Source organism: Myxocyprinus asiaticus, chromosome 10 (genome assembly GCF_019703515.2).
Source record: "Myxocyprinus asiaticus isolate MX2 ecotype Aquarium Trade chromosome 10, UBuf_Myxa_2, whole genome shotgun sequence".
Classification (NCBI taxonomy): domain Eukaryota; kingdom Metazoa; phylum Chordata; class Actinopteri; order Cypriniformes; family Catostomidae; genus Myxocyprinus; species Myxocyprinus asiaticus.
This window is the reverse complement of record NC_059353.1, coordinates 13,771,731-14,060,088: the sequence shown is the minus strand read 5'-3', so window position 1 is coordinate 14,060,088 and position 288,358 is coordinate 13,771,731. Positions and strand designations below refer to the sequence as shown.

At 38.2% G+C, this 288,358-nt stretch overlaps 3 protein-coding genes across 5 annotated transcripts in view; 1 reads left to right on the top strand and 2 right to left on the bottom strand.

Moving 5' to 3' along the window:
- Positions 1-47,452, bottom strand: part of LOC127446786 (UDP-glucuronic acid decarboxylase 1-like) — a 104,271-nt gene extending 56,819 nt beyond the window's left edge. Inside the window, exons 1-7 of the mRNA XM_051707995.1 lie at positions 46,716-47,452; positions 31,347-31,374; positions 24,796-24,844; positions 18,525-18,568; positions 15,848-15,908; positions 13,298-13,478; positions 3,642-3,746 (exon numbers count right to left, since the gene is read on the bottom strand). Coding sequence (XP_051563955.1) covers positions 3,642-3,746; positions 13,298-13,478; positions 15,848-15,908; positions 18,525-18,568; positions 24,796-24,844; positions 31,347-31,374; positions 46,716-46,803 — 556 coding nt within the window. The 5' untranslated portion in view covers positions 46,804-47,452. The remainder of the gene's footprint in view (positions 1-3,641; positions 3,747-13,297; positions 13,479-15,847; positions 15,909-18,524; positions 18,569-24,795; positions 24,845-31,346; positions 31,375-46,715) is intronic.
- Positions 47,453-105,425: 57,973 nt separating this feature from the next.
- Positions 105,426-173,574, top strand: LOC127446793 (parapinopsin-like). The gene is made up of 4 exons (XM_051708007.1): positions 105,426-105,771; positions 141,319-141,644; positions 159,024-159,257; positions 169,407-173,574. The coding sequence occupies exons 1-4, from the start codon at positions 105,441-105,443 to the stop codon at positions 169,620-169,622; spliced, it is 1,107 nt and encodes a 368-aa protein (XP_051563967.1). The 5' UTR covers positions 105,426-105,440; the 3' UTR covers positions 169,623-173,574.
- Positions 164,601-253,324, bottom strand: LOC127446781 (beta-galactoside alpha-2,6-sialyltransferase 2-like). Of its 3 annotated transcripts, none has more exons than XM_051707986.1 (7): positions 244,095-244,121; positions 243,902-244,002; positions 194,353-195,334; positions 186,706-186,803; positions 184,508-184,609; positions 178,958-179,132; positions 164,601-168,115 (listed from the first exon to the last, which is right to left on the bottom strand). In XM_051707986.1, exons 3-7 carry the CDS (start codon positions 195,272-195,274, stop codon positions 167,868-167,870), a joined length of 1,545 nt encoding a protein of 514 aa, XP_051563946.1. In that variant the 5' UTR covers positions 195,275-195,334; positions 243,902-244,002; positions 244,095-244,121; the 3' UTR covers positions 164,601-167,867. The 3 variants fall into 3 exon arrangements, with proteins under 3 accessions (XP_051563946.1, XP_051563945.1, XP_051563947.1); XM_051707987.1 differs by lacking the exons at positions 243,902-244,002; positions 244,095-244,121 and adding exons at positions 183,887-183,986; positions 252,933-253,324 and having other exon boundaries at positions 167,967-168,115; XM_051707985.1 differs by lacking the exons at positions 243,902-244,002; positions 244,095-244,121 and adding an exon at positions 252,933-253,315.
- Between the last annotated feature and the right edge of the window lie 35,034 nt (positions 253,325-288,358).

Sequence of the window (288,358 nt, the reverse complement as noted above, 5' to 3'; positions counted from 1 at the left end):
CAGAACCATCACGGTACTGACGTCATGGTTCGATGTATGCAGTCAGACGAAGAATACATCTGAGTCAGTCACAGGCGATCCACTCCAATCCATAAGGGGGCGCGTGCGGTAATGCAATGCTGTTTGCTAACCGCCACAACAGGAAAAAGAGCAGAAGAAGAGACCATCTATGCACCAACCCAAAACAAGAATGGCTTCTCCTAATGCACAAGATTTATTTTTCATTATTCTATTTATTTTGTACTTTTATAACCCAAGAGATACTTTTCAGTTTTGTAGCTGATTGTGACAAAATACCTTTTGTTTTTTATTAATCCTACAAAAAGATATGGCCTATGCAAGAGTGCATTCTGTTTACTGCTTAGTGCTTAATACACTAAAGGAGGCTGTACTGTACCAACTGCCTCAGGGGGGTCTAAATGCCGCCAGGTGGAACAAACTGTAATTTGCACTACTCTCTGTTCAAAATAAATGAAAAGAAACCTAGCATTTGTTATTTGTTGCTTTTTCCTGTTGTACCGAACTCATATCGAACCGTGACCCCAAAACAGAGGTACGTGCCGAACCATGACTTCTGTGTACCGTTACACCCCTAGTAGACACCAAGGAAAAATGTGTCAATATGTTGAGGGATGTCTCCCTGATGGATGTACAAAAAGTAGAAATTAGTGTGACAGATGTAAGGAATACTTTCCATCGTTTGCATACAAAGAAGGCTACATGTCCAGACTACCTTCCGCATCTACTTTAAAAACTTTTACCTCAGAATTGACTCCTGTGTGGCAGAAGATTTTTCAGTGGTCACTGGATGAAAAAGTAATTGCAGCCATTTGGAAAATGTCATATATCATGACCATACCAAAACATTATCCCCTAAGGAGAAGGATTATAGACCAATAGCCCTTAGCCACATTTTAATGAAAGTGCTAGAGAATAAAATTTAGTAAAACACCTAGTTACATCCAAGATCCATATCAGTTCACATATAAAGCAGGCTACAGTACTGAAGATGCTATCATTACTTTGACACATTTAGTGAGTAAACACCTAGACTGGTCGCAAACTACTTATACAAGAGTTATTTTTCTGCTTTCAATACCATAAAACCTGATATTCTGTTGTCAAAAATTATGAATCTCAGGGTTAATACTCATTTAATACTCTGGTATTTTAGCTTTCAGATGAACAGAACACAGCAAGTGAAGATTAACAACAGTTTTTCTTCTTGTATAATAACAAACTGTGTGGTTGCATCATATAAATATTTGGGTGTCTACATGGACTCTAATTTACTGTGGAATTATCACACCAGCTATATATGCAATAAAGTGCAGCGTATTTACTTTTTAAGGAGACTGAGGTCTTTTGGTGTCAGCAAACAAATGCTGTTGTTGTTTTATTGTGCAGTCATTCATAGTATTTTGCTCTATGCGGTGGCAGCACGGTACAATAATATTACAGTAAAGCTTAGGGCAAAATCAAACAGACTCCTCAATGTATGCTCAAAGCTTGTAGGGGTCCCTGTTTTAGAAATATTTCAGTATGATCACGAGCAGAGGGTACTTAGAATAGCACGTAACATCACTGGTAATAGCCAACATGTGCTTCACGACGAGTATAAACTTCTGCCATCAGGAAGGAGGTTTAGGATGCCCAGACACAGACTTAAGAAATTCAAGTGCTCTTTCATTCCGATGTCCATTGGACTACTCAGTGAATAAGGTTTTGTTCTGTGAAACTGAGATGTCGCACTGGAAATAACGTTATGTGACCTGTATATTAGACAACAATAATATGTTGTACTGATGTCCTGTACTCTGTTTATCTAGTTAATGTATGTTTGATGATATGTCGTATTAATGTACTGTGTATATGTTTTAGTTATTGTATGTATGTAAATATTATTATTTACAAGAAAGGCAGAAATAGGAAAAATGCTACCAGAACTACTCAGCTGCAGGGTGAAGATAAATGCTTAAACACCTGTTACATCTCTCATCTCTATCTCTTTATCTGACATATACAGATATTTTCTGATATTTTAATAAGCATAGCATAACAACTTGCAATAGCAGTTAATTAAATTTGAATGTATAAGAAAAAAGAATTCTTCATGACTTTCAGGGAAAAATTACAAAAATTACAAATCTCCTGTGAGGCATGTACAAACACTGTTCGAAATTTTTAGCAGACAAATAAAAAAAAAATGATTGTGTAAAAAAATATGTTTAAACTTTATTTTCTAGAAATGCAGCTAAAAGTGCCTGAAGTTGAAGAAACACCATCCTATTTCATTGCATGGCAAAGCTACTCCAGCCACTTTATTTTCACTGTCCATCTAAAATAAAATTATTTTATTTACAAATATCATGTGTGAATTGATTGATAGGAATTTTATTTATTAAGTAACTTCTGATGTTAAATCAAAGCCATAAAGATGCTAAAATATGCTGTCAAACTAGGAGTAACCATGCGTTCAGACCAGAGGAGGCGAGAGCGTCAAAATTCGCTCTGGCTGCCCTGCCAACAATGCTATCGAAGATTCGTGGACGCTCTGACGTAGTTGAAATAGGCGGCAATATTCATTCAGAATGCTTGGTTTTGTGAACTATATTTAAAGGGGCCGCAAAACATTCAGACATGTCGACCAGTATCTTTCTGCTGACCTATCACAAGTAGCGTATATCCTAATGAAATCTTTTAAATGTGAAAGTAAGAAATCAATAGATGGCAGAAAGTAATTAAATATAAAAAGACAAACGCTGATGGTATAAATGTGTTACCGATTGATCAGACAGCACGGTTTTGCATGCTATGGTGCCAAAATTAGCATGCAATATATTATATATAATATTATATAAACCATAATATCCACTTCATCAAACACCTTTGTCCACGCAACTTTTTTAAATTTATATCCCTGTAAGCAAACAAGGACAGATCGTATATTACGGAAAAAAACCTGCCACGGCAATAATTAGTTTCTCCTCCATTTTGTCTTCTGAACTATTGTTTGGTGGGAATCAAAGTTTACACTGTTGTGTTCTCTAGACTTTGCTAGAGCGGAGCACTTCTATATTCCAATAGGTTGCCACCGAACCGCGTCAAAGCTCATTACCATAATGTTGCCCGCACTTGAACTTTCCTCTGACGCCCACAACGCCCAAGACACGCCGGCCACCGAGAGACGCTGGCTGCCATAGAAAATGAATGACTTCCGGTCGATTTGACACTCTCGACGCCTCTGGTCTGAACGCACCATAAGACTGGTTTGTTGGTGGGCAGGTTATGTTAATAATATTCTGTAGATAGCTACATTGTTCAGCTCTCAAGTCAGCAAAAACGCAGTCAGTTAAAATAGCAGTGAAATCGCAGATCCCCATGGCCTAGCACCAGCACAATTTTAGTGGAAAAGGGGCAAGGAGTGTTCCTGTTCTGAAACTGCTGACTCTGCCTGTAATGGGACAATGAATCTGGCATGCAATATATGCTTTGCTTTGTCCTGCTATGAAAAAGCCTACACACTGTCCTGCTATGTAAAAGGCTACACTTTTTCTTTAACTACTGTACCATGTTTTTACAGTGTTTTGAAAATACAGTCAGAGTCTTTTTGTTGCAACCCTCAAATTTGAATTACTCACCCAGCATGTTGAGAGTCCCAATGGTATTTGTTTTCAGTGTCTTGATAGGGTTGTACATGTAGTTGGGTGGCGATGCAGGGGAGGCCAAATGATATATCTGGTCAACTGAGGAAAGAATGGAGGGATATAGAGTTGGAATGTGAGAAATTGAAAAGTGTCAAGGAAAACACTGTTTATTGAGGAGTTCATTTTTAATTATTTTATCTAGCATCAAAAATTCAACCAGATTGGACAGAGAAAAACATTTCCATTTATACTAATATAAACATCAACCAACTGTGTAATATTTGCAGATACTGAATTGGGCCTAAATAGACAGTTACCATCTGCCAGCATATGAACCCAACCAAATTTGTCATCTTGCTAAATCAATGATTACTGCCTGAGGGGGGACTATTGTGGCTGAAGATTATCATCCAACATTTTAATTAGTCCCAGAATCTTCAACTTGTCAACAAAGTTAGCAAACATTGTACTCTTCCAAGAGAAACGTCAGAGCACTAAAAATGCTACTGGCATTCAGCCAATGAGCTAATGTTTGCAACACAGCCAGGAGTGAAATCCACAGATATGGAGAGGCTTATTTCAACTCATACAGCATAAAAATGCATCGTCCAATGGTGGGCACACACACATTTGGCAGAAAGGTCATGTTCTACAATATCTAACATCCTTATCTCCATTCTTTTATACTCATGCTTCATCTTTTATATGAAGTATGACACTCAGAATATTAGGAGAGGATGTGAATCAGACTGACAAAGCATTAGTAAGTCAATATTTTGTTCGAACTAAAATGCATACACCTCATTCAGTCCTCATTCACCCTGCACAACCGAGACATGGTGATAGACATTGATCAATAAAAGAAAGCTTAGGAAGGAGATTAGTTGAAAGAGTAGCTGACTGAAAATGAATGAAACCATAAGAGTGGCATACAGCAGCTGGCAAAACTCAGGCCTGGGCTATGCATTTGTTGGTATGGAGGCAAAGAGCAAGAATCCTTTAAGGTCTACCCAAATGGTTTCAGCTAAGGATCCATAAGAGTGGAGACCAGCACACCATGCCTACAGCACACCTTGTTGAGTCAGAATCATAGTAGTCCTGCAGCTATTCTGTTGACTTTCATCATAGAGTCTGGTGCACATTGTAGCTTATTCTGACAAACTCACTTAGATAGGAAGTGAATGTAAGATGAATTAGTAAAATGATGAACCACAGTTCATTGTTCAAGACATTTTAGTACAGTTAAATCTGAAATCGATGATACCACAATATTAGATAGGTAAAATGGTACAGTCGCTTTTGATTACTGGAGAAGGATTCTTAAAACTCATTGACTAGAGGTTGTACTCACAAAGAGAAATCTTTAGCCAATTAAATATTTTAGAGCAGAGAACAACATAAAAGAAATATAAATTCACTACAGAAATGTCTCTGATTGTGGGAACCCTGTAGCTCATTCACATAATATCACAGCAGTCTCTGCAAAAAGTTGTACAAAGTAATTGGTGAAAAATGTGTGTAGACTTTCTGGCCAGAATTTACATCCATCCTAAAGTAGGAGTGGTGGTGGCGTAGTGGACTAAAGCACTGAAATGGTAAGCAAAAGGTTGTTGGTTCAATCCCCACAGCCACCACCATTGTGTCCTTGAGCAAGGCACTTAACTCCAGGTTGCTCCAGGGGGACTGTCCCTGTGATAAGGGCACTGTAAGTCGCTTTGGATAAAAGCATCTGCCAAATGCATAAATGTAAATGTAAAGTAAAAATAATTGACAGAAATATTGTAACACTGCTAACAAAGCAGAACACACAGAAAGGTTCACTTGCTGCTGGTTTAAGTTCCTCTACAAAACACTTAAATAACTTTCAAAGATTCCTTGCCATGAAATTCACAATTTCAGTAAATCCTGCAACTATTTGCTCCAGTTGGTTCACTGTAACTTTTGTTGGATTGAGAGAAAAAAACCTGTGTGATTCCTCTCCCAGAGATGGCCAGGCAATCAAATTGGATCAAGTGGTTTTCTCCAGTTCTTGCCATTACAGTTCCCAACATGTTTCGAACTGTTTGTGGGTGTGCTGTTGGTGGCTGGGACTAGATCCAAACTGACTGTTAATAGATAATTTATTAATTAAACATTAAATCACAGCAATTTGACTGGGGTTTTTATACAACCACCATGTGGGGTTCCTTTCATTCCATGTGGCCAACAAATACCTTGACAACATATTAAGACTTAATAAAATGTCATGTCTAAAAGGAATAGTTCACCCAAAAATGAAAATGCTCTCATTATTCACATACCCTGATGCCATCCCATGTGTGTCTTCAGCAGAACACAAATGTAGATTTTTTAGAAGATAGAGCTCTGTCTGGTCCTTATAATGGAAGTACACGGGTGCCAGCAATTAGACGGTCCAAAAGTCACACTTAGGCAGCAATAAAGTAATCCATGAGACTCCAGTCGATCAATGAATGTCTTCTGAAGCAAACTGATATGTTTGTGTAAAAAAATAAATCAATAATAAAAACATTAACTTTTAAAAAGTGCTTTCTGCCAGCAGCTGACGCAAAGTCAGAGAGTTCGGCCATTTCAAAATGCATCAGAGCCCTGGATGGAAGCACCAATTTTAAGTTAAAAACGTTTTAATTATCGACTTGTTTCTTACATAAACCTATCGATTAGCTTCAGAAGACATTCACTGATCGACTGGAGTAGCATGAACTACTTTTATGCTGCCTAAATAAGACTTTTGGAACATCAAAGTGCTGGCACCCATTTACTTACATTATAAGGAACTGACAGAGCTCTATCCTTTCTAAAAATCTTAATTTGTGTTCTGCTGAAGAAAGACAATCATACACATCTGGGATGGCATCAGGGTAAGTGAATAATGAGATAATTCTCATTTTTGGGTGATTTATTCCTTTAAGCTTAAAAACCACTTGACAAGGAAATTAAATACACCACAATATTTTTTTGATTTGTTTCTTAACATCTCAGATATCAATATATGTAAAATTAGGGCTAGGTATCGCCAGCCACCTCACGATACTATAATTAAAGTGTCATGATACATGTCACGATTTCATATATTACAATATATTGATACATATTTGATTCGATTCCGATTCACAAGCTCTTAATTCGATTCAATTTCAATTGGGTATATTTCAGTTATAATGTCCATTTTGCTTACATACGAAAGTAATTCTCTTTCAGTTAATGCTGTTAATCATACAGGGGACCTTCTAACTTGGTACATTACGAAAATATAAATTTTACTAATCGCAATTTATAGTAAGTTGTTTCATTTCATTTTGGTCAAATAGTTATATATAGTTATATGTTTATTGTTTACATGCATACTGTACTTTGTACTATTTACAAGTATTTACATTATGTAGAACACATGCTAAAACGGTACTGTCTCTTCAATAGTGGCAGTTCAGCAAGAGTCTCACAGAACTGTGTTGATTGAGTGCATATTAACAAAAGAGTAGTCGAATGGCTTCTTTACTGCATCTGTGCTAAGTGAGATTAAAATTAAATGATACTTTTTTTTTTATTTATCAACAATGGATTGTCAATGACAAATGGATTGCATGGATCTTGTCTTTGGACACATATTACACGGAATGAGTCTAACCAAACATTGACTCTCAACATGCAGTGAAAGGATATCAGAGCTGAACTTCTTAGCCAATATACTACTCAATCACTGGCGAGTGAAATCAGAAAAATCTTAAGCCCAGCATGTCCGCAAGAGAAACAGTGAATCATGCGGGCTCAGTTTCAGTCTCGTGCTTCAAAAAGCGTCTCTGACTGCAGTGAGAAATGCCAGTTTCAGAGTTTGCACTTATTTAGACATCCTGCTTCTTCTTTATTCAACTGTTGGAAATTATATTATTACACAAATAGTTGAATAAAAATATCAATACAGGGATCTAAAGTATCAATACAATGCTGTGAGTGAAAGTATGGCAATATATTGATATATGACCATATCTGCACAGCTCTATGTAAAATGCAACAATAGCAAAAATTCCACTACATTTTTATTGTGCAATTATTTTATTTTTACCATACAGTTCTATATAAGTTGCCCATACAATAGGTGTTAGACAATTATAATTTCTTGAGCCATAATAAGTATGAGCATTAGCGATGCTTGCCTTAGTAGCAAGCACTACTTAAACTAATTCATTATCATTAACCCACATACAAAAAAAACACAAGCTGAGAAACATGGTGACGCACATGACATGTCCACTGGACACTCATAATTGAGCATGTCAGCAGATGGCTATACTCATCAAGGGCTGGAGTCAGCAGGGGAGATTTTCCATTACAGAGATAGAGGACACAATTTTTAACCAGCCTTCCTCTCACTTCTCCTGGTTTGATTAGGAGGAGCAGTGAGATGTGTGATGTTGCCTGAAAATGAGAGGCAGAAAAGACCTGTCCCTCTCACACTTGGGCCATAAGAATAACCTGAAGCTCTTCATAGACTCATTGCTGCATTCAAGTGCCCATCGCTTAGTCTAATAACTGTTATTTCGGTATACCTCCAACTTTCAATATTTACCGTGTCAGCTGAATATCAATCACTTTTCCTCTTTTTGTGAAAGGCTTTTCAGTTAAAAAACAATGCCTTTTTAGAAACTCTCCCTTTTTAGAAAGCCCTTGCACTCTGGAAGTGGATTTTACAGACAACCAGATATGTAGTGACAACTGCACTGAGGTGAAAAGATTTCCTATAGCTCAAATTAATGATTTGTTTTAAACTCACTTAAATCTCGCCAACCTGTAATAGAATTGTTGTGGATAGCAGCTTTGGAGTAATAGTAAGGTTTTCCTTTGAGAACATTCAGCACATCTATATTAGTTGTGCTGAAGAAAAAAAATCATTGCTATCCTTTAAAGGGGCTGGAGTTGAGAGCTTCAAAAACAAATCATGTGAAACTAGTTTAAAATGAGATTGGCATTATGTCAGAACATGTGCAATTTGCTGTCCTCTTCAAGCTGTTCTTTTCTTTTCAAGCTGTGTCACTTTGGACAGGAGTTTTATAATAAATGCATGCTGACTGCAAGACAGAAAAGTTTGCCTTTTATTTTCCTTTCTCAAGATTAGTGTTGACCACTTTGTTTACTTTTAATCAAGCTTTTAAAAATTGTCATTAATGGTGAAGTAATTTCTGCATCAAATAGAATTGCCAAAAGAAAAATATAATCCTTTGCAAAAATTGTTTATTTGTGAAAAGTGGCACTTAATAAATAGTACATTTGCAGCATATTATTGACAGAAGTTTCCAGCTCTCCAATGGACAGTTTTCCACAGCTGGCAAACACTTCTCTGGAAAACTTTGACAAAAATAAAGAGCTTGGCACAAAGTTCATTTGCAAGTGAAAATAATGAGTGGCAAATTTGCAGCATGTTTGCCAGGACTCTAGTTTTTGTAAGGGATGTTTTTGAAAAAAGCACAAACATTTCTGCCATCTTTGAAAAACAGATAGTCCCCCTGCAAACTCACACCATTGGCCAGTGTTATTTCCTCAGGCCATACAAACAGAGATCGCAATTCCGTTTGGTGCATCTAGTGGTGCAGAAATTACACACTATTTAAACCAACTTACGGTATTGGACTAACATTAAAGGGGTCATGACATGAGGAATCAAATTGTCCTTACTATAAGAACATACTATAAGTTTCAGAACTGAAAACTTCCTCCATAATAGAAAAAGAGCATTTATTTAAACCAAGCTGCAAAAACGGCTTGTTTGGAATTCGTGGAACTTGTGACGTCACAAGGACCAAATACGCATATGCAACGCCTATTTTTCCATCATTGCACCCTTAGCCCCACCCACTGGTGCTCAGTCAGTCACACATACACAAAGGTAAAGAGCAGAGAGATGGGCCTGTCATGGGAAATTCATCCAAAGTGGATTTAAATGTTTTTCCTACATACTAAACGTGCACGGCTTTGACCTTTATCATACATCTCGCACTGCTTTTAAAAGATGCAATTATATGTTATGTCCTGAAATTTAGTTTTATAAATGTTGTGGTATTGTGGAGTTTATTCATTTTCTTCAGATTGTGTTTCAAATATGGCTCTTGGAAGGGCTGCACGATGTTAGCCAATCACAGCAGTATGCGTTTACATTGAAGTCTTAAAGAGCCAGGCACCTTAGAGTTTCAGAGAGAGGGCCAGAGACAGGGTGGAAAATTATTATATTTGACTAAATTATGACTGTTATTGTGCAAAAAAAACCCCCAAAAAACCACTATACTAACATTATAAGTGGACCCCAGGGAAGATAATACAATCATATATATATATATATATATACAGTGGTGTGAAAAAGTGTTTGCCCCCTTCCTGATTTCTTATTGTTTTGCATGTTTGTCACACTTAAATGTTTCAGATCATCAAACAAGTTTAAATATTAGTCAAAGATAACACAAGTAAACACAAAATGCAGTTTTTAAATGAAGGTTGTTATTATTAAGGGAAAACAAAATCCAAACCTACATGGCCCTGTGTGAAAAAGTGATTGCCCCCTAAACCTAATAACTGGTTAGGCCACCCTTAGCAGCAACAACTGCAATCAAGCGTTTGCGATAACTTGCAATGAGTCTTTTACAGCGCTGTGGAGGAATTTTGGCCCACTCATCTTTGCAGAATTGTTGTAATTCAGCCACATTGGAGGGTTTTCGAGCATGAACTGCCTTTTTAAGGTCATGCCACAGCATCTCAATAGGATTCAGGTCAGGAATTTGACTAGGCCACTCCAAAGTCTTCATTTTGTTTTTCTTCAGCCATTCAGAGGTGGACTTGCTGGTGTGTTTTGGATCATTGTCCTGCTGCAGAACACAAGTTCGCTTCAGCTTGAGGTCACAAACAGATGGCCGGACATTCTCCTTCAGGATTTTTTGGTAGACAGCAGAATTCATGGTTCCATTTATCACAGCAAGTCTTCCAGGTCCTGAAGCAGCAAAACAGCCCCAGACCATCACACTACCACCACCATATTTTACTGTTGGTATGATGTTTTTTTTCTGAAATGCGGTGTTACTTTTACGCCAGATGTAATGGGACACACACCTTCCAAAAAGTTCAGCTTTTGTCTCGTCAGTCCACAGAGTATTTTCCCAAAAGTCTTGGGGATCATCAAGATGTTTTCTGGCAAAAATGAGATGAGCATTAATGTTCTTTTTGCTCAGCAGTGGTTTTCATCTTGGAACTCTGCCATGCAGGCCATTTTTGCCCAGTCTCTTTCTTATGGTGGAGTCATGAACACTGACCTTAACTGAAGCAAGTGAGGCCTGCAATTCTTTGGATGTTGTTGTGGGGTCTTTTGTGACCTCTTGGATGAGTCGTCGCTGCGCTCTTGGGGTAATTTTGGTCGGCCGGCCACTCCTGGGAAGGTTCACCACTGTTCCATGTTTTCGCCATTTGTGAATAATGGCTCTCACTGTGGTTCTCTGGAGTCCCAAAGCTTTAGAAATGGCTTTATAACCTTTTCCAGACTGATAGATCTCAATTACTTTCTTTCTCATTTGTTCCTGAATTTCTTTGGATCTCGGCATGATGTCTAGCTTTTGAAGATCTTTTGGTCTACTTCACTTTGTCAGGCAGGTCCTATTTAAGTGATTTCTTGATTGAGAACAGGTGTGGCAGTAATCAGGCCTGGGTGTGGCTAGAGAAATTGAACTCAGGTGTGATAAACCACAGTTAAGTTATGTTTTAACAGGTGGGGCAAACACTTTTTCACACAGGGCCATGTAGGTTTGGATTTTGTTTTCCCTTAATAATAACAACCTTCATTTAAAAACTGCATTTTGTGTTTACTTGTGTTATCTTTGACTAATATTTAAACTTGTTTGATGATCTGAAACATTTAAGTGTGACAAACATGCAAAACAATAAGAAATCAGGAAGGGGGCAAACACTTTTTCACACCACTGTATATATATATATATATATATAAAAAAGAGCATGTCATGACCCCTTTAAAAATGTGTTGGTGAACATAAAATGTGAGTATTCCTCCAAATAATTTCTCAGAAAGACATTCTTAATTAACTAAAATTATTTATCACATTGTTAACAATTACAATTACAGTGAAACTTAAAGGGGTCGTGTCATGAGGAATCAAATTTTCCTTGATATTTTGACATATATGAGGTTATTCTACTATAAAAACATTCTGTAAATTCCAGAACTCAAAACTTAATCCCCATGCAATAAAAGCATTTATTAAAACCAAGCTGCCAAAACGCCCTCTCTACTTCCGCGACTTCCCTACGTCACTTGGGGTACTCATTAATTCAAAACGGCCTATACAGCAACATTATCAATGCCTATTTTAAAATCTTCGCACCCATGGCCCCACCCACTGGTGCTCACTTGGCTCGTAAACGGAGACAGAGAGAAGGACAAAAGGCCTACTGTCTGTGGCCTAACTACTCCTGAACACGAAACTATTTTGAATTATTTTTGTATACCATCATGTACTACACAGACATCTTTGACTGTTGTCATCTCTCTGGCATGCACTCTGAAGAGAATATGCATTTCATCATCTGCTGTGGCTGCTGTTGTTTTGTTGCTTAAACTGCTCACCAAACTGTTCGTTTGCCTATCAGTGCTATTTTAAATTGTTGGTGTTTGTAAACACGCACTAGATGGACGTCTTTGACCGTTTTGATTTGTTTCTGGCGATGTGCACCTCAGTGCAGGATGATAAACTGAATGTGTGCATCTTGTGAAGCAGACATAAAATGAAGGAATAGTCACTGAAGGAAATGGGGCAGTTAAAAACACTATTGGATCCGATCAAAAACATAAGCAAACAGTTCCATTCATTAATATTTCAAATGTCATGACTGTGTATGATGCTGACACACTGTCTACATCAGATGCGTCGACACAAACTTTCTGAAACGTTTCTTTGTGTTGTTGGCTGTAGTAGCTCCAGCGCAAAATGGAACGGGCACTTGTTTTTTTACTGTTGGAGTAAACAACAGACGCTTCCATGGTCAACAGCATCACTGATTATAGCGTCCGGCGTAGACAGGGTATGTGCTAATAGTTGTGCTTGAGATGAATAGTTTAATATATTCAGATGCAATGTGTTGGATGTGCATTACGTGTAAACCATGAAATGTAAATTTCTAATGTTTTGGTGCTTGTTTATTCTCTTCTGATTGGGTTTCAAAAATAGCTGAATTTGAGGGACTGCATGGTGTTAGCCAATCACAACAGAGGGCGTTTACACTGAAGTTTAAAGGAGGAGCTGAGGCAAAAATCGAGCTTTTCAGAAAGATGGTCAGAGACAGGGTGGAAAATTATCAAATATTACAAAATTATGACTGTTTGGTGAAAAAAAAAAAAAAAAACTTTACTAACACTATCAGTGGAACTCAGGGAAGATAATGAGGATTTCATGACCCCTTTAAAGTCCAAAAACGAACATTTTTCTAACTTTAAAAAAACATATGACAATGTTAAACTCTAACATTAGCTATAATGCTTCCAAGTGTTCCTCCAAACACATAGCTATTAACATTTGTTTCAATTTATTTTACTAAGCTAGAAATTGTGATGTTTCACATGCAGTTTTGCATTTCATATGCCTCACCTTCGATATAGAGAGGCTCCACCACATCATGGTTGATCAGCTCAAAGTTCTCGTGGCCAATCCAGTGCTCTACATTGCGCTTGCGGCCAGTGAAGAAATTATCCACCACGGTCACCTCATGACCATCCATCATCAGCTTATCAGTGAGGTGAGAGCCCACAAAACCTGCTCCACCGGTGATCTACCAGAGAAAAGCAGTCATAAAACTTTACACTTCACAAAAATGACTCTTTATTCACTTAAGTTTGCAAAACATTCAAATAAAGCAGTGGTCTCCAAGGGAGTTCAGTTTTTCAAAGGGCTCGGATATGGTGTTGAATCTCAACATGGGGTTAAAATCAAAGCAGGGAGCAATCAGAGGAAATGAGCAGCCTTCCAGCACCCTGCTGTTTTCCACTTCACTGCTATAGTACGTAATTTCACTCTAAATTATCTATATGTGATGCAAACTATCGGTAGACTTCCTCTCTAACTGTATAGTTATTTCAGTGAAACACACTGCTTCCAAATCCTTATTGATCATGCTTGAATCTGACACTGTATCGTTATAAATGTAGGGGATTTCATCATAATGTTTTTAACCCTGTAAAGCCTGACATATGAAAGAATTGTCAGAAAATGCTACAGTGCCAAATCTTGGGGTATTATCAGAGAACTCCCTGGACTTTTCAGAGATACCAAATGTTTGAGAGTTTGGCCATGACAATTTCCTTTCCTTGGTCTATAAGTATGGATTGAAGTGTATCACAGTTCAATTCAGCACATCAAATATAATATGAATAAAATATTATTTTTTCAGTGAACAATTATCAAATAACACTATATTGAAATTTAAAAAAGGGAAATTGTAAAACCTTTTTTCGCTGGGTCTCAGGAACTTATGGTAAGTTGACATCATAATAGCTTGTAATGTAAAATAACGAGATCTTTATAATGACAGAGCAGGCTGCATACACCGATCAGCCACAACATTAAAACCACCTGCCTAATATTGTGTAGGTCTCCCTCATGCCACCAAAACAGCGCCATCCCGCATCTCAGAATAGCATTCTGAGATGATATTCTTCTCACCACAGTTGTACAGAGCGGTTATCTGAGTTACCGTAGACTTTGTCAGTTCAAACCAGTCTGGCCATTCTCTGTTGACCTCATTCATCAACAAGGCATTTCCATCCACAGAACTGCCGCTCACTGGATGTTTTTTGTTTTTGGCACTATTCGGAGTAAATTCTAGAGACTGTTGTGCGTGAAAATCCCAGGAGATCAGCAGTTACAGAAATATTCAAACCAGCCTATCTGGCACCAACAATCATGCCGTGGTCCAAATCACTGAGATAAAAATGTTTTCTCCATTCTGATGGTTGATGTGAATATTAACTGAAGCTCCTGACCCGTATCTGCATGGTTTTATGCATTGCACTGCTGCCACATGATTGGCTGATTAGATAATCGCATGGATGAGTGTTGGTGCCAGATGGGCTGGTTTGAATATTTCTGTAACTGCTGATCTTCTGGGATTTTCACACACAACAGTCTCTATAATTTACTCCGATTTGTGCCAAAAACAAAAACAACCAGTGAGCAGCAGTTCTGCGGACAGAAACACCTTGTTGATGAGAGAGATCAACTGAGAATCGCCAGACTAATTTGAACCGACAGAGTCTACAGTAACTCAGATAACCACTCTGTACAATTGTGGTGAGAAGAATAGCATCTCAGAATGCTATTCCGAGATGCAGGTTGGCGCTGTTTTGCCGGCACGTGGGGGACCTACACAATATTAGGTAGGTAGTTTTAATGTTGTGGTTGATCAGTGTATATGAAAATACACAGAAATTTTAGTTCACACTATAAATATATCTAATAAAAGTATATGTCAGAATTTTCAAAGCTCTGTGATTTTTTTTTTTTTTTTTTTTTGTGGTGGGCATGAATGTAATGGTAATTGAGAGATATATGTCAAAAGCCTGTTGTATCATATTTGATGCATGGATTTCAACCAGCTTTTTCAAAAAAATAATATACAAAATTGTATCCAAGCACAAGTTGCTTATATTCAGCAAATGCTCATTTTAGTCAGTAACAATATAATCAATACTGCCACTTTTACTACATCAGCAAATATTTCACATAAAACAAAAAAAAACCATGCAATACAAAAGCAGACATTTTTGGAAAATTTTTACAAATATTTTTCCATCACGAAATGCCCAGAAACGTCCACCAGGTGGTAGCAGACATCTACTACATTGCAGACAACAGGATTTTCGTTAAAAAAATTTATTATGTTAATGATGCTTAGGCTTTAGAAAATAGCATATCAAATTTTATACAGGCAACAATATAGGGTTAATATAATTTCAATTGGTCCAAAAAAATTTCACTGGACCATTGAAGATTACAAAATACAAACAAATTTAGTATGTGCAAGGGATGTCATGCATCTTTGATGGGGAGACGAGTCACATTCATTGTACATGTATTAATAAAAGAGCAGTTCTATTAGAATTTAAGACTGGATGCTGCTGAGAAAAGAAGTTGAATTCTCACCAATATCCTCTTTCGATCCTTCTCTGACAAGAATTTCACAGGTGGGTACTTCTGGGTAAAACTGTAAAAATGAATGAAAACTTTGAATACCGTAAAGTGAAGCAACATGTCTTCTGTACATTATCCAGACACAAAAAATAAATTTAAGATGCTGTAAGTAATTTTTGCTGTTTTGTTAAACTCCCTCATTTTGCTAACTTCAAAAACACGCCCTTTCTCCAAAACTCCACCCCCCAAAGACATCAATTTCGCACAAAAAAAAAAAAAAAAAAAAAATACAAGAAACACAAATACAGAACGATCTCTAGTTGCGTCATCTGTTCAATCTAGTGTTTAGATTCAAAATCCAACATGTTCTCTGGGTAAATTATCTTGAGGAGAGTTCGGTCACTTTAGGAAAGCAAAAAAAATTGACATTAATATAATAATAATAATAAGTTTTTATTCTTTTTCTATGGAAAGAAAATCTTTGCGCCACCATAATGATTCTAATTGCTGCCAGACTTTATGCTTCCAGTCTCCATAAGATGCAATGTAAAAACTACCAAAATGAGCAATCTAGTTGGAGAGCAAGAACCATTTTCAGTGTTAAGTGGAGTAAAAATGAATATCCCTTTAAGCACTGATTATGCTGGTGGTCTCCAGTTTCAAGGTGAAAAATGTCCATCGAATAGCTGTTTTCATTATAATCACAAAACTGTATTTCCTCAGTTTGGCCAAAGAGATTTACTTCCAGTAGCAACAAGATTCATTTTCATATTGCTGTCATGAAACTAGAGCCTGTTTGATAAGTCTTCTAACACAGGTAATTTACAAGTACAGTACATTAGTTCTGGGCTTAGTCTGGCCTCAGGGCCAATCAAAAAGCTTCAAATAATCTCTTCTAGCCCTGGCTGGGATGTGGCAAGGAGAAGAGAGAGTGAGACAGCCACATCAGCTGGAGATTTCACACCTCATCAAAAAGTAATTGGGGACGGAGGAAAGACTGTGCTGTGATTCTGCCCCCCCCTGCCCCCCCCCATCCATCCTCTGTCCAGCCCTGCTCACACATCTCCAGATTGCAGCTGAACCCTGTCTGTCTGTTTGAAGACATGGTGCTCCAAGAGGCAAACTTACTGTGTAATTTCTGTCATAGCACTTTCAGGCTGTGAAATTCCTTATGCCTATGACAAATCTATCCTATTTAACTGATTACTATCTTATCAGGCCATTCTTTCACACTACCACAATACATTGTTTGTCAACTGGATTCTGGGTAGTAAATATAACAATGGGTCGTTTGACACCTAGTTTCAACATTAAGATTTTAGATCAAATATATATATAATTGTAAATTAAATGATATACCGTACACAGGAAAATGTATAGCTATAGATGCTTTAACTGGTCAAGTTTATTGCCCCTTCATGTTAACAGGTCATGGAAACTGCATGTATAATTATAAAACAATTTGAAAAATGCTATTTCAATTAGTTTTAGGTTGTATTTAGAATGCACACAGCTGGACACTGCTGTCACTGCAGGACATTTCAACTATTTTGACATATTGTACGCTTATTAATGTTGAAATTGTATCTTATGTTGAGGCCTCACACCGCAGGACTGAAAAGGAAAAAAAAAAGCTTTGAACATTACAAATTTAATGATTAGTGGGAGGTAAAACTATCACTCTTCCTAACATGCAAGGCTGAAAATGTCTTTCTACTTTCAATTTCTCATTTCTGATTAGCAACATTTTCAAGGAAATTAAAATGGATTTTAGAAATTGATATTTGTGAGACGCTCCACAAGAATAATTTGGTGACAAAATAGTACAGACTTCTTTAAATTTCATGAAATTCATGATCAGACATGATTTGAAAATAGATATTAATTAGATGACACCAATATACTGTATTTAAATATTATTGTTTTAAATCCATATTTTTCATTTTGATGCATTTCTTCATTTCACTGTTGATGAAGTCACACTGTGACCATCACAAATTTTACTAAATAACAAAAGAAACAATCTGAATAGATAATTGTACGTATAAGGACAAAATCTGTGTTTTTTGCTGTCCAGCCAAATTATGAAAAATAAAACAAGTAAAGCCAGTCAGCCATTTTTGAAAAATAATCCTTCACGAGGTGCACATAAACCCAGCACAAAATGAAGGTGTCTTTTATCATGGTGATGGGTGGTTATTTTGGGATAATGATCAGCTGACTGTACATTACCCTGCTTATTACACCAAGTTAATGCATAAAATGGACATGAAATATTGATTTGAGTTGAAATTATTTTATTAAGGGTGTGAATCTTTGGGGTGAGTGCACGCTAACACTAACGATTCTCGATTCAAAACTCGCATTTTAAGATCGATGTATATGAATCGGCAGGATTGGTAATCGATGTATCGAGAAAACAAGTGAATTGTTACGCTGCTATATTTTATCATGTGGGAAGAAAGATGCTCCTGAGACATGAAACTACTGTAGCACAGTGCAGGAGATTGGTTGCCCGGGGCAGCAGTCAAACAAAGTTTAATGGATATTATACAAAAGTATTTGACCACAAAATGCTGCAAGTGACCAATCTGAATTGAGTATTCCAGCAAACAATGCAATAAGCAAATGTATGTTCAAGACGACTTAAAAAAAAGCAAAGCATTGTGGGTGTAATACAAAAACATACCTTAGCTCAAGCTCCCGTATTTTCTCCCTGAGAGGTGCCACTGCCTGTGAGAAAGAGAATATAGAAATAGAACGTTATGAAAAACAAGTGTACAGGATTGGCAATGAAACATATACGAGACACTCAGTTAGGGTTGCCAACCGTCCCATATAATACATAATCGTTCCGTATTTGAGGGAACAAAATTGTGTTCCGTATAAAATCCTTGCAGGATGCAATTTGTCCTGTATTTTAGCACCTCACACCCAAACTGCTGAGAACATTAAAAAAGAAAACGCAAGTTGTGTGAAATATCAGGTGTTAAACGTTAGATGGATGATACACTTGACAGAAGCGGTCGGGGGAGAGATCAGTGAAAATCAGTGCACATTTTCTGTCGTGTTTTCAGTCAGAAGCAGGAGAATTTTGTCAAACAAAGCACTCGAGTGCATGATTTGGTTTCTCACCACTGTGATTTTAAAAACACCAGTAATTAATGACATAACATTACATTGCATATCTCAGTGCTCGTTCTGGAAGAGAGACTCAGCTAAATGATGGTGAGAAAACCAGCAGCACTTAAAGTACAAAAGTACAAAACAGTACAGGTTTAGTTAAAACGCTTAATGTGATTTTCATACATTTCCCCTGGAATAAACACTATCTACTGCCAAAACAACAACATGGTAATCCAAAAAGAAATACACTATTTTATATTCTCTCCCATTAAAATCCACTTTAATGCATGGTTGAAACAGTCCTAAGACTTGTACTGATACAGTGGGCCTGGAAGGCAGAGTTTTTTTTTTATATACAGTTGTGCTCAAAAGTTTGCATACCCTGGCAGAAATTGTGAAATTTTGGCATTGATTTTGAAAATATGACTGATCATGCAAAAAAAAAAACTGTCTTTTATTTAAGGATAGTGATCATATGAAGCCATTTATTATCACATAGTTGTTTGGCTCCTTTTTAAATCATAATGATAACAGAAATCACTCAAATGGCCCTGATCAAAAGTTTACATACCCTTGAATGTTTGGCCTTGTTACAGACACACAAGGTGACACACACAGGTTTAAATGGCAATTAAAGGTTAATTTCCCACACCTGTGGCTTTTTAAATTGCAATTAGTGTCTGTGTATAAATAGTCAATGAGTTTCTTAGCTCTCACATGGATGCACTGAGCAGGCTAGATACTGAGCCATGGGGAGCAGAAAAGAACTGTCAAAAGACCTGCGTAATAAGGTAATGGAACTATATAAAGATGGAAAAGGAAATAAAAAAGATATCTAAATCCTTGAAAATGCCAGTCAGTACTGTTCAATCATTAAATAAGAAGTGGAAAATTTGGGGATCTCTTGATACCAAGCCAAGGTCAGGTAGACCAAGAAAGATTTCAGCCACAACTGCCAGAAGAATTGTTCGGGATACAAAGAAAAACCCACAGGTAACCTCAGGAGAAACACAGGCTGCTCTGGAAAAAGACGGTGTGGTTGTTTCAAGGAGCACAATACTTGTTGACCCCTCTCCAAACATAGCGCTTATGGTTGTGACCATAAAGCTCTATTTTGGTCTCGTCACTCCAAATTACAGTGTGCCAGAAGCTGTGAAGCGTGTCAAGGTGTTGTCGGGCATATTGTAAATGGGCTTTTTTGTGGCATTGGCTTCTTTCTGGCAACTCGACCATGCAGCTCATTTTTGTTCAAGTATTGTCATATAGTGCTCCTTGAAACAACCACACCGTTTGACTTCAGTCAGACTAAACCATAATTTACCTTTTTAAAAAGGCATGTAACTGCTTAAATCTGACTGAAATCGGACTAAATAACATCACAATTTTTTTTCTTGCGAAGTGGTACTAACATTTACTGGATAATGAATTTGTGGCTTGGCTTTGTCCAGCAAGAATACACATTAAATGGACGACAACAGGCCTTGCTGTTGTTCTGCATATATGGGCATGCATTGCTCACATGCTACAAAAGACGTGTTTTTTACAGTTCTTCAGCTGACGTCCTTTCTTTAGATATTCTATTATGCATTGTCATGTATAATTGGACAGACAGATGAAGACTGTAGCTTAACTACACAAAAAACCTGCTGTAGCTCCATTGTAACTGTGCATGTAAACGAAGTGGCAAAGTAAGAGTGAGACAAGGGGGACAGGAAAATGTGTGATTAGAGGGAGATTTATGGGAGGTGAAGTAAATACATTAATTAACCGGGTGAGACAGTGAGGGTCACAGCCTACTAAAGGAAAACAGTATAGACAGAACAGCCAATTGGACATTCTCTCTCTCTAAGACACAGTCATGAAGCACTATCAGCCCTCAAATTGATTTATAGATTCAAAGCCAAATCAAACAACAAACAAGATCAGTCAAAGGAAAGATATGTGAAAGGAAGATTAAAAAAATGGAAAAGGACATTGGTGGGGGAATAGAAATAGTTACTAAATTAGATTATTAATATTTTGGTAATTATTCACTTTTTAAATTCAGGAACTAATCAGAAATCACAGAGCAGAACGGGGGAAATGTCTGGTTCGGATAAAGCCTTTCCAGTGTACAGTATACCTGTACTTAATTTATACAAGTGTTAGCTCCGGACCTCTTATTTGACTGGGCAAGCGGCATTCTAAAATCGCATATATTTCATTTAGCAGCACTGAAATGTTAGACTGCCTTGAAGACACAGGGCATATTTAAGTACATCCATGAAAAAAAAAAAAAAAAAAAACACCACCACATCCTTCCACTGTTTAAAATGAGCCCATATCACACATATTACTTCCCCTCCCCTCATAATTTGAAATACATTTTTTTCTTTACATCCAAACATTATATACGACTGACATAATGGAAATTATAAGTTTGATTTGCACTAGGCCTTAGGCATGCACATTAGACAACATACAATTATAAATGATACTATGATAATGTAATACAAATGATTAATAATACTGATCAGCAAGAAAATTTAGCCTTTAGTCTGTTTGTAACTCTTTGCTTGTCTATTTACATAGCATTACAGACAGTCTGTTTTTTGCTCAATAACACGCAGTAGTTCATCCTGCTTGGGCTTATTTTGAAACTATTTTCGTTGGCTGAGAAAGAAAATACACGAACAAACTGGCCAAAATGTATCTGCAACATTTCTCAATATTACAGGAATGTTCCAGGTTCAATAAAAGTTAAGCTATCATTGTATATGCCTTTTTTTTTTTTTTTTTTATTTACGAGACGAGTCAATTGTTTTTTTTTTTAAGTAATAAACATTTTGCTACACATGCTGCAGATTGAGCTAAACTTATATTGATCCCGGAACACTTTTAACTTCTTGTTAGATCTGTTGTGTAAGAGCACTATCACTCTCACAATTGTGCTATATGCAGATATTCAGTACTACGGCACTCTTGTTTGCATAATAATTTTTAATTACCCAAAGTTTTTGTGTTTAAAGCAATTATCCTCCTTATTTCTCATCATGTTAAATTATAATTCCTGACTTTATTAACATTCTGAATGATGACATTTGACTCATAACAGCGAGAGCACAGATCTGTGTCTGCACATGTTTCCAAACTATACTACCTCTTTAAATGAAACATCAAACTTCAGGCAGGAGAATAAATGTCACCCTTTCTAAAAGCTATCGCAGATGCTGCCAAATCAGCCTCGGTATGTGTATGAACTTATAGCCACTTTTAACTATAAGGTCAGGCAGATAAGGGAAAGGCGTTTTCTAATGAGCTTTTGCTAGTGATAAGCAGACATTTAGGTTCTGTAATGAGACAAAAGAGATCACAGTTATAGCACTGACTTTTAATGCAAATGTGTGTGTGTATACAAACCAACTTGAGCAGAGTTAAATAAGTTTCATCCAGTTTTATCTGAACAAGACATTAATGTGATCTTGTTCCGTAAAGTACACTTTGTGAAACATGTTGGGAATAATAAATAACACAAACTACACATACAGCAAACTATACATTACAGCTTTGATACTGCATAAGGACAGTATACAGCAATACCAAATTTTTTTGAGGCAAAAACGAGTGGTGAATGCCTGTACAAAAGTCGTAGCCACGATGATGGAATGTTGTGAGCCGAAACCAGGGAGTTGCAATGTGGTTACTAAGGTTTTCTAAATACGTTTTAAACCATGATCACATTAATATATACAGGTGCATCTCAATAAATTAGAATGTCGTGGAAAAGTTCATTTATTTCAGTAAATCAACTCAAATTGTGAAACTCGTGTATTAAATAAATTCAATGCACACAGACTGAAGTAGTTTAAGTCTTTGGTTCTTTTAATTGTGATGATTTTGGCTCACATTTAACAAAAACCCACCAATTCACTATCTCAAAAAATTAGAATACATCATAAGACCAATAAAAAAAACATTTTTAGTGAATTGTTGGCCTTCTGGAAACTATGTTAATTTACTGTATATGTACTCAATACTTGGTAGGGGCTCCTTTTGCTTTAATTACTGCCTCAATTCGGCGTGGCATGGAGGTGATCAGTTTGTGGCACTGCCGAGGTGGTATGGAAGCCCAGGTTTCTTTGACAGTGGCCTTCAGCTCATCTGCATTTTTTGGTCTCTTGTTTCTCATTTTTCTCTTGACAATACCCCATAGATTCTCTATGGGGTTCAGGTCTGGTGAGTTTGCTGGCCAGTCAAGCACACCAACACTGGACTTCAAGCAACTTGGGCTATGAGCTTCTCCACCCTTCCTCCAGACTCTAGGACCTTGGTTTCCAAATGAAATACAAAACTTGCTCTCATCTGAAAAGAGGACTTTGGACCACTGGGCAACAGTCCAGTTTTTCTTCTCCTTAGCCCAGGTAAGACGCCTCTGACGTTGTCTGTGGTTCAGGAGTGGCTTAACAAGAGGAATACGACAACTGTAGCCAAATTCCTTGACATGTCTGTGTGTGGTTGATGCCTTGACCCCAGCCTCAGTCCATTCCTTGTGAAGTTCACCCAAATTCTTGAATAGATTTTGCTTGACAATCCTCATAAGGCTGCGGTTCTCTCGGTTGGTTGTGCATCTTTTTCTTCCACACTTTTTCCTTCCACTCAACTTTCTGTTTACATGCTTGGATACAGCACTCTGTGCACAGCCAGCTTCTTTGGCAATGAATGTTTGTGGCTTACCCTCCTTGTGAAGGGTGTCAATGATTGTCTTCTGGACAACTGTCAGATCAGCAGTCTTCCCCATGATTGTGTAGCCTAGTGAACCAAACTGAGAGACCATTTTGAAGGCTCAGGAAACCTTTGCAGGTGTTTTGAGTTGATTAGCTGATTGGCATGTCACCATATTCTAATTTTTTGAGATAGTGAATTGGTGGGTTTTTGTTAAATGTGAGCCAAAATCATCACAATTAAAAGAACCAAAGACTTAAACTACTTCAGTCTGTGTGCATTGAATTTATTTAATACACGAGTTTCACAATTTGAGTTGAATTACTGAAATAAATGAACTTTTCCACGACATTCTAATTTATTGAGATGCACCTGTATATATTATTTATTAATTTTTTTCAATGCATTGATATTGCTGTTTAAACCTCAATTAAACTGCATTTTGCTGCACCGAAAATGAAAATTTTAGAAAACGCTCTCTAGTATTGCATATTTTCGAAAATGTTACCGTTAGGAAGCGGAAAACAGGGTTTTAGACCAAAAACTTATTAGTGTAGATCTGGCCTTAGAGCATTGCTATATGGTTGCCAGTGCTTTTAGGGTGTTCTCATCAGTTGCTAGAACGTCACTAGGTGGTTAAAGGGTGTTTTAGGTCATTTCTTACTGGCCCAAGTCAAAAGAGAGACAAGAAATTGGATATTCAATAAGAAAAGAAAAAGCATGGTTGGACTTAATTTCATCTATCAGTCACTGATTGGCCTAGAGAGAGAGAATATGGCAGGCAACAACAGTCATTTTGTAGTGTTTCTTTAACTATTCCTTTGTTTCAGTAAATGAACCATAAACTATCCAGGCAGAATAGTAACATAAGCACTGCTGGTTCTGTGCCTACTGACGAGGAAACTTAACTGCTATTAAAAGGCATGCACAGTTAAAATCTTAATTATATTGCACTCTTGAGTAGCACAAAGTTTTTCCACGGGCTTCAAGCATGGATACTGGCTGTCAGGGACACATGGTTTCCAGTGAAAATTAGACAGGTGTTGACAATAATAAACAGAATAGAAAACACAAAATCATAAAAACTTAAAACACAGTGTGAAAATCCACATGACCATCTTGTGTTGACAAACCTCATCTATCTTCTGCTTAACCTTCATTTCTCCATGTTCTTGTATTGACCTGTGGGGAAAAAAAAACAACAGGCGGGCTTTATCACACCCACAGAGATGTACACAATTACACAAACATTCACAGTTGCATAGCAGAGCTTATTTAAGAACACACTACTATCCCTTTTGCAGCTCTGCTTGGGACATGTAGTCTTACAGAGTCAACAATACCACATGATGGGTGTTGAATTAAAATAAAACTTGCTCTCTATCGAACTCCCTCTTTGGTTCCAAACCACAGCCCAGTGAGTGGGGCTAATCTCTGTTTCTGATTAACGCACAACAGTCTATTACTTCATAATAAGACCAATATTTTATCAGTGCCCACAGATCGCCAACATAAGCTAAAAAATAAAACTGTTTACAATATTCCACACATCCCACTTGCCTGTTTGTTCAAGTCTATTTGTAATGAAGTTCTGAATTAGTGTTTGTTACTTAAATGCAAACTTTGGGTTCATTTCAGCTAGCAATAAGACTGTAGCACTCAACTACAGTCAACTAAAATCAACATGACAACAGCATTTCTATCTGACAAAAATATTTGAAATCTCAAGGTATCCCATGATATTTTTCCCCCAAACTGATCATTATTTGCTATTATTGGGATAATATTTATCACAGCAATGTTAAGCAGCATTGCATTTATGTTAACTTATGTCAGAATCTTAGGAAGTCTGCATTAACTACAACAGTGGCCTAAAACAATGGCTAAATTGCTATGTGGCAATTGGTTGACATTAAACAATAGTCTTTGTGGCCTAGGTGATAGCAAAGAAAAGTTGTTTCATATGAAGACAAAAAGTTGTTTACATTTTGATGAAAGATTATGAAATTATATATATATATATATATATATATATATATATTAGCCAAATACATTTAAACTCAGTTTTTCACAATTCCTGACATTTAATCGTAGAAAACATTCCCTGTCTCAGGTCAGTTAGGAACTTTTTGGATATATTTTTGGCTAAGGCTTTTTCAGTTCTGCCCACATATTTTCTATCGGACTGAGGTCAGGGCTTTGTGATGGTCATTCCAGTACCTTGACTTTGTTGTCCTTAAGCCATTTTGCCACAACTTTGGAGGTATGCTTGGGGTTATCATTCATTTGGAAGACCCATTTGCAACCAAGCTTTAACTTCCTGGCTGATGTCACAACGATGGTCATTATGGCCAAACAGTAAAAATATTGTTTCATCAGACCATAGGACATCTCTCCATAAAGTAACATCTTTGTCCCCATGTGCACTAGCAAACTGTAGTCTGGCTTTTTTAGGCCGGTTTTGGAGCAGTGGCTTCTTCCTTGCAGAGCAGCCTTTCAGGTTTTGTCGATATAGGACTTGTTTTACTGTGGATATAGATACTTGTCTACCTGTTTCCTCCAGCATCTTCACAAGGCCCTTTGAAGTTGTTCTGGGATTGATTTGCACTTTTCGCGCCAAACTACGTTCATCACTAAGAGACAGAATGTGTCTCCTTCCTAAGCGGTATGATAGCTGCATGGTCCCATGGTGTTTATACTTGCATACTATTGTTTGTACAGATGAACGTGGTACCTTCAGGCATATGGAAATTGCTCCCAAAGGACGAACCAGGCTTGTGGAGGTCCACAATTTTTCAGAGGTCTTGACTGATTTCTTTGGATTTTCCCATGATTTCAAGCAAAGAGGCACTGAGTTTGAAGGTAGGCCTTAAAGTACATCCACAGGTACACCTCCAATTCAGTACACCTCCTATCAGAAGCTAATTGACTAACTGTCTAAAGGCTTGACATAATTTTCTGGAATTTTCCAAGCTGCTTAAAGGCATAGTTAACTTAGTGTATGTAAACTTCTGAGCCACTGGAATTGTGATATAGTCAATTAAAAGTGAAACAATCTGTCTGTAAACAACTGTTGGAAAAATTACTTGGGTCATGCACAAAGTAGATGTCCTAAAAGAGTTTTAATGACTTCAACCTAAGTGTATGTAAACTTCTAACTTCAACTGTATAAGCAATATCACACTCACAACCGTGTTATATGGCCCTACATCAGTGCTACTTCAGACCCCCATTTTGTTATGTTGCAGCTTTGTTAAAATGCTTTAAATTATTTTTTTGCTTCACATCAATCTACACTCCATACCCCATAATGACAAAGCAAAAACCAGATTTTTGATAATTTTGCAAATTTATTAAAAATAAAAAACTGAAATATTACATTGACATAAGTATTCAGACCCTTTGCTATGACATTTAAATTGAAAAAATGAAATTTAGCTCAGGTGCATCCCATTTCTCTGGATCATCTTTGAGATGTGTCTACACTTTGATTGGAGTCCACCTGTAGAAAATTAAATTGATTGGACAAGATTTGGAAAGGCACACACCTGTCTATATAAGGTCTCACTGCTGAAAATGCATATTAGAGCAAAAATCAAGCCATGAGGTCAAAGAAACTGCCTGCAGAGCTCAAAGACAGGATTGTGTCGAGGCACAGATCTGGGGAAGGCAAAAAAAAAAAAAAAAAAAAAAATTCAGCTGAATTAAAGGTTCCAAAGAGCCTCCATAATTCTTAAATGGAAGAAGTTTGGAACAACCAGGACTCTTCCTAGAGCTGGTCGCCCGGCCAAACTGAGCAATTGGCGGGGAGAAGGGTCTTGGTAAGAGAGGTGACCAAGAACCCAATGGCCACTCTGGCTGAGCTCCAGAGATCATGTGTGGAGATGGGAGAAACTTGCAGAAGGACAACCATCAATGCAACACTCCACCGATCTTGGCTTTATGGCAGAGTGGCCAGACGAAAGCCTCTCCTCAGTACAAGACATAAAAAAGCACCTGAAGGACTCTCAGTCTGTGAAAAACAAGATTCTCTGGTCTGATGTAACGAAGATTGAACTGTTTGACGTGAATTCCAAGCGTCATGTCTGGAAGAAACCAGGCACTGCTCATCACCTGCACAACTCCATCCCAATGGTGAAGCATGGTGGTGGTGTTAGCATCATGCTGTGGGGGTGTTTTTCAGTGGCAAGGACTGGGGGACTGGTCAGGGCTGAAGGAAAGCTGAACAAAGCAAAATACAAAGATATCCATAATGAAAACCTGGTAAAGAGTGCTCAGGACCTCAGACTGGGCAGAAGTTTCACCTTCCAACAGAACAATGACCCTAAGCAAACAGGCAAGACAATGCAAGAGTGGCTTGGGGACAACTCTGTGAATGTCCTTGAGTGGCCCAGCCAGAGCCCGGACTTCAACCAAAATGAACTTCTCAGGACAGACCTGAAAATAGCTGTCCACCGATGGTCCCCATCCAACCTGAGAGAGCTTGAGAGGATCTGCAGAGAAGAATGGCAGAAAATCCCCAAATCCAGGTGTGCAAAGCTTGTCGCATCATACCAAACGTGCTTCAACAAAGTACTGATTTAAGGGTCTGAACACTTTAGTCAGTGTGATATTTCAGTTTTTTCTTTTTAATACATTTGCAAAGTTATAAAAAATGTGGTTTTTGCTTTGTCATTATGGGGTATGGAGTGTAGATTGATGTGAAAAAAATAAATAAAGTATTTTAGCATAAGGCTGCAACATAAAATGGGGCTATTGGTTGACATTAAAATACTTTCTGAATGCACTGTGTGTGTATATATATATATATATATATATATATATATATATATATATATATATATATATATATATATATATATATACATATACAGGTGCATCTCAATAAATTAGAATGTCGTGGAAAAGTTCATTTATTTCAGTAATTCAACTCAAATTGTGAAACTCGTGTATTAAATAAATTCAATGCACACAGACTGAAGTAGTTTAAGTCTTTGGTTCTTTTAATTGTGATGATTTTGGCTCACATTTAACAAAAACCCACCAATTCACTATCTCAAAAAATTAGAATACATCATAAGACCAATAAAAAAAACATTTTTAGTGAATTGTTGGCCTTCTGGAAAGTATGTTCATTTACTGTATATGTACTCAATACTTGGTAGGGGCTCCTTTTGCTTTAATTACTGCCTCAATTTGGCGTGGCATGGAGGTGATCAGTTTGTGGCACTTCAGTCTGTGTGCATTGAATTTATTTAATACACAAGTTTCACAATTTGAGTTGAATTACTGAAATAAATGAACTTTTCCATGACATTCTAATTTATTGAGATGCACCTGATATATATATATATATATATATATATATATATATATATATATATATATATTATACATACGCACAGTTGAAGTCAGAAGTTTACATTAATATTAGCAAAATATAGTTTTGGCAAGTCATTTCAGACATCTACTTTGTGCATGACATGAGTAATTTTTCCAACAATTGTTTACAGACAGATTGTTTAACTTTTAATTGACTATATCACAATTCCAATGGCTCAGACGTTTACATACACTAAGTTAACTGTGCCTTTAAGCAGCTTGGAAAATTCCAGAAAATTATGTCAAGCCTTTAGACAATTAGCTTCTGACAGGAGGTGTACTGAATTGGAGGTGTACCAGTGGATGTATTTTAAGGCCTAGCTTCAAACTCAGCACCTCTGGGAAAGATCTCAGAAAAAAAAACTGTGGACCTCCACAAGTCTGGTTCATCCTTGGGAGCAATTTCCAAATGCCTGAAGGTACCACGTTCATCTGTACAAACAATAGTATGTAAGTATAAACACCATGGGACCACGTAGCCATCATAACGCTCAGAAAGGAGATGCATTCTGTCTCCTAAAGATGAACGTAGTTTGGTGCCAAAACTGCAAATCAATCCGAGAACAACAGCAAAGGACCTTGTGAAGATGCTGGAATAAACAGGTAGACAAGTATCTATATCCACAGTCAAACAAGTCCTATATCGACATAACCTAAAATTCTGCTCAGCAAGGAAAAGCCACTGCTCCAAAACCGGCATAAAAATGTAACTGTTTGGCCATAATAACCATTGTTATGTTTGGAGGAAAAAGGTTGAGGCTTGCAAGCCGAAGAACACCATCCCAACCGTGAAGCATGGGGGTGGCAGCATCATGTTGTGGGGGGTGCTTTGCTGCAGGAGGGACTGGTGCACCTCACAAAATAGATGGCATTGTGAGGAAGGAAAATTATGTGGATATATTGAAGCAACATCTCAAGACATCAGCCAGGAAGTTAAAGCTTGGTCACAAATGGGTCTTACAAATGGACAATGGTGTGCGAGTAAGGAGACCTACAAACTTGACTCAGTTACACCAGTTCTGTCTGGAGAAATGGGCAAAATTCAAGCAACTTATTGTGAGAAGCTTGTGGAAGGCCACACACAATGCTTGACCCAAGTTAAACAATTTAAAGGCAATGCTACCAAATACTAACAAATTGTATGTAAACGTCTGATCCACTGAGAATGTGATGAAAGAAATAAAAGCTGAAATAAATAATTCTCTCTACTATTATTCTGACATTTCACATTCTTAAAACATAGTGATCTAACTGACCTAAGACAGGGAATGTTTTCTACGATTAAATGTCAGGAATTGTGAAAAACTGAGTTTAAATGTATTTGGCTAAGGTGTATGTAAACTTTTGACTTCAACTGTATGTATATATACAGTACTGTGCAAAGGTCTTAGGCACATAAAACGTTTAAGAAAAGCATTTGTCTTCATATGGTTATTCATATCTTCAGCTTTAGTGTCAATAGGAAATATAAATGTTAGACTCCTAATGTTACTTTTGCAAATAGAAAAGATTAGAGTAGAAGAACAGGGAGCCCTGCAGCAGATGTTATGGCCCCCACAAAGCCCCCCACTGAACATTGTGTCAGTCTGAGATTACATAGAGACAGAAGCAATTGAGACAGCCTAAATAGATAGAAAAACTGTGGCGAATTCTCCAAGAAGCTTGTAACATCCTATCTGCCAACAACCAAGAAAATCTGTGTCCAGGTGTACCTAGGAGAATTGGTGCTGTTTTAAAGGCAAAGGTGGTCACACCAAATGTTGATTTAACTTGTTTATGTTTACTGGACTTTGTTTGACATTAAGTGATAAATGAAAACTATTTATGTCATTATTTTTGAAGATATCCTCACTAGGCAATATTTTTCACAAGTGCCTAAAACTTTTGCACAGTATTGTGTGTGTGTGTGTGTGTGTGTGTGTGTGTGTGTGTATATATATATATATATATATATATGTCTTAAGAATAATATACATTGATAAATTAAGAATGTTACAATTTAATTAACAAGGGTTTTACTAACGATTTACACACATTTTTTCTGCTTGTGTTTCATGAATAAGGCGCTTTACAGTATGCTTACGTTGCCCACAGTGAGTGCAAAATGAAACAAAAAATAGAGTGCAGATTCCATGTGGGTCTATTAACAACCACAGCTTTGAGTAGCCCATTGACAGGAAAAACAGGTCCTCTGACATCAAACACAACAAAAAGAGAAAGAACTGGGATTTTTTTTTTAGCAATACATTGAGCTAGAGAAAAACCTGAATCTTCTGCAAGCACAAAAATAAATCGTAATTACCTCATATTTGCGTAGGTTCCCCAGACAGCTGAAAGGTGAACAGAAGAAATGAGACATCACTAACAAATCAACATCATCATCACACCATTCAAATGCAAATTAGGTCAGAGTTAGAGTTTTCAGTCATTACCATTAAGAGATTATAAATAAATATAAGAACAAGCTGTTAGGTTCCTTAAGCAGGTGGTAATAAATCTATTCAGTTAAAAGGGGAGATAAGTATTGTAAAGATACACGACTACACGATATATCCAATATTTATTGTGGAGAGGAAAGCAGTGAGAAAATGTGTGTTTAAATAGACTGAAATTTCCAAATTTCTCAGATCACAAGGTGTGCGATAGCAGTTTTTTAACCGTCACTAGTGGGACTGTGATGGGATTTCCTTTGCAAGACAGTAAGTAATTAACAAATTTATTAAGTTCTAGTCCAGGCTGCTCCAAGTGGGCTCATCTCCCTGGCAATTCCTCAGCATGGTGGAACATAAATAAAAGAATAAGCATCCAACGTCTATAAACAGTATTTACAAGCTAAAATAATAAATCACAGACACATACTGCCTCCATCATGTTTCTCATCTATGAGTGTTCTGAGAAAAGCACACATACAGTTGTGCTCAAAAGTTTGCATACCCTGGCAGAAATTGTGAAATTTTGGCATTGATTTTGAAAATAGGACTGATCATGCAAAAAAAAAAACTTTTATTTAAGGATAGTGATCATATGAAGCCATTTATCATCACATAGTTGTTTGGCTCCTTTTTAAATCATAATGGTAACAGAAATCACCCAAATGGCCCTGATCAAAAGTTTACATACCCTTGAATGTTTGGCCTCGTTACCGACACACAAGGTGACACACACAGGTTTAAATGGCAATTAAAGGTTAATTTCCCACACCTGTGGCTTTTTAAATTACAATTAGTGTTTGTGTATAAATAGTCAATGAGTTTGTTAGCTCTCATGTGGATGCACTGAGCAGGCTAGATACTGAGCCATGGGGAGCATGAAAGAACTGTCAAAAGACCTGCATAACAAGGTAATGGAACTTTATGAAGATGGAAAAGGATATCAAAAGATATCCAAACCTTGAAAATGTCAGTCAGTACTGTTCAATCACTTTTTAAGAAGTGGAAAATTTGGGGATCTCTTGATACCAAGCCAAGGTCAGCTAGACCAAGAAATATTTCAGCCAAAACTGGCAGAAGAATTGTTTAGCATACAAAGAAAATCCCACAGGTAACCTCAGGAGAAATACAGGCTGCTCTGGAAAAAGACAGCGTGGTTGTTTCAAGGAGCACAATATGACGATACTTGAACAAAAATGAGCTGCATGGTCAAGTTGCCAGAAAGAAGCCAATGCCACAAAAATGCCCATTTACAATATGCCCGACAACACCTTGACACGCTTCACAGCTTCTGGCACACTGTAATTTGGAGTGACGAGACCAAAATAGAGCTTTATGGTCACAACCATAAGCGCTATGTTTGGAGAGGGGTCAACAAGTACTGTGCTCCTTGAAACAACTACACCGTCTTTTTCCAGAGCAGCCTGTATTTCTCCTGAGGTTACCTGTGGGATTTTCTTTGTATGCTGAACAATTCTTCTGCCAGTTTTGGCTGAAATATTTCTTGGTCTAGCTGACCTTGGCTTGGTATCAAGAGATCCCCAAATTTTCCACTTCTTAAAAAGTGATTGAACAGTACTGACTGACATTTTCAAGGTTTGGATATCTTTTTATATCCTTTTCCATCTTCATAAAGTTCCATTACCTTGTTATGCAGGTCTTTTGACAGTTCTTTTCTGCTCCCCATGGCTCAGTATCTAACCTGCTCAGTGCATCCACATGAGAGCTAACAAACTCATTGACTATTTATACACAGACACTAATTGTAATTTAAAAAGCCACAGGTGTGGGAAATTAACCTTTAATTGCCATTTAAACCTGTGTGTGTCACCTTGTGTATCGGTAACAAGGCCAAACATTCAAGGGTATGTAAACTTTTGATCAGGGCCATTTGGGTGATTTGTGTTATCATTATGATTTAAAAAGGAGCCAAACAACTATGTGATAATAAATGGCTTCATATGATCACTATTCTTAAATAAAAGACAGTTTTTTTTGCATGATCAGTCATATTTTCAAAATCAATGCCAAAATTTCTGCTAGGGTATGCAAACTTTTGAGCACAACTGTATGTAATGAATAGGAATCTGCCTTGGGTATGTGAGGCCTAACCTTCATAAATAAATCAGTATCATGAACATTAATAATACAGAGAAAACACAGGCCCTTTCTCTGATAAATTCATTATTTCCCTCTATAACACCAACAAGGCTGCATATCTCAAAAGACAAATACCAGGGATTGATCAGGTGAAAATCACCATAAATAATATAAAAGATGCACGTGTCCCACTCTCCACTGCCTCACATCCATCTCTCACATCTACACTCGCTCAAGGCAAAAACCGCCAACATAACTTATGTAGCTCTTTGTTTTAAGTGGCTTGGTAAACCTTGGCACAGTTGATACAAAAAGACACAGGTAAAAGAAGAATTCAATGCAAGATGTGAGTGTAAACAGCTAACTTGGTCTCCAGAAGAGAGAGTCTGAAGTAATTATGCAAATCCCTCTGTTCCCAATCTGGGAAGTTCTTTCCCCATGGCCTTGCAGCTGTCAACACAAATGCTTGGGTGCTGCATGATTTACGACAGGCTGTCCTGTCGTAAATGGCCAGATTGGCGCATGCTACCCAATGCTTTGCCAATGCAAACAGGAGAGGAGCAGCAATATATGTCACACAATCTATTTGAGAGGGGTAGAACTAGATGCCTGATGGAATAAACATTTTGCCACCATGACGATCAATGAGGAAGTGGATTGTGTTAGGCTGTGACCAGTGTTCTTTTCATTAACTAGAGTTATCAATTGATAAAATATTTTAATCAAATTAATTACATGATGTGCCAATTAATTAATCAACTTTATTGTTATTAATCACATAGCAATATTTGCTGAGAAAGGCCCCCATATAAAAATAATTGAATATATAATTATTTCAATAATTATAAAATGTACCAACATATAATCAAATTTTCAAATAATCAAAATACTTCACATTATTGTGGAAGACAAGAAAAGCATGATTATACAATACAAAAACTGGCTTTAGCAGACAATACACTCACTGAGCAGTTTATTAGGAAAACCTGTAAACCTACTTATTCATGCAATTATCTAAACAGCCAATCATTTGGCAGCAGTGCAATGCATAAAATCATACAGATACAAGTCAGGAGTTTCAGTTAATGCTTCACATCAACCATCAGAATGGGGAATCTCAATGATTTCAACCGTGGCATGATTGTTGGTACCAGACGGGCTGGTTTGAGTATTTCTGTAACTGCTGATTTCCTGGGATTTCCATGCACAACAGTCTCTAGAGTTTACTCACAATGTTGCCAAATCAAAAAATATCCGGTGAGCGGCAGTTCTGCGGACGGAAAGACCTTGTTGATGAAAGAGGTCAACAGAGAATGTCCAGACTGGTTTGAGCTGACAGAAAGGCTATGGTAACTCATATAACCACTCTGTACAATTTTAGGGAGCAGAATAGCCTATCAGAATGCACAACACATCGAACCTTGATGCGGATGGGCTACAACAGCATAAGACCATGTCGGGTTCCACTTCTGTCAGCCAAGAACAGAAATATGAGGCTGCAGTGGACACAGGCTCACCAAAACTGGACAGTTGAAGACTGGAAAAACGTAGCCTGGTCTGATGAATCTCGATTTCTGCTGAGACACACAGATGGTAGGGTCAGAATTTGGTGCCAACAGCATGAATCCATGGACCCAACCTGCATTGTGTCAACAGTCCAGGCTGGTGGCGGTGGTGCAATGATGTGAATGTTTTCTTGGCACACATTGGGCCCATTAATACCAATCAATCATCACTTGAATGCCATAACCTACTGTATTTGAGTATTGTTGCTGGCCATGTGCATCCCTTCAAGGCCACAATTTACCCATCTTCTAATGACTACTTCCCACATGATAATGCACCATGTCACAAAGAATAAGTCTGCTAAAACTGGTTTCATGAACATGAAAATGAGTTCACTGTTCTTCAGTGGCCTTCCCAGACAATAGATCTGAATCCAATTGAACACCTTTGGGATGTGGTAGAATGGGAGATTCGCAACAAGAACGCGCAGCTGACAAATCTGCAGAAATTGCGTGATGCAATCATGTCAACGTGGACCAGAATCTCAAAGGAATGTTTCCAACATCTTTGATGTTTCCAACATCCATTCCACAAATAACTGAGGCTTTTTTGAGAGCAAAGGGTGGCCCTACCCAGTATTAGTAGTGTTTCTAATAAAGTTCTCAGTGGGTGTATATTGCTTGTTGTATTTTTATTTCATTGAACATTAGCCTATTATTAGCCTAGTCGCAAACATCAATCCATTCTCAACTGAGTTCATAAGTCTCACAGGACACATTCCATCTGCGCTATTTTTAATTCCTGGTCTATGTACATATATGTGTCAGAGGGACACTGAGTGTCTCACTTAGCTTGTGTCATGTCTAACTGGTTTTCAGAACCTTAAACGTTTTTTTAGGACAACGTGTCAAGTTAAAAGTAGTTTTTAACTTTGAAAAATGTTTTACGAGAAAATTTCAGTTATCTAAATACATTTATTAAACCAAAAGCACAGAGAAATAAATCAAATCAGAGAAGAGAGGAATGGCCACTTTTACAAAATTAAATAACACAAAACAAATTGGCCAACAGACAGACTCGAATGAACAGGAAATAAATTTGTTGGACCATGTCCAAATACATCTGGCCAAGTTCTCACAGTGGCAATATTATTTTTAGCACAGCCCATCAGTAGGCGTGTGAAAAGGGAGGGTAGTTGTGTTCTGGCTGGGGCAGGTGGGCAACAGTAGTCTGGTTTGCCAAGGTCACTCTGTTGTTGAGCATCTGTGGTGAGTCCTGGGCCTTTTTCAGGATCCACAAGAACTGCCGCAGTCATTCATCAAAGTAGCAATTTCCATGACCCAAATTTATTCTCCTGAATTTCTACATCTTGATTTCAGGATGAAATCTCTTACTAGTACATCTCCAGTTTACTTAAGCCTGAAACATACTTCAGTGTTTCCCCATATGCATTTTGCAGCAGCTTTTGGGATTTCACATGGTTCATTTAATATTCTTGACGCAACATAATTCTTTGGCAGCCCCAGTCAGCTGTGAGCTTTGTACACTGCGAAAGAGACCCCACTACATACACACACCAATACACGCACTTATTCACAGTGACATCACCACATACCAGCACGTGTCAAACCCGCTTCATTTCAAGTGGCCTGCAAGCTCATTTCTGTAATGAAGGCTGGCAGGGGATCGCAACATTTCACTGAACAATCAGTTAACTCTTTCCTCATGAAAATAAATGAGCCTTTCCCTGTCATCTGTATGTTTTGGAGCACATTTTGCTCACTTCAAATGCAGAAAGAAACAGCACAACAAGGGTCAATTATCAACACGGCTTAATCATAGCAGCACGAGGGCAGAGCAGGTGCGGTAATTCGTGGACAGGTCTCAACCGCACGGATTATTTTAAATGCACTTGTGATGTAAACCAGTGAGATGTGCCACGGGGATTGCAAAACCCGTTTGAATGCAGTATAGAATTGTCTGTTGCAAAACTCTTATGTCTCAGTGATGAAATTATTTTAAAACAAACAGCCCCCACATTCTAAATGGCACTGACAAAGAAAAAATAAATTAGCAGGCTTTTCAATTCATAGATCGCAATACTACCAAAAATGTACCATGGATTTATTGTAGTAACACTAACTGTACTATATTACCTATGGTAGATGTGGCTGAAAAATGTTCTAAATGTATTTAGACTGCTGTTTTTTCATTACAAAAATGCCATAGTTCTTTATATAGAAACCATAGTTACTAACCATGGTAGTGAGGATCCATGCATGGTTTTACATGGTTACCATGAACTATTACAAATATCATTGCTAAAACTATGGAAGAACTATGGTGCATTTTGATAATTAAGAACCAAGCTATCAGTTTTCCATCCGTGTAAAATCTGTACTCTTGTAATGCTCTCTGAAAATGTAAGTTGTTTTGTTTGACTTCAGAAACTCCAAGACAAGGCTGTAGTTTAATTAGTAGGAGCCTGATGAAAGGAATCTGTAAAGACCCAACTTAGTCACATTGCCAGTATATTTCAATTTAGCCATATAAAAATTCATTTTCATGTTAATTTTTTCCACAGATGTTACTGTTGTTAATATCATAATTTCTATCTGCATCCCAGCCTCAAAATCAATGCTGTGCTCTCAAATGTGCATTTCAGTGCACGTAACAATCAAATTTGCATGGGTGCTACCAAAGAAGGTGCTGGTGCCACATTTTCAACGGGCCCTTTGAGGGCACAAATAAACCCTGATGTGGCCAGGCTGAAATTGAGTTTGAATAATCTATTCTTCGACCAACACACATTAATACGGGTCTGAGGTTGTGGGCTTGTGGACACATGCACAACAGCACCGCTGCTGAAAAAAATCCTAGGGGAAACACTGTACTCTATACAAGATGTGAACATAGATGCCTCTAGCCATAGGCAAGCTCAATTTCACATAACGTTGCATTCCAAAATGTGTCAAGAATGCAATTCATGTTTTATGTAATATCACAATAAACATCGAAAATCGATGAAAATTAGACCGATAATGCCCAAACTGATCTTGCTCTAATGAGAAATATACTAATCAAACAATTCTTGCAGCCTATGCAGACAGACAAACAAAAAAGACACATGAGAACACCAGAGGAAATCACACACATTATTAGCATTATTCCTGCCAAACAGGAAATTTAATGAATATTCATAAAGTGGGATGATCAAGGAGAGGACCAGAGGGAACCATATGCAGCCCTAAAGGGCAAATCTGATGCTTTAAATAACAGACAAAGATAAAAATATCCTTATGTTTCATTCAGACTAAACAATGTGCTAGCACAAATTCAGTATTCTGCCTCAAGCACACCCCTTCATATGTAGTAATTTGACGACCTGTGACTCTTGTATATGTAGTCTAACACAGGTTTTTCAGGGCATTTGTGAGTGTAAATGTGAAAAATGATTTGGCCAAACAGGTGCGAGTGACAGTTGATCTAACACCCGAACTCATGAACGTATACTGTAGCATCTATCCTCATTTGCAAAGTACTTTTAAAAGTGGCATGTTAGGGGGATTTTTGCATTAAGAGCGCAGTTTTCTCACACTCACATGTCTGCAAGTGCTCTGCAATCTCTCTCAAACATGCACGCAGAGACCTATAGAGAATGTTGCTGCGTATGCAGATATACCAAGTAGTGGTCGACCGACATGGGTTTTTTAATGGCCGATGCCGATATCCATAGAGTAGGGTGGCCAATAGGCCAAATCTATGGCGATATATAACACAATTTAATATAGTAAATAAACTCTGCCAAAAAATTTTTTATAATAAACTCTTATTTAACACATTATTAACTCAATTTCACCCTACACTTTAACTTTGTAAAAACAATACAATAATAATAATTGTATTTTAAATGGTAGATAGCAGTTTCTTCTGATTTCTGTTTAGTCATCAAATTTTAGTAATTTATTTGCACATGAAGAAAGTGTTAATATATCAGGAAGAAAGAAATAACAGTACACACAGTAGTCCAGCAACCATGGATGGCATGTCCACGTTAATCTCATTTACTCAAAAAATACAAAATCAAATCGTAATCAATTGTACATACAGTGCATAGTGAATAAGACATTTACTTATCGCACACGTGAAGTGCTTTTACCTTGAAGTTGCACCAGAGAATATTTAGCAGAAACGGGCCACTTCTATTAAAATGAATGGGAAAAATTAGAATGCCCAATTGCAGCCAACGGTCAACGGATGTAGATAGGAAGTCCCGCCTTACAGGTAAAAGAGCCAATCACCTTTTAGATACAGACATCACCTGTCAATCAACATGAACGCGCATGCACATTAGCAATAAAAGCTGGGAAAATTTTGTTTTTTAGCATAATCTGAGGTAAAGAAACACCATTTATGATACCAGTGTTGTCAGATTTTACTGTTGAAATATGTTCTTTGATCAGAATCTTTATCAACCGTTTAGGAGATTTTGGTTTTTCTCCAAGTAGATAGGAGCTGCACTCAAAATAGCCTCCCGAGAGTGTTCCAAAGATGGCTGACAGTGGACTGACTTGCTAGAAAGACTTTGGTTGCACTCACGCACTCGTGCGTATCCAGCGCGAGCAGCAATCTCCTGACAGTTTAAATGGCCTGGATCGCCTACTTGGACTGTCATCATGATTTGTGAATCAGAGGAACTTTTGATCCTGAAGTTTTGATTCTGGCTGATAGAATACATGCTTCAGAGGAAGATTAATATGAGTTTGATTGATATTTACCTTTTTAATCATTAGACAAGACAGTTAAAAGTTAAAGGGAACTGCTGAGGAGAGAGAGGGAGAATGAAACAGACGAGCACTATGAGCTCAAACACGTCTGCCGCGGCTCTGATATATGGACCGTTTAAATGACACTGTGTTGCACACCGGTCTATTATTGCCGATAATTAAAAAAGTCAGAATATCGGCCGGTTTATTGGCCTCGGCGATATATTGGTCGACCACTAATACCAAGTAAAGATGTTTTAAGCTGAGTTTCTTGCTTTTTTTATGTCAAAATGATGGACAGCGTTTTGAATTATGACAGATTGACAAATCACTTAAACATGGCACTCGCGCAAGATTCTGAGAATTGAATTACATACTGTAACTGTATGTTATGATTCAAGATACTGCAAATTGCATAATGATTTCATAATTGGATTGCAACTGAAACTGCTACAAATGTGTGAGAGAGTTCCAGTATGTCTGTAAGAGAGAACGATTGAGTCTGCAGGTTCAGTTTCAATCTCTCTTGCTCCTCATAGACAACATCATCACACATGAAGTCGACACGTTGCTTCCGAATGTTCCAGTACCCTGACGTCAACCCCATTCTGCCAATTACTGACAAGCGGCATCTCCCATAAGACATTTGTGCATCACTTCAAGCATGTTTACCTTTTTCTGTGGGGCTTCTGATAGCAGCCTTAGAGACATGAGTTCTGTTACCGTAGAAACCAGGAAGTAATTGCATTCACATAATCAATGAGTGTTATTCGGATGTTGCATTTTCCCTCTAAAATAAATGTTTTACTCCACTGAGTGTCAAGTTTGGGGATGGGGCATATGGTTAACAAAACATGCATTCCTGTTACATTATTTACAACTACAAGCAACTCACTTTAGGCGCCACTCTGTGGACATTTCACCCAGAAACTGGAGTTTACACATGCCCATAGGTTCAACAACTAGGGAAGGGAATTTTGTAGTCGAGTATTCTTACACACAGACAAACAAGTAATTGATTAAAATGTAAGTTAAAAATAACAAGTATGACCAAAAACAGTTAGCTGACTTCAATAAACTGTTTTTTTTTTTTTTGGGGAGAAAAAAACAACAACAATATGGGTATTTTTTTCAGCAAAAACATTTGAACTTATACCGAACTTACATAGAAACCAATTCTGACTGCATTGGGGTAATGCACATTTAAAAACTTAGAGTCTACATAAAGGCTACAACTTCTTTATCACTCCACATGTTATTATTCAGAAAAACAAGTGGTGAAAGTTGGCTTTTTATAAAATGCGCTCTGTCAGTGTTCAGCGATGTAACGCAAATCCACACACAATGGTCTGATAAGCTTCAGAGTTTCTCGTACTGCTTCACATTTTTTTTCCACCAGGAAAAATGCATGGCTTCAGCAAGAACTGATTACCAATACAGTATAATTCAATAAGATTCAAACTATTACAAGTATTGCCACACTTAACTTCACACTTGGCCAAATACATCATCATAATTCCTTCTCTCATCCAACAACTCAAATGACACATATTAACACTGCCCCCAGTGGACTCATTTGTAACTGCAAGATATGGTGATGGATGGAGAAGGGAAGTACAGTATAATTCAGCGTTGCCCATGGCAGGCTGAATTATACAGAAATTCGGTAAGCACAGACTGATTTCAGCTGAAGAATTTTCAACCTACTGATGCCAAAAATACAGTGGGGGGTCTCTGATCCCCGTGACCACAGTGAAAAATCCAGGTATCCGAGTTTGTGCTTATTTTGATGACCTGCTTAATTTTGTAACTGCAGGACATCATATGAATATACAAATAAATAAATAAAATATTGATAAAAGGATCCAAAGCATCACTGAAAATATCGTGAGAAAAAGTATCACAATATAGACATTTGATTGTATCATATAAAGCTACACATCATATATACACAATATTGCCCTACACTTCATATTAGGCTATTTAACAGTTAAACACTACATTTGCACACTCGGTTCAATTGAGCTCTGCAACTTCCCTACAAAACAGAAAAGGTGACTTTGGAATTTAAACTCTACGGCAACTTCCCCAAATTGACTTTTTATAGTGGCCAGTATAAGCGGATAATTACTGTAGATTGAAATTGGAATAGTGTCTGACTTTTTCTAAGATGATTATCCCAGAAAGGCAGCGAATCTCCCAGAGACGTCGAGCGTGGCCAGGGGAAGGACAGGGCTGGCATTAGCAAGTAAGAGGCAGGAAGACAGTGTAAGACTAACAAAGATAGATAACTGACAAAGAACAAAAAGCCACCCAAACAAACCGAACTTAGACAAAAAGAAAAATCCCTACAAATCCTCAAAATGGCAGACCAATCCCTACCAAAGGGAACACTTTTTTTATCATAAAATCTTAACACGAACTGTCTCCGAAGTGAATTGCCTCTCGTGTTTTATATCTAGGTTAAAGTATCTCACCTGTGTCCTTTAATAGGCAGAAAACTAGGTTATAGGTTCACTGTGTATCAATTTGAATATGACCACTGGCAGCTCAGATGGGCCATGAAAACTCTGGGCTGTCGATTTGAAATAACATGACAGGGCTTAATATAGAGAATATGCAAATAAAGACTAGCCATGTTTAATTAGCATGGAGGAGATGAATGGATTGCATTAGTGGAGAATGCAAAATGGAAATTAGCCAAAAAAGAAAAATGTGCAAGTTTTACCAAAAATAGCTATGTATTATCATTAATGTCTCACTAGAGTTAGGCACATGCTATAAGTAAAGGGGGGACAAAAAACTATTACTATGTCAAGTGGACAAACTTAAGCCTTTCTAGTATTAGAGACATACAATTTTGTGGCTTTTGGGTGACTTTATGCCCTGTGGTACACAAAGCAATGTTTGAACCATGCTGTCTGCCCTGCTGTGTTTGACTGAGACAGTCAGATCACTGACCATTAGTGGACTGATTTTCACTGATCCTCAGTAATCTCTCTCTTTAATTTCCAACTCTGGGGCTTTAGGCACATAAACCAACACTTCACAGGGCTGCTGAGTACCGACCCCATAAAGCCAAATGCTGGTAACTCCTTTCTGTCCTACAGTGATCTGATACCAGAAGTGTAGATTTATATGCAAATTATATAAAAATAAAACATAAAACTGTTCAGACTTTTCAGACCGATACAGGGGTTGGCATCCTTAGGCGAGCAATAATAGCGAAAGAATAATATCAATGGAATTTATTTTATTTAGTTGTCCCTTGCATTAGCATGCCAAACTATCTCTTGGAGTAATCCATCTAAACCTACTTTTTTGTTGCTTTTTCCACTAATAATAATATTTTGTATAAATAAAGAGATGTTACTGCAAGCATGTTTAAAAAAGAGGATCTTTGCAGAATAAGATGATGTTCCGAGACATGCATATGGCCTATATTAATGAATCAAGAAGTTCAACCCAGCATAAATGATTCTTAACATTGTCAACATTGTGTATTGTCCAACTGTATTTGTATTATTTCAGCATGGGCAGTTTTTCGTTTGTTTTCAAAGAACTGCTTAATTTAAAAATCAAGAAAAGTCTCACCAACAGAGAGGAAAACTGAGTGGATAATCTCTAAATAATCTGCTCCATCTATTAGCCATCAGTGTGACCAACAGCCCGCTATGCAACTCTCAATGTGAACAGCATAATTGGAAAATTGTTCTATTTTCACTGGTCTTTTCAGCAGAAGGGTATAATGGGCAAAGCAAAACTGAATAATAATGATAGTCTCTAATGCAACTGATATGACTGCAGACTGATGGACAAGCAACTACTAAGCGAACAAATGCTGGTGGTGCCCAAGATTAATCATGACATTTTATGTATTTAACGTGTTAAATCAACAGCCCTAATTTAAATATATTATTCCTGTTTGATAATTAAATATTCCTTTTGCAAGTCTTCAAATACACAAACGATCATTGAACAACATAATCGTACACCATTTATTCAGGAAAAATATCTCTACACATTGCTTTTTTCTAATTTGACCTAATTTAGCTTGTGAAGAAACATCTGTGAAAACTGAAATGTAAGGTGTGTATTTTTTGTGTATTATGTTGCTGCTCTAAAGCTAATGATTGTCACGTTAGTCTGTTCCTCATTGTCTAATTGTTGCTGCTGCTAGCCAAAGGTAACAGAATTAAATGGAAAAAAAAAAATTTATTATTGGATTATTATTGGAAATATGAAAGAGAAGGAAGCTCATCTACACTTGCCCTAAAGCTGTCACATAATATAAAGTTGACTATAAAGCCATTTCACATCACAGTTCCAAAAATCAGGTTAACGACAACGACACTCTCTTACTCTCAGAGTCCCACAAAGAGGCAAACAAACAAACACAAAAGTACACATACATACACATCCATAAATGAAACACTTTTGTTTTATATAGGACATCTGACGGATTAGTTAAAACATATAGGCTAATTAAAGGGATGAACTAAATTAGTTTCAAGTCCTCAATGATTAGAGAATCATCTCTAAATGGATCACATTTTAAGTACATCAAATCAGCTGCAGGCATACTGTATCTGTACACTGATCTGATCTGCAAAGCCTGTTAAACAGTCCTGCAGCCAGTAATTCCAGTAACATGTAATTTTGTTGCTGCCAAAAGTGCAACAGCTGCTAAAATGATAAAGTCACCCTGGCCAGCACATTTACCAACAGCCACAATGTGTCAAATTGAGAAAAGAGAAAGACTAACTAAAAAGTGCAGTGTTTCCCATTAATTACCCAGACTGTGAGGACCGCCACAGTTTCATAATGAAACGAAAATATTTTTACACTTCTCATAATAACATAAAAGATCTCTAACGTTGTGTTTTGCGCTGCTACTTCGGTTGCTTCTGCACCTGACATTAACGCTTATCTGCGACAAGTGGATTTTTGAAGGGGCAAGTGAAAGAGATTTTTACTTGCCCGACCGGACAAGCAGACTGATTAATATGTCGATAACAAAAAAAATTACCAGCTATATTTGTGATAGTCTAGGCCTGTGTCTCTTATTAGAAAGTTCATATACTTATTCTGCTGTTGAAAGTAATCCAGAGCATGTAATTTTATAATTCGCAAGTGATCTAGTAGTGATGTCTAAAGTGAACGTAAACAGTGGAGAAAAAAGCGGATTTGTATTAAAATGACGGACTTGTAAGTATAAATGTAAGCTAATAGACCAGCTGCTGTCTAGTGTGTCATTATAATAAACAACCAGAACAAGAAAATGAGAAAACACACTGCTCTTGACTGGGTAACTTTAGTAGCTTTAAAAAGTATTAATGCATTATAATCATACAGTAAAGACCAGTAGTAGTTTTATGTTGCATTTCATTCTGAATATTTACTTGAATACTTGATACTGCTTTTAAAATCTTTTAAAGCTGTTAAAAAAAGCACAGAATTTTCTTAATTTGTATTTTTTGTTCTATTATTTTTAATCTATTTATTTTCATTGCTGTTTTTTATTGTTATTTCATTACTGACTATTTACTAGTCTTGAATAATTAAGAACTTGAAACCATTCTTCCATAATTAACATATTAGTTAGTGTTATTATTTGTTGAGGTTTTGAAGCTGGTATTGAGAATCGTCAAATTTCTCTACAGACCCCTGAGACTTTGGTATTGTGATAATGTATAGCCTTTATTGTACATGGTAGATCTTGCTGCAATAACATGATGAAAAAGTAGATCTCATTCCATAGAAGTGTGAGCACCCCTGCTGTTAATGATGGCGATGGAGGCTTTTCTTTATTTGACCACCATATGTAACATAAAATAATTATCATATGACAATAGCCTCCCATGTTTACATTTCTGTCGCAGAGAATTGAGTTGATTGTATAGGTACACTAATAGGATGGGCATCGGTCAAAATCTTAGAAAAATATACAACATAAACTTTGACAAGTTACTTGAGCATGTAACTTAAATGTCCTTTTTTCTCTCCAGACAAGTTACTTTTTTACTCGAACAAGTGAATGACCAATTTACTTGTCTGGAGGACAAGCACATGACAATGCATAACGTCAAGCCCTGGCTCTAGTCGATTTTGTGTTTTGACCATTTGTGAACTGTGTTAAACTCTGTCTTGTTTATACCATGTGTTTGTGCCATGTCATCACTATTCATACTTATTAATATGAATGGTGTTTATGATTAAATTGCTGCTAGAACACAAAATAGTTTACAAGAGCACAAAGTTCTGCATATATATAGCCTCTTAATTTTTGCTCTCAAAGTGCACCAGATTGATGCATTTAACTTTCAAATGTAAATGTAGAGGGTCCGAGGTCCACCCACCACAGTCTCAAAAAATCCTGTGGGAAACACTTAAGTGCCATGGTTCCAACAACTTTTGACAAATGAAATTCCATGACATTTCCATGACATTTTCACTAGTTTTCTAAGCGTTTGTGATTACTGGATAAGAATTAATTTGTTATTTTTTATAATTTTAAAAGATTGCACTCACAAGTCACAAAATGCTATTTCAAGCTGACGAAATATCTAGAAAAACATATTCACAATAGAAATTATGTGACCTAACCAGGCCTGGAAATCACAAATGTCCTTATGACTGTGTGAACACTGCATGATAAAACAATGTTCATTTAGACATTTCACCCTGGTAAAATAATAGTTTTTGGGCACATACATGATAATACCATGATACATGAACATGGTAACCATTCAATAGTATGGCATCATCATCACGTGCCATGATACCACCATAGTAAGAGAGAAGGTGTGACAGACAGATAGCTTTCATCTTCTCAAAGTGTGTCAGTGGCATACAGGCTGATATACTCACAGGCGATGTAAGCAATGAGAGCGAGGGCGATCAGTATCTTCATTATTCTTCTGTTAATGACAGTGATCATCCAACTCATCCGCATCATCCTCCAGCACACACGGCATTGATCTCTTCCTCACCACTGCATTTCACTCGCATTTATCTCACATTCATACATGAGATTCACGCCTGAAAGTTACAAATTAAAGACCGGGCTGGGCAAAGACCTGTCAGTCCGCTTCAGTTTTAAAGTACTCAAGCATATACGTTCACAAATGAGTTAAAATCCACTATTATACTGAAATATGACAGTTTCTATAGAAAACGCAGTTGTATGTGTGGAGCAACACAAGCGCCCGCACAAAGCTAACCAGGCTAATATCCACGCCAAAACAATGTGTGACAGTTTAAGTAGTCAGACACATTTATCTTTCAGCAGACATACAAGTGAACTCAGTTTATCAGTTCAAGAAAGTAAAACGGCATGTTGGTTGGCAGTTATTTCCCAGTTAGCAATGTAGCGTCATGACTACAGACCTGTAGATAGAGATGCTAACTACTATAATATCACTCAATATCACGGGTTTTGTTTACAGCCTCAGTTTAGTTCAGGGAAAAGGGTTTACCGATAAACTAATTTCATTAATAAAAAGTCCAGCTGTGTTATTTGAAGCGGTAACGCGATAAAGCGACTGCGTTTCAGCTTCTCAGAATAGAATAACATAAGCGATGCTTTCCGCTATCAATTAATCACCCTGCCGCGATAGCAAGAGCATAAAAGCATAGTTGTTTGCGGCTCTAATAGCTAAAAGACTGAACGCCATCTGAAGAGCTCATCTAAAAAATATGTATATATATTTTTTTATTATTATTCCTGGTAGGCGTGAATACAAAATGCGCAATCTTTATAAGTGAGTTTTGTGCGTTGTCAGAGGAGAGTAATCAAGCAAAGGTTTATTCACCTCGCGAACAGTAGCCCATTCATGAATAACTTGAGAGTGGAGCAATAAAAAAAGTCAGTGATTTTCCACGTTGGCTATTTCTTGGTCTCTGGACAACCCGTAGCGAAATACAGCATCCTGCTTCTTCTCCAAAAGGGCTGAATGAAGCGTTCTACTTTTGCCACATAATTACTTTATCAGGCAATGTGCTATGGATCATTCAATGCACAGATATTGCACTAAAGTGAAAGCATGGGTACTGTCATTTTTACTCAATTAAAGGTCAAAGTATCTTGCAAAAACATACATGAGAGTATGTTGAAATGAAAGTTTGCACATTTAATTGTTCTTCAGTAGGTTATTTAAGAATGTATCAAAAGTGATTTTATCACCCTACTGTACAATTTATGGTTTGTGTATGCAGAGTGCAGAAAAGATTATATCCTCTCCAGACTATACACGGTAAATGGAGAACTTCACTTGAAACAGCATGAACCCAGTAGACCCTATGGGCAGGGCCTCCCCACACACACACACACACACCTCACACTGAACAGCTCTGAAAGAAAAATGCAAAACCAACGTTCTCTAACAACAAAAACATAACAATGACAATAAACCCTTTTTGAACACACTATACTACCGGGCATGGAGGTCATAGGCCTTTTTTGTCGCACCCCTGCACTTCACAGTTGACTTCTGACATATTTATGCACTGACTCTAAGCGGTCTCGGAGCTTTCTTGCATACTCAGGTTCTGCCGGGCAGGTGGAGCATCTGGTGGCTGTCCAAAGGCCAGCTCTGCGGGGGTCCTGATCTCTCTGCCCAACATGAGCAGGGCAGGTGTGCAGGAGGTTGAGTCCTGGACTGCAGAGTGGCATGCCATCAGGACCAGTAGTAAGTAAGTGTCCCATTCGTGCTGGTGCATGGATGTTAAGATGGACAACTGCTCCGCTAAGGTCCAATTGATTCTCTCCACAAGTCCGTCACTTTGAGGGTGGAGGGAAGTGATTCGGGTCTTTGCAATTCCCAGCCACTCGCACGTGGTGGAAAATACCCATGACTCAAAGTTTTTCCCTTGATCGCTATGGACACTCTGGGGAACCCCAAGCCGGCTAAACATCCCCTCGACCAGGGCATCAACAAAAGTTTCAGCTTCCTGGTCAGGCAATGCGGATGCCTCTTGCCATTTTGTAAAGTAATCCGTAGTGGTCAAGATGTGCTGTGCAGGGAAATGAACCCAAAATATCCACTCCCACCCTATGCATCGACTCCCCCACCGGAAACTGCTGCAGCTGGGCCTGGGACTGGCCCTGCGGTCCTTTTGAATGCTGTGCAAAGGTTGCAGCGATTACAAAAAATCCTCCACGTCCCACCGCAGCCATCCCCAGTAGATGGCCTGACGCAGATGGCGAAGCTTCTTTGTCACCCCAAAGTGACTGAACCCTGCAGATCCATGCATGGCCTTTAATACTGCCTCCTGCATGACCCCATGTACCACGACCTGCCACCTCCTCTCCCCTGTTGCAGGTACCACCCAAGCTCATTGGAGAACCCCCTCTAGGAGCCGCAGACTGTTGAACTTGGCCCACAGTCCCTTAGTGAATGGAGAGAGGGCCGCCACTTCTGCTGCGCACCCACCCACAGTATCACAGGCTGCAGGTCTGGGACTCGCCCCTACTTTTCTGCCCACTCAGCAGCATTCACCTCCTGCAGCTCTCGGCACACATGCATGGCCGCCCTGTGGCATAGCTCACAGTCTTTGATCTATCTGCGCTCGCAGTACCTACATTCCTGTTTGCTGCATGGCTGTCGGGACAGCCCGTCCGTGTTTCTGTGGTACTCTCCTGCACGGTGGGTCACCGTGAACCCATAACTTGCAGTTCCTCCAACCAATGGGCCACTTGGCCTTCGGGCTCCTTGAAAAACATTAGCCACTGCAAGGAGGCATGATCTGAGGGAATGGTGAAGTGTCAGTCACACAGGTAATATTTGAAATGTCTGATGGCAGAGATGGCACCCAACAGCTCCTGGCGTGTCATGCAATACCTCTGTTCAGATTTGTTTAGCACCTAGCTAAAATAGGCAACTACTTTCTCCCCTCAGCCCCACCTGTCACAAGACTGTGCCTACTCCTTCTCCATTTGCATCAGTGTCCAGCACGAATGGTAGGCTGGGGTCAGGGGGTGCCAGCACAGGTGTTCTTGTTAGGGACTGCTGCAGTGTTTAAAGGCTTCCTGACAGTCCTCTGACCAGACAATGTGTTTATCTTTCTGCAAGAGCCTGTACAAGGGGCTGCAATGCAGGAAAACCCCCGCACAACCTTCCTGTAATATAAGGCCAGTCCCAAATAGCTTTTGAGTTCTCTCTGGTCAGTTGGAATGGGCCATTCACGTGTGACATGCACCTTGACCTCTGCAGTGCCGATCCCTTCACTGCCATCTGATGTCCTAGAAAGGTCAGTTCCTTGCTCAGAAGCCTGCATATATCAGGGTGCAACTTCAGTCCAGCAGCCCTGATTTTCCCCAGCACCTCACACAGGGCAGTGACAGCTGAGTCAAATGAGCTCCCATGGACCAGAATATTGTCCAGAAAGACAAGGCACTGATGACGTGGAACCCCCTCCAGCACCCTTTCCATAAGATGTTTGAATGTGGCGGGTGCGTTGCAAAGGCTGAAGCAAAGGACCTTAAACTGCCACAGCCCTTTCCCTGTGCAGAACGTCATCTTGGGCCTTGCCTTTGGGGCAAGAGGTACCTGCCAGTAATCACTTCTTAAATCCAATGACGAGAACCAGCCACAAGGTCCAGCCATTCATCCACATGCGGGAGGGGGTATGAGTCTTTTTGAGCCGCCTCTAATCCACACAAAAGTGCCAATCACCACCCTTTTTAGGAACCATGATCACCGGGGATGCCCAGGGGATCTCAGAAGGCTCAGTGATACCAGCACACTGCATTTTTACCAGAGCCTGCTCTGTGCCTTCCTGTGACCCCAGAGGGAGGCATCGTGGGTGCTGTCATATAGGCACAGCAACCCCTGTGTCAGTGTTGTGCTGTGCCTGGGAGGTTTGCCCCAACTCCCCCTCGTCACATGCAAAGCAGTCCTGAAATTCTATCAGCAGCCGCCATAGCTCTTCCTGTTGCTGTGTGTCCAAGCACTACTTTGCCAGACCTCCCACAAAGCAGTCTCCCAGAGGCTATTCAGGACCCTTCCCTTTTTAGGCTCTCTAGGTTGTGGAGACTGTGCGGGTTGTACCTGGAGTTTGGGCTGGGGCATACTGTGTGGTGCTGCAGCAGATTATTGTTTACCTTCCCCCACTCTGCATGTCTGGACCCCGGCTGTCAGTTCCTCTTCCTTTTGGACATGTGGTGGCCTCATCTTCACTACATGACCACCACCAAAACTCAACGTGGCCCTCACCAAGTCCAGCTGACAGTCGTGGTCACTCAAAAAGTCCAAACCCAGAATGCATGTGTCCTGTACCTCTGCTATCCACAAAAGGTGCTGCATGTTCTTCCCCCAGCCATCAATGTCAGCAGTCCCCTTCCTCTCACTGATGCTAGCTCACCAGTAACTGTGCAAAGCTGAACTGCTGTGTCCTCCAGGTGTGTTCCCTTTGGCATCACCTCAGGCCGAACCACTGTAACTGTAGACCCTGTGTCTACCAGAGGCGGGACATGGGTGTGGGGGCCTGCAGCGTCCCTCCTACTGTGACCTCATTTTGTTTCCTGTCACCTTTTCTAATGCAAGGCAGCTTCTAACCAAGTGTCTCAGCTGACCACACCCCCAACAGAGACGGGCTATTAGTCTGTTGGCATGTGGGTGGGGGCACAGCCAACCCCCGGATCATATCTGTAATTTCCTCCACCCACTCTGGTTTTTGTGCTGCCATTTCACTCCCTCCTGCTGCTCTTACTCTGGGGGTTGTGTCATTTCCTGCCCCCATTGTGGAAACGACACATTAAACTTGTTTAAACCCGTTTAATCCCACATTTTCCCCAGCTGAGTGGGCACATGTATTTTAATTCTTGGATAGCCCAATGAAAGAAACTGACCACCTTTTATATTTTTTATTAAATTGTTTTATTATGATTATTATTATTATTATTATTGAAAGTATTAGATTTATTCATGGTCACAGTTGTAACCAGTGGGAAAATACAGAGTAAGTGTGATACAGTCATTTTGCCCAGTTGCTCAACAGGGCCCAACAGAAAATTGCAAACAATAAAGTAACATAATTACATTTTTTATTATTATTATTATTATTATTATTATTATTATTTTGTTTTTGTTTTTGATTTTTTTTTTACTATCAATCAATTGTGGGGAAAGGGGAATGACAAACCAAGAATAACTGCATATTTATTTTTACTTTGTTTTATTTGTTGTAATAATACTTTGAAATCTGCAGTTTTATAATGGGAATCAATCAGTCAAATGGGTCTCTGTATTTTCCCACAGTTGTGACCACTTACATGTTAACTTGTCCTTTGAGCATAATTTATATGAGGCTGAGCAACTTATTAATAAATCAATAATAGACTCTTTAAACATTATATGTACAAAATATGGTAGTTGTAAGTTTATCATGACAGGTTTTATTTGCTTCCTTTTATGAAGTTTTGACACCTATATAATCTTTAAAGCTGCACAGTGTAATTAAATTGCTCTGGTCATGTGAGTACTTGCACCACTCATGTAAAAACGTTCACATGAAATCAAGACAATCTGCAATTTCATTTACAATTCACAACTCTTTATAAAATCAATCAACAACTCTTTTTAAACCCTTCAAATTTCAAACAAAATTTCAGTCACAATTGTAAATGCGGATTATTAAATGCAGAGGCCAATTTCTTCCTGGTGTTGCAATCTACTAACAGGCCCTGCTTGAGGAAAATTATCTAAAAATGAACAGACTGGACTGCTGACTAGGATCAAGAAATATGATCGTATTAGCCCCATTTTATCATCGTTACATTGGCTACCTGTTAAATTTTGTATTAATTTAAAAATGTTGTTAACTACATACAAAGCTTTGAATGGTAGAGCACCACAGTACTTAAGTGACCTTCTACCACGCTATATTCCATCACATTCATTACGATCGCAAAACTCAGGCCTGTTAATAGTTCCTAGAATATCAAAATCCACAAAAGGAGGTAGATCCTTTTCCTATTTGGCTCCTAAACTATGGAATAGTCTCCCTAACACTGTTTGGGACACAGACACACTCACTGAGTTTAAGTCCAGACTAAAGACTCATCAATTTAGCCAGGCATACACCTAATTTATTCTTCATCACACAATTAGGCTGCTTTAGTTAGGTCTGCCAGAACCTGAAACATCGATCATGATCTATAAATTTGCAAAAAATGTAATGGCATCTACGCTAATATTATTCTATTTGTCTCAACCTCGGGACTCCTATCCCAAGGTCACCAGATCCGGCCAGATCCAGCTTCATTCCTGCTTGGTATCGGACTCCACTGCTACGTGTCTCTTAAATGCAGCCAGTGCCAGCCAGATATCACTTCAGTCTATTACGATGGACCTCAGCGGATGAACTGATGCCAACTCCAACCATAAGACATGGGATACTTCATATGCCATTGCCTGAACCTTGGACTTAGGATAGACCTCACCAAAATGACCGGCCGGTTGAACTGCGAAGCACCTCACTGATCTTGGCCAGCATCACCTTGGTTTAATGATGGACTACACTCTTAAAATGTAATACATATTCTATCAATAGATTCCCAACAAAAGCCTTCATCAGCCAACTAACAAAGGACAATGCATCTATGTGAACTTCTGCAGTTAATCCAGGATGAACTTCAAAGACTTTAGTCATTAATCTTACAGTTCTTACAAAATCTTTGTTTAAACACTGGCCTTAACACTTACTTAGTTTACTAATTTTAAACCATGACTTGCACTGCACATAAATAACTAATATTGGCATCATATTCATGCTGTTAGAGAGCAACTGGCCCCCACAGTGAGCCTGATTTCTCCCAAGGTTATTTTTCTCCATTAACCAACATCTTATGGAGTTTTGTGTTCCTTGTCATAGTCACCATCGGCTTGCTCACTGGGTTTCTAAATACAATTATTATTTAATTACTTATTTTTATACACACTTCATAATTGTATTTAATCAAACTACACAAGTATGAATCTTAAGACATTATAGATATTACTGTTTCATTTTCTGTTAATGCATGATTTTCTGTAAAGCTGCTTTGAACTTATGTGTTGTGAAAGGCGCTATACAAATAAAAATGACTTGACTTGACTTGACTTAAAAATCCCAAACAAGTTCTTTACAATTTGTGTGACAGGTTGAGATATCATGGTTGTGTCACAGAAAATATTAGTACAATTACTGACTATGATTTTACCTTATTTTTAAATGTTTAAAATTGTCTGTTGGTATGAAACCTTATAAAAGTGATAATAGTAATGTTTCTTTATATTTCTGGTTTTAGTTTACGCGTACAGGACTAGTTGTCATAGTCTCCTGTATATAATGCATGTTGGTTTAAAACACCTAGTCCAAACCCCTCTTAAATTGTGACTTAGTTCTCTTTGGTTTACTTTATTTTGTTGTGTTGTACACACCAGAAGGCCACCTTTAAAACAGGTTATTACACAGGCTGTGTGGAATACTTTCTTCTGATTGATCAATCATGGTATTCAGCTGTGAAATATTTCGGAATAATGACCACTGTCCATAGCAACACCTGACCGCTCATCCAGGAAACCTATGTTTCATACATACAGTGCTTGTGTCCTGCCTCTCTGCAGTCTCAACAAGTATGTTTATAAAATAATTTAAGCTGGGCTCTACAAGTACGCTAATAAAATAATTAAATCTCAAATCAATATTTTGTGCTCAAGTATTTTTATTTTTATTTTTTTGTTAAGTAGCAAAGTAAAAAAGTGGAATAGTTTACAGTCAGTCGAATGTTTATCTCTAAATAAACACTGACAGGTTGAAAAGGACTCCACATAAAGCAGAGGTTGAGTTCAATGTTCCTAAAAATTCTGCGGTCTCTTTCTTCTCACATAAGAAAACAATTTAAACTCAAATAAATATTTCTTGTCTATTTATTGACGTATTTGGTGAATAGCTATGAAATAAGTGGGATAAATTACAGTCAGCTGGTCATTATCGCTAAATAAACCCCTTCAGAATGATACAAGACCTCTCCTGATCACCCTGTCAGGTTTTATTTTGCAATAATAACTAGATGATTGTACATTATCCCTTGTTTGTAATAAGCATGTTAATGATGCATTTCATGGTATGTACTCCATGGACACACAGTATGACTAATTAAGTTCATGAGCTTATCGAGGATAAAATTAATTTGTGCTTTAGTTAATCTGTTTAAGTAAACATTTTAAATTGTATTAAATTACTTAAACGCAGCTCATCTATCAGCTGGAAACCCTTTGAACATAAATGCCCTAGTGATATGTAACTTTCAGTAATGCACTCAAATGAAAGTGTTGATTAATTTTACACTATCATAGAGACCCTCCCATGTCTATAGCTACTCTCCACTGCCAGGGTGTGTTTATGACTTCCATTCTGTCTGTGATGGGTTGAGAGTGTCATTTATTGAATTATGCATTTGCTTGCCCTCCTTTTGGAAGAGTTTGTCTCAGAGGGATATGCCCTGAATTATTCCTACTGATTCAAAATCAAACCATAAATCTTAACATTGCGTTATGTACATTGTTGAGCAAGTTACTCAAAAAACCTGCATCTGGTCTGAACCGACAGAAGGTCTACTGTGGCACAAGTCACAGAAAATTTTAATGTCTCACAACACACAGTACATCGCACCTTGCTGCGTATGGGCCTGCGTAGCCGCAGACCGGTCAGAGTGCCCATGATGACCCCTGTCCACTGTCGAAAGCGCCTACAGTGGGCACGCAAACTTCAGAACTGGACCTTGGAGCAGTGGAACAAGGTCACCTGGTCCGATGAGTCCCGTTTTCTTTGACATCACATGTACATGTGCGTCGTTTACCTGGGGAAGTGATGGCACCAGGATGCACTGTGGGAAGACGACAAGCCGGTGGAGGGAGTGTGATGCTCTGGGCAATGTTCTGCTTGAAAACCCTTGATCCTGCCATTCATGTGGACGTCAATTTGATGCGTGCCACCTACCATCGTTACAAACCAGGTACACCCTTTCATGGCAATGTTATTCCCTGATGGCAGTGGCCTCTTTCAGCAGGCTAATGTGCCCTGCCACACTGCACACATTATTCGGGAATGGTTTGAGGAACATGATGAAGAGTTTAAGGTGTTGCCCTGGCCTCCAAATTCCCTAGATCTCAATCTTATTGAGCATTTGTGGGATGTGCTGGACTAACAAGTCCAATCCATGGCAGCTCCACCTCACAACTTAAAGGACTTGAAGGATCTGCTGCTTATGTCTTGGTGCCAGATACCACAGGACACCTTCAGGACACCTTCAGTCCATGCCTCAGCAGATCGGCACTGTTTTGGCTATTATATTGTTATGCATTTTTATTATTGGAACATATTGTAAGAAAGGAAAATAAAGGGTAAAACCAAAACTATTTGGTCCGATGTCGGATTCCAATAGAATGGCCCCTGAAGGTTTCTGCGTTGTTCTGTCTTTTCTGAGTGCTGAAACAAAAACACTTATTAATTTGCACTTTATAAATTGACTCCATTATTAATTTGATTTGACTCCAATTTTATATTAATCTGACTCCAATTTAAATTGACCTCTAATTTAGATTACAGCTCTAATTGATTTCTGATCATTCTTTTAATTTGATCTTTTTAAGTTATTGATTACTCTGAATCATCTTCATTTTCATTTGTCCTTTCGATCAGTACTTGAATGTCGCAGTCTCACGCCAGCCGTTATTTCAATTACGAGGATCTCACGTCACAAGATAGCCAGCTCAGTTCATAGTCAGAGGTTGTAGGGTAATCTAAATATCATCTGATTTGGCTTCTCTCATAATCAGATGATACCATCGCTTAGACACGTACACACAACATGCTATGACGGACGATAAGTAGTGACTGAAGTCTTACATGGATTCTCCTATCGATAAAAATTCAATAGTGGTCTTATCCTGGTCTCATGCTTGCGGTAACAAACAGTATCTTAACACAATCTACTGGTCACAAATCATTTCTGAAGAATTTAGAATAAATCAAATAATAACAATTTATTTGCCAGGTAGGATTTAAAACATAAGTTACAAAATCAATCAAAGCCAATTTCACACATGATAAGAATAAACAAACATTTCTAAAAATAAAAGACAAGTCAAAGTAACATACCTGGCAATAGAAAGTGACACGCAGGGATAAGCGTGGGATATCTGACTACAGATTCCTGGTAGAGAAAACTACACACAGAAATTGTGTGGGATATCTGAATACAGACTCCTCGAGCTCTTGGCCAACCTTCCTTAAATACCCAGACAGAATAAACATTGTGTACCAAATGGTATTATCCTTTGAACAATGAGGATTTGGGGGTGAATGGGTTCTTGACTTCCTGGGGTTTAACCTTGTTAACATACAGGAGATAATTTAAATTGTAGGTCAAGGAGGGGGATAGACCTCCAGAATTATGCAGTATTTGGCAAAGACCTTATAACTTTGTCAGCATTAGTTTTACCAACATGGGAAAGAGATCATTATACCAGTCGCACAGAGACCTCTTAAAAGATATCAAACACATACAGTTGCATTCTTTGTTTTCATGGTATTTGTTATATTTTTACATATAAATCTTGTGATTTTGTATTGGTCCTGAGCTGTTGAAGGGGAGAAGGGGGAGTGAGAGAAGAGGGGGCAGCAAGGTGATTTGCAATTTATCACACTGTGGTGATATTCAGGTGAAGATTTCAGCTTTGTAAAACAATGCAAAGACGATTTGCAATTTATCACACGTGGTGATATTCAGGTGTAGATTTCAGCTTTTGTGAGAGAGTTCTATGACGTTGATTCGCAGAGTTCTTTGACTTTTACCGGAAATGGTGCCGTTTGGGTATAGACATCCTGGTGCCAGCCTTACAATATATAAGTACAATATCAGCAGAAAGATCAGATATACATATGTATACATTCCAGTCCCCCCCCCCCCCCCCCACACACACACAAACTCTAAGGATAGACACAAACATGAACAGTCCCATAACTCAGTTAACCCCCACCCACCCACCCAACCCACCAACATCCAACAGAGGAGAATAAAATGAAAGAAAACATATCAAAAACAAATAAATGCCTACATAAATTCATAAGCTAATAAATAAAGGTTATGATGAGTTAAAAGCAAATTACGAATGCTCAATAAAGTGAAGTAATGGATCCCAGTGACTATAAAATCTGTCAGTAGAGCCTTTCAGTGTAAACTTAATTTTGTCTAAATATAGAAAAGACATCAAATCTTCTAACCTAGAGAAAGTGGAAGGAGGCTTAGAAGATTTCCAATGCAATACAATTTTTATTGCAAGCTATAAGTGAAGCAAAGGCAATAACATAAGCAAACTTCCTAGTATGCTCATCCAGAGCAGCAGGAACACCTAAGATAGCAATCAGGGGGAATGGCCCAGAGGAAATATCAAAAATGCTTTAAAGAGTGTCAAAGAAAGATGACCAAAATTACCCAAACTGGACAAGAAAAAATTATGTGAGTGTGGTCAACAGGAGCAAGAGTACACCTATTACAAGTATCGTCTGTGCCTGGAAAGAGCTTTCTTAACTTGACCTTTGTAAAATGAATTTGATGGAAAACCTTAAATTTAAACAGAACTAGTCTGGCACAGGATGTTGTAGAATTAACCCTGCCAGCAGCATTCTCCCACCGATCCTGCAGGCTTCATCCTAGTTCCATCCCTCACTGATGTTTCTCAAGTCAAATCCTTTTTATTTTATTTATTTATTTATTTTTTTTGTATAATGCTTTTCACAACACACATAGTTTCAAAGCAGTTTTACAGAAAATCCTGCTTTAACAGAAAATGAAGCTTTAATATCTGTAATGTCAGAGTCATTATTGTGAAGACTGATAAGAATTGATACGTGATTGTGTCTTAAGAAAAAAAGGGGCGAGTGGACAGAAAGGCAGAAAGAGAAGATGAAGAGAAAAACTGCGCCTGTACCCTACACCAGTCTGTATTGGGACAGTTATACCAACTATGAATCTTGCTAATATTGCCTGCCCAGTAATAGACCATTAAAGGTGCTGGAAGCGATTTTAGCCGTTCTACTTCCAAGAGACTGAGCCGTTGAACTAGCCATGCCCCCTCTTTCCAAAACCCTGCACTCCAAAGATACCAAATGAGCTTTATTGAGGCTGACATCATGCAGAAATGGTTAATAAAAATAAAAGCAGCAAAATAGTGCCCTCAACTGACAACTGTTATGAACAACATGGCATACAATGGCAGTAAGCCACAATAATTTGCTGAAAAAACAATCAAATGAAAACTGCCAAAATTATGACAGGTCAAAAGCATCAGAGACCGCGGAGGTGTTTGCTGTTTACAGAGTCCAGAGCTGTCACAGAAACTGGTGAGATATCTCACGACAGTTATTTCAGTAATATCTTACAGGGAGTAGGACAATTTTTTGCATAACTTTCCATGAAAAAATGCTTACAGCACCTTTAAATTAGGCAGAGCTAGACCCCCATCTTTTTTATTCCTCTGTAGATTCACCTTACTTACTCTGGGAGATTTGCCCTGCCATATACACTCACTGAGCACTTTATTAGGGACACCTGTACACCTACTTGTTCATGAAATTATCTAATCAGCCAATTGTGTGGCAGCAGTGCAATATGGGTCAGGAGCTTCAGGTAATGTTCACATCAAACATCAGAATGGGGAAGAAATGTGGTATCAGTGATTTCAACCGTGGCATTATTGTTGGTGCCAGATGGGCTGGTTTGAGTATTTCTGTAACTGCTTATTCCTAATAAAGTGTTAAGTGAGTGTATATGTAGAAATAACCAATCCAAAAAAATAAAAATAAAAATTTGGGTAGAAACCCCAGAAGAGTCCGAAAAACCACACCAGTTGCACCATCCTAAGGACAGCCCTAGTAAGAGGTAACTTGTCCCAGCACTTTTAACTTAAGTAAGTAAATACCTAAAATTAAACTGATGAAGTAAATCAAGGAAATGTGAAATGTTAACACCCAAATAATGAAACTGGGTAGAAGATAAACAAAATGGCAGCATCCCTGCTTGAATTTGCTTAGCTGAGTTATTTACCAGGAAACTCACTTTTACTTTTATTTAAGCTTGTATCCTGAAAAAGAAAGGTGTATAAAAAATATATGAAACTGTATTGATGGTGTCAGAAACATAGAGCAAGAAGTCAGCATCATAGAGCGACAAGCAATGTTCTATACCTCCCCTAAGAATACCTAAGAAGAACTGTGAGCTTTTTAAAGCTATGGAGAGAGGTTCTATTGCTAAAGCAAATAATAAAATTGACAGAGGACACCCTTTATGGGTAAAGTATAGTATCTCTGGTAAGAGGAAAATACTGAGAACATTGAAAATTTTTTTAAAAAATTCTCCAATTTGCAAAAGAATCAGTGTCAAGAAGGAGTATCCATGAAGTAAGATATGGGCCAAAACCAAATCTTTCCAATATACTGTAGTAAATAAATAACTGCACTCTGAAGAAGCAACTGGCTGAAGAAGTAGATGGAGAGAGACAAATATTTAAGAGTCATCAAATATTGGATGATAATTACCATGCCCTGATAAAAACAGCCTGATCTTCAGAAAGTATTTTATGTAAACAAGGATCCAGATGGCACACCAGAACCTTACACAGCAATTTAACATCAGAATCATCATTATATACACTACTGGTCAAAAGTTTTAAAACACTTGCTCATTCTTTATTATAATTTTTTTTCACATTTAGAATAATAGTAAAGTCATAAAAACTATGGAATAACATAAATGGAACTATGGGAATTATGTTGTGACTAAACAAAATCCAAAATAAATCAAAACTGTGTTATATTTCAGCATCTTCAAAGTAGTCACCCTTTGCCTAGAATTTGCAGACATGTACTCTTGACATTTTCTCAACCAACTTCTTGAGGTATCACCCTGGGATGCTTTTTAAACAGTATTGAAGGAGTTCCCATCTATGTTGGGCACTTATTGGCTGCTTTTCTTTATTATTTGGTCCAAGTCATCAATTTCAAAAACGTTTTTTTCTTTTTTTTTAATTTTTATTAAATTTGAGTTTTATAATTAAATAAATGAATATGGTGGCACAATTATATTTTTGTCTACAAAACTAATTTCAAACATTTAAGCATATGCCTTCAGATCAAAAGATTTTTAAGATCATGAGAAACATTTCAGTCAAGTGTTTCAAAACTTTTGACCGGTAGTGTATATCTAACAATAAAGGTGCCAATTGTTCAGCAAACCTTCTGTAGAATTCAATTGGAATGCCGTCTAGACCTGCTGCCTTACCACTTTGCATCTGCTGAAGACCCTTTTATATCTTATCTAGACTCAGAGTTTAATCAAGGTTATCTGCTACATCTGTATCAATATGTGGTATGTCTAAACTATTTGAAAATGTTCCATAGTCCACCTAAACCTAGCATATTCCAACTAACCAATCTAACAGACTTCCCCACTGTACCACTAAGGCCTACCTTAGAGCCAGCCATCCCCTATGAAACCAAGTATAAACACTGAGAAAAAAAGTCAGATCCAGCATCTTGTGATATACTTCAGAATTCGGCCAACAGGCAACATAAACTCACTGAGCACTTTATTAGGAACACTATGGTCCTAATAAAGTGCCGCACGTCCTGATTTTGCCAAGTGGTTGTTGTCCTGAGACCAACATTTTGTATGATAGCCCTGGGACAACAACTGCCTCAGCCAATCAACGTTTGTGATGTCATCACCCAGAGCCCTGCTCCCCTGCCGATTCCTGCCAAAAAATTAAAAATAAATAAAATAAACAAATGGCTCTGCAAAAACGTGCAAGTTACAAGGTGAGACCAACATCGAAGTTTCCATCTTTTCTTATTAATTTACACAACTCTGCTACTACTGCTTTATTATTATGATGATTAATAAAATGTATATTTGCTTTTTAGAATAATATTTTTCCACCATGGAAGTAAGGTAACATTAGTTTGCATAAGTGAGTTAAGAGTAAACCAGGTTGCTACCAGCCAAAACTGATAAGCATTGCTAAATTTCTGGCTCAAACTGAAACAATCTGAAAGTAATATTTAGATAATATTTAGTAATATGTAGAAGCTAAAACTTAGCTAGCCAGTAAACATGAGTAAGCTAGCAAGCCACCAAACCAATACTAACCAAACCTTCAATTATGCACTAGCAAAATATCTAGCCTTAGCTAACAAATCATAAACTTTCCTCCATTATTGATGTTGGTGGAGCTCAGGGTAGTGCTACATTCTGCAAGTTTATGGGTACAGTATATTCTCTGTTACATGATGTTGTCTTCAGACCATCATATCAATGTTGACCTCAAGTCATCACTGTTTATTCTCTGTTACATGATGTTGTCTTCAGACCATCATATCAGTGTTGACCTCAAGTCATCACTGTTTATTCTCTGTTACATGATGTTGTCTTCAGACCATCATATCAATGTTGACCCCAAGTCATCACTGTTTATTCTCTGGTACATGATGCTGTCATCAGACCATCATATCAGTGTTGACCTCAAGTCATCTCTGCTTTATTCTCTGTTACATGATGTTGTCCTCAGACCATCATATCAGTGTTGACCTCAAGAAAACTTTGCTGCTACACATTTAAACTGATAATGTCTTCAGGTATATCGATATTTTCTCTGTTTTGTTTGTTTTTTCATGTTATTATTTTTTCAGTCTTGTTTGACTTAGATCATCATGGGTTACTTTAAATGTAGATGTTTAGCTCAGAATATCTTCATATTGTACTTGAGATCATCATTACTTGCAACTGCATTGAAGGCTTCAGCCAGATGTTGAGTTCAGAACATCATGGTGTTGTTTGTTTGAGACCATCACGACCATCAAAACTGTGGCTATATTCACATGGTCTTGAAGACACTGGCGTGTAGATGCAAAATTAACATTAGAACTTTCTTAGCTTATCTTAACTCAAAATTCAAAACACCTCTGTTTTACTCCAATGTTTAGAAAAAAACAAAAAACAAAAGTACAACTTAAACATACCGGCACATATAAAATTGGCATTATACTGTTAGAATCTGTTAGTCCATATATCAAGACATTCGTATCAGTAATTTTGCCAGAATTGAAAAATTAAATGTTGGATTTCTGGGGTGGGGGCTACCCTTATGTTGCTGTTTGAATCAAATAGCCTATGTTTGATTGTACATTTAACATCAGAACATTATATTTTTGTCTTTAGAATCATAATGGATTCTGCTCTATGACTAGATGTTGAGGCCACAACATGTAGTGGTGTTTGGTTGAGATCTTCATGGATTTCTCATTGTACTGTAAGCCTATATTAAGCTGTGGATGTCATATAATTATTTGAGATTCTCATGAATTTCTTTACATAGCGTAGACTTAGATTTTGAGCTTCCAATATTGTATTGCTGTTTGTTTACATTTACATTTAGTCATAGCTGATGCTTTCATCCAAAGCGACTTACAATTGGGTACCACAAGACCTAGTAGGGTAAAGACTTCCAGTAGTCAGCAGTAAGTGATACTGTTCGTCTAACAGTGCCAGATACAGTGCCCTGCTTGGAGTGCATAGGAATCATAGACAGTAATAAGAATTAGACAACATCACATATTTTTATTTACATAAGGTGCAGTTAGTTGAAAGGTCTATTATTAGGTTATTAAGGCCTCTTTATTAAGGCCATCCATCTTTCCTATTATTCAATACAGGTTGAGCTCACAACGTGAATTGCTTTCTTGAGATTATCATGCATTTTTATGTCTTTACGTCATTTATGTTTTTAGCCTAATTGTTTGTTTCCCTTTGCTTTCTAGGTTTTGTACACCACAACCTGCAAGATGGAGGAATTTATAAAGACACCTGTATACAATGAGGAGAGATTTAAAGGAAACAACAAAAAGACAGATATAACAGTCCATGTTCTGGAAAATGATTCTGATGCTTAAGAATTCATTCAAGATAGGCTCACCACAATAAACACCTCCAAAGATGCTCATTTTAGGAGTGTGAATTCTGCAAGTCTGCAAAATCAGAAAGATGGATATTTCTTCTTTACATATAAACACTCTGGAGCATGCATGCCCCAAAGTCGTAAGGCCAAAGCATGTAAGGCCTATGTTTCCTTCAAAGAGAGGACAGACTGGCTCAACAAATTGGTTTCTGCAAAGCCTCAGAATAATTAGAGGTTGAAAGCTTATTTGGCAGAGTAGTATCAAAACCATGAACTGGGACAAATGTATGTGACTGCTGTACTTTCTCATATCATAAAAAATGTGCTTGTCTACTACTTGCAAAGGTACTTTTAAAGGAGATAAATGAGACAAAATCTGAAAATGCTATTAACAATTTAGTGGAGCCTATACAAAATGACATTTAAGACATAAATAGGCCTAATTCAACTATCAGGAAACTGGAAAACATATTGAAGACTCTACAGACATGGGACCATTTAATTCCCTTATATGGAATACAAAATACCTTTTTTTGGGGTCTGCAAAAGAAAGTCACATGGATTTGGAAGGACATGAGGTTGAGTAAATGATGACAGAATTTAGATTTTTGGGTCAACTTTTCTATTAACATTAAAAGTTATAACTATCTGAAACAGTAATTTTATAAGACTATTGTTGTACTGCATGTTGCAAAAGTATCTTCATTGCAAATAAAAACAGATAGAATAATCTTTTTTACTCAGTTATTGTTGTCTGTTCTCTTAACTGTTAAAACAGCTCTTCAGTGAAGCCAGGCTGACAGCTGTCTCCTCATACAGCTTTTCCTCCTGTTGCAAACCATTTCCGGTTTTATCTAACATTCAGCTGGATGATTAATGAAATCCAAACTGCAAACTTACCTTGTTTAACTTCTACAATATCCATGTGCTCCTCGTCAATTCCAATTGACCACTTTAGAAATTATGCCCGTGAGCTGGGCCGTATTCAGGCCAGCACTGCAAAAAGTACAAATCACACACGGAGAATTAATGCAAGCCCACGTTATATTCATCAGTTGTGTCACTGGTGTTGATCTGCCAATAGATATTCAACTTGACCAAAAAATTTAACTTGGTGAGTTATACTGTTATTCATTGTGGTTATTTTCCTAAGCTAACGTTAGCTGCATAGCTAATATTAATTTAGCCTAAGAAAATAACCACAATGAATGTTCAACGTAAACAAAATGTACAAAGCATAATTATGTATTCAGAATAAACACTTTAAAGCCTGCCAAACATATGTTTGAAAATGTCTCCTGATATCTTACCTCAGTTTCTTAAACTTGTTTCTACTGAGGTAACCCGTGTGCCGCTGAAGGTAATGCTGCTGCAATAAAGAGTAACATAACACGCTCACACTTGGAATAAGCAGGGGGAAAAAATGAGAGTCCAAATAAATAACAAATTACATGTATAGGAAGATTGCATTGTGATGCTGTATATGCAGAATTAATTATTTTTTTTTTTTTTAAGTGACTGGATGGGTAAAAATTACTCACCAAAACAGATGATTTCCCATTGAGACCCATAGGAATAAAGAATGATAGGGAATACAAAGATAGCGGTGCAGTAGCTTCACTGTTGTTACATCAAGAGCAATTCAGTTATATATATAGATCAGTGATTCCACTACAGATTACAGAATACATGCTGTAAAATGTAATTTGTAACATATTCCGTTAGATTACTCAAGGTCAGTAATGTATTCTAAATACATAGGATTACTTCTTCAGCACTGGTAGATTTTTTCACTTGTTTTGACGATAAAAACTCTAAAAACCTAAATATCTTATGCAGTGTTGTTTCTAAAACAAGTTAAATCAAATTGATCTTGTTTTAAGGATTTTTAGATATTTTTACAGGAAAACAATACAAACATTATTAGCAAGAACACGATTTTTGCCCTAATATCAAAGGTCTTACTAGAAAAAACCAAATTATGATCCAACGTGAATTTTCTTGATAAAAAATATGATCGTGCCTGGTAACGTGCATGTAAAACGGCTAGAAATAGCATTTTATCTTAGCGTAAAGCTGACAATTTACACAAGGTTTATTTCTATTTCTTCTGCTCCAAACTTACTTCAAACTTACTTCTCTGTCTGCTCGTTTGAATGTAACACATCATAAGAATGTTCAAATGCACTTTGGATCGCATTATTTATATGTATAAATATTTTCCATCTGAAAGGACTAAATATTAAATGAAACAAATGATAATAAAATGCAAAGTAATCTCTTCAGTAATCAAAATACTTTTTGAATGTAACTGTATTCTAATTACCAATGTTAACAGTTACTTATATTTTGTATTTTAAATACATAATCCAGTTACATGTATTCCATTAAATTACATTAAATAAAGCAAAATCTTACCATCCATTATGTGCTCTTACAGCCACTTGCTGTCCTTTAAATACACAGGCAATAATTAAGACAGTTATTCTTTCACTGAAAAGTCTACTCTGAGGCCATCATATAACCAGCAGGGAAGCAATTTTGTTGAGTACAACATTTGTTATATTTTATTCATCTGGATTCTAATATGTTAAATCAAAAACTGGGCAGGGGTGGGAAAACACTAAAGTGTTCCAGAGGGCTGCCTTGACATCCATATTATGACTACTGAGAAATTCATTAAAAAAACATAAATTTAAGTATCATAAAATCATAAAAATGACAGCTGGAAATAATGCCTAACCCTAACCCAACTACAAGCACATGATTTATATGACTGAATAATGTTTGGATGCAGTATTTTTCTTCATTAGTTACGGAACTATTTCGATGATATGAACATATCATAGAGCAGATCCCTTATTCATGTATTTCAAAGCACAAAAACTACGGTGCTTAAAAATCTGAATCTGAATCAGGTACAGAATGACTTGTTATTATGATGCTATTATGATACTGTGTTTGGCCTAATAATTTGATTTCTTTGGTTCTTTAAGAATTAAAAGTATGAAGTATTTTCATTATAGCAGTTGCAAAGAATATGTGCTGCCACATCCTTCCATCTCATTACATGACAATTGCTGCAGATTGGGGACAACATGTTCTAAAATAGTTTGAGGTCATTATCACAGCAGAGTCATCATAGCAGTTTGGGGTAATACATTATAATGGTCTAAAGTCATCTTTGTAACACTGTAGAGGCACTCCATCAGGGAATAAAGTAATGTTGACTTAAGGTCAGCATTGATATGATGGTCTGAAGACAACATCATGTAACAGAGAATAAACAGTGATGACTTGAGGTCAACACTGATATGATGGTCTGAGGACAACATCATGTAACAGAGAATAAAGTAGTGATGACTTGAGGTCAACATTGATATGATGGTCTGAAGACAACATCATGTAACAGAGAATAAACAGTGATGACTTGAGGTCAACATTGATATGATGGTCTGAAGACAACATCATGTAACAGAGAATAAACAGTGATGACTTGAGGTCAACATTGATATGATGGTCTGAAGACAACATCATGTAACAGAGAATAAAGCAGTGATGACTTGAGGTCAACATTGATATGATGATCTGAGGACAACATCATGTAACAGAGAATAAAGCAGTGATGACTTGAGGTCAGCATTGATATGATGGTCTGAGGACAACATCATGTAACAGAGAATGAAGCAGTTGATGGTCTGATTACAACATCATGTAACAGAATAAATCAATGACGACTTGAGGTCTCAGCATATTGGATGGATTTTTGACCCTAGCTCTCACACACTGTTGCTTGTTGTCTGCAGCATTACTAGAGTGACCATATGTCCTCTTTTTCCTGGACATGATCTCTTTTTCGGACCTTAAAAAAGCGTCTGACCAGGATTTCTAAATTTGCGAAAATGTCCAGGATTCGGCTTTAGTTGCATTATGATGTGCATCTGATCTAATACTTCATTGTGTGTGCGTGCATATTTGCATTGCTTTAACCCCTCTTTGTAAGTCCCGCCTTCTTGCACACCAATTGGTCAATTATAAGAGGCTTGCAGCAACTATTGGCCAAATTCTTGCCTGTTAACCTCTCCGTGAACGCATGAAGCGCTGTTGTGTTCGGCATCAAACAGTTGCTTGACAGTAGCAGCAAACGACAGCTGAGTGGAAACAATGCCCAAACGAAAGTGCAAATTTACAGAAGATTTGCACAAAAAATTCCCAGTCCAGGTCGAGATCTGTGGGAAGCAGAATGTTTGACAAAGCTGGCACTTATGTGTCATAAATGCTTCATTTTCCATGGCCATTCAAATAATAGTAATAGTAAATGAAGGTACACTCATGGCATCAAATATTTATATTTTAGTACATGGACATTCAAAAGAATGTTGGAAATTTTTATTTATTTATATATATTTATGTTATGCTAATAGAGTGTCTTTTTCACTGTATTAAAGTTTGTATTCATAGTAACACTGTTTTGAACCCTATTACCCCATCTCTCTGCTGCCGGCTGCCAACCTCTGTGATTCTCTGCTGTACCTCCCCGTATAGTTGGTGAGTGAGTCTCCACTCTCTCATTTAACTGTTGTGGACAGTATTTGGGTGGTAGGCTACCTCCTGCTTCTTAAATAACTGGTAAGGTCTCTGTGTCTCACTGGTGTTGTACAAATGGCAACAGAGCATGTCAGCCCTGGGGTACAGTAGCAATTAATTAGTGATGTTGTGTTTCCACTGCTGTTCGTCATTGATCTAACAATGCTAAACTTTGGACTAAAAACATTCGCCCCCGGCCTGCTTAGAGCAGCTGCTCTAGGCTTGTTGATCGGCTGCGTCCTTGCCATGGCGCTTAGTTATACGCCGCTGCAACTGTGCAGCTTGAACTTTCGCCTCCGGCTCAATATTGCTACATACTGCCTCTGTAAAACGCTTGAGATTACCCGACGGCCCTGCTACAACCTTCGCTCTCCTCATCATTACTTCTCATCACACTGCTCGTTGCCTTCTGCTATCCCCTCTATCTGGTCAAATCATATGGATACTCGTTACTCTATACTGCCTGCTGTTCATCGTGGAAGAAATTATAGCTCCCTAACAGCTATTCCATGCAAACTGCTTCACCAATACCAATCTACATGTCATGACTGTTTACATCCTGCCATTGCCCTGTTTAACTGTCGGTCCCTTACAGAAAAGGCCACACTGCTTTGCACCTCAATAACTGATAAAAACCTAGATATACTGCTGCTTACTGATACATGGCAAATTCCCAATGACTATTTCCACATGAACCTGCCAACTTCCCCTGGATACAACTGCCTGGCTAAACCTTGTCTGATTTCCAGGGGTGGGGGTCTGGCTGCTGTCTATCGCAGCAACTTGCATACTAAAGTCATTGACTTCCATGATATTAGCACCTTTGAATACATGTGTAGAGCCGAGGAGGGCGGGGCCGGGCTGGAATGAGACACACCCAGTCCCCAATCAGCCTGATGGGGCGCGCGAGGGATAAAGGTGGCCGGGGATGACAGTTTGAGAGAGAGAGAATTGCAGGCAGCTGTACTGTGTGTTTTTGGTTGTGTGTTTTGTTTAAATTGTTCATTAAATTATTATTTAAATTGTCAAGCCAGTTCTCGCCTCCTCCTTTCCACTAAAAATCCTTACAACATGGTTTTTAAAATTATTGGTCAATCACCACTGCTTGTGGTTCTTGTGTATCACCCTCCAAAATCTTTGTCTAATTTCTTCAGTGATCTGAATGAGCTGTTAACTATAACTTGTGCCATGTGTTCATCTGTATTGTTACTTGGTGATTTCAACATACATGTAGATACTGACTGCACTGCTGCCAATGAGCTCATGTCTGTGTTTGAGTGTTTCAATTTAGTACAACATGTTGATTAGGCCTGCAACTAACGATTATTTTGATAATCGATTAATCTAACGATTATTAGAACGATTATTCGACTATTCGACGATTATTGCAATGATTAATCATTAGCTCTTACCCAATTATTCAGCATGTGCCCCGACTTAAAAGGTTGTATTAAACGTACTTACTAACAATAAAGAGGACAAAATTATCTTGTTAAAATACCTCTAAATGACATTCACTGAATTAAAAATACTTTTTTATTAAGTTTAATTCAGTAAAGAAATTCACTGCAAAAAATCCTATTGTTACCAAGTGTTTTTTGTCTTGTTTTCCATTTAAAATGGTCTAAAAATCCTTAAAACAAGATACATTTACTTGAGAAGCAACATATACGACTTGCTTTAAGAGAATGTATCTTAAATATAAGTGTATATTGTATATAAGTGTATTTTTTCACTTGGTTACTCTTCTGCGAGTGCAGTAAAGACAAAATATACTATATTCAAGATCTATTCTCTAAAAGCAAGTCTAAGCATCTCATTTGCTGCTTTTCAGGTGAATGCATCTTTTTTTAAAGGATTTTTAGATATTTTAAAATATTTGTATGTTTAATATTATATTCAACATTCTCAGATAACAATTTTTTCTTCTGCAGTATAGCTGCTAAAGTAAATGTACATTGTTTTAAAGGAGTTTTAGATATTTATATTGAAAAACAAGCCAACATATTTTGTTGCAGTGAATAATGGGGCGAAGACTCTCTCATCTTTTGGTTCACTTCAATCTATCTTTAACTCACACAAAAACAAACTCTCTCTTATTAATAAAGCTGGGTATTGCCAATTTTCTTCATGATAAGAAATGCACAGTGACATATGTTATGATTCAACAAGTCGCAAGCCATCACATTATAATCTAGCTGCATTAAGCGTGCGTGCTCGGGGGATGAGCATCCCCGCAACAGAGTGTGCCTCAGCCGGGTGCAGTTACAATCTCTCCCCCTTAGATCGGGACATTTGCACAACTCATAGAAGAGGCGCTGACCATACTAAGAAATGCCAGTTTTGGATTTTGTAGTTATTTACATGATCTGTTTCGATATTATTTGAACTTTAATAAAGCGACTATTCAACAACAACAAGACATTTTTTTCCTGTCGACGTTGTCGATAACGTCAACTAATCGTTTCAGCCCTAATGTTGACTTCCCTACACACTCTTGTAGCCAAACTCTAGACCTAGTCTGTACTGCTGGTTTAAGTAATGTCTCTGTGCTTGGCTCTCAGATTGGACTATCTCATTCATTGAACTAAGTTGTGAAACCCCTCTCCCCAGGTCATGCCAGAAACCCATAATAACCTACCGCAAGTTTAAATCTATTGATCCAGTATCCTTTTCTGCATCAGTACAAACCTCAAACCTTACAGATATTACTGAACTTACCTGTCCCACTGACATACTCACTAGACACAATACATCAGTTTCTAATGCCCTTGATTTATATGCCCCTCTTAAGAGTAGACTTGTCCCCTCCACTCACTCATCTCCCTGGTTTACACCTGAACTCTGCTCTCTGAAAGCTGCAGGACGCCACCTTGAGCATCTCTTTAAGAAAACTGGCTTAACTGTTCACTCATCTGCCTACAATGACCATATGTAGATGCATGCTCAGCATATTTTTCTTCCCTTACCAAAAATGCCTCTGCCAGATCCAAAACACTCTTTTCCACTGTTAACAAACTCAACCAATCCACCTGTGTCTGTTATTTCCGATTCTGCGGAGCTCTGTCAGTAATTTCTTCACTTCTTTCAATAATAAAATGAATTGACTATACAAACTTTTCCCTCCTATCGTATCTCCAGATGCACCACAGGATTTCCTCACTGACCTCATGATTGGCACATTTTCTGATTTTGCCCCTACTAGCCCACCTGCAATTACTGAGTTAATCAAGAAATCATATTCTACTTCCTCTCAGTTAGACCTGGCCCCCACCGCACTGCTTAAACTTTGCCTGTCTGCCATTATGGTGCCTATTTCCCTCCTCATCAACAGACTTCTTAGTACTAGTATTGTCCCTCTAGAACTAAAAACTGCAGCTGTCTCACCCCAGTTTAAAAAAACCCCCAGCCTAGACCCCTCTGACCTTAAAAATTACCATCCTATTTCAAATCTCCCTTTTCTGTCCAAATTTATGAAAAAAGTGGTTGCCTCTCAGCTACAATCCTATCTGACCTCACACAATCTCTTTGAATATTTTCAATCTGGTTTCTGTCACCCCATAGCACAGAGACTGCACTCATTATAGTCGTTAATGATCTTCTAATGGCCACAGACTCTGGTGCCCTCACTATTCTTGTTCTCTTAGATCTCAGTTCTGCATTTGACACAATCTCACACAGCATAATCATTTCTCGCCTCTCTGATATTGGCATTTCTGGCACTGTACTATCCTGGTTCAATTCTTATCTCTCTGAACGACAACACTACATCTCTATTCGTCAGTCAAAATCTACTACAGCTCCTGTTCCTCAAGGCGTCCCTCAGGATTCTGTTTTTGGTCCACTGCTCTTCATCACTTATATGCTTCCCCTGGGTCACATCATCCACCGGCACAGACTCAACTTTCACTGTTATGCTGATGACACACAGCTTTATATCATTTCAAAACTCACTGCCAGCTTACCCGCAAGCTCCTTATCTGCATGTATCAATGACATCAATACCTGGATGACCAATAATTTTCTCAAACTTAACACTGACAAAACTGATGTACTTTTAGTTGGTTCCACAAATCTTACATCTTGCCACTCTGATCAGCCTGTTGATATTGATGGTGTCCTTGTCAGGCCCTCCTCTACAGTCAGAAACCTCTGCATTATTTTTGAGTCTTCGCTCTCCTTCCTCCCTCACATCTCTTCTCTCACAAAAGCTGCTTTCTTTCACCTCAGTAGTATTGCCAGACTATGCCCCATTCTCAATACAAAAGATGCAGAGACTCTTGTTCACACTTTCATCACTTCATGACTCGGCTACTGTAACACCCTCTTTTCTAGTCTCCCCATCAAAACAATCAATAAACTGCAGTAAATTCAGAATTCTGCAGCCTGGGTTCTCACTTATTCCAAGAAATCATCTCTCATCACCCCCATTTCACATAGACTGCACTGGCTACCTGTCTCTTACTGCATTCAGTATAAATGACTCCTCACTACATTTAAAACTCTGCATGGTCTTTCCCCTCCTTACACCAAAGATCTTATTCATCCCTACACACCATCTTGCTCACTCAGGTCTTCTTTTAATAACATATCTTTATTGAGTTTTTACAATTTACACATTGAAAACATACTTAACTGAACTTTTCTTCTCCCCTTCCCACTCCAAAGCAGCTTTGACATTAAATATTATACATTCCTTATGTTGATTTAAATACATACTCCATAACTTCACACATCTATAGCTTCTTCAATATCTCAATTTTTAACAAAATCCAGAAAAACCTCCCATATATTCTGAAATTCAGAGGACTTCTTCCTTAAGTTTTTCGAGAGCCAAGCTTGATATTAAGTTTTTTAACCATAAACCTAGAGTAGTATTTTTCCAGCATAGGGCAATAGCACGTCTGGCTTGTAATAGGCATAAATCCGCCATTTTAATTTCTTTCTTAGAAAGAGAACAGTTGTCTGGGTATATACTGAGTATACACAATACAGGGTTTGATGGAACTAAAGAAGAGGTAAATTGAGAGATATATCGAATCACCCCATTCCAATATTTTTGCAACTCCTCACATTCCCATATACAATAAAATATAGTACCTTGAAGTTTATTGCATTTAAAGCATAGATCCGGGATATCAGAATTAAATTTATTTAGTTTTACCAGAGTTTTATACATTCTCGTTATCCAATTGTATTTTATAAGTCTCATCCGTGTGTTAATGGTTTGCGTTTGTGCCTTTAAGCATATTGTCCCCCAATCCTCCTGTGAAATATCTATTTTTAAATCTTGTATCCACATTAGTCTTTAATTGTCAGAATTTTCTTTTTGATTTTCCACTAGTATATAATATAATTGGGTAACCCACCCCTTACTGAAACAATTCTGTATAGAAAATGTTTCCAATATAGACAATGGAGGAAGCTGTACTGAGTTCTTTAGTTGTGAAAAAATAAAACTTCTTAATTGTAAATATTTGAAGAAATGTTTAGGAGGCATATCAAACTTTGCTGATAACTCGTCAAATGGCATTTAAATATTATCTTCATATAAGTCGATCAGTCTACCAATGCCCTTATTTAACCACATTTTAAACCCCATATAATTTTTAGCCGGGCTGAAATGTTCATTGCCCCAGATTGGTGAAAAACAAGACAGCACTGGGGAATCATCAAGATATTTATGTACTTCGTGCCAAACCTCAATAGTGTTTCTAACAAGTGGATTATCTATCTTTTTCTTTAGTTCCTTACTGGGTGCTGAATGTAAAAGACTGTCCAGTGTTAAACCTCTTGCAACCATCAATTCGGCCTGTACCCAGGGCAAATTTCTACAAAACCAGAACATCGCAGCCCTCAATTGCACGGCCCAATAGTACCATAGCAAGTTTGGAAGTTGTAGTCCTCCCCTATCAAATGGCAAATATAAAAGTGAGAGTCTAAGTCTCGGCTTCCTATTATTCCATATAAAATTAGAAAGCAGCTTTCTTACTCTCTGAAAAAACGCCGGAGGAGTTTTCAACTGTTAAAACGAATGATTTGGCCTCTAATATATGCCTTAAAGGCCTCCCATCTAATTAAGAGGTCTGATCTGTATTAATTGCAAAATATACATCTATCTGAATTTTGCAGCCATTTAGGATGCAAATGCCATCTAGAGGGTCCTTTGGTTAATTGTGAATCTAAACAGAATAAAGAGGTGGGGGAGTGATCTGATAATAGTACTATCATATATACAGCTGTCTATATTTGGAAGTAGAGAATAAGAAATTAAAAAATAATCTATACATGAAGAGGTTTTTGAAGATGAGAAACATGAATATTCCTTTTTTACTGGAATTAGTGTCCTCCAGGGGTCGCACAAGTTCAGTTCTTTCATAAATTGTCTAATTTTCTTTCTACTTTGAGAGTGAGAGCTATCCAACCCTAATGAGTGGTCCAGCAACGGATCGAGAGTTCAGTTAAAGTCACCAGCTATTATTACTGTACCCGAGAGAGAGGCAATTAACAAGAAAAGATTTTCAAGGATTATCTTCATTCGGGCCATAGACATTAACCAAATTAATATTTTTATTCATAAACGTACCTTGCACTATCAAATATCTACCAGCTTTATCCAAGATATTTTTATTTACGTGAAAGGGTACTGATTTATGGATCAACACCAAAACCCCCCTAGAATGGGATGAGAGTCCTGTATAAATACTATGGATGACTGAAGTTGTATAATCCTAGTAATAACTTATTTAAGCTTAACCATTTTTATCATCCCCCTTACATTCCAAGAGGCAATTTTTAACTTCTTGAACGATGTGATTTTACTTTACCTTAAAACAATTAACTAATAGACTGATAGAGCAAATATTTCGATGTAGAAGTTAGCCAGGAGATCTGCCACCATAAGTAATTATCGTACTTAAGACAAAAACAAAATAATAACACCTCAAAAACCTGCCACAACCCAGTCTCATTGGCTGTCACCCTGAACAAGACAGCCAATCCCACCCCCTCCCCTCTCTATCTCCTTGGGATTTAGTTAAGTCCCAACACTGATCCAATGTCACCAAGGGAACACTTATACCAAACCAAACTGGTAATTAGCTAAATCCAGACAAAAATGAAAAAAAAAAAAAAAAAAATACAAAGACTTGAGTTTCCCGGCAATATTTCAAGGTTATACAAACACACATTTAAAGGCTAACTCCAAATATTTAGGTTAGATTATTAATCGATACATGAGCTCAACCATTAAATAAAATATCCTACTTACAAACAGCCAGAGGAGTAGTCAAGACCAGACCCTCCAAGACCCAGACCCAGACCAAGACTAGACCCCTTGAGACCAAGACAAGACCAAGACTAGACCCTCCAAGACCCAGACCAAGACCAAGACTAGACCCCTTGAGACCAAGACAAGGCCAAGGCTAGACTCTTCAAGACCCAGATCCATACCAAGACCTGTCGGTCCAAGAAACAGGCAGTAAATTGTAATGAACTGACATGTTGAATTTATTGTATTCACTTATAATATTGCTTTAACACCTTATTTGAACAAGGAATAACAAGTCAACAATCATACTTGTTTTTGTTTCAGGTTTCCCAAAATGAATAAATGATAAGTGTAAATAACTTAAATAAACTTAAATACTTAATTAGTAAGTATAAAAAAAAGTTAAAAAAATAATAATAATAATAAAAAAATAATAAAAAAATTGGTAGTAAAAGTAAATTAAGTTGTTGTGAATGCAAATCAAATTCATCATGGTAAACAAAATAAAAAGTAAACAACAGTCACACTCAGGTTTTATTTATTACATCTGAGGTAGACTAAAGAGGACAGGAGCTGTGGAGACATCTTTGCTCTGTGTGGGGTCATGAAAATACCTCCTTGGCTGAAAACTCTCTCAACCTCAGCAAAGGTAGCTGGAACACAGAATATTTTTTCATACAATATGTGAAGATTTCTGAAGACTTCTTTGATAATGGCATAGATTATTTTGTTTTTTAAGGACAATTTCACATTCTCAGACCCAGGGTGATCTTCCTCTAACCACACAAATGCATAGTTTGGATCAAGCATTGAGAACATTGGGTAGATCATGTTGCCAAATGACTTTTGCTTTTCTGATTCAGTACATGTTTCACTTTGAGGGCACATTTCCAAGAGCAGAAACAAGCCATTGAATCTGTGGCATAAAGAATCAAATAGCATATTAACAACTGCTACATTATGTCTTGTACAGGCTGATGTTCCAGGAGACTTTGTTTTAGTCAAGTGCTTGTACAGTGCCACCACTGACGGTACAATCACACTGATTGTGGCATATTTATTGCCCTGACATACCTCCGTTGCTTCAGCAAATGGCTCTAGAATATCCACCAGTTCTGTTATCTCAGCATGTTCTTTTGCTGTAAAGGTCAAGTGAGACAAGTCTCGATCACGAAACATGAATGAAAGCTTTGTTGGATCAAGTTTACTCACGGCAGAGAGCTGTCTGTGAACACTGCTCCATCTTGTGACATTAGTGTTTGGTATCGACCTGTTCTGTCCAAACGCATTTTCAAAAACCTCCTTAAACTGGCAACTTTGATGCAGCAAGCTTGAGAGTTTTGAACATTTTGCTACTGTTGTCCTGAAGCCACCCAATTTCTCCAGTTCATCTTTAACAACAAGTTGTAAAGAATGAGCGAAGCATGCCAGCTGGCCGAGACTGTTTTGTGTGACCAGATCTTTTACCTCAGATGCTGCGGAGCCTTCCAAGTCACTCCACAACTCCTCATCATTAACTTCAGCACTAAGTTCCTCCATGTCTGGCTGCTGCTCAGTGATTTTAAACTCATTGAAGACAGTAAATGCTTTTCACATGTCTGATGCATTATCTGTCACGAAGTATGTGACCTTGGAATGCAAATCATTCTGCTGAAGAACCCCATCGATTTACCTTTCACTTGCTCAAAAGAGAGGAGACTAGATTTAGCAGTGAAATTTACAAATGTGTGAGCTGTTACTGCCATGAAAGAATGGCACACACAGTCTTTCCAAATGTCCAGAGTGCATGCGACATGATGAGCCTTAGCTAACAAAGACTTTATTTCCTGGGTCTTCTTGTCATGAAGATCTGGAATGACTGTTGAAACAATGTGGGTCCGAGAGGGAAGAGACACTTTAGGATTGAGGTCTGACACAAATTCTCTGTAATGGTAAAGATGCAGCGCCAACTAGTTTCTGAAATAATAATCGCATTTAGTGCACTGGTAAATACACAGCGATCTTGAGCGTCAAGACCATAGGCAGAGACCGAGATCCAGACCAAGACTTTAAATGTTGAGACCCAGACCAAGACACTGAGTAACGAGACCCAGACCAAGACCACATTTATATGGTCTCGAGACGTCTTGAGACCAAGACCACAAGATCAAGACCCCACCTCTGCCAACAGCCATCAGGATTAACAGCAAGAAATGAAAATTGAAAAATTATAAACATTAACCTCGTAGCTCTAAAATAACAATATTAGTTATGTCCATTAGCAAAAGGGGTTTTCCACCTTTTCCGGTAAATTAACCAGCCTAAGGTTTGATCTCCGTGAATGATTTTCCAGCTCGTCAAGTTTGTGTGAGAGGAAAACCACACATTTAGTCATCTCTTCCATCTTCCCCTTCTCTGAATTAACTGTATCTTCCACATTGCTAATGCGCTCTTCGGCCAAATCCATACACCCAGAGAAATCTCTCATATCTTTTTTGATGTCACAAATTGCATTCAGCACTCCGTCGAACTTTGTGGAAAAGTCACTCCTCATCATGTCTTATTTTTGAAGCACATCCGAATTTTGGCTGTTATTGGCCAGAGTTTCCTCGGGCTGTGAGGAATTGCAAGCCATACCTACACTGCTAGCATCCCCCTCATCCTGTTCCACGTTTGGGGAAGAGTCCGATTTGTGCTTATTTTTAGCTTTTTTAGACAACATATTAGCACCACGGAGAACTGATAAGGTCGAATCAGCTTTGTGTCCGTAATTTATCGGATAGTATACAGGATTTTACAAGAATAATGCCAGGAGCTCACAAAAAGATGTGTGCTTAGTCCGGAGTCATAACCACGCCCCTCACTCAGGTCTTCTGACTCCAGTTTACTACTCATCCCACCTTCACTGGGTGGCACGGCTTTTAGCAGTACTGCTCCAACATTATGGAATTCTATCCCACAATCCCTCCATGACCTCAACACCATACATAATTTCAAAACCCACCTGAAAACATATTTCTTTGCCCTATTTTATTCTGACTCTTAATTGATCTGCTCTTCTGTTTTTTATTTATTTATTTTTTATTTATTTATTTTTTTTATTTTTTTTGCTGTTTTTAAAGCGACTTTGAGTTTGTAGAAAGGTGCTGTATAAAATAAACTTATTATTATCATTATTATTAACAGTCAAAGACATCTATCTAGTCGATGTTTATATGCATTGGTGTTCAGGAATAGTTAGGCCACACAACGTAATACGAGCTGTAAACAGGGTCTAAAATGACTGCAGCCTGAGCTAACGAATGCTATGAAACGATTTCCAGTGGAAGTCGCACCCACATCCGTTTCCTCAGTAAGACCCCGAGGTCACTGAAAAAGGGTCAAAGGTAATCACATGTGATCTGGATGAAACAATGCCCTGAATGGTTAAAATGGCTTTTAAAGATCTGTCAGAAGTAGAGGATATGCATTAGAGTGTTAATTTCCCTTTTTATTGATCTTGAAACATAGGAAGAGGTAATGAAATTTTTATCCTCAATTTACAGCGATGTGCATAAATAATGATATTGCAAATTATGGTTATGATACTAAATACACTTATCCTCAAATGAAATCAGTTCTTTTGTTAGTTCTCTCAGTTGTATCATATGTCAGGGCAGAAACAATTTTAGGGGCTCACATTGAATTAATTTGTGAGATTTTTTTAAAGTACATAAATGTTCTGTTTATGCTAAACACAGTATATTTAATGTATAAGTAAGTGATATAAGAGTATATAGATATACTGTAAATGTAAACAGTGGAATAACATCTGTCTCTTTGAGAATTTTGTGTGGTTTTTATGTTGTATCATGGGATCTGTGTTCCTATCCACTGAAGAAGGTTTAATGTCCAGTTGTTCTCTTGCTTTCAGCAGTAAATGAAACAAGGGGTCATTCTTGATTATGTTTATAGATTATTGTAATGTGTTTTATTGTAATAACACATTATCTGCATACAAGCTTGTGGCTAATGTTGTGTGATTTAAAACACCCAATTCTTCCAAGATGTTGCAAGTTTAATTTGTCAAATCAGATTCTTTAATGGAAAAATGTAATGCAAACTGACTTTGCTTAATTTTGATATTTGTGTTGACTTACTAAATGCAAAGGCAGTAAATATTTCTAGGTTAATCCAATCAGGGTCTGTTCTAGACATTAAGAGGCCCTAGGCAAATTTTATTTTGGAGACTCCCCTTCCCTCACAAAACATATTTCTGATTTGGAAACTAAAATAATGTATTATGTTAGAGCAGTACTTCATAGTTTTACTTCATAGTTCACACAATTAACTGATGTTACAATATCTGTGTTCGACTTCAGGCCTGTGTAGACTAATCTGTGCTTTAAAAAACATTTGGTGGAATTCTTTTTAATGCTCAATTTTATTTTATTTATTTATTTATTTTTTACCGGTACTTATTTTTATTCATTACTGTGGTATGACATGCAACAAAGTGGTAGCTTATTCAAATAATCACTTAATCACATAATCTGCTTCAAACATTATAAACTTTGCAAGCTTTGGCAAATCTAATAAAAATCGAATTGTTTTAACTTGTTCTTTCTCAAAGGTGCTCATTGTAGCAGCCTGGTCACTTCTAAACAAAACTATGTTAACTGATGAACTGATAAAAACCTGTGCACCCCTGTCTCATAAGAGTTGCATTGCAGCCAGACAATCAGAATGGATTTTTTGCCAGCTCTTGACATTTTTGCTGCAATATGCATCATGCTTGTGAATGGTCTATGAATATTCCATAGGCAAGTTTGTTTTGTAAGTACACCAACTAAAATATAAGGGACTGCAAAATAATCAATCCCATATCCATAACACATTTTGATATAATGACATATTTGTATTACTATTAATATTCATGTTATGATACAATGTAACCATTGCTAAAATGCCAACACATCATAGAATATGCATTTTCTTATTTCCTGCTTTTTAATAAACACTAATATAACAAATATATTTAAGCTTGTTTTTTGTAAGTCAAGCATCTAGTTACTCACAGAATTGCAGGCAAAAAGAGTAACAGCTCGCTTTAAATTTGATCGCCTCTCAGTTTCTGCTGCTCTTGTTTTTTTAGTGTGCAGTGGATAAAATTTTGGTTCACGCAGCGCAGAGGGAAAATTACCTCGACCATGCAAACGCGTCCATGACCATGCGCTAAAGTTTGTGCGCTGGAAATTTCCTGATAGCAAAGTAGACACCAGACTCAATTTACATCTTATTTGTTGCAATGCTGACAATAGGCATCGTTTGTGTATTTTCCAAGCACTAAAATGTAAACTTATAACTCACAGCCCTGGCTAATTACCAAGTTCACATGTCTTTTGGAGGCCCCCCAACAATAAGGAGGCTCTAGGCAATTGCTTAGACTGCCTATAGCTAGCGCCGGCCCTGAATCTAATCTTTAAAAAAAAAAAAAAAAAAAAAAATTTTTTTTCCTTTCAGGTGACTTATTCCTCACACAGTTTTTACATCTGTGTTGGCTAGAGATGAAAGGGATGTGCTGAATTTACAGCTGATATACTATTTGTCAGATATTTTAATGACTTGTCAAGCTAAAGATTACATTTCTGTAAGAAATTACTACTAATACTACAAGAACCTGATTGCACTCCGCATGCAAAGGATTTCCAAGAAAACATAAAAAAATGAAAGCCATGTGAAACCTTCAATATATTTGGAAAAGGTTGACATATGCTTCCCCTGAAACATAATCAACCTCTGATCTCCTCTGACCAAGGGGTGAACATATTCCCTTGAGCCAAATGGGGAGAGAAGTAAGAAGCAGCATCATTATCTCAATTTTTAAAGTGCTCATCTAAATTAAACATGGACATGTCATCTAAATCCCTGACCTTTGATGTGGAAGAACATCAAAGTAACATCTGAACTCATGACATACACACATACCTGTACATACATACGCACTGGAAAAAACATGCTTTAAATTGACATGATTTAATGAATCAATTAAGTTACATCAACATATTTTTTCCTCTTGGTTTAGCTCATTGATTCTTTGTCACAAAACATAATTTGTTCACATTATTTCAACATAATGGAATAAAGTTATTTTTACATGACCCATTTATGTAGCTGTGGCAGCGGGGGCATGGTCAAGCGTCTGTCCGGAGAGAGAGAAAGCGTTAAGGGCGCTTGCACCTGAGCTAGATTATGTGTAACACCTGTCTCTAATTCCAGTGAGAATGGGGAGAGCGGCATATAAGCAGCCACGCCACCAGCAGAGGGAGAGAGAGAGTCTGACACAAGGAAGGCCACGGTGCTCCTGAAGCTGCTACGTTTAATCTGTTATGTTTGTGAAGTTAATGAGTTTAAGTCTACATGCCTGTGAAGCTAACGAGTTTGTGAAGTTGTAAAGCATTGAATTGGCCGATTAAAAGTCCTACCTGAGCCTGGAAAAACCTGCTTCCCTGTGTTCTCCTTCCCTTCTGTTTGTGAGCTGATACAGTAGCTTTAAAGTGATTTTATATGTGTCCCTAACATGATTAATTTCCTTAGTTTTACATAACATTGTAATGTTGTTGCTGGCAATGACAATGACGATGACGTGTGCAGTTTTATTAACAATAGTGAAATCCAAAACCCGTAACCAAACGTGAACAAAATACAAAAACATGAACTTGACATAACTTGACTTGAATAAACTTGACTTGACATGACATGACATGACATGACATGAACAATCCTACAATGTTACATTCACAATACTTGACAATGGACAATGGCAAACATGAGGCTTAAATACAATCGGACAACCTGCATTTTCAAATTTTTTAAGTGCATACCCGTTCATCCGTCTGTCTGTCTGTCTATCTATCTATCTAAAGTGGCAAAGTATGTGAAAAAGTATGTGAAACCTTGGAATTAGCTGGTTTTCTGCATTAATTGGTCATAAATTGTGATCTCATCTTCATCAAAGTTACAAGTATAGACAAAGCACAATGTGCTTAAGCTAACAACACACAGACAATTATAATATTTCATGTCTTTATTGAACACACCCCATTAAACATTCACAGTGCTGTGGAAAATGTAAGTGAACTTTTGGATTTAATAAGTGGTCGATCCTCATTTGGCAGCAATAATCTCAACCAAGCGTTTCCGGTAGCTGCGGATTAGACCTTATGGAAGCGGGGGCGTGGTTGAGCGGAGAGAGAGAAATTGGTAAGGGCGCTTACACCTAAGCTAGTTTATGTCTAAAATTTGTCTCTAATTCCAGTGAGCATGGGGAGAGCGGCATATAAACGGCCACACCACCAGCAGAGAGCAGAAAGAGTCTGGCACAAGGGAGCCTACAGTGCTCGTGGAAGCTGTGTTTACATTTGTGAAGCTAATGTGTTTTATGTTCGTGAAGCTAATGAGTTTGAGTGCCTACGTGCCTCTGAGACTGTTGCGTTTTGTGAAGCTGTAAAGCATTGAAGTGGCCGATTAAAAGCATTACCTGAGTCTGGAAAACCCGCTTCCCTGTGTCCTCCTTCCCTTCTGTCTGTGAAAACCCTCACAGACATGCACAATGTTCAGAAGAACTTTTAGACAATTCTTTCTTACAGAACTGCTTCAGCTCAGCCATGTTCTTAGGATGTCTGGTGTGAACAGCTCTCTTGAGGTCCTTCCACAGCATCTCTATTGGGTTAAGATCTGGGCTCTGACTGGGCCACTCCAAAAGGTGGATTTTCTTTTTTTAAGCCATTCTGTGGATTTAATTTGATGTTTAGGGTCATTGTCCTGCTGCATCAACCAACTTCTACTGCATTTCAGCCGATGCACAGCCACCCTGTCTTTATCCTGTATGATCTTGACAAACTTGGGAATTCATTTTTCCCTCAATGATGGCAAGCGGTCTAGGCCCCAAGCAGCAAAGCAACCCCAAATCATTATGCTCCCTCCACCGTACTTCAACTCTGGGATGATGTTTTCATGTTGATATGCGGATTGGAATGCCCTTTTTTACACCATATGTAGTGCTGTGTGTTCTTCCCAAACAATTCAACCTTAGTTTTATCAGTCCACAAAACATTTCCCAGTAGCGTTGTGGAGTGTCAAGGTGGCCTTTGGCAAACTTCAGGTGTGCAGCAATGTTTTTGTTGGAAAGCAACGGCTTCCTTCGTGGTGTCCTGCCTTGGATAGCATGTTTGTTTAATGTTTTCCATAAAGTAGACTCATGAACAGAGATGTTAACCAGTTCCAATTATTCCTTCAAGCCTTTAGCTGTCACTCTAGGGTTCTTTTTTACCTCATTGAGCATTCTACAGTGTGCCCTTTGAGTCATCTTGGCTGGACGGCCACTTTTGTGGAGAGTAGCCACAGTACTTAATCATCTCCGTTTATAGACAGTTTGTCTAACTGTGGACAGATGAATATCTAAGCTCTTCGAGATAACTTTGGAACACTTTCCAGTTTAATGCAAAGCAACAATTCTTGATTGTAGGTCTTCTGAGATCTCTTTATTGCAAGGCTTGGTCAGCAGATGCTTCTTCCAAATAGCAATATTTGAGTGCTTTTTGTAAGTCAAAGTAGCTCTAACCCGCATCTCCAATCTCATTTCATTAACTGGATGCTAGATTTGCCAACTCCTGACTCTAATTAGCTTTGTTGATGTCATTAGCCTAGGGGGTTCACATACTTTTTTCAACCTAAACTGTGGATGTTTGAATCATTTTTCAATATATGTCCAAGAACAATACAATATTTTGTGTGTTATCTGATAAAAACAGATCATTATTGTAACTTAGATGAAGATCAAATCAGATTTTAGGACAAATGTATACATACTGTAAATGCAAGTAATTCCAGTAGTGTTCACATACTATTTCTTGCCACTATATACATGTGGTGAGATTAAGAACATCCTATTTGTTAATGAATTCCACAAATCTCATTGGGCAGAACCTTAACTATACCTTTGAGCTTCTCTGTATTCAGCTGACATTCACTTGAGTGACTGAACATCTGTTAAAGTGCCACAGGGCACCTCCCCATAATATTCACTCACCACACCTATTCCAACCTACTCAACTTCCAAACCATAATCTAGACACAGACATTCAGAGATTATTTTCAATAGCACCTATTTTTACTTATAATCAGAATGAAACTGACAAAATACAACATGCTCATAGAGCAAAAGTTACACAAGCCATCTGAGGCATTGGTGTTTGTGTAAATGTAAACAAGAGGTTTGAGCAGTAATTGTTATTATTTAACCTTGTAAATGGAAAATAACATCTTGGGAGCTTTTATGTCCATCTAATGTTGACAGATCTTTAAAGCACATATCTGTCTGATAAATAGAAATGACAATTGTTCAATCATTGGATATATACAGATGGTTCACTACAATCTGCAAAAATTTGGTGAAATGTAGAACTGTATATTTTGTAGTTTTAGAACCCAGAAGAGAATTAGCATCTTAAATCCAAGGGTTCATCTATAATTTTCAATTCATTTTTATCATTCCGGCTTTTGATTTATGAGTGTATGAGTGAAAAAAGGTCTATGGTACTTGAAGAGACTTTACATTATGTTGCTAAAAAGTTGCATCATAATATTTTGTCAAGCACTTAAACTCATATGGTATAGTTGTAGTCATGACTAAAGAGCTCTATTCAAACGGTCAATATGCAGAGGAATTGGTAACTGGAGTAGAAGTCAGCACACTTTCTCCACCCATGAATTCACAAAATTGCCTTTACACACACACACACAAAGTATTTACATTAAAACAGTGTAAGGGGGTTTGAGCGAAAGGAGAACACAGGGAAGCGGGTTTTCCAGGCTCAGGTAAGACTTTTAATCAACCACTTCAGTGCTTTACAACTTCACAAACTCATCAGCTTCACAGGCATATAGTAACTTAAACCCATCAACTCCACAGGCACGTAGTAACTTAAACACATCAGCTTCACAGGCATGTAGTAACTCATTAGCTTCACAAACATAACAGAATAAATGTAACAGCTTCAGAAGCACCGTGGCCTTCCTTGTGCTAGACTCTCTCTCTCCTCTGCTGGTGGCGTGGCTGCTTATATGCCACTTTCCCCATGCTCACTGGAATTAGAGACAGGTGTTACACATAATCTAGCTCAGGTGCAAGCGCCCTTACCGCTTTCTCTCTCTCCGGACGGACGCTTGACCACGCCCCCGCTAACACAAACATTAAAGACAATTACTGTAAAGAGATGATGTAAAGAGGAAAAAAAACATTCACATATAAATGTACAGTACTACAGTTGTGCCATTTGATCTCATTAGCTTTCTTCTCTATATTTTTACATTTCTGATACTTTTAAACATTAGAATGCAGACTAGAATGTCTGGAAATAAACATTCCTTACAACACAGTATAATGCTCTGGAATGAAGGTGAACTCTCTAATCTTGTGACACAGGACTTTTTCTCTTGTCTTGGGGATCCATTAGTGCTCACTTGAGGACATTTATCATGGTTTATTCCTATACACCCATCTGCCTGAAGTTTTGGAGGACACCAACTTGTTAATGAACCATGCAACAACTGCTAATGATAGGTGGAGTACACCGCTGAACCAAAACATTATGACCACTCCTCTCCTAACAAGGCCACATGTCAAGGTCTGGGTAGATTAGATGGTAAGCGAACAATCAGTTCTCGTAGTCAACTTGTTGAATGCAGGAGAAATGGGCAGGAATAAAGACCTGAGCGACTTTGACAAGGGCCAAATTGTTATGGCCAGATGACTGGTTCAGAGCATCTCTGAAACTGCAAGGCTTGTGGGGTGCTCCCGGTCAGCAGTAGTGAATACCTACTGACAGCGGTCTGAGGAGGGACAAACCACAAACCCGTGATAGGGTGTTGGGTGCCTAAGGCTCATTGATGCATGAGGGCAACAAAGGCAGACCGGTCAGAGTGCCCATGATGACCCCTGTCCGCCTACGAGTGTCGGAACTGGACCTTGGAGCAGTGGGAAAAGGTTGCCTGGTCTGATGAGTGCCGTTTTCTTTTATGTCATGTGGACTGCCGTGTACATGTGTGCCGTTTACCTGGGGAAGTGATGGCACCAGAATGCACTATGGGAAGATGATAAGCCGGTGGAGGTAGTGTGATGCTCTGGGCAATGTTCCGCTGGGTCCAGCCATTCATGTGGATGTCAATTTGACACGTGCAATCTACTTAAACATTGTTGCAGACCAGGTACACCCCTTCATGGCAATGGTATTCCCTGATGGCAGTGGCCTCTTTCAGCAGGAAAATCACCCTGCTACACTGCACACATTGTTCGGGAATGGTTTGAGGAACATGATGAAGAGTTCAAGTGTTGCCCTGGCCTCCAAATTCCCCAGATCTCAGTCAGATTAAGCATCTGTGGGATGTGCTGGATCAACAAGTCCAATCAACGGTGGCTCCACCTCGCAACTTACAGGACTTTAAGGATCTGCTGCTAATGTTTTAGTGCCAGATACCACAGGACACCTTCAGGGGTCTTGCAGAGTCCATGCCTCGGCGGGTCTGCGCTGTTTTGGCGGCACAAGGAGGACCAACAGCATATTAGGTAGGTGGTCATAATGTTTTGGCTCATCAGTGTAGACAAGTGTTTCTTAAGGAGAGGCCCAAGTTTTTCAGTCAGAATAGAAACATAACTGCATAGGCCAAGATATATAGCATCTTTGTTAGGTCTGATTATCGTAACAATCTTTCCTAACTTACTCTAAGCAGTTATAAAAACACAATGTTTATTTTTTGAGAAAAAAGGCAGAAAAAGAAAATTCTGCATCTGTTTTGAAATGGATCCTATATTACACTTTCCACTTGCTGTGCCAAATCACACCACACCCCAGCAGGCATTGACTGAGCCATACTGAGTGAGACGTCAAGAGCAAAAAAATTTAAATCTGTCTAGATCATCCCAGATAATGAAAGTAGGGTAAGTTAAGTTACATTTTATTATTTACAAGCTTTTATATATATATTAGCTCAAAAATAAAGATGGATTATGATTTACAAAAAACATGGCTCTAGGATCTTTTCAGCTATAGTATTTATGTCTCTCTCTCTCTCTCTCTCTCTCTCACTCTCTCCTGGAGGATGACAGTGTGCCCTTCCTCCTTTCCTGGGTTTCGGCACCAATGTAAAGGATCTCTGTTCGGTCGGGAAAGGAGGAAGTGGGAGCCGGATCCACATTCAACAAGACTTTAATTAGACAGATCATCAAACTGAAAACACAGCAACATAAACACACATATAGAGTGGCCAAATGTGTCTCCCCCCCTCTCCCTCCCGGAGTCCCTGGCTCTTCCCTTATCTCTCTCCCACTGATTAGGCAACTCAGCACCGGCCATGCATCCTCGCGGCCTGGCTACGCCCTCCTCCTCATCACACAGCCATATTGAATAAATGAAGACTGCTATTAATTCGAGTAATTGACTCTTTGGCTGTAACAGCAGACACTGAATGACTAAAGATATGTCCACTGTAGTGGACACCATGTGCTTGAGGGCTAATAAATACTGCAAAATACTGTCATTTCACTTTCACTGTGAAGGATTTATCGCACATAACTTAGACTCTATATAAGTGTGTGTGAGAAAACACAGCCATGTGCATGTTTGCTGAGGTCATGTTTGCTTTTCCTGTTTATTAAAGGATAAGAGGTCTCCTCAGATCACTTGGGCATTTTGTTCACCATATACATGGCTTAAAGGCTTTATTTAAAAAGCCAGTGTAAGGCAGTGCTTCATGCTCTCTAGCATCAGGGTGACTTTGCTTTCACAGAGTCACAAAATAATAGTAAGTTTATTTTATATGGCGCCTTTCAAACTCAGGGTCGCTTTAGAAATCCCAAACATGTATACAAATAACACAGAGAGAGAAAGACAGACAAAAAAATGTACAGTCACAGAGGAAAAACAATTAAGAATCAGCACAACAGTTCAAAGAGACATGTTTTCAGGTGGGTTTTGAATTTGTGTACGGTGGTGAGGTCACGAAGGGATTGGGAGTCAGAGTTTGATAATGTTGGAGTAGTAATGCTGAAAGCCCTGCCACCCAGTGATGTCAGCTTGTAATGTGGTATGATCCAGACTGATGTCACAGTGAAATCACAAACAGTAGGCTGTCTTTTCTGTAGGTAAAATCGGTCTGTGCTTACCTAAACACTGCCCCCATTGGCAAAAGTGTTCTTGGGCATATGGGCACGTGTGAGCTCCATTTTCCAGGTGAAATGTCCACAGAGGGGCGCCAAAAGCGAGTTGTGAATCGAATTGTTTTCAGCTGTACAGGATGTAATACAGTGAAGAGGAAGGCATATTTTATAAAACTGAACCCCCCTACCCAAACCCCAAGCCAAAACCTAACCATCAGTGGAGAACAAATATAATGTTATAGGGGAAACAAACCAACCTCTGAATTGCACTCGACACTGATTATGCTAACGCAAGTACTTCTTGGTTTCAATGCGGGATCTGAATCTGGGTCTTCCACGCTTTTGAAACAACTCATTTCTGGTCACGCCACAAGGGAAGGTAAACACACTTGAGTCGATGCAAAATTGTCTAATGGGAGATGGAGCTTGTCAGTGAGCTGGCATAATGTGAGCGATCCTAGGGTACTGGAACTCTCGGAAACAATTTTTTTTATTTCATTTTTTTTTACAGGTTTTTGATGACATACTAGTGATTTATACTGTGTTTTCAAACAACTGGACATGAATTACAAAAAACACTTGGAATAAAACTGGATGGAAAAAAAAAACAGAACTCCAAAGTAAAGCCAACACATCTTTCAACTGTTCCAAAAAAGGGGCAGCATACATTTAATTGCTGAAAATCTTCTTCTCTGTGAAAGCAGTTACATCTCATTCAAAAATATACATCCAATATTGGAATGTCCTAATAGGTCACAAGACAAAAGAGAGCCAATGGCACTTGACATCACTGACATCAAAGCTGTCATAATGGAATGTTTAAATGAGACTGGAATTTGACTGTTACGGCAGATGGGATGTTATGAGAGTGTGTTGCGCCCAGAGTTGCTGCCTATGTGAAGCATTCCAAATCAGCCATTTATGAGGCTGTGTTCAAATTATGCTAAGGATGTGAGCTACCTATGTAGGGAGTAGGGAGGACAGCAAGGCAGCTCACTATGGAACAGCAGCAACATATGTCCTACGACTAACAAACATACTCTCACAACAATGCGTCCCTATATCTCAAGTTTTGATGTAAAATAGCTGTATGATAGCATAATGTAACTAACTTATATAGCCTGCTTATAAGTCCAAAGAATTGCTGAGTCTCTGGCGGAATTGTCCAAACTGAGGTGAGAACAGCTTGACAAGGATGTTTTCATAATGCATTCAAAAAGTCGCTATGGTGACGTCTTCGTCATGAGACTGCTCTGCATTAACTCAGATGAGCTGTAACACTAGTTAAATTATTAAGATGTTTAAAGAAAGGTGGGTGTGCAAATGAAATAACTCATTGGCCTCACACAATTATATAAAGCACACATGTATGTAATATTGTTGATCACTATGATGAATGAAGTCAGAAAAAATATTACAGCTATTCTAAATTAAAGCCTGCTAGTGACACATCTTCAGTGATTTGTGCACTTATAAGGCAGTCAGTCATGGATTTCCAAAGAAACTAAAAGACTAAAACCATTTCCTATATTTTATCTCTGTTATGGCATGCCTGGCTTTGTGCATCATGCACACAGCTCTGTTCTGAGTGTATCTTTAGTTCACATGTTCTCTCCACAGAGCTCTGTAGCATGTATCATCTGAAGTAGCTTGACAAGTGTGGATACCGTCTACAAGCAAACATGTAATTCAGATCTCAGTCTGTGCCCACGCTATCTTTAAGATAATTATACGCACTGGCTTTCATTGCCATGCATGGCTATTGTGACAACATTAACTTAAACATGCATTTCTAATGAGAACATGTTTCAAACAGGGACCGCTATGCAGAGAGGCAAACATACGTCTTTCTACTTACAATACAGTGCAATACTGCTATCAATGATTAATAAAGAAGAGACAAAATCTCTTGTCATTAAAGGGTTAGTTCACCCAAAAAATAAAAATTCTGTGTTAATGTTAATAGCCTATTTATGAATAAAAATAAATGGACAGTTTCAAATTATTTCTTGATGCTTTATACTAAAAGACATCATTAGTGAGGTAAAACATTTGAATTACTACAGTGTTAAGCTGGAACTGTCATTGCAAAGACAGAGTGTGCATATATGCAAATTGCCCAGGAATCATTGGCTGACTCTTTGAAAGGTCAGTGGCAACAGGGTCAAAGTTAAAATTGTTAACTGCTGACGCTTCACTCCAATAGAGTTTAATGTGTTCGGCAACGCTGATATAAGTCATATGGAAGCTGTCCTTAATGCTGTTAGTCAGTTAAATTCATATCTTCTGAAGCAATATGATAGGTGTGGGTAAGAAACAGATTCATATTTAAGTACTTTCTTACTATAAATCTCCACTTTCACATTCTTCGTGCATATTGCCACCTGAGGAGAATTGTTTGTAATAAAGGACTTAAATATTGATCTGTTCTTGCCCACACCTATCATATCACTTCTCAAATTATGGGTTTAACCACTGGAGTTATAGTCTTATGGATTACATTTTTGCTGTTCTTATCTTTTTTTTTTTTTTTTTTTTTTTTTTTGATATTCACATTTCTGGCTACCATTCAGTTGCATTATATGGACCTACAGAGCTGAAATATTCTTCTTAAAATCTTTCAAAACTATACACATCTGGGATGGCATGAGGGTGAGTAAATAATGAGAACATTTTCATTTTTGGGTGAACTCCCTTTAAGGTTCTTCTTCAGCCAACATTCCTTTTTTACATCTATGTTTAATACTGATTGGATTAGTATTTGAAAGCTTATCCATCTGGTAAAAATTTTTTAGAAGGCTTTAGTTGCTAGTCAGCCATAACCATTTAGTCCTGTCATTCTTCTGATCCCTGAAAATGTGAGCTCTCTGGGGGATGAAATATGTGAACATCAGTTCCCTTCTGTTTGTGTTTCTTTTCCAGAGGTGGAAAGTAATGAATTACAACTACTCTTGTTACAGGACTTGAGTACATTTTCCACATTTTTCTACTTTTTTAAAAGTGAAGTATTCTACTTCGCTACAGTTATTTTTCACCACAATTACAAAGTACCAAAAAATACATAATATTTCTGCATTTTTGGGAAGATTTTTGGGAAGAAGAAATTGGCATGTTATAAGCGCTATCTGTTTATAAACTAAAACGCGCTGTGCGTGGCATGACGGAAGCCCGCAGGGCACAGCATCATGAGCACAGCAGCTTGCATAAACTTTTTACATTCCTTAGAAAGATACAATGCTAATAGTGTCAGAAATTAACGGGGACTTGGGGCAAAAATGCCACCAAAATTGACAAAAATATCCCCAGTATTCAAAATATATGGGTTAAAAGTTCCCACGCAATGAGTTCCCGTATTTTATTAATAATATCTGATATTGTAACGAATGAGGCTGGTATCCCTTCAGCCAACCACCAGAGGGAGCCCTCTCCTGAATACTGATGCTGTACCGTTTCTTCTATGGTGACTTCCTGTTTGCATCATATAAATAGCCATGCTTTTCCATTGTTACTTTGTGAAGTTTTGCCAGTTTCACTGCCTTACCAAGTATTATTCTCATTGCCTGTTTATTGCCTACTTGTTATGACCATTGTGCCTGCTTTACTGGATTACAGATTTTGGATTACTGTTTTGCTCTATTTGCCTGGTTGGACTGATTACCTGTGTAACGATTACTTTGCCTGCTTCAACGATTACGTCTCTGCATTGTGTATTGGATTTGTCTGCTGATTGTAATAAACTTCTTGCATATGGATTCTACCTTTGCCTCCATGTCGAGTCCATTACAGATATAGTTACAATTGCATACATTGCAATCTTCTTTTGTCTTTTAACTGAACATATTTTTTTTCCCGCCGTCGGGTTCCTCGCACCATCACGTGCACAGACGGGCTCTCCACTTCTATCAATCCGCATCAGTTCAGTATTTTACTCCTGTGGTAAATTCCGTAACCACTTGCCTCCGTTTTTCAAAATAAACTGTCCTAGCAGGTAACACTCTCGCTCATGGTGCTGTTACGTACTTCCCTACCCTGTGCTGCTGTTTATCTGTCTGAAAAGCCTCACCCGCTAGAGGCCAAAAGTGCACAAGGGATGGATATATAAAGAAAGTATGAGAAATCACAAATCATAATGTAATCAAATGCTACAGTTTACTTTATAATAATATTTCAATATGTTAAATAACCAAAATGTTAAATAAGAATTTATTATTACAACTGTAATACAATAATACATACAGTATACAGAACAACCACTTTTAGTGTTTAAATATCTCTCACTAAACACTGTGTGAAATTTTTATTTTTGCCTTATTTTATTCAGTTGGCATGTAGGAATTGATAACAGTTTGCTTAATTTAATTCCATATCTGGATAATTGCTGCAATATCATAGAAGATAAATTTCCTCCTCTATGATATTGCATAATATTAGTTTTTTATGGTATGTTAACTAAATAGCCAAAATACTTGGACATACACTACCGGTCAAAAGTTTTGAAACACTCATTCTTTATTATAATTTTTCAAATTTAGAATAATAGTAAAGTCATCAAAACTGAATAACATAAATGGAACTATGGGAATTATGTTGTGACTAAACAAAATCCAAAATAAATCAAAACTGTGTTATATTTTAGCATCTTCAAAATAGTCACCCTTTGCCTAGAAATTGCAGACATGTACTCTTGACATTTTCTCAACCAAATTCTTGAGGTTTCACCCTGGGATGCTTTTTAAACAGTATTGAAGGAGTTCCCATCTATGTTGGGCACTTATTGGCTGCTTTTCTTTATTATTTGGTCCAAGTCATCAATTTCAAAAACGTTTTTTTTTTAAATTAAATTTTAGTTTTTGTGGCAGCGGGGGCATGGTCAAGCATCCTTCCGGAGAGAGAGAAAGTGGTAAGGGCGCTTGCACCTGAACTAAATTATGTCTAACACCTGTCTCTAATTATAGTGAGCATGGGGAGAGCGGCATAAAAGAGCCACACCGCCAGCAGACCAGAGAGAGAGAGTCTGGGTCTAGAAACCTCTTCATGAAGCTAAAGAGTTTTGTTAAAATTTATGAAGCTGGCCTTGTGGCAGCCCTGTAAGATCCACATTACTCCATTAAAAACTCTTACCTGAGTGGAAGAAACATGATTCCCCGTGTCCTCCCTTCACATTGGTGCCGAAACCCGGGATCTTTGAAGATGGAAGGAAGTCGCCCCATAGAGTCCTCCCAGTTGACGGAGATCCTCCAGTCCCTCGCTGGCATACACCAGGCCCACCAACAAACCCTCCTTGAGCTCCAGCAAGACCAAGATCAATGTTTTTTTGAGATCCTACGGGCTCAAGCAGAGGACCGGCATGCGATCCGGAGCCTCCTCAGCCAGGGGACTGCCCCAGCCGTGACCCCGGACACCACTTCCCCCTTGCCCCCACCCTTGCTGCAGAAGATGGGGGCGGCAGACGATCCAGAAGCGTTCCTGGATTTTTGTCGAGCACATAGCTGAGATCTGGGCCTGGCCACACGGCCAATGGGCGGCCCAACTCATCCCAATGCTGTCCGGGGAAGCCCAGCTAGAGGCTCAACAACTGCCAGCAGCGAGTCTCCTGGCCTATGAGGACCTGAAAAAGGCCATCCTGCAGCGGGTCGGCAGGAGCCCGGAAGAGAATCACCAGCTCTTCCGGGGCATGAAACTGAAGAAGACCGACCGCCCATTCGCCTTCACCCAATGGCTCCGAGACGCATGCCGGAGATGGCTGCTGGCGGGGGACCGCGACATTGAGGGAATCATCGATCAGGTGGTACTGGAACAGCTGATACACTGACTTCCGAAAGGGACGGTGGAGTGGGTCCAGTGCCACCACCCGGCGTTGCTGGAGGAAGCTGTCCGGCTTGTGGAGGATCACTTGGTGGCGTTCCAGAGGGCGGAAGAGCCCTCCTACTCTCTCTCCCCTCCCCCTGTCTTTTCCCCTATCTCTTCCCCCTCCCCTCCTTCCTCTCACTCTGCTTTTTCCCCAGGGCCAGTTCCTGCCCTGCGCAGGCGAGGAGGACTACCAGCACCGAGGCCAATTCCCGAGGAGGGGCTCCCCCAATTTCTACGATGCCCTGCCGCTCTCCCCCTCAGGTGGGGGCGCCTGCCGACGCAGGTGCGGGCGTAGCGCCTGGGCCAGCCTGCTGGAGTTGTGGAGACCCGGGACACTTCCGGGATCAGTGCCATCTGATGGAGCTGGGGATGGTGGTCCGGGTCTCTGACATTCCGCAGGCTGCCCCCGATCGGGACGGAGCGTACCGGATACCGGTAAGTGTCAAGGGGGCTACTCACCAAGCATTGGTGGACACAGGTTGTAATCAAACTACTATCCACCAACGCTTGGTTCAGCATGAGGCTTTGGGCATGGATAGAATGGTGAGGGTGAAGTGTGTGCACAGGGATATTCACAATTATCCTGTGGTGACCCTTGCGATTAAATTCCGGGGAAAAAAAGCATAGAGTGGTGGCCACGGTTAGTTCCCACCTCACCCATCCACCAATTTTGGGGGCTGATTGGTCTGATTTTAGAAATTTATTGAAGGGAATTTGAGCGGATGGGTCCTGCACTAAATTAAAGATATGGGAAATGTGCGATGCTCTGGCAGGGGAGGCGGAGCCAGGGCCGTCCTCGTCAGCTCCATATCAGAATGATGAGAGGGGGGAGAGGCCGCAGCCCCTCCCATCCTCAGGGTATTCCCCGAGGGGGATTTCCCTTTGGAGCAGTCGCGGGACGAATCCCTCAAGCACGCCTTTGACCAAGTGAGAGTAATCGATGGTCAACAACTCCAGCCAAGCGTCACCCTTTCATATCCCTATTTTGCAATTATAAATGAATGGTTGTATAGAGTGATGCAGGATGCTCAAACAAAGGAAGGAACAACCCAACTCTTGATACCGCGGAGCCGTCGGGAAATGGTGTTCCAGACGGCTCATTATAATCCCATGGTGGGTCACTTAGGAGAAAGAAAAACACTGAACCTGTTTTTATTGGCCGGGCATTGGCGGCAATGTCCACAGGTGGTGTGCGGCATGTGAATGTCAGCTGGTTAACCCACACGCCACCCCAAAAGCGCCATTGCGCCCCCTTCCATTCATCGAGGTCCCCTTCGAGAGAATTGGAATGGACCTCATCGGGCCATTAGAGCGGTCAGCACGCGGACATCACTTTGTATTGGTCCTAGTGGACAATGCAATGCGATATCTGGAAGCAGTGCCTCTTCACAACATCTCAGCACACAGTGTTGTGGAGGCACTCTACAAAATAATCTCCCGGGTGGGGATTCCAAAAGAAATCCTCACCGATCAAGGCACAACATTTATGTCACGGACACTACACAAGCTGTACAAATTATTGGGCATTAAATCAGTTCGCACCAGCGAGTACCATCCACAAACAAATGGCCTGGTGGAACGATTTAATAAACCCCTTAAAAACATGATTCATAAGTTCGTGCACGAGGATGCTAGAAATTGGGATAAATGGCTTGACCCCCTGTTATTCGCAGTACGAGAGGTCCCGCAAACCTCCACTAGCTTTTCCCCATTTGAGCTGCTGTATGGGCGGCGCCCGTGCGGTGTGCTTGATGTCTTACGCAAAGCCTGGGAGGAGGGACCTTCAAATAGTAAGAATAAAATTCAATACGTTCTTGATCTTAGAGCAAACTCAACACTTTGGGGCAACTAACACAGGAGAATTTGCTCCAAGCTCAAGAATGACAATGTCGACTGTATGACAGGGGAACTCAACTAAGGGAATTTGCACCGGGAGATAAAGTGCTTGTATTGCTTCCCACATCGAGCTCTAAATTACTTGCCAAGTGGCAAGGACACTTTGAGGTCAAATGACGAGTGGGGGATCTCGATTATGCGGTTAAACAAACCGATAGAGGGGGCGCACGTCAAATATACCACCTCAACCTCCTGAAATTGTGGAGGGAGGCGGTCCCTGTGACGCTGGCTACGGTAGTTCCGGAGAGGGCGGAGCTCAGGCCAGAGGTGAATTCAAAACATAATAATTTCACCCCAGTCACTTACGGAGACCACCTCTCACCGGGTCAACTCGCAGAGGTTGCCAGGTTGCAACAGGAGTTTGCGGATGTGTTCTCCCCTCTACCGGGCCGTACAAAACTCATTCATCACCACATCGAGACCGAGCCGGGGGTGGTAGTACATAGCCGCCCCTACCGATTAACCGAGCACAAAAAGAAAATTGTTCAGGAAGAATTGGATGCAATGCTCAGTATGGGAGTAATAGAAGAATCCCACAGCGATTGGTTCAGCCCGGTTGTTCTAGTGTATATACTATGTATAATATAATTTTCATAAAGTAACATGTAATGTAATTACTTGAGTAGTTTTTCGGCAAACTACTTATTTACTCTTACTTGAGTCATAATATTTCTCAGTACTTCTAATTGTACTCAAGTTAATTATATCTTCAATAGCAGTACTTTTACTTAAGTACTCTTTCCACCACTGACCTTTTCCCAGCACATGGAGCAAACAACAGGCTTTATGATCCTGCCATTGTTGATGATATCCTAGAAATACTGGCAGGTGCTGTGAACCTTATGTATAGATGCAGCATGAGCATGCAGTGGAGGGCTCATGTATTACACGATATATTACAGAAACAGTAACAATTTCATTGGAATGCTAATGGCAGCTTTGTTGCCCTAAGCTGCCTGTGGCAGACCTCTGCCTTTCTATGGAAAGAGGAAGCAGGTGAATACTCCAATATAAAACTTTAATGATACCACTTTTCAGTGTACATCAAACATAAATGTTCTTTTCAGTACACCAACTAAAAGCATTCGACACACAACAGCTTTGCTTTTCAGCAGACACATTAACACAAACACACACACAGCTCCATGCATCTCTCTCTCCCCATCTGCCACTATCTCCTCTCCTTAAATACTCCCCCTGCTCCTTTCTGGAATGCAAGACTGGTGTGGCAACAAGTGAATCTCGTTCACCACTCCTCTCCCCATCTTCACTCTGCCCAGACGCCGCTCGGCCACACCCTGCTCGCCTCATACCCCCATCGCCCAACTCAGGCCAGGGAGCCATCCGGCCTGTGACTTACTCCCCCCCCCACCTCCCATTTCTAGAGAGGAATTCAAGTCATTTTTATTTGTATAGTGCTTTTCAAAACACACCTCGTTTCAAAGCAGCTTTACAGGACATCATGCATTAACAAAATAAATAAATAAATAAATAAATGAAACTATAATATCTATAATGTCTTACAATGATCATTGTGTAGTTTGATTAAATATGATTGTAAAATGTGTATAGAAATTAAATAATTAAATAATAATTGTATTCAGAACCCATGTGAGCAAGCTGAAGGCAACTGTGGCAAGAAACACAAAACTCCATAAGATGTTGGTTAATGGAGAAAAATAACCTTGGGAGAAACCAGGCTCACTGTTGGTGCCAGTTCCCCTCTGGCTAAACAACATGAATATAATGTCAATATTAGTTATTTGTGTGCAGTGCAAGTCATGGTTTTAAATTTGTAAATTAAGTAAGCGTTAAGGTCCAGTGTTTTAAAAATAAAAATAAAACATTTTTTGATGAACTTTAAGATTATTGACTAATGTCTTTGAAGTCCATCCTGGATTAACTGCAGAACTTTACATAGATGCATTGTCCTTTGCTAGTTGGCTGATGAAGTCTTTTGTTGGCAATTAAATGATAGTCCATGTATTCCATTTCAAGAGTGTTGTCCATCAATAGACAAAGGTGATGCAGGCAGAGATAAATGATGAGGTGCATCGCAGTTCAACCTGCAGGTCATTTCGGTGAGGTTCAGTGGGGTCCATCCTAAGTCCAAGGTTCAGGCAGTGGCATTTGAAGTATCTGATGTCTTACAGTTGTAGTTAGCATCAGTTCATCCTCTGATGTCAAAAAACTGAGCACCGGCTGTAGTTTGTCGTCATCTCTCAGCGACACATAGCAGTGGAGTCTGACACCAAGCAGGAATGGAGCTGGATCTGGCAGGCTCTGGTAACTTCGGGATATGAATTTTCGTTGGGTTTAGAAGAAATATAAAGTTGTGTATCGTCGGCATAACAGTGGAAACTTATTCCATGATTCCTGATAATATCTCCCAGGGGAAGCATGTATAAGGAGAAAAGCAGAGGTCCTAAAACTGATCCCTATGGCACTCCATACTTAACTTTTCTTTGATTTGACAATTCTTCGTTTACACATACAAAGTGTGTCAGATAAATAGGACCTAAACCATGCTAATACAAGTCCACAAATGCCAACATAATTCTACAGCCTATTCATGAGAATGTCATGATCTATCGTGTCGAAGGCAGCACTAAGATTTAAAATTACTAGAAGAGAAATGCAGCCGTGATCAGATGATAAGAGCAAGTCATTTGTAACTCTGATAAGTGCAGTCTCTGTACTGTGATGGGGCCTAAATCCTGACTGAAATTCTTCATATTCCATTTCTCTGTAGAAATGAACATAGTTGGGAGGACACTACCTTTTCTAGTATTTTCGACATAAATGATAGATTTGAAATCGGTCTGTAATTAGCCAATTCTCCAGGATCAAGCTGTGGTTTCTTAATAAGCAGTTTGAGGAGTTAATAATATTTAGAAGAGGTTCTGCGATTACTGGGAATACCTCTTTAAAGAGCTTAGTTGGTATTGGATCTAACATTCATGTTGTGGCTTTTGATTTTTTGATGAGTTTTGTTAGCTCTTCATGACCTATGACAGTGAAGGATTGAAGTTGCTCATGAGCAAAATTATGAGACACTGTTTTCTGAGGTGCTGTGACATTTGATTGCATAGTTCCAATTTTATTTCTGAATATTTTAATTTTATCGCATTAAACAAGAGACCAGGTAATGATCTGAGATGCCATCGCTCTGCGGTAGAATTTCTATAGTATCAACATCAACTCCATATGACAGAATTAAATCTAGCATATGATTATGGCGATGAGTTGGTCCTGTCACATTTTGTCTGACTCCAAGAGAGTTGAGAATATCAATAAATGCTAATCCCAATGTGTCATTTTCATTATCTATGTGAATGTTGAATTCACCAACAATTAAATCTCTATCTACATTAACTACTAGATCAGATAGAAAATGTGCAAATTCACCAAGGAAACCAGAGTAAGGCCTGAGTGATCTATATACTGTAGCAAGGGTAAAAGATGACAGAGATTTTTTATTTATATCTGACAGTGTTATATTAAGCATTATAAGTTTAAAAGACTTAAACGTAAATCCTGTCCTCTGAGTAACACCAAAAACTCCACTGTAAATTGTAGCAACACCTCCTCCTTGACCCTTCAGACGAAGCTCATGTTTATAACAATAACCTGAGGGAGTAGATTCATTTAAACTAATATATTCATCCAGTTTAAGCCAGGTTTCAGTCAAACAGAGTGCATCCAAACTATGATCTGTAATAATTTCATTCACAATTAGTGCTTTGGTAGAAAGAGATCTAATGTTTAGTAGCCCTATCTTTATATGACGTTTATTTATTTTTTATTATTTTTTTTAAAAGAAAATTTCAAGTTTGACTTTAATCATTTTTTTTCTAAATGATTTAGTGAGAGTTTTGTGTTTGGTAGTTCAGGGAACAGAAACTGTCTCTGTATGATACCTAGATGATCCAGTCTCTATATGTTGTAGTTTATGTGAACAGTGTGATGTCTCAAGTCAGCTAGCAGACGTTCGGATTAACCAGTTTGTCTGCTTCCTGACCTGAGCCCCAATTAGTCAAATACTACCATTATTAAGACTATGAACCAAATTACTAGGGAGAAGAGTGGCACCTTCCCTGGAGGGATGGAGTCCATCTCTCTTTAGCAGGTCAGGTCTACCCCAAAAACTCTTCCAATTGTCTGTAAATCCTATGCAATTCTCCAGACACCACTCAGACATCCAGCTGTTCAGTGACACTAATCTACTATAAACCACATCACCACGATGAGTAGGGAGGGGGCCCGAGCATATTACAGTGTCTGACATCGTTTTTGCAAGTTCACTCACCTCTTTAACATTATCTCTAGTGATCTCTGACTGGTGAAGCCAGACATCATTAGTGCCTACATGAATAACAATTTTAGAAAATCTACATTTAGCATTAGCCAGCACTTGTAAATTTGATCTGATGTCAGACGCCTGAGCCCCCGAAATACATTTAACAATGTTGGCTGGAGTCTCTATTTTCACGTTCCTTACAATAGAATCACCAATTATTAGGGCTCTTTCAACATGATTCTCAGTGGGTGCATCACTGAGTGGGGAGAATTTATTGGAAACCCTAACAGGAATGGGAGAGTGCTGTCGCTTTTCTGAGCGAGTATGTTGCAGAGATGTCACCCAAAAAGTATCTACCGGCTTCTCTTTCTCACTGAGCTCCACAAGTGTTCGGATACGTGCCTCTAGCTCATTAACCTTCTCTGTCAGCCTGACAAATTCCTTACATTTATCACATGTGAATCCCTCACTGCTGACGGAAGAAGCTATAGTAAACATTTGGCATGTAATGCAGGAAGCAATAATATGAGCAGATGCCATGAATTACCGCAATTGTTTGTTGTTGTTGTTGTTATGGTTGTTCTTGAGTGGTGAGGGTTTGAGATCGATGTGGTTCCTAATCAGCAGATTTTTGAGATTGATGCAATCCTCCTCCAGTTCCCAGGTTTCGGCACCAATGTGGCAGACCTCTGCCTTTCTACAGAAAGACGATGTGGGACCGGGTGAACACTCCAACATAAAACTTTAATGATACCACTTTTCAGTGTACATCAGACATAAATGTGCTTTTCAGAACATCAACTAAAAGCATTCAACACACAACAGCCTTGCTTTTCAGCAGACACATTAACACAAACACACACACAGCTCTGTGAGTCTCTCTCTCTCTCCCCTTCTGCCACTGTCTCCTCTCCTTAAATACTCCCGCTGCTCCTCCCTGGAATGCGAGACCGGTGTGGCACATAGGTGGAACTTGTTCACCACTCATCTCCCCGGCCTCACTCTGCCAAGACGCCCTGCTCGCCACACTGCCATTCACATTCCAAAGAAAGTAGTATGTGGTGATGGAGGGGCAAACAGGGAATAGAACGAAAATAATCAATAAAGAGATCTTTATATGTAGCAAGACTATAAACACCAAAAAGGCTAACTAAAATATAATTAAGACTCAATTCCCTAAAACCACCTTCTTATACAAAACAGACTTAAGCATAATTGTCATGTTTATGTGATTTGTTCTTGTTTTCATGTCTTTTTTTAAAGTTTAGTTCCTGTTCAGGTCATGTGGTTCCATGTCATGTTATTTCCTGTTTCCCTGCATGTCATGCGATTCCCTGTTTCCATGTCAATTCATGTGATCATCCTGTTTCCCTCCATGTTCATGTGTCTTGTTTTCATTGGTTTATTGTCTTGTTAACTCGTTATCAGTTCTAGTTTGTCACCGGTTTAAGTTTATTAGTGTTGTTATCTTGTTTGTAGTTCTGTCTGTTCATTGGTTGTCTTGTTACCCTTGTCCATGTATTTATACCCTCATGTTTGCCATGGTCCTTTGACAGGTATTGCGTTTGTGTAATGTTGGTTCTATGGTCAAGTCAAGTCAAGTGTAGTTGTTTATGTCTGTTTTGTTTCACGTTTGATTTATGGTTTTTGGATTCCACGTTTGTAATAAACTGCACTTGGGTTCTTCACATCATCTCGTCTTCATCTGCCTGTCATTGCCTTGCCAGCCATCATTACAGAATACCTGACCTAACCATGAACCCAGCAGTTCAACTCCTATGCCTACGTCAGGGGAATCATCCCCTGGAGGAATATGTAGAGGACTTCTGTGCTCTGGCCTGTAGGGTCGACTTTAATGAGATTGCCCTCAAGGACTGTTTCCGTTTTGAGCTGAATGAGCTGGTCTCCTCCCTGATGCCTGACAGTTGGAGTACCTACAGCCTAACTCAGTATATTGACCTTGCCCTAGTGATAAGTGGTTCACCGTTCACTGTGGTTTTGGCGGATAACGAGCCAGAGTCCCACGTCATGGCTGCCGAACCAGAATCCCACATCATGGCTGCCGAACCAGAGTTCCACATCATGGCCGCCGAACCAGAGTCCCACGTCATGGCCGCCGAGCCAGCGTCCCACGTCATGGCCGCCAAGCCAGTGTCCCATGTCATTACCGCCGAGCCAGCCTCCCACGTCATGGTCGACGAGCCAGCATCCCACGTCATGGTCGACGAGCCAGCATCCCACGTCATGGTCGCCGAGCCAGCGTCCCACGTCATGGTCGCCGAGCCAGGGTCCCACGTCATGGTCGCCAAGCCAGCGTCCCACGTCATGGTCACCGAGCCAGGGTCCCATGTCATGGTCGATGAGCTTGCGCCACCTTCTGCCCCGGATCCTGAGTCAGCTCCATGCCATGTCACAGCCATGCCAGAGTTAGCTCCATGCCATGTCACAGCCAGTTATCAGTTCTAGTTTGTCATTGGTTTAAGTTTATTAGTCTTGTTATCTTGTTTGTAGTTCTGTCTGTTTATTGGTTGTCTTGTTACCCTTGTCCATGTATTTATACCCTCATGTTTGCCATGGTCCTTTGTCAGGTATTGTGTTTGTGTAATGTTGGTTCTATGGTCAAGTCAAGTCAAGTCTAGTTGTTTATGTCTGTTTTGTTTCACATTTGATTTACAGTTTTTGGATTCCACGTTTGTAATAAACTGCACTTGGGTTCTTCACATCATCTCGTCTTCGTCTGCCTGTCATTGCCTTGCCAGCCATCGTTACAATAATGATGTATTTTGTGTGTGTGTTTGTGAAGTTGTAACATAATGTGCTTAATGATACACAGCAACACATTGTATAAAAACATATAGGCGTTCTTCAGGTACAATATCACACATGCACAACAAAAATAGTAGAATATAACAGTGCTGCTTTATTTAAATTAGGCTATATACTAGATAAATAGATAGACTAGATATACATCAATCAATCAATCAATACACAGACAGACACATATAAAGGCTATAGGCCAGGGGTCGGCAACCTTTTTGACATGGAGGGCCATTTTTTATTTTCCTGGTCAATGGCTGTGCCGACATAGAAAGGATACCTTTTATCGCGTGTCGTTTGCCGTCAGGTTAGGACACGGTGTTACTGTGGCTGCCTGTAGCCTCCTCTATGTTTCTGTTAGATTTTCGAGTACTCTGTTTAAAAAAAATAAGGCTGGGCACAGAAATGCATCAATTCTTTGACTACAAACTCTTCAGACATGTTCAGTAAGTTCTGTTCTCTGTTTTTTGTGCATCTTTGTTGTGTTCTGTTGTCACTATCGCTGTGGCGGTCCTGTTTTTAGATAAAGAAAACAAGTTTTCGCTTGAACACCCCATGTCGTGAGGGGGCTGTTGCTCTCGTGCCCTATCATGAACGCGCACAGAAGATCAACGGCAGGTCAACTGCCTCAACTGGTTTCACTAAATAATACATTAGATTTCTGTTTGTTTCTCACCAAACCTTATCGTATTCTTTCATAACAATCATGAATCATCTTTTTGCATTCTTTTGATGCTTGAAGAGGTAGTCACCGTAAACTTCCATTCTATGACATCACTGGGAACAATTTCTCCCTTTGTGTTAAGAAAATAAAGTCATTTATGGCTATAACAGTACAGGGGTGAGTAAACAATGACTGAATTTTTATTTGTGGGTGAACTATCCCTTTAACATTTTATTGTTTTATCCGTGCTCTAAGTACATATTCTCAGCAATCTGGTTAACTAATATGAAACTGACTACTTGTGATTTTCTTTCAGTCAATGGGGAAATCATGCGTATCTGATATGTGAAATGATGTCGTAAAAGGAGTAAATTCTTATTGACTGAATACATGAATGCGAAGTTCGTATGTCGTCCTCAGAGGCAGGCTGTCGATGAGCTCCTATCGCTCTCACGTGACGTCATATTTGCTTTAAGTTGCGCCTGTTGCGCGTGACGCTTTCACCGAGCATTGCAAAGCTCGCGCTCTCGGCGGGAATACTGAGGTAACGACGAGATGACACGTTCATAAAATGAAACAAACAAGTAGCTCATGAACGGACTTTATTCGGTTAACAATAATTCTGACAATGTTTGTGACATTTGGTCACTATATTGTTGCGTCGCGCGCTCTCGGACCTCGTTTAAAGCTGATAGAATTTTAACAAGTCCGATAAATGTCATGGATGTCGCTGACTTTTAATCTTCTTATAAGAAGAACTCATAGCATATATAGCCAGTTTCAGTGGCTCTTTTGAACTTCATGCGAGGCGAAGTTCAGTACCAACCGCTTTATATTGCAGAAGTGCTCTCAAATGTTACTTTTTTTTTTCTTTTTCCATCTGTCAGTGATTGTCAGTATACAGTTAAAATGGTGATGCACATGGCTGCGCGGAGGTGTTCACTTACGCGCCTCAAGAAATCCAGCACTGACAGACAAGTTACTTTATAACTATCTTTAAGGGTGTTTTCCGAAAAGGCTGATTTCAACTGTAGCTTTAACATGAGCGAGGAAGACCAGTTAACTCTACTGGACGAGGATTATAGCGACCCGCCGGTGGAGACGCTCTCTCGGGCGGGCTTCATTGCACTGTCCGTGGTCCTGGGATTCATCATGACTTTCGGCTTTCTCAATAACTTTATCGTCTTAGTCCTCTTCTGTAGGTTTAAGACGCTTCGGACTCCGGTTAACATGTTTCTTTTGAACATCAGCGTCAGTGACATGCTCGTGTGTATGTTCGGGACGACCCTGAGCTTCGCGTCCAGTGTGCGGGGACGATGGCTGCTCGGGCGGCACGGATGTATGTGGTACGGCTTCATCAATTCCTGCTTCGGTACGTGCTGTTATTTCAGAAGCCAGAAGACATTCTTTACAATGTCTATTTCTATTAAATGTGTGTTTGAAATTCCATATATGACCCAATTCAGTTTAATGATAGACTTAAAGTAGAAATATAAAATATAAGACGACCAACAAGTCTTTGTATTTAGAAGATATCCGAGAAATTGTCGCCACGAGCAGATTTGTACTCGGATTACGAGCATGGTACAGTATTATATATATTTGATGCTTCTAAATGCAGATTACTTTTATAAATACAGTACGTTTCGTGTCCTAAAGATTCTTTAACTGCTCAATAATGAACAAATAACTAAACAACTGGCAAAATATGCTACACATAACTTCTAAAATGGGTTTAAAATCAGTTGAAATGTTTATTATCCATGCACATGGTAGGGAGTTAATTTCAAATAGCCTCATGAAAAGAGATTACACTGCACACACACTCCAGCAGGTAAACCATGGACGTATTTATAATGTAGCTGTCTCACTGGGAAACGTTTATATACTGACAACCTGACTGTGCTGCAGCTGATCTATTTGCATTTTACACGCTTTATTTAAAGTGAACTGGGGCTTATCAGTCAGGAAGGATGAAAGCAAAATCATGACAAGGAAGGCTTGAGGGGAAAACTGGACTGCATTTAAAATGTTGATTTTAGGAAAAAGTAAATATTATTTTCCCGCTAAACTTTTAATTTGCATTATTAGGTTTATTTTTGGTAGCAAGGTTCAAGACCCTGTTAGAGCAAAATGTAGGCTGTGCATGTGAGGCTTTCGTTGGTGTAACCCAGTGTATTCAGGTTGATTCTGTCACATTAAATAATATAGAAGACTCTAGGGCTGCCCCTTGATAGTCGACCAAATGTTAGTCTATGAGAAGAGTCTTGGTCGACCAAGTTTTGATTGGTCGGTTGGTTGCAGAAAAAACTCCACAGAAAAATGACGAACACCAGTATTACCGCTGGTTGGATGCTAGGTGTTACTATGGGGTAATTTTTGTTAAGCAGGGTTAGGGTTAAGCTTACACAATAAAGCAAGACACATTGATTTCAAACTTTGACTTTATTTTTTATTTATTTTAACTAAAAATTCAAATGAAACTGGAAAAAAATTAAGTGCAATTAAAATGTGTGTTCAGCTTTTTGAAAGATGGTTTTACAACAGTTGTGAAGGGCAACATCTCTTTGGCAAAGAACCTACTTCATCTGTGCATTCTATACCGGTCGGGTATTTCGTTGTTCAGGAAAATACATCATGTGTGTGAATACATTTGTTTTGTTCCCTCCTTCACGATATATATATATATATATATATTAGCAATATCCAACTAGATTAAAACGTTTGTGGACAAACTTTAGGTTGGCTCGAGAAAGCTTAGCCTGAAAGTTTGAAGCAGTTGTAAAAGCTTGAAGTTTGAAAGTTTTAAGTTTGAAGTAGTTACAAGTTTAAGAGTTTAAAGATTATAAGACCATTCATTCTATCAGATAGATAGATAGATAGATAGATAGATATGTTCTGGTTCAGAGATATGTGATTTGTTACTTGGTTGCTAGGGTAACCCCATCTGGTTGCTAGGCAGTTACCAAGGTGATACTGAAAAGGCTCCTTGCTACCCTGAGTCAAATTAATGAAACCAGAAGTCTCTATGATTTTCTGGTGCAGAGATATGTGATTTGTTACTTGGTTGCTAGGGTAATCCCATCTGGTTGCTAGGCAGTTACCAAGGTGATACTCAAAAGGCTCCTTGCTACCCTGAGTTAAATGAAAGAAACCCAAAGTCTCTACGTTGTTCTGGTTCAGAGATATGTGTTACTTGGTTGCTAGGGTAACCCCAACTGGTTGCTATGCAGTTATCAGGGTGATACTTATCAAGCCTCCTTGCCATCCTGAGTGAAATAAGTCAACCCGGAAGTCTCTACGATGTTCTGGTGCAGAGAAATGTGATTTTTTACTTAGTTGTTAGGGTAACCCCATCTGGTTGCTAGGCAGTTACCAAGTTGGTACTTAACATGGCTCCTTGCCATCCTGAGTGAAATAAGTCAACCCGGAAGTCTCTACGATGTTCTGGTGCAGAGAAATGTGATTTTTTACTTAGTTGTTAGGGTAACCCCATCTGGTTGCTAGGCAGTTACCAAGTTGGTACTTAACATGGCTCCTTGCCATCCTGAGTGAAATAAGTCAAGCCGGAAGTCTCTACGATGTTCTGGTGCAGAGATATATGATTTGTTACTTGGTTGCTAGGGTAACCCCATCTGGTTGCTAAACAGTTACCAGGGGGATACTTATCAAGGCTCCTTGCTATCCTGAGTGAAATAAGTCAACCCGGAAGTCTCTACGATGTTCTGATGCAGAGATATGTAATTTGTTACTTGGTTGCTAGGGTAAGCCCATGTGGTTGCTAGGCAGTTGCCAGTGTGACACCAAGAGGGCTGCTTGCTGTTCTGAGTCATACAAGCCAACAATGAAGTCTCTACGACATTCTGATCCTGAGATTCCCATATAAGCGATTTTAAATGGAAGTTAGTGGGGTTTGGTTGCTAGGGTGCTCTAAATGGTTGCTAGGGCATGGCTAAGTAGTTTCCATGATGATACTTGAAGACTGATTGCTCACCCAATTAAAACAACCCAACTCTCATGTCTGTAGGACATTCTGATCTGAAGATATCCATCTAAGCCTTTTTGAATGGCAGTCAATGGGTTTTGGTTGTTAGGGTGCTAAAGTGATGGAGTGAAAGAAAGAATAAAAAGAGTTAACACAAATAAAGACATAAAAACAATTATAAATGTAAAAATAATAATTATAATGATGATAATAATCACTGAAATATAAATCATGGTTTGAGGTGAACGTGTTTTTGTATTATTTTATGTTTTAATCACAGATGTATAGGCTGCAGAGTTGTGGTCACAATGAACTGCTCTGTAGAAATAAAGCGAACTGAACTCAAATCACCTCCTGAACTGAGATGTCCGAGGTCATTTGCAGCACTCATAGACCATACTGTTCTTGCAAAAGAAAAAAAAAAAAAACAGAAACTAAGAAAGAGTGAGAACCTTTTACATACGTGTGTTCCACGAGACTGCACGCCTCCGTACAAACAGTGTGTCATACATGCGCATAGACGGCTTTTCTGTCATCTGTTCTTAATAATATAACAAAGTGTGTTGCTTCAAGCGTGTGTCTGTGTGTCTACAGGCAAATTATTTGTCATATTAATTTGATAATAATAATAGCCTAATAATAATAATAATAATAATAATAATAATTTAATACATTGGAAAATGAGCCAAATATTGTCTTGACATCGTCAAAGGCATCAGCTATTGGCGATCACTCTGACCATCGTCTGTCGGCACAACTCTAATATGCATTTCTCTCTATAAATTAACAAAATGTTCAGACAGTCTCTTTCTGGTTTTTCCAACACATTCAGAATCATTACCACCTTTGCCAGTGTCACTGCGGCTCGCTTGGTACGTTCGCTTGTAAAATGTATATTTTAAAGGCTCATTATTACGGTTTAGTATTTCACTGTAATGTAGAACAGTGTTAGAAATGTTACTTATAACATTCTTTCTCAGCCCTGGAAATCAAACCATTTTCTGATGCCCCCAAAATATATATAAGTAATTAAATTAATATCATAAATGTGCGACTAGTCGACTAATGGCTTAAATTAACGCCTACTAGTCGACTAGGAAAATCTTTGGCCAGGGGCAGCCCTAGAAGACTCAAATAAAACCAGTTATTTTCATTGTTACCATATTAAGTAAGTTTTAGGTTAGTTGACAAAATATTTTATATAGTGATACAGATGTTTCACTGCCATATTTCCTAAATTAACCCACAAAGTTAAGTAGTGGTCGATATATACACTGCTGGTCAAAAGATTTGAAACACTCATTCTTTATTATCATTTTTTTTTTTCTTCACATTTTAGAATAATAGTAAAGTCATTAAAATTATGGAATAACATAAATGGAACTATGGGAATTATGTTGTGACTAAATAAAATCCAAAATAAATCAAAACTGTGTTATATTTTAGCATCTTCAAAGTAGTCACCCTTTGCCTAGAATTTGCAGACATGTACTCTTGACATTTTCTCAACCAACTTCTTGAGGTATCACCCTGGGATGCTTTTTAAACAGTATTGAAGGATGTTATGTTGGGCACCTATTGGCTGCTTTTCTTTATTATTTGGTCCAAGTCATCAATTTCAAAAACGTTTTTTTTATTATTAAATTTTAGTTTTATAATGAAATAAATGAATATGGTGGCACAATTATATTTTTGTCTACAAAACTAATTTCAAACATTTAAGCATACACCTACAGATCAAAATATTTTTAAGATCATGAGAAACATTTCAGTCAAGTGTTTCAAAACTTTTGACCGGTAGTGTAAATCTAGAGATCAAGGTGGCTGATAAAATGCAATTACTGTAAAAAAAGTTAACATAAAATGTGCTTCATGTGGTAACATCTAAATGAACTGGTTTGATTCAAATAAAATAAAAAAATCTTTAACATGTCTGAATCCACCTGACTACATTAAGTTACAAAAACTAAACTAATTGTAATGGTGAAATCAGGTTAAGGTAACTATTGTATGTTACCAATTTTTATATGTGCCGATAAATACCTGATGCAATTTAATGAAAGTAAACAGGTTTACGCAACATTGCTAAAATTAAAAGATTTCTAATATACACAGTGTTCAATTACAATTAGCAAAAATCCATAAACAAGGTTCTTGGAAGACCTTGGACCTGGCGCATTTTGTTTAGTAGCCAAGCGGTCACAATTATTGTCCAATATGATAATCTTAAAATAGCCAGAAACCAGCTGATTAATCGGCCTGACCAATATATCTTTCTATCACTAAAGTTAGTAACTCAGTAATTAATTTCATTTATATTCTGTTTATTAAGTAATTTTAGAAACCTTGCAGTAATCCACTTTTAACTCTTTCATAAGCAATAATTTTAAGTTCAGTACAAGTACAGTAGAGAGCTATATAGCCCAACAGAGTGACTGGGCAATTATTTAAAATATATTCTAGGGCTGCACAATTTGGACAAAAAGTCATATTGCGATTATTTAGAAAAATATTGCGATTTGAACTGTAATAGGAAAACAAAAAATAGTAAAAAAAATGGTTCCTTTTGACCAAAATTTGGCAATGTTTTGCCCATGTTCTACTGCCAATAAAAAAGCTACTTTTTGAGGGTTCATACTTCAGTCAAGAGAACTCAACTTGGACCTTTTTACTTTAGCCACAAAAAACAAACAAATCAGTAAATAAATAAAACTGATACAAAGAGAGAAAGGAAAAAAAAAACACTTTGTCTTCTTCATATTCACATTCAGGGTTGGGGAGTAACAGAATACATGTATTACGTATTTAAATTACAAAATATATGTAACTGTATTCCACTACAGTTACAATTTATATAATTGGTAATTAGAATACAGTTACATTCAAAAAGTATTTTGATTACTGAAGAGATTACTTTGCATTTTATTGTCATTTGTTTAATTTAATATTTAGTCCTTTCAGATGGAAAACATTTATACATATAAATGATGCGATCCAAAGTGCATTTGAACAGCGGTGAAACACTTTCTTAGGATGTGTTGCATTCATACGTGCAGAAAGAGAAGTAAGTATAATCATATTGTAATATAAAATTTTAACAAGGTTTGGGAAAGAAGGAAGCGGAAACCGGATTAATAAATAACAATTAAGACTTTAATCAACACAAACGCAGAACTGAAACATAACAGACGTCGACACACACACACACACAGACAGCTCCGTGTGTGTCTCTCTCTCTCTCTCTCTTTCTCTGGCGTCCCAGGCTCCTCCTTTATCTCTCTCCCGCTGATGGGGCAACTCAGCGCCGGGCGTGCATCCTCACATAACCCCACCGCCCGATTCAGGCCAGGGAAACCTCTGGTCTGACTTAACCCAACCCCCCCCCAGCCATTTCGGTTCCCGTGAGCATGCCGCCCACCCGGTGCTCAGCCGCTCCTCCGCCCCCGGCGGACGACAGCGGGCTCCTCTGCCTCCTGGTGGCCGGCATTGACTCATCCATCCCCTGGTGGATGGCATTGGTTCCTCCACATCCCAGTGGACGGCAGCAGTTTCTCCGTCCCCTGGCGGACGGCAATGGCTCCTCCGCTTCCTGATGGATGGCAGTGACTCCTCCATCCCCTGGCGGACGGCAGTGACTCCTCCGTCCCCTGGTGGACAGTAACGGCTCCTCCGCCTCCCTGGCAGATGGCAGCGGTGAGTTCTCCTGGACAGCGTGCTCTTCCTCCCTTCCCGGGTTTCGGCACCAGTGTAACAATGTTCAGGAAAGGAGGAAGCGGGAACCAGATAAACAATTAACAAGACTTTAATCAACACAAATGCTGTACTGAAATATAACAACAGACATCGACACACACACACACACACACACACACACACACACACACACACACACACACACAGCTCCGTGTCTCTCTCGCTCTCTCTCTCTCTCTCTCTCTCTCTCTGGCATCCCCGGCTCCTCCTTTATCTCTCTCCTGCTGATGGGGCAACTCAACCCTGGGCGTGCATCCTCGCGGCCGTCCACGCCCTCCTCCTCATTACAATAATATTATATATTGATAATGATGATGATTATTAATTTACAATAATTAAATCTTTCTTTAATATTATGTAGTAATACTGTTATGACCCCCAATATGCCTAGGGGTATAAAGGGTGTACTGTAACATTAAGAATAAATTATTGTTGTGGATACTGGGTACATAAAAGACCGAGACAACAGAGCTATATTCCCAAACAAAGTGGTTTATTTATATACAAATGATAGATGCAGTGAACAGTGAGTAATGCGCAACAGGTGAAAATTTGAAGTATATACAATATTTACAGTATCGGTAAACAAAAGGGGAAATGGGATGTGAGCGGCGCCAAATCAAAGAACATAACAAAAACCGCCCGCTAACTTTACTCCAATCCCTCTTGACTGACTAACAAAAGAAAATGTGAAACTCAGAACCAATCTTCAGCATCAAGATGCCCTTACTAATATACTCTGCCTAACACAAACACAAAACTGACAAGGGGTGGCACTCACTCCTTAACCAGTTTTTTTTCTTCTGACTAACAATTTTTATTGATTCACATAAATGTATCTCATAGAACAAAACATATATACATAGAATCAAACTTAACCCCAACTATTACTCCTCCCCCTCCCAATCCCACCCTAACCACAGCAACATAAAAGTGGTCTTAAATGACATAGACACATATGCACACACATAAAAAAATAAATAAAAAAAAACATAAAAATAAATAAATAAAATAAAAAATAAAAAACACAACAACAGTAATCACACATCCACAAATGAAAATACATGCCCCATTTCTCCACAAACACTTTATACCTCCCCATTCCTCTAAAAGTAACTTCCTCAAAGGCCGCCACCCTTCCCATCTCCGAGCACCACTCCTGAAAGGAGGGTGCTCCAGCCAACCTCCAGCCCCTCAAAATGATCTGCCTGGCAATCATGACACTGGTTAAGACCCAATTCTTTATGTGTCTACTTACAATGTCAATGACCACCCCATCACCCAAGATACAGAGTCTGGGGCAGAATAATACCTGAATACCTAACACCTCACATACCAGACTCTGCACCTTTAATCCATTTTTGAAAAAGGCTGTGACATAACAAAATGTGGAAAAATTGAAGCGCTGTGAATACTTTCCGGATGCACTGTAAATCTCCATACTCTGATTGGTATCTCCAGCAGGTGGGTGTGTCTTTAAGACCAAGCCTATACAATTTAGAGGGGGTCCAATAGAACGGATGTAAAATCTTGAATTGTATAAGGAGCACCCTTGCATCTCTAGATGCAGTTTCTATGTTTTTTTAAAATCCTAGCCCATTCTCCCTCCTCCAATTCCAGGTCTAAATCTTTCTCCCATAATCTCTTACATAATGCACTTATTCAAATGTAACCTGGCACTCTTACCATTCCAAATGAAGGACTTCGCTATGCTATCAAATTGCCTGAAATAAGAGAGGGGGACATCTATAGGGAGAGATTGTAACAGGTAGTTGAATTTTGGAATACAATTCATTTTAATTACATTAACCTTCCCAATCATCGATAAGTGTAATGAAGCCCACCTGTCCACATCATTCGAAAAACTTTTTATTAAGGGATCAGAATTAACTCTGACTAAATCAGACAGATTTGCTGGGAATAAAATTCCCAAATTCTTAATGCCCTGTTTGGGCTACTGGAAGGCGCCCGGCTGGAAGGCCGTTACTGGACAGTACGCTGTCAAAGCCAAAGCTTCGGATTTAGACCAGTTGACTTTATATCCTGAGAACTTGGAAAAGGAATTAATAATTCTATGGAGGCAAGGCATAGATCTAGTGGGGTCGGACACGAATAATAAAATATCATCTGCGTAAAGCAGAAGCTTATGCGCCACACCTCCCGCAATCACCCCTGGAAAATCATCCTCTTTTCTTATCGCGGCTGCTAATGGTTCCAAGGCAAGACAGAACAATAATGGGGAAAGAGGGCAACCTTGCCGAGTGCCCCCTATCCAGAGTAAAATAATCTGAAATTAATCCATTTGTTTGTACCGCTGCTACAGGGTGTCTATAAAGTAACTTAATCCAAACAATAAATGTACTCCCGAACCCATACATTTCCAAAATCTTAAAAAGATAATCCCATTCTACCATATCAAATGCCTTTTCGGCGTCAAGTGAGATGGCAGCGACCGGAGACTGATCATTCGCTACTGACCACATGATATTGATGAAACGCCTAATGTTATCAGAAGAGCTACAGCCCCGAATAAAACCCACCTGATCTATATGTATAAAAGATGTCATAACCTTACTTAAGCTGTTAGCCAGAATTTTTGACAACATCTAGCTGGATCAGGGAAATCGGATGGTAACTTTTACACTTGCTTGGATCTTTGTCCTTTTTAAGAATCAGACTGATCCGGGCTTGTGTCATGGTTGGCGGAAGCTTTCCATTCTTTAATGATTCAGTATAAACTTCTAACAAAAGTGGAGCCAGTTCTGTAGCAGATGATTTGAAAAACTCAAACAGAGTCGACAAAGCCGTCAGGCCCTGGAGACTTGCCTGTAGGTAGGGACTTGATTACCTCATCAAGCTCCTCCAAGGTTATCTCAGAATCAAGAGAGTTTTTTTGCTCAATCGTCAATTTAGGGAGTTCTAATTGTTCCACAAAGTTTCTAATATCTTCATCAATAGAAGAAGATGTAGAACTATAGAGATCAAGGTAGAATTCTTTAAAAGCATTATTAATATCAGTATACCTAGGTAAATATTTCACCACCAGCAGATTTCACTGAGGGAATGGTGGAAAAAGACTCTCTCTGTTTTATATATCTAGCCAAAAGCTTTCCTGCTTTGTCCCCCGATTCAAAGTATGACTGTCTTGCCCTGAATAACCAAAACTCCACTTTCCGTGACAAAATAGTATTATATCTATATTTCAATCGGCTCAGTTCTCTGAGGCCATCAGATGACATAAGGCGCTTCAGCTCTGCCTCGGCACTTTTAATATTTCCTTCCAACTCCACAAGTTCTTGTGCTTTGAATTTTTTGATGAATGAGGCATACTGTATGATCTGACCCCTAAGAACCACCTTAAGTGCCTCCCAAGCCACACCCACAGAGGATACTGAGGACCAATTGGTCTTCATATAAACATTGATTTCAGTCTTAAACATTTGTTGGAAATCAGGATTTTGCAAAAGGGACACATTAAGGCGCCAACTATATGATTTCTTTTTCTCTGTATATGGCAACACCTCTAAACTCACCAGGGCATGATCTGAGGCTAAGATATTTCCAATTGAGCAATCCACAACAGATGAAATGAGGGATTTGGATATAAAAAAAAAATTCTATTCTAGAGTAAATCTTATGGACTGATGAAAAAAATGTATAGTCCCTACCAGATGGGTTCAAAAGTCTCCAAAAATCTGTAAGACCAAGATTTTTACACATCCTGTGAAGCGTCAGTGATGCTCTAGGGGATTTACACAATTTTGCTTCACTGTGATAAAGGACTGAGTCCATCAAAAGATTAAACTCTCCTCCCAATATTATATCATGAGGGGTGCCCGCGGCTTGCACCATCCCTTCAAGATGTATAAAAAGGCCCTGATCATCAGTGTTAGGTGCCTAAATATTAGCCAAAATCAACTTTTGCCCTTGAATTTCAGCTAAAACAATAATGAGTCTCCCTAATTTGTCTTTAGTCTGTTTGAGACATTTGAATTGTAAATGTTTATTTACCAATATAATGACTCCCTTGCTCTTACTTGAGCCAGCACTAAAAAAAACATGTCTTCCTGCGGGGAGAGATGTGTTTCTTGAAGAAACACTATATCATATTTCTTACATTTAAGAAAAGTAAAAAGTACACTTATATTAACATTTGACATTTTGATATAGTAGAAAAAATAAATTGTGTGTCAAAAACAAAATGATACAGACCACAATCAAACCCCGAACCTCCCCCTGAACAAAACAAACAGAAAAAAGAAAAACGTGCGCATTAACCGAAAGCAGAGCAAAGCACGAAAGCGCCAACCGGCGACAATCCCTCTAAACTCAAAAGGTCCATGAACGCCCACGAGCCCTCATGACAACTTTGCCATCGGATTGCTCAATTTTGCCTCACAAATTTGTGAGGCAAAATTACATAACAGAAAATACTTTGTAAAATAAACCCCAGCAAATAGGAAAAATGAACACAAAGAATGTGTAGATTCATTCACAGAACTGTCTCAAAGGTGTGATCTTCCACAAAACAAATTTATATTTATATTATATTTATATTCCAGCTGATATAAAACCGTTCAGATATGTTCAGTGAGCTGGCTGTTATGAGTTCAACGGATGACGTAATTATTCCAATATCCCGTAAAAATACTCAACAAAACAAACTACAGCCAGAAGGAGGAATAAGCACGAAGAACGAACAGATTAATCCACAGCTGTTCCAAAGGAGTTTTATTCAATAGAACAAGCTCCAGCCGCTAGGCGGAACCAATACAAAAAGAAGCAAAACCAGCATCTCGGTTACACAATCTGTCAACTTTATAAAAGACATCCTTTGTGTGAGCATGTAGATATTTTGCAGTGCCCACTCTCAAACTGGCTGGGAACTTCAATGCAAAAGTAATCTTCCGTCAATGCAAAAGTTTCTTTAAGGAAAGTGTTATTCACAAAACAAGCTCCAGCTGCTCGGCGGAGCCAACGCAGTTTACTCGCTCATTGATTCAATAAAAGACATTGCCTTATTGGGACATGTAAATACTTTGTGACCAACCTTCATTTCTATTCTCAGTTTGGCCAGAAACATCAGAGCAAACGAGATCTTTCGCCGATACAAGAGTTTCTTACATTCCTTGAACCGATCGCGTTTCTCTCTTGTCGAACTCGCAAAGTCCGGGAACAAGAAAATATTATGGTTCTTCCAAGAAAGCTTTCCTTTGATCCTCGCCTGGCGCAACACCAGTTCTTTATCGGATGATCTCAGAAATCTGGCCAGAATCGGTCGGGGCCTATCTCCCTCAGCAAATCTGTGAGCTGGAACTCTGTGAGCTCGCTCAATTTCCAGCTTGTGGCCTGTTATGTCGAGCAGACTCAGGAAAAGCTCGTCTAGGAATTTCACCATATCTCTGCCCTCCTCATGCTCAGGAATTCCAACAATTTGAACATTATTCCTGCGGCTTCTATTCTCAAGATCTTCAAGCTTTTCAAGGAGATGTTCCAAATCAATTTTGGTCGCGGGCGGATTAGCGGTTAATTCCCTCTCCGAAAATTCCAGAAAATCGATTCGTCTCTCAACATCAGTCACTCTTGTAACTATCTCAGAGAATTTTATTTCCATCGCCGTAATCGATTGCCGTATTACAGCGAAATCCTCCAAGTCAGCAAGAACCTTCGTCAACATCATCGATATGTTGGACAACTGACACTGGATCACCTCTCCCGCTGCGCCATCCAAATCAAGTCCCCGGTCTGTAGGCCTGTCTGGGCTTTCATCTTGAACCCGTAAGTGTCTTTTAATGTCTCCAGAGCCGAGGATTTTGACTTCTTTGCCATGTTTTGCCTCAAAGAGCAAATGTGTAACTGGGTGTATCAAATTTCACCAGATTATAACATGAAAATAATAAAAAAATTTAGCAAAGTGCGCAGAGCTTGTGGCTCACACGTCTGCCTCTTGCATGGCTTCACGTGACCCCCTTAACCAGTTTTTCTAATACAAACGACGTAACTATGTGTGCACCATGTAAGTCATGTGACATACTTACCTGTCCTCTTTTCCCCATTTTAAGACATACAAATGTCACAATTATGAAACGAGTAATGAACAACAAGTGACAGAATGCGGAATCAACAGGACAGCACAGTGACACACAGAGAATGTTTTACAATTTTATTCAGAGCAGATAATACACAATGGCGTGGTAGAAAGCGGAGCCAACAACAGACTGCCAACATTTCGTTTTGGACGTGTTTTTAAACAGACGGAGTGACGGTGGATTGGCGGAGATAGGTAATGACGTCAGACCGGTAACAATGATTAACACTTTGATGATCCAATGGCGATTGTCTGTGAGCATGATAGGAGGAGACGAGACAGAGGGACAACACAACAACAAATCAAAACACAGACACATGTACAGGATGTAACAATTACTGTCAATAAAATCTAAACTTGCATGGGGTATTGCTATGTTAAGCAATGGTTCAGTTTAACCAAAGAGTTTCTTAACCATCAAGCTTTTATTTTGGTGACATCTACATGAAGAGTTTATGTAGCTGAGTTACATTTACAACAGCTGTGTAATGTGCTCCTTATGGAGTGTGTTATTTGAATTTGTATATTAATTTGTAGCGGCCAAACATATTTGGAATTACGTAAAAGTGAAATTAAAGTGAATCTGGGGCACTTTAAAAATATCGCTCTCAGTGCACGTAAGCAAACGGAACTGAACTCGGAGCAGATCTGTTACTCTGAGCATGAGCACAAGTTAAGCATTTAGACTAGGGATGTCAATTTTCAGACATTTTCATAATTGATTGTCATGGAAATTAGCGATTAATTAATTGATTAATCGTTAATGTTAAAATTTTCATTTTCCTCTTAAAATATTCTTAGTTCAGTGTATTTTAATACATTTAGGAAGAATTTGTGAATTGCTTAATTACTGTTAATGAATTACTGTTAATTATAACTTGTATACAAGATACATTTTGTTGTATTGAGTTCATTAAAACTTCACGTTGTGGATCGTGGGATATTTTGGAGCATCTCACTTTGGTTGTGTATCTCTATTCTTCCTTAACTTAAACTCTGGTGCATTTTTGGGCTGCCGACCGCAATTTTTCACACTCAAATTTAAAAGCTCACCATTCACACATACTGTGGACTAACTGCAAAAATTGGTCACATTTTTCAGAGAAAAACCTAAATAAAAAAAAGACTCCAATTATTAATAAATAATATTGTATGTGTTTATTATCTTATGATAAACAGCATGTTTAAAAAAAAAAAAAAACTTCATAAACGTGTAATTCTGGTTCTGTTCACTCTACCTCACTTTGTAAAGTCTTATTTTATTCCACTAGGTGGCAGGATACACTAACAAAAATAAAACATTTCTCTATCACATTCCATCACAATATACAGATCTGAAATATAGGTGGCACTCTAATGCATTTTAGCCATTACAGATGTGCTCGTCCATAGAAATTCAGTCTAATTTTGTTGTTTCATTGAATATCGTAGCCTCTTAGTGGACTAGATGCTCAATGTGTCATTAGAAAGCTGAGATACTCCCCTTTGCGATGATATGGAACATTTGATCATTAGTAGTCGAGAACATATTTTCTGATGATTTGTTTTGGATGCTTTTCCTTTTGGATGGCATATTTTTTTCTGGACATCTAAGATACAACATTGGATTATTTAGCCAAGCAAGCTCACAGACAAGTAAACAATGGCTAATTTTAAAAAAAGGTTAGAGCCTAAGGTAAAAGCAGATATAACATTTTTAGCTATTTGGGGCTTACAGCAGCAGTTATTGGAACATAAAAGAGACATTTGTATTTGATGACTTACAGAAATCATATTTCACTTTGTGATTATTTAGAACTCTGGTATTAGGGCAACAAAATGTATCTGTACAGTCACATTCCTGAGATTGAGGGCTTTCATTTGATATATGATTGGTCCATTTAGATGCTATGTGAAGGACTTTATTTTTATTTAAATATATCTACCCCATTACCTCTGGGGGGCGGGGGGGGGGGGGGCGCTAATTTTCAACGCGAATGTTTTGAGGCCTTATTTTGTTATTTTAAGTAACATAAATGCAAAATGCAATTTTAAGCTTTCAAATGATGCCTCACATGCCTGACTTATGTATACCTAGACTTTAACGTTTTAAGTAGAGCCTGACCGATATGGGATTTTTGAGACCGATACGGATTTTAGAGGGGGAAAATTCACAGATTACCGATATGGTGGCCGATATAGTTAATTTTTGAGCTGGAATGAAATCATGTGGATTGTGCATTGATTTTGCACCGATATGACTATGCAAAGATACTCAGAAGGCTGCTTAAATATTTATATCAAAGAATATTTGACATTATTATTATACATTGTCAACAAATTCTAGAAATGAACACTGAGAAAATAAAGAATACATAAAAATACAATAAATAGCTAAATAAACATCAGTACTGTATGTTTAATATGTCAATTGCTGACCATTTAAATAAAGAATAAATAAAATAAAATAAAATAAAAAATCAGTAATGTATGTTTAGTATCAGTCAATTGCTGACCATTAAAATAAAGAATAAATTCAAATAAAATAAATAGCTAAATAAACATCAGTAATGTATGTTTAGTATCAGTCAAATGCTGACCATTTATATAGAGAATAAATACAAATACAATAAATAGCTAAATAAACATCAGTACTGTATGTTTAGTATTAGTTAATGGCTGACCATTAAAATAAAGAATAAATTCAAATAAAATAAATAGCTAAATAAACATAAGTAGTACTGTTTAGTATCAGTAAAATGCTGACCATTTAAATAAAAAATCAATACAAATAAAATAAATAGCTAAATAAACATCAGGGGCCTGTTGCACCAGCTATACGTACGTTACAACTTAGCCTAGTTGTGGCATAAATGGGCACTAAGTCAAAATGTATGCACTACTAAATATTTGAGCGTTGCACCATTACATTTATGTAGGACGTAACCCTATGTATAAACTAAATATTTACAGAAGCCTCTGACCAGGAGTAATGGATGGAATAAAAAAGCAGACTCATTTAATGCCATCAATGAGCTCATGTTTTGGTTGACAGGCTTCAGTCCTTTCAACATATATGATGATGTTGGCATTTACACTCTTTTACATTTACAAGAGAGAGAAAAAAAACATACTTTTAAGTGGCTCTTCAGTATGAAACCGATCTAACGGTGCAGTTTGTAGTGTGCGTTGCCCAGTGTCAAGTTTCAACACATTCAAAATATATATAGTATATTAAAGTGAATAAATGTCTATTTTTCCAGTCTGTTGTATTAGTATTTATTTATCACCCCTTATTTATTTTAGATACAGTTCCTATATACTATTATTTACACAGGGCAAATATACTATTTATTAAATCTACTTTTATTACGTATCCTATTTTAATGTCTGGAAAACCAGACTTTTAAATATTACATTTTATAAATGCAATGACTGGAATTGTTTGGTTGATGAGGGTACCAAACTGTGAATCCTGAACAAAACAGTTTGGTGAATACATGTTTACACGCTGACAAGGTATGAAAGAAGCTATGTGGTTAGCTAGTTAGCTATAAGCTCGTTGCCATGGAGAGTAAAAGATGGACTTTATTTACTTTCCAGCACTGTGTCTCACCAACTAGGTAACAACATAGCATGAAACCAACACTCAACAGACATAATCCACCACCGCACCATTGTCTGCTGAGCTGCAAAAAGATGCTCTGATGTTTACCTTTCAATCTGCTACATTACTGACTGCACTGACAAACTATAGCTGGCTAACATAACAAACAGATGTGATCGACATGAGTGACATGGTTGTCAGGGACAGGGTTAACATTATATTAGTTATATAAAATGATGGGGTCATTGCTTATTAACTTTCCAGTATGTATTTCACAAACTAGTTAGCAATTTACCGAGAAGACACTGCTGAACTCCGCCCTGTCTGCAGAACCACCGTCAGCTCAGCTCTGTAAACAATGGAGTCGGAGCACGCTCTGCTGGACAAACTACATTATGACACCAATTTTAAAGCATTGTTTTCTGCATTATATCTTCTGAAAAAATTATTCATATCTGCGCATATCGGTAAACATATACGCCGATACCGATATATTGGTGAAAGGCTAATATCGGCCGATAATATGTTCTAGTATTTAATTTCAAAACAAGCTTAACTTGCATTACTGCTACCAACTGAATGGTCGTGACATTGCGAGAAAGAGCTTTAGGCATTCAGCTCTCACCTATTAAAAATGATCTGGTTATAGTGCCCCTTAACGATTTAGAGCTGCTAATGATTAATCCCTGTGGAGACTGCGGTGGTACTAGGCCTGATCTTGTTGACTACCATCTGTACATCAACCTCGATAAGGTAAGTATTCCTGTGAAGATGATGTTCTTTGACTTCTCTATTCCCTTCATTTCACAGTTTCGACTTGAGATATCCTTGATCAATGATTTATATCTGTATGAACCCTTCTCAAGCTCCTCTCTTTTCCATATTGTACCCACCACATTGTAAGTCTATGCATGCATGTGCTTGAAAGCTTTGCAGTACATTTGATGGCTTCTAGAGAATTTTGTCAAGCATCAGATGTTCTATTGCATCTCCAAGCCTTTTATTCTGTGGGTCAATGCCTTCTAAATTCACTTTTCTTTCTCCTGACAGTCCATATCAGAGTAAGTTCTTGCTGTGCTTTTCTCTAATTCTCCTGAGCCTTGCCTCCCTGCTTGCTCAGTCTACTAAACTCCACCCAAACAGCAAACTGAACTGGACAGACAACAGTGTTCTTTTAATGGTTTTTCAATGTGCGGTGCAGATTGTTGGAGATGTTTTACCATGTTTTTGAAGATGTTTGATGCTTATAGGGGCCAGGATGCCCCTGACCCCTATAGTGTGGACTCTCGGGGCGGGGGTGGGGGGGACTCTAAAATGTCGAAAACTAATCATGAGGTCCATCCTTGTTTCTGTTATCTGGTCCCCAGGCTAAGTGGAGACAGTAAGATCTATATCTTATTAGTGTAACATTCACACATTTGCTGGCTATGTGTTGCAGGGTCATTTTATATTTATTTAAGGTGTCTCTGGTAGATTAGAAGCTTGATATATTCATTGGTGAAGCTGACACAGGGTTTGTGTGAACTGATATTTGTGCATGTGTATTTGAATCTTTGGATCCTTCTATAACCTTGTGGCTTTGTAATGGAAAACATATTTGCTTAGGACTAGGGTTGTCATGATACCAACACTTCAGTAGTCGGTTCCAATACCTGTAAAATTTTACGATTCTCAATACCGATTTTGATACCACAAAAAAAGAAGGTAATATGCTATTGAACACACTCCTTTAGCCTATTTAACAAAGATAAACATATCAATGTTAAAAAATAAATCAAAACAATTGCATGTTTCCTTGAAGAGTTTCTCAATTAAGTAAAAATTGCTTAAAGTTTTTTTTAGGACCCTATGAAATCAGTTTTATTTGTTCTTCTAAATTCCGCCTCCCTCCCCCCACAGATAATTTTTTTTCTGTTCCATGTTTTAAAGTTAAATTAATTTCATCATCAAAATGGTGTCTAATCAAGTGAATTAATAAAACTTTAATCAATGAAAATAGAAAAATTACTTTTCAATACACCATTGCATTTATTTAAAATCAAATTAAGTGCTAAGTTTATGCATTTTTATGCAATTTTTTTTTTTTTTTGGCATCAAAAATAATAAGTACAATGAAACAGCATCAAGCTTATTTTGTGTATCTTTTATTACTGCTTGCTGTTGTTCATCTATTAATTAATAGTCATCTTTTCAGATTAGTCAACAGATCCTCACAGTTAAACAAAGTGCAGGTGTTTTGATGGTGTCAGGCACAAAGGTGCACCTTTAAACTTAAAATTTTTTGATTCATGTTCATATCTGTAATGATGAGTCATCAGAGTTGAGATCCATGTGCAGCTTTAGTAATGATAAACATCGTAATACAGACAGGCATGATCAATCACCAGCAACAGTAATAACGCCTGGGTCCAAAGAAACCAGGGCAGATCAGGTAGATGACCAGGGAACCAAGGAAACCAGAGCAGATCAGGCAGACGGCCAGGAGACCAAGGGAGCCAGAACAGACCAGGTGGACGGCCATGAGACCAGGGACACCAGAGCAGGTCAGGTGGATGGCCAGGAGACCAAGGGAGCCAGAGCAGACCAGGCGGATGGCCATGAGACCAGGGATACCAGAGCAGGTCAGGCGGACGGCCAGGAGTCCCAGGAGACCAGAGCAGATCAGGCAGACGGCCAGGAGGCCCAGAAGACCAGAGCAGATCAGGTGGATGACCAGGAGACCCAGAAGATCAGAGCGGATCAGACGGCAGGCCAGGAGACCCAGGAGGCCATCTCAGGGTAGGGACTGGATCAGAAGACCTGGTTGATGACCACAGAGCTGAAATAGGGTCAGGAGGACTGGGTGGTGACCCCAGATTGGAGACTGGAGCCATGAAGGTCTCTGAGGGTGGAGCCTTGGTAGGCGGAGCTGTAGGAGGCTCGAGAGGTGAAGCCATGGAAGGCTGAGCCATGGCAGGCTCGAGGGGCAAAGTTGTAGAAGGTGGAGCTGTAGGAGGCTCGAGAGGTGAAGCCATGGAAGGCTGAGCCATGGCAGGCTCGAGGGGCAAAGTTGTAGAAGGCGGAGCTGTGGCAGACTCGAAGGGTGAAGCCGTGGAAGGTGGATCCGTGGGAGGCTCGAGGAGCAGAGCCGTAGAAGGCAGAGCCATGGCAAGCTCGAGGGGCAAAGTTGTAGAAGGCAGAGCCGTGGCAGGCTCGAGGCTAAGAGTCCAGGATGACTGGGAAATGACCTCAGTGGTCGTGAACATGAACAGAGTCTCGGGAGCGACCTCTGTGGTCGTGGGCATGGACTGAGACTCGGGAACGACCTCTGTGGTCGTGGGCGTAGACAGAGACTAGGGAACTACCTCTATGGTCGTGAACATGGGCATAGTCTCGGGAACGACCTCTGGGGTCGTGGGTATGGACAGAGTCTTGGGAGTGACCTCTGTGGTCGAGAACACTGGCAGAGACTTGGAAACAACATCTGTGGTCGTGAACACTGGCAGAGACTTGAAAACGACCTCTGTGGTCGTGTACAAGGGCAGAGACTTGGAGACAACCTCTGTGGTCGTGTACATGGGCAGAGACTTGGAAACGACTTCTGTGGTCGTGAACATAGGCTGAGACTTGGAGACAATCTCTGTGGTCGTGAACACTGGCAGAGACTTGGAAACGACCTCTTTGGTCGAGAACACTGGCAGAGACTTGGAAATGACCTCTGTGGTTGAGAACACTGTCAGAGACTTGGAAACGACCTCTGTGGTCATGAACACTGGCAGAGACTTGGAAACGACCTCTGTGGTCGTGTACATGGGCAGCTCTGTGGTCGTGTACATGGGCAGAGACTCGGAGACGACCTCTGCGGTCGTGTACATGGGCAGAGACTTGGAAACGACTTCTGTGGTAGTGAACATAGGCTGAAACTCGGAGACAATCTCTGTGGTCATGAACATGGCATGGAGCAGGTTGAGGTTTGACTGTGACATAGTATGGAGCAGGCTGAGGCGTGGCTGTGACATGGTGTGGAGCAGACTCAGACGTGGCTGACTCGGAAGTTGGAACCGGGAGTGTGTCGAGTACTAGCCTCACATATACCTCCCTCCGTGTAGTCTCCGGAGTCTGGCAATTCCCTCCACTGCCGTGCTGTGAGTCTGATGTGGTATATGGATTTCAGAGCAGCATCATCAAAACCGGTGTTGGCGGCAAAGGTGGAAAAGAAATGGGAGTACTCCCTTATTGATAAGTTCGCCTGGCTTAGTTGAACAAAGAATGCTGCTAGATCCATGATGCGGTGAATTGTTCTAGATGAGGCCGGGTGTGCTGGGTTTGACGAAGGAGTTGAGACCTCGGTGGTTAGTTGAAAAAAGCCACTGGATTGGTTTGTGGCGAAGTCTTCTGTAATGATGAGTCATCAGAGTTGAGCAATGTGCAGCTTTAATAATGATAAACGTCGTAATACAGACAGGCAGGGTCAGTCACCAGCAACAGTAATAACAAAGGCAATCCAGAGTGGTAGAAAATAAATAGGCAAGAGGTCAGGGCAGGTGGCAGACAATCACAGGTTATTTCCAGGTAAACAAGGCAGTAGTAGTAGGCAGGCAGCAATGGGTCAAAACAGGGTAAACAGTCCAGGATCATAAACAGATAATGCAAAACCTCAGAGAACGCTTAGAAATGTCAGCCAGGGTCTAGTCTTCGCTATGACAGACAGTGAGATTTAAATAACTGAGTAAATGAGAAACAGCTGAGCAGGTAATCAGTGACAGGTACGGGGATTATGGGAAATGGAGTCCAGAGAGTTAAAGTCAATCCCCAGGTGATGGAGCCCTCTGGTGGTGAGCGGGAGGAACAACAAAGGCGGGATACATGACAATATCTATTCAGATGTGAATGGAAATGGTGGTGTTTGAGTGGGTGAATTGTTAACTCTGTATTTAGTCCATCCATTTCCAACAGTTTAACCTATTCAGGCTTATTATGGACATGATAGCCAATCATAGTGCTAAGGAGGTCCTCTCTCCTCTCACGTGACATTTTGCCTGTATTCAACGGGTCCTGATTAGTTCCTATTCAATTCACAGTCTGTTAATTTCTGCTGCTGAGGGGCTCTGCTATTCATTTTGAATCTATTGTGTCTTACATTTGTGAAGAATGTGTGTGCTTTGTGTTAGGGCTGGGCGATATGGAAGAAATATGTTCACGATATTTTATAAAAAAAAAAAAAATCTCAATATAGGATTACATCGTCAACCACCCGGCCAGGGATCTGTGAATATTATTGACTTTGATTTTAAAATTAAATTAATATATTGAAACATTTATTCTAAATTCATTAATTTATTTCTAAATTCAAATTGCACTTCAAACAAATGAAAAAGCAATTAAAATAACAAAGTGTTCAAAAATATCGTACATAGCCACCCTTCCATTTGCTGTCACGCAAGTATCCGTCTACAACAGGTGGAAAATTACAAATACAAATTACACTACTAATTGAACTAAAGACAATTATAAATGTAAACATATTGATAATAATGATAATAATAATACAAATTGAAATATAAATCTGTTTTATTTTCAAGGTGAACTTGTTTAGGTTGTAAAAACATGTATAAGCTATAAAAAAGTGAACCTGCAGAGTTGCGTTCAAAATGCAAACGCAAACTGCTCCATGGAAATAAAGCGAACTAAACTTTGAGCACATCCTGAGATGCTCTGAGGTCATTTGCAGCATTCTCATAGAAGACACTATTCTTACAATCAGATTTCAGTTGACTGAAACAGAAAAGAATAAGAGTGAGAACTCTTTACATGTGTGTGTTCCACGAGACACGCTCCCTCTGCATGGCTCTGAAAAAACTGCAAATCAGAGACGTGCAATGATGGTTTTTCTTTCATCTGTTCTTCAAAATATAATACATTTTGTTCCTTCAAGTGCATGTCTTTGTGTCTAACCACATTTATTGTCATGTGTCATGAGACGTCTTACAGTTAGCCCACCACAGTAGTGAATAGATGAGCAAAAATACCTGCCATGTACATGATATAGGCTACCAGCATTTGGTGGGTGCTAATTTCATACCCTGGGCTACTATTTAATATATTTGCAGATATCCCAGCTCCATGGTTTTGTAATTTGCCGATATTGTTGATCATCGTCTGTCAATGCAAAGGTGGCTCTGTGCTGCCTCCAAAATCTGTTAATTCTTTACAATACTACATAAAACCACTCTTTAAATATGCCAGCTCTGACCCATCTTTCCCCTATTTTATCCGAGGCAGCTCAGAAGTGACTTTTGTTCTGTGAAAATTAAAATGACGCATCAGATACACACCTTAACACGCCTTTTGTGGTGTATATGCAGCTTCAGATTCAGCTTCTGTGCTGCCTTTGCAGTGTAAAGATGGCTTTGGAGATATTTCTTATTCAATAATGCTTGTTAGCCACTTACTTTATAATATTTCTCTAACCCTTCTGCTTTATACATGGGCTGCAGGCCTCTTGGATGTAAGTGTGTTCCAGGCAATTGCATTTAATTGAAATAATGGTAGAAAAGAATCCATTCAGTAACAACAGCTTTGAGTGTGTATGCCCACACAGTGAGTTTGCCCTCCTGCTAATAATGAAACAACAGAACAGCAGCAACTCCATCATCATCATCTACAAATGCCGTATTTACAAAGAAAACAGAAATCTGAACAGAAATGGCAATTATGGGAATCATATCAATCAAGCGGTATAGAGCAGAGCCCCTTCACCCACTAAGGGTCAGATTATTCACGTGCTCCCTTATGAAATTCTGTAAGTACCCCAAATCAAATCAGTCACAGCTTGATTTCTTTACATCTGTCAGAACAAACTTGATGTAACTTAGAAATTTTAACTGGGAAACACAATAAAGGAGAAGTATAAATGAGGCGGAAATGCCTCTCTTCCCCTTAAGTTCCCTTTCAATTTCAGAGAAGTGAACTGCATTGTGTTACAGTCTGATGTTGTTATTTCTAATCTACACTTTGACACACACAACTATATTTATATTGTCTTGAGTCTGATTGACAGTTTTTAATCTGCCTCTGATTTAACAGGCACATAGAATTGGACAGTAAAAACAAAGAGTAGTAATGTGAACAGATTAAGACATATTAAAATTGTTGACATACTGTCCATAACAAATCCATGACAAAAGCTAAGCTTTTGTAGGTCTGTTACTAATATCTCTTATTTGTACATTGGGAAATCTATTGAAATTGAGACAGCCTAAATAGATAGAACTGTGGCAAATTCTCCAAGAAGCTTGGAACATCCTATCTGCCAACAATCAAGAAAAACGTGTAAAAGGTGTACCTAGGAGAATTGGCGTTGTTTTGAAGGCAAAGGTGGTCATATCAAATATTGATTTAGCTTTTTTATGTTTACTGGACTTTGATTGATATTCATTGATAAATGAAAACTATTTATGGCATTATTTTGGAAGACATCCTTAATATGCAACATTTTTCACCAGTGCCTAAAACTTTTGCACAGTACTGTGTGTGTGTGTATGTGTATATATATATAATGATTGTTTTCTAAAATGTAAGGGCACAGCAAACATTTTAAGTGAGGAACAGAATGGTTGTTAAGGTAAACAACCTTGGGTAAGGGTTTGGCCTATGATTATTTGATTGGAATGTTGTTCCAGGACCAACAAAAGATGTTGATCCAGGCACATGTCCTGCTTGGCTAATTCACATCACCCCCAATGTTAATTATTTTGGTCATAAAGTTCAATGTTTCATTTTCTCCCCTCTTTTATAGAAGAATATCACTAAGAATTTAGAACATTTTTAAGATGATTAAAAAGGTATTTGCAGAGGAAATCTCTCTCTCTTACACACACACATACACACAGCCAACAGGTGTGAAAGTATGTCATTGAAAGGTGTTGCTAGGGATGGATTAGCCACTGGGCCGATTGGGCCGTTGTCCAGGGGCCTCTTAGGGCCCTGAGCCCTAAATTCATTTATTTTGAGATTCCTATTATAAATCCATGTAAATGTCAGCCTTACGTGAAATACCATTCGTTCGTCCCAATGAAAATTGGACGACAGCAGCGTGAGCACAGACGCTCGAGTGCACGCTCAAGGAATCTGTGTCTCACAGGTGCTGCATGTTTAATTAAAGGTGTACAGAGGACACCATCTGATTTACAAAATGCTTCCAAACACAAAGATAAAGTGCAGTTTACCCTGGCTGTGTACAAAGCTGATGGTTAAAATTCATATAAGCGACAGAATTTGTGCAACAGTATAGAGGACTTTAAAATGTTTAAGTCCTGCTTGCATTTAATGTTTAATGATAAAGAGAAAGGTGCCATAATAGCCTAAATATGTACACGGTAACCTTTTGTAATATTTGGTTACCCGCGAGAGTTCACGAACGGTTATTCTGTTATTTGTCGGGACTCAGGAATTAAGAATGGTTATTGCCATGGATGTGTCAAACACAAACTCAGATTAGCAGGGAATAAAGTGCACAGTGAACTATGAGCCTAAATAGCACAAAAGACCTATAAATCTTCAAATGATAAAATCACATTAAAGTCGAACAAAAATAATCTCTGTCACTGCCTGCAACATAGTAAACCTTTTCTTAATAAATGGAAAATGCGTAATTCTGCCCGGGCATGTTCACTTTCCATGATGCAGCGAATGCTACGGATTATAGGACTTCTTCGGGATACTTCGATTTTTAAATGATTCAGCATTTAACTTGTGTAATTATTGTTTGCATACCAGAGCAAAAGGGGGAAAACTCTCACCGTTTATCAAACGCTGAAACTTTTGCCAATTTGGAAACTTTTGACAATCTGAAATCATGTGTAACAGTGACATTAAGTCTTCTTTGTAACCTGAACTCCATCAGAATGTCGATTTGTGAAACCAGCGCTGAAAAAGCTTGATGCAGTGCAACAAATGGTGAAACAGAACACAGGTGTCTCAAGATGCATTTGTAAATATTTAAATTCTTTTTAAGTTAACAGTGTCTAAAAAAATGTGATGGTCCTGCACAACGAATTGTAAAACAGAATGCAGGTGTCTTGAGATGCATTTATAAATATCAAAGTTCTTTTAAACTTAACAGTGATTTGTGGCTCAACGATCAAAGACATCCATCCAATGTGTGTTTACATGGCCTCGACACACATGTTAACAGCCCGTAACTCGCCCTATAGCCTACTTGAAAATTGACCCGAACCTGTAGGTTTATCGGGTACCATCGGACTCAGATCGGGTTGAAGACCTCTAAACACATGCAGACTAACTGAATAGTGATTTTGGTATTTGAATGCCACGCACATCCCTATTAATAACACATGATTTTGGATCGGTTCATAATTAAAAAGTACATATAATTGGCCATGTAAGACATTGCTCCAAACTTTTCTTCGTCAGTTTGAAAAATCCAACCAAATCTGGCAAGTGTTCTGTAGCGCACATAAAGGTGAATGTAGTCATGTGACACGTCCCATGGGCCTCTCAGTTTTTAATCTGACCTTGAGTGTTTCAAGCATTTTTTTGGGAATACAACCCATAAATGTCTCTACTACCTGACTGACTTGTTCTTAATGAAATGGATGTCCTGAAAAATCACACCTGTCACAGCTGTGACCATTGTAGGCTCTGTATACTCTGTATACTGCAAAATAGTGTCAGGAGAGCAGCCCGCCATTGTTTTAGCTGAAACATTTTCTGCCTGTCAGTCATTGTGCAAGTTCAGGTTTGCTGACACTGAGTTGGCTGACGTGTTTTGAGGGTGGGGTTTTGGAGAGATTGCATGTGGTTGAAGTGATTTGGGTGGTCTAATTTAGTATTAAAGTTGCAGAAATTAGCAAAATGACTGCAATTACAGTACCTTTAAGAGGGGCATTACAGGCAGCTGATTAATCTACTGCTACTGTGTTAAATGTGTACCATTACATCACAAGATTGTGACAATTTTATTTGTCCTCTTCATGGTTTATAGATGAACAACACTTTACATTAAGAAAAGGAAAGGGAGAAAATAAGACAAAAACAAAGAAAGTTTTAGATCATTTTACCCATTTTACCCTTAGCTAGCAAGAATTACCTGGTTGTGTCCTTGTGGAAAGGTCCTTATATGGTCTTTATTTAATGTAAAGCAGACTTCACAGGGTTACCCCCTCACACTGATAAATAAATTCCATCTCCTGTCAGCATGGCATAATGGAACAGAACGTGGAATGTCTCCATACATAATCCCTACTATCCTATAATGGTAAAACGCCACCATGGTTAAACATAGCATCAGTGGTATACAGAATAAACAAATTTTTTTACACCGTTGACCTGAATTATGCCAAGTCACAATGCCAAAGATTGGAATGTCTCTCATATTAAGGTCTTACGTTATAAGTACACCTATTATATTTTCAGTATTAGTATCACACAAAATAAGATCAGGCAATGTCTCTTCAAATGCACCACTGTATAAGTTTATAGGTTTCATAATTTAAAAAAAAAATCAGAATTACATATTAGAATTGTAGAATGGGCTACTATAAAAGCTTTTAAATGATTGTGTTAGCTTTTGAAAAAAGCACTCTTTATGTACATATCACATTCAGCCAGTATCTGTGCTTTTATAGTGTTTATTTCAGTCATTAACTCTTATCACATTGAACAGTGTGTAGAAACATTTCAATAAATGAAAGGAGAAAAACAAACTACTAGGGCAGATAATACTGCTGTAATGCTATGCATATATTATTAAAGGAATATTCTAGGTTAAGTACAACTTAAAGGAATAGGTCACCCAAAAATGAAAATTCTCTCCTCATTTGCTCACCCTCATACTGTCTGAAAATACAAAAAACAACAGAAAATATTTTAGACTCACCTCTTGATATATATATATATATATATATATATATATATATATATATATATATATATATATATATATATATATATAATAAATATAAAAAAAAAGATTTACAGTAATGCACTTCAAATTTCCTCTATGGGGTTTATTAAACAACACTGCAAGAATAATGAAACATACAATTATCAGATTGTTTTGAAGTATTACAATAAAATATACACAGTGTTTCCCACAGGATTTAGTGAGACTATGGTGGGTGGACCTCAGACCCTCTGGGGGGGGGGGGTCCGGGGGCATGCTTCCCATAAGAAAATGAAAGTTAAATGCAAAATTAAAGTTAAATGCATTTTGAGAGCAAAATTAAGAGGCTAGATCTATGAAGAACTTTGTGCTGTTGTAAACTATTTTGTGCTCTAGTAGTAATTTAATCATAAACACATTGGTTGTATAGATATGAATGGTGATGACATGGCACAAAAGTCACACCCACAAAGCATAAACGAAACGTGTTAAGTTTAACACAGTTCACAAATGGTCAAAACACAAAATCAACTAGAACATATGTTTGAGCCAGGGCTCGACGTTAAGCATTGTCATGTGCTTGTCCTCCAGACAAGTAAATTGGTCATTCACTTGTTCGAGTAAAAAAGTAACTTGTCTGGAGATAAAAAGGATTTACATGCTCAAGTAACATGTCAAAGTTTATGTTGTATATTTTTTCTAAAATGATGGCCGATGCCCAACCTAATAGTGTACCTATACAATCAACTCAATTCTCTGCAACATAAATGTAAACTTGGGAGACTGTTGTCATATGATAATTATTTTATGTTACGTATGGTGGTCAAATAAAGAAAAGCCTCCATTGCCATCATTAACAGCAGGGGTGCTCACACTTCTATGGAATGAGATAAAATTTGTTCATCATGTTATTGCAGCAAGATCTACCATGTACAATAAAGTCTATACATTACACTGTGTAACAAATGTTTTTTAATCTATTTTTAATTTTTTTATTTACCTATTTCCAATGAGAAAACGGGTGAATTTGTGTCTTTTCGTTCACATAAAGTCAGAAAAAACAACATATGAATCCAAATTAACATGTATTTATACTAAAGTAATATTCAAAGCCGTGCTGCTCCATAATGGTAACAAGTACCCGTCTCTTCCCCTGGCTCACTCGGTGCACCTCAAAGAGGATTACAACAGCATCAAGACCTTGCTGGACGTCTTGAAGTATGATGAGTACGGCTGGGAGGTCTTAGGAGATTTCAAAATGGTGGCATTCCTGATGGGTCTCCAAGACGATTTTACCAAGTTTCCCTGCTATCTTTGCCTTTGGGACAGCAGGGACACCAAGGCGCACTACCACAGGCGGGACTGGCCACAGCGGACCATGTTCTCTGTAGGGAGGAACAACGTCAAGTGGGAGCCACTGGTGGACCCCCGGAAGGTGCTGATGCCATCACTGCACATCAAATGGGGCCTTATGTAACAATTTGTCAGAGCTCTAGATAAGGAGTCGGCAGCCTTCAAGTACCTTCAAGACTTCTTCCCTAAGCTGTCTGAGGCAAAGGTCAAAGCCGGTGTCTTTGTTGGACCACAGATAAAGAAGGATTTTGGATTCATATGTTGTTTTTTTTCTGACTTTATGTGAAAAGACACAAATTTGCCCGTTTTCTCATTGGAAATAGGTACATTTCAAAATATCACTGTCCTGGTCACAAAAGCAAAGTTTGTGGGGAATAATAACACATTTTCTATACTTTTGAGGTATAAGCAATTATTAAATAACACTTACTACCCAGGAACTCACAATACCAAAGTCTCAGGAGTCTGAAGAGAAATTTTACAATTCTGAATACCAGCTTTAATACCACAACAAATAATAACACTAACTGATATGTTAATTATAGAGGAATGGTTTCAAGTTTTGCCCCAATTTGGAATGCCCAATTCCCACTACTTAGTAGGTCCTCATGGTGGTGCAGTTAATCACCTCAATCCAGGTGGCGGAGGACAAGTCTCAGTTGCTTGTTGTGCACGACACCGTGGAGACTCACAGCATGTGGAGACAAATGCTACTATCCGCGATCCACCCACGACTTACCACGCGCCCCATTTAGAGCGAGAACCACTAATCGTGACCATGAGGAGGTTACCCCATGTGACTCTACCCTCCCTAGGAACTAGGCCAATTTGGTTGCATAGGAGACCTGGCTGGAGTCACTCAGCACACCATGGATTCGAACTCACGACTCCAGGGGTGGTAGTCAGCGTCAGTACTCGCTGAGCTACCCAGGCCCCTTTGTTTTAAGTTCTTAAGTAATTATTCAAGACTAGTAAATAGTCAGTAAAAAAAAAAGAAAAAGAAAAACAGCAATGAAAATAAATAGATTAAAAATAATAGAACAAAAAATACAAATTAAGAAAATTCTGTGCTTTTTTTAACAGCTTTAAAAGATTTTAAAAGCAGTATCAAGTATTCAAGTAAACATTCAGAATGAAATGCAACATAAAACTACTACTGGTCTTTACTGTATGATTATAATGCATTAATACTTTTTAAAGCTACTAAAGTTACCCAGTCAAGAGCAGTATGTTTTCTCATTTTCTTGTTCTGGTTGTTTATTATAATGACACACTAGACAGCAGCTGGTCTATTAGCTTACATTTATATTTACAAGTCTGTCATTTTAATACAAATCCGCTTTTTTCTCCACTGTTTACGTTCACTTTAGACATCACTCTTTGTGTTTACATGAATACCTCACCAAGACAGGCATTTTGGCAGAATTTTGAAATGCATTTGACTATTCAGGTGCACATTAGCGTGAGCATTTTCGTAACACGCACATGTTCAACACACACACATAAGCCGCCTGTCAATCAAACAGGGCACAGCTGTTACTAGATCGCTTGTGAATTATAAAATTACGTGCTCTTGATTACTTTCAACAGCAGAATAAAAATATGAACTTTCTAAAAAGTGACACAGGCCTAGACTATCACAAATATATATATATGGTTATTTTTTTAGTTATTGACATTTAATCAGTCTGCTTGTCTGGTGGGGCAAGTAAAATTCAGTGAGGGGTGGGGCTGAGAAAGACTGACTGGGAGTGAGATATGCTTTGCCGAAGGAACGGCGCAAAACACAACATTAGAGATCATTTATGTTATTATGAGAAGTGTAAAAATATTTTCGGTTCATTATGAAACTGTGGCGGGCCACCACAATCTAGGTAATTAATGGGAAACACTGATATACGTATACATTACAATATGTCAGCATAAGACTGATGTGATAAAATCACAAATCTTCTTTGTGCAAAGTTATATCCAAACTTTGCACAAAGTTCAGCTCATGTCATACGTTGCTTAATATGTTCCTGAATGTTTTGTGTATGTGTGTGTGGGGAGGCCCCGCTCAGGGTGTGCAAGGGGGAGATTGTGGGCAGAAGGGGTTCACCACTGTTTCAAGTGTGGTTCTCCAAACAGTAACAGAGTGTACGGCATGCCTGTGACCATCAACAGCCTTAAATAAACACACTGTTCTTGAGATTGGCCTCATGTGTCTTCATTACGACGCTACAATACATTTTACAACACCTCATATAAAATTTTATTTTTAGCGGTCTCTGGGGCGGCGCCCTGCAAAGTGGCTATGACCACATTCACTTAACCGGAAATCAAACATGGCCTTCATTTGCAACTAGCCAATTGGTCCAATGGTAGGAACATTTCTTATTGGATTCCATTTCATGTTAATAAATAATAAAAAATAAAAAAATTCTCCCAAACCCTTAATTGTCCCATTTATTTGTACAGACTTCTAGAAGTATATTTAAAAGAGCAGACAAGTCAACATTGGACACAGTATGATCCTATTAAAGCCATACTGTAAAATAAGTGTGTTTGATAGACAGCTTTATGAGTCACCCAGCAGATTGCCATAGCAGACTATAAAGCTTTGTCATATTTTTCCACATGCTTTGTCACAGGGAATTAAGGTGAACGTGCTCTTTGTGTTTGAGATCAGCAGCAAAGACAGAGGTGAATTTCCATCCAGAATGTATGCAGCCTCGGCTTACAGCAGAGCTCTGTACCAGCCTCACACAGTACTGTTTTTCTGTGAAAAAGACCAATTTGATTGAGTCTCTTTACCACTCTTATGTTCTCCACTTACCTCTATTTTTCACGCTCATGCTCACTCTCACTCTCACTCAATACCCCCTCTTTTCTCTCTCCTATCGATTTCTGCTTCTCTCCTGGTCTCCTCTTATCTTCCTTTTGTGCATTCTTGCCCCAGTCATCTCTCTCCTACCATTCATCCATATATAAATCTTATAAATCATCCAGTCACTTTAAACAGCTTGTCTCAATATTTTAGCAGACAGCCCTTGCTGATAAGTATAAATGCATCGGATATGCAGAAATGTTGTGAGCACACTAAACAAATGAACCTGCATTATGAGAGGCTTAATCAGCTCCAGATGGGACAGGTTGCAGAACCACTCCATTAAGTCATCTCACGTTCTGCTGATAATGTGGGACCTCAATAAGTCTGTTCCTCTAAGATTTCATGACTTCTATAACATCATTATGGAAATGAGAGGGCAGTCATACAAGTTTATTTTCTTATCTTTTTTTTTTTTTCAGAGGACGTATTCCTGACTCAATCAGTCAATGCTTATTAATGGTTTTCCAGTGTGAACTGGAGTGGTTCATACTGTGCTGCCTTGCTCATTACTCATTACTGTTTCATTACAAATGAGATTAAATTAATTCTGTTATTAAGGGGGGATATGACCAATATCTCTGCTGTAACATGGTGTGAAAGTGTATAAAAATTTACAAATTCTCATTTTGCAATTTTCTGCCAATGCTGATGGAACACCAGACTACAGTGACTGCAGAGAATTCCTGCAGTGTTATCCAGTGGCAGATCTCCCCCGTTACTGAATCTAGAGTATTAAAAACATAGTACGACCAGTGTAGTCTGAATCCTGAATGAATGATTCTAATGAGCCATTTTTTTTAATTATTTTTTTTTATTTAAAATGTGAAACACCAGTGGCGTATCCATGACATTTTTACTGGGGTGGCCAAGATGTGGCACAGACCTAGTGTGGGGTGGCGATACCGGGAGAACCTTTATGAATGGCACATGATCAAAATGTGTAAATATCGCATTGCTTTGCTTCAACATCTACACATGTAGAATAAATGAATTCTTAAACTCATGTTAGCATTCATTGAATTGTTTGTATTCAATATCAGACTGTTGTTTTGACATTTGACAGTTTTCTATTCCTGTTCTATTTCAACCTATTACAGTTTCTGGGAATCTCTGGTTATTTTAACATAACATCCATTTTTAAATCAGTAATTGTTTAAGAAAAGTCAGTTACACATTTTTAAGAGCTATTCTCATTGTAGAGAATTAATCTGCATATAACATCAGGTATAGTGTATAATCATATAAAGATACAAGTACAGGTGATAACTGATTGAGGCACAATTCAATCAATCATTCAATAAATTATTCATTCATTTATTAGCTATAACTGCACTGTCCAGCAGAAATATTGTTAAATTGGGTACAAATCAGTGTGTGAAATTGGCTACGAGGGCTTATAGGTGTCTGTCTGGAAACCCCAAAATTGCAGATTGAGCTCTGTATACAGTAAAAAACAAAACTCTATTTACAGTGTCTACTCAGGTTTATTTTCCACATGTTCTGATAGCTTCAATTACTTTGAATATTACCAAATAAAATAGTCAAATCATTTGCGGCATTTAAGTGCAATTTGCCCTGCCTCTGCATATTTAAAATGTCAAATAATGTATAAAAACTTTGAAGATTTTATTGGTCTGACTGACCAATAATACACATAAAGAGCTCATAAATAACTCATGTAAAGATTTAAAGTACAGTCACAGCACAAACCCTTCCATTTCACACACAGGTTAGCCATATATATAACTTTAGCTATTGAACATATACATCTGTAAAACGCTTTACACACCTCCGTCATTAAATCAGAAAACATGGCATTTCATATTTCATGTCAATGTAAATATAACATGCTGAATGTGGTGTAGGGTCTAGCTTACTCTTTAACCTAGCTACTGTAACAATGAAAAAATGTTTTCACATTCACATGGAAATTCGGGATAAATTAAATGTTAGATTAGATGAACATACCTCTCAAATAACAGCTTTCTTTTTGACCACAAATCGACGTCGTCAACTCATTGGAAGTTGGAGGTAGATGCTAGCTCGTGTCAGCTTCGTGCTTCTGACCGACCATTATACTCCAGACCTGGCGCCCGCTGCCCGCGACCTGCGGTACCTGCCTGGCCACCCGCGGCCTGCCCCTCCCCCCACTGATCAAAGATCAGCTCACACAGCTTCAGTCCCACCACTACTATAATGATCAGAAATATAAAACTGACCCTGGGTCAGTGTGGCTCTAAATCAACAAATGACCTGAGATGTCATCTTTGATTGACAGGTGTTTCTATTGTTTCTTCATTCTTGTGTTGATGAACATGATGAACTACCAATCAGTTCTGGTGTGGCCACAGGGTGGCCAATGAGATTTCAGGGGTGGCCCAGGCCACCACAGGCCACCCCCTAAAATCGCCACTGTGAAACACACAGCGCATTCAGTTTATAGTGTAATTCCCAAACATATGACTCTTATGAGCTGGCTTTTTTTAATGAACCAATGAACACTTTTTTTTGTGGTTTAGAATTTTTATTTAATATGAAGTTAGGATCAATTATTGGGCTGCATTCATGCATCTAATAAGTTTGTGTAAACATGCCTTTTATGAGAACTGTTGCTTATTACATTTAATTCTGATTTGTAATATTTGTTCTGTCCAAATCTAAAATCTCATCATTTGGACACAATCACTTGTAGTGTTTTTATAAGGGCTGGGTATCCCCAGCCACCTCACGATACATATAGCAATGTGTTTCGATTCTATATATTGCGATACATCGTGATACATATCTCACGATTTGATATATCATGATACATATTCGATTCCAATTCACAAGCTTTCAATTCCAATTAATTTGGGCATATTTCAGTTATAATGTCTATTTAGCTTACATACAATATTAAATAAATTATCTTTCAGCTAATGCTGTTATTAATACAGGGGACCTTCTAACTTTTAATATTTAATAATAAATGTTAATTTATTTTATTAGTTTTTCTTCATTTTGGTCACATTTTAGCTTTTTAAAAATATATAAATCCATGTATTCCATCAATAAATATGATGTCTTGAAATTGCATATATTATATTGAATATATATATATATATATATATATATATGTATGTATTTTATGTTTGTTGTTTATATGCCTAATTTGTACTTTTTATAAGTATTTACAAAGATATGTTGAACAAATGCTCTTTAAGATCAGCGGCAGGGACTTTGACAAAAGTGTTTTGGTTGAATGGCTTCTTGACTGCATCTGTGCTATTTGTGCTTAGATTTTTTTTTTACTGACTGTAAAGTACAGAAAGGATTTTAAAAAAGAGACATTATTCAATGACAAATGGATTGTGTGGATTTCGTCTTTGGACTCATATCACAGGGAAAGAATAAAACCAAACTTTTACTCTTAATACGGAGTGAAAAGATCTCTGTGCTGAACTACGCCACTACTCAACTCAAACACTGGTGAGGTAAATCTGAAAAATGACCAGCAAGTGGCTAATCATCACTAACAATTTTAACCATATACGTGCATTGTAGAGGGTTGCATATAGAATAAAAGAGTGACCTTTTTAAGAATCGATATCCGGATCGGTCAAATGAAGATAGTATATCTTCGCGATTAAGTAGAAAATCTATATTTTTGCACGGCTGTAATGCCAAACGTGTGAGATTCCCAGCGTGTCCACAAGAGAACAGTGAATCCTGCGGGCTCAGTTTCTGTCTCTCTAGCCCCTCATAGAAGCATTTTTGACTGCACTGAAGAACAGCGCTTAAGTTTGCACTTATTTAGACGATCTGCTTCTTTTTTATTGAAATGCTGGACATGATATGAATACACAAACAGTTAAATATAAATATCATGATACATGGATTTTAAGTATCGATGCAATATAGTGAGAAAAAGTATCACGATAAATCGATATTTGATTGTATCGACACAGCCCTAGTTTTTATTGGGTAGCCGATGAGCAAGGCATTATAGTAGTCTAAATTTGAGGCTGTGAAAGCATGGATCAAAATTACAGCATCTGTCATGTTGAACATTAAGGTGTGTGATGTTACGTAAATGGAAATAGGCAGACTTAACAACAGAGGTGTTTTTTGTATTAAAAAGATGGAAGAGTTGAATTAAATGACAGTTCACCTCAATATGTGCTCTTTTTATTGAAAGACATACTTGCAAAGCTCTCCTTCTTTTCACTCTTCCACTCATTTGAACCTGGCTTTCACTGTTGCAGTGGAGACAATATCAAAGCTACCAAGCATTTTGAGAATCACTTCAGAGTCTACATTACCTCTTCAAACAGAAACTGAACTCTGCTTCCATCAATTTAACTTCAGAGCTCAAGGGCTGCACTTATTTGCTTTCTCTTTATCTTTCTCTTTCTCAGGAATTGTGTCTCTGATATCCTTGGTGGTTCTTTCCTACGACCGCTACAGCACAATGACAGTGTACCATAAACATGGTCCAGATTATCGCAAACCTCTGCTGGCAGTAGGGGGTTCCTGGCTGTACTCTTTGATCTGGACAGTGCCACCCCTTCTGGGTTGGAGTAGTTATGGACTGGAGGGGGCGGGGACAAGCTGCTCTGTGTCATGGACCCAGCACACGACCCAGTCCCATGCTTACATCATTTGCTTGTTTATATTCTGCTTGGGCCTACCAGTGCTCATCATGGTCTACTGCTATGGGAGACTGCTGTACGCTGTCAAGCAGGTAAGAATTCAATCACATCTACTGAGTACCCTAAACTTTTCTCTGTGATTCTGTGTTGTGTCTCTTTAGTCAGAAAACAGCATGAGATAAGAGGCAAAAACTCTTTACACATTTCAGAGAATTCTAGGTCTGTCAATCGATTAAAGGGATAGTTCACCCAAAAATGAAAATTCTCTCATCATTTACTCACCCTCATGCCATCCCAGATGTGTATGACTTTCTGTCTTCTGCTGAACACATTTGAAGAAAAATATAAAAAATATCTTAGCTCAGTAAGTACTTAAAATGCAAGTGAATGGTGGTACGACCTTTGAAGCTCCAAAAAGAACAGACAGTCAGCATAAACGTCATCCATACAACTCAGCTGGTTAAATTAATGTCTTCTAAAGCAAAAACGATCGCTTTTGGTGCAAAAAAGATAAATATTTATGTACTATATCAGGTATAATTATATTTAAGCAAATTTCAAAAGAAAGTGTGCTGTTGTACTGAATGTACTGTAAGTTTTTATTATTTAAATTTTTTTTTATCCCCTTTTTCTCCCAATTTGGAATACCCAATTCCCACTACTTAGTAGGTTCCCATGGTGGCGCAGTTACTCACCTCAATCCGGGTGGCGGAGGACAAGTCTCAGTTGCCTCCGCTTCTGTGACAGTCAATCCATGCATTTTATCACATTGCTCGCTGTGCACGACACCGCGGAGACTCCGCATGTGGAGGCTCATGCTACTCTCCGCGATCCATGCGCAACTTACCACGTGCCCCATTGAGAGCAAGCACCACTAATCACGACCACAAGGAGGTTACCCCATGTGACACTACCCTCTCTAGCAACCGGGCCAATTTGGTTGCTTAGGAAATCTGGCTGGAGTCACAGCACAAAGTTAACTATATATATATAGTTAATCTTTTAAACATGGAATTTAGAAAAAACTTTCCTAATGAAATCGGATTAAATTCAATAAAATATTTATAGTAGGTCCATATGGAAGCCCAGGTGTGCCATTTACAAAAGAATGAAGGAATAAATGATCAATCTATTAATTTGAAAATAAAAACTTGAATAAATAAGTCAATTTATAATTGGACAAATAAAAAGACACATTTAAATGTGTTTATTTAATTCATGTTTAAAAATGTCATTATATTTAACAGTAAAATTGTGCATTAATAAATCATATTTATTTCATGTTTAAAATGTCATTAAATATAGCAATAAATTAGTACATGAATGAGTCACATGCACTTTTTATTGCGCTTTAAAAGCACCTTTTAAATTACATTTTAAAAAGATATTTGGCAATTGCTTTTCTTAATTCATTTGCCAGTTGCTTTTCCTCATCCATTTGCCAATGGCTTTTCTTTCTCATTTTGCTTTTCCTTTTCTTTTTTCCTTTTCTTTCTCCAATTGAGAATCGAGTTAAAACAAAATGCCATTGGACTGTTGACTCCTGAGAGCAACCAATGAACTTTCGATTCAGTTATAAGACACCCCCCCCCCCCCCCCACGTGCCACTCAAAGAGGATGTAAGGCGGCCTGTCATTGGACAACTGTACAAGCGATTTATGTGATATTATTGGATCTGTGAATCCCGCACATATGAAACGGATGCGAAACATATCAGAAGTTAATGGTGGCTCGTTCACTGTTGCTGTGAAATGCTGAACACGGACCTACCTGAGCGTGCACAGTGATGTGTGTCCAGGATGGGAGCTGGTAATCGTGATGCTGTTAACAGAACCAGCCTCCCAACCCGCGCCCAAACTTAAATACGCGCAGCAACCGTCATTTGCCTCACACTTCACCGCTTGAGGTACCAAACATATAAGAATACCGCCAGATCCTGTACTAAAGCACCTCCGTGAAGTTGGCACCCCATATAATTAAATCTTTACCAAATCTATACCATTCAAAAATGAAAGTTTGTGCTGGTTCGATGTTTGAGATATTAGACATTATTTTTTATTTTTTTGGCTGTGTGACGTCACTTTCCACCCCATAAGGTCCAAATCGCTCCAAACCGATGCCGTTCGTTTGTGCTCGGTTTGTGCTGATTTGTGCCTTTAAAAAGAAACACTGTAATTATTTCCCTTCCTTAGAAATAGCAAGAAACTTTTCGGGAGCAGTGACGTCACTCCAAATCGCTCCGAATTTGTGCTATCAAAAGAAACATTATAACATATTCCTTTCTTTGTATTAAACAAGATAGATTTTGGGAGCCGTGAAATCACGCAGGCTAAACCCCATGTCTATCACTCTCATCTGTCTCCATGGTTTGTGCTCACTTCTGGTTTGTGCTGTGTTTGGTATCATTGAAGCATTCATTTGGTAAAATCTTTGGCAAAGATTTAATCTTTCACCCCATCAAACTCAAATACATCTCTCTTTCTCTGTCAGGAAATATCAGATTTCACAGGGATGAAAATTACTCACCTTTCAGCTAAAGTCATCTTTTCTGAAGCTAATTTGCCCAAATTGTTTGGTAAAATTTCTAAATTAAAATCACTTTAAATGGTTACTTTAAGCTTAAAAACTTAAAATACTTGAAACTCAGTTATTCTAGATTTATCTACTGTAATAGCAAAACATAGCAAGATACAATACAAATCAAATAATACATATTTTTTAAAGTTAGTAGAAATAAATATTTGAACATATAAATATAAAATAAATTTTGAGAAAATGAACAGTGTGCAGAGCTGGAAAAGACAAAAGGCTACACTGAAGAAGTTCATATAGAAATATAGAAAATGGTTCTGATTTATTTTGTTTTGGTTACTGCATAATTTCCATACTTTTGTGTTACTTCTTAGTTTTGATGATGTTATACTCTAAATTCTAAAATGTGCAGTAACAAATAATAAAGAATAGGCAAGTGTGACCAAACTTTTCTAAAGAGTTCTAGTCTTACACTGAAGGGCCGTTCACATTGAGCGTGTTTTTGCGTCCATCCGCGCTGTTTTATAATTGATTTCAATGTAAACGTGCGCTAGATAGATGTCTTTGATTGCTTGTTTGTGTTTTTAGATGCCATGTCAAGTAAAAAACAACCTAAACTGTTAAACGTCTCGAGTCGAGACACATACGTTTTGCTCTTTTGTGGCGCTACGTGTAATTTTAGTGCAACAACAACGCATTCCAGCATGTGAATGGCACCTAACATGTTTTCAAAAATTGCGCTGAAATTTCAAACAAATATTTTGAATATTAGCTACCATATTGGCCTATGCAATTACACAAACACTGTCAACTCAAGTCGTGCCAGCTTCTAGCTAAAATAAATAAAAGCAAATTCAGAGCTGAAAAATTTATTTATTAAATAAATAAATAACCTATATAAACATGATGTACAGCTTTGTTCAGCTGTCTCACATATAGCCTATAAACAAATCATAATTTACAACACAAACACGGACAATTTTTGCTGTTGCATTTGGAGTTTAATGGGCTGAAAGATTAATCTTTGCTAAAAAACGTATTCTTCAATGATACCAAACACAGCACAAACCAGAAGCGAGCACAAACGATGGAGACAGATGAGTGATTGACATGGGGTTTAGCCTGCGTGATTTCACGGCTCCCAAAAGCTATCTTGTTTAATACAAAGAAAGGAATATGTTATAATGTTTCTTTTGACAGCACAAATCGAGCACAAACGAACAACACCGGTTCGGAGCGATTTGGACTGCATGGGGTGGAGTGTGACGTCACTGTTCCGAATACAAGCTGTTATTTCAAAGGAAGGGAAATAGATACAAGATACATTTTAATGACCCAAATCAGCACAAATCGAGCACAAACGAACGGCTCCGGTTCGGAGCGATTTAGACCACATGGGGTGGAAAGTGACGTCACTGCTCCCGAAAAGTTTCTTGCTATATCTAAGGAAGGGAAATAGTTACAGTATTTCTTTTAACGGCACAAATCGAGCACAAACGAACGGCACCGGTTCGGAGCGATTTAGACTATATGGGGTGGAGAGTGACGTCACTGTTCCCGAAAAGTTTTTGCTATAGTATATCTAAGGAAGGGAAATAGTTACAGTGTTTCTTTTAATGCCACAAACTGAGCACAAATGAACTGCACTGGTTTGGAGTGATTTGGACCACAAGAGGTGGAAAGTGACATCACACAGTCCAAAAATAATGTCTAATATCTCAAACACCGAACCAGCACAAACTTTCATTTTTAAGGCACAAATCAGCACAGACGAACAGTATAGATTTGGTAATGATTTAATTATATGGGGTGCCAACTTCACAGAGGTTACTAAAGCAATTGCTTCTCTGCACTGCCTGACCTTACAGTTATTTTTTCATTTTCAAGCTAGTTTCATTACTGTATGACCACTCTCTCTACAATATTTTTGAACAAAGCCCATATACTGTATCTTCTGTGCACTGTGAGATCATCGATCATAAGCACTGGGACACAATGAAATTTTGATAATCTGTTTCTGTTTATAAAGCTTAATAAAGTGTTATCTTTCGTTTACACAACCAAAAGGTCTTTTTTTTCTTCCAGTAAAAGTTATGTTAAGTGACTGTTTCATTTCACACAATTCTAGCAGTGAAGGGGTAAAACACTTGTTGGTTATTGCTTTTTCTTTTTTTTTTTTTTTTTCTCTTGGAAAATGTCTGGCCTAAATCTTGGATATTTTACCTCAAACATCTTTGACATGTTAATTGCCATTTTCTGTGTCAATTAAATTTGCCTATAACAATCGATTCAGGTACAATTAAAATGTAATTTCATCAAAAATTCAAATTCAAAATGTTAAATCCATAAGACCCAGACTACAATTGTAAAAGAGGAATTTGCAATTGCCAAATGCTTTTTAAAACGCAATTTAAAAGGTGCATTTAAAAATGACTTATTACTGTGCTGTTTTATTGCTAAATATAAGGACATTTTAAAACATGATTTAAATAAGCACATTTAAATGTGTCTATTTATTTGTCCATTTATAAATTGGTTTATTCACATTTTTATTTTCAAATTAATAGACTGATAATTTATTCCGTCATTCTTTTGTAAATGGCACTCCTGGGCTTCCAAACTGAATTAAACAGTAATTTTAATTGGCAATAATGAGAACAAGTCTGCTCATAAAGCTTGATATGATGGAACATGCTAAAGTGGTGTTTGAGCAATTAGAGGATCTCTTTTAAAAAAAATGTTTTCCTCTCTCACTAGTATTCCTGTACTTTTGTGTTGTGTCTGTTTTTTGTTTGTTTTTTTAAGCTTTTGTGTCTGCTTTGAGCTTTTGTGACTGATATGCTGTGGATATGGTTATTTCAGGGCCAAGTTTTCAGAGTAGCTTATGGATCATTAATACATTTTTAATTAAGCATATACAGTTCTCACTTAAGATTAGGTCATGCAAAATGCTTAGTTAGCAATTAGTCAATGCTTTATTACGACCTATATATTAAGTAAAAAATATTACTAAAACAGTAACAAATACAGTAATTATGTTTAAATGTAAATCCAATTAATTACATATATAATGTATTTATTTACTATGAATTCATGCCTTGTTCATGTAAAAAAAATGAAACGCCTATAAATGAACTTATTAAACCAAAATAATTCATTTGCTACAGTGAATATAAACAAATAACAAACTATTTGTATGTAGCTTATAAATGTAGGAACAATCATTTATTAATGATCAACTGACTATAAACTAATGCTTTACAAATACTTTTTACCATGTAGTTATTATAAAGTGTTACCAAATCTCTTTTTACACATAATGCACATCCAACACATTTCATCTGAATATATTACACTGTTCTTCTCAAGCACAACTGTTAACACTCAGCACCATAAACTATCAAACAGTCATGACATTTGAAATATTCATGAATAAAACTGTTTACTTATGTTTTTAAGTGTTTTTAACTGCCCCATTCTTCAATAACAGTTCCTTTGCAAAGCTTGAATCGTATTTTGACTGTTTACAAGCAGTCCATGCTGACATGAGCAAAAAAAAAAGAAACGCGCAAACAAAGTCCAAAGAACGGTGAAATTACGCACTTACATACTGAAGGCGCATTGAGGCAGAAACACACCGAAACGGTTAAAGACGTCCATCACCAAAGACGTCCATCGTCAAAGACGTCCTATGTTTACATACACCAACAATTAAAAATAGTGCAGATGGGTGAAAGAACACGTCCAAGGTGCGTTTGAGCTCAAAACAACAAGAGGCAGCAGCTGAATGAAAGAGAATTGCTTCTCTCTTTCAGAGTTGTAACTTGACACCTCATCTTTTAAAAGTGGCACGAGATATGTATCAAGCTGTCAAAGATGTCTGTCTAGTACATTAATATATTCAAAAATAATCCAAAATAGTCCAGATGGGTCCCCTTTGGGACCCTTTGAGCCTGCTCTCTTGACTTGAACTGCACGCCAGTGGGCGGGGCCAAGGGTGCGATGACTCATGTTGTGGGATCTGTAAATACAAATGAGCAATGTGTTGTGACTTCATGAACAGACAGATGTTTCAGCATGGTGGCAACTATAAATGCTCATTTTAGACTGAGGAGGAAGTTTTGAGTTCTGAAATTTACAGTATGTTTTTATAGTACAGTTACCTCTTATATGTCTAAATATCAAGGAAAATTTTATTCTCTGTTTCATGACCCCTTTAAATGCATTATTGTTGTATTTTTATGTCTTGAGATCCCTGTATTCCATTTAGTTTCTCTGTGTCCATTGAGTTGTTTTTGAACTCAACAATACGTCATGTGTGAACAGCTCCTTCCTTATTTTGTGCTTTCTGTTCATTGTATATAACTTGGTGTATCTGACAAAGCACGTTGCCTCGCATTCCATGTATTCCATGTATGCAAGCTTGGATTGCTCTGATGGTAGGACAGTCCCTTATTAAGCAATTAACACATGGGTGAGCTTAAATGCATACATTTTTAACTCATTATTTTTATATAACTAAATTAACATGTTAGATTGACAGCCCTAGAAAAGGTATATCTGTTACTGAATTCCATTCTATTCTGTTTTGCGCCATTGCAACGATCACAGGATGTTTTCAGACATGGCCAATTTTGTGGATACACACTGAATAACCCACGTCAGAACAAATAGACTGTTTGATTGGTCGCTGCAACAGAATATCAGTTTTCAGACCGTCTTAATTTAATTTAAAACCCATTAAATATTGTACAAAAAATCTATAGAGAGAGTTGGCCAAGAGTGTTATTGTATGTTATATAATCTCAAGCACTGAGATACAGCCATTAGAAATTAATTGATAGCTGACTTTTAGCAAATGTGTTAGCTGCTCAGGATAATAATAATAATAAAATAATAATAATAATAATAATAATAATAATAAAAATACTTAGACAAGCACAATGACAATTTAAGTCAGTGTGTTTTGGACTTTACATTGCTCATACTTCACAGTGAAAAGATATTTACTTTGAATAACTAGCTTACTAAAAATGAGCTGACTTTACATGATTTAATTTAGAATCCACATCACACAAATAACAAAACTTTTGAATATTGGCATAAGTATCATCAGTATCATCAGAGGGTCAGTGAACAGTCTGTGGGCAGTAAATGGGCATGCCATCTGAGGCAGAGACTAATGCATTTGATTGATCCAACTGAGAAACACCGATCTTTTCAGATACCATATGAAGATGTTCTTCATAATGAAAGCAATAAATGTGAAATGAAAGAGCTTTGAAAGGCTAACCTTTAACGAAACTGAAAGGACAGATAATCTATATGTTGCTATGGTGACAGAAAATAAGCAAAAATTGTATTTTCTATCCTGTATCTATCTATCAGTCACATTTTTTTTATGCTCTATTTGCAAGCACTTCGTGGTGCATATTGGGAAAAAAAAGAATTCTTAAAGCAAGCTCTGTCACAGATCTTTCACCATGCTGATATAGTGATCCAGCACAGGACGGCTTTTTCCTTTAGAAATCTCTTTGAGAATGCATTAGCATCTCATCTATTTATGAGGAACATGACTGGATTTGGATGCTGTTTTCCTAGGTGTCATAGCTACCGTGAGGAGGATAATGTATACATTTCGTTCTGGCTTGAGAGAACTGATTTTTTTTATTTTATTTTTACCTCCATACAAATCCCAATATACACATTTTTATCATAGTCATGTCTACCCTCTTATGTAATGTTAATCAAGACATTATCTCACCTTGGACTTGTTGGATTAAAATAAGAAGGATGCTTCATGTATAATGTGAAAAGTAAGCCTAAATTAAGCACCATGAGATGTTCAAACATCAAGCATATCTTATTTCCTGCTAGACATCGAAAGACTGCCAATGGTTCCTCCAGTAACATCATAAGGGAAAGGCTTTGATGCTCTTTAAGGCATTGCCCCCCTAGATTTTCCTGGTGCCCTGGCACCTCAGATTTTTGAGAAAAGGCCAGTGAGAATTGGCGAGTGGAATTTGCATGCCACTTCCCCGGACTTCCTAAGGTTTGCTTTCGATGGCCGGGCGTATGAGTACAAGGTCCTCCCTTTCGGCCTGTCCATGTCCCCTCGCATCTTCACGAAAGTCGTAGAGGCAGCTCTTGCCCTGTTAAGGGAAGTGGGTGTCCGCATACTCAACTACCTCGATGACTGGCTGATTCTAGCTCACTCTCGAGAGTTGCTATGCGCACACAGGGACCTCATGCTCAGGCACCTCAGCCGGCTAGGGCTTTGGGTCAACTGGGAAAAGAGCAAGCTCTCCCCGGTTCAGAGCATCTCTTTTCTCACCATGGAGTTAGACTCAGTCTCGATGATAGTGCGCCTCACGAGCAAGCACGCACAGTCCGTGCTGAACTGCCTGAAGTCATTCAAGCAGAGAATAGCGGTTCCACTGAAACACTTTCAGAGGCTCCTGGGGCATATGGCATCCTCGGCGCCGGTCACACCACTAGGGTTGATGCATATGAGACCGCTTCAGCACTGGCTTCAGACGTGAGTCACAAGATGGGCATGGCGCCGCGGCACACATCGTGTGGCCATCACGCCGATCTGCCACCACTTGTTCAGCCCTTGGACAGACCTTGCATTTCTACGGGCAGGAGTTCCCCTAAAGCAAGTGTCCAGGTGCATCATCATTATGACAGATGCCTCCAAGCGAGGCTGGGGTGCCGTGTGCAATGGGCATGCAGCCACTGGCTCCTGGACAGGACCGCGACTGTGTTGGCACAACTGCCTCGAGTTGCTGGCAGTATTGCTCACCCTGCGGAGGCTTTTGCCATTGATCCGGGGCAAGCATGTGTTGGTCCAGACGGACAACACAATGACAGTAGCATATATAAATCGCCAAGGCAGCTTACGCTCACGTCGCATGTCGCAACTCGCCCACCATCTGCTCCTATGGAGTCAGCGGCGACTGAGGTTGTTACGGGCCACTCACATCCCGGGAAACCTCAACACCACAGCGGATGCGCTGTCACAGCAGGTGACGCTCATGGGAGATTGGAGACTCCACACCCAGGTGGTCCAGCTGATTTGGAGTCGGTTCAGGAAAGCACAAGTAGACCTATTTGCCTCCCGAGAAACCTCCTAATGCCCGCTCTGGTATTCTCCGACGGGGGCCCCCCTCAGCCCAGACACGCTGGCACACAGCTGGCCCTGGGGGCTGTGCAAGTATGTGTTCCCCCAGTTAGCCTACTTGCACAGACCCTGTGCAAGGTCAGGGAGGACGAGGAGCAGTCACTCTCGTGGACCCGTATTGGCCCACCCAGACTTGGTTCTCAGACCTCACGCTCCTCACAACAGCCCCTCCCTGGCGAATTCCCCTGAGGAAGGACCTTCTTTCTCAGGGACAGGGCACCATCTGGCACCCGCGCCCAGACCTCTCCACGTCTGGCCCTTGGACGGGACGCGGAAGACCTAAGTGGCCTACCACCAACAGTAGTAGACATGATCACTCAGGCCAGAGCTCCCTCCACAAGGCAGCTTTGTACCATGAAATGGCATCAGTTCACGAATTGGTGTTCTTCCCGAGCTGAAGACACTCAGAGATGTGCAGTCAGGTGAATTCTTTCCTTCCTGCAGGAGAGGCTGGAGGAATGGCTGTCCCCCTCCACCTTGAAGGTGTATGTGGCCGCCATAGTGGCACACCACAATACAGTGGACGGTAAGTCCTTAGGGAAGCACGACCTGATCATCAGGTTCCTGAGAGGCACCCGGAGGCTGAATCCTCCTAGGCCATGCCTGTTCCCCTCATGGGGTCTCCCATGGTCCTCCTGGGCCTTCACGGAGCCCCCTTTGAGCCGCTAGAGTCAGTCGATTTGAAAGCCCTCTCCTTGAAGACGGCCCTCCTGATTGCGCTCACCTCCATCAAGAGGGTCGGGGATCTGCAAGCGCTCTCTGTCAGCGATACCTGCCTGGAGTTCGGTCTGGGTGACTCTCACGTAATCCTGAGAATCCGGGCTATGTGCCCAAGGTTCCCACAACCCCCTTCAGGGATCAGGAGGTGAACCTGCAAGTGCTGCCCCAGGAGGAGGCAGACCCAGCCCTGTCATTGCTGTGTCCGGTGCGTACTTTGCACATCTACTTGGATTGCACGCAGAGCTTTAGACGCTCTGAGCAGCTCTTTGTCTGCTTTGGCGGACAGCGGAAAGGAAACGCTCTCTCCAAACAGAGGCTTGCCCACTGGATTGTGGATGCCATCGCTATGGCATACCAGGCCCAGGCTGTGCCTGCCCCTTCGGGAATATGAGCACACTCCACAAGGAGTCTGCTCGTGGGCACTGGCCCATGGCACCTCTCTAGCAGACATCTGCAGGGCAGCGGGCTGGGCGATACCCAATACTTTCGCAAGATTTTACAATATCCGGGTTGAGCTGGTTTCATCCCGTGTTTTGTCAGGTACGAACAGGTAAGTTCGGGAATACGGACAGCTGGCCGGGTGTATCGCTTGCGTATAGTGCCTTTCCCCTCCAAAAAGGCGAAGATGTGCGCTTCTTTTCCCATTCGAGTTCACGAACTCGTGGATGTCCTTCCTCCCTAGCCCTGTGGCTCGCGAATTCAGCAGAGGAATTCACAGCTGGAACCAGTACGTGTGCTAATATGCCCTTACTGAGGTAGGTGCTCCACAGGTGCTGGTTAATCCGGTAACCCCCTGTGATGTATTTTCCTCAGTACGGTCTCCCTGATGGCAGACCTGCGTCTCCCTTCAACAGAGCCCTCTCTGTTCCAGTCACTATGTTTGTAGAGCTCCTCCCCTTTCAGGCAGGACCTACCACCGCGCCTCTTCCATGTGCAGCTCTGAGCCCACATGACGTGCTTGCCACATGTTACCTCCCCTCCTGACAGGATGTGGTCTCCGTGGGGTCTTTTCCCCCTGAAAGAATAGGATAGGAAAAGAACACCTTCCCCGGCACATATATTGAGCATTAAAATGGCCCCAGCTGAATAACTGAATACTCTGTGGAGAGAAAACATAGAGAGAAAATGCCGCGGCTGGCCTTCCCCCCCAGGGATGTGGGGAACTATACGACATTTTTTGGGGCGTTGGGAGAGGCTACGTGCAGACCGGTGCACCTGCTACTATGCATGCAGCAGCTTGCTTGCACCTACACCGGCAGTCCACATAACACAGTTCAGTTAGTTGTGGCGTTTCGTATAGGGACCCCTAGTGTCACTACATCGACACAACGTCGAGTGAGTGACAGAAGGGAAACATCTCGGTTACTGTCGTAACCTCCGTTCCCCACAACGCTATACTAACCTCTGAAATGGCCAGGACCCTGTCTCTTTGTTAGTGGTGGGGATTTTGATTCATCCTAGTGACTCGCATCTTTTGAATCCATTCACCAAAAAGATTTGTTCAATGTTTCGTTCATTGTCAATTTCTGCAAAAAATGACACCTTTGCTCTTTGAACGAGTACTTGCATTGAACCAAAAATAGCACAAAGTCATTCATGACCAGAACAAGAATAATTATCCTTTATTAAAATGTGCGTGTCTACAATTCTTCTAGAGACTTCAGCACTGCCGAGTGTTCATAAGCATTTCCCCACAAATGATAACAGAGCATATCTTTCATCAGGGTTGGGATGGTTACTTTTGAAATGTGTTCCACTACAGATTACAGAATACATGCTGTAAAATATAATTTGTAACATATTCCGTTAGATTACTCAAGGTCAGTAACGTATTCTAAATACTTTGGATTACTTTTTCAGCACTGGTAGATTTTTTCACTTGGTTTGACTATTAAAATCTCAGTAAAGTACAGTACAGTACAGTAAGACAAAATACACATATTAAAAATACATTCTCTGAAAAACCTAAGTATTTCATGCAGTGTTGTTTCTAAAACAAGATAAATCAAACTGATCTTGTTTTAAGGATTTTCAGATATTTTTACAGGAAAACAATAAAAAAATTATTATCAAGAATAATATTTCTGCCCTAATATCAAAGGTCTTACTAGAAAAAAAAGAAATTATGATCCAACGTGAATTTTCTTGATAAAAAAATATGATCATATGAAATATATGACAATTTACACAAGGTTTATTTCTATTTCTTCTGCTCCAAACTTACTTCAAACATACTTCTCTGTCTGCTCGTATGAATGTAACACATCATAAGAAAGTGTTTCACCGCTGTATGCACTTTGGATTGCATCATTTATATGTATAAATGTTTTCCATCTGAAAGGACTAAATATTAAATGAAACAAATGACAATAAAATGCAAAATAATCTCTTCAGTAATCAAAATACTTTTTGAATGTAACTGTATTCTAATTACCAATTATTTAAATTGTAACTGTAGTGGAATAGAGTTACTTATATTTTGTATTTTAAATATGTAATCCCGTTACATGTATTCTGTTACTCCCCAACCCTGTCTATCATATTGTGAACTGCTGAGCACAACTTTTTTTATCAAGCTATACAAAAAAAGACAACAATAATAGTCAAAAAAATTATAATGAATTTCAATAATATCCTTTTGTCACTGTAATGTATGATCATCACTCACTTTTATTCATAATTCATAAATGAGTGTACCAGTACATTCAGTTCACAAACTAGATGTCTAATTTCGTTCAGACTCAAATGACCAACTATTAGTTCAGTAAAGTGGTCAAACCAATTATATGCTTCTTCACAGCCAGCACTCAAATGCGTTTGTTTTGCACTAAAGTCAGTCTTTAAAAGCAGAACAAAGCAACACAAATGGAATTTGCATGTCTAGACGAAGACGGTTACCATAACTGTTTTCACCACAAATGACAAGAAATCAGGTCTTATTTTTAACTTACACTTTGCACCAGTGCACAACATTTTGCATTAGTAATTCAAGTATTGCTAACTGTATTGTCTTAATTTTTACACATTAAAAAATTGGGATTTATGTGCATACTATAAACTTAAGTGTTTTTCACCCCTTTCTCTCCTTGTTGACATGCCTCCTCTCGTTCAGTCAGTAAGCAGATCCTCATTCATGAACGAGATGACAGAGTCATTTATTTAGTTTGCGAACGAGTTTACCAGTACATTCAGTTTGTTCATGAACAAGAAGTCTTATCTCGTTCAGACTTAAATGACCGGCATGAAAAGCCACCAAAGCAGTCTAGAGCTAAGCTCATCGAGAAATATTAGTCAGTGTATGGAGGTGAATGAGAACGATTTGTTCACTTTAAAGATTCATTCAAAAACACTGAATCATTCTCGACTGAAACATCAACAGACTTTGTCAGTTCTTATCCTTTGTAGGCTGTAGTGTATGGTTTCCAGTATTTCTCGAATTCTTGTGTTTTGTTTCCATTCTTTAATAATCCTACAATCCCTGTGTCAACTACCAGCTTTACAAGCAGTCATTGTAAGTTAGTTGGTGTCTTCTAGTACAGTAATTGGAAGGACAGTGACCTTGAAGCATGGGGTAAGGTGCCTAGCTTATTGTACAAGGCTAATATACCTGGATATAATGTTAACAGTAACGTTTTTCTATTCAGTTTCAATTGCTTGAGAATATACCTGCAGCATTTGCATTAGAAGCTAAGATTCTGAATACCGAGTATACCCCATTTCAATGTTGTCTCTTTAGTGTACTACAAACATCACTCTCTTTGGAATGTAAATGATCAATTCTGTCTCATTTTGTTTCTACACCTTTCTTTTCTTCAGTCTCAGACAGCAAAAATCGATAGCTCAGGTGAAGAGTTTTGTATCCCTTGGTAGAGGAGACAATCACATGGAATAAAATGGACTGGTTTTGTTTCAGCTGCACAATTACACAAAGCAAGTTTGACTACAGTAGTCAATACTGGGAGATTTGAAAGTGTGTGTGAACAATAGAGGAAGGTTACAGATGGAGCCTTGAATTTCATGTAGGAGTTTTGCAACATGAACTGATAATGCCTTTTAAATACCAATTCAGTTCCTGAATTTAAATTGAGGTAGCAAACAGGTGCAGAATTGTAATTCAAATTTGAATAAGATAGTAGAAATTGTAACGAAGCTCAGCAGGCAATGACAGACAGACAAAGAAAATGATGAAGTGAGAAACTCAAGTGCAGTTTATTTCCAATCGTGATAACCAGAAACCCTAACTATAGATGTGAACTTGACTTGATTTTTCTTGACATAGAAACAACATTATATTAACAATACCTGACAAATGACAATGGCAAACATGAGGGCTTAAATACAAGGACATGGGTAGCAGGTAAAGAAGACAACCAATCACAAGACTAAACTATAAACAAGATAACAAGACTAAATGAACTTTAACCAATGAAAAGACAAGACTAATAACAAAGTAATCAAACAATGAACCAATGAAAACAAGACACATGAACAGGGGAAACACATGACAAGATCACATGAGGGAACAGGAATTCATATGACATGAAACCACATGAAAATAAAAGACATGAAAACAAGAACAAAACACATAAACGTGACACTTATCTGTTTTGCAAAAAAAAAAATTGTTGTGTTGGGCAAATGAAATTAATCTGTTGTGTGACTGTTGAATTTCTTTGAATTGCAATTCAGTAAATTTCTCTTCTTGTTATTCCAATTCAACATCCTGTGGGGTGTGGCCAATTTAAGTCAATTCCTTTATTCAGAATTTGTCCAAACCCTTCTGAGATGTCTTTTGATACTACACACTTGGAAATTATTTCAAGGTGGATGGAAGGATTCTCATCACTACTTTATGTGACCTGAAAATAAAACATAAGTGATAACAGTAATATTTGAATAATTGTGCAACGATTATAAAAATAGTTTCATAATTTCTGAATTTGGTAACCAATTGTTTACAAGTTGATATTCTCAATTTATTATAAAATGTAATGTAAGGTTGTGGCTTATACAACACTTTCAAACCTTGAGTACTCTGTCAGCATGGTATCTCTTCATGAACGTGCACACCTCATTTTATGAAGTTTTCTTTTAAAGGAAAAAAGACACACAAGAACTTACTTTTATCCACAAGGGTGAGAGTTGATGATGCAATGCTGCTTCTGTCGGGCCAAGGTCGGTTGTGATGCATTCCCAGCAGTCAGACATGATGAATTTTACTTTTACTGTACAACCCCAATTCTAAAAAGTTGGGACAGTATGAAAAATGCTGATAAAAACAAAAAGGAGTGATTTGTAAATTAGATTCACCCTTTTCTATATTGAAAGCAGTACAATTAAATATTATATGATGTTTTTACCTTGTGAATTTCATTTTTTTTTTTTTTTTTTAATGTACAGTAATTTCACACTCCAAAAAAGTTGGGTCAGTCGAGTGTTTACCACTGTGAAACATCACCATGTCTTCTAATAACACTTATTAAGCATTTAGGCACTGAAGACACAAGTTTGTTAAGTTTAAAAATTCGAATTTTCCCCCATTCATCCATTATGCAGGTCTTCAGCTGCACAATTGTGCAGGGTCTTTGTTGCCGTATTGTGCGCTTCATAATGCACCACACATTCTCAACTGGAGATGGTCAGGTCTGCAGGCAGGCCAATCAAGCACCCCCACACTCTGCTTATTCGGCCAGTATGTGGTTTGAAGTTGTCCTTCTGAAAATTCCGGCACGTCCCTGGAAAAGACGGTGATGGATGGCAGTATATGCTGCTCCAAAATTTGTACATATCTGTCTGCATTAATGGTGCCCTCACAGATGTGCGAGTTACCCATGCCATGGGCACTGACACACACCTGGCCCATACAGACACTGGCTTTTGGACCTGACGCTGATAACACCTTGGATGGTCCTTTTCCTCTTTGGCCCGGAGAACACGACGGCTGTGTTTTTCAACTATTTGAAATGTGGACTCATTAGACCAAAAAACACGGTTCCACTGTTCTACTTTCCATCTAAAATGAGACCGAGCCCAGAGAAGTCGGCAGCGTTTCTGGACAGTGTTGAGGTAGGGCTTCTTCTTTGCAGTCTTAACTTGCATCTGTGGATGCAGCGGCGAGTGGTGATGACTAACAAAATCCCAAGCCCAAGTTCATGTTCATGAAATCCAATACAGATGAATGATGATTTTAAGACAGTGATGTCTGAGGGATCAGAGATCACACACATTCAGAAGTGATTTCGTCTTGCCCTTTACGCACCGAGATTTGACCAGATTCCTTGAATCTTTTAACTATATTGTGCATTGTAGAGGGTGAAATGCTCAAAATCCTTCCAATTTGCCTTTGGAGAACATTGTTCTCAAAGTGCTGGATTATTTGTTGAAGCATCTGTTGGCAAATTGACAAGTCTCAAATGATCCTTGTTCTTGAAGGACTAGGCTGTTTTTGGAGGCTCCTTATGTACTATGACACGATTGCCTCACCTGTTTAACATCTCCTGTTTCTTATTGCCTTGTTATTTTAACTCGTCAAATTGTTATTAGTCTTAAATTGCCCGTCTCAACTTTTTTGGAACATGTTGCAAACATCTGATTTGAAATTACTGTGCATAAAAAAAAAGCTAAAAAAACAATGAAATTCACAAGGTAAAACATCATATAATGTTTAGATGTAGTGCTTTCAATATAGCAAAGGGTGAATATAATTTACAAATCACTCCTTTTTGTTTTTATTAGCATTTTTCGTACTGTCCCACCTTTTTTGGAATTTGAGTTGTAGTATTCTGCTATGCAGAATAAGGCAGTTTTTATTAGGATATTGATATGACTGGAGTCTACATCTCATGTGAGTTAAACATTTTTGAAAAGTGTTATTTATGTAGGGGTAAAACATTTTAAAGAGAAACAAATTGAGTGCACCTTTAAGGAGAAATGCCATTTTTAAATCACATTTGTCACTTTTGCAAACTCTTTACTACCTGAAAACTCCCTCATTCACACACTGACATGGAACTGTCTCTGTGTCTCTCTTTCCCAGGTAGGGAAGATTCGCAAGACGGCAGCCCGCAAAAGGGAATACCATGTTTTATTTATGGTTATAACCACCGTGGTGTGTTACCTTTTGTGTTGGATGCCATACGGCATTGTGGCCATGATGGCTACATTTGGCCAACCAGGAATTATCTCACCTGTTGCCAGTGTGGTGCCATCTCTACTTGCCAAGAGCAGCACAGTCATTAACCCTCTAATATACATCCTCATGAACAAACAGGTAAGATTTCCAACAGAGCACAAACTAAATTAAAAACACATCTATTTTAAACAACCAGGAATAAGATACAATTCTGCCCTCTTATAAACCCTTTTAACAGACATTTATAGTTTATTTCCACAAGAGGTCGACCGATAGTGGATTTAGCAGATTCTGATAACTAAGGTGGTGGAAAAGGCAAAAAAAAAAAAAAAAAAATTGGACAATAGTTTTAAAATAGATTTATTGAATGTTAAAAAACAATTCTTAGTTTTTCCTGACTGTGACGGGCACAGTCATAGAGGTTGAAAGAGCCCAAATTGAAAAAAATCCCAGACGTGTGTTTATTGTGCAACCAAATTCCCAATAATAACCAGAAAAAAATGAAGATTTTTTGCATAACGCAGGACTCTTATTTTAAAAAGTATGAAGTTCCAGCTCATACAAACACACAAGGGAAACAAAACATGCACTCTTACAATCATCTACAATGTATTACAGAAGAAACATTATAAAGCAAACATTGTCATATAGGCTAATAAATATTGTATGAGCAGCAATTCTTTAACAAAAAATCATCAGCGATAGCATGTCAATTGTCCGGTATTCTAAAAACAGACTTTTTCCTTTTCTCTAGGGACACTGTCAGTCAAAATCAACATGAACTCAACCATTAATAAAGGTTTTTGTGAGGTTTCCTGACAATTCCATGGTTGACCCCTGGGAGATCTGAAGTTCAAATAACTTTCTCCACTCAGTTGATTAACCTAATTGAGTTCACCTGTGCCTAGTTTTGTCATCTGTATTTAAACCCAGTCTTTTCAGTTATTGCTTGCTCAGGTTTTAATGTTTATCTATGTAAGTCAGTCTTTGTTGCCTGTGCCTTGATTCGCCCCTCTGTATTTTGGAGTTTCTTGTGCTTTTGGATACTCTCTGTTTTGTCATTACACTGTGGATATTTGTATGCCTTTTTGAAGCCTGGATTTTGATTACCTTCTCACTGATATTTCCTTTTGGATTACCTTTTTGTGTTCAATAAAGGCTGCCTATTTTTTTTTTTTTTTTTTTACTAAAAACTGCTTCCTGCCTTTTGTGTGCAAGTCCCGACCCTGGCACCCCTCTTAACAGCAAGACTGAGCGAGTCTGCATGGACACAGCAGACATTGATAGGAAAACAAGGGACGTAAATATAATGCCAGCAGCCACCTCAAGGCAAGCCCTGTCAGAGTATGAACACCTCATTGCTTCTGCGACCAGTCAGCAGTCCACAATGGACAGAGACGAACAAATGTTGGTCAGAAAAGAAGCTGTGGTTTGAAGAAACCAACAACTGCTTTTTCAGATTCTTCACACACTCCAGAGCCTTACTAACCAATCCACCAACCCATAACCACCTCCTGCTCTGGATTCTCAGACCGCCCCTGTGTTAACTCCAACTCTGGATTGTTCCTGTGTCACTTCCACCTTCAACTGGTCCCGAGCCTCGGCTTCCGCCACCTCAGCAGTATGATAGCAATGCTAGGCAGGGCCTGGGATTCCTCACACAATGCTCCTTGACCTTTGAGCTGCAGCCTACCACTTTTCACACTGACAGATCTAAGATCACTTACCTCATCACCCTGCTGACTAGGAAGGCTTTATCATAGGCTATTGCAATCTGCTAACAGCAGACTCCACCATGCTTCAGCTACCAGCTCTTCACTGGTGAGATGTGAAAGGTGTTTTATCGCTCAATCAGTGGAGGAGAAATTGCCAAACAACTCTTACAACTCTACCAAGGGAGCCTAAACATTGCTGAATATGCCATAACCTTCCACACTCTAGCTTCACAGAGTAACTGGAACACTGAAGCACTGACAACAACTTTTTAGCATGGCCACTCTGACACTATCTAGGATGAACTAGCATCCTGAGAAGCTGTGACAGATCTAGAGACACTCATTGACCTTTCCATCTGGATAGATAATCGGCTAAGGGAGAGAAGGAGGGAACATCACTCCACCACTTACCCATCCTCTGAAGTTCAGCTGTGTCCATCATCCACTGATTTAGTCTTCAGTCTAAACTGAGCTATCCCTAGTCCCTCAGGAATACTTGGATTTAAAGGAGGTCTCCTGTAAGACACGTGCTGCTTTCCTTCCCCCTCATCGACCCTATGATTGTGGCACTGAATTGTTGCCTGAGACCTGTCCCCCTCATGGCTGGATTTATTCCCTCTGCCCCTGTAAGAGCTGCCATGAAGGAATATATCAAGAATGATCTGGGCTCTGGTTTCATTTGCCCCTCTTCCTCACCTGTGTGCACAGGTTTCTTTTTGTTGAGAAGGATGACGGGCTTCGTCCTTGCATAGACTATCGTGGACTGAATAAGATCACAGTAAAGAACTGCTACTCACTCCCTTCAATGTTGTCCACCTTTGAGTTACTTCAGGAAGAAACAGTATTCACTATGTTGGACCGTAGAAATGTTTACAACCTCGCATTTGTGAGGGTGATGAATGGAAAACCTCATTTAACCCTCCTTGTGGTAATTATGAATAGTTGGTCATGCCCTTTAGATGAATTAATGCCCCTGCTGTTTCCAGCTTAGAGATATGATTAACCACTTTGTTTTTATTTACTTAGATGACATACTTATCTTCTCCAAGACCCTCCATGAACATGTGCAACATGTCAGACAGGTCCTACATCGCCTCAGATAGACCCTTGTAAGACTCCAGCAGTTACTGACTGGCCACGGCCCACCTCAGTTAAGGAGCTGCAGTGTTTCTATATTTACAATTTTTACTGATGCTTTATTAGGAATTTCAGCACCATAACTGCAACTTTCAGTTCTGATCAAGTGGCTCTCCAAGAAGTTATCATGGATTCCAGGGGCAGACAAGTCATTCAAGGAATTGAAGAAGCATTTCACCACAGCTCCAGTGTGGACCCTGAACTCCCCTTTTATTGTTGAAGTTGATGCCTCTTGTGTGGGGGTGGGGGCTGTACATTCCCAATGAACAAGCACTGATGGCAAGATCCACACGTGCACTTTTCACTCCCACTGCCTCTACCCTTGTGAACGCAACTATGATATCGGTAACAGGGAACTGCTTGCTGTCAAGGTAGCCTTAGAGGAGTGGCAACACTGGCTAGAGGGGGCCAAACATTCCTGTATACTGACAGTAGCAGGATGATGACATTTCTGAAGGGGCAGTTCTGGTGGCCCACTATGTAGAAAGAGGTCCAATCCTTTGTAGCGGCCTGCCCCACCTGTGCTCAAAATAAGACATCCTTGTTGCATCCTCAAAGGTTATTGCATCCACTCCTCTTCCCATCCGGGCCTTGGTCTCATATCTCTGTGGATTTCATCACTGGTATCAAGAGCTGGAGTCCACCTTGATAGTTCATCTCATCCGATCCCACTCGTTGGAGAAAAGAACTGTTCTGGGTTGAATATATTCACAACACAACAGGTATGAACAGCATCTGAAGTTCAATTTGGTTAAAAGCCTCCTTTGTTTTCAGAGCAGGAGTCTGAGCTGGGGGTACCTGCAGCAGAGTGTAGTGCGGAGAAGGGCGGGGCCGGGCCGGAATGACTTAAGCCCGGACCCCAATCACCCTGATGAGGCAAGCAAGGGATAAAGGCGATCGGAGATGACAGTTCGAGAGAGAGAGAGAGAACTACAGGCAGCTGCCCTGTATGTGTTTATATGTGTTTTTGTTTAAGTTTATCATTAAACTTTATATATATTGTCAAGCCGGTTCTCGCCTCCTCCTTTCCCTTATAACCCCTTTACATTGATGCCGAAGGAGGGATGCCTGTCGTAGAGTCTTCGACACTGCCGTCCACCCAGGGGATTGCCGCTGCCATCCGCCGGGGGACGGAGTACCCTGACCACCCGGACACGGGGAACGGCCGCCGTCCGCTAGGCGAGGAGGGACTGGACTCCCCGACTGCCTGGAGTGATGGAGGTGCTAGGCGAGGAGGGACTGGACTCCCCGACTGCCTGGAGTGATGGAGGTGCTGCCAGGGACGGAGGAGTGCCCTGCCGGCCACCAGAAATGCGGAGGGGTTGAGGGAAGACCGCCATCTGTGAAGGGAGGAGGGAATCGACTCCCTGACCACCTGGAGAGGGCCGCTGCATTGCAGGTTGAGTCCCACAAGCTGCCTCCTCGCTACTTTGGTCCTTTCAAAGTCCTGCGGAGGGAGAACCCAGTGGCTTAGAGGTTACAACTTCCCCCAACCATGCGGGTCACCCAACCTTCCATGTGTCACAACTTAATCAGGTTGCCACCAGTCGCATGCTGCCAGCATCCTAAACCCCTGATCCCCATATTATTGGGGACAATCGGTGTCCTCTGTCCGCCATCTGTTAGACTCTCGCCAAGTCCGTGAGGATTACAGTACCTGGTGGACTGGGAGGGGTATGGACCAGAAGAATGGTCCAGGGTTCCAGCCCGGGATATCCTGGACCCTGAACTGATCCAGGATTTTTACCATCGCCACCCTGACTGTCCTAAGAAGGGGGGTTCCTGTGAGGTTTCCTGACAATTCCCTGGTTGACCACCCCTCGTAACAGCTATATAAATAAACATTTAATAATGTCTGTGCTTCATGTGTCTTTTATATAACATTTCATATTAATAATTGTGAATAAGTCCCATAAACAGTGATGGTGACAGAGACTTGCCATCTTTACAATGCTCTATTTCTAAATAGTCACCAAATTAAGATTTGTATTGCCTATGTATTCAACGCTGAAGAACACAGAGGACTATCGGCAACTATTGGTGTTGAGTTTAGCAGAAAACTGATATATCAAAAAAGCAGCTATCAGCACAGATTAATTAGTAAAACTGATATATCGGCTGACCTCTACTTTCCACCTTAATGTAGTAGGTTAAATTTAGCAAACTTATTTTTTTATTATTATTTAATGTATATTCACTGTTTTATTACCCTAGCATTAAAAAAAATGCTTGCCAACTAATCAACAGTTGCGATTTGATGCAGTAAAAAAAAAAAAAAAAAAAAAAAACAGCTGCTGGGGAAGCGACAGTAAATGTGTCATCTGTCTCTCTTTTGACTGTCATAATTTCTCACTATATTTTTTTCTCCTTAATTTCCAAATCATGGAAACGTAATCTTGGGCTTTTTTCATATGGTCCCCAATTTACCTCTATTGACTATTGGCAAAGTTTTCCCTGCTATAGCTTAAGTCTCCTGTTCCAAACCCAGAAATGTGAAGTGAATTCATAAAAATACTGTGCATGTTCCCCTACTGCTCCTACTGACAATTTGTAATTTAGCCAAAAATCATATTTTTACAAATACATTAGTCTTACTAAGAGAAAATAAATTAACTTCTGACACACAATGTAATGTTCAAGGTTTTATTATGGAAAAAAAAAAAAATACACAAACATTTATTAGTTTCAAAATTAATTAAATGACATACGTGTATTCACATATAGAGAAATAAACATTATAAAGCATTCCATGGCTTTTGAAAGTGAATTGGCTTTTGACAATTGCAGATATTTACAGTCAAAAGATGAAGACTATTCACTGATACAACATATAATACTGGGGAAAAAACATTTAAAGGCTGTGTGGTGCAAAGTAACAAAGAAATAAATGCAAAAAGAAAGAAATACAGTAGGACATGGAAAGGTGTAATACAGAAAAAAGAAACTTGGCACAGATGCACAGCACCACAGATACAGTACCATTCACACACTCCAACAAACCCCGGAAAACACTTGACATTTGGCATAGTCCTCAGGATTCTACTGTGCACATCCATGACGCTGCATTAAAGTTCGCCTGCAGATCTGTTTTTTTTTTTTTTTTTTCTTACAAAGACCATACGGTCAAAAACAAACCTCAATTTCTCATTACAAATGGCTAAATATTAAAATTTCCATAACTGCATATTCACCTTTTATACTAACAAGCCCTGCTTTACATCACATGCTCTGTGCACTTTATTGTACATTTCTTTCTGTATTCCCCGCAAAGTAGTCATATCAACCCATGCTATTAAAAATCAAGCAAAAAGTTACAGTAAATATTTAAAATAATACTCTTGAAATAATGCTCCTATCTAAAGTCACATTGTCTCTGTGAGAGACAATGACAGGGATTTATGCAGCTAAAATACCTAATTTTAAAGGCTTACAAAAAGACATTCACAGAAGGACACATATGACTACCTCCAAATGTGGAATGGAATAACTGACAATTGAAAAACAGAGAAAGCAGAGTTTCAGTCCCTCCATAGTTCACAAAGCACAAGACAGATTGGTCATCAAATGTTTAAAAAACAAAGGTTAGTCAGAGCCCTGGCCTAGTGGTTAGGCTCCAAGCATGCCACAACGCATTGAGCTGTGACGCTGATGCATGTGAAGGAAGTTTGAGTTTGGTTTGCGTAATGTTGAGCCACTTTCTGTCCTCATTTGATGTCCTTTTTTCACTACCCTGTCAATAAAAAGTGGCAAAATGCCCCCAAAATTAAATGTCTGGTCATTTAGCCACAACTTAGCCCCAACCACTAAGTCATATTTATACAAGACATTGTAGGTTCAGTATAACATACTTAATCTCTATTCCAAAACTAGTAAACTGCCTAGGCAAGATTTTAAGGCATCATAGGTGCACCCCCAGCATGAAAGCTATTCCTAAAGGTAGGCTGCAACATTATGCTGCCATTATGTTATTATGTTACATTATGCTATCCTTCACAGTGAAGGCAATCCTGTATTGGATTGTGACAAGCTCAGTGGAAAAAAATTCAAGATTATAAATACTTGTAATTCATTTAATACTGCAAGAATCATTAAAAAATTATTAATGTTAATAAAAACAAACAATTCTATGCAATATGCTGTGCAGAAGCAGCATGCTAATGCCAAACTCCCAATCAATTAGAGTGAAGTCTCCTTGGCATTTCACTGAAAGAGCTGCTGCCAATGTAATGTGTCACAAATCAGTCACATATGAGGTTCCATTTCAGTTAGGATGCTGCCTTAGAAGACAGCTGCCTCTATAGGCAGTAGGCAGCTCACTAGGTTTTGGAACAGAGCCTTATAGATACTTTAACAACAGTGGTATGTGTATGATATATGGTATATTACATCCAAACCTACTTGTTCAATATTCCACAGTAATAGTAATAATAATAAAAAAATAAAAAAAATAAAAAATGAATCACTGCCCATTTTCTATGTCTACAAACCCCCAACATGGGGAAACAAGACAGATTATTGGTCAAATATTAGCTTTACACACCTCAGTCTATCATAGGACTATAAGGAAGATTAAATATTTCACTCTGGTAAGAGCCAAATTTTCAGAGTATCGTTAGCTCCTGAGTGAAAATATCAATTACTTTTACAATATAATACAGCAATTAAAACAGACTTTAGCTCTCCTTAACAGATCTAGAGAAAAATTAGCTTGTGAAAGTTTTCTGTCTTAATTAAATGGCACACACTGAAACAATGCAAACGAGTAGATAACAAACCTTCTGTGAAAAAAAATCTATGTACATCCATTCCAAACCACAGAGTGAATCAATTCAAATGATCAACTGTACATTTAAGAGAAGACAACGCAAAGGTGCCTTGGTAATTCATTCGCTTTAAAGAAGACTCTGGCAGAAGTCAAGAAAACCTCTTATTTTTTAAGGGTTGCATTAAAAAAGACCAGGCTACCTCGGTTTATATTAAACAAATATCACCACTGTACTTGTTATATTGCCAAGCAGCCTTAAAGTCACAGATAATATTTTTACATTGCTGCAATGAATCCACAGTACAAGCAATCAAATTCTTATTTAACACTTATTCTAAAAAGGAAAACCCTCTATTTCTGTAAACCACCTGTGATGACAGGTTCTAAAAAAAGAATAAAAAAATTAAGCTTTCATTTTTCCTCCATTGAAAACATTTTTTCCCCAAAAGCTCCTTTTTGCTGACTGTATAATAAGAGGACTGTACAACATGTGTAAGTAAAGTATTCTGCCTTTGCTATTAAAAAATGGAGGACTCTAACATTTAAGCAGAGTTTGAAAAAATGCCTTTACCACAGTTAAAGAGAAAAACTTGGAAATGTGGAACAATGTATATTACAACAGATGATACGATCTCATTTACCAAAAAAAAAAAAAAAAAAAAAAAAAATCATAACATGACAAAAAGCTTTAAATATATCAGTGTAAAAAAATGCATCTATAGACAGATAATTAAAAAGCTAATTTGTTAGATCTATCTAAAACAAAATGTGCCCATGTCATTGTGTATTTGTGTGAATGATTGTTTGGCTTGATTGACAGTGTGGCTTTCAGTGTCTATGACTGCTAAAACTTTTAAGTTTTAAAAAAATAATTAAAAATTCAGTTTTTTGATGGCTTTCATCACCACAAACATCCACAGATCTATAAAAATGACTGTTCCCATGACACATCTATTGCTATTCTAACCATCTTTTTTTTAACATAGGCTCAGGAAAAGCAACTTTATGTGACCTACAGTGTCCCAAAGAATATCCAGTCTATACAACGCGGTCCATTCTAGACTGCTGGCATGTTTCTGCGTAGTCCTGCATCAGCCTGCGTGCTTTGCAAAGGCAGTTATTGCATCTTTTTCAGGACTCACAGTGGATGTTCTTGAAACCAGGGAGTGTGACCTTGCCTTTCCTCTTGAGGTCGTCCTCGGAGCCGACATTCATGCGCTGGATGAGCATCTTCTCGTAAAGCAGGGGGTGGTATGCACCCAAAGTGCAAGCCGCATCATAGTAATGCTCATGGTAGTGGCACAGGTCTGTCTGTCGTAGCGAAGGAATGTACTCGTACACGTGGATCTCTTCACATAATGACATCATTAGCAGGATGCCTGAAAGCCACACAAAATAGGACATTAACAAACCAGGCCACACAAGAGAATATGGGATTCACCCACACATTCACATATTCTTATAAATTTAAACTGTGACAATCAGAGAATGGGAAAGATTTCAGGCCTATTCACATACAGAAGCATCATGCCCATTTAAATATGTATATTCAAATATATTTTGGGATCTGATTATGCAATAATTACTGACCCAAATCATTATCAATGATTATTTACTCTAGCCATCACTGGATGATCTATTGTGAACATGCATCTTTCATAGAGCCTACACAATGTATTTGCAGTTACAAGTATGCCATTTTGTGGTTTGACAGCTTGAATGAAAGACCTAATCAAGACTACATCCAAAGAAATCGCATAATAAAAAGCGCCATTTCTAATCGTTCAGTTTGCGCAGTTACACCAGTTTCACTAACCTGCAAACTGATCAGCGTCACTTTGTTCATTCTAGAAGTACTTTGGACTACCATCTCCTGTGCCGCTTCAGCTCGTTGAGTGTGTGTATGTGTGTGTGCTTCAGTAAATGTTATATCGCCCTCTTGTGGTCTCCCAACACTATTATGCCAGACTGTTAAACAGAGCCCAAATGAGTGTGTTGAAAAGTATGCAAATTGGGTTTCTAATTTAAATGTTGGCTAATTTTAAAATATAAATGCCTCAAAAATATCGATAAAATAACATGCTAATCAATAATTGATATATCAATATTTTATGACATCCCTAAATCATACCAAACACGACAAAGTGCATATTGAATGAATCTTTTGTTGAAAAAAGGTAAGCATACCAAAATAAATTGCAGACAAAAAAATGTTTTCACCAAAACTATTCACAACAAACACGACAAATTTGCGTCAGCCTCTGAGAAAGCTTAGCATATCTTAATGAATTGCAGATGAAAATATTTTGTTGTAATTTTTTGTACAAAAACTATTCAGACCATGACAAATTTGCATCAGTCTTTCAGAAAAGTTAGCATACCTCAAAAAAATCAGGTTGTATTTAGCTTTTTTTCATGCTACACCAAAAAAAAAACAATAAATAAACATTTCATCTTAGTGCGAAGGGGCCCAAAGCGATGGTTTAATTTTTAAATCTTGTCGTACCTAAAATTTGCAGTGAAAATTCATACTTGGTGTGAATAGCTTGACTGTTTATATCTTTTGTGTGCATGAGGGGGCGAGTTCTCAGTGTTTCTCAGAGTTCTCGGTCAGGGATCAAGATTCTCTAGTACTTCTGACCATCCATCTCTCCTGTTCTTCCTCCACAGTTCTACAGTTGTTTCCTGATGTTGTTCTGCTGTCAGAGAAAGTCAATGCAGAATGGTCACTCCTCTATGCCCTCAAAGACAACGGTCATTCAGCTTCACCGTAGAGTCTACAGCAACACAGTAGCCTGCACCGCCCAGATCTCCACTGGGATCCACAACCACGACTGCAGTACTCCTGCCACTGAGAGAAACAACCTCCCAGAGATCACCCCCTAACCTGGGCCATCACAGCACAAACAATACTGCCACTGCTGTTCAACCTCCGCTCTGTGAAAATCAGGGTTCCCACATCTCCTGACCAATGAATTTCCATGATTTTATCATGACTTCACCACAGGATTCCCTCACCTTTTGAAAAATTACTCTTCCTGTTCTTCGTGATTACTGGAAAAGGATTTTAAATAATCATTTTATAGAGTTTGCACTCGGAAAACACAATTTCTCGCCAATGGCATATTTTAGACCAAAGCAACTCTAGAAAAAATAAAAAATAATAATAATAAAATGACTTGAAATTCCATGACTTTTCAGGATTTTAAGAACGTCTGGGAATCACAATTTAAAAAATTTCTGATATTTCCATGACCGTGGGAACCCTGGCATGCAGTATGTGCATGTACCAGCAATTAAATGTCGCTGTCATCTTTAAACTTAAAACAGTATATAATGTGCACGTGCATGTCAATCAAATGATGCACAACATGGAAAAGAGGCGCAATCATCATGATCAAAACAATATTTGAAGTCAAACTTGCGATTTAAGTTAACCATAATTAATTGAAATCCTATATGTACACAAATATATTCATTTTAAAATGAAAAATAACTTTAATAATGAGTGGTCCCTTACATTATTTGTTTACAAGAAAAAGTGATTGATTACAGATCCGATTAATTGATTAGAATTAATCGACAAACGAAACAATTATGAAACTATTAGTTTTTATTATCCACTTTCATATTTTTCTGTATTTTGCTCTTGGCAACTGGGGTAAGAAAACAAAAGTGACATCTTGTTTACATTCTTAAACTAGTCAGTGTTATGCAATGTATTATTAGAAGCTACTGAGCTCTTTTTTACAGTCCCAGCATACCACTGTGTATTCAGTCTTTTTTTTGCAGAATTGCGACTGAAGGATGAGTTGTAAAATGAATGTTAATTGTTTTTCCCAGTTATGTTATATGTAGCGAGTTATATTGCTGTCTGAGCCGTGGCCACTGATGTATAGAAACCTCTTCTACCATAAAGAGGAGAGGTACTATGCTGCCATTGATTCACGAGCACTTCATAACAGTTAAGACAGCATTGTTTGGGGTAAAGTGCAATAAGAAAATAACTGTATTTCCAGAGGGGGAACTTTCATCCCCAAAATTCAAAACCTGATGCATAATACATACAGTACTGTGCAAATGTTTTAGGCACTTGTGAAAACTAGTAAAACACATAGTGTGGATGTCTTCAAAAACAATGCCATAAATATTTTTCATTTATCAATTAACGTCATACAAGGTGCAGTAAACATAAAACAAGCTAAATCAATATTTGGTGTGACAACCTTTGCTTTCAAAACAGCACCAATTATTATAGGTACACCTGGACACAGTTTTTCTTGGTTGTTGGCAGATAGGATGTTCCAAGCTTCTTGGAGAATTCGCCACAGTTCTTCTATCTATTTCGGCTGTCTCAATTGCTTCTGTCTCTTTATGTAATCTCAGACAGACATGATGTTCAGCTGGGAGCTTTGTGGGTGCCATGACATCTGTTGCAGGGCTCCCTGTTCTTCTATTCTAATCTTTTCTATTTACAAAAGTAACATTAGGAGTCTAACATTTATATTTCCAGTTGACACACTAAAGCTGAAGATATAAATAACCATCTTAAGACAAATGCTTTTGTGAAACATCTTATGTGCCTCACACTTTTGCACAGTACTGTATATGAACATTTCACTTGGGATCAAGGACGATAAATTCACTAGTGATTTCTTAGGGGATATAAAGAACTTATTTTACATTTGAAACTTGATGAATGTATGCCTGGGGTTGAATGGTGTCTCGAGGGACTAGATGACACTGCTCAAACTCAACTAACATCACGCCCGTCTCAAAAACCCTGAAAAGATTGTGTATGAAGTAGTGCCAAACATGGGAAGGGGACATTGTGAGCATTTCTGTGTGTAAGTGCGTCTGTTTATTTATTTGTAAGTCAAGAAATTACCCACAGCTTAAATTGTTATGACATTTCAAGACGGATATTTGCCTGTCAACTTGTCAGAATACTGTTGTGCCATTTTGTTCAAGGATATGTGCAGATCAATCTATAGCTAAAGGAGTGCTAACTGATTGAAGAAAAAGACTTATGAGTACTGTCTCTGCTAAAGTGTTTGTGATTTTATAAATAGGGAAGGCATAAACAGCCCTTAAATGATTCTGAATTGTGTGCTGTCTTCGTTACTTAAACCAACTGAATTTTCATCCTTTCCAAACCATGAAATATATCTGGCACTTGTCATGAATAGGGTACAAAAACATTTTTTTCATTTTTTTTCAACAACGGTCAATAAAAAGAGGGCTTGATTTTCATAAAATATTGATCATCAATGTCAGGAAGTTAAACCGTGTATTTTCTATTAATTTTCTATGCATTGCAGTGTGTAAATAGTTTAAAACCCTGCAGTTTTCTAGCAATACAAATTAAATAAACATCAAAATAAAATATACAAAATGTAATAAAGTGAAAAACAAAAGTAAACCAGAACAGGGTTGAAAGTAACGATTGCAAATTTAGCCAAAATTAAGCTAGGATTTAGTAGAAACTAAGTAGTTTGGGACCAAATGTTAGTTTGTAGTAAATGATAAATGTATATTTCCTAAAAATTAAAGAAAATATTTGATCATTTTTTTCTTACAATAACTTTGATATCAGAGTTTGAATGTCAGCACTACAATTTCTGTAAAATTTAGAAAATAGATTGTGATTATTGTCTTCCTGTCATGATGCAGATAGAGTCCAAATGATGTTATGTGTTGGATGTCAAAAAAAACAAACCAAAAATTGTAATAAGGGAACACAAGACATTTTTGGTAATTAAACTTAATAATTCTAAATAGTTTGTACTACAACGAATAGAATATCTATTCTCAAAATTATTTGTTTTTATATATTTTTTTTTTATATAAAAGCTGGATACAGTCACTAAGAGTTCATCTAAGGCTATGTCCACATTAATCCGTATACATTTGAAAATGGCTTTTTATTTTCTAAATGCTCTCCATCCACACTGCCGTTTTCAAGCATTTTCCAAAAGTTGCTCGTCCACACTATAACGTATGAAAACTCTTAAATCCCATTACTGCGCATGTGAAAAATTGCCGTTTCATGTACGGGCTGAAACACAACTGTCCACGCATTTCGTCGCCGGACAGCAACTCAGAGTAAACTTTACATCACTTATGAAAGGATGCATTGTAAAGGTTGTACAAAGTAACATATATCTTTAACAATGCTCTCAAAGTGAATAACAGGCACAATTATGCCGTTAATGCTTTAAAAAAAATATTAGGACATTAAAGTGTTCTCTACGCGTGGAAAGTGTCAACTAGCTTCCCACTTTACAAAACAACAAAGCATGCAGCACTACATACAGCAAATCACCATATATATGCCACACCAGTCCTTCTTCAACCATTACCATAGAATCAGGGCCTACACTGTAAAGAGAGTTTGTCTGTGTCTGTGATACGGCTGGATATCTAACACCTGTTCAAAAAGAACGGCTGCAGATGATTACTCTTGAGCCTGTAGCAATGTCATGCTGAATTTTATCAGCAATGCTGAGGTCTTATGAAAGGAGAGGTGAGTGAAATGAATTTTGCTGCAAGGTAACCAGAAGCAGTGGTGGTGTGGAATATGGCCAATGGAACACTACTGGTCAGATCCCTCTTAACCTTAAAGGCCAACTGTGGCAAAATTACAACACTCGCAATTAAATAATTCCTATATATCCATATATATACACTATATTGCCAAAAGTATTCGCTCACCCATCCAAATAATTGAATTCAGGTGTTCCAATCACTTCCATGGCCACAGGTGTATAAAATGAAGCACCTAGGCATGCAGATTGCTTCTACAAACATTTGTGAAAGAATGGGCCGGTCTCAGGAGCTCAGTGATTTCAAGCATGGTACTGTGATAGGATGCCACCTGTGCAACAAGTCCAGTCGTGAAATTTCCTCGCTACTAAATATTCCACAGTCAACTGTCAGTGGTATTATAACAAAGTGGAAGCGATTGGGAATGACAGCAACTCAGCCACGAAGTGGTAGGCCACGTAAAATGACAGAGCGGGGTCAGCGGATGCTGAGGCGCATAGTGCGCAGAGATCGCCAACTTTCTGCAGAGTCAATCGCTCCAGACCTCCAAAGTTCATGTGGCCTTCAGATTAGCTCAAGAACAGTGCATAGAGAGCTTCATGGAATGGGTTTCCATGGCCGAGCAGCTGCATCCAAGCCATACATCACCAAGTGCAATGCAAAGCGTCGGATACAGTGGTGTAAAGCACGCCGCCACTGGACTCTAGAGCAGTGGAGACGCGTTCTCTGGAGTGACGAATCACGCTTCTCCATCTGGCAATCTGATGGACGAGTCTGGGTTTGGCAGTTGCCAGGAGAACGGTACTTGTCTGACTGCATTGTGCCAACTGTGAAGTTTGGTGGAGGGGGGATTATGATGTGGGGTTGTTTTTCAGGAGCTGGGCTTGGCCCCTTAGTTCCAGTGAAAGGAACTCTGAATGCTTCAGCATACCAAGAGATTTTGGACAATTCCATGCTCCCAACTTTGTGGGAACAGTTTGAGGATGGCCCCTTCCTGTTCCAACATGACTGCGCACCAGTGCACAAAGCAAGGTCCATAAAGACATGGATGAGCGAGTTTGGTATGAAAGAGACTTGACTGGCCTGCACAGAGTCCTGACCTCAACCCGATAAAGCACCTTTGGGATGAATTAGAGCGAAGACAGCGAGACAGGCCTTCTCGTCCAACATCAGTGTCTGACCTCACAAATGCGCTTCTGGAAGAATGGTCAAAAATTCCCATAAACACACTCCTAAACCTTGTGGAAAGCCTTCCCAGAAGAGTTGAAGCTGTTATAGCTGCAAAGGGTGGGCCGACGTCATATTAAACTCTATGGATTAAGAATGGGATGTCACTTAAGTTCATATGCGTCTAAAGGCAGATGAGCGAATACTTTTGGCAATATAGTGTATATATATATATATATATATATATATATATATATATATATATATATACACACACACAGTACTGTGCAAAAGTCTTAGGCACATAAGATGTTTCACAAAAGCATTTGTCTTAAGATGGTTATTTATATCTTCAGCTTTAGTGTGTCAATAGGAAATATAAATGTTAGACTCCCAAACATTACTTTTGCAAATAGAAAAGATTAGAATAGAAGAACAGGGAGCCCTGCAACAGATGGCGTGGCCCCACAGAGCCCCCAGCTGAACATCATGTCTGTCTGAGATTACATATTGAGACAGAAGCAATTGAGACAGCCTAAATACACTATATTGCCAAAAGTATTCGCTCACCCATCCAAATAATTGAATTCAGGTGTTCCCATCACTTCCATGGCCACAGGTGTATAAAATGAAGCACCTAGGCATGCAGACTGCTTCTACAAACATTTGTGAAAGAATGGGACGCTCTCAGGAGCTCAGTGAATTCCAGCGTGGTACTGTGATAGGATGCCACCTGTGCAACAAGTCCAGTCGTGAAATTTCCTCGCTACTAAATATTCCACAGTCAACTGTCAGTGGTATTATAACAAAGTGGAAGCGATTGGGAATGACAGCAACTCAGCCACGAAGTGGTAGGCCACGTAAAATGACAGAGCGGGGTCAGCGGATGCTGGGGCGCATAGTGCGCAGAGGTCGCCAACTTTCTGCAGAGTCAATCGCTACAGACCTCCAAAGTTCATGTGGCCTTCAGATTAGCTCAAGAACAGTGCGTAGAGAGCTTCATGGAATGGGTTTCCATGGCTGAGCAGCTGCATCCAAGCCATACATCACCAAGTGCAATGCAAAGTGTCGGATGCAGTGGTGTAAAGCAGGCCGCCACTGGACTCTAGAGCAGTGGAGACGCGTTTTCTGGAGTGACGACTCACGCTTCTCCATCTGGCAATCTGATGGACGAGTCTGGGTTTGGCGGTTGCCAGGAGAACGGTACTTGTCTGACTGCATTGTGCCAACTGTGAAGTTTGGTGGAAGGGGGATTATGGTGTGGGGTTGTTTTTCAGGAGCTGGGCTTGTTCCAGTGAAAGGAACTCTGAATGCTTCAGCATACCAAGAGATTTTGGACAATTCCATGCTCCCAACTTTGTGGGAACAGTTTGGGGATGGCCTCTTCCTGTTCCAACATGACTGCGCACCAGTGCACAAAGCAATGTCCATAAAGACATGGATGAGCGAGTTTTGTGTGGAAGAACTTGACTGGCCTGCACAGAGTCCTGACCTCAACCCGATAGAGCACCTTTGGGATGAATTAGAGCGAAGACTGCGAGCCAGGCCTTCTCGTCCAACATCAGTGTCTGACCTCACAAATACGCTTCTGGAAGAATGGTCAAAAATTCCCATAAACACACTCCTAAACCTTGTGGAAAGCCTTCCCAGAAGAGCTGAAGCTGTTATAGCTGCAAAGGGTGGGCCGACGTCATATTAAACCCTATGGATTAAGAATGGGATGTCACTTAAGTTCATATGCGTCTAAAGGCAGGTGAGCGAATACTTTTGGCAATATAGTGTAGATAGAAGAACTGTGGTGAATTCTTCAAGAAGCTTGGAACATCCTATCTGCCAACAACCAAGAAAAACTGTGTCTAGTTGAGAATTGGGGCAGTTTTAAAGGCAAAGGTGGTCACACCGAATATTGATTTAGCTTTTTTATGTTTACTGGACTTTGTATGACGTTAAGTGATAAATGAAAACTATATATTTAATTATTTTGGAAGACATCCTCACTATGCAACATTTCTCACAAGTGCCTAAAACTTTTGCACAGTACTGTGTGTGTATGTGTGTGTGTGTATATATATATATATATATATATATATATATATATATATATATATATATATATATATATATATATGTCAGGACATTACTGATGTAAAAAACAGCACCATCACTATTTGAAAAAAGTAATTTTGATCAAATCTAGACAGGCCCCATTTCTAGCAGCCATCACTCCAATACCTTATCCTTGAGTAATCATGCTAAATTGCAAATTTGGTACTAGAAAATCACTTACCATTATATCAAACACTGCTGAAAGCTATTTGGTTCATTAAAGGTGCAATATGTAACAATATTCATGTAATTTTTGCCCTTTTTTTTGCCAATGTGTGAACGGCTTGTAACGCAACTTATAAAATGAGCCCTTCCCGGACTGCCTAGGTTGCCTATTAAAGCCTGTAGACTGATTTTCATGCGAAGGGAGCAGGTTGATTTTGCCGGGAAAATCCAAAGGATTTGATATTTATGCACGCTCCTTAGAGCCTTGCCTCAGACAGTAATAGCTTCTCTTCCGCTATTCAACAGCGACAACAAACTGCAACATTAGGTAACGTTATCTTAGAGAAGCAATCCAGCAAACGTCCGGCTCCCAGTACAACACCGATTCCTACACAAACTCAGAGTAAGCCAAAAAAAACATTTATATACTGAATCCCGTCTGGCTAAGCGGGAACGTGATCACGGTCGAGCGAAAACTAGAGTGAACATCGGCAGGGCATTTGATTCCTGGAGGGACTTTCGTTCGGTTTTGGGGATCAAAACCGACCCTGAATTGGCGTTCTTCTTATTGGACAGGTAAGCTTACATAACTGCAAAGCATGTGAAATATAGTGCCATAAGGATTGATCTGTGTAATTTTAGCTAAACCACAATAAAACATGAAAAATGCTAGACAAAGTTTAAGATAATGCAAAAAGACCCATTCATTAGTGTAACGTAACTTGGTTATACAGAAAATATATACAATCTATAATTATAAAACAATAGCACATCGATATATCAAAATGACAGTTGTGATGGAATCACATCAATACTGAATTGTGTCAACATATTTATAATGTACAATCTATTTTATAAACAGCTACTGTCATCATCCACCAAATTTAGCTAACAGCTATTGATAAAGCTGGCTAGCTAGCTAACGCCGACATAGGCTATCGTATAAATGCAGTCAATGTATCATGCAAAGAAAAGTGATTACTTAAAATTATAGTCTGGCATAGTCAGACCTATATCCACACTTTGTTTTAGCCCTGTTCCAGCACTGGAGAGTCAAATATAATATACAGTCTCAAAGTTTGTATTAAAACAATCATAACTGTGTAATTTTAATTATGCTACCTCATCTGTCAGCATGATGCCGGTGAATCACGTTCTCTCTTTGTATGTTACGTCATTGTTTTGGTCGATGCTCGCCGCTCGCTCGCATCCCTATGGAGTGCGTGCACGAACGCGAGCACAAGCAACAAGTAGCTGGCTGCAGTTCACTTATCGGCCACAGATGTGCGAGTTACTCATGCCATGGGCACTGACACACCCCTGGCCCATACAGGCACTGGCATTTTGACCTGATGCTGATAACAGCTTGGATGGTCCATTTCCTCTTTGGCCTGGAGAACACGACGGCTTTATTTTTCAAAAACTATTTGAAATGTTGACTCATCGGACCAAAAAACACGGTTCCACTGTTCTACTTTCCATCTAAGATGAGACCGAGCCCAGAGAAGTCAGCAGCGCTTCTGGACAGTGTTGATGTATGGCTTCTACTTTGCATAGTGAAGTCTTAACTTGCATCTGTGGATGCAGCGGCGAATGGTGTTGACTAACAAATATTTACTAAAGTAATCCCAAGCCCATGTTCATGATATCCATTACAGATGAATGATGTTAAGACAGTGACATCTGAGGGATCAGTGATCACACGCATTCAGAAGTGGTTTTCGTCTTGCCCTTTACTCACCAAAATTTGACCATAATCCATAATAAATATATTGTGCACTGTAGAGGGTGAAATGCCCAAAATCCTTCCAATTTGTCTTTGCGGAACATTGTTCTCAAAGTGCTGGATTATTTGCTGAAGCATCTTTTGGCAAATTGACAAGTCTTGAACGATCCTTGCTCTTGAAGGACTAGGCTGTTTTTTAAGGTTTCTTATTCACAATGACACGATTGCCTCACCTGTTTAACATCTCCTGTTTCACATTGCCTTGCTATTTTAACTCGGCAAATTGTTATTAGTCCTTAATTACTGTACATAAATAAAAGAAACAATGACATTCACAAGGTAAAACATCATATATGTGTAGTCGTAGCTTTCAATATAGTAAAGTGTGAATATAATTTACAAATCACTCTTTATTGTTTTTATTAGCATTTTTCATACTGTCCCAACTTTTTCAGAATTGGGGTTGTATGTGTGTATGTCTGAGATACGTCTGTGTATGTGGATGTCTTACCTATGAACCCTGAGGAAGGTGGGTTGGGCTGAATGTTCTCCAGATTGTTACCCTGGATCACATCCCATAACTGCCAGATGTATTTCGGATGCAGGATATAGAAAGGCTGAGTGGGGAAGTGCTTCCGGTATTCCATGTATGGTGTGAACAGGTTGTAATCTGGATTCGAGTACCACTACAAAACAGAATACACAACAATAATATGATGACTAAAATGATTCTCAAAGAACTAACATGGTGTGATTCTCAAACAATTGTGAAAAGTAGAACCTTTAACTCTGTTCAGTTCAGAGAATGAGACATAACAACAATCATTCAAGAAAAAACAGCACAGTCTTTCTAGATGTTTGTAGTCCAATAGAATAAGTAAACATAAATTAGTTTTCCATTACAAGTTCCTGTGTGGCAAGCTCAAAAATGTGAGTTTACTAGAAACTATAGGCAACCTCTGGTCCTGTATTCCTGCAGACCACAACTTCTCATAAGGTATGTTTAGAATGGAATACTAGCTTACAACCAACTGATTACTGCACATTCCATACTCTACATACTGCCTACTATTAAAAAAAGAATTGTATGTGATACAGAATGCATTAGGCAAAGTTAAAGATTTCATGATAAAAGATTCAATGTTTATGTAATATGCTACAATGTCATCACATGACCTTATTACGTTGAGGTTACACCATAAGGAAAGGATTTCAGAGAAAAACGACTTAAATTTTATTCTGCCTGTCACACAAAACTACTGTAAGTCTTCAGAAGACTTACAATATATAAATAGTGTACGAGTTATATAGATCACTTCTATGGAGCATATTTTTTTTTATTTTGGAGCCCACATTTAATTTCATTTAGGAATGTCATAAAATATCAATACATTGATTATTGATCAGCATGTTATTTTCTATATATGTTTTTGAGGCATCGATATATTAACATTAGCCGACATTTAAGTTAGAAGCCTGATTTTTTTGTTGCTTTCACATACACAGTCAGATGGCCTTCCGTGTAATGTAGTCTGGGCCTAATAGCTTTGGGAGACCACAAGGGGGTGATATAACATTTACTGTACTTAATACTTCATGTTTTCGTCACCTCTGTCACCCCAACATTTGTGCAGCTTGTGTTTCACATAGTGTTTATTTCATTGTGGATAATGCTATGTTATGGCAGATGAACAAATTGGGAAAGGGCAAAAAAAAAAAAAAAAAAGAGAAGTTTGGAGTCATGTCAGATTCTTCATTTCCTATGTGGGGTCAAATTTAACCCAGAACAGTAAGTGTGAGTATTTTTGTCACACCTCCACACCACCAGATTCCAGCCCAATTTGTTTGGGCATGTATAGATAGCAAATGTAGGAAAAGTCACCACGTTTCATGCCACTGAGTTGAAGTAAACCATGTTTCTTAAAGCAGCAAATTTCAAAAGGGTCAACATTGACCCCAACAGTACATAAGGGTTAAGTTACTTTATTATGGAGCTCTGCTTTTTTGTTTTTGACACTGTTGTGTCATTTATGTTTTAAAAGACATATATGTTGAATCCTTGAATAAGTTTGAGAGAAACATTGTGAGCAATGTTTTTTATTTATTTATTTATTTTAATCGTATTGTATTGTATCGTATCTTGAGGCTTTGTATCATATTGTATCGTGAAATTTGTGTATCGTTACATGCCTAATTAACATCTATTCTATGAATGTCCCATTGCATGTCTACTTCAACAATGAGTGTAGGGGATTATGGGACATCAGAAACAGCCTTCTGGAAAGGGTTCCACCGATGTAAGGACAAAAAGGACAAAAATAATTTATAATAATCTGCTTTGATCTGTATTTTTTACCCCCAGGACCTTAGCTTATGATTCACAGCTGTGTCTAAGCAGAAAGACTCAGACCAGAGAAATGAGCATAACCTTTCTGCATGTTGCCTTTGCACTCTTATATTACTGTGCTCATCTGAATTGCAAAAGGGCCACATCATCTGCTCTCTGTACACATGCAGAGAGAAATATAAATCAATCCAGCCCTCCTGTAACATTTCTAGAAATAGCTTATGCATAATGTCATTGATCATCTATAGCAGGTGTCGGCAACCTTTTTGACATGGAGTGCCATTTTTTATTTTCCTGGTCAATGGCTGTGCCGACACCACCAGCCCCCCCCCCCCCCTTCTAATTTAATCATTTATTTTTCATTACAAATGATATTAAACAGTTTGAGTGAAAATTTAGTGCAAAACCCGATGATTATGATATAATCATGATCCTGCATGTGAATTTTCAGAGCATTTAAAGTGCTTTAATGAAGGAAACCTGTTCTTTTGTGTTATGAGTTAATGAACAAAGTTAATGTCACAAATTTGCTTATTTGATGACTGATCGCGAAATTGTGTGGAATCTTAAATATTTCTTATATTATGTCACTGTAATCATTTAATCACTAGCACGAAAGCAACAGTGAGAGAGGAGCAGTCTATTTTATTTATATGACGTTTTTCGCACCTGCATTCAAATCAACATATTGATGTAGCCTAATCCTTCCTCATGATCACACAGTGTGTTTTCATCAGATGAATGGGAGGCTAAACAGTATTAAAGTGTGACGAGACTCGCGCTGTGCGTGCAAGCCATTCGCGCATCAACTATTTAGCCCTTTTCATTTAATCGCACCTGCGAAATCCTAAAACGTTATTTCCAGGTTTAATTTTTATTTTGAATAGACTCAGATTTTTGAACCCCACCATGTGGGTTTATGTTTTCTCTTTTAATCGTTTCATGTAATTTTTAATGTCCATGGTTTAAGGAGGGTGTACCTGTATGCTGGGTTGGAAATCTCAAGGATTAATAGTGGTGTTTTTCTTATTGCATTACATGTTGTTCTGAAAGCAAAAAGAAACAAATGAAACACGGAATGTAGGCTGTCATCGGTGCAGTCAGACTGAAGCAAAGCGGGCGCGTTTATTCGAGTGATTAACAGAAAGTGAAGCGCTACCTGCTCGTGATGTACAAATGGCTTGCACGCGCTGCAGGAGTCTGTTGGTTATACTGCAGTCTCGTCACATTTAAACGTTTTGTTTAGCCTCCCATTCAGCTCATAAAAACACGCTCATGAAGGATTACATCAAGATGTAGTTTGGGAGCGGAATTTATATAAATAAAATAGTCTACACCTCTCTCGCCGTTGCTGACGTGCCAATGATTACCCCTCCATGTGCCAACGCTGGCACGCGTGCCATAGGCTGCCGACCCCTGATCTATAGGTTAAATATCGTCAAAATTCATGGGTAAAATACTAAAGGTAAAACTGCTTTACAGTAGATTATAAGGGCTGTCAATCATTTAAAATATTACATGATATGCCAATTAATCAATAGCATATATAAATATTTGCTGAGAAAGGCCCTTAAAAATTATTCAATATATGATGATTAAATGATTATATATATACACTATATACACACACCAGCTACTTTATTAGGTACACCTGTATATGTAGTTATTCATGCGATTATCTAATCAGCCAATCATGTGGCAGCAGTGTAATGTATAAAATCATGCAGATATGGGTCAGGAGCTTCAGTTAATGTTCACATCAACCATCAGAATGGAGAAAAAATGTGATCTCAGTGATTTGGACTGTGGCATGATTGTTGGTGCCAGATGAGCTGGTTTGAGTATTTCTGTAACTTGTGATCTCCTGGGATTTTCAGGCACAACAGTCTCTAGAGCAGAGATGCCCAAACTATGTGTTTGGCCAACTTTGATGACCTTTGATTTGGCCTGCCTTGACATATACGACAAGAGTGGAAAAAAACTGAAGAAAAAAAATGCTATTGACGTAGCTTTTCATTGCATTAAATTAGCAGTTTGCAGAGAAATTTTATTTTGTATAATGAAATCATAAAGGAAGGGAACTAGAGCAACTTTAATATTTTAATATAATACAGTGTGCAGAGCCTGAAATTCGGCTAATAATTCCCACAATTTCCACGTTCATAATGCGGGAAATTCCCTCACACTTTTATTCACTTTACAGTGCAGCTGTGAATTAGTAACCAATAGATGCAGATGAAAAAATCAACATGCAGATTTGACATGCAAATGGCATAATACCACGTCTCCATAAGCGAGTGATACGATTAAACTACACCATTCCTGTTTATAACCAACAAAGCTGTTAACATTGCAAGTGCGTGTGCCTTTCATATCTTGGCGCTCCCTCATTATTCATAATGCAGCACATTTGCAAGAAATGCAGAAATAGCAAAAATGCTTTGCGTAATGTATTAGCTGCATGGTGAAGAGAGAGGTGTAAACACATCTTACATCTCTCATTTCCATCTCTTTTTCTATCCAGGATCGGAAATTAATGGCTCAGGGGAAAAAAAAAAAGAAATCCCCTGCAATCTGATATAGCTCCAAATGTATATATCCATCGTGTTCTTCATTTGAATTTTTGCTGAACATTATTTGTTTCGTGACGTCCATTGTGCAGATGTTGCAGCGGTGGATGCTCACGCCATAAACGTGCACAAATGGACACTCTGTTTCTCATGCTCTGCATCAGTTCGGTGTCATGCTCCCACACTAAAAATACCAAATGCTATAATGTAGTTGATAATATTAACAAAAATAATATCTGGATGTGTTAAATGGCCTTGATGTTAAATAAAATGTTCTTAATCATACAATAATAATTTTACAGAACATTAACCACTTTTGGTGTATGAATCATATCATTTTCAGAAATTAATTTCAGGCCCTGAGTTTGTTATAATGCAATGTTCTCTTTTGGCCCATGGTCATCAATCAAGTTCCCCCTTTGTAGGAAAAAGTTTAGGCACCTCTGCTCTAGAGTGTATAGAGAATGATGTGAAAAACAAAAAAAAAACAACCAGTGAGTGGCAGTTCTGTGGATGAAAACACCTTGTTGATGAGAGAGGTCAACGGAGAATGGCCAGGCTGGTTCGACCCTCGGTGTCAAATGCTGGGAAACTAAAGAACGTGCAGTACCTGGAGAATTTTTCTTAAGAAAAGTGGGTGGTGTCAGTGCTCAGGACAAAGCAGTGACTCAAACCATCACAAAAGATACAAACAGTCACTGATCATCAAGTAAGCAACACACCATATCAACAAACAAGAGGATGTAAACTTTTGAATAGGATCCTTTGCATAAATTCAGTTATTATTTTGTCTTGTGGAATATACAGTATATACTTTAAATATCGGTTATGTCAAATCATAGGGCAGTACTAAATACAAAACAAAATCCAATTTTTATGATCACTAATTTTTTTAAATGATAAACATCTTGCAGATTCTTATGCACTCTACTGGGTGCTATTATTTTTATTTAATTTTCACAACAAGGATACATCTTTTATGTTTGATACAGGTTTAAATTAATACATTTTGAACATTATCATCAACTAAAATCTTATCTGCATTAACTAAAATTATATGACAAAACATTTACAAAATTTAAAGGACACTTTCGTCAAAAGACAACAATTATTGACAAAAAATATAGTTAAACTCAGTACTCACTTTGTTCAAGTTAAGGTTATATGGAGCGGGGTCCCACGCCACCAGTGTTACATTCTTATACAATGAGCTTGTGTTGAACTGATGCTTGGGATTAGCCAGGATCTGCACAGAGAACAGAGGATATGTTACACTGAGAAGACAAAGAAAAGAAGGGAAAATGATTGGCCACAAAATATTTAAACTTGTCAAAGTACCATTTTTGTCTAATGTGTCCTTACTAGGTGGAAATGATAAGCCATAAAATGCTGCTTTAAGATTTTAATTTTAAATATGCAGAAGTGTGAATGAGATTTGAGAACTATAGCAGAGGGGAAGTGTGTCTGCATATAGCAAAATGTCATTCTGTTTCATATTATATATAAATATTAGAGTTGCTCCGATACCAAAATTTTGGTTTCGGTACGATACCAGCCCTGGTATCTCGGTATTGATACTAAATTAATACTATAATCAACAAATACAAATATTTTTGATGAAATTACACAGAAAATGACTTGATTAAAAGAACTGCATAAAGTCTTACAGATAAAAATTATGCGTTTTCCACTTAAAATTTCTGGATTCCATGTTAAATGTTTTAATTAAATGTTATCATCAAATGGTGTTTAATCAATTTGATACCTACAGTTTTGATCAAATAAAAATATAAAATTGCAATAAAATTGCAATTTTATTTTTGGTAAAATAAAATGCTGCACAACAGAGCTTCACAGTATTAATGAAAACATTAATAAAAAATAAATAAACCTGAATACCTGTGGCACAAGTCTGCTTGTGTTTGTGATATTGCTTACAGATAACAATAATAATAATAATAATAATAATAATAATACTAATAATACAGCTGTGACAAGGAGGAGGGCATGGCCGGGCCATGAGGAGGTGCCAGAGGTGCCAGTTCGAGAGAGAGAGAGAGACACACTCGGCCGCTGTGTGTTTGTCTGTTTATGTTTGTTTAAGTTGATTTATGTCATTAAAGTTATGTTGACTGTTCTGCTGGTTCCCGCCTCCCGCCAGGGGAGGAGTGGCAGTCATCCACCAGGGGGCGGAGGAGTGGCTGAGGACCAGGCGACGGCATGGCTGAGGACCAGGTGACAGCATGTCCAGGGACCGGTGAGCTAGTTTTTTTTCTCTCTCTCTCTCTCTCTCTAATGGTTTTGGGTGAGAACAGATCAAAATGTAACTAATTTTTCACTTCAATCTTGACATCAGCAGTCTCCTTGGCGATCATGATTTCAAGCTCGAATACACTTCCTAGCGCCATCTAGTGCTCTACGTATGTGTCAAGCACTAGGAAGTGTAATCAAGCTTGAAATCGTGATTGTGCCTTGAGACAGCAATGGCAAGATGTACAGTGAAAAAGGAGTTACATTTTGGTCTGTTCTCACTGAAAATCAATTAGATTGTTTCAGAAGACATGGATTAAACCACTGAAGTCTTATATGTTTCTGCTGACTTTAAGTAATTTTTGGAGCTTCAAAGTTTTGGTACCCATTCACTTGCATTTTATGGACCTAGAGAGCTGAGATATTCTTCTAAAAATCTTCATCTGTGTTCAGCAGAAGAAAGAAAGTCATACACATCTGGGATGGCATGAGGGTGAGTAAATTATGAGAGAATTTTCATTTTTGGTGAACTATCCTTTTAAGTTGTATGGATTACTTTTGAGATATTTTATGGTGCTTTTTGGAGCTTTACAGCCCCAGCAACTATGTGATTTCGTGTGTAGAATGTAAAAAAATTGTCTCTTCCAAACATCTACTTTTGTGTTCCACAGCAGAAAGCAAATTATACAGGTTTGGAAAGACAAGAGGGTGAGTAAATTATGAAAGAGTTAATTTTTTTGGGGTGAATTACTTGTTTTATGAGTCACTACTTCAAGCAAACAAGCATCTATTATTTTCCAATCTTTCTCTCAGAGATGTGACCTATGTCCATTTAGCGACATTAAATGGAACGTATTAAACTCAGTGCATCACATAATTTGAACAAAGAGCAGTGTCTGTCAGCATGCTTTGTGCTTTAATTTCTTCAGCAAGCATGTGTCAACTAGAAAATGAAGACTCACAGCTATACATACTCAACCAGAGCACATGAACCAGAAGTGTGTTCAAACGTGATCTTGTTCTTTTACGTGGCTGATTCACACAAAATCCCAATACTATTTGTGAAAGGTGAAAACATGAAACGGCGCTCACCTGAGAGTTGATGATGCGTATGGTGGTTTTATTTCCAACGTCTCTTTCATAACCCTCAGTAGGAGCTGTATTAAAACGCAGAACTGCATCATGGGAGTCTAGAATAACAATAATTAGTGTTACTAAAAAATGAATACTGTGCACACCATTCAGAGAATCATAGCATAGCACTTTTATAGCTCATTTTTATAGGATCTGAGATCCTTAACATAAGTAATGTAAAAAAAAAAATTATGGAGATCCTTTGAAGTCTATTATCCAGTTCAAATTTTGTTCAGAATCAGTTCTCATGATTAGTAAATGCCATTAAGTATCATCCAAATACATCAATGTTAAGTATGTTTAATGATCTATGTAAGAGGGGGTCTGGGTAGATCAGCGAGTATTGACACTGACTACCACCCCTGGAGTCATGAGTTTGAATCCAGAGTGTGCTGAGCGGCTCCAGCCAGGTCTCCTAAGCAACCAAATTGGCCCGTATGCTAGGGAGGGTAGAGTCACATGGGGTAACCTCCTCGTGGTCACGATTAGTGGTTCTCGCTCTCAATGGGGCGCATGGCAATTAGTGTGTGGATCGTGGAGAGTAGCATGAGCCTCCACATGCGGAGTCTCCGTGGTGTCATGCACAACAAGCCACGTGATAAGATGTGCAGACTGACGGTCTCAGAAGCGAAGGCAACTGAGACTTTTCCTCCGCCACCCGGATTGAGGTGAGTAACCGTGCCACCAAGAGGACCTACTAAATAGTGGGAATTGGGCATTCCAAATTGGGGAGAAAAAAAATAATACAAATAAATACAAATAAAAAAGATCTATATAGGAAGGACTTGGGGTTCCCCAAATCCAGTGTTGGGAAAGTTACTCAAAAATGTAATCCACTACAACTGACTAATTACTGCTTTAAAACTGTAATCAGATTACACTACTCATTATTTCATGGAAAAGCAATCATATTACTTTTATGTTACCTTCTAAAATACCTTTTCACAGAAAAATGTCTTTCTGCTCAATGAATTTTAAATAATGTCTATATTTTCTCCTATTTTATTGTCGCACACAAGTCATCCACTCAGTACTACACGTTTCTACAATAAAAATACTCATTAATGACTCTTAGAGGCTCTTAAAGTCTACCAATGCTGCTTAATTCCCAAACAGAGGATTAATAAAATGCTGAAGGCTTCTAATGCATGGAAGTCATTCCATAAAGTCATAGGGCTGTACTGATGTCAATCCTGACTCTTGACAATTAAACTCTGCTATATAATGGCCCATACCTTAATGGTTATTATAATGTACAATGCAGGCTACCCTCAAGCATTCCTGGAAACGTGAGGGACAGTGGCCAGTAATCAATAACCATACAAAAGCTCTGGTAAACCTGCTCCTTACAATCACACCGCACAGTCCTTCAATCATTATTCCAACAGCACTTCATTCCAAATAACCCTAGCAGAGGCACTGCTGCTACAATTTGTTGCTTTTAGGAACTGTGCAAGCAGCCGGTTTAAGAGAGAACAAAGAAGCAAAGTTCCTCAGAATTTATGACTAAACTAAATTCTGGGATTTCTATTGGTTGGATGTCTTTCATTTAATCATTCCATACTACACAGGTGTGTATTTTTGTTCTTTTTGGAGCTCAAAACATGTTTTTCCTCATTCACGTTTATTGTATGGAAAAGAGTCGTGTAACATTCTACAAAATATCTCCTTTCAAGATCCGTGGAAGAGAGGAAGTCATACAGGTTTGGAAGGACATGAGGAAGATAAAATGATGACATAATTGTGTTGAACTATCCCTTTAAGAACAATTAAAAGGGATTAAAACAATTTCTCCCTTTATATATTATATCAGTCAATTAAACAAGTCAAAAAATACATGTCTTCTGTATAAAACAGGGAGTGTCTTATGTAAGGCATGTTATGTAGATAAGACTGCATTAAGTGTTAAAGCAAGGATTTCTTGAAAACTAAAGTAGATTTCTATAACTATTTAAGGATGGGAGTCATTAGGAATTTAAGGATTCCGGTTCTTTAACTGTTCCAGTAATGATTCCAGTAGTTCTTTTAGTACTTTTGAGGAAGAATGATTTGAAAATGAGAAATGCAGTTCTTATTGGATTTACTCTCCACTGCAGTCTGTTGCCAAATGATGAGATCCTTTAAGATTTCTACAGAGCAGATATTACAAATCAGAAATCAATTTAAAACAATTCTTGTAAAAGGTGTGTTTGCTGACTTTTCAGAGACACATATCCAATCCAATAATTGACCTAACTGGCTATATCTGGACTGTATCTAAACAAACAAGAAATGTGATGGCATATATAATTAATTCATTTAAAATAATAATAATAAAAATAATAATCATAATTTTATATATATATATATATATATATATATATATATATATATATATATATATATATATATTATTATTATTTTTATTATTATTATATATATATATATATATACACACACACACACACACACACACACACAACTGGTCAAAAATTTTGAAACACTCATTCTTTATTATAATTTTTTTTTTCTTTTCTTCACATTTTAGAATAATAGTAAAGTCATCTAATAGTAAAGAAACTTTTGTGGTTTACATTACGGAAGCAAATAAATGACAAATGCCTTTGAAGCAAAAAAGCACACTGAAGTGCACTAATTAAAAAATAAACAGTGCTTGCATTTTTGGGATGCAGTTTCTTATGGTTGTGTATTTAAGCTGTGAATATTGCAATTAAAATCATTTTGCACAACATTTCATCATTAAACCTGTAATAAAAAATATTCACCTTCCAAAGTTTAGTTCCAAAATATTCTTCTTCTTTTTAAACGACATGTTTATTTTTTGACAGATACTGTCCAGTGAATATTTATTATTGAATTTTTAATGATGAAATGTTGTGCAAAATGTTTTTAACTGAAATATTCACAGTTTAAATATTCACTACAACCATATAAAATTGCATCCCGCCAAAATGCAAGCATTATTAATGCAATGAATTTATTTTTCAATTAATGCAATTCAGCATGCATTTTTTAAAATAAATTTGTCATTAATTTACTTCCATATTAACTCATCTGCCACAATAATGTCTTTGAACTATCTTCATTTTGCAGCAAATATTGATATGTGATCAATTTAAAGGTGGCCATTTTGGAAATGATCTATTACTTCTAGAAGAGCATGGAAAGTGCTGATCATGTTGATGATATAGTAGAGGCTTTAGAAAATCATGTATCAAATATGAAATGCCAAGCTTTATTAGGTTAATTCATCAGCATGTAATTTTTTTGATTAAAACTTTTATTCGATTAACAGCACTACATTAAACCCATGCTCACTGCAATTATTTTCTGTTGTCTAAATCCACAGTGCTCTCTAGTGGAGGAAATGTTGGCTGCAATAAAAACACCTTTGTTCAAAACAAACAAACATACACTGCGTGTGTGTGTGTGTGTGTACATACACACACACACACACACACACACACACAACCGGTCAAAAGCCACACTTTCTCATTCTTTATTTTATATATATATATATATATATATATATATATATATATATATATATAGATAGATAGATAGATAGATAGATAGATAGATAGATAGATAGATATACACACACACACACACACACACATTATATTAATATTAATATATATATATATATATATATATATATATATATATATATATATATATATATATATATATATATAATATATATATATTGTTTTTTTTTCACATTTTAGAATAATAGTAAAGTCATTAAAACTATGGAATAACATAAATGGAACTATGGGAATTATGTTGTGACTAAACAAAATCCAAAATAAATCAAAACTGTGTTATATTTCAGCATCTTCAAAGTACTCACCCTTTGCCTAGAATTTGCAGACATGTACTCTTGACATTTTCTCAACCAACTTCTTGAGGTATCACCCTGGGATGCTTTTTAAACTGTATTGGAGGAGTTCCCATCTATGTTGGGCACTTATTGGCTGCTTTTCTTTATTATTTGGTCCAAGTCATCAATTTCAAAAACATTTTTAAATTTTTTTTTTTATACAATTTTAGTTTTGTAATGTAAAAAATTAATATGGTGGCACAATTATATTTTTGTCTACAAAACTAATTTCAAACATTTAAGCATACGCCTTCAGATCAGAAGATTTTTAAGATTATGAGAAATATTTCAGTCAAGTGTTTCAAAACCTTTGACCGGTAGTGTATATATATACACACACACACACACACACACACACAAATACATATACTATACAAAAAGAAAGTAGCAAATGATAAATATAATTTTTTGTGACAATAACTAATCGTGAAGGAAGCCTCAAGCCTTCTCATCTATCGCTCTGTTCAGCTGACATGCCGTTTATTGGCATTCATCAACAAGCACTATTTTCAAAGCAGTAAATTTGAGTTTGACATTGAGCATTTCCCCACAATTTTGACAGAGACATCAATCTCCTGAGAGAATATAAGTCACATCAGGAGAGAAAAAATAGAGCCTGTGTGTGAGAGAGATATAGCGAAAAATTATACAGACATGGAGTGTGAAAAGTCAGAATGGTAAAAGAACAAATCTTTCTGCTACTTCAACATTATTCTGTCATATTACATATGGTTACATGTCACACATTATGTGCTATAGTAGTCAGAAGTCACAAGTGCTAAATACAGTAACTAAAAGGTTTGGAGCAAAAAGTCGAAATAAATAAACAATAAATGCTTTTTTTCTCTAGCAGTGGTTTTTGGATGTTGGCTGTCTTGTCGAGCACTTCTCACGCACCTTACAGTCTAGCTGATCCCACAAAAGCTCAATGGGTTTAAGATCCATAACACTCTTTTCCAATTATCTGTTGTCCAACGTCTGTGTTTCTTTGCCCACTCTAACCTTTTCTTTTTGATTTTCTGTTTCAAAAGTGGCTTTTTCTTTGCAATTCTTCCCATAACACCTGCACCCCTGAGTCTTCTCTTTACTGTTGTACATGAAACTGGTGTTGAGCGGGTAGAATTCAATGAAGCTGTCAGCTGAGGACATGTGAGGTGTCTATTTCTCAAACTAGATAGTCTGATGTACTTATCCTCTTGTTTAGTTGTACATCTGGCCTTCCACATCTCTTTCTGTCCTTGTTAGAGCCAGTTGTCCTTTGTCTTTGAAGACAGTAGTGTACACCATTGTATGAAATCTTCAGTTTTTTGGCAATTTCAAGCATTGTATAGCCTTCATTCCTCAAAACAATGATTGACTGATGAGTTTCTAGAGAAAGCTGTTTCTTTTTTGACATTTTTGACCTAATATTGACCTTAAGACATGCCAGTCTATTGCATGCTGTGGCAACTCAAAAACAAACACAAAGACAATGTTAAGCTTCATTTAACAAACCAAATAGCTTTCAGCAGTGTTTGATATAATGGCAAATGATTTTCTTGTACCAAATTAACAATTTAGCAAGATTACTCAAGGATAAGGTGTTGGAGTAATGGCTGCTGGAAATGGAGCCTGTCTAGATTTGATCAAAAATGACTTTTTTCAAATAGTGATGGTGCTGTTTTTTACATCAGTAATGTCCTGACTATACTTTGTGATCAGTTGAATGCCACTTTGGTGAATTAAAGTACCAATTTCTTTCCATAAGAGCAAAATCTGTACATTATTCCAAACTTTTGGCCGCCAGTGTACATACAGTGTGTGTGTGTGTGTGTGTGTGTGTGTGTGTGTGTGTGTGTGTGTGTATTTATTATAATATCAGTTGGGTAAATAAGGGAATACAATAAAACCACATTTGCATATATTAAGGCAAGGGTCAACGATATAATGAAAGTAGATTTAACTGAAAGGTTGAACTATGTTGTCAAGACATGGGTAATATTTCACAAATGTAAAGGTTGAAGCAAGCTGTCACATTATGGCTGGGTTTTATTCATTTTTATACAGAAATTTCAAAAATAAACCTTCCCTGCAGAAATATTCACTGGAGTAAGAAAGTGTGACAACTAACCTGGTCTTCTCAATATGTGTTTTGAGGCAAAGTCACTGCATTGCCACTAGGTGGAAGATAAAGACCAACAACTAGGGTAGTAGATACAGTTTGAGCCAAAACAAGAAACAGTTGGGAGCTTACAATCTTTGTGCTTGAGGTGATAATATGTGAATCATTACATCAAAGGTAATGATAATGACAATAAATACTAATAAATAAATACCACTATCAATACTTTTTGTTGTAGAAAAGGAAAATAACCCACAGGAAAATATATTGGAATTACAAACAGTTTATAGAAGAGAGAAAGGAGGCCCATTACAAATTTAATTAGAATCTTGACAAAAACATAAAAAAAGATTAGCATCACTTCCTTTAGAAGCCTATTCTAAAAACGCCAGATAACACGACCTATTTTGATTTGGATCCAAGCTAAATCCCTCAAAACAAGCAACTATATAGATAACATGAAACTGTGATCCTAACCCAATACTTTCATCAGGAATCTAAAGCAAACACCTAGGAGGATGAAATAGTTTAGAGAATACCATGAAAATATTATACAGACACCACTGTTGCCATAGAAATGTTTATATATATATATATATATATATATATATATATATATATATATATATATATATATATATATTTATTTTTATTTTTTATTTTTTACTCTGAAATCTGATTGGACAAGTCATGTTCGAATACATACATAAACTCACAACTGCGATTGCACAACAATTCTATTTTCTGTCAATAACTAAGTTATAGTTAGGCTAAGACCCCGTTTCCACATGGTATTAAGATGCATTTTGGGTGATCCAATCACATTAGGTCAGCCCTAAATACAGGTCTAAGTGGGATCTAAAACATTTTGTGATCGGATCACAGAAACCACATACGAATGTGGTCAAAAATGCATGTGACCACATCGCATTTGAGGTGTAAACGCTATCCCTCCTGAAAGCGCCCCAGACAGCAGCAGAGCACCAACCCCTCACCTGCCAATCCACCACAGCACAACAATAAGAGTTTAAACATTACTGGTTATGAGCGGCTTTAAAAGGAAATAACCTTCCGATCGGAAAATTCAAAAAAGCTGATGCATACACAAGCAGGAGAACTTCACAGATCTTCTTGAATGTGTCTAATATCAACATCAGCAAGACAGAAGAGAAGCACAAACATCTGAAGCTCAGGTTAATATAGGAAAACTATTAAAATAATGGATAATTCTGTTCGAAATGTTGCGATCGTGCTTAGATTAAATTTAATCTGCATCTGGGAGAAACAGCATGCCATTTTTCCACACTTTCTTTGTCTTTTCTGACTTTGTTGCATTTTATTATCATGTAGTGATGCAGTAACATAGTGATTGATGTATGTCATTGTGAAATCAGACTCCAAACCCATATGACTTACTATCTTCCTTAGAACACAAAAGGAGATGTTTACTTTAATTGCAGCTTTTTCCCATACAGTGAACATAAATGGTGACTGAGGCTGTCAGTCCTTCTTTTGTATTCCACCGAAGACAAGTCATATGGGTTTGGAAGGGCTTGAAGGTGAGTAAATGGCAGAATCTTTGGGTGAACTAACCCTTCAACTTCGCTCTCTCACTCACCAATCTCCTTGCCATGTCCAGAGCGGAGCATAGCTCCTGCAGAGGTGACCACTGCACAGGTCTGGAAGCCTGGCCCATAGAGCTGGTTTAAGGGAAAGTCAGGTACAATCTTCTTCCAGCCTAAGTTGGAGAAAGGCCTCTCAGCCCCATCCAAAGTTCTAACCTTCCCTCTCTTCTTCATCTCACACAGTACTTGTTGGCCACTCTGTTGGGTCTTCCGGTGCCCCCTGTAGGCCACACCATGTTTATTATTATTCAGGTAGTCTTTTATAGCCTTCTGGAGATGTGGACTAAGCATGCCTACTGACAAACTCCCCCTCCAAAGTCCATGCACTACGGATTTCGATCTCGGTACATAGAACTCATCTGGGTCAGAGTTATCGCGCCTATTCCCTACTGCCCATTTAGTTGTCCTCCTCCTATCCTCCTCTCCTTCTTCGTCATCATCATCTTCCCCTCCTACCACCTCATCATTTTCATCCCGTTGAGGTGAATCCTGATTGTACTCTTGTCTTTCACGGTTGCGACTCACAGCGCCTGATCTTGAGCCCACGTCTTGGGTGCCAAATGTTGACCAGGCCGCCAGGCTCTGGTGGTCTGCATAGCGATAGGTGTCCTGGTTAAGTGTACTAGGCTGGGGATCGGGACTGGGGTTTTCATTCTGGTTTTTCTCCTGTTGAATGTTGCTGGAGGCAGGGGGCGTGGAGGAGGTGGCGAGCCCCAAATGGGTGGCTATAATGGTGCGGGTGTTGCCTTGCAGCGAGGTCAGACGGCGGGTGTCCGTATGGGAGAGAGCACCCACAGCGTGAGACTCATCCACTCGGGACTCCATAAAGTAGGAGAGGAGAGCCAGGAAGACCAGCACCCAGAGCAGCATAAGCCCGAGGGCCAGCCGTCGCCACTGTTTCAGACTGGACTTCATTTCCCAGCAGTCCTCTTAGCCACGCGCTGCTGCACTCCGGACCCAGCAGGGGCAGGAGGCCTACAACAAGACACAACCATTTAATTTCACATTTTCCCTTAAAAATACAAACACACTGATTCTTGAGATTATTCTTGGACAAAACATGTTTCAAAATTGAACCTGTCATTAGTTTTGATAATAGATAAATTTCCACTTTGAAATTAATTTGAGATTCTCACTAAAATGTTTTTAACACAAATGTAATTTATATTTTGCTTAAGTACTTACTATATGTACTATATACAGGATATTTGTTACATATTATATATAACTGACATATATTAGGGGTGTAAAAAAAATATTGTATTTTATACCACGTGTCTGTTAAATGTTTGATTCTGATTGGTTCAGACGTTCTTACGTGTGCAATAATTTTTCAAGAAAACGCATGGCTATGAAGTAGTTCCAGGTCTTGACCGCATAACGGTTCCATATCACTTCACCAAATTATTTCAGTTATTTCAAAGAACCCTACATGCTACCACAACAAAATAACCAATTAAAACAAAGACAATGGTTATAGTAAATCAGTTAAGAATGTCAAATAATGTCTAAAATATGCTACATTTATTTCAATTTCAGTTAAAAAGAGCCCTCGCGCTCCCTCGTCACCCCTGCACTTAAACACGCTCACACACATACATACGAACGTACGTGCATGCACACACACACCGAGACTCGAGTTGGGACCAACAAATAGAGCTGCTCCCCCCATGACTTGATCAATACAAGCGTTTATTTTATCCGAAATAACTTTTAATATGTGCAACTTTTAATGTTTCAACGTATTTCGCCCTAATCAGCCTCACATAGCTATAGTGGAAAGCACCGTCGGCTACCCCTCCCCCCTCTGTTTCGCTCTCACACAAACTCTATCGGGAGCAAAGTCAGTGCATCACCGTGACTCACTGGGATTGTAAAAATCTGTTTAGAAATAGAAAAGCTATATACAAAAATGGTGACACTCGCTGCGGCTGAGGCTTAAACGTACATTTTGGCAATTTGAAGCGATGTTATTCCTGACGAAAGCCACTTTAAACAGAGGCAATTCAACTCACGATCTCTCTCAGTTTCTCTCTTTCTCTCACTCTCTCTCTCACACACACACACCCACATGCACTACCTTTTTACTCCAATGCCGAAAAGCAACGCATCCTCCGTTGCTAGTTCTAAAGTGATGTTTTCGAACTAGCAACGAACTTGAGCTGTATCAAAACTAGATACACTTGATCAAAACAACAGTTTATATATTATTTGAAATGTCTGTTGGAAAACAACCTTACGCTCCCCCTCCCCCTCTCTTAAGCTCTCACACACGTGGACACACATACGTTATACGCATAACGCACACAATTAGTCGCGAGTGAAAAACAGAGCCGCCATGTCAGCGCACACCTGCATCTCATTGGAGCTGAAAACAGTTGTTAAGGTTTACAATGGAAATATGGTGCCACTCGCTGCTGCTAAGAAGTGCTTAAACTTACATCTTGGCGATTTTGAAGAGATGTTACTTCTGATAAGAGCTGCAACAATAAAAGGTAATCCTAGAAGCGATCTCAGTTTCTGAGTTAAACACACACACAAACTCACACATGCAGAAACGTACTACCTTATTATACCAATAAGTCCTCGAGTAAAGCAGCGCAAGCCTCACAATCCTCCGTTGCTAGTTCTAAAGTGATATTTTCGAACTAGCAACGAAGTCTCGGACTGTATCAAAGCAAATGATGAATCCGTGGCAGAAGAAAGTAGTTCCACTCACAAGAGTGTTTTAGGGACGAAAACCAGAAAATATCTTGAGATAAAACCCTGAACAATGTCTTAAGGTGTGGTAACCATGGTATAAGTTGAATAATTGACCCCAGCCAGTTGAATTATTGAAAATTATTCCGCTGCATGTCGTGACCGCATTACCACCCCGAGTTATGCATATTGTAAAAAGTGAAATATAAATAAGAGTGTAGATTAACTTATTTTCTAAAGAAAAACATGAAAATTGTGAGTTCATATTAGTTTTTCTCAACGATCATCAAAATAAATGCAGTGCTGTTGTTGTTTAAGTTACTTAGAGCTCTGTTTTTTGTTGCCAATGTCAAGACACTTTTATGGCATTTATGATTTAAAACACATTTATGTCAAATCTTGAATAAGTTTAAGCGAAACATTTGTAGGTGCTCGTATCGTATTGTATCGTACCATGAGGCTATGCATCGTATTGTATCATTTATGTATCATTACATGCCTTATATATATATATATATATGGACAACAGTTAGTTCCGGTCCTCAAATCTGATTGGACGAGAGACGCTTGTGTTCGTGCTGTTCTAAACTATAGAGTAAGAGCAGTGCAGATGTGTCAAGAGCTATCTGTCTTACATTTAATATTGAGACATTACATATTTTAGCCAGCAGGTGACGGCAAAAGACCATTTTTGTGTGTAATATAAGCCAGTTGGTGACGTGAAGTGAGTCAGCATCACTCAGTGTTTACATTCAAAAGCATTCCGTGATCGCTCATATTACTACTACACAACTAAAGCTAGGAAATAGCTTTAAACTAAGAACTTCAGCATTAAGGCTCATCACAGCTCAGAGATACAACAGACTGATTAATTACACAAACTCAAGGTGCTTACCTCTTACCGGAATTTCCACATTGGAGAGAACATATTGTTCAAAATGGCGGAGGGCATTGCGGTTCCTATAGTGAAAGACTCTTGCGCTCCGGCTATCGCGAACTAGGGAGGAATACCCCAGCTTGGATGGCTATTTTTCCACTGAGAAAATAGGACGAATTTGACCGAAATGACATTATCCTCAGAAAGCTAAGATACTACAGCATCATCAACAGGTGTTTGCACACACTCCATCCCTCTCTCTCTCACACACACACACACACACACACACACACACTCATCCTTGTTTCTCCAATAACTTGTTGAAAACAGCCCAAGTCGTGATACTATTTCTAAAGTGACATTTTTTAATTACTAACAGATGCTTTGACACATCATTTGTTTTGAACCAGCAACAGCAGATTCTGATATGTCGCATGCATTGTTCCATGCACAAATGCGTTTTTTATGACCGTACTCAGTTTTTCCTATTTTTTTTTACATTTACTTGTTCATTGAACTGTTGTATACAAGCAATATCACACTCGCAATTTTGCTATATGGCACTAAATCAGCATTGCTGTGATTCAGCTGCAGCAGTGCTGATGTAGGACCATATCTCACTCCTGCTCGTGTGATATTGCTTAAATATATATATATATATATATATATATATATATATATATATATATATATATATATAACACACACACACACACAATACTGTGCAAAAGTTTTAGGCACTTGTGAAAAATGTTGCTTAGTGAGAATGTCTTCAAAAATAATGACATAAATAGTTTTCATTTATCACTTAATGTCATATAAAGTCCAGTAAACATAAAAAAGCTAGATCAATATTTGGTGTGACCACCTTTGCCTTTAAAACATCCCCAATTCTCCTAGGTACACCTGGACACAGATTTTCTTGGTTGTTGGCAGATAGGATGTTCCAAGCTTCTTGGAGAATTCACCACAGTTCTTCTATCTATTTCGGCTGTCTCAATTGCTTCCGTCTCTTCATGTAATCCTAGACTGACTCGATGTTCAGTGGGAGGTTTTGTGGGGGCAATGTCATCTGTTGCAGGGCTCCCTGTTCTTCTGTTCTATCTTTTCTATTTACAAAAGTAATATTTGGGAGTCTAAAATGTATTTTTCCTATTGACACACTAAAGCTGAAGATATAAATAATCATCTTTTGACAAATGTTTTTGTGAAACATCTTAAGTGCCTAAAACTTTTGCACAGTACTATATGTGTTACATGTCGCTTCTGAAGATATGGATTTAACCACCAGATTCTTCTGGAGCCCTTATGTGGATTTTGGAGCTTAAAATTTTTGGCACCCATTCACTTGCATTGTCTGGACCTACAGAGCTGAGAAATCTTTTCTAAAAAATCTTAATTTGTGTTCTGCAAAAGAAAGAAAGTCATACACATCTGGGATGGCATGAGTGTGAGTAAATTATGAGAGAATTTTCATTTTTGGGTGAACTATTCCTTTAATAAAAAAAATAAATAAATAAATAAATAAAAAAGTTACATGTGTTGTATGTAAATTATTATTATTTGGTTAGGCCGCACCAAAACATAACTGAATATCTCTGAACATGTTTAACATATTAATCTAAAATAATTTATTAATATATAAACTTTAATTTACTCACTTCTATAGCCTGTTTCAAGAATCAGTGAACAAATGGCTCTTAAAATGCCTTTATTTTTGAAAAATAGTTTAAGATAATAGTGTCAACCACTCTACAATGACAACTTTGATTGGGAGAGACTTTAATTTAAATACATCATCATTTCAAATATTTGATAGTGTTACCAGTCAGTGGTTTGACGTGTAGAAATCCATTAACAAAAACTGATAAATCAGCCTAAAAGATGCACTTTAAACAAGATTCTTAAAATACAGCGGCTTATTTTGTCAAAAACAGGAAAGACATCTCTTCTTATGGTTGTCTCTGACGAGATCAGTCGTACTCTGATATACTTCAGTATCATGTTTCTTTTTTCTAACTGCAGATCTCAGTTTAGATACGAGAACACCTGCTGTCATAATAGTCTTTCGGTAGGCAATGTTGTGTTAAAAAAAAGAAGAAAATTTTCCACTGGAACAGAAACGAACACAAAAACACAGGCTTGCTACCTAGGTATATTCCCTATTTCCTTAACTCCATTGATCCTCAAATAGTTTGTCTGTCCCTGAAAGACAAAAAAAAAAAAAAAAAAAAAAAAGATACCAATTAGAGACAATAACAGTCTTTTGAAAAGAAACCAAAAGCTGATGTCACTTCAAAATCTTCAAACCAAAGATGAAAATACATTTGAGTGTTTTTGGTTCCGTTTTGACTATGTGTACTTTTGGCAGAAAGGTTCTGGTTGAAAGAGGAAGCCAAGTGGATTTCCCAACCTCAGCACACTACAGCAATGGCTCTGACCTTCAGATGCTGCTGGTGTGGTGAGATGTGTTGGGAAACGTTCTCTGATGTAATCCTTACTGGCAAGTTCAAACAAGCCCCTCTGGACTTATGATTAGTCTCAGCCTCAGATGGCATGCCCAAAGACCACCCACAGTTTGTTCATTGACTCTCTGATGCATACTGCACACACAAATGCAAAGTGCTGGCTGAAATTTTGAGCCAAGTGAGAAAAGTGACCAAGGAGCATCAAACTGGACCAGACATTGTGCCGCAAGTCAAATGTCTTGCTACACTATTAAACTATTAAGCGACTAATAAATGAAAGACAGGATGAAAAACATTTCACTTGCTTTGTCCTCTCTCTCTCTCTCTCTCTCTCACTCATACACACACAGATGAAATCTAATACACAATGTCTTAAATACAATAGCATTTTAGTTTACAGATCTTATACAAAATAGCATTTTAGTTGACAGTCAGTTAACAACAACTCAGCTTAAGGAGGACACCGGGTATGCATAAGACAAACAGTTTTGATAAACGCAGATCTTCTTAAAAAAAAAAACATGTAATTCAAAGATGCTATATGACAAGTTAACAGGCCAATAATATGTCACTTAGAAACATTTAGTTTAAAGAACTGGAGACTTGTTTAGCAACTTGAGTCTGTGTGTGGTAAGATCTGGAATGGAGGGGCTGAGTGCAGCAGGACTTTCACATCAGTGAAACGTGTGACATATACAAAAAGAAACTGAAAACAAATGTTCACATCCAGAGCAAGATTAATGAGAAGGGGACATGCTTTTATCTACAATTATATTTATAATAAACAGGGAGTGCAAAACTTTTAATTAAAGCAAAGGTGGTGGAATTTTTTTTTAATCGAAAATAGCAGTAACACTTTACAATATGTTAGCGTTAGTTACCACAATAATTAACGTGAACTAACAATGAACAATACATTTACAGCATTGTTACTCTCTGTGTATGCTTATTTCTATTGTACATATGCCAACACATTATTAGCATTCTAAGTTATATATGTTAACATTAGTTAATGCATTCTGAACCAACATGAACTAACAATGAACAATTTGTTAATCGTTTGTTCATGATGCATAATGAATTTACTAATGATAATGTACAGAGCTTCACTGTAAAGTGTTACCAAAATTGATTATGGATCAGTAAAGATTACATTCAAGATTCAACTGCTCCACTGCAAGGGTCATTCTAAGATTATAGCCTCTTATCTGAATACGAGATGCTTTGGTTTAGAGTAGGGCTGCCCCCGACCAAAGATTTCCTAGTCGACTAGTTGACAACTAGTTCCTAGTTGTTGCACATTTATGATATTAATTTAATTACTTATATATATTTTGGGGGCATCAGAAAATGGTTTGAGTTCCAGGGCTGAGAAAGAATGTTATAAATAACATTTCTAACACTGTTCTACATTACAGAGAAATACTAAACCGTAATAATGAGCCTTTAAAATATGTCTGAACATTTATGCACATTAGGGTTGTGCCGACAGACGATGATCTCGGGGATCGACGATGGTCAGAGTGATCGCCAATAGCTGATGCCTTTGACGATGTCAAGACAATATTTGGCTCATTTTCCAATGTATTAAATTATAATAATAATAATAATTATTATTATTAGGCTATTATTATTATCAAATTAATATTACAAATAATTTGACCGTAGACACACAGACACACGCTTGAAGCAACACACTTTATTATATTATTAAGAACAGATGACAAAAAAGCCATCTATGCGCATGTATGACACACTGTTTGTACGGAGGCGTGCAGTCTCGTGGAACACACGTATGTAAAAGGTTCTCACTCTTTCTTAGTTTCTGTTTTTTTTTTTTTTCTTTTGCAAGAACAGTATCATCTATGAGTGTTGCAAATGACCTCAGACATCTCAGTTCAGGAGGTGATTTGAGTTCAGTTCGCTTTATTTCTACAGAGCAGTTCATTGTGACCACAACTCTGCAGCCTATACATCTGTGATTAAAACATAAAATAATACAAAAACACGTTCACCTCAAACCATGATTTATATTTTCAGTGATTAATCATCATTATAATTATTATTTTTACATTTATAATTGTTTTTATGTCTTTATTTGTGTAAGTAATTTTCCGCCCGCATGCTTAGACGGATACTTGCCTGACGGTAAATGGAAAGGTGGTTACTTATATATATCTTTTTTGATCAATTATTTTTTTATTTTTTTATTTGGAGTGCAATTTGAATTTAGAAATGTATTTGATTTAAGTTTTCGGTTTTGAAATAATTTAATTTTCAATGCAAAAATCACTAAAGCAAGAATATTCACCGATCCCTCAGCCCGGGGGTTACCGATGTAATTGGATAATGCGATATATATCATGAAGGAGGGAACAAAACAAATTTATTCAGACACATGATGCATTTTCACGGACAACAAAATACCCGTCCAGTAGAGAATGCACAGATGAAATAGGTTCTTTGCCAAAGAGATGTTGCCCATCACAACTGTTGTAAAGCCATTTTCAAAAAGTGTGAACAACACACATTTTAATTGCACTTAATTTTTTCCCAGTTTCATTAGAATTGTTTGTTAAAATAAATAAAACATAAAGTTCAAAGTTTGAAATCAAGGTGTCTTGCTTTATTGTGCAGGCTTAACCCTAACCCTGCTAAACGAAAATTACCCCATAGTACTACCTAGCGTCCAACCAGCGGTAATACCGGTGTTTGTCAGTTTTTTCTTTTTTTTTCTGCAACCAACCGACCAATCAAAACTTGGTCGACCAAGACTCTTCTCATCGACTAATGTTTGGTCAAGTATTAGGGAGCAGCCCTAGTTTAGAGAAATATTTCTTGCTTCAAGTGTAAGAGATCACTGTTCTAAACTTGGTTAAATACAATTAAAACTGCATTTGTTATCATTAGATGATTTTAAATTTTTTAATAACCTTCTAGCAGCTCAATTAAATGGTCCTGTGGTGTCACAAGATGAGTCTTCAAAAGTACAAATATTACACTCTCAATTATTAAGTCATAATACATAAATTATATATGTATGTTAAGTATACAACAATTAAAACACTGTTTAAAATCGTTTTAGATTAAGTACAGCATGGCACACTGCAGGAAACTTCAAGTCAATGATTCAGTTGTTTTTTGCTTATAAATAAGAATCTATTGCTGAGTCATTATGAATGTGTACGGACAAGCCTGTATGCCATTCCAGAAAATAAGGGGAGAACACAGTCCATCAATGAGGTCATGAGATGAACATGATTATAAGTAGATTATATTATAACTGTAGCATTGGTGCAGTCTGCCCTACTACATTTCCTTCCTCCTGATCCTGAGCTGAAATCTTGGCAGACAGACAGACACATTTCAACCACAGAAATATACATAAAACCCAAGTGCAAGATGATATGACGGGTGCAACACAGGGTAAAGGAAGTGAACAGACAGAACTAGAGAGAACGTACAAATAGAGGGAGGAAGTAACAAGGAGTGCAGAAGAGCGAGGGAGCTACACGCAGCACATCCACTCCATTATTCATTAGACTCGCGAGAGCCATCAAAACGGGTGACTTCCCAGGGCTCTTTTAGGTCATAATGCAAGTCACTCTCAAACACGCACTATTGCAGTAACATGCACAGTGAGAATAAATACACACGTCTCATTCCCTAGAAACATCTGCAGTGACCTCAAATGAAAATGACATGTAGTACACAATTCGCTGAAGACCTGCAATGCTATTCAGCACAAAAACCCTTTCAGCAAAGCTACTAAAGCTGGACAAATGTGTTTGACATAATCGCTGTGAAACTACCACTTAAAGGGATAGTTTCATTTTCTCATAATTTACCCACCCTCATGCAATCCCAGATCTGTATGACATTCTTTCATCTGCTGAACAGAAAGATTTTTAAAGAATATCTCAGCTCTGAAGGTCCTCACAATGCAAATGAATGGGTAACACCATTTTGAAAGTCCAAAAAGCACATTAAGGCAGTGTACAAGTAATCCATAAGACTCCAGTGGTTAAATCTATATCTTCAGAAGCGATATGGTAGATGTGGTTGAGAAGCAGATCAATATTTAAGTACTTTTTTACTATAAATTCTCCTCCCTGCTCAGTAGGTGGCGATATGCATGAAGGATGCAAATTGTCAAAAACAAAAGAAGAAAAATGTGAAAGTGAAGATTGATAGTAGTTTAACTTGACACAGCAGATAAAAAAAACTTTTTGCTCCTGTGCGAGACACTGAAGAAAATGACGAGACTGGCAAAATGATCAAAGACATCCATCTAGCGCATGTTTACAAAAAAAAATAAAAAATGAGGAAGAAAAAAACAAACAGTGCAACAACTTCAGCCTGAAGGGCCCCTGACATTCACAACAAGCACAGCTCCCTCCCCAGTTCACTAGACCATTTATGAAAACCAAGAGTGTTGGGCGGTAGCACCGTTACAAATAATGAAGCTATTTGTTCAACTGCATTTCTCAGTTTCTCATCTAAATTTTCAATCATGTAGCTTTGCAGTAGCGAACCTATATTACTGATTAAGTAGTGGGGTAATGTTGACACTCGCTACAACTTTATACTTTCCCCAGCAATATTTCAGAAATCAAGCCGTGGATCTGGTGTTTTCTTTCAATTTTAATTCAAAATATTTCAGTAGAAAAATGTGAATGTACCAGGATTTTGAGTCCATTCTTTTCAATGAAGCGTCAAATGGGTTAGCGAAACTATCTGCATCAGTTGCGATTAGGAAAGCTTGTAGCTTAGCTAAGCTAATATTTCAGTAAAGTAGGCTAATAGTGGCTATATAGATTTTATGACTATCTTGCCCATCACTGGAAACCAAGCTGCAAAACACTACGTTAAGAAAATGGTCACATTTATGACTGCTTATTCAGTATTTAGCAACTTGTGTTAGGCTACAAACAGCTCTTTTGTAGCTATATAAAAAACATAGGCCTGTCACAGAGACAGGTGTAATTTCTCAGGATACTTAGGTATTTGAGGACATTTAATACATGATATAAAAAATGTCTTGCATCATCTTTTGTGGAGTCCTAGAGAGGCTTGAATTTTTATTTTATTTTTTTCTGGTGGTCCCACAGAAATCAGTTAAGATTTTTCTTTTCTCCCATGTTGACAACCCACATTTTTTTTTTATCAGTTTCACTAGAGGTCGATTATCAGTTTTGCCGATTATTCGGCACCGATAACAGATCTCTGGAACTATCGGTTATTGGCAAAAATCCACACCGATAGTTTGTCACCGTTTTCGTCTGGTGCTGGAGCAGCTGGGAAGGGTCCGCTGTCGTTATACAGTATGAAAGCGGCCTCTAGAGAAATAAGACTCAAGAGAAATAAAAACTATCACTTCACTGATGCCTTGTGGTGTTTGTTTTGACATGTGAGACTACACTCTGCATGGAGCGGAACACTTCAGATGCGGATTTAAATCATCAACAGCGAAAAGGTATGTATACAGTACACTACAATACATGTTGTCATATCATTATGAAGTAATTCATTTGTTGACTAGATGCTGCATTAGTAGAGAACAGCAGTATGTTTGTCGACAAGGCTGAGAGGATGCTAACATTAAAGCTAACCTCAAGAGGTTAGAACAATGTGACAAAAATGATGCAAGTCCTACCCAAATGTTTAAATGTCACGATTGTTACCATCTATTACCATTTATTTGCATTAGTTCATATCCAGCTGGTCAAGTTTATGCATTCGTTAGCCAGCTAAGTTGCATATTTAAAGCTAGTGATGTGAGAAAGCAAATTAATATCTTCATGCAGCGGAGAGAAACACAAACAAATCAGAAACGCATCTGATTTCAATTTAAAAAAATTATCCTCACTGTAATATGATGACTTCAGATCGATCATATTAAGAATTTCAGTAATCATTCAGTATAAATTTTAAAAACTATCGGTTGATTAATTGGTTATCGACAGGTACTGCCCAACTTAGTTATCAGTATCGGTAAAATCCACTATTGGTCGACCTGTAAATTTCACCAATGACAACCGTTTGCACTCAAGGCTTGTTATGTCCTTGTGGAGGAGGGCAATCAATATACAAGACGAGAAGGCAAAAGTGAGCACATAAAGAGATACCAGGGATTTCTGAGCAGACAACCTTGAGACTGTTGATCTAAATCCAGTCCGCCTCTGAATGACCCCGTTTTTTGTTTACACTGCTCTCTATTATGGAAGACTAGGCAGTGCTCTCTGAAAGACCCCCCGCCGCAGTACAGCAATGTGGGGAAAATCGGCTCAGAGATCATTTGACTGCATGTACAAGAAGAGCGAAGGGAATGGATTGATGAGCAAACATGCTCACTGTCACACTCTGAACCCATTAACCTGAACCGTTCATCTACATTGCTATTGCACTCCATAAGCCAATCCACTAAAAGAGATTTTTACATGTGCTCAGCATAATTCATTCCGCCGCCAAATCCATTTCCATCTTTAAAAGCACAACTTCAATATCTTAGATCAGATTTGGTTCTTCTGTCACAGTAAGGTTTGGTTTTTCTGGCTTCATCCTCTTATGAATTCCAGGACAGTGAGGAAGAAAATCTCATACCTCTGACCCCATTTACACCTGGTATTAAAATCCATCTCAGGTGATCCGATCACAAGTGGCTAAATACAGGTATAAACAGGGTTCCGAAACCTTTTGTGATCCGATCACTCTTACCATATTCAGAGGTAGTCAAAAACGAATGCAACATCCCATTTGTAGTGTAAATGCTTATCCATCCTAATGTGCCATATACAACAGTGAAGGCAAGGCTCCAGACTAAATAAATGACTAGGGAGCCAATGGCTCCTAAAATGAAATCCTAGGACTCAAAAGCTGGCAAATTACAGAATCACTCAATAATATAAATGATTGTTCGGTGGCACGGTTGTTCAAGTTCATGTTACATTTTGTAGATGATTTTTGATGATCTATAGAGCAGCACAGTCTGCTTCGGTAAGTAAAAATCACAAACATTTTCTCAACAGAGGAAATGACTATTAATGGTAACTTTATGATAAACCTTTAAAGATAAACCTACCATGAGCTTCAAGGTTGTTAAATCGATGGAATATGCTTCTGCTGAAGCCATCAATCTGCATTATTCAACATTTTTTTAAATCATGTTTAATAGAGGAATTCTTAGTGAATTACACAAACAGTGAAGACATCCTCACTATGCAACATTTTTGTGTCTAAAACTTTTGCAAAGTACTGTATACACACACACACACACACACACACACACCAATCAGCCACAACATTAAAACCACCTGCTTAATATTGTGTAAGTCCCCCTTGTGCCACCAGAACAGCGTAGACTTTGTCAGTTTGAACCAGTCTGGCCATTCTTTTTGAACTCTCTCATCAACAAGGCATTTCTGTCTGCAGAACTGCTGCTCACTTGATGTTTTTTGGCACCATTCTGAGTAAATTCTAAAGACTGTTGTGCATGAAAATCCCAGGAGATCAGCAGTTGCAGAAATACTCAAACCAGCCCATCTGGCACCAACAATCATGCCACAGTCCAAATCACTGAGATCACATTTTTCAACATTCTGATGGTTGATGTGAACATTAACTGAAGCTCCTGGCCCATATCCACATGATTTTATGCACTGCACTGCTGCCACACCACTGACTGATTAGATAATCACATGGATGAGTGTTGGTGTCAGATGGGCTGGTTTGAGTATTTCGTTCGTTTACAAAAATGTTGAAAATGGATGTTTAGGCGGATATTGCTCTTCATCCATTTTTTCACAGAACTGTGAAGCATCCATTTAAATAGCTAATATTTGAGCCCAGCCTTCACGCTTCGCAGGCCGCTTCAGAGATGGAATCTGCACAGGAGATGGAGGATATACAGGCTGCCAGGGGCGTAAACATCCTATTTGCTTTTATAAGGTAATTAGAAAGCACTCTCTGAAGGTATGAGGCCTCAAGCAATCTGATTATACAACAGCAATACCTGGATGCCTTTTTAAAAGACATCAACCTTGAGAAATGAGCATTCAGATGAAATGTAATGGATCCCATTTAAACTGCACTTGTTTATGTGATGGTTTACGTTTTTACAATGTAATGGATCTTATTTGGATGGCACCACTTTATGAGATGGCACAATTCTACCCACGCATTAAGCTGGGTGATATTTATTTATTGATTTATTTATTTTTGCTATATCTCGATATTTTTCAGACCTTTGAAAATATTCAATACATATCTTGATATTTATTTATGCATTTGCTCTGAAATGATTTAAAAAGGATTTTCAGAAAGGAACCATCATTTCAACCAATCAGCCACTGTAGCAAATTAGATTCCAAATATATGTACTCTTATATTTTCTTATATTTTGCACTTGTAATATTTGTACTTTTCGGGCTGTGAGTGCAAATTTCAACTTATGAGTACAAATATTTATTAAGTTCTCAAATTAAAATCTACAAGCTTTCAAGTTTTGCTACTGGTTTTCCTTTATACTGTTTGGCAGATGTCAGATAAAATGAAGATGACTATCTAAAAAAAATGTAATCACGATTAATCACATCATTGTAGTTAATCGCGATTAATCGCAGATTTTAAAAGCGCTGAAATTTGACACTATATACTTTTCTTGTCAAAATTTATTTATTTCCATCTTAGGAAAGAAAACAAAACAATATGTAGCAATAAAATGCTTTAACATTTTCCAAACAAAGCTGTCCACAATATAAAGACAATGCACTAAAATATCACCAATTCAAGTCACATCAGACATTTCCCAAAGTCTAAGTGGGAGCTTGACTAATTGAAAAAACTAGTCTCCACATATGTTGCATATTCATTGCAATGGGCATTAAATTCCTTTAACTGTCATACTCCACAATATTAATTTGCTGGTAGACTGAGGCTATCCGCTTTGTTACAGCAATTGTGAAGCTGGGTTCATGATTCACGTCAGATCGGCAACACCAGCGCCGAGTGCCGCTATGAACTCACCATGAAAGGTCCTTGCAGACAAAAACGTCTCGTTCTGTGTTTTGGAGAAAGTTAAGATTTGGTGTGCTTCTGCAGTTATTAAAATGTGCTTTACATAGGCTGAAAAATACTTGACTTCTATCACTAGTCCCATCTGCACTTTTTTTGTACATCAAATAGTGTTAAGAGTTCCTTTCTCCATCATTTTATCACTGACAGAGAAGCGCTGTCAGAGATTATTTAATTTAGAGATAACAACCTCCGCGGCTCTATCATAGAAGAGGTTGTAACAGTCAACTAGCGTGTTAAGATAGTTCCGCCTATAGAATGTCTATATAACCACCAAATTAACGCTTTAAACTTTAATTAATCGCATGCTTTAACGCTTTAATTCTCACAGCTCTAATATATGTATATATTTTTAAGCATGGATTACCCTGAAGAACAAGCTGCAGCTAAAAAAACTCGCCCACGGTCATCTAAAGCGTGAGAGTATTTTAGCCAGAGACCCAACAATGTGGTGCTGTGTAAGCTATGCAAATTGGAAATGGCTTATCACAGCAGTACAACCTGCAAACACTTGAAGCGAAAGCTTCCTGGAGCACTTTGTCAAGACGGCAGCAAGGCAGCACCGTAAGTCCTGTTTACTTTTTGTCCCCACCCAAGCATGACATATTAGCATTACAACACGTGTTTCTGTTAGTAGTAGTCACTTAAAATTTATTTTCTAAATGTTTCCTCATCGCCCCCATGTTAAAAGTAATTTCTGCACCGCTGCTAACTTGGGTGACCATACGTCCTCTTTTTCCCGGACATGTCCTCTTTTTTCGGACCTTAAAAAAAGCATCCGGCCGGGATTTCCAAATTTGCGAAAATGTCCGGGATTCAGCTTTAGTTGCATTATGATGTGCATCTGATCTAATACTTCATTGTGTGTGCGTGCATATTTGCATTGCTTTAACCCCTCTTTGTAAGTCCTGCTTCTCGCACACCAACTGGTCGATTATAAGAGGCTTTCAGCAATTATTGGCCAAATTCCTGCCTGTCAATCTCTCCACGAACACGCGAAGCGCTGTTGTGTTCAGCATCAAACAGTTGCTTGACAGTAGCAGCAAACGACAGCTGAGTGGAAACAATGCCCAAAAGAAAGTGCAAATTTACAGAAGATTTGCACCAAATTCCTATGCTTTCATCCAGGTGGAGATCCGCGGGTAAGCATAATGTATGATATGTAAAGCTGGCACTTATGTGTCAGTTGCTAATAAAGGTGCAAGTGATTTAGAAGCACACATTAGCTCTGCGAAGCATAAAGGGTCAGCAAAAGGTGAAAGTTCATCAGGTAAATTAACGGATGGAATTACTTTTTGCGACCAGGTAAAATTGTTATCACATTGCTTCATTTTCCATGGCCATTCAAAATAATAGTAACAGTTAATGAAGGTACACTTATGACATCAAATATTTTATTTTAGTACATGGACATTGGAAATTTGTATTTATTTATATATATATTTATGTTATGCTAATAGAGTGTCTTTTTCACTGTATTAAAGTTTGCATTCATAGTAAGTCTATTATTCCACCCCGGCGAAAAAAAAAAAAGGTGTCCTCTTTTTGGAAAACCAAAATCCTCTTTCCTCCTGAAAGTGACTTGAGTTTTACATTTGTTTCATTTATTTTGTTGTTGGATTGCTAAATGTAGATTGCACTTTCCTTTTACTTGAATTGAACAAGTTCTTTCTTTTATATTGTGTCCCAAGTTCTGATTTTGAAAGGCTCTAAGACAACATTTTGTTAGACTGAAACTTGCATCCTAAAACCAGTTACCTGAAATTGTTAAACTTTATATTCAGTAGCCGTTTAGAGAGTCAAGTCTGCCCATCATCAACAGGGCACGGCTTAGGGAATTAAAATGCATTAATGAATGCAATTGCTTTAGGTCAAAAACTCTGCATTGACTGATGAGACATTTCTTCACTTGGAACAAATGACCATAGTTGTGGCTAATTACATTTTACACTGAAAAGTATAATGTAATTACCTTGTTAGAGTTTATAAATATATAGGCTATTTGGAAAGATTCAAAACATGAGGAGCTTTGAAATATGTACTTGGCACTTTGAAGGTCTAAACAAAACCCTAAGGAGTATAAAGTACCCTTTTCCTTGGAAATGTAAGTAAGAGTACATGAATTCAGTTTCAACAGTTCCCCAAACACTTGGCCAGTTTTCCATTCATCAGTTACCAGAAAGGTTTCAGTAGGCATGCATTTGTTCAAAGCAAGCAAGCATAGATCTTCAAACTCAAGGCAGTCATAACGTATACTGTAAACCAAAAAAAAACACAAAAAAAAAAAAAACAGCACAAGTCTTACAAAACTCAAAAGGTTATTTAATTATTTTTTCATTCTTTGTTTTCCTTTTTTTTTAGTTCGCCACTGTTGTGCGTAAAAGAAATGACCTGAGCAGGACATTTAAAAGACGACACTAAAAGAGCAACACTTTCATTAGTGAGCTGTAATTCATATAGCTTATGGATCAGTCTGCAATTTATGATGGCAGAAACACCAGCATCTTCAAAATAGACAGTCAAAATGAACTGAATACTTGAGCAATCTGATGGTCCTCCAGTGGAAAATGAGAATAGAGGGAGAAGAAATGTGGACACGAATGTAAATGAAAAGACAAGACAAATCAATCCAGCAATGCATGCTACAAGTAATCCCAGGTAAGAGATCATCTTCCCCCATGTTTGAATTATCACCAACATGTAAAAAGGACCAGGATGAGGAGGAGCGCAATCAAGCTGCCATTCAAACTCCCACTGCATGCCTCTCTCTTACCTGAGGCTCAGTGGAACATGGGAGCCGACTCATAATTGCACACGTTATCACTCAAGAACGCTCAAATGGGGGCATGATTTGTGGTTGTGCGTAATTTAACGCAATGAAGAGAGAAGGAAACACACTCTATAATAAAAATAAAAAAAAACACCACTCACTGCCATTAATAGTTTTCAATGGAGTGCCATTCAATGCTTTCCAACAAATTCACTTAGGGAGTTTTCAGTATTTGGGAAAAATAAAGTGAACAGTTTTGTGATCTTTGACAATTCTTGTGATTTGCTTTCACACCCCTGAAACAAACCAAGCCTGAAAAAACCTTATATTCACACACTGCTCAGTATACCTTCTGCTGCGCTTCATATAAAGCGCTTTACAAGTTCTTGGAAAAGAGGGTTAGGACAGGACCACTATGAAGTCAGGTCAGTGGGGCTTTAAATACAGCACATTTGGACAGCTGTAAAGCATTCTACCCTCCTCTCCTCCCCTTTCCATCTCTCTGGGAGTGAGAGAGCTCTGGTTTCAGCTCTATTCAAGACCAGGACTAAGTCATCACACATAAATAAGCCTGACTGAGCACTTTGCTTTGACCTGCATGTTGAACTTCTACAGAAGCCAGACCAGGAAGTGCTGCTATAATCCTCATAAACAGCACTGTGACCTAGTAAACAGTCAGCAGTAAAACTAGAACCCTGGCATCTGTATATTTGTGTGTGCATGCCGAGTTGGCACTCAACACAAGGTATTGCACTCACCCTGTAGGCGACCGTTTTGGTCCTTATTTCAGCCATCTCACAGGCTGTCAGTCACTCACACACACACATACAAATGCCAAACTCCCTGCATGGTTTTAGACAGATGCCTCCATAAGGGTGCTCATCTGTGTGACGGCCGAGCACAGCAACTATCTTAGGGGCAAGAAAGCAAACAGCTTTGGATCATGTCAGAGAATAAAAATAGAAAAATGTCTGCTTCCTGAGAATCTTTGCAATCTCAGCAAAAAAAAAAAAAAAAAAAGATAATAATAATAATAATAATAATAATAATAATTGAATTTCATGTTTAATTTCTCCTGTTCAAGCTGGTTTTGACAATTTAGCTGTACATCTCCCACATTCTTGGCTTATGATGACCCTACCTGAGGTATTATGCTGATACTTTAAGCCAGACATTACAATACATTTTATATGTTTTATTGTTTAAATAAAGGATAATAATAAGTAATAAAGTAATAATTAATAAATTTTTTCTCCCACATTAACCCCTTCCGCCAAAATAAATAAATGCACACTCACTGAGCACTTTATTAGGAACGCTATAGTCACGTCCGCTAACTTTTTGACGGTTGTGTCTATAAGGTAACCATCTCACATTAAGATTTTCGTGCATGCGCGTTCTGTTAATATTGTCTTTCGTCGCTCTCCTTTCAACTTTTTAATGATGGAGAGCATTAAATAATAATTAATTATTACAACATTTACTATTATTATAATTAAGAGTCCTGCAATAATTATCACACGTGCCATGCATAACTTTAAAAAAACCTTTTGTCTTCTTGAAATCTCATATTTCATTCCATGTTTCTAGGGTACAGTACTGCTTTGACAGAAGTTCATGTTAAGGCACATATAACTTTAAATTGGGATGTTGGATGGAGGGTACTTTCTCCAATGTGTGCAGAGGGTTTGGGAACATTGTCAGTTCTTGAGCAGGAGTTTCCATTTCGATCATATGTGTTAAAAGAAGTGGCAAGAAAGTATTTCTTCTTCTTAGGATGTTTACAGGCGGTTGGCAATCCAGCTTATGGTGCATTACCGCCACCCACTGAGCTGGTGTGGAAAGTCACAAGAAAGTATCTCAGTGGAGTCAAACGTCCGTTGAAGGCGATAAAATTGGCAAAATTTCATCTAATGAGGTCACACACACCTTATCTAGGATTAAATCCTAAATGGAGTTTACTCCTTTAACTTCAAATTAAAAGGTATCTCACCTGTGGAATTACTAGTAAACAAGTTCTGTTCACATTCATTACTGATGTCTTACATATGTGTGAATCCTTTTCCTTCATCATTAATGGAATGAAATATGTATTGTGGTAAATATCGATATCGAACGATATGAATAAAAATACTGTGATAATATTTTTGGCCATTTCAAACCAGTCCTATATTCATTGTTGAATTTTGTATGAGAAATTGCTTGTTCCTCATTTGTAAGTTGCTTTGGATACAACCGTCTGCTACATGACTAAATATAAATGGAGGAAAATAGCAATAAATTAATTTTCTGAGGTATCTTTATGTTCTTGCCATTTAGGTTTAAATATTACTTCCAGACAATGGATTACCAAATATTAGTGAATGTTGCACTAATAAGCCAGTATATTTATATTAGAGGCCTAATTTTTGGTTTTGCAATTGGTTATAGCATCATTTTTTGACAGTGACATTCAATCTGAAGCAGCAACAGCACTGAACAATTGGGAGAGCTTAGAGGGCATTTACATGGGACATGCTCTTCCTTTCAAACATCTCGACAAAGTGCAACTGAATGGAAGAAAATGCAAGGGTCTTGAGATGCATTTTTAAAAGAGTTAGGCCTGTTTAACTTTCGCAGTAAGCGTCATGTAAATACAGCACATTCAGACTAGGGATGTGCACGAGTAGTCAAATACTAGAGTATTCGTTCTGCCATAATTATTTGAAAAGTAAAAATACTATTCAAATTTCACAGTTTTGCTTATCTGGCCATATATACAGTGAAATGCATGTTTAACCCTGAATTAGTAAACTAAACTGGCAGTTATAACAGAATGCACTGGGTGGCGCTGCTGAGTGTGGACACAAGTTGATCATATTTGATGAGCAAACCGTTCTGTCAGTACGTTTAGATGGACACCAAAAAAGCGGGTTATTGTGAGATTGTGGCTTACTGCAAGAAAGCTGGGTTCCTATTTAAATGTACTGTATAAGCGGTGTACACTTTACTCCTGTAAATGTGCAGCTCATCAGAAAGCAGCGTCCCCGTAACAACCTAATCCTGCGACATTTCTGTAAACAACAAACATGGCATCCGAGAAAGACTTTGCTATTTCCGTAGTTTAGCTTTATTTATAGATATTCCACAGTTGTTGCTGTGCTTGTTTTCTTAACTTTCTATTGCAACCTACAGCGGAATTGCGCTGCAATAGTGGGATTTCCCCGCACATAAATCTCCGGTATTCCCCCAATGTACAAGAGCATATATGCAGAGGTAAGGGACATCCCATCATTTAAACTGGTGTGTATAAATGAGTATAGTTTACTGAGCATGTGGATATGCTTGTCTTCTCAACAAAAACACGACATGAGATACAATATAAACATGATAACTATTATATGCCGAGTGTTTATATTCGTCCTGTACATTAATTGTGTCAGTCTACTTTATTGACACTTTCTTTTTCTTAGCTTTGCGTGATCTTAAATGCTTTCATTCCATACTTTTTTTGTTTTAACACATTGCTTGTTTAAATGTCTTCAAAAAAAAAAAAAAAAAAAAAAAACAGTACATAATATAAGCTTGTTTTGGATATAAATAAAAGCTTGTTTTTGTTTTTAAATGGTGACGCAACCTTAATTAATAAAAAAACAAAACAAACAAAAAAATTCACAACGTCTCTTTCTCATTAATTACTAGGGATGTAACGATTCATCGATCTGGATCCATGTATCAATCCAATAAGCAACGATCCAATGTTATCGATACAACGTGTAAATATCGATATAGAATTTAAGATGTACCTTTATTTTAATACTCTCATGTCAGCCACATCCGTACGCATTTCCGTCAGGCGATGAAGCAACCTTATTACATTCATTCACTTTGAGCACTAAATATGCTTTCCATGTGGGACACGGATGTGCGCAGGGTCTGTGAAGCCAAATTGCGCTCTGCTATCCGTGCGCGCGTCAACCAGGCTTCCCCCGAAACATGAGCTCCAGTGACAGGATCGGTGCGAGCACGTCAACCGGGCTTCCTGCGAAATGCGAGCTCCAGCAACAGGATTGGTGCGAGCACGTCAACCAGGCGCTCCTTAAAATGTGAGGTCTCTTGACAAACGCAGAGCAGATCACATGTTCTGTAACAGAATTTTTCATTACAACTGTGGAAGTTGTAGCCAAGAAAATCGCAGACAGCACAGATAGTTGGAAACAAGTCATGGGTATGTGAGTACTTTGAATTGGATTAAACAGAAAATAAGCTGTAATCAAACGACTGATGATCACTTGTGTGTGACGTTATTTTTTATATTATTATCTGTATCATTTTTTTTTCAAATTTCCTTATTTTGTTGTGGATGTCCCAATGTGGATAATGAATTTGCACTTTTCAGAGAGCTCAATAAAATATTAAAATTATATTTTGGTTGCATTTGAGGGCAAAAAAAAAATTCATTGTGTAAAATAGGCACATAATATCGGGATATCAATCGCAGGGCCCTGAATCGAATCAAATTGAAATTGTATCGCGGCAGACTTTGAAGTATTGGCAAATATCGGATCGCAGGCCAAGAGAATCGATATAAGATCGTATCCTGATGAAAAGTCCAACATTAATTACCTTCATTTAAATAATAGAATATTAGAGTATTCATTTTTTATGAGTTTAAATATTTGAATACTAAATTACTGATGAATGCCCATCCCTAGTTCAGACCTTTAAAGAAAACAGTCAATCCGTTTACATGCACAGTTCTAATCGAGCTAGAGTGGGATTTTTGCCTAGTCAAGCAGTCTTCATCTGTCTGTCCAAGTATGCATGACACAATACATAATCATATATTTGAAGGAAGAATGTCAGGTGAGGAAGTGCCATTAATACATGTTGTGCATCACTTCTGAGATCTACAGATCATGCGAGACAATTGTGGTCCCCTTAACATGTACACATGTAGCATTAAGACTAGCCTAGTTGATGCAACTCAGCTTTATGCAGCAAGTAAGATGTACATTGAAATGATTAACAAAAAGTCTAATAGGAAAAAAGAACAAACCAGAACATCCATATTAAAGAGGCCCTATTATGCTTTTGGGTATTTGACCTTTCCTTTAGTGTGTAATATAGATCTTTGTTCATGTAAAAGGTCCACAAACTTACAAAGCACAAAGTCCATGCAAAGGGAGTTATTCTCTCCCACAGACAACACTGCTCAAGAACTACAAGAAACGGCTGGATTGTAGTCCAGCAATTTCTTCCGTAAAGTATCTACATCACTATGTAACATATTTGCATAATGCCCGCCTAAGGTCTACATTGGCCTGCCCTCAAACAAACATAATTATAGCTGAGGCTAAGATGAGTTGGGTTAGTGTTATCGCCATGTCAAGACGACGCTGTTTTCTTCACATCAAAAGCAAAACCTCTTTGTTTGGACTTCCAAAGGCAGACAAATTGAAGTATCAGTGGTTAAAATTTATTTTTACCAATATTCCTAGGCAGTACAACCACAAACAATGCCAGATTTTCAAGAAGGTTACTCCTGAAAGATGGTGCAGTTCCCAATTTGTTGGGACAATCTGGTGCTTCTGGATCACAACCTGTAAGTACGTTTGATTATTTGTGGATTTATCTGCTACCGAGTGTTCAAATGCAGAGTTTTGTGTTGTAGCTACGGTGTACACCCAGTGCACAGCTGTAGGCCTCTGCTAAACTGCTAGCTAATGTTATTGTGTTGAAATAGTTTTGCTAATCAGCTGCAGGCCCACTGTTACCTACAATTGTGTAGAATTATGCAGATTGTTTGTCGTTCTTACTATCATGAATAGTGATGAAGTGTGGAGATGGATTTATTTTTACAAAAGGTAATTTTACATCTGCAATCCACGGTAGTGCTCGGCTAACTTGCAATGTAATGTTATTGTTTTGGTAAGGATTTCCTATTTACCTGTGGGCCGGCTTTTCCTAAAACTGTGTAACAAAATGGTCCATCTCAAGAGTCTTATATAATTATATAATTACAAGCTGTAATGTTATGGCCGCTATCAATAGTGAGAAAGTTAGCCGTGGACTATCTCTTTAATATCCCCGGTAATATCCAACCGGGAGTAAATATCTGTTCTCCGTTCATATCTCGGGCGAAAAAAGTTCGGCTACACCCATTCCAGAAAAAGATGACTAAAGTAGATGCACTATGTGTCTTTTACTTGAAGCTTTGTTAGGTTCATAATAATCAACAGTGCACTTGTAAGAAAGCTACAAAATTAAAACTTACCACCGTGAAAAGTCCTGCTCAATTCGTGCTTGCGAAGGTGGTTCAGATCGATCAGCTTGTTCTTCCAAACTTTTATTATTTCATTCATTATCAGACTCGGGCTAGAGCTGGTACAGCAAAAACCGATGCTACTGTTACCATAGTTGCATTAGTGTTTACAGAGCTGCCCAGGAAGACTAGGGAGCTGAAACTCGGTTATGGGTGTTACATTTCCTACACATGCTCTACGCGGTTGACCAATCACAACAGACTAGGCCAGCTGACCAATCAGAGCAGACTGGGCTTTTCGGAAAGGGGGGCTTTAAAGAGACAGGAGTTAAATCAGAGCATTTGAGCCAGAGGATGAAGAGAGGGGAAAAGAAATGTACAGTATGAGAAAAATAATGTGTTTTTTGAACATTAAAGCATGTAAACCTATTCTAGTAGACCCCCAAAATAAAATCATGAACCTGTAAATTAGCATAATATGGGCTCTTTAAAGAATTTCTAATTAGAGGTTAAATTTTTTCGAGGGCAATGCTTGTTCAGGTGACGAAGAAAGAAACACAGAGATCACAAGGTCTACACACACACCTGTACTCATACCAGGCTCCATCTGTTCCACAGGAAGCAGGGGTGAACTTCAACCCTGATCCAGAAAGCCGCTGTGTACCTGGGCACAGCGTGATGTCTGGTATTCATAGGAGAGAAGACAGACAGTGTACCAACTGTTCTGATGAATAGAGGCCAATTCTCACATACATGGCTATTGGCAATCACATCCAAATAGCTGCCCATATATATGACACAGTCCACCACCATCTACCAGGAAGTGTGAGCGAGTTAACGCTCACAACTGCACACACGCACAAATGACAGAGTGCACACGATACCACACCCAGGGGGATTTAGGCCTTATTACAATTAGCAAGACTAAGCCAGACCTAGTTTAGTACAGCTTATTAATTTACTCACCGTCACGTTGTTCCACACCTGTATGACTTTCTTTCTTCTGTGGAACACAAAATACAATTATCTCCATCCACTCTTATGAAAGAAAGTCAATGGAACAACATGAGTAAATGATGACAGGACTTGCATTTTTGGGTGAACCATCCCTTTAAGAGCTGTACTGCCCACAATGGCTGTTTCTCAATGTGTGTTATTTTGTGTTCTTACGTTCTCTTGGACTCTTACGATGTCATCATCCACTACCGAAGTTCAATTCTAACACTCAAGAACACAAGTACCAAGAATGCATACAATTACCCGAATGTGTTCTCAATTAGGCTGAATATCGAGAATGCATCGGATGGTGACTTGTGGGCAAGAACCCGGTACTACGGTGGCAGAAAGAGGACATTTATCATTGTGTTTTCCCCCAAGAGATTCCTGATATAAGCTCACGAAAGCAGGGGCGGACTGGCCATAGGGAGAACCGGGACCGTGAAACGGGGCCGAACGGGCCGCAAAAAAGGACCGTGATTAGCACCTTGCAACCAGGGGGGTAGCAGTTGGCTGGTTAGCAGGTCCCTGTTAGCACCTGCTGGTAGATGCTGGAACTACATCACCCGATGGCAAAAAGCATGTTTCTCCATAGACAGTCATTCAAAAGTAGCCATGTCTTATGACGAAATTACAATTACAATTATTTCATTACATTATAGAACATCGTCATCCAGTGACGGATTATTTTTGAAGGGCTCTTAAAAGCGTGAAATTGATTTATACGTTTCCTTATCTATTCCCATTGACAAGTGATCAGTCACGTGACACCCAATCCCGAAACTGAGCCCCCATGAGCAAAGATGGCAGCCTCCATTTCGCTAGCTTTCTGGGAACCCTGTGCTAGCTGAGCACAGTCATAGAGATGAATGGGGATGCTAACGAATAGCTCTCTCCAGGTATTTTATAGCTCCATGCTATGCCGGTTTTTATTTCAAATTCAGGGTTGATTTCTCTTCCCAGTCTGCTACTGAACGAAAGTCTTATGGCTCATGGGAGTCGTTATACTATGTCAACATTTGTTGTTTTGTTGGGCATTATTTTAATATAGTAATAAACACATGGAGTAAATGAGTGTTAACCTCTTAATGACGGGTGGTTCAAAAACGACCCACTAGCGTATTTATTTACATTTAATTTATGTTTAATGCATATTTAAACTGTGAAATTGTAAACTAATACTGACATCCAATATATCATTTGAAAGATCTGGGTCTCAAGATTTGATATTTTAAAGCGATTTTGACGATCGCAAAGTTCCAACAATAAGATTTTATTAAATGTTTCAAGAGTGAAAATCAAAACACGGAAAATGAAACCGGATGTTCTGACATTTATTGTCTTCCAGCCAAACACAGATGAGCACAATCCTCCAAACTTCATTATGCTTTTCATTCCAAGAGTCCAGTAAATAAAATCCATTAGAGATTTTAGTCCAAAAATTTACAAATATGAAGAAATATTGATCAATCTGTCTTTGTTCAGGTTTTACGTATTCAACACGTTATCATTCATGTCCATTCTCTGCAAAATCTTGCACTCGATGTAGTGTGTCAGTAGCAAAACTCCCAAACCTGATATTTGGGAGGGTCTTGCGAACAAAATGAGCACTCCCTCAAAATTGTCTGTGCAGTTGTGATTGGGTAGTCACTCAAAATAGCCAAACAGGACAGCTGACATGAGTGATGTAAAGATTTGCATCATCCATGTTTGCCTCTGGATAAAGCCGGCCAATGAAAAGCTAGATCATTTTTGACTGATGGTTCATGTAGCCAATGAAAAGATGAAAACAATGATATAAGGGTTGTTTATATTTCTGATGCCGACTCGCAAAGATTGAGTGAAAAACCGTGGATTTTGTTTGTTTGTGTTTGCGCTTTTACGCACGGTGTGCAGTTATAGCGTGTTACTGCTGTACTGTTGACAAAGAACTTCAGTCACCATCGCTAAGAGTTTGGAGAACACACGCTCCCATTGGCGGATTTAGGCATGGGTGACATGGGCAGTTGCCTAGGGTGGCATCTTGTGGGGGTTGTTTTTTTGGAAGTACACTTACATAAATCATTATGGAACAAACAGTTTTGATCATATCGACTTCAAAATTGTGTCAGACCTTCATCAGACATGTGGCTTTGTATCAGATGTGTTTTTGGGGCACTGCACATAGTCTTGCATATTTAAAAATAAAAAAAGTATTTTATAAATAAAATTTGCGGTCACTACTCAAAATATTTGAATAGCTCTAACTAATTTGTTTATACTGAAATGATAAGTTGGTGTTTGTAGACCAAATGGTTCAAGAACTGGAAGAGTTTTACTTTGGGTATGTCGTTTTTAAGCTAATGTAAAAAAGAGGCTGGATGTTACAGACTTTATTCTTTTTAGTCAATAGTCCTGCAAAACCTCACTGATGTGATGATGCCAGTAGTTCTCTCACTGGCTTCAAATGTGCTGTGATCACTAATCGCACAACAGGAAGTTTGCAGCACATCTCAAAGCTTGCAATAGATGCATTCTACAAACTCATGTCCCTCAGAGTTTGATCTTCAAAGGTAGTTTGGCAAGATTGGTCTTATGAGAACACAAGTCTGTTCTCTATGTTCTTTGCATTGAGAAACACCTAATGGCTCTAGAAAAACCCAAGTCTGTTTTTTTTTTTAAATTCCCAAAAATGCCCCAAATCTAGGCAGTGCCACCTTGTATGCTGTGCAAGTGCAACTCTCAGTGCAGTTCACCCACTCAATCCCTCAACAAACACCACACACACACACACAAAACACAATTTTCTGTATCCTTGAGTTATGTTTTTTTGTTTGTTTTTTTTTTATTTATGTTTCAGTATTCGAGATAAGCTAGAATTGTGACTACAATGGAAGACTCACTTTACACAGTAGGACCAACAAGAGCAAAATACAATACGTAAATAGAAGACAAAGTACTAGACTAAGTAAATTCTAGGGCTTTTATTAGGTTTAATATATCAAAAAATAATTGCATGGTACGCTATTAATTAATAAAAATAATGGACCAATAATATCTTATATCAATGCCTTCATTCCAAGACATTACATTATTATGGCAGATCACTGATGCATTGAAAAAAACATTACAAAAAGTGGCCTTATTTTGTTAATTTCCATATCATTGAACATCACTGGCCTACAGTCCTATAGAGGCCTACAGCAATTAATTTTGCAATCAAAATCTGTACAAGGCAGACTTAGAGCCCATTTACATAGAACATATTCTCACATTCCATCTGCGTTTTTTCTCAGTTGTTGTACCATGTTCACATACAGTATATTACTTATAAATCCAAAGTAAGAATACTCTATTTGGTCACAAACACTTCAACGGGTTTGCCCTTAATAAAAATCATTGTTTTACAGTAACCACAGTTTAACAATGGTATTTGTCGTAAAAACATAGTAACCACAAAATCAACATGGTTACTGTCATGTTTACAATATATAGTATAATCATGGTTACTATATGGAAACTACAGTATTACTGTTGTAAAACCATGGTTAATTGTATCAAAACCATGATTTCTGCAAAGTAAACCATAGTGACAGCAGTCAAGGTTACTACAATATTACTATAGTAAAACCATGGTTAATTATCATTAGGCTCTTTAAATAAAATAAAAACATTTCTCTTATTACTAAATCAACATTTTAACTTACTACCTGCACTATTACGCTACATGCATCGACATAAAATGCATTTCAAACTCTACTACACATTTTACTCTGGATAGGGGCACCCGGCAGGGTTGCCCTCTTTCCCCATTATTACATTATTCACAGATCTCAGTTCTTTAGGTATTTACAGCTGTGCCATCTGCTCTATACTGTTTTGTGGGAGAAGCATGCACCCCCCCTAAAGCGGCAGATACTCTGGAAGTGGTGATTACTGCTTTTGGAAAAGGTCATGAGGCATCAGTGTATTATTCCCTGTTAATTCAGAGTCTGTGGGACGGAGCTTAAACTTCTCTCAAGAGAGTTTGGGAGAAATATTTAAACTTGGTATTGGAGGAGGGAGTGTGGGCTAGGATTCTAAAAAAGTCTACATCTAGAGATGCAAGGGTGCGTCTGATGCAATTTAAGATTTTACATCGATTCTATTGGACCCCCTCTTGATTGTATAGGCTTGGTCTCAAAGACACACCCACCTGCTGGCAATGCCAATCAGAAGATGGAGATACAACCCATGTTTTTTGGGTGTGTGTAAAGATTCAAGAATTTCGGAGGGAAGGGTATAGGTTCATGTAATGTGATTCCGTGTTTCCTGCTAAGTTTATTTGATTTGTCATTGGAATCAATAAAAATTGTTAATATAAAAAAAAAAAAACTGACCCACGTGAAACACTGGCAGAGCGTATCCGTCTACAGATCCATTCAGGTGCATTAGCGGAGACTGTAACTGTGCATGTCTATTTGAAGCTTTATTTTCTTCGTAAAACCTTATGCTCCAGATGCGTCAATAAACTTGATGAACTATTGCCAGCAGACTTTTTTCACACTCCGGTTTTTGGAACACAGAAGTAAACGTTTGCAGGGTAAACTTCGACAGCGGTGAATGGGAGTGAATGGGAGATCACAGCAAATATTATTTTTACTTACCCATGTGCTCCAAGAACAAAAGAAAAAATCTATTATGTTTGAATGACTTTCCAGAAGAGAAAAAAAAAATAGAGAGCGGTGGATTAAGATCGTAAAATGGGAGATGCCGCCAAATTTACTGTCACTCTCTCAACAGCTGTAATAGAAACCCCCCAACAGCTGTGGTAATTCATTTTTTAAAACTAATTCCAGGGTAATATAACACAAAACATAATGTTATAAATTTACACTCAATATTTAAAAAATGTATCATATAAAATAATTGCTATATTTACGCTGCTAAAAAAGGAAGCACGTCATCACAGTCTGTGAAAAAGGTCTATGCTTACCAAAACATGGGTGGCGAACCGTACGGTTTGGTTTTTTACCGAGAACCGTTACACCCCTATTTTACACATTTGTGACTTTGTTTGCAACTTTGAATTCAAAACACATTTTTGATTTGTCTGTGATTACAGATTGCAACAATCAGCTTCAGATTTTTCAAGTTTTCACATCGGGCAGTGAGTGTAAATTTCAATTTACGAATACAAATATTTATTGTACAAGTTCTTAAATTTTGCAACAGATTTACCTTCATAGTGAGGGGTCACATTTCTATAGTTAATTGTACTAAATTAATAACTCTAATAAATACTAAGATTTAAGTAACATTTTACTAAAGTAACATTTCTTTAAAACAAAAAAGAAAAAGAACACTACGCTATCTAGTGGCTACACTAATGGAAAATAAAGAAATCTAAAAAATGGACATTATGTTTTGGTGAAAAGGGTGCAAGCTACATTTTTATAATTATCTGTACAACCCCGATTCCAAAAAAGTTGGGACAGTACGAAAAATGCTAATAAAAAGTAGTGATTTGAAATTAAATTCACACTTTGCTATATTAAAATCTCACACATTATATGATGTTTTACCTTGTGAATTTCATTGTATTTTTTATGTACAGTAATTTCATGCTCTAAAAAAAAGTTGAGACGGGCAATTTAAGACAACAATTTGACTAGTTGAAATGGTGATGTGAAACAGGAGATATTAAACAGGTGAGGCAATCGTGTCATAATACCTTATACTGTTTAAGGAGCCTCCAAAAACAGCCTAGTCCTTCAAGAACAAGGATCATTTGAGACATGTCAATTTGCCAACAGATGCTTCAGCATATAATCCAGCACTTTGAGACCAATGTTCCGCAAAGACAAATCAAAAAGGATTTTGGGCATTTCACCCTCAACAGTGCACAATATTAAAAGATTCAAGGAATCTGGTCAAATCTTGGTGCTAAAGACGAAAAACCACTTCTGAATGCATGTGATCTCTGATCCCTCATACGTCACTGTCTTAAACATCATTCATCTGTAATGGATATCAAGAGCATGGTTTAAAGTTTATTACTTTAATAAACCTTTGTTAGTCAACACCATTCGCTGCTGCATCTACAGATGCAAGTTAAGACTGCAAAGCAGAAGCCATACATCAACACTGTCCAGAAGTGCTGCCGACTTCTTTGGGCTCTCTTCTTAGATGGAAAGCAGATCAGTGGAACAGTGTTTTTTGGTCTGATAAGTCCACATTTAAAAAAGTTTTTGAAAAACACAGCCATCGTGTTCTCCGGGCCAAAGAGGAAAAAGACCATCCAAGCTGTTATCAGCATCAGGTCCAAAAGCCAGTGTCTGTATGGGCCAGGGGTGTGTCAGTGCCCATGGCATGGGTAACTCGCACATCTGTGAGGGCTTTATTACCCCTTTTATGGACTTGTCTTACGTTTATTATTATTTCTGATAAATGCCTCTCCGAGGCTTGACGCCACACCCACTGTGTCTGTCTCTTGCTCACCCTGCCATAACAAGGTAAAACATCATATAATGTTTAATTGTAGTGCTTTCAATATAACAAATGGTGAATATAATTTACAAATCACACCTTTGTTTTTATTTGCATTTTTCATACTGTCCCAACTTTTTAAGAACTGGGGTTGTACTAAATTAATGTGTTAAATTAAAAACCCTAATCAATACAAAAAAAAAATAAATAAATAAATAAAAAAAATAAAAAAAAATAACAGAGTAAAACAATACGATTTAAGCACAATTTCAATAAAGTACAATTTCTTTAAAAAATAAAAAAATAAAAATCTGAAAAATGAACACCATGTTGTGGAGAAAAGGGTGCAAGCTTACTTTTTATAATTAACTGTACTAAATTAATGTGTTAAATTGAAAGACAAAATGTAAAATAAAGAAAAAGAACACTACGATATCAAGTGGATACGCCAATGGAAAATAGAGAAATCCGAAAAATTAAGATTAGATAAAGTAATGGTCAGACAGATTGTTCACATATTTAGCTGATTAATGTGTTGTACAACCTGATGGCTGATGGAACAAAGGACTTCTTGTCTCTTTTTATGCATTGTGCAATCAGTTTACTGCTGAATGTTTTGTGAGCCGTATGCAAAGTAAGAGGTGGCATTCGTTCTCCATGACAGAGTGCAGATTGGGGAGTATTGCCTCCAGTGTGCCAAGAGAGTGTCAGATAACGGCCAGACTTCCTGATGATTTTGTTAAAGTTTATTCAGGTCTCTTTCATGCAGCTTCCAGAACATACTATGGTAAAGACAATGGTATTGGTGACAACAGGCTAATCACTTTCAACAGCAAAGATTCCAAACTAAAACTTCCACAGAAAGTATAGTCGGCTTAGGCCCTTCTTTTGATACAGGGCCCTTCAAGTTATGGACCCAGGCCTTTTCCTGGTCCCTGTGTTAAGGAAGTCTGGTTGAATGACACTTCTGTAGTGTTCCACGAGTTAGGTAATCAGTTCCAGCTCACTACCACAACGTGACAGTTAACAGCACCAGGAAATTATTAGTGCCTGTGACTTAAAAAAATAATAATATGATGTTGTAAGTTATAATAAAGTAATTTAAATAAGTAAATTCCTGGATTCGTAGCCACAACGTAACTTTGGAACAGTGCCAGTCCATCATGACGATGTTGTGGCAACATCGAGGATCAACAGTTGTTTGTTGGTAACCAGTTGGTAATTTTTGCTTTTAATGATTATTCTATGGGCGGACACGCAGTAGTCTAACCTCATTTATGTCCTCATTTGCCTAACATTAATTTAAAGGCTATTTAAACAGTTGTGCGTATGAGTAACGAATGCAGACTCAAAGTTAAAGTACTTTATTTATTTTGACAGAGAACAGAGAAATAAATTGAGACATATTGCCACAGAATTGCAATGAAATTACAAGCCTAAATTACTTTTGTGCTTAGGCCAGCTTAACACCTAATGCCTTGAATTACATTTGTTAATGTAATTTAAAGCAGTTTTAAGGATATATAAAAATGGTTAATGACTTCATTACAATATATTCTTCAGAAAATCTACATATTTTTTAAAATAAATAATTATATTAAATTATAGCACAAATGTAAAATGTTTGTTTGTTTAATTTTTTATGCCATGCCAGCTTCTTTGGTTATATTCATGGCCGGAACCAGGTTTAGTTATTTAAAATAGTTAAATAAGTTAAATGAGGTGTTTAAGATTCATTTTTCCTAAAAACCTTAAAACTAAATTTGGATTCACTTGATTAAAAACCTTTTCAAAAGAATCAGCTGAATAATATAGGTTCCTCAGATGTGAAGAGGTATGACAGTCCAGTAAAATATGTTTAATGGATAGTGGGTTCTGACAAGATTAGCACTTTGGTGAATTTTCTCCTGATAGTAAAAATTGGTGTGTGAATCTTGTATGTCCTATCCGGCATCGTGTATAAATGACTTGATCCCAGCGATTATTAAAAGGGAACACATATCTTGTTCCAACAACAAGATTTATTTCTCGTAATTTGTTGTTCAAATATTGATCCCACTCCGACTGCCATTTGTTTTTGATATATATATTTAGAGTTGGTTTCAGACCTGTGGAAGGTATAGGGCATTTTACTGGTTCAGTAGATAGTGCTTCTCTGGCAGCTCTGCTTGTTCATTACCGGAGATTGTAGGTTAGACAAGGTGTTTGCTATTTTAACTCTAAAAAGTCTGTTCGATAAAAAACTTTCAATGAAGATTGGCAGTCGACCTCTAAAATTCATTTGGTACAAATCCTTTAAAATTCCATGTTTCCATGTGTCATAGGCTTTCTCCAAATCAAAGAAGACAGCTACAACGTGTTCTTTACCAGAAAAGGCATCACGAATATAGCTTTCAAGACAAATAAGGTGATCTATAGTGCTTCGACATTTCCTGAAACCACATTGGGCGTTACTTATGTGGTGTTTAGATTTCAGTATCCTGACCAGGCGATCATTGAACATCCTCTCCATTGTTTTGCATAAACAACTGGTTAAAGCTATAGGACAGTAGTTTATGGGGTCGTTATGGTCTTTTCCTGGCTTTGGAATAGGTATTATTTCTGCTTCATGCCAGGCAGATGGGATTTTTCCCAATATCCAGATGGAGTTAAAAATTCTAAGGAGCATTTTCAGGGAAAGTTGGGGTTGATTCTTTAAAAATTGATAGTGGATTTTATCTGGTCCAACAGCTGTGTCGTGTGATTTTTTAATGGCTCGCTGAAGTTCTTCCATAGAAAAAGGTTGGTTGTATGGCTCTGTGTTACTGGAGCCGAAGTTAATCTCTTCTTTTTCATGTTGAGCAAGAAAAGTTCAAAAAGCAGGAAGGCAGTTCTCAATAGATTAACTGTTTTCGAAAAATTTTGCTAGAATGTTTGCAATTTCTTGTTTTGAAGTCAAGAGTGTGCCGTGCTGTTTGACGTGTTGTATTTGAGGAACGTTGTTTTTTCCCTTCATTTTCCGTGTCAGGTTCCATAATTTGTATGGAGTATTGTCATGTTGGAAAACGAATCCTCTCCAGCTTTCCTTTTTTACTTCATTTATAATTCGTCTTGCTCATGCTCTACTCATCTCGAGTTTGATAAGATTTTCAGTTAATGGATGTCTGAAGAACAGTCTTTCAGTTTTTTCCTCTCTTTTATAGCTTCCTTACATGTATCATTAAACCATGGAAGTCGTCTATGTTTTATGTTTAAAGATGTTCTTGGGACTGTATCATTAGCTATAGATACGAGCGTTTCAGTGAAATTTAGCATAGCATCTGGGCTGTCTTCTGGAAACCGTGTCAGTTTCTCATGACAGAGGGTTTGAAATTGATAACAATTTGCTTTTTTAATGTATTTGTACATTTGTTTCTTCCTCTCTGCCTTTGATGGTTACAATGATTGGGAAATGATCACTTCCACAGAGGTCATGCCAAATTTTCCATGAGAGGTCTAAAAATAATTCAGACTGACAAATTGTTAGGTCGATTGCAGAGTACGTTCCATGTCCTGGATGTAAATAGGTATTCGGTCCATTATTTAAAAGACATAAGGTGTGGTTATCTATAAAATCTTCAATCATCTTTCCTTTTGTTACAGTGATTACTGCCCCACAAAGTGTTATGACTATTAAAATCTCCCATGAGTATAAAAGGAGATGGGAGCTGAGCGATAAGGTGATCTAGGTCCATGTGTGTCAAGTTAAAATTTGGAGGAATGTAGATAGAGACGACTGTAATGGTTTTCTGCAAAGTCAGGCGTACTGCTGTTGCCTGTAGGTTGCTATTAATATTTATATGACTATGGATCACATCTTTTCTTATTAAAATGGTTGTACCACCGAAAGCCCGCTTATCACTGGGACCAAAAGTGTTAAAACTTGTAAAGATTTTAAAAGAGAGAGTACCGTCTGGTGGTAATTGTGTTTCTTGAAGACATATGGCTAGAGGGTTAATAATTGCTGTTAGATGCTGCAGATCCGTAAAATTTGCCCCGATACCACGACAGTTCCATTGGATGATATAATTTTGCATTACCTATTAGGGAGAACAGGGACAGTTTTCTTGGATCTGCCTTTTGGGGATGGACTTCTACTATGATATTCATTTTCTTTCATTTCCACATCTTTTATTTGTTTTGTCTTTGAGGCTTCATCTTGGGATACTTTTGACTGTGAAGAACTTGCCTTACCGTTGTTTTTATTTGCCTTTTGGTTTCCTGTTATTGAGCTCTGACTGGAGTGAATGTCATTTAGAAGAGTTTCGCTCTGGGTTCCTGTGTTCTACATCTTTGGATGAATATTACTATGGTTAATCGGTTTGGGGTCTGTCTTTATGTATCCTGGTGATATCTGTCTGGCAGTCTATTGTTCTCACAGCTTTTTTTGCAACAAAGTCGAAGATTTTATTCAGTGTAAAATCAGGGACGACATCCACCATTTTCTTTACTTCGAGGTAACTGATTCTCTTAGTACACCTGATCTTCTGTATTTACTTTTCTTTGATCCACATGGAACACTGTTTTGATGCAGCTGAATGGTCACCTGAGCAATTACAACATTTTGATGTTTTTTCACAGCTCCCTTTGTCGTGGCCTACCTCACCACAGTTATAACAGGTATGTTTGTTGTTGCAGCCATTAGATCCATGGCCGTATTTTTGATAGTTGAAACACCGCAGAGGGTTGGGTACAAATAAGTCCACTGGAACACTTAAGTATCCAATTCAAAGTTTATCTGGGATTAGTGGTTTATTAAAGGTGAGGATTTACGTACCAGTTTTAATCGTTCGCTCTTCTCTCTTGATTATTATTCTTGTGACGTTCATTACTCCTTGGGTCTTGAGCTCATGCATTATTTCTTCTTCATCCACATCATCCAACTCTCTAGTTCGGATTACTCCTTTACTGTAGTTCAAAGTTGGATGAGGAGATGTCTTTTATTTGAACTCCAGCTAACATGCTGGTATGTAGTAGATTTTCAGCATTGGCCTTTTTACTACATTCCACAACAATCTGTCCAGATCGTAGTTTTTTCACTTCCACTACTGTTCCCGCTATTCCTGCAATACCTTTTTGCATAGCGAAAGGGGAAAGCTTGATGACTGGAGAACCTGGAGCAGCAGCTTCAATGATGATGAATTTTGGCCAGTCATCATTACTCGGCACAAGTGCACGTCTATTTTCTGAGGTATTGTCGGTATCCAGGTCCAAGAAACGTTTTTTTGAGGTGTGTTTTGTAGCCATGTTTTGGGTTTTTAGTTTCGTCATCTCTGCTCCCCACCCACCTTGGAGCCCAAAAGTAAGGGATGCAAAGCACCACGGATCTCCAGCAGATTATGCATCAGGGATACAGGGATGATATACTCAAGCAAAATGAGCAACAAGTTGCTCAATTTACTTGATTGACGCCTACTGGGAATCTGAGAGAAATCTGATGTTCAGCTATCACAGAGTTTTCCCAGGGCATGTCTTGACCAGCCGATTGATTGGATCGAGCCATTCCAACCTCCTGCCTAGGTGAAGTAGGAGCCAAAGTACCATGTTGATATAGTGGAAGCCGCAGCAAACCACATTTCTCAGGGACCATGATCTCTTCCTCCACCGACACGGGTCGCAACTCACGGCAATCGAGTCGTCCTTTTCCTTAGTTCTTATAACAGAAATGGGATAATAAGGATCTTTTATTCCAGGTCTTTACAAGAGTGATGGAAAAAACTTTTTGCTGTAACCCTAGTGGGGGGGGGGGCTTGAGGGTTGTTCTCGCTTGCCCAAGGAGATGACCCTAGCACTACGGAGGAAAGGAGCATGACACTGTTCCTTTGCTATGTGTTTTGATGACCAGAATTTGTTTTTTAAAATTTATAAAACGCCTCCAGTCGCAACATAGAAAAAGAAAATATCCCGAGTGGGTCCCGAGCCGTACCCGGCAAATGTAAAATTAATCAGTTAGCAAAGAAATGTAAAATTAACAATAATACAGACAGACAGACAGACAGAGAGACAAATATATAGATTCACATTTATACTATATTATGTATACATTTATTTTAACAAATAGCATCAAACATATTTACACACATAAAAGCTTATCCTGGACACTTCCATTATAAACATTTGTCACAATGTTAGTGGACATTTTAGGCGATTAAAGCTGCCAAATAATCACAGATGCAAAAATATTAACAGAACTTCAACTAGAAGGTAATAATATTACTTAACCAATCTGATGTGGTTGTTGAACTTTGATACTACGGTGCACCTGCTGTCTTCTGCAGTTTGGGTTTGGTCCGGTTGCCATGGCAACTCCACTGTTAACAGTACTATATAAAAACTGGTTTTATGTATTTAGCGTCATCCCAAATTTCAAGGGACCTTTATACACAATATTTCAGCACATTTGTAATAAAAGTTGCTTATTTGTTGTGAAGTAATAAGTGCTTTTTTTACCTCAGAAAAACGAACTCTCCTGTCAGACGCGGCAGAAGTAAAAAAAAAAAAAAGTGCCGCAGAAATACATGTTGTTCTGTTTATCTGCTGTCAGCAGGGCCGCATTAAGGTATTAAGAGTGGAACGTTTTCACTTGATCATGCACTACACTGACGGGTTTAGCCATTGCGCAACCTCTGTGTTTACATCAGCGTCTTTACCGCGAAAGTTGACGGGAAAATACCACGGCAGGCCCCGGGATTTAAGTCTAGGTAAGCCCATGCGTTAATGCGGCCCTGGCTATCAGACGAGATTCTATCAGGCTTTATGGAAATATTCTAGTGTTATGTTCATAACTTGAGACATTTTTATACTGCGTTGTGAAATAAAAAGTGTCTTACCACAGAAACACAAATGGTTCTGTCAGATGCAGTTCTGTTGTGCATGCGCTGAGTGCAGATGGAGTGTGCTGTTATATTTTAGTATGTATTATGTATTCACCACCCATCACTATATTAAAAGTTCATTTTTTATGCGTATCATGTTAAATGTGTTTTAACTTTGCGAAAAGCAATACATTCTATCTTCAGAGATATTTTATTTTTCTATGTTGCGACAGGAGGCGTTTTATAAATTTTAAAAAACAAATTCTGGTCATCAAAACACAGAGCAAAGTTAATGTGGTTTCAATTTGTTATTGAGTAATATGTAGGCATTAGATTTATGCACATTTTGTGCAAGGGCGTAGCAGCTGCAATAATGTGGGGACACGTCCCCCGCACTCTTTAAAAAGGTGATTTTTGTCCCCAGCACTTTTCCAAGCTAAACCCATACCGAGTCAAAATGGTGGATCTGTATACAGTTTTCTTTGCGTTTTGTTACTTTGGGCAGACGGATGCCCATCCAGCCAATCACAGGTGAGTTTCATGAGCCAAAACAACCCTTACGTAATTTGCCGTCAATCAGACAATCAACACGGCTCCTTTCATTTCTACAAAATTGCTTTCAACAATGCTCATTTATCCATGTTTTTTACCGCCATTGATGTTGATCTAAATTAAAGAGCACCTATTATGGTTTTTCAAATATTACCTTTCATGTAGTGTGTTATAGCTGTTTGTGAATGTAAAAAAAGTCAAAAATTGCAAAAGTTTCAAAAATCAAAGTGCACGACAAATGGAGTTATTGACTCCCAAAAGAACCGATTCTGAAAACCTGAAACGAGTCGTTAGTAATTCCAAATAAGCCCCATATGTTGCTGTGAAATCGACAAACTGTAAGAAAAAAGATAGATCTAGTTCTTAGAACACTTATGCATTTTACTGAATTGAACTGATTTGTAGACATGCTTTTTTATACATGAAAACGTACGGACATTATTGAAACTCATAATTATAAGACTATTGTTGTGATTCGATAAAAGTTATGCTCAGCAGCTCACACACTGTTGGTAAATGATAGATTTGCTTTGTTCTTATAATGCTTAAAACCTCTACTAAAGTCTCTTTGTAGGTCTGTAGACACAAATTTTAAAGGATTAAAATGTTCTTTTGATTGATGATTCAGTGACTAACAAATTTCACAGAAGACATTCATATGGCACCATCTTTTGGCAACACTAGAAATGGTCACTGAATCATTAAATGGATCTGAACTAATTTTGGTGAACGTAGTCAAAACACTCGAGTCACTTGCATACATTTAAATCCCACAATGCACAAGCACAGAGTAAAAAACGTAATTGTGCACATGCACATTTGTCATTATTGTAATTGATTAAATAATTTATTCAAGACCAGCTTGTGCTCAGTCTTTTGCCATGTGTGAAACAGAAGCAAGTGCTCCACAAGATGCTCTTTATTTAATTTTGCAATTATTTTGCAATACTTGAATCTTTAAAATACTACAAATATTAAAAATAATACTTATATATTAATACATACTGTAATATATTAATGCTGCACTGGGTCTGTGCAAGCCACCTACTGACAGCTGCCCCCCCCCCCCCCCCCCCACACACACACACACACTCTTTTAAAATGACTGCTATGCCCCTGATTTTGAGGATGTCTCCCAACAGATCTAATTCAAATCATTGCTTTTTTTTTTTTTTTTTTTTTTTTATTTGACATGCAGCTCTTATATTGTGCAGAGGATTCAGAATATTTAATGTACAAATAATCATCTGAGACTGTAAAGCAAACAGATACAAAAGCAAATAATGCATGAAATACTAATTAGTATGTAAATATTTTGTTTTATAATGACACATTTTGTCATCTGACACAAATCTGTCATAGTAATGCAATGCAATTGGACTTTTTTTTTTTGGATCACAAAGGAGAACTTAAAGTGGAATTGGAATTAGAAGGTGAAGTGGTAATTATATTACAGACCTATGACGTTGCAGTTATGTTGCCAATAAGTCACAGAATTACCCAAATATTACAAATACATTACATTACTGCAGTGTTTCCCAACCTTTTTCTGCCACGGCACACTTTTTACTACTAAAATATTCTACGGCACACCACTATCCCACATAGGCTAACCATCGTCAATATTTTTCCTTTTCAAGAACTTGTCCATGTTTTCTGTCCATCTTAGTAGCGTGTTTACTTGTAATGTTTGAAATTCGGCTATTAAAGTTAAAAAAAAAAAGTCACACAGGTAGGCTACGCTGTGTGAGGTCACAGGTGGCAAGAGCACTAAATGGGTAATGAATTTATAGGGATGCAAACTCATGAGGGGTGAAAAAGGTAAGACAATCACTGGTCCACGAACATTTTTTCTGGGGATATTTTTTTTAAAGAATAAGCTAAATGCACCAATTCCAGATATTTTAGTGATTCGATTTTATTCAAGTTTACAATTGTGAAGAATTAGCTGCAAAATAAAGAGTATTTTGGTGAGGCTTGCTTCTGTTTCACAAATTTCTTCAATTTTATTAACTGATTAGTACAGTGACCCCTTCTGGAAATGTCACTAGGTGGCGATAAATGAGCATCTTAAGTGGTATGAGTGAGTCAGTGAATCATTTTGAGTCGCTCACGACCGAAATCTACCAAGAGACTTTATAGTGTTTAAGCATTAAAAGAACAAAGCAGATCTATAGTCTTCCTTCAGTTTGAGCATTATTTTTCATCCAAAAAGACAACAATAATGAGTTTCAATAACGTCCTTACCTTCTTCTTTATTAAAACTTGCATGGCTAAAAATCTACTGACTTGATAAGAATTATAAACACAAAGCAGATCTACGGTATCATTTTTCTACAGTAGCCTATTTAAACTGCTGAGCATGGCTTTTATCAGAAAAGTCCACAATAATAGACAAATAATAATAATTTTGAGTTTCAATAATGTTCTTTCGTCATTGTAAAGCACATTTCACATGAGTTGAGTCAAGTCATCAATGCTCCATTCAACGCCAGAGTCAAGCACCGCATTGCCCTCCACATGACAAGAAAGCATCACAGAGGGGCGATTTTATGAGTTTGCCACGTAAAAAAGTGGGAGGTGTGCATAGTAAACATTGAAAACATGTATTTGGAAGAGAGAAAAAAGCTTGCAGTTGCTTTGATAACAGAAAGTAATAAAAGGACTCGTTTATGTTTAGGTCTAAGCGTTTTCTTGGTGAATTTAAATTAGTTTAATAAGTGGGGTCTCTGATATTCGTAAACGATAAGGTAATATTTAATTAAAAGACATTATGAGACATTCAATGGACAGTTTTTAAATATTTATTGTTGCTTAATACTCTCAAAGACATTATTGGTGAAGCAAAAATGTGTGTATGAAAAACACTTTGGTGTAAAGTGGCGTCACTTCAAAGACTTCAACGTATTCTGCAGCGCTGACGCAAGTCATGTGAAAGACCCTTAACGCGTATAAATATCAGTCACTTTTGCACATTAATCATTGCTCTTCACAATCACAAAAGTGACCGATTATGGTTTCAAAACGGCAAATTTCTCCGAAAGGTGAGGTGTTCGGATCCCTGAAATTATTATTTTCTTTCACGCATTTTATGTATTTTGTGGAATTTTATAATTTTCCACTGCACATCTGGCAATCTTTCACTGCATACTAGTTTGCCGCGGCACAGTGGTTGGGAAACACTGCATTACTGGATCATTCTGGGAATGCTCCGGACAGGAGGATGATGTAAAGACGACTTTGTGAATTGGTAATTTAACGGTAATGAAATTATGGGCCCATGATGTTGCAGTTACGTTGTCAGAAAGTCACTGAATTACCAAAATTGTTCGTATATTTTATGTAACTGGACCATTCTGGGTAAGCTTGCAACATTAGGGGGACATAAAGACGACGTAGAGAATTGGTCCTATAATGGTAATGAAATTATGGGCATGTGACGTTGCCTTTTAATAAGTCATGAAATTACCAAAAAGGACGAATAAATTAACTGTTACGTCGTGTGTTAGCAGGGATGCTGTTGTACTCAATGCTATATCCAATAAATAAATTGTGCTGAAAGCGATCCAATCCTGATATTCAGTAAAACAGCACTCTTGCTTTAAAAAAAACACATTAGAACTGCATGATTGACAAAAAAGTCATATTGCAATTATTTTGAAATTGAAATTTGAACTGCGATATGATAAAACAAAAAATAAAAGTATTCCTTTTGACCAAAATTTGGTAATGCTTTGCCCATGTTCTACAGCCAATAAAAAAAGCTACTCTTTGAGGATTCGCACTTCAGTCAAAAGAACTAAACTTGGACCTTTTCATTTCAGCCACAAACAAATAAATGAATAAAACAGTGAAACAGAAAAAATTCACATTCGTATTCACATTGTACCCGTCAACTGTGTAGCTGTTTTTGTTCACTTGTGATAAGAGTCTCAGCCCACTATTCATCATAAAAAAATGTTGGTAACCCAGTCAACTTGAATTTTATAATAATTATTATAATTATTATTATTATTAAGCAATAGCAATATATTCCTGTACCTAATTTACTATTAATTGCATTATTCATTTAAACTGCTCAATGAGGACTTTAAGACATTACAGCATCATTTTCTGTTACATCATAACTTTCTGTAAAGCTGCTTTGGAACAATGTGTTTAGAGAAAAGCACTATACAAATAAAAATGACTTGACTTGAATATTTCCAAAAGGGAGTAGCAGTAAAAGAGCGAGCATGTTTTAGATTATTTGTTATGTGTACAGGAATATTCTGAATGGATGTACAATCTGTTGAGCATTTAAACTTCTTTTGAAATAAAGGCTTAACCAGAATAAATAACTTAATCTTTGTTGTGCATAGAAATGTGGTCAAACTAATCACACGGGTAAGTTTAATGAATGCATGCACGGGAATTCTTATGTGTGAACCGTGAAGGGAGGTGTCTTTGAAGAATGAATTGTATTCTTGTATGTTTATCGATATTTCCAAGAAAAACTGCAAGTAAAATAATGGCATGTTTGTTGCCGTTCATATTTCTAACAATGCTAAATAGTGCTGAATAGCAGCCTAGTATTGGCGGTTAATGTAAACACAAGTCGGTTATGACATAAAGTGAATGTAAACAAGCAGGACAAACAAAATTGGATATGGACAATAGATCGGATCTGTGCACTATTGCATGCAGCCATAGAGATGTAGAGCACAGAATTGCTCTGAAAACACTATAATACTGCACAAACACATCACAGACAGGACAGAGCAGTGCACATAAACTGAGCAGCATGAACAGACTATTTATTTATTAAATTAAATTGCAGCCTTTGCGGTTTAATAATCACACAAGTCATATCTCGATTTCTACTTCATTTAGATTAATTGTGTAGCCCTAAAACACATAATTCTGATATTAAATCATGTAATCAGTAAATTAAAACATGCCAATATAAATTAAATGCTGACTCCAGACAACGACTTCCCAACTAAATACTTTAAAAATAGACACTGTTCCCAAAAACAAAGAGCAGGTAAGTTTTGTAGCTTTCTATTAAATTAAAGAGTGACAGATGACAAAGCAGGGTAACTGGATGAGAAGGGTTCCTGGAGTAAGAGCTGAAATGAGAGCTTGTGACAAAAACACAGTGCTGAGGAATGTTCCAGGGAAGTACAAAACAACCATCCCAGCATTGTCTCTGACAAATGACCTCAAGCTCTAAATCTTAAAGACATCCTTCTACCTCCACTGACAGCAGGATGAATGCTTTCTCAATAGCTCCCTGTGTGCAACAAGGTCTTCAAGTGATTTTCACAAAGCACTGACTATCATCTAGAGCATGGCAAGTGAAGATAATGTTGCTCTTAATCCTGCTTATAGATCAAAATTTATTTTTGGGGTAATAAAGATCAGGATTAAAAGGGCTGAAAGAATTGTGTCATAACATCATTACAAATGTTCACTAATAGCAGGGTGCTATTTTTTTTTTTTTTTTTTACCTTTTTGTTATTTATAGGACAGGAAAAGATGTCAAAATGCAAACTCACACTGCCTATAATAAGAGTGCCACAGTTCAATATGTCAAAGCACATGTGCACACCTCAAGACCACTGCTCTGTGAGGTACAATTCTTTAAATGAAAAGCAGGGTCTACAGACCACTAGTAAATATGTGTCAATTTTATATACACACACACACACACACACACATGTACACAGTACTGTGCAAAAGTCTTAGGCACATAAGATGTCTCACAAAAGCATTTGTCTTAAGATGGTTATTTGTATCTTCAGCTTTAGTGTGTCAACTGGAAATATAAATGTTAGACTCCCAAACATTAATTTTGCAAATAGAAAAGATTAGAATAGAAGAACAGGGAGCCCTGCAACAGATGTCATGGCACCCACAAAGCTCCCAACTGAACATCATGTCTGTCTGAGATTACATATTGAGACAGAAGCAATTGAGACAGCCTAAATAGACAGAAGAACTGTGGTGAATTATTCAAGAAGCTTGGAACATCCTATCTGCCAACAACCAAGAAAAACTGTGTCCAGGTGTACCTAGGAGAAGTGGTGCTGTTTTAAAGGCAAAGGTTGTCACACCGAATAAAAATAGCTTTTTTATGTTTACTGGACTTTGTATGACATTTAAGTGATAAATAAAAAACTATTTATGTCATTATTTTTGAAGACATCCTCACTATGCAAAATTTTTCACAAGTGCCTAAAACTTTTGCACAGTACTGTACCTGCATTAAAGACATAACGCCGGGGCATTTCCTTTAAAGAGGCTCGACACGCAAGTTTTGCTTCAGCGGAGCGTCAGCTCCAGCTCCGCTTATTCCATAACGACAGTGCTTTTGTATTTACTTATTTGGTATTTTTTGTATAATTTCCTCATACTTTGCAATCTACATCACCTGAAGCTGTTTGGAGAGTTTAGAATGCATCTGGAATGTGAGCTGTGTAATTCTTCCTCTCCTCAGTCAGGCGCAAACTGCAGTGCTGCTCTCGTGTGTCATCATTAGAGTTGAATGTGATCTCATGTTAAGTTAAATGAGATCAAACGACTATTCGACAACAAAAAATTTGGTTGACAATTTTTTTTATTGACGACGATGACGATAATATCAACTAATCATTTCAGCCCTATTATACAATGGCTTAGAATATTGCTCATCCAATCAGAATTTAGAGTATAAACTATCCTTTTCATAATATTAATTATATGGTTTTGAGTCTTTGGTTTAGAATGTGAAAATGTTTTTGCAGTGATGCAAAACTTATTCACTTGTTCTGAATAACCTTATCTTTTGGCTTGCATCCATCAAGTATCAAATGATAAGAGAAAATAAAGATGAGTACCTCTTACCTGTGAAGTATTTAATGCACTGAAGTTTTAAACTGCCTAACTTCCAAGTAAGAACGTGCACATATCAAACAGGTCAGTAAAGTAATTCAAGCTTTGTGTACACATCAACATAAGTATAACACTCCCAGTCCAGTAACTGTGAAGGTGCCGTGCCTTTGTTAAAAGATTTGCCAACACTGTACAGAAGTAATCTACGGCAATCTAATCAAATCTGTTTTCTGCACTGAAGAACTAGCAATTACCTGATCATACCCAGCTCAGGGGTTTACAAGCTTTCTGTTAGACTCAATTACACTTGCTTTGTGTACTTCTACTAGAAATTCATCCAGCTTCCTCAAAAGCCAAAGTCCCCCTGATAACAGCCAACCAAGATAAACTTACCCTCCTGATGCTTGGAGGTCTGGCCCAGAACTTCAGTGTTTGCCTGTCATCTGAAATTACACTCCCTGTCTGCCCTGAGCCAGAGTCTGTCTGGTGTTATGCAGTGGCTGCCCCTGACACCTGACAGCCCATTAGACAGCACCACAGAGAACAGTGTAAAGCAGCGCAGCGCTGTCACACACAGGTCTGTATGTGAGGCATCCATCCCTCAGTCCCGGTAATGGACGGCTCGGCAGCTTCATGCTTTGCCGGCCACAGAAATACTGGGCTTGGAGGGCATTTCTTCCAAGTGTGAAAATATAGGCTGCACAAATCCAAATAAAAATATAGCTGCAAGCGGCCATTACAGGGCCAAGCACCAGCATAGCAACCACTGCACAACACTAAACACAACCCAAAGATCTCACAGATCAAGCACAGATCAGAGTGCACCAGGACGGATTTGGACCCATGACTTTCTGTTCTAGAGTTCAGTGTGCTACGCACCTTCAGTGCTTGGCCCTTAATTTGTGAACTTGTAGGGATGTCAAAAGTACAAATACTTCAGTATGAAGTCAATACTATTTAAACAAACAACAAACATACTAAATACGTTCTACTTTTCACTAAAGCAGTGGTTCCCAACTAGGGTTGCACGGTATACTAACGAAATATTGCAATACCAAAAAAATTAAAATGGTACGATATCATCTTGTTGTTAATTTCGTTACCACTTTAAAGTATGCTGACATTAGCAAAATGTAATGTGAGAGTTTTGAGATTTAATCAAAGACCATTTGAAAAGAATAATGAAAAGGCCTCTATACGGACAAGTGTGATCATTAAACAGCAGAAGGATGTAATTTAATAAAAATAATATACAGTTGCATGCGCTGCAAGCCACAGTATGAATAAGAAGTGCCTCTCTGTACTTCATACACACAGGCACGCACACGAACACACACACAAATGCAACACACACAACTAATGCTTGATTTTCATGCAGTGTGTCCAATAGTATCCATCTGCAGAGCCACAGATCAGTGTGTGTATAAATGGCTGTGAACTCTTAAATGCACTCTTTCTCCATTGCAGCTCAGCAGGGGCAGGGCGGGGCTAGAAGGGAGCGTTGCAACCTCACTTGCCACCCCAACTCGGACCCCACTCGTTTTATATATATATATATATATATATATATATATACACACACACACACACACACACACACACACACACACACACACAACCGGTCAAAAGTTTTGAAACACTTGGCCGAAATGTTTCCCATGATCTTAAAAATCTTTTGATCTGAAGGTGTATGCTTAAATGTTTGAAATTAGTTTTGTAGACAAAAATATAATTGTGCCACCATATTAATTTATTTCATTATAAATCTAAAATTTAATTAAAAAAAGTTTTTGAAATTGATGACTTGGACCAAATAATAAAGAAAAGCAGCCAATAAGTGCCCAACATAGATGGGAACTCCTTCAATACTGTTTAAAAAGCATCCCAGGGTGATACCTCAAGAAGTTGGTTGAGAAAATGTCAAGAGTACATGTCTGCAAATTCTAGGCAAAGGGTGACTACTTTGAAGATGCTAAAATATAACACAGTTTTGATTTATTTTGGATTTTGTTTAATCACAACATAATTCCCATAGTTCCATTTATGTTGTTCCATAGTATTGATGACTTTACTGTTATTCTAAAATGTGAAAAAAAATTATAATAAAGAATGAGCAAGTGTTTCAAAACTTTTGACCGGTAGTGTGTGTATGTATGTATGTGTGTATATATATGAGCTGAATCAGGTGTGTTCGATCAGCGAGATATCCACAATGTGTAGTGTTGGAGGGCCTCTAGAAACAGGGTAGAGAACCACTGCACTACAGGAACTAATTAAGTGAATACTTTAAAAATAGCACAAACATTTCTGTTCAAGGAAAAAAAAAAAGGAAGTGCACAAGTAACAAACATAACATGAAACATTAGATAGATGACACAAAGTATTATTCCAGTTAAATATTTTAACGGTTTCTGGGGGTTGGGTTTTGTGGTCGACTGATATATGTAGAGGCTGATAAATTCGCCAATATTCGGAACTTTTAAATTATGGGCATCGGCCGATAAATTTCTGTGTTTGGCCGATTAGTTTCTCAAGCCAAGGGGGCTCAGAGAATTGCCTGCTTGCATGTGAAGTACCCGTCTGAGACATGTAAATGACCAATCACAGTCGTTTTGTTGTTACGTGCCATTACATTTACTCACACTGCACAGTGACTATGACATTTACTTACAGCGCACATGAAGCGCTTTTACTTCAGATTGAGCATGTATATGATAGAAGCATGTATTCTATCAGCCGGAATAAACACTCTTTTCCTTTGACTCCCAAATGTTGCATGATGGTCAGTCCATGACACTCAAAGCAGGCGACCTGGGTCGTTTAAACAGAAAGTTGTCAGGACATTCCTGCTCACTGGATACGCAAGAGAGCAATTTCAAAGTAAAAGCACTTCATGTGAGCTATAAGTAAATGCTATATTCACTGAGCACTGTATGTACAATTAGTTTATATTTGGTCTTTGGTGAGAAAAAGCGATTGCTAATGCACTGATTGCGCTCATGCCACCCCGTAGTTGCTGGACTAGTGTGTGCACTGTTGTTATTTCCATCTTCCTAATATATTAACAATGCCTTTATGCAATTAAATTACTAAAATTGGATGACTAAACAGAAACCACTATTACACATTATAACACACAGTATTATTTTTTCATATATATTTTTACAAAAGTAAAGTTTTGTCTAAAATTTAATAAATATAGTGCAAAATAAAAGTTAATAAATTTTTTTGGCAATTTTATGTATGTTATTTACTCTATTAAATTGTGTGAAATATCGGCATTATATCGGCCACTCTGCTCTCTGGATATCGGCATCTGCCATTAAAAAACCCACATCTGTCGACCACTAGTTGGGTTATACGTGTATGAATAACCTTATCGGCCGATACATTTTCCCCTTTGGCTTATTTGTTTCATGAGGTCGTTGAGAATCGCCTGCTTGCATGTGAAGCAACTGAGACATGTAAACGACCAGTCACGGTTCGTATGTTGTTACGTGCCATCGTGCGTTCAACACAGTGTAATTTAAACGGTCCGCATATTAGATGTTTGAGCTCATAATGTTAAAGTGATCGCTTGTTTCATTCTCCCTCTCTCTCCTCAACAGTTCCCTGTAACTTTTAACTGTCTTGTCTAATGATAGAAAAGGCAAATATCAATAAAACTAATATCAAATACTGTCTGCAAATATGTGCATATCTCATTTAAACAGATGTAATAAACCAACCTCACACAACTTCAGCAGATCCAGCATCCTGTGGAGCACTTATAAATCTTCCTCTGAAGCATGTATTCTAAGTCTATCCTCAAAAGTTCCCTGTCACTTTTCTAAGGATAAAAGACAAATATCAATAAAACGTCTATTATATACCATCTGTAAATATGCAGATATCTTGTTTAAAAAGATGTAATTCACTAACCTCACTAAAATCCAGCATTTTCTTCCCATTGAGCACTCATCTAATATCTTCCTCTGTTCACAAATCATGACCGTCACTCCATGACAATCCAAGCAGGCAATCCAGGCTGTTTAAATTGTCAGAAGATTGCTGCTCATGCTGGATCCATACGAGTGTGTAAGAGCAACTTCAAAGTAAAAGTTGTTGGTAACACAATTGGTTTGATTTGGTATTTTTTTGAGAAAATGCGATTTCTAACATGGACATGCCATCCATTGTTGCTGGACTACTGTGTGCACTGTTTTTTCCTTCTTCCTAATATATTAACAATTTCTTCATGTGCAAATAAATTAATAAAATTTGATGACTAAACAGAAATCAGAAGAAACTGCTATCTACCATTTAAAATACAATATCGTTTTTTTTTTATTCTTTTTAACAAAGTTAAAATTTAGTGTAAAATGTAGTAAATATAGTGCTAAGTAAGAGTTTATATGTTTATGTTATTTACTATATTAAATTGTGTGATACATCGGAATTGTATCAGTCTATCGGCTACCCTGCTCTCTGGATATAGGCATCGTCCGTTAAAAAACCCATATTGGTCTATCACTATAGCTTAGCAACATAAGAGCAAGCAGTGTGAGCTATAGCAACTAAAAACATTTCCTTACCACTTTCATCAGCATAGCTAATATAATGGAATTCAGCTTGGAAGATGAGAGAAGGAAATCAGGACCTATTAAAAGCATCTTTCATTGTCTTGCATCGCCTTGCCGGACAATTTAAACTGTAAAAGTGCCACCTATAGCCACTACAGGCCCCCTGCACTCACACATTTCTGACACACAGTGAAGCGCCATGGACATTCGTTCATGGACAAATTGCAATTTCATTCTTAATTCAGTTACTCTTGCAGCCAATGTCTCAGGTCAAAATCTACAGGTTCTAGAGTGTTTTGAATGGTTTTCCCCTCATCGTAAGTGCAACTTTTACTGTCACTGCCATGTTTGTAACGTCAGTTTTTCGACATTTACGTGAAAATGACAATGAATAAAAATTAAATACTAAATTTTCTCTGGAGCGTCAACCCCTCTACGTTCTGTAGATATGATTATTTCTGGATTGTGCATTTAAATTCACAGTTTTGACCAAGTGTGTAGTCGCACTACCTTTTCTCTGTGTCTCAATGGGCAGAGCTGTAGATCTAACAACACTTAAATTAAATTAACCTTTATTTTTTGTTTTTCCAGTCAAAATTTGTGCTGCAAAAAAATGTATGACAGCTGTAACTAATCAATTCTGGCAAGTGACCATGGTATAAGCGGGATAATCCACAATTAGGTGTGCATTAAATGATTTTAAATGCACTTCGCGTCGGGTGGTTATTTGCCTCCATGTCATGCATTTAAAATTGTTTAATGCACACAGTCGTGGATTATACTTTACTTACCATATCCTACCTCTTCTGCAAATTACATTCCCTTGAACCATCTGTACATAACAGATAGTACTTGTACATATGTATGTGTATATATATATATATATATGTATGTGTGTATATATATATATATTTATTTATTTATTTTATTGTGTATTTTTATATACTGTATGCTTTATATCTCTATTCACTTATTTTTATTATCTCTTTTTATTTTTTTATTGTTTGTGCACTGGAAGATTCTGTCACCAAGACAAATTCCTTGTATATGTAAGCATTGGCAATAAAGCTCATTCTGACAATGAGTTTAAATAACAACAATACAGTTTAAATAACAACAGACAAATTACTTCAGGATTTTCAATGGTTATAACTGCAGACTGTTGTAGGTGACGATAGCCTGATAAGCATGTGCGAGTGCCATTTTAGTACTTTGTAATTAAATACATAATTTATGCACTTTCATTTTGCATCTGATGACTTAAATTCTGAATATTTCCTTGAAAATGTGATGCTGTTGTTCCTTAAATTCAAATGCCATTTAGTTACATTTTATCTGTTCATTGTTCTGTATATTGTTTCTATTTGTTCTATTGTTTGTAGTTTGTTTCTTAATTCTTTAAATTTATTTCTGACTTTTCTTCATTGAAAAGGCTTAGTTATGGCTTCATGCCATTGTTTTAAATTCATTTGTTCATATTTAACTTTTAAAGATATACGTTACGTAGCATTTTAGTTTTTGCTGTGGTTTTGAAAACGATAGAGAATAGTAAAATTTCACTGTTATTGGTATCAATCCCATGAACTTGACTGTTGGAGAATCAAGAAATTTGACTGAGCAATATATCAAATAACACAGATGTGCATCAACAGTAATGCCAAAGAACGGTGATGTCATAAAGCTCTGAATTACGATTGTCAACCTCTACTTGCATACAGAGCAGATAGACTATGACTCACCGTCTAACACAACAGCATTGGGTTCAGTTTAATAAGAGACTTCTTCGCTGTAATTCCTGAAAGTGTTGGACTTGAATGAGACTGTCAACACTTCAATCAAGATGCACACTCTAATAAAACTTGGGTACTTCAAAGAACAAAAAATTAACATGTAATAAAGTCTTTCTCCAGTGTTTATATCAAGAGCTCTTCATTTTAGTTCTGCGCTTTCAGATGTGTTTTGCTCTTGCAACTGTCTAGACATGTTCATAAAACAAATGTATTTTATGAACATAATACATTGCCAACTGCAAGAGAACTAAAAAGGAAGCAAGCATTCCAGACTCATGTAATTACAGCTCTTTGTTCTCTGATTGTGTGTCATATAAAGGACATTTGGAATAGCAGTAGCTGAAAGGTTAAAGATCTAGCCTTGTAATACAGAGGGCTCAAGTTTAATCCCAAGTAACATAAGAGTTACTGTGATCACAATTCAGCCGTTTGTGCCTGTTAATGTGCCACATGTACCTTACACCTCAGGCTTCTCTAAGAGAACCACACCCTATAACTAGCATACTTTAAGTCACTTTGGATGAAAAGCATCTGCTGTCACTAACTAAATGAAATAAGCATTGATATTTTATGGGACAGAGAGTGGCCACATCAACCATCCATACTAGGGATGAGCACAAATAGCCTTTTTCGGTTAACCATTCAATGTGCCTGTATTCAAATATCAAAATCACTACATTTACATTTATGCATTTGGCAGACACTTTTATCCAAAGCAACTTACAGTGCCCTTATTACAGGGACAGTCCCCCTGGAGCAACCTGGAGTTAAGTGCCTTGCTCAAGGACACAATGGTGGTGGCTGTGGGGATTGAACCAACAACCTTTTGCTTACCAGTTCAGTGCTTTAGTCCACTACACCACCACCACCACTCACTATTAAGTTAGCAATAGAGGTCTTTAAACCAACCCGAGCCTGGCGTGACCTGTCAAACCATCAGGTTTTGGGTCTGGATTCGGGTCCATTTAGGGAAGAATAGGGCAAGCTAGGGGTTGTTCACACATGTTGTTGTATGCATCTGCGGCTCTGCACTGTTTTAAAAAAAAATTCTATCTTAACACGCGTGGACGGACATCTTTGTCCATTGCGCCACACTGTTTTTTTTTTTTTTTTTTTTTTTTTTTTGAGTCTCGTGCAGGACCACTGCATTTTTAGAAACCGTATCAAAGAACTTATATTTTTATAAACTCATCTAGAAGACACCTGCTTTCCATTTCAGAACAAATGTTCTGAAGAAGTCTTTATGTGAAGCAAAGAACTGTTACACATGACTCTAGATTGTTTTTCACGTGGCAAAGTTTCAGCATTTGATAAAAGGTAAGCCAATGTTTTTCCCTTTTGTTCTGGTGTGCAGACAATAATTCCACAAGTGAAATACTAAACCATTTATAAATAAACGCATCCCGAAGAGGCTTATAAACCACAACAGTCTAACTCCAAGCACATGACAACACTAGTGTTCGCTAGAACCTGAACCTGTTTGGGCAGAGCACATTTCAGGTTCGGTTGGCATACTGTATATATAATTCTGTTGAAGGCAGTGGCAGTTTGAATAGCTTTGTTTGATTTTAATTGTATAATTTGAAGATACATATATTGTGCTATATATTGTGCTCATTGCTCACTGTGGATTTTATTACCTGCTATTTTGAGTAGTGTTTGATGCATATCCATTGCAATACACTTTTTTTTTTTTTTTGAGTCCCGACGAATACCCAAAGTTATCTGAATATTACAAACGGATACTGTGCACATCCCTGATCCCTGATGTGTTTTTTACGTGATATGAAGATGAAAGAAAATGCTGTTAATCTTGTACATTTTGATCACTTTTCGCTCAAAAGTTTTTGTTGTTTCAAACGGGGGCGTGACCAAATAAATTTGAGAACCACTGCTATAAACTACTGACAACATTTCTCCCAAATTCCAAATAAATAATATTGTCATTTAAAACATTCATTTGCAGAAAATGACAACTGGTCAAAATAAAATAAAAAGAAGCAGTGTTTTCACACCTCGAATTATACAAAGAAAACAAGCTTATATTAATTTTTAAACAACACAATACTAATGTTTTAACTCAGGAAGAGTTCAGAAATTTAGTGGAATAACCCTGATTTTCAATCCCAGCTTTCATGCGTCTTGGCATGCTCTCTACTAGCCTTTTGCATTACTGTTGGGTGCCTTTATGCTATTCCTTGTGCAAAAATTCAAGTAGGAATTCAACAGACACTGGAATGGAATGGCTGCCGTACATGTAGTGATGCTGATTTAAGAAACATTTGGAGTGGTCTCTTAATTTTGTCTAGAGCTGTATTTAATGGCAACAGTGTTCCATTTACCCCTTTTACAATCTAGAAAAGATCAAGTCTAAATGGACATGAACATTGATCAGGGACTGCAAGATGCAGTGATGGTCAATGAGCCAATAAGTCAATGTGTGAAAGCCATAGTGGCCTGGTGGACAGATAATGCAGCTTGTATGTGTCATGTTTCATTGTAAAACTGAACTCCAACAACACCCCCAGCATCTACTGCAAATGTATTCATATGCAGATATTTTCCCTCCTCTGAGAGCCCATTAAAAGGTGGTATTATATTATGTTCTGGCATATGGATATCTCAAGATCCATGGTCTGTGTAAATGCAAGAGTTCCTTTGATCTTTTTTAAACTTTTATTAAAGGGATAGTTCACCCAAAAATGAAAATTCTCTAAGTAAATCTATATCTTCAAAAGCTACAGTATATGAAAGATGTGGGTGAGACACAAATCAAAATTAAAGTCCTTCGTTTACTCTAAATATTTTCACTTTTACATCTGAAAGTCACATGTTTAGTTTAATTTTCACATCTGAAAGTGAAAATTTACAGTAAAAATTACTTAAATATTGATCTGTTTCTTACCCACACCCATCATATCTCCATTTGGAACGTTTACACGCATATTCTGAAGATATGGATTTAACCACTGGTGTCATATGGATTACTTTTATGTTTCCTTTATGTGGAGCTACAAAGTTCTGGTCACCATTCACTTGGACCTACACAGTTGAAATATTCTTCTAAAATTTTTGTTTGTGTTCAACAGAAGTCATAAACATCTGGGATGGCATGACTGTGAGTAAATAATGAGAAAATTTTAATTTTTGGGTGAACTATCCCTTTAACTGCATTGATTACTGATACCTGGTTTAAACAGGACACTGGTCATTTTAACTACCATTATTCTAATGGCACTTTTCCACTGCACATTATGGTTTGACTCAACTCTGCTCACTTTACTTTTCTGAGCTTGCTTTTCCACTGCAGTTTAGTGCAGCCTCAACGTGGGTGGTATTAAGGCTGATCGTCATAGTTGCGCTGCCTCTTCGCATCGCCCCATCCAGCTCTTGTTGGATCCTCTTCTCGGCTACTAATGAGAGGAACGTCTGCACCTCGTTTATTGACCACAGCGTGCTTTTGCGCTCAGCAATTTCTTTTTACAATTCGAAAGTCACATGAACAAATGATATTGCTATCACTATTGCTAACTTTAAAACTAGCGGGTAGATGTCCCGTATCGCAAATCCAATGACACTGGTAGTGACAATTCTCTCTGACCAATCAGTGATCTGCAGGGTTTTGACTTCACATTTAGTATCAGCTCGGCTCACTTGGAACCTCAACCGAGGTGGTACTAAAAAAGTACCAGGTACTATCCACTGTGGAAAACCCCCAAAAAGCGAGCAGAGTCGAGTCATACCATGCAGTGGAAAAGCCCCATAAGAGCAATGTTCCGAATTACCCCTAATGCCTTTTGCATACATTTTATTTTGTTTATATTGGAATAACTGCAATCTGAACTTTACATAATGCTTTCTTTTTTTATAATGTTTACATGTAACAAACAGAGCAGTCATTACTAACAGTTTATTTTAAAGGATTAACCATTAACGAAGAGGATACTGTACATACACTGCCCAAATCACCATGATCACAAAGCATCAACAAAAACTCATACTGCATCCAGTGTAAATGCCTAAAACAAAATAGATGTATACTTTAATACTTAATAAATTTATCTTAATTTACATGCATTGCTTTACAGGCAGAACAAACATGTTTGCAGCATGTGTATGTGGGTGTGTTTGTTTGACACAATATAGTGTTTGTGTTAGGTCTTCATCTTCTGCTAAAACATTGTTTTAAACCACATCTAGTCTCTAATCAGTGTTACCAATTAGAGCAGAACATTTAAATTATCCAAAGGGTATTTGACTTTACTTTGCTTAAATGAGTTCACATTTACTATATAGTCTAATCAAAAAAAAAAAAGAGTTAATAATGTTGACAAATTATACAGATGTATAATTTGTCAACATTATGAACAATTTTGAACAGCACACTATATAGTAAATGTGAACTCATTTAAGCAAAATATAGTCAAACCCATGGGTGGGTTCAATGAGCATCAACAGATCCCCCATGTGTAGCAGAAATGTCCAATTCCAGAAAAGGTCCTCTTGTTCTTTAGAATTCATCTGGATTGAGTCTGTCACAGTGCTTGTTGTTATTGTGATACTGGAAAATTGCCTAGATTCACCCACTATCCCACATACGCACAAAACTTGGACACTTATACTTGAGCACCTCCAATAGTCTTCTACTGTTCTTAACATAATTGTAATAAAATCAATAATATAATACAACTACATCCTAACCATATCACTTACAAACACATTTTAACATTAAAGATTTGAATTAAGACATTAATTAGAGAAGACCATCCTCAAAAGTCAATCTTAAAGGAATGTTCCAAGTTCAATACAAGTTAATCACAAAGTTGATTACCACAGAAAATATTTTAGACTCGTGCCTCATAATTTAAAAATTGCGGTTTCGGGGCTTGGGTAGCTCAGTGGTAAAAGACGCTGGCTACCACCCCTGGAGTTCGCTAGTTCGAATCCCAGGGCATGCTGAGTGACTCCAGCCAGGTCTCCTAAGCAACCAAATTGGCCCGGTTGCTAGGGAGGGTAGAGTCACATGAGGTAACCTCCTCGTGGTTGCTATAATGTAGTTCGTTCTCGGTGGGGCGCGTGGCGAGTTGAGCACAGATGCCTCAACACACGCTATGTCTCCGTGGCAACGCGCTCAACAAGCCACATGATAAGATGCGCGGGTTGATGGTCTCAGACGCGGAGGCAACTGGGATTCGTCCTCCGCCACCCGGATTGAGGTGAATCACTATGCGACCATGAGAACTTAAAAGCGCACTGGGAATTGGGCATTCCAAATTGGGTGGAAAAAAAAAAACATGGTTTCAGTAAGCTGTTTATAATGGAAGTGAATGGGGCCAGTCCAAAAACATTAAAATATACAGTTTCAAATGTATTGTCACAAGTTGTAAGCATTATACATGATAACATGATTTTAGTGTGATTTATATAATCGCTTACAGCGTTTATGCAGTTTAGTCATCATGGCAACGAAATTTTTATATTGGATATAACTTTACACTGATATGGTTAGTAAGTGATTTTATCACACTAAAATCATGTTAACATATAATGTTTACATCTTGTGGTTATACTTTTGGAACAGTGAGTATTTTAACGTTTACAGATTGGCCCCATTCACTTCCATTGTAAGAGCCTTTTGGTAACCAGGATATTTGCCTTTTTGGCTGTCGACTGAGCTTAACTTGTATTGAATCTGGAATATTCCTGTAAGTGGTTTTAATATATTTCTGTGGACATTTTGTTTTCATTTGACGAGTGCATACACACAAGAACACACACACAGTTCTGGCTCCAACAAGACTTTAGTCTGGGGAAGAAAAAAAAAAAAAACACCTATTCGTTTAAAAACATTCAGACGTGTATTTTAACTAGCAAATCTTCTCCCCAACCTGCTCACCTGGTGAACAGAGCACCATGCATACCCTTTATATGCCATTAGACTACATCCCACGTCAAGGCTGTTTTAATGTATAACATTTAACTTCAGCATGCATAGCAAATGAAGTATCAGTGAATGCAGAGGGGCAGGGTTATAGAGCACACTGAACTCAACACAGCGTTTGTTTTGAACACCAGCATGATTTAAAAACAAGAGCACTGAAAAATATTCTGTACCCATCAAATGAAATGCAACCAGCCACTACAGAGCAGGATCACGAGCTCAAGTGGTTTAATATCGAGTTTGTTTTGGTACATTGTCTCAGATTGTGTGATGAGCGACCACTCCACGGAAGCTACAGAGCAACGTGGAGTACATGATGGCGCTTTTATATTTGATGTAGAATACAAACACGCAAAGAAATTAATAAACGTGGCCTCATTATATAGTGGTCGCAGTAACTCAAGGCTAACTGAATCTTACGAAAACAAAACGGTCTTTATATAACGGAATCAGAAGCGCGGCTTACCAGTGAAATCAGCCTGCTTTCATTGTTCTGTTGAGAGACTAAAATATTCCTCTCGATCCCTTCCAACCGCTACTGTTTACGTTGCTTTGATAGCGAGAGAGCTGAAGACGTGCTGCGGGATCAGTGGTGATACTCCGGTAGTAACGGACGAACGTGTACTTGGTACATTTCCCCTGCTCTAGCTGGGATTTCTCGGATGTGTTTAGTGTTTGGCGGGGAGGAGCCTCAGAGCTGCTTCTGTACACAGACCGCTTGATTGCAAGGTAGCGGCACTCTTCCAATCTCAGGCCCTCTATCGGATTAGCAAGATACCGAAACAATAGCTGTGTCTCGTTTGGAAGGCTGCGTGCTAGGCAGGACGTGTCCTTTGAAGGCTGCAGTATACCGAGTGTCCTCCTTTAAACAAGCCTCGTTAAAACGAGACGGCCTTCGTAGGACAAACGGAAACGGAACGTAACATGGTTACTATGACTACGTTTCCATCCAAGGATTTTTTGCGAAAAAAAAGTTTTAGCGCTTCAAAATAAAGCTGATGGAAACGCAAAATTATCGTTAAAATTGCACAAGTGTCGACATAATATTTTTCCATTTAACTCTAGCGCATAAACTCCATGTCGATACTTCAAATGTCGCGAAAAACTGGTTTGGAAACCCTTTTTGTCGAGAAAATTGGCATTAACGCAAAAATGTAGTGTCACATGACTGAATTTACCCCAATCGTTAGCCTGTGTTAATCATGACAAGGTATACATCCTTGACAGACGATTTATTGTACATGATTATGGATTGATCTTAACGGCATATAGATCCGATCACTACAAACATGACACTTCCAGGAGTGCCAACACAAATATCTCGTATCATGCACATCGACAAGTGCACGGAGAACAAATGAATGGCCACTGTTTGTGATTAATTTAATCATGGTAGACATCCGTTTATTAATTAAAGTTGCTTTTACACACCATTCAAAATAATAGACAGCAGTCACAGAATTAGCCCACAATACAAAAAACAAAACAAACAAAAAAAACATATAATTTCTGTGCACAAAGATGTTTTAAATTACAAATAAATACACAATACCAGGAGATAAGCTTAAGTGTGCTTTTTTGGAACAAGAACATAGCCCAATTATATTAAATTATTGTTTAGCTTACTTTTGAACAAATGCTGGCAAAATTCCCTGTATTCAATTAAATAAATTACCAAACGAAAAACGCATTAAATTAAACAAATTAATTACCAAATGAATATATATATATATATATATATATAGACCTATATATGCCTTTTCTTTACACAAACTTAGATTAGCCATACCCTGTTCTGTAGACGAATAAAGTCGTCTGAATGACATTTTCTACACTTCAAGACTATAAACTATCAGAACTATTTGTCCAATGCGGAGTTTTAAACCTTTTAAAACTTTTACATATTTTAAATCTAACCCTCTTTACCTCGGATCGCATTTGCTGAGCTTCTTCAGAAAATGTAAATTGCATTATCACGCTAAAATTAATTTTAGATGACAATCAAGTTCAGTTGGTCGTTAAAAGTTGCTGGACATAATGTTGTTGTGATGGCAATGCTTTAGATTAGATGATTGTTCAAAATAGCCTATTGAATATCAGGAATGTATCTTGTGTAAATCCTGATATTACACCACATACATTTTTCTTTAATTGTTGTGCACACAGCATATACACATCAATGGATGATCCTTATACTTAGACTGAAGTTTTCCCCCACTACTTGGTGCAGGTTGCCAGCTTGAACAGGGCCATGAATATTCGCTTTCGGGTCGGAACCATTGGCAACCTGCGATAGGCGCAACATCAGGACCAATATTACAGTCCTATCAGAAGGGCAACTGCTCCCTTTTGATTGCAATTCCTCATCTTCTGATTGCTTTTATTTGTGAAATTAAAATGACAGTAAGCTGGCTAATTTCAATTAATTGTCTCAATGCTCTCCCCATTTTACCAAAACTTTGGGGGAAAAAATTAGGGACATCTGGGAGGCGAATTAGCATCTGTATGGAAACGCCTTAAGGGCAGATTTCTTTTGCACTAAACCAAAACTTATGCGACAAAGTGTTTTTTTAGGCATGACGTCATCACGCACACCATTTTTATAGATAAAAGGCCATTTGAATGGAAACAGGCAGAAGACGGCAAATTTCGCACATTTTGTTTTACGCATTTTCACTTTGTCGATAACAAAATAGCGCGAAACTAGGCTTATGAGAGCACGCAACTCTTTAACAAGCACGAGCGCTTTGAGTGAGTAGGGAACAAAGTCCCTCTGGAAGGGAACGTATGAGGTAAATTTTAGGAGAGTTATAATGATGTAAAGAGAAAAGTAAATAGATTTTACAGGTGTACTTTTAGGTGCAACGTTTTCAACTAAAAACGGAAAACTTAATTTACACGACAACGGCGTTTTGGGGCCTGAAAACGCAAACTTTTGAAAACGGGTTTCAAAGTGCATGTTTTTGAAAACGATGCCATTATCGTCTCCGTGTAAACATACAAAAACGCGAATTTGTGAAAACGATGATGTCATGCGCACGCGTATTATGTGTTCAGTCTATAGGCATGCACGCAAGTACTTCAAAACAATGTGTGAGACATTCAAAACTACAATGGCGGACTACAGGTCTGTGTTTGTGCTGCCCAAGATTTTGAGTTTATTGACGCTTCTCCAGCAAACTGCAGATTTACTGCATCACTACTACGAACAGCGATCGCCATCTTCATTGTTTGTATTCACCGCTCTGTGGAAGAATGCTTATGTGTGCAGGTGTGTAATGTTTCTTTACAAAGTGACATTGCCATCGCGGATCCGTGTGAACGGGGATCGTTTTGACAACATTGTCATCTGTACGCGAAACTTTTCAAAAACGCAAAGGAAAAACTTTTCAGTTTTTAGTACATCGTTGTCGTGTAAACGTACCCTAAGTCTAATACTTTGTTTTAATTATATATTAATATAATTATACATATTATATACTCTGCACACATCTACTGAGGTACTTCAACTTGGGAATTAACATTCCTTGCATTTGAACATCATATTTACATTTTTTTAGTAGACATTTGTTTTGAAGCAAAGAATTGTGGGTTATGAGTGCCCACAAAGGATACACCTCATGCATCCTCCGAATTCCCAAGAAAGAAGGTCACATTCAAAGGCTGTATTCGAAGTGTCCTACTCGCTTTCTGAAACGAGACAGCCTCGATGACGTATGCAGCCGACAAATGCGACCTCCGGAGGACGCATCCTTCCAAACGAGACACAGCAAATATCGCAGCACATTCCAATAAATCCGATCCGCAAGTACGTGAACACAGACGCTTTAGCCATGCTAGCTCGATTTCGTGCATTGTTGCATTCCGGAATGTGTCAGACCGCAATAGACCTTTTCACAGACTGTGATGATGCGTTTCCGCTTTATTTATCAGCGTAAATCTTGCAAAATTTTTGATATTATACATTTTTTAAATATTGAGTGTAAATTTAAAACATTATGCTTTGTGTTATATTACCCTGGAATTAGTTTAAAAAAATGAATTATCACAGCTGTTAGGGGGTTTCTATTAAAGCTGTTGAGAGAGTGACTGTAAATTTACCATCTTCTCCCATTTTACTGTCTTAATCCACCGCTCTCAATTTTTTTCCTCTTCTGGAAAGTCACTAAAATGTAAGAGTGGATTTTTTCTTTTGCTCTTGGAGCAAATGGATAAGTGAATATAACATTTGCTGTGATCTCCCATTCACTCCCAATCACTGCTGTCGAAGTTTACCCTGCAAATGTTTACTTCTGCGTTACAAAACCCGGAGTGTGAAAAAGGTCTATAGAGCTGTTCATCTTGTAGTCCAAAAACCCAGAAGAGAATTCTCCATGGGTTCCTTTTTCTATGGGTTTTTATAATGAGGTTTTTGAACTTATTCAAAAAATAAGGTCTGTAGGAAACATTATATGATGATACATGTATGTTTTGTTCTGCAACATAAATTACACATAGTTATACCTCAAACATGAATTTTGAAGCCATATTGAATTACATACTTTTTTTTAAAAAACACACGGTGGCTTCAAAATTCACGTTTAAGGTACGACTGTGTGTAATTCAAGTTGTAGAACAAAATGTCCACGTATCATCATGTAATGTTTACCACAGACCTTATTTAACTCATAAGTTCAAAAACCCCATTATAAAAACCCATAGGAAAATCCAGAGGGAACCCATGGCGAATTATCTTCTGGGTTCGCCTACAAATTGACGTCACGGTTGAACAACTCTATTCATAACGCCAGTACAAGGGGCATTATGAACTTTGGTGCAAGGGGCACTATAGCGGATATTAGTGTGAACTGTCCGCTTCTACAGTGGGCAAATTCCAACAGAAAATTATCATCCCTATGCCCTACTCACTATGAGAGACAGAGCTCTTGAAGTGGGCACTCTGAAGGGCTCTGAAGCGTGGCATTACATTTTAAATGTAGCCTTCACTAAAAGTCTTGTGGAAGGGCCCTTTGTGAAAAAATTAACTTTGTTTGGAACGACCCTTTGAGTGATGTCCCCTTCCTGAAGTGCTCTTCAAGGGTGTAAAAATGCAGTTTGAAAAACGCCCGGTAAGTTGTCTCTCTCAGTTCAACCACTGTAATGGCAGAGCAACATTTTAAAGGGAATATTGCTGAGCAAGTAAGTTATATATACAGTATTTATAGCAACTTCCCTTATAATAACACATCCTGTTTTATGGTACAAAATTAAATACAAAATAAAGATAACTCTGTTGCCCCCTTGAGTACTGAGGTTGTTACTGCCACAGTAACGCTAGTACTTCGCTGCATACAAGAGTTCAAGTTTGGTGAACTCTGAATGGCGAATCCGTATGACAGGACACGTGACCAATAGAAGATCGAAACATCACATGCTGACCTCTTGGCTCAATACAAAGAACAAATATTTCAAAGCTGTGTGTTTATTGTTACAGGAAAGTGGGTAGACAATATATTTTAGCATTTTAAATATAATATTATTTGTGATGTATTATTACTTACACTCCTGACATAATATCCTGTTCTGTTGCATTGTCCAAAATGCTCAAAGCCTAGTGTAACTGCCCCAGAAGGATTGCTGTTGTGTCATTTGAACTATTTTTCCAAGCAAAACAATTTGCTGGGTATAATAAGGTGAGAAGCTTCAGCTATATGATATGCTGTGGTGGAGCATAAACTAGACCTAACTAGAGATTATTTAGCAGAGATGGGCTACTTCTATTAAAATTAATGTGAGAAATTGAACACTCAACCAAGGAGCTCTGAGTGCCCAACAGTCAATGGATGTAGAAAGGAAGACCTGCCTTTACAGTTAAAAGAGCCAATCATCTTTAAGACAGACATCATCTGTCAATCAACTCTCTGCACGCGCATTAGCTATACAAGCTGGAAAAATTGTGTTTTTAGCGTAACCTGAGGTAAAGAATCACAATTTATGATTCCAGTATTGTCAGATTTTATTTCTGATTTGAAATATGTTCTTTGATCGTAATCTTGACCAACCATTTTTGAGAATTTGGTCTTTCTCCATTCAAGTAGATAGGAGCTGCACTGACATGACTGGAAATAGCCTCCCAAGAGCATTCTAAAGATGGCCAACAGTGGACTGACTTGCTAGAAAGGCTTCGACCTAACCTCCCCTACTGAAAACTGTCTGCCTCTAAATTGTTTCATTAGTAAATGTCAATAACATAATGTCTTGCAAGTCTGTGGTTATTCATTAATTTATGTGCCATTACAAATGATTGCTTCATTGGCAGCACAACATTGATGCAGTGAAATTATGGCAATGAATGCATGTGTTATTGGACTGGAAAGGTCAGTGGAGAGAGACTTAGATGACAGTGCTTGTGCTAACCATGCAGATAGTGTTGATGAAATGGATGTGTACTATTGCCCCTCAGGTGATGAGAAAAGTGAACCATTTCTTTGTCATTGCCGCTGAACACCTGTGTGGAAAAAAATACTGCCAACGTTGTAGAACAAGTATGCCAGTGTATGTGCAAAACACGTGCTTTACAGTGTACATAGCTGCATCATGTTTATCCTCATCCTTATAACAAAGACCAGAAAGTTTAAAGGTATAGTTTACCCAAAAGCAACAATTCAGTCATCTGTAACGTTCGGGCAGTCTGACTGAAAACAAAATGAGACAAAGATGAAGTGAAGAACCCAAGTGCAGTTTATTTACAAGTGCAATAAATAAAATAAACAACGTGAATCCAAAGAAAAACAAAACAATAGAAACAGAACATAAACTAGACTACAGTATGACTTGACTTAATATTTGACCAAGTACTACAGCAAACATGAGGACTTATATACAAGGACATGGGCAAACACATGACAACCAATAACAAGACTAAACTAATAACAAGATAACAAGACTACTAAAACATGAACCAATTAAAAGAAAGACTGATAACAAGACAATAAACCAAGGACTATAGCAAATACAAGGACATGGGCAACCAATAAAAGACTAAACTAATAACAAGATAACAAGACTACTAAAACATGAACCAATGAAAAGAGAAGACTGAACCAAGTGGAAAGTTGGGGTATAAAATGGGGTTTTAAATTTTCAATTGAAAAAACATAGGTTATGTTCTTTACAAGGAAACAAATCAGAGAAGGTCAGTTGAAATTGTATGGGAATTGTTTAGAAAAAGTTAAAAGTTTTCGGTTCCTGGGAATATATTTTGACACATTTAACATGGATACAACATATAAAATATGTAGTTAATAAATGTAAAAAAGTGATAAATGTCATGAGATGTCTTTCAGGACTAAAATGGGGGGCTAATGTTATAGCTTTGAAATATATTTATATAGCTTTAATAAGGTCAAGATTCGATTATGGAAGTATTGCTTGTGGCTCAGCGTCAAAGTCTGCACTAGCAGATCTAGATATTGTGCAAGCTCAAGCTTTAAGAGTTTGTCTAGGAGCAGTAAGAACTACCCCAGTATGTGCAATACAAGTGGACACTGGAGAAATGCCATTGGGGTTACGCCGAAATCAGCTGGTAGCCAATTACTGGATTAATCTGAGGGGGCATAGAGACTACCACCCATCAAAAAAGGTGTTGCAAACATGTTGGGAGAAGGAGAGGATGCATAGAGAAAGCTTTGGGTGGACAGGAGATCAAGTAGCAAAAGATATGGGAATATATGATAAAGAATTTGGAGAAACTGGCCCATTAAACCAGTATGGGTGCTGGAGTATCCATACATACTGTAAATATGGAATTACTGAAGATTAGACAAACTAGCAAGACTTCTGATATTATAGATGAGTACTATAGGTATAGGGACCGTAAATACAAGGACAATATTCAGATTTTCACAGATGAATCAAAAGATTTAGAAACAAATGCAACAGGATCAGGAGTTAATGTGCCTAGTTTCCAAGTGGATCTTAATAAAAGAGCGTCTGACTATCTAAATGTCTATGCTGTTGAATTATTTGCCATATTGAAGGCAGTAGAGTGGATTGAACAAACCAGGGGTAACACATTTTTAGTATGCAGTGATTCTATAGCTGCTCTTTTAAGCATCAAATCAGGCACAAGCAGAAACCATCAGGATCTGCTCTACGAAATCTTGCTTAGCTATTCATGAATAACTAGACAGGGGAAAAATGTCTCATTCATGTGGGTCCCAGCTCATTCAGGTATCCAGGGCAATGAAAGAGCAGACAAATTGGCAAAAAAAAAGCAGTCAAAAAAGAAAATGTTGAAATTAATATTAAGTTATCAAAATCAGAAGGGAAAAGCTTTGTGTGGAGGAAAATAAATCAAAAATGGCAACAACAGTGGGATAATGCAGTAAAAGGGAGACATTTATACTCAGTACAAAGCAGAGTAGGAATTGTAAGAAATAAAAAAGTGAATCAGAGAGAGCAAGTAATAATAAGCAGGTTAAGAATGGGACATAGCAACTTTTAACGGTACACTTCACATCATGGGAAAACATCCAACAGGTCTGTGCACTCAGTGTCAGGAATATGGGACAGTTGAACATATTCTTACGTCATGTGAGAAATTCAATCAAGAAAGACAAGAAATGATGATACAATTATGGGAAATAGGACAGATAGAGGACAATATTAAAAGTATGCTAGAATGTGCAGACAGTAAACAAGGGAGGAAGTGTCTATTTAATTTTCTAAAAAAGACTGGACTGGACAAGCGACTTTAAATAAATGGACTCTAGGTAAGTGTAGAACAGAAGATGGCAGTAATGCAACAATCTGGATGCCAACTGCCATAAAACCCCAATGAAGAAGAAGAAGATGATAATTGTTAACAAGACAATGGCTGTGTCTCATTTGGAAGGCTGCATCCTCCAGAGGTCACATTTGTTGACTGCATACTTCATCGAGTCTGTCTCATTTCATAAAAGCGAGTAGGACACTTCGAATGCAGCCTTCGAATGCGACCTTCTTTCACGGGAATTTGGAGGATGCATGAGGTGTATCCTTCGTGGGCACTCACAACCCATAATTATTTACTTCAACAGAAATGTCTAAAACAAATAAAGCCAATTTGCCCGTAAATATGATGTTCAAACGCAAGTAATGTTAATTCCCAAGTGGAAGTACCTCAGTAGATGTGTGCAGAGTGTATAATATGTATAATTATATTAATATATAATTAAAATAAAGTATTAGATCAAATGTACACCTGTAAAATCTTTTTTCTTTTCTCTTTACATCTTTATAACTCTCCTAAAATTTACCTCATATATTCCCTTCTGAAGGGACTTTGTTACCGTCCAGGCACGTGCACACATAGACATCAAAGGGGGCTTGAGCACCTGCCCTTTTTCTTCCTCGAGAGAAAGTGCCCTTTTTTCTGGGGTGCTTTTTTTTTTTTTTTTTTTTTAAATAAATGAATTTATTATATATTATATTCCTGTTTGCACACAGCTTCCCTGTCAAACAAATATATTGATTAAAAAATCAAAATATCAGGACGGGAGATGAGACTTTGTCGAGTTCCGATGCCCTCCCTCCCTCCCTCAGTGCAGCACACATCGGCACATCAGACACACAGACAGGCAGGCAGCAGCCCCTCCCAGCTCATTTCCCAGTTGTGCTTTTCTTGGCTTGTGTGGAGGTGAGTGGTGATGAACAAAAGACTAAGTGCCTTGACTTTACAGCTAATTAGCCAAAAGCCAAAAGACAAATATAGTTAACTTGTGTCTTGCTAACATGCATGACTCATGAGCTACTAGCTAATGTAATAAGTTAACTAAAGTTTAGCTAAGACAATATATCATGGCCATACAGGCTAATGTACTGTACTTAATGGAGACACTACAGGTGAATACAGTAAAATCTGTGTCTAATAACGTCATCACAGTCGCCACATTGATATGCAAATTAGGTGTTAACTAATTAAAATGTGCTTATTTGCATACATTTGACAAGGCACTGTAGGTGAATAGGATAAACAAAATAACTAAAGCATATCACCACAGAACTTCCCCAGTTAATGACTTACAGTACATCAAGAGTCTTTTCCTCTGAAATGTTATGTTTAAATATGCAAATATTCACGCATTGAACATTGAACAGCAGTGGTAGATCTGCACAAACTGCTATTAATCATCATGGATGTGGAGGATGCGACAAACAGCGATACAACACCTGAACATCCTCGGCTTCACCTGTAAGGGCTTTTCGTAATGAAGAAAGACAATTGCTGGATCGTGTATTGTGAGTTTAACATGCTCAAGTCAGTCGAGATATCAGCATTAATTCTTCCTCTAATTTTAAGAAACTATGTACATTTCATCCCAGAAAACACAGTACTTTCTGATGACGTCGCCAGTTAGTCGTCCTTTCGTCAGTGTGACATTACTTTCTGACAACGTTGTGACAACGTCTTGGTAAAGTTCAATTTTTAAGTATCTTGGCTGACGTTCCAGAGATGTCGTGACCATGTCCTGAGGTGAATAATAAAGAAGACCATGGTCTCTATGTGAACTGATTATGTTGTAGAAATCTGTTGAGTATGAAACAACTGCGTGAGTGTGAGGTAATTAAAATAAATTGGTAAGGAAGTCAGAGTTGTGTTAATATATTTAACGTTTTGTTTAAACATTTTTTTTAAAAAATAAATAATTATGAGAAGTGCCCTTTTTTTCCACTTGAGCCCCTGACCTCCAAAATGTCTGTGCATGTTCCTGTTACCATCTCACTCGAAGCGCTCGCACTCATTTAAGAGTGCCGTGCTGTCATAGCAACCATGTTACTTTCCGTTTGCCCTACGAAGGCCGTCTCGTTTTAACAAGATTTGTTGAAAGGAGAACGCTCGGTATACTGCAGCCTTCAAAGGACGCATCCTACCATGACACATGAACATGAGGGAAACAGGATATCACATGACTAGACAAGAAGTGAAACAAATCTAAATCTAAACATGAAACAAGAACACACAAATATGATACAACATCATTTACTCACTCTTGCATCATTCCGAACCTGAATGACTTTCGTTTCGAGCTCCTCTCTTCCATAAAATAAAAGTGAATGGGAACCATCAGAAAAGTAGCTCATATGACTTTTATGTGTTAAGTCTTCTGAAGCCATATCATAGCTTTGTGTGAGGAACAGGATGAACTATTAGATTGGACTGAACTATTACTTAATATATTATATAGATCAGTGTGGGCACGTGGTGTTTGAGGGTGATTGAGTTTACATGGACACCAGAAAGCGGCTTATTGCAAGAAAGTATATAAGCAGTGTACTCTTTACTCCCATATACATGCAGCTCGATCAGTAAGCAGCTTTCTCCACAGCAACGTAATTTCCCTACAACACTTGTGTAAATAACAAACATGGCATCTGAGGAAGACTCATCTGTTTCATTATCCGTTGCTTTGCTTTATTTCCAGATATTCCAGAGTTGTTTTTGTTTGTATTCTTAACTTTCTACCGCGACCCGCAGCGGAATTGCGCTGCAATGGTTTTCCTCTTATGTAAAGCTCTGGGATTCCCCCAATGTACGTGTGCATATACGCAAACTTGAGGGACTGTTGATATTTTACATTGGTGGGTATAAATGGGTAAAGTTTATAGTGAATTTGCTTTTCCCACTGTACTCCGAGAAATGTAGAATTGTTTCCCCTTTGTTGACATGTTGTTGGGCTCCATCCCATGACGTTTGTAATCTGGTCTGTTCATGCAGATGCGCACTATTCAAAAACCTGTAAGAGCGCCACTTATGGATTTACATGACCAAATAAACTGCATTCACTGTGAGAAACCTGGGGGTGTTAAACTGCATCCTCTTATTCCCTTAAGCGCCGTAAGGAAATCGGCGTTCTCGTTTACATGACGTTTCAGAATGCGGCTTTCTGCAAAAAGCCTGGAATATACCGTTTTCTTAAGCGCATGTAAATGTGATCCCTTTGTCTACATGAACTGTACATATGTGTCCTTAAATTCTTTTCACTCACTAAACTTGATGTGGCCAAGTTTGAGTTTTCTGGGTTAAAGCCAGGTCTGGACTCTCCACTGAATAAAGTCATCCCCTTTTCCTTTTATCCATCTCCACCCCAGTAATCCCTCATTAGTCAAAGCCTCATCTCCTTCTCTCTACTTTCTTGCCTCTCACTGGGCTGACTTGTTGGTAGCAGAACAAAGTTATGGCTGCTACTTCCGTATTTTCCGCCTCATTACCTCTCAGATGTATTGAGCTCCTGCATCCTATAACTTTGAAATGTTACTGCTGTAGCTATTTTTTTTTTATTTTTATTTTTTTTGTGTGTGTTCACATCAAAGATGAGAACTTCAAAGTCTTAGCACTTTTGTAGACAGCACATTATGTAGTGAGGACTTTTAAAAAATGAATGGCCAGTAATGAGACTTTTCCGCTGGATGATCAAGCTGTTATTTATCAACACTGGACATTACCACCACCATGGTAAATGATCCTTGACTATAATGACTGACTGTATAGTTTATTTGTAGCTGTTTCTCTGTTCTGGCTTCCTCACATGCTCTAATCCAGTGTTTCCCAACCTTTTTTCTGCCATGGCACACTTTTTACGACTAAAATATTCTACGGCACACCACTATCCCACATAGGCTAACCATCGTCAATATTTTTCCTTTTCAAGAACTTGTCCATGTTTTCTGTCCATCTTAGTAGCGTGTTTACTTGTAATGTTTGAAATTCGGCTATTAAAGTAAAAAAAAAAAAGAAAAAATCACATAGGTAGGCTATGCTGTGTGAGGTCACAGGTGGCAAGAGCACTAAATGGGTAATGAAAAAACAACAAATTTGCTTCTTTTCTAATTTGTAGATTTGTTCTTGCAATGCCACAACAAATTACAGGGATGCAAACTCTTGAGGGGTGAAAAAGGTAAGACAATCACTGGTCCACAAACATATTTTCTGGGGATATTTTTTAAAAGAATAAGCTAAAAGCATCAATTCCAGCTATTTTAGTGATTCGAGTTTATTCAAGTTTACAATTGTGCAGAATTAGCTGCAAAATAAAGAGTATTTTGGTGAGGCTTGCTTCTGTTTCACAAATTTGTTCAATTTTATTAACTAATTAGTTCAGTGACCCCTTCTGGATTATGTAACTAGGTGGCGACAAATGAGCATCTTAAGTGGTATGAGTGAGTCAGTGAATCATTTTGAGTCGCTCACGACCGAAATCTACCAAGAGACTTTATAGTGTTTAAGCATTAAAAGAACAAAGCAGATCTATAGTCTTCCTTCAGTCTGAGCATTATTTTTCATCCAAAAAGACAACAATAATGAGTTTCAATAACGTCCTTACCTTCTCCTTTATTAAAACTTGCATGGCTAAAAATCTACTGACTTGATAAGAATTATAAACACAAAGCAGATCTACGGTATCATTTTCCTACAGTAGCCTATTTAAACTGCTGAGCATGGCTTTTATCAGAAAAGACCACAATAATAGACAAATAATAATAATTTTGAGTTTCAATAATGTTCTTTCGTCATTGTAAAGCACATTTCACATGAGTTGAGTCAAGTCATCAATGCTCCATTCAACGCCAGAGTCAAGCACCGCATTGCCCTCCACATGACAAGAAAGCATCACAGAGGGGCGATTTTATGAGTTTGCCACGTAAAAAAGTGGGAGGTGTGCATAGTAAACATTGAAAACATGTATTTGGAAGAGAGAAAAAAGCTTGCAGTTGCTTTGATAACAGAAAGTAATAAAAGGACTCGTTTATGTTTAGGTCTAAGCGTTTTCTTGGTGAATTTAAATTAGTTTAATAAGTGGGTATTCGTAATATATTCGTAAACGATAAGGTAATATTTAATTAAAAGACATTATGAGACATTCAATGGACAGTTTTTAAATATTTATTGTTGCTTAATACTCTCAAAGACATTATTGGTGAAGCAAAAATGTGTGTATGAAAAACACTTTGGTGTAAAGTGGCGTCACTTCAAAGACTTCAACGTATTCTGCAGCGCTGACGCAAGTCATGTGAAAGACCCTTAACGCGTATAAATATCAGTCACTTTTGCACATTAATCATTGCTCTTCACAATCACAAAAGTGACCGATTATGGTTTGGAAATGGCGAATTTCTCCGAAAGATGAGGTGTTTGGATCCCTGAAATATATATATATATATATATATTTCATGCATTTATTTATTTTGTGGAAGTTAATCATTTTCCATGGCACACCTGACAATCTTTCACGGCACACTAGTTGGGAAACACTGCTCTAATCAGCATTTGCATGGACTTTCAAACTTGCGGATCAAAGAATACACACTAAGCTGGAATTCGTTAATTCCCCCACAGTGCCACCATGCTATGGGCACTTCCTCCTTTTTCAGTGTTAATCACTGTTTTCACTCATCTTTAAAATTTAGAATTTGTTATTTATCTCTTCCCTTTTTATGCAATATTTTCCTGTTCTTCCATCTCACATTTTAATGTTTTTCTCTCTAAACCCCATGAAACTCTATTTTTCTCTCTCTTTTTTTTTTGCAGAGAATAACAACATTATTGTTATCAAGATCACTTAGCACCTTCATTATCATCAGAGCAACCAGTAACTCTCCAGTCATCAGCTTTATTATAATCATCAACATCATGATCCTTGTAATGTTTAGAACAGTCTCCTCTGCATCATTCTTGTGACTCAAAGGGAAATTTTTTAAAAATTCAGTGCTTTAGTAATGTTTCCCTAATATCTTTCCAATGCCCTGATTTATTTTTGTTTGTTGCTTTTAAGGATATTAATTATGGCAGTTTGAGGGCCAAATGAGTAACAGTAACCATAGGGACAGAGAGATTCTGTCAGTCCAGTGGCTTTTTTGAGGGAGACCGAGAAAAAAAAAGCCATTTCAGCCATTAAGACCCATCTGCACTGATCTGCGTCCTCTGGTTGAAAGTTATGTGGGTCAGCTCATTTCAAAGCTCTGTTTGCAAACAGACTAGAAGCCCCTTGTAACCCCCATTGAGTGAGTCTTTACTAAACTTAACACATGCACATTTTATGATAGGGTAGGATAGAGGGGAAATTGAGGTGTTACAACAGTAGACATAGACCACAGAAAAGGAATTAACAATAAATTATAAATCCAACACAGTACACACGTACAAAAAATAATGAATATAAAATTCAAATAAACTATACATTGTGCAATAAAATTTGTACAATATAACTTTTTTTGTTCATAAATAATGTGAACATGGAAAGGTGGAAATATAAGCAGCAGATGATTAAAAACAGGTCCATTTGAATGTAATAATATTAACAATAATAATAAAATGTACATATGCTTTGGACGAAACAAGGAGTGGAAGAATATAAACACTCACTGGCCACTTTATTAGGAACACCTGTACATCTATTTATTCATGTAATTATCTAATCAGCCAATCGTGGGCAGCAGTGCAATGCATAAAATCATCCAGATACAGGTCAGGAGCTTCAGTTAATGTTCACATCAACCATCAGAATGGGGAAAAAATGTGATCTCAGTGATTTCGACCATGGCATGATTGTTGGTGCCAGACGGGCTGGTTTGTGTATTTCTGTAACTGCTGATCTCCTGGGATTTTCACACACAACAGTGTTTAGAGCAGGGGTGCTCACACTTCTATGACATAAGATCTACTTTTTCATAATGCCACTAAAGTAAGATCTACCATGTATTATAGGCAGTGTTGTGACGATACCAAAATTTCAGTACCTGTAATCGGTACACGTGTACCAGTGAAATTTGACAATTTTCGATACCAAAAGTAATACTAACTAAATTGTTAATTAGGTAAATATTGTTTTAAGTTCTGAAGTAATTATTCAGGATAAGGAAACAACAGTAATAAAATAAGACCAAAGAAACAAATTAAGAAAACAGTGCTTACATTTTCTAACAGCAGTATCAATATGTATTCAAGTATATGTTCAGAAATTGAATTTCTTTTTCTCAAATTTACCATAAAACTTAATAGATCACAGGTTTTCACTAGCTACAAATGTTATCCAGCCAGGAACAATAAATAGCCTTGATTTCTTGTTATTGTTGTTTGATTAATATTAAAGTCTAATATTAATACAGGCAGGTTTACGTTTACTTCAGACATAACTGATTGTGTTTTAATTAATACCTCGCCCCAAGACAGGCATTTTACAGGCATTTACATTTCGGAAATCTGTGCGCAGGGGAGCCGAAATAAGGAAATAATATGTGATCTTTAAGATTATCATTATTTGTGTAGTTTATATCCCTTTCCCCTTTGACCTGTTTACACGATCGACCATTGGTTGTCTTACTCTAGAGTAAAAACATCCAGTGAGCGGCAGTTCTGCGGACCGAAACGCCTTGTTGATGAAAGAGGTCAACGGAGAATGGCCAGACTGGTTCGAGCTGGCAGAAAGGCTATGGTAACTCAGATAACCACTCTGTACAATTGTAGTCAGCAGAATAGCATCTCAGAATGCACAACATGTCAAACATTGAGGCGGATGGACTACAACAGGAGAAGACCACGTCGGGTTCCACTTCTGTCAGCCAAGAAGATAGAGCTTCAGTGGGCCTACCATCTGTGTACCTCAACAGAAATCGGGATTCATCAGACCAGGTTATGTTTTTCCAGTCTTTAACTATCTATTTTTTGTGAGCCTGTGCCCACTGCAGAAATACTCAAACCAGCCCATCTGGCACCAACAATCATGCCATGGTTGAAATCACTGAGATCTCATTTTTTCCCCATTCTGGTAGTTGATGTGAACATTAACTGAAGCTTCTGACCAGAATCTGCATGATTTTATGCATTGCACTGCTGCCACATGATTGGCTGATTAGATAATTGCATGAATAAGTAGGTGTACAGGTGTACCTAATAAAGTGGTTGGTGAGTATATACTATATATATGAATATACTATATACTGTACGAATGAATTAACTAAAAAAAAAGATGAATCTAAAAATCAAAATGGTTTGTTTCTTAAATTGTGTCAAAGGCACTGAAGCATTTGTGATTTTAAAAGGCCACTTTCAAAGGTTACTGTAGGGACCAAGAAGTGTGAATGTCAGCATGGCTAGAAATCTCTCGCTTTCGGGCAGGCCCGGTTCCAGATCAAAATGCAAGGATCTTTGTGTGTTTGCTGGGATTCAAGAAAATCTGCTTGCCAATTTACAATATTAGTCTTACATATTCAATTGAGCAGGGGTGTGCAATTATTTTGGTACTAGGGCCACATCAGCCGTTAAGTAGAACATGGAACAGAGAAGATAAAAAGTTCTGCATAGCTGTATCTTTTAAGCCCAGACATGCACTCAATGAATGATGCACAATTTCCTGAAGTGTATACTGATGGGACCATTCTGTGATTGCTTGAAGTTTTGCTGCTTTACTTTTTATCATGTGGTAGTAAAACTGAATAAAGGCTGAATAAAATTAATTATTTTTACCATACTTCAGTGTAGTGGTAATTTAGTATTCAATTTAACACACTATATTAGGAGTCTGGTTTAAAAGTAAAATAAAATATTTGGAAAAGAGATTGTAAAAGCTTATTTTAATGTTGGCCACAAAGTGGACACGTTTACTTGTTTTATTCTCAGAACATTATCAACCTGTTTACACGCTCATGGGTCATGATGTGGGTCTTGTCAATGGTTTGTTTGGCATCCCATTCAGCACACAACTGAATAAAACAGGCTGCATGACACTGATAATGATTACTATCAGAGTAACATTCAAATACAGGTGTGAGGGAGTTTAGCATTTCAAAAATAACACAAAGAACAAACATTTTCCTCTCTCGCTTGGTTTTGCTCGTGTGTCCCCTCCGTGCACTACTGAGCGCTAAGTTTTGGGGTTTTTTGCAAAGAGAGAGAAAGTGCATTCACTCGCATGCATGGTTGCCAGATTGCATAAATTAAGTATGACATAAGGCGAAATATTTCCAATTTTTGCAAGTATAAATTTCTGACTGGGGTGTTGCATCTATTATGTGGCAACCCTGAGCATATTAAAAGCTTGTGGATGCGCGATAAGTCCAAAAGCCAGTTAAATGAAAGATCTAATAAAAAACATTCATGATAAATCAACCTGCTGGCAATAGTTTGCCCTGGTCTGCAATTGAGGGTGCTCTAAGTTTTGTTTGAGTGTGTTTAGCACCCTCAAGAACCCCTGTAGAACCGGGCCTGCTTTCGGGCCGTTTTTGTATCTCAATGCTGGAGTATGTAAAGGTGCTTCAGACAGAGCCAAATGGTGTTGATGGTGTTGTGTATTGAGAGCATAGAGAGCATAGAGAGCTCTCCTACAGTCAGTAAATCAGCAGCTGAGCGCAGCCGTCCCCTGCAGCCTCCCACTGGGCCTCAACAGTTTCTTCCTGCTGCCATGAGATAAAGTTATTTGGCAGAACCAGCATAAACCGGCTCAGAGAGCTCGCCTAACGTAAACATGCAATGCTGGGAACAGGAAACATTACACATGCCACTGAGATAAGCCCTCAGTTCTGAGTAATTGTTTTTTATGTCTTTTTTAAAATATTTTAACAGTGTGTTATTATATGTCATGTGTTTATTAATCCAACACATCATCAAAATTACCCTGACCTCCCATGTGCTCACATAACCCTTCTATTTACACCCTAAACATACCGTTGGGTCCAAAATTCTGAGAGCCTGAGAGTTTTTTCCATTACAAATGATATTATCAGCATATACATTTGAGTGAAAAGTGTCATTAAGAAATAAACATGAATTTCTTGGTATTTGGAATACCAATGTTTCTATTTTAATAACAACATGGCACACAAGCTGGCATGGACATGATGGACCTGATGATCCATGTTATCCCAGCAAGATTTGAGAATGTTCTTGTGTGCTTCAGTAGAAGCAAGGAAATCAGATTTTTTTGTAGGATTTAACATAGTCAGTGTCACAAATTTGCTAACATTTGATTAGTTCCCTAGAAAAGGTACAGAATTTTCAATAGTTCTTCTTCATTTGATTTGACGTCATCACATTTCTTTGTTTTCAAGCTGTTAAATTCCTAAAACTTTCTCTTTGTTTCCAGGTTTAAATACGATTTTGAATTCTAGATTTTCAAAGTAGACTTTTGAACCCTGATGATGTTTTTATTATGGTCTCATATAAACATTTAATTAAAAATCTTTGTTTGTCTGAAAGAATCTATGCCAATGAGATATTTAGTGCTGATCCTTCAAAGAGATATAACACAGTTTGATCTAAATGTCTGGGAGATAATGCCTTAACTTATTAGATCTTCATAATCGTGTTGATACACAGATCCATCATGATTCTCTTGTCTCAGCATCTCATGCCCAGTTTGTCAGATCTGCCTCATTTACTTATCAGCTTGGTCTATGATAATATGTTCATTATCAAATCAGCACTGCCAGATTAACTACTCCTAACTAATGGGCTTTGAAAGAAAGCCTTATCTTGAGTGTTCAGCTAATTCCTTCTGGTTTAGCCATAATGTTTACCCGGCCCACAATTGTTTACAGTATTTTCAACAATGTTTGTTCATATCTCTAGCGTGTTGTTTCTGTGCTACAAAAATGCAGAGTACATCATCTCATCCAAATCGGAGAAAATCATTTATCAGGAGAAATTGACCTTAATGGATTAACTGCTTTAGCTGCAGAGGACCTGATTAGCTTATCCATCGGCCATTGCCGTTAGTACTGTGAGGTGGTGGGGAATCGTTCTAGTGTAACACGTCTCTTCTCCAGAGCCCTCTGAGTGTCTGTTAAGTTCTCAGTGATTAGACGAGCTGGCTCGCTCTCCTAACCGTCGGGAACTAGGTTGTTTCCATGGCGACAAAGGCAGTGACGGACACGACTGCGTGCGTTATGTGTGCTGGTCCAACATGAAAGTGGCCTTGAGTGGAATCTCAATGAGGATGGGGAAGTGAATAATCCTGCAATCTAAAAATCGTGCCACACTCTCACATACACTCATGTAATCATAAGATTTCATCTGGTGTGGAAGCTAAAAGACAGCATGGACATAATCTTTTGTATCTCCTTTTCATACTCTTTGGTGCTTATTAGACTTTGTTCATGAAACAATAGCAGACCAAATGTGTGTGTAAATTGTTAGTAAAACAATAATGGGGGAGGGGGCATTTTACTTAAAATAGTTTTACTAATGACCTACACACCATTTTTTTTCTAGATAGTTTAACCATATGAGTATTTTGTTCATTAGTTGAAAATGTCCAATAAAATTGGCATTGGCATCTGTGGTTCTAAATTGGTTTTGCTTCAGGACCCAAATTTTACATTGGACCTCACGAGGCGACCCAACAGAGTACAAAAATTCATATTTATTTTTACCTTCATAAAAATAAGTAGTTTTGTTCATGGTTCCGAGGATGAGGGTATATGTCAGCCAATCTGTCCATGTTGCCATCTTCCTAATGTTTTTAGCTAAAGCCAAGCGTACACTACACGACTTGCAGTTGGCACCCTACAACTCACAGTCCGGTTTTTCGTCATGCTGGTGCAAACACTTCAGGACTGTAGTGTATCAACTACACACCCTTCGTTCCGGACTGAGACCATGTGTACACCTGGTATTAAGATAAGTTTTGGGTGATCCGATCATAAATGTACAAGCGAGACATCACCGTTACACCTGGTCATCTCTTTTGACCACTTGTGTTCGGATTTCGAGGACAGAGTCTCTGATTTCATGAGGACATACATCAGTCATTACGTCTGTGTTTTACTGAATGATAATAAAGCGCAAAATAGTAAAAGACGAGAAAGTCCAGGGCATAGTTTCTCTTAATATTCCTAAACATGACATTTAGAGCAGAATTCAGAGTTAAGTGCGGTACTTGTAACAGAGCTTCTAGTTTGCGTGCTGCTCATTTCTGTGTCCCTATTGTTCATGTTCATGCATTCGCTTTTTTTATTTTTCAATCATACGCTTATTTCCCTTTAAATCTGCATGTAACTGGTGAAAAAATTGCCGTTTCAGATGCCCTTAGCGTTGTCCCATTTCAAACGGATCGCCAAAAATGCATCTTAAAATTGAGATAACGAAATTCGTTCACAAACTTGCGCAGTTTATTCTTGATAACATGTAAAAAAAAAAAAACATTTAAAAAAACATGAAAGGCTCTTGTCTGATTTCGTGTTTTATTGGCACCATATGCAAAGGAAAAAAATAATTAAAAAACAGCTGATAATAATAAAAACAGCAAGTAGTGAGATGTGGGTGAGGTTTTATTTTATTTTCTTATTATTTTTGTCTCCTGCTACCCAGTACCTTGCTCTCCTCTTTCAACAAACACAAAAGAACAGCTCCCTCCTGTTTTTACGCATATTTGCGCAAATACGCTAAGAGCGGGTAGGGAGATATGGATGCTTTTTTATTTTATTTTATAATTATTATTTTTTTGTCATCTGCTACCCAAATTTTGCTCTCCTCTTTCAAAAAACATGAGAGAATGACTCGTGCCCATTTTGCTATTAACAAAAGGAAACATTTAAGAAAAACAGTTGAAAATAATAAAGACATAGAGTAGGGAGATGTGGGTGAAGTTTCATTTTATTATATTTTAATAATTTTTTGTCTTCTGCTTCCTAATACCTTGCCCTCCTCTTGCGCTCTCTTTATATTTCATTGGCTGTGGCTCATTGTTATCTCTTGCTCGTCGGGAAAGTGCGCACACCTGACATCAAGATGTCAAGATATCAAGCAGTTTTGAAAACCGTCGCAGCGTCTGGGCCTTGTCTCGGCCTGTCGCAGGAGTGTGTACACAAGACTTTTTGTCGTGAGATCCAAGACTTCTCGTCACAGACCAGTCGCAGACTCAAAACATCAAAGGAGACGAGCTTGAGTCATGTAGTGTACACTAGGCTTTATGTGTTTGTTCATTAGCTGAAAATATCCAGTAAAATTGGCCTTGGATCTGTGGTTCTTAACTGGTTTTGTTACAGGGCCTAGTTTGTGTGGCTATTTTTAGCATATTTTATTCATTTGTTGAACAAAATGTCAAATAAAATTTGCCTTAGATCAGTGGTCCTTAATTGGATTTGCTTCAGGACCCAGATTTTACATTGGACATCACGAGGCGACCCAACACAATACTAAAATTCATATTTACACTGCCAAAAAAAGTCGCCATTTGGTTTTTAAATAAGCAGATACTTAAGAGCCTATGATTGGATCATTATTGCAGTGATTAATATGTTTCAGCTGGCAGCAATTCTGTTAACCCTAACTGATGCACTGTGTAGCTTCTCATTTCTTAAACAACTATGTCAGAAGACGTATGGTCCCCATCTCGTGGTCCTGGAAAAAAGAAGAGGCGAAGTGTTTCAGAAGAGGCAAATTATTGGCCTGCATCAAGCAAAGAAAACAACTAAGGAGATTGCTGAAATCACTGGAATTGGGATAAAAACTGCCCAACGCATTATTAAAACCTGGAAGGAAAGTGGTAAACCATCAGATTCACGGATGAAATGTGGTTGGAAAAAAATCTTGAATGATAGTGATCGGAGATCACTAAACCACCTGGTGAAGTCACATAGTAAAAAATCAACAGTAGATCTCACGGCTACGTTTAATGGTGAAAGTAAGAGCATTTCCACACGCACAATGCGACGAGAACTTACAGGATTGGGACTAAACAGCTGTGTGGCCACAAGAAAGCCACTTGTTAGTGAGGCTAATCAGAATAAAAACTACTTCAATTTGCTAGAGAACATAAAGACTGGACTGTGGAGCAATGGAAAAAGGTCATGTGATGAGTGCAGATTTACCCTATACAAAGCGATGGGCGCATCAGGATAAGAAGGGAAGCGCATGAAGCGATGCACCCTTCATGCATAGTGCCCACGGTACAAACCTCTAGAGGCAGTGTTATGATCTGAGGTTGCTTCAGTTGGTCAGGTCTAGGCTCAGTAACATTATGCGGCTATAAAATGAAGTCAGCTGACTACCTGAATGTACTGAATGACCAGGTTATCCTGTCAATGGATTTTTTCTTCCCTGACAGCACGGGCATATTCCAGGACACCAATGCCAAAATTCATCTGGCTCAAATTGTGAAAGAGTGGTTCAGGGAGCATGAGGAATCATTTTCACACATGAACTGGCCACCGCAGAGTCCTGACCTTAAAGCTGGAGTATGTATGTATTTCTGCAACACTAGCGCCACTGAACGGAATTAACGGAAATAAACATTGTTTTTAAAACAGCTTTCTGAATACGCCCCTTGCCTGCAGTTGTTCAAACAGTCAGATAGTCCAGCCCCCAACTCATGCCATTGAGTGCACGGGCAGAGTGCGTGGAGATAGGCAGGTAGGCCATCCAGTCATTACATTCGGCACAATGAAATGATGGGACGGGCCTTTTACAGGCCCTTGACTGCCACAGATAATGGATTTCTTTATTTTTTTATTTTTTATTTTTTATGAGCACTTGGTTTATTGATTGCTGTCAGGATGCAAAGAGACTTGCATGGTTCTCAGAGTGGTTCGACTCTCCCATCAATATAAGATCTCTGCCAAAAATGAATGCAACTCTGGATGGAAATAAATATTGTAAGGTTGTGCAATGCTACGACGAATTTGCGCCATAATCAAAGCAATGAAATAGTAGAATATGCAATTTATTTATTTTTTTGGCCAGGCAGTGTATTTTTACCTTCATAAAAATTTGTAGTTTTGTTCAAGGTTCCAAGAAACAACAGTTTCATTGTGCCATTTTGCTTTTATTGTGTATTTTTTTTTTTTTTTTTTTTTTTTTATAAATTGTTTTTATCCACTTTTTCTCCCCAATTTGGAATGCCCAATTCCCACTACTTAGTAGGTCCTGGTGTTGGCGTGGTTACTCACCTCAATCCGGGTGGCGGAGGACAAGTCTCAGTTGCCCCCGCTTCTGAGACAGTCAATCCGTGCATCTTATCACATGGCTCGCCGTGCATGACACCGCGGAGACTCACAGCATGTGGAGGCTCATGCTACTCTCTGTGATCCACACACAACTTACCATGTGCCCCATTGAGAGCGAGAACCACTAATCGCAACCACGAAGAGGTTACCCCATGTGACTCTACCCCCCTAGCAACTGGGCCAATTTCGTTGCTTAGGAGACCTGGCTGAAGTCTTTCAGCACGCCCTGGATTTGAACTCACGACTCCAGGGGTGGTAGTCAGCGTCAATACTCGCTGAGCTACCCAGGCCCCCTTTATTGTGTATTTTAAACGTATGGGTATCTTGGAAATGTGTTATTAAAGCCACTGTGGTAGATTTCCTCTTCAACAACATTCAAACCATGTAGCTTATAGTGTCGACTGGACTACTTTTATGCAGCTTTAATGGTGCTTTTTTGCCCTTTTTTGTAGCTTGACAGCCCCTGGTCCCCTGGACCTATTTTCATTGTATTAAAGAGTTCAACTCAGACATTCTGTTGAACGTTTCTCAACAGAAGAAAACCATTAGGCTTGTACTGACATGATGGTGAGTAAATAATGACAGAATTTTTATTTTTTGACACAATTTAAGCTGTTATATCATAATGCAGGTCTGTAGATGTTTAGCTGACATATGCTTAATTCCAGCCATTGCATGCATGATTATAATTCCTCTTTGCAAAAAATCGTCTCAATGTTTTCAATTTCCATATTTATGTACTGCAAATATTCCCATTTAAATTACTCTTGATAATAGTCTGCTTTTACAGCTGTAGATGACGATTTTGTAAGTGATCTGCCATGCTGAAGACACTCACTTTGAGCAGAGCTTGTGTGATTAGTGAGCAGGGCCCTCAGAGAATGTTTCCACTGAGCTTTGGTGAGTGCAGCAGACTGGAGGACTGTGGGGTTAATGGTTAGCGCATGCATATTTAATGGCCGTATGAACTGCAGATAAGAGTCACTCTTTCTTTGTTCTTAGCATTTATTATCATGCTTGATGTACTCACATTGAGCACACGTAAGTAAGGTAATGAGAGATCCAGTTTCTAGTTCTGTTCAGAGAACATAGAGATAGATAGATAGATAGATAGATAGATAGATAGATAGATAGATAGATAGATAGATAGATAGATTTGACATAAGGCGAGATATACAGTAAATATTACAATAAATACACAAAGCTGGAAAGGCTTCAGAAGGTAAAAAGAGAACAGAAAATTAGAGATTTTTCACATGCTAGAGCCCCGTAATTGTTATGGCTCTTGCTAAATATATTGCACAAGTTATAAATTACTGACTACCTCGGTCTCCCAAATTGTACTTAGCTATTTTTATTTTTTCATGTCTGGCTGGAAGTCTCTCTATAGCACAGCTCATCAGTCATTTTGAGGTAGTTAAAGGGGATGGCACTGGAGTTCTTTAACTGACTGAGGCAATATAATAAATAGCTTGGTCATTTAATACATCGTCTGTCTGTAAGGACTGGTTGTTGTAGTGACGGGAAAAACAACTTTTACAAAGAGATATGCATGGACTCTTCAGCGTGCTTCAGCATTTTCTGTTTTCAGATTTTATTTTTCATATGTACAGTGTTAACAAGGCAGCACTGCATAGATATTCTTTTTTTTTTTCCTTTTTCTTTTTTCTAAACCCCCAACTAAGCCTGGACCGCTTAACAAACAGACTCCATTTAAACTTTGTTTAGTAAATAATTTCAGCCTTAGGTGTGCTAGTTTGTTTTGTAAACATTAAACATTTTATACAAATTAAGATCAATGTTTGAAAGTCTCCCATTGACTTGATATTGACAATGATCGAATGTTTAGCATACAAAATATAACCAAAGGAGATGATGTCACAATATCTGCATACTGAATAGAGCACAACAGTCTGGTTCCGGAAATAAAAATTATATAAATTTTCTCCATAAACTAACAGATTTTTTTAAAATGGTTTACTGGTTGACAGAAATGGTTAGACATGAACCCTACTGAACATCAGATCCATCGCCAAACATCAGTGTCTGACCTCAGTGATGCTCTTGTGTCTGAATGGGAGCAAATCCCTGCAAACATGTTAGAACATAGTGGAAAGTGTTCCCATAATCTGTTATAGCAACAATTGGAACCAACAACCAATAAATGCTCATGGTTTTAAATTGGCCATGTTGTGTGTTTACCTTGGAACTGTTTGATTACCATATTCACATACCATTGTATATAATAGGTACTTTATAGTATAAATATCTAGTTTTCAAAAAACAATAATATTACTATGGTTTTTTCATGGTATATTTTTCTAGTACTAACATAGTCATGGCAGAATTTTTTTGTGAGTGGCACCTCACTGGTTACCTTCAATTTATGTCATTAAAAATACTTTGTATGCCAAATAGCTTGCCAAAGCACAGTACCTCCACTGACTTTATAGCGGTCATGAAATGTTTTATTATCTTCCCTGAGGTCCACTGATAATGTTATTAAGATTTTTTTTTTTTTTTTTTTTTTTTTGTTTGCTGCACCAAATCAGTCATAATTTAGAAATATATGATTATTTCCACTCTGTCTCTGGCCCTCTGTCTGAAATGCTAAATTTTGGCCCCAGCGCCTCCTTCAAAACTTCAGCGTAAACGCCCACTGTTACGATTGGTCAACAGTGTTCGAAATCAGCCATATTTGAAACTCAATCTGAAGAGAATAAACAAGCTCCACAACATTATGAAACTAAATTTCAGGGTTTACACATAAAACACATCTAACACATTTCATCCAAATATCTTAAACTGCTCATCTCAAACACAACTGTTAACACTCAGCACCATAAACTATCAAAAAGTCATAACATTTGTAATATTCATGAATGAAATGGTGTACTTACTGTTTCGCATCCAGTCCAAGAGTTTTTAACTGCCCCATCCTTCAATAATAGTTGCTTTGCAAAGTTTGAATCATATTATGACTAGTTCACAAGCAATCCACAATGACATGAGCCGAAAAAACATACAATTCACTCTGAAATACTATCATGACACATCCACATGATGTACACACATAGTCCAAAGCACTGTGTGAACTAGATGCACACACATACAGCATCGCATCGCTGATAACTGGTTTAATTGCCCTGGGGATTAAGTTCTGAGTTCTAAAATTTACAATATGGTTTTGGAATAGAGCCCCCACCTGGCACCATGCACAGTGACACAATATTATACACAGTGCATATCCTTAAAGGTTGGAGGGAATGAGTAATGGAATGAATATATGACTAAGATCAGTGGTTCTCAACCAGGGGGCCGTGACCCTCTAGGGCACCTCAAGATGACATAAAATAAATGTAAAATAAGAAATATTAAAATATTGAAATAAATTTAATTAAAATGCTAAAAATACTTTAAGATGTATGCCCACAAATTATAAACAGTTTTGATTTTGAAACTTCTAGAATCCAAACTTTTCCAATATTAATTATTTTAATCAGACACATCCAGTTTCGGGTGAGGGGGCCTTAATATTGTTTTGGACAGTGGGGGGTCTTGGAGTCAAAACGGTTGAGAACCTCTGGCTTAGATGACCTACAGTGCTCTGTGTGTAATGGGTTAAAGAGTTTTGCACAGATCCCCAGACACAGCGGATATTTCTTATCTATCATCCACCTGACTGCCTTCCAGTAAAAGATTTTCCCTTTTAGACTCCATTACAGAGAGTGAGACAGCAGGGGGATAAGAGCTTCAGTGTTTGCTCATCTGTGTGCTGGGGGCCAGAGAATGGAGCTTGCCCCCTGCTTCATTGTTCTTAGTGATGGTGCCGCACAGGGCCTTCAAAAGACTGGAAGTCCTTGAGATAACATTTTTCTAACCTTAATGTCCTATTTAAACAGCTGAGAGCTGAAATCTTGCAGGGCCTGGTGCCTCTTCAGTTTTTTTTTTTTTTATTTATTTTTTTTTTTTGTTTTTTTTTACGGGAAGTGATAAGAGAAAGAGAGATACCATTTTTTCACATTTCCTCTAACTTTTCCTTCCACATTTACTCTAGGGGGGTGGTGTTGCAATCAGCTCCCCATCCCCTTCTCGGGTAAACACTTATAAGGGGACATCACTAACCCCTCCAAACGCTAAACTGTTATAAGTGGACGACACTCACCCAACCCCCCCCCAAAAGATACTAGGGGCTCAAAATGGTTAGTTGCACCCCTGACAACCAAAAAACCAAAGCCCTTGACTCAGTCACCATTCACTTTCATTGTATGGAAAAAGTGAATGATGACTGAGGATAACATTTTGAGAGAAAGCAATACATGTTTCGAATAACATGACAGTAGTGTGAGTAAACGATGACAGAAATTCTATTTTTTAGTGAACTATTCCTTAAAGCTGGGCAGGACTTATTCAGGAAGTATTTTAACAAAGAAAAATGTACACACATCAGCCATAACCCCAGGTTTCTCCATGAGGACTGTCCCTGTAATAAGTGTTCTGTGATAAAATAAAAGCATCAGTTTCATGACGACTTAATGTATGTAGCAGAAATAGTATTAAAGTATAATACTTTAAGCAGCTTTCAATATAGTGCATACAAGTACATACAAGCTTCTTATACATACGTGTCTCATGTGTCCAGCAGTTTTAACTGCAATAAAATAAAATAAAATGCAGCTAAGCTTTATCACCAGCTGTCTCACTAAAACTGCTTCCATCCTGATCTCTGTCTATATTGCCGAAGGAGACAAAATATAAGAGCTGGTACAGCACCATCAAAAACAAACACACAAACATTTACTCTAAGCAAAAACTATATATAATAAACACTATTAAAATAGGTCACTGTGGATCTGGGACTTGATGGTTTTGTAGTGTTCTTGAAATCTGAAACGTGAAAGTTCACTGTGTATAGTGTGAAAAACATGAACAAAATAGACAGTTGGCTCTGGATCTGTTTTTCATCACACATAGGCATGTTTCTGTCAAATTACCATATTAACAAATATTTCTGGGTAAGGGAATAACCTAAAATAAATAGGTTATAAATAGGTTGCTCACATCACAAACATTAAAGAGCTCAAACCTTTCTGTTCCAGGCCATAAAGTGAACTGGGTCACTTCTGCCCAACACTTTCATTTTGCAAAGTTGTTTCAGTTTGGCTGTTTGATCAGTATGCAGCATTCATTCATAAGCATCATCTCAATATGGAAGGAAATAAATGGAGACACTACTTGGAGACTGCTGCAAAGCTTTTCATATTAACATATTTTATTTTTTTATTTTCTGCCTGTCATCAGTAGAAAAGCTGATGTGGAAAATGAGGACAACATCTAACAGACTCAGATTCAATGCGCAAATTCATCTCTCTCGACTGACTCTTAAATGTCAGGCTTTTCATATTATGGATCAAATTTGAGATTAGCTTTATACCCCTTTTCCACCTAAATGGGGCTTGTTTTCATGCCACTGGGGAATCTGTGAATCTCTCTCAACCATGTTTACACTGACTTGAGAGCTGAATGATGACGAAACTGGCTACGTTACTACATGACCTGCCCACAAATAAACTTGGTCTATCAAAGTTTATGAGTCTTATGAGTCTTGAGAACATATTTTTTGCTGAATATTTGATTCAGTCCATCGCAAGCTGCTTTTGATGCAACTTTGAGAAGCTATAACAAATATAATTCATATTAATGAATTTACATGCGATGTTTGAAAATAAAAATGCTTTTCCACTGTCGAGCAGATTACGCTAGCTAGATCATTAAAACTCATGTTATATATCAATATATAAATGCTGTTTTTAGCTAGTCTGGGAAATGTTACCTTTCTGTGTTGGAAAAAGCATTCCTGAAAACTGGAATAGGCGATCATTCTCCACAGTGAACTCGCTTCAATGTTTACTTCTCACACCGTCACCAACTGACGTATTTGTTACGTAAATTTTAATCCAGATTTCGCAGCACTATAGTGAAAAAACAAAACAAAAAAGAAAGCGTAACCTCCTCAGCACAGATTGGCACAGTTTTGCAATGAGAACCATTTGGCCCAGTAGTGGAAAAGCAACTTAGCATTACTTTATTTTAGATGCAGTGGCGGGGGGTTTTAGGAGGTGGCCTGTGGTGGCCTGGGCCACCCCTGAAATCTCATTGGCCACCCTGTGGCCACCCCAGAACTGATTGGTAGTTCATCATGTTCATCAACACAAGAACGAAGAAGCAATAGAAACACCTGTCAATCAAAGATGACATCTCAGGTCATTTGTTGATTTAGAGCCACACTGACCCAGGGTCAGTTTTATATTTCTGACCATTATAGTAGAGGTGGGACTGAAGCTGTGTGAGCTGATCTTTGATCAGTGGGGGGAGGGGCAGGCTGCGGGTGGCCAGGCAGGTGCAGCAGGTCGCGGGCAGCGGGCGCCAGGTCTGGAGTATAATGGTCAGTCAGAAGCACGAAGCTGACACGAGCTAGCGTCTACCTCCAACTTCCAATGAGTTGACGACGTCGATTTGTGGTCAAAAAGAAAGCTGTTATTTGAGAGGTATGCTCATCTAATCTAATGTTTAATTTATCCCGAATTTCCATGTGAATGTGAAAACATTTTTTCATTGTTACAGTAGCTAGGTTAAAGAGTAAGCTAGACCCTACACCACATTCAGCATGTTATCTTTACATTGACATGAAATATGAAATGCCATGTTTTCTGATTTAATGTGTAAAGGTGTGTAAAGCGTTTTACAGATGTATATGTTCAATAGCTATATAAGTTATATATATGGCTAACCTGTGTGTGAAATGGAAGGGTTTGTGCTGTGACTGTACTTTAAATCTTTGCATGAGTTATTTATGAGCTCTTTATGTGTATTATTGGTCAGTCAGACCAATAAAATCTTCAAAGTTTTTATACCTTATTTGACATTTTAAATATACAGAGGCAGGGCAAATTGCACTTAAATGCCGCAAATGATTTGACTATTTTATTTGGTAATATTCAAAGTAATTGAAGCTATCAGAACATGTGGAAAATAAACCTGAGTAGACACTGTAAATAGAGTTTTGTTTTTTACTGTATACAGAGCTCAATCTGCAATTTTGGGGTTTCCAGACAGACACCTATAAGCCCTCGTAGCCAATTTCACACACTGATTTGTACCCAATTTAACAATATTTCTGCTGGACAGTGCAGTTATAGCTAATAAATGAATGAATAATTGATTGAATGATTGATTGAATTGCGCCTCAATCAGTTATCACCTGTACTTGTATCTTTTTATGATTATACACTATACCTGATGTTATATGCAGATTAATTCTCTACAATGAGAATAGCGCTTAAAAATGTGTAACTGACTTTTCTTAAACAATTACTGATTTAAAAATGGATGTTATGTTAAAATAACCAGAGATTCCCAGAAACTGTAATAGGTTGAAATAGAACAGGAATAGAAAACTGTCAAATGTCAAAACAACAGTCTGATATTGAATACAAACAATTCAGTGAATGCTAACATGAGTTTAAGAATTCATTTATTCTACATGTGTAGATGCTGAAGCAAAGCAATGCGATGTTTACACATTTTGATCATGTGCCATTCATAAAGGTTCTCCCGGTATTGCCACCCCACACTAGGTCTGTGCCACATCTTGGCCACCCCAGTAAAAATGTCATGGATACGCCACTGTTTAGATGGACAGAGAAAAGCAGAGAAAGATACAAAGGAACAGGATGTCCGTCAACTGAGTATCGAATCGGCATACCAAATCGGCATATCAGGCGTTGCATAATACACAGCTTTGTTGATTATTCTGGGAGAGATCTAGATTTATGTAAATTTGTTGTTTTTTGATTTGTTTTTTGCATCAGTCTTGCCATCAATGTTTTGATACAGTTTCCAGGCAAATCAAACTACAAACTGCATACTTACAGTTTTCTTTGTATCATTAGCTGGGACAGGAGAAAGTAATATTTTCATTTTTAAACCCTTCACCTTTTAAAATCACTCAAACAACCCAAAGGTTCTAGGTCATACTCAGAAAACTTTCCTACTGTACATGTATGTTGTTTCACAAGCAAGCAAGTGAGAAACTTGCTCCAAGCACTAACGTCTCAACATTAAGATTAGATTTCCTTTGCTGCTGTAGGCTTCCTACTTGGATTGCTCCAACCTGTCCTGCTATACAAATACACTCTTGAAGATTTGTTGTCAAAACCTCTCATTTCTCAATGCTGATGGCCTCAGGGCTTTTTTGCCCATTCCTTCAGCCATGTTCAGACTGATCCAAAGGCAGCCGGTCTCATCCAGCACTGTGCTTACAGTCTGAGAGCTCAAAACCAGCTCTGTGTGAATGGAGAACCACATACAGTATATAATTCTGCTCAATGCTTAGATTTGTCTCCAGGAATTCACAGGAGCATATGACACCTGCCCAGTAAATGAATAAAATAATATATTCTAATTACAGGATTAAAATGATATTTCCCCCAATATTACAATTCTGTCATCATTTACTCACCCTCAACCATCAAGAGCATCATAAAGTAAGACTTATAAAGCAGTATTGTTCAATAATTTTTATTCAGTCATATTGTCACAAAGTGAGAGCAAGACAAAGAGACGAAAGAGCAGAGGAACAGTTCAAAGGATTTATTAACAATAAATAGCAACTTAAACTGTGCTGGCGAAGAATGGAGATCCCGGCACCGGCTGCAGTAGCATGGGGAGAAGCTTGTGAATGCATGTGCACCATGGCTGCGCAGTGGGCAGATCCATGAGGACTCCGTGAATAGTGAGTTCGTAGGCGAGTGTGTGCATTGTGGAAGTCAGGAGCAGATTCGTGAGGAATCCTCTGTTGAAGCGTAGTGAGGTGGAGAGAACCAGCGCACAGCAGACTGGAAGGCAACCACTCTCCCGACACGTGGGCAGAGACGAGGAATCCTCCGTTGAAGATTCATGGGTGAAGAGAACAAGCGTACAGCAAACTGGAAAGCAACCATACTCCCGACATGTGGGCAGAGACAGGCAACCAAAGAGATACACGAGACAGGAACAACTAGGCAGAGAGAGTGAAGTAAGTTACTTCACACCAAACAACAATCTAGCAAAGACACTGACAACACGAAAGGATTAAGTAGGGAGTGAATCAGCGGCGAACCAGGTGCTGCTAGCATGCTTATTAGTGGTATGATCAGTGTTGCCCTGGGAACAATTAGTGTTCCCATGGAAACACTGATCATGCATGCCGACAGCGCCTGCGAAACGTGAGGAAGAGAAATAAAAAAATAAAAAATTTTTAAAAACAGAACCATGACAGTACAAAGCCCCTCTCCAGCAGAATTACCTTGCTGGGGATGGAACTGGTCTATGAGAGCGCGGTCCAGGATGTCCCGAGCCGGGACCCAACATCTCTCCTCAGGTCCATAACCCAGTCAACCAGGTACTGGAACTCTCAGCCTAACGTCGATCAGTCTCCTGACCGTGTATGCTGGAGAGCCCTCAACAAGATGCAGAGGAGGTGGGACGGGTGTGGTGGGATGTAAATTAAAATGTAAGACAGGTTTCATTTTGGAGATGTGAAAAACAGGGTGAATGTGTTTGAGGTATGGATGTAGTTTAAGATAGACCGTCACCGGACTAATGACCTTGGTGATGGGAAATGGCCCAGCTTACGTGAGGGGAGTCGGAGTGGAATGTCCTTAGCAGACAACCAAACCTTCTGCCCACACACATAAACTGGGGCTTAGACCAATGCCGGTCCGCTGACCTCTTAACACAAGCGGCAGTCTGTATGAGGGCTTTTCTGGTGGCTTTCCAGGTGCGCCGGCACCTCTGAATGAACGCATGGGTGGATGGGACCTGAATGTCAGGCTCTTGTGTGGGGAACAGAGGGGGCTGATAACTGAGGCTGTACTGGAAGACTGATAACCTCATCGACGATGACTGCAAAGTGTTGTGAGCATACTCGTCCCAGACTAAATGATTGCTCCAAGAAGATGGATTACGGGAGGCCACACAGCGCAGGGTTTTTTCAAGCTCCTGATTTGCCTGCTCCACTTGCCCATTTGTCTGGGGATGGAACCCAGAGGAAAAACTCACCATAGCCCCCAACTTTCAACAGAATTCTGCCCCCCCCAAAAAGAAAAACACAAATTAGGGGCCTCTGTCAGAATCCAAATCAACCGGGGGGCGATGAATACGGAAGAAGTGGTTTATGACTGCCACCACTGTCTCCCTTGCTGTGGGTAATTTGGGGAGGGGAATGAAACAGTCAAAACAACTGTGATGCCATGGGAGGGGGGGAAACCAGTTACAAAATCCATGGCTATGTATGACCAGGGTCTAGAAGGGACAGGCATCGGTTGGAGGAGCCCGGCCAGGGGATTACAAGTGGTCTTATTTGTCGAGGAAACAGGGCAAGCGGCTATGAACTGCCATACTTCCTGCGCAAGCAATGGCCACCAGAATCGCTGTCTAATGAGCGTCTTTGTGCGAGTTGCCCCTGGATGACAAGTGACATTTGATGAGTGGCTCCACTGTAGGACGTGCATCCGAACTAATCAAGGAACAAACAACCGACACACTGGGCACATATTGGGGGACACAGTGTTTTGTAGCGCAGCACAGGCTTTAGCCTCCACCTCCCAGGATACCATGTCTACCACTCGAGTGGTGGGTAAAATGGTATCTGGTGGGATGGTGGAGGTCTCGACCTCAAAACATCGAGACAATGAGTCGGTTTTGATGTTTTTAGAGCCCGGGCAATACGAGAGAATGAAATTAAAACTGATGAAAAAGAGTGCCAAGCGAGCCTGTCTAGAGTTAAGACATTTGGCACTATGAATGTATTCTAGGTTCTTATGATCAGTCCAGACCACGAAAGGTACCCCCAAACCCTCTAACAAATAACACCACTCACCCAAAGCCAACCAGGCAGCCAGCAATTCTTTGTTACCGACGTCGTAGTTCCGTTCTGCTGGTCTTAAGTGGTGTGAAAAAAGGCACACGGATGCATCTTTCCATCTGAGGAAGAGCACTGCAACAGGACCACTCCAACACCAACCTCAGAAGCATCCACCTCCACCACAAACTGACATGAAGGGTCGGGATTTACTAGGATAGGTGCGGTGGAAAATCGCTTCTTTAATTTAGAAAACGCGGCCTCGGCCTGTGGGGACCAACAAAAATCAGTGCAGGTGGAGGTGAGTTCCGTCAGAGGCACAGCGAGTTGGCTGTAATTCTGAATAAACCTCTGATAGAAATTAGCGAACCCCAGAAACCTCTGCAAAGCCTTGTGAGAATCTGGGGTTGGCCAATCGGAGGCAGCTATGACCTTGGCATTGTCCATGCGCACTCCCTTGAACGAAATGATGAACCCCAGGAACAGAACCGACTGTGCATGAAAAGCACACTTCTCCACCTTGACAAACAGCCGATTCTCTAGCAGTCGCTGAAGCACCTGCCTGACGTGCTGAACATGGTCCTGGATATTCTGGGAGAAGATCAGAATATCATCAAGATAAACAAACACAAAACGATCAACCATGTCTCTGAACACGTCAATTACGAGCCCCTGGAAGACGACGGGGGCGTTGTCCAATCTGAAAGACATGACCAAATGTTAAAAGTGCCCCCTATGGGTGTTAAAAGCCATTTTTCCACTCATCCCCTTTCCTGATCCGAATAAGGTAATATGCATTGTGTAGGTCCAACTTCATAAAGACTCCCTGCAAGAGTTTGAAAGCTTAGGACATCAAAGGCAAAAGATAACAATTCTTTACCGTGATGTCATTCAGCCCCCGATAATCTATACAAGGTCTTAGTGAGCCGTCCTTCTCCATGAAGAAGAACCCCGCCCCTGCCGGCGATGAGGAAGGGTGGATGAGACTGGGTGCCAGAGAATCATTGATATACCTGTTCATGGCCTCCCTC

Coding starts and splice junctions, on each gene's coding strand:
- LOC127446793 (XM_051708007.1), top strand. CDS start 105,441: ATGAGCGAGGAAGACCAGTTAACTCTACTGGACGAGGATTATAGCGAC. Junction 141,645..159,023: donor TGCTGTACGCTGTCAAGCAG/GTAAGAATTCAA, acceptor TCTCTTTCCCAG/GTAGGGAAGATTCGCAAGAC. Junction 159,258..169,406: donor ACATCCTCATGAACAAACAG/GTAAGATTTCCA, acceptor CTTCCTCCACAG/TTCTACAGTTGTTTCCTGAT.
- LOC127446781 (XM_051707985.1), bottom strand. CDS start 195,274: ATGAAGTCCAGTCTGAAACAGTGGCGACGGCTGGCCCTCGGGCTTATG. Junction 186,804..194,352: donor TGGACATGGCAAGGAGATTG/GTGAGTGAGAGA, acceptor TTGTTATTCTAG/ACTCCCATGATGCAGTTCTG. Junction 179,133..184,507: donor ATAACCTTAACTTGAACAAA/GTGAGTACTGAG, acceptor TCTGTTTTGTAG/TGGTACTCGAATCCAGATTA.